At 40.1% G+C, this 258,513-nt stretch overlaps 5 protein-coding genes across 26 annotated transcripts; 4 read left to right on the forward strand and 1 right to left on the reverse strand.

Moving 5' to 3' along the window:
• Positions 1-332: 332 nt before the first annotated feature.
• LOC125691923 (histone PARylation factor 1) lies at positions 333-45,516 on the forward strand. Of its 3 annotated transcripts, none has more exons than XM_048941917.1 (10): positions 333-353; positions 37,160-37,354; positions 37,915-38,445; positions 39,264-39,423; positions 39,967-40,153; positions 40,621-40,719; positions 41,747-41,897; positions 42,664-42,751; positions 43,336-43,508; positions 44,331-45,516. In XM_048941917.1, exons 3-10 carry the CDS (start codon positions 38,080-38,082, stop codon positions 44,460-44,462), a joined length of 1,356 nt encoding a protein of 451 aa, XP_048797874.1. In that variant the 5' UTR covers positions 333-353; positions 37,160-37,354; positions 37,915-38,079; the 3' UTR covers positions 44,463-45,516. The 3 variants fall into 3 exon arrangements, with proteins under 3 accessions (XP_048797874.1, XP_048797873.1, XP_048797875.1); XM_048941916.1 differs by lacking the exon at positions 333-353 and adding an exon at positions 31,858-31,953; XM_048941918.1 differs by lacking the exon at positions 333-353 and having other exon boundaries at positions 37,108-37,354.
• A 1,125-nt stretch (positions 45,517-46,641) lies between these two features.
• On the reverse strand, positions 46,642-94,185 carry CLCN3 (chloride voltage-gated channel 3). Of its 4 annotated transcripts, XM_048941910.1 has the most exons (14): positions 94,057-94,185; positions 81,820-81,995; positions 67,443-67,600; positions 65,568-65,667; positions 63,178-63,365; positions 62,453-62,575; positions 60,222-60,428; positions 59,723-59,803; positions 58,619-59,164; positions 55,740-55,926; positions 54,131-54,529; positions 52,303-52,519; positions 50,069-50,144; positions 46,642-48,405 (listed from the first exon to the last, which is right to left on the reverse strand). In XM_048941910.1, exons 2-14 carry the CDS (start codon positions 81,977-81,979, stop codon positions 48,247-48,249), a joined length of 2,601 nt encoding a protein of 866 aa, XP_048797867.1. In that variant the 5' UTR covers positions 81,980-81,995; positions 94,057-94,185; the 3' UTR covers positions 46,642-48,246. The 4 variants fall into 4 exon arrangements, with proteins under 4 accessions (XP_048797867.1, XP_048797869.1, XP_048797868.1 ...); XM_048941912.1 differs by lacking the exon at positions 50,069-50,144 and having other exon boundaries at positions 94,057-94,184; XM_048941911.1 differs by lacking the exons at positions 81,820-81,995; positions 94,057-94,185 and adding an exon at positions 75,229-75,417.
• On the forward strand, positions 87,136-140,237 carry NEK1 (NIMA related kinase 1). Of its 16 annotated transcripts, XR_007376343.1 has the most exons (37): positions 94,283-94,395; positions 95,156-95,206; positions 95,746-95,894; positions 95,969-96,065; positions 98,264-98,361; positions 99,663-99,746; positions 100,191-100,258; positions 100,373-100,459; positions 101,482-101,536; positions 102,740-102,940; positions 105,562-105,622; positions 106,752-106,909; positions 108,748-108,807; positions 109,060-109,119; positions 109,262-109,309; positions 109,406-109,480; positions 112,541-112,713; positions 112,796-112,927; positions 116,483-116,585; positions 119,378-119,461; positions 119,998-120,081; positions 120,935-121,012; positions 122,303-122,398; positions 122,792-122,953; positions 124,585-124,650; positions 124,738-124,972; positions 126,073-126,225; positions 127,192-127,306; positions 127,471-127,553; positions 128,527-128,744; positions 130,498-130,652; positions 133,337-133,545; positions 133,908-134,041; positions 134,323-134,455; positions 136,181-137,258; positions 137,508-137,552; positions 137,753-140,019. XR_007376343.1 is itself a non-coding variant. In XM_048941901.1 (35 exons), the coding sequence occupies exons 3-35, from the start codon at positions 95,778-95,780 to the stop codon at positions 136,192-136,194; spliced, it is 3,696 nt and encodes a 1,231-aa protein (XP_048797858.1). In that variant the 5' UTR covers positions 94,278-94,401; positions 95,156-95,206; positions 95,746-95,777; the 3' UTR covers positions 136,195-140,019. The 16 variants fall into 16 exon arrangements, 10 of the variants coding, with proteins under 10 accessions (XP_048797866.1, XP_048797858.1, XP_048797860.1 ...); XR_007376342.1 differs by lacking the exons at positions 137,508-137,552; positions 137,753-140,019 and adding an exon at positions 140,138-140,237; XR_007376340.1 differs by having other exon boundaries at positions 136,181-137,552.
• A 9,749-nt stretch (positions 140,238-149,986) lies between these two features.
• On the forward strand, positions 149,987-222,439 carry SH3RF1 (SH3 domain containing ring finger 1). 2 transcript variants are annotated; one of them, XM_048941275.1, is made up of 12 exons: positions 149,987-150,095; positions 150,648-151,125; positions 192,404-192,679; positions 194,001-194,096; positions 201,144-201,446; positions 202,225-202,335; positions 209,355-209,506; positions 211,126-211,296; positions 211,445-211,704; positions 215,292-215,650; positions 217,780-218,114; positions 221,399-222,439. In XM_048941275.1, exons 2-12 carry the CDS (start codon positions 150,745-150,747, stop codon positions 221,565-221,567), a joined length of 2,613 nt encoding a protein of 870 aa, XP_048797232.1. In that variant the 5' UTR covers positions 149,987-150,095; positions 150,648-150,744; the 3' UTR covers positions 221,568-222,439. The 2 variants fall into 2 exon arrangements, with proteins under 2 accessions (XP_048797232.1, XP_048797233.1); XM_048941276.1 differs by lacking the exons at positions 149,987-150,095; positions 150,648-151,125 and adding an exon at positions 185,838-185,973.
• Positions 222,440-237,116: 14,677 nt separating this feature from the next.
• On the forward strand, positions 237,117-243,909 carry CBR4 (carbonyl reductase 4). Its single transcript, XM_048941277.1, has 6 exons — positions 237,117-237,218; positions 240,301-240,443; positions 240,979-241,099; positions 241,208-241,344; positions 241,911-242,045; positions 243,355-243,909. The coding sequence occupies exons 2-6, from the start codon at positions 240,302-240,304 to the stop codon at positions 243,531-243,533; spliced, it is 714 nt and encodes a 237-aa protein (XP_048797234.1). The 5' UTR covers positions 237,117-237,218; position 240,301; the 3' UTR covers positions 243,534-243,909.
• Positions 243,910-258,513: the final 14,604 nt, after the last annotated feature.

The raw sequence follows: 258,513 nt of genomic DNA on the forward strand, positions 1-258,513 counted from the left end.
TGATAGACAGCATCAAGATGTTCCCCTTTGCCTTCCTTCCAGCTGAATTCATATTGCTGTGAAGGGCAAGAGCATGAGTTCCCAGTGCCATCTGCCCCATGATGGTGTGTGTTTCTGGAGAGGCGGTTGTATGGGAACTGCTGAGCCACAGCCTGAACCTCTGATTGATCACCTGAGGTGAGCACTGAGTCAGCCAGAGGAGCACAGGTAAAGGCAATTCAGCTGTGCTGCAGGAAGGGGGTGGAGCCTGGCTGCACCCCTCCTAGCCCTATTTAAGAGCTGGCTACCAGGGGGGAAGGATCTCTTCTGGAGATCTGCTCTGCTGGAGTTTTGTGAGTGAGCCCAGGATAGGGGTAAGCTTTCTGTTTATTCTCTTTTGTTATCGTAGTCTGCTTTGCCTCACTCTCTTGTTTATTTTGTGATTATTGCATCCTAATATTCTTTGATTATACAGCATGCAATAGCATGCAGCTTCAGGAGAAGATGATAAGTAAATTGATTTGTTAATGAAAAGAAATTTAAGATTAAGATGGAAAACGTTTTTCCTCTCTCAAAAAATCCGGAGTTGCTTTTACCATTGAAGTACACCAAATTCTAACTTGTATAATCACATTTTTCATGTTTTTAAAACATATTCAAAAGGAGAAAAGGTAGATTCCTGAAATGAATGTTATTTTCACTCCCAATCCCAAAGTAAATCAAGACAAAAAACAGAAAACTACAGTCTGAGAGTGTCTCTCAGAATGGCCTGTATCAGCAAGGTAATGCTGGTCCCTTTTTTTGGCTCTCTTCGGGTGACTGCAGCTATCAGGGTCTGCTGCAAGCACACTTCTCGTCTGGCACCTTCTTTTTGGTTAAGTATTATCTGCCTTCTTTCTGTATAAAAATCAATATTCTACCGAAGGAGATTTATCTTCCTGCTTTCTTCTCCCAGGGTAGCACTCCATTTTGATACGTTTCTTGTGTTTTGCTTTTCTTTTTTTAGATTCTGTTTTGCTTGCTCTAAAATTCCTTCCTTTTCAAAATAAGAGGATCCGAATAATTTCTATTTCAGTTTGCTATTTTGAGGCAGGATCGCTCATATCCTTCTGTATAATCCAATGTTAATTATGCAGATATGCAATTAACTACTGCTGGGTTGGTGCATGCTGACCTAATCAATAAATGGAAGTACTTCTGCACAACAGCATTGACAGACCAGATGCAGACAGCATTCCCAAGGTAGATGGGAAATAGAAGCATCCTCAGTCACACGCTGGTATTGAATATGCTATGTTCTTTTGTTTGCTCTCTTCAGAACCAGTTGCATATGGTACATCCCTACCTTAAATAACACATTTGGTTTTTCTTAGCTTCCCATCCCTGATGGACTAACACACTTGCACAGTTCTGCAACTGTACACTAACTATCCACTATTTGTATTGGTTTATCTTGCTCACTGAATAGCTTGCCAAGTGCAAAGGCCTCTCTAAAGAAGAGACTGCAGTTTGTTGATACTACATAAATGATGTGCACTTCATATGCACTGTTAAATGCTTTTTTTTTTCCTACAGAGGCTGATAACTACATTTTAAGTGAGTTCTTTTTCTGTACCCTTTAAACCAGAAAGTTTTGTATAAGTATGCAGTAAAATGACAGTGATCTGTTGCAGAAAAATACTGCCTTTTGGAACTACAGTTTCTACATATTATAACCCCTGTGTAATCTCTACTAAGCATAGAGCACATTCTTTAATATATATGCCACAAATTAGGTTAAAAGCTCCGAATCTCTGTTTGCATAGTCTGCATTAGAATACTAGTTACTTATTAGAATATATAATATACTTACCTTGGTGCTGTAACTCCTGTTGCAGACAGGAGCACTAGCCAACGTTATGTGATACAGCACCACTGAGAATGGTGCTCCTACTATACATCAGTTTCAGAAAAATTGGTCTAGAGAGAACCCATCACTTCTCAGTAGAGAATGAGGGACTGAAAACCTCTAGAGTACACGAGTGTTTTCAGAAGTAAAGAAAAAGTATTGGGGGTCTTCCTTCTAAAATTGATGCACAAGCTGAAATATCACCAAAGGCAGAGCTCATCACAGCACTGAAACTTGTCTCTCCCACTAATTAATAGTCACTTATCAGACAGAAGCTAATGATGCTGCTCAGGGTAGCCTGTGATACTTTAAAGAGGCAAATATTATGCCACCTCATGCAAATTGGCAATGTATATATGATTACAGATAGTGACACATGACACACTCCCCAAACTGCACAGTCCAAGTGATAGTACTGCCTCTGAAATTTGAGTCTGACTAGAGAAGGGCACTGCAAATGTAACGAAAGGCTCTGTGTTGGGCTGGTAGAGTTGGAGCCTTTCCCTAAAATTCACTTATCCCTTTTGGCTTGACACTGCGACCCATGTACCCTTCTTCATTTGTTCTAGCACTTCATGTAGTTCTTCATGGGACACTCAATGTTGTTTCTTCATGAGGCTGCTGCTGCAAACACACAGCAGAAGGGGCACCTCAGCAGCTCTGGCAAAGGTGAGCTTGCTTTTATACTGTACCTAATAAAGATTCTCCCAGAGGCCTGCCAGCAGTTAGGTAGAACTGTTCTGTTCTAAAGAAGGATGTGCAGAAGCTGGACACCTCAACATAAATTAATAGATTAACAGATTCAAAAGCACTGCCTGTTTAAGCCTTGTGCCCTTTTTCAGTTTCCTATTCTGTAATGATATGATTCTTGGGTTTATGTCTTGACCTTCAAGCTGCACTTCAAACAACAGATTAAAGAGATCAAAGAGAGCACATTCAATCTTGAAGAGGGTAGATTTAGGTTAGATACAAGGGAAAAATCTTTGACAGTGAGGCTGGTGAGGCTCTGGAGTAGTTTACCTAGTGTTGTGGTTGATGCCCTGTCCTTAGGCTGGATGAGGCCCTGGGCAGCCTGATGTCGCTGCTGTTCATTGCAGGGGAGCTGGTTTAGATGGCCTTCAGATGTCCCTTCCAACTCTAAGGAGTCTGTGATTCTATGATTCTATGATCTATTGTTGTGTTGTAAAAGAAATTTTTAAAAGATTTTTTTAAAAACCTTTGAAGATCGAGTAATGAAGGGTTAAGAGAACACAAATTCAACGCTTAATTACAACGCTTTCTTCTCACAATGACTTAAATTGTATTTGCAATTTGCAGAACAAACACAGGATATCCGGGAACAATCAACATTTTCTCAATGAAGGTGTTTGTCCTCAGCTTGCCTCGGGTATCTGCACAAAAGGCTTTAAGGCTCTGTCAATTAGCTGTATTGATCACAAGTGATTTCGTGAGTGGGTGACCTATTTGGAAAGAAATTTCACTGGGAATTCCCAGTCTGCAATTGAGGCTTCTTGCCTTTGCAATGACCTACCATCTAATGGATTATGAAAGGTCATTTTTACTAGAACAGAATCACTTAATCTTTTTTAAGTCTGGCCTAGTGCATTTTTCTCTTAAGAATTCACTATAGGACACAACATATTCTTGAATACTTTTGTGCTGTGTCCATGCCATTTGAGAGATTTAATTCAAATACAGAATCAGTAAGTCTTCCTTCACACTTCTTCCTTCCAAAGATATCATCAGAGCAGCTGCAAACAGTGAGAGAGATGCTGGTAGTGTTTCTGCCCACTTCAGCCTAGACCACACCACTTCATTAGAGTGCTGAGAATTTGCTGGCAACAGAGCAGCCAAAGCACACATTCTCAAGGGAGTGAAAGGAAAATGTTCCGCAAATGCCAAGCTGGAACTTGGCACCGTGGTCACTTGGAAAATGAATGGCACTATACATAATAAACAAGCAGAGAGAGGGAGCTTAAATTCTAAACACCCTCTAGAGAAAAGATAGAAAACAGTCCTGAGGAACAGTGAACAAAAGCCATCAGAAAAGTAAGACATTGATTTTTGTCATAAATGACTTATGATTATGGCTAAGAGGTTGGGAAGAGAATGGAAGATTCTGCAGTACAAAGCACTGCATTCTTTAATATATTGTGTGATATTTTATTTATGCTTACAAAACATAGTACAGTGTCACATTAGTTAGATCTCTTGGGCTCAAGGATTATATTTTACACATTAATCCACTTATCTGCTTGTTTCACCAACTCCTTATGTGACATTGATGTGCCTTCAATTGATACATGCTCCTTTTAATTTCATGTATATCTGTGTACAGAAAAATACGTTTTGGGATACCCAGGAATTTAGTAGAAATTTTCTTACTCAAATGACCATCTTTATTATGAAACAGATCAAACTGCAATTTTGTTTCTACATCTCTAATATTTTTATTATGCAACACACAAACATTGTGAAAATATGAAAATAAATGATTCTAGGCTACTATGTAGCTACCTGACAAAAGAACAGATTAAGCAAGGTAGCAGGGTCTCTGATTCAGCAGGTTAAGAACCCTCATTTTGCCTTCTGATGTCAACACAGTTTGAATGTCAAGAGAATCTGCCGTGACTTCTATGCTCTTTAATTTTACTTTGCATAGCACTCAGGTTGTTCACCAACCCGTTGTGCCTCCTCATGCCCTCAGTATCTTTCAAACTAGTCATTCTGGGTTTCTTGAACACTAAGGAAAACTTTCCAGATCTTACTCTGCATGGAAGTCAGCTTCAGACAAATTCAGTCATCATTTTAAAAAGTCTCTAGTCCACATCCAGTCCCATTTGCTTAAGACAAAACTGAAGATGAATAGAAAGCAGAGCAGCTCACTAAATATGTATCTTCAGTCTTAAATGCTAACACGTAACTACCACTGTGCAAAGACACAAAGTCTGCTCTCTTCTGTTTTGCAGACCTTTTGCAGCTTTCCTTTTTAGCACTTGCCTTTCTAATTTGGAAGCCCAAACTGCACCCACTAGCAGAGGAATCTGAGTCCAAGTTTGTCTCCTGCTTTTTCTTGCACTTACTTGACGCTTGAAAGAAAGCCAGTTGAGCAGTCAGGCCCAGATCCAGAGAAACACATAAACATGTGATTTATATATATGAATAGCACCATTGTAAAAGGTGTTGGCCCTTTCCCAGTATTTCCCATCAGTCTTTTCTCTGCTGTTGCTCCTTCGTTCCACGTTACTGCATGTTACCTCTCTGTTTATTCCAAGATTTGGAAATTCAGAGCGGGTTGCAGGCTGTTTATGTGCCCATCTCCAGAGCCCAGCTCTGTGGGACGCAGCACTCGTATACGACTGTGTTTGAAATAAGATGTCAGAGATTTCTCAGCACTGCTTCTCATCTCAGTCGACTGGCATGGATAGGAACAACAGTTAGCTAGCTTGCTTGTTCAGCTTGAAGTGCTAGGAAGATCTCCTTAGTAGTTACTTAATCAGGGAAATAACAGTACAAGTACTGAAGATTTGTTGTTAAAATACAGTTGGGGTTTTAAACACTAACTGCTCTAAAACACGTAAAATAATGTGGATTTTATGGTATGATGAGCCTATTAATTTTCATCCATCTATGAGTAGTGATGTGTACTTGGAGAAGAGACCAACATGTTTCTAACAGTCCCACAAGCAAAATAAACACTCAAGGGTAAGAGACTTACCATTTTAAAGAGACTTACCATTAACATAAATTCCCCTGGGAACAATTTCATACAGTCGAATTGTCTCAATTATCCTACTTCAAGCTTAGGAACTTCTGTTGGAGATTCTCACATATTGAGGCAGGCGTTTAAAAACACGGATGCAATATTTACTCTAGATGGCCAGACACAAATACTTTGCAGACACGTGTGACACGGTGCATCCTCACACAGAATGGCATGAGGCCTGTGGTCAGTGTTACAGAAACGCCGCTGCTGGTGAAGCGCTTTTCATCATTAACTTTCATGCATCCTGAGGGGCCTTAGCAGTGTGTCTGTCTCAAGGTGTTGGAAGCTTTGCAGTCAAAAAGCTGACAGACCCGCCCCCTCTAAGATAAAACATGCAAGAGCATCAGCCCGGCTCTCAGAAGAAGGCATAAGGTTTTTTCTAGGCACCTTTGCCTTACCTACAGGGTAAAGGACAAGGAGCTGATCTTAGTGTAAAGGTATATTCAGTGCTGTTGCCCTAGTAAAATGAATTCTTATTTGCTCAAAACCTGACAAAGTAAAAAAAAAAAATCCCAACAAAACAGATGAACAAAAACCAAATCCTTAATTCAATATCCTCAGGGTGTTTAAAAAACAGACTGCTTTTGTGTTAAAGCTCGTTCTAGATGAATCTTAAATCAGCCCATATTATAGAGTTGACAACTTACTAAATGTTTCCAGGCAACGCAAGAAAATAGCAAAAAGGAAACAATTTAGATATGCTAATGGAGAACAAACTGACACAAAATAAAACCAATTCTGGAATGGAGCTCCTCTCTTCTGGGCAACATTAACTCCTTTCATTTCATGGGTAACCAGAAGTACAGCATGTCACAAAACAAGGTGCAGTGCTTGTCAGAGAGCTTCTTGGTTGTGTTTCTTTCACTCTGGGCTTTCCTGTTTCTTTTCAACATTTGAGCAGACAGTTGCTTCCAATTTCAGTCAATCCATAATCGCCACCACCGAGTCTTCAGAGATTCTGTGAAAGGCCTGCCTCTGCTACACACACTTCTGCCACCTACACAGGGCTTAGGTGTTTCCCCAATACTGCTCCTGTGTGGTCTACATACTGGGGGTAGAGTCCAGCTTTTGATCCTTAGATGTGTATTTCTTACTGCTCTAGTAAAATAGAGGTGCTGAAATTGTAGTTCATGCCAATCAGGAGCAGTTCTGACTGTAGCAAACTCCTCTTGGGCCACCGACTGTAAGAGCACTCTCCAGTTGTTTTTTTTCTGGTTGTCAGCAAGTTCTGTTATCAGTTCTAATCCACCATCACAAAGAGCTCTTCCTCTCCACACCCCAGTAGTACACTCACCGTCTGCACTTCACAGCTGTTCTCCCTTGGATACACGCAGAACACAGAAGCCAGTGGCCCAGATGCCCACGGTTAACAGGTTTGAGGGCTTTAGAGATGGCAGGGTTTTGGGTGAGGAATGTCTTATCATTCAGCTATTTGGAAAACACTCTTACCATGAAATAAGTTAAAGAAAGATGCAAATAAAAGCATCCTTCTACCTACACCGGGTTTAAATCACAAAGGTTTCTTTCTTTCATGGTACAGTGAACAGGGGTAGATTTTTCCCGAGAAGAGGTTGCCTCTTTCAGTGACACACATCTGAGCTGATTATCACCGCAGAATGTCTTATCCTGCTGGGGAATTATAACCTCTGTAAGCCACCTCCTGTTTAAAATCCTGCTGGGGGTCCATAAAACGTATTTTGTTTCCTCCTAATCCAGTATGTCAAATGCCCGTTTCCACTTTGCTAAAATAAGCTCTGTTTTGTTCCTGTAGAGATGAAAAATATCTCTTTGCTAGATGAGGTACCAGGCTCCGTGCCTGACTGGCTAATGAACAACAACTTTTGTCAACAAGAGGTAAATATTTTCTCTTGCCCCTACTGATAAATTACTGCATGTTTCAGTCGCAAGCATGTCTCTGATGAACTACAGAGTCCATAATGCATACCTGTAAATTTGTTTCAAATTTCTCTTATATTACTTATTGCTAGCAATCATGCTAACCACGTCACCGCTTTGGGCTGGCAGTTGGTTTGGGATGATTAATCCTCATCTCCCTACTTGAAACCATCCTGTGAAGTAACAGACATGCTGACCTGGGATACAAGAAGGCATTTTTCAGGATTCGCTTCCCAAACCACTATGCTCTTGCTCAGCTTAATGTATGTTGAAAATGAGTTAAGCTAAATATGAGAAAGTCCTGCTAACCATGGAATAAAAATATCCACGTGTGGTGTTGCTCAGGAATAGCTGTTCTTGAATGATGTCATATAAGCAAGCCTGCAAGATATTTTTAAGCTTTCTTTACAATCACGACTGGTAAGATCTTGGGATATTTTCTGTTAATTAAAACGAAAATTCTGTGGTAGAGAACTGCTTCAGAAAAATTGTTCAGGAAGATCGTATTTGTATCTCTTAGCTTTGCCCTACTCTTCTGGTAGAAGATCTCCACTGCAAGGCAGCTAGAAACCCAGAACAGTTTTCCACATTTCTAAGAGCATAGGAAACCACACAGTGTTAGTGGCAGCACAGGAAGCATCAAGTCAGCACACAGTAGGAACAAGTTGTTGATGTGAGCTTGGTGACTCAGGCACCACGGCAGGATTTCCTTCCCTCTAGAAATTCTTTAATTGGTGTGGATGATGAGGTGTCTGTTCCCCCCCAGTTTGACTCAGCGCAACCCTTATGGAAAGATACAAATGTTTTGAGAATCAGATGATGGAAAATCTTTGTTACGGAGTACAAAAGACCGAATCTGAGGCTGATATGTGTAGGCAATTTCAGTGGCACTGTGGCCAAGATCATAGCAGTCTGTGCATCAGATGCTCCACTGCAAACTAAAAGCATCGGAGTCATTTCACTGGTTTGATGCACAGAAGCACTCAGGACATCTGCTTGAGGGTTTATGTTCCACTTCTAAAACACTGATAACCTTTTTCTTAGGAAGATATTGGTTCTCCAGCCTTCTTCCTCTTCTCTGGCCCTTCTGAAAATGTTTGTCCAAGCAAAGGAATTAGATTGCTACACTCAGGAATGAGCATTGAGCTTATGTTTTGCCCAGGAGTCAGGAGCGTTTTGAGGGCAGGCCGGGTGCTGCCATTCTCTCAGGTTCGAAAGAGACAAGAATTCACACACATGCTTTATTAGGCCACTCAACAGATACTACAAATCATCTCCCTGAGCTGATCACAGGTGCTCATATTAAAGCCACTTTGAACCTTATTGCACTAAAATATGGAAATTATGTTGTCAAATGAGATCTTGCACTGAAATTTGATGATGAAAAATGTGGGGAGAATGTTTTGCAAGACATACTTACAGATTGATTCTAAGCTCAGCAGAAGGTTTTGATTGGATGTCAGGGGGAAGTTCTTCACAGAGAGATTGGTGAGGTGCTGGAAAAGGCTGCCCAGAGAGGCTGTGGATGCTCCATCCATGGAGGTGTTCAAGGCCAGGTTGGATGGGGCCTCCTCAGTTTGGGTTGGATAATGTCCTCCTCAGCCTCCATTAGAATTAATGATGGCTCAAACAATATTTTCGCTCAGAAATTTCCTTCTACTGCTGCTTCTTGACAATTATGGCAACGTCACAGCTCTGCCCAGCCCATGTTGTCAGGGGAAGTGATTTGCAACAGAAACAGAAAGGCACCAATTCCATGGGGGCATCTTACTGATCTGCACAGCACTTCTTTCATTAACTGCATATCTGGGATTCGCAGACTTTAACATTCCCACCAGCACTCCATCATCCCTAAAGCTTGGAGTGGACAGCAAATGTCAACCAAGCCTCCCCAAAACTCTGACTTTGTTTCCCTTTCTGTGGGATGTGGATTCAGGAGTAAAACTTTAATTAATCCTAGATTGATTCTGTTAGCAAAATATTAGGTTTTTTGGACTACATGGGTGAGAAAACTTTGCGGAATTAATGGAAGCACTCAACCTCTTCCAATTATAAACTGCATTAAACTTGTATGAGAGAAATCATACAAAAAATGCTTCGCTTTGAGTGTATTCTCAAAACTAACTCGGTTTGGTCAGTTGAATGGATCAGGCAAAAAAAGAACTTAACCTAGCAAAGTAAAACCACACGTGCAAGGGTGAAATCCCACATCGATCTCCAAGAAGAACAAAAATAAAGACAAAAGCTTAGTATTGGCTTTAATAAAGAACATGCTGCTGTTCCATTAAAAAAAATGCTAAAGGAAAAGGGTTGTTCTAAGGTACTACTTCCAAGCATACATATGTGTCCTTTGCTCAGTTTATTTATCTGCCTTTGATACGTCAGCTGATGCTGATTTTTATGCATACTACTCCATTTATTTATGCAGTCCAAACCCAGATCTATGTCCCTGCTGTGCTGTACAAACACATACAGGATAAAATATTAACTGTGTTCCAGAAGACAAAGAACTAAAGGGCTAAAAAGGCGAGGCAAGACAACTGGAAGGAGACTCTGCACACTCATTTCACATGTGGAGGATGGAGGCACAAGTCTGATCTTTGCTGGTACACTACAGGGATGTTTTGTTACTGACATACACAGGCACAGGGTTGCATTTTACACAAGGTAACCAAAGGGAAATGGAACATCCACTGCAGAAGGGAGGACAACCACAACCTGCCGCACACTATTCGCAGATGCTGCCACTCTTTGTTTATCAGGACAATAATTTCTATAACATAAACAGACAAGCTCTATTACAGCACATAATGTAATGGATGATTTACAATAGTGTTTACAGTCTCTCATGTACAGTATACATTACACTTACATTAATAGAAAACATCAAAGCCAGTAGTTTTGATGCCTGCAAAGTATTTAATAGAAACAAAAACAACCAACGGTAATTCTGTTTGAATATATACCAAGCGATTTCTCAGTGTCAACACCTGCTGGATCAAAGAAAAATTTGCTGTTGCTGATTTGTGATGCTGTGAGGTTGGTGGGTGGGCAGCCACCCCTCCAGATCTGTGATTTCATCATTTGACAAACAGCAATGGTAAAGGAGAACATGGGCTCAGCTCATCTGAGCTCCATCCTCAAATCTGATACTTAAAGAAGTGGGTTTAGAGTCAAGGGATGGCCTGCCTCACCAGCAGCCACTGCCATGCTGGGCAAACCCTGTCACAGGTTTCTCCATCAGCAGCAAACACAAGCAACAACAGAACTCCTTATTCTAAATGTGCCAAAACTTGTCTGCTCATTTTCAAAATGAACACGGGCAAAACCAATTTTTCAAAGTCAGTATCACCCGATGTCCTCCCCACCAGAAACACCTACTTTTGTGTAATTCTTTCAGATCCACAAACAAGAGGTAACATATTTGTGTGGCAAATAACAGTAGTTATTTCTGCAGTGAATGGATTTTATGCATTTTGAGCTAAGCTAAATTTATATCTTTTAAAGGAGAACACCAGAAAAGCTAGGCTAACTTTTCTTGTGTGAGGTGATTCACAAAACGACCTGGCTACAACACCCATTACACTACGTCCTGCAACTCTGAATCAAGGCCTTTCCTGACATTTTGTCTTTATTTCTCTCTGTCATTCCTGCTAATTGTTTTCTGGAAAAGCATTAATTTATTGTTAGCATTGGGGTATATGTTGCAGTAATTATTTTAAGGGATGTACTGAAGCTTCAGATAGTATTTTGTAAGTACTTATCTAGGCTTATCTTCCTAGTTACATTTCTAAAAAGAAGTAAAAAAAAAAAAACAAAAACCACCTCAAAAGGAAAAGGGGAAGTCAGTGCAAATTATTTAAAGATCTTAGACTGCAGCATGCAGTCTTGCTAGCTGTATGGGAAATGGGAACTGCTGAGTCAGGCCTGAACCTCTGATTGATCACCTGAGGCGAGCCATGAGTCAGCCAGAGGAGCTCAGCTGAAGGCAATTCACCTGTGCTACTGGAAGCTCCTAGACCTATTTAAGAGCTGGCTACCAGGTGGGAAGGATCTCTTTGGGTGATCTGCTTTGCTGGTATTCTGTGGGTGAGCTGAGGATGGGGTAAGTCTGCTATTTATTGTTGTTTGTTTTGCCTAACTCTCTTGTTTATTTTGTGATCATAGCATCCTAATCTTTGATTATATATTGGCTATATTGTTTTCTTTCATTAATATTCTATCTTTTATTTATCTGTCTCAATGAAGATGTTGCTTAAGACGAAAAGATCTTTGCTTCCTTACTGCAAACTTGACTGTATTAGGAACAACTTGAATTCAACTCTGTTGCAGTATGTGTAACTCCACTGAGGACAAACAAATCACGCCACTTAGCAATGCTTTGATTCTTTATCTACTTGGCAGATTTTTTGTGTAGTTTATATATGAAACATATATGAAAGAAAATTGTTGGCTTGCATTATTCCCTGCAGAAAACGTCTCTGTATGATTTGCCTTTGATGTGCTTAAGCTCTGTGTTATAGTGGGCTTCATGCCTTGCACGTAGTCTCTCCAGCAGCAACTGCATCTGCAGGTACAGGCTAACATTGCTAGATGATCAGCTGCTACGGTGTGGATGCAAGCATCCTGCTAAGCGATTCTGACACTTCCAAAGCTACCTGAATGCACAAACACACAGCTTGCATATCATAGCTCTATCAGAATAAAGTACCGAATACTGAACTGGAATTCAGAAAACCTGAGCTCTATAACTAGACCAGCAAATATCTTAAACTGCTCTGCATTTTGGAACTGTCATTGATGAAACAGACAGAAATGATTTATCAGTAAAAAGAGTCATTCAAAGGCAGACACAGTAGCACTACTACCATAGGTAGCACTGAGATATGTTCATCAGACAACCTGCCAGCTCTTAGCTCCCCCAAATGGAGTTGGCCTGAGCTGCTCTGTGGGAAGTCAGAAGCAGAATGAGAGAACCTGGCTCTGAGCAGCATGCTCAGCATTAGCTGGCCAGGTTGGTTAGTAGGAGTCCTTCCATAATCCTGTTGAACGTCCTTCTACCTGTTGCTGTGGGTATACACAGATGACAGGGCACACAGTTACACGCATGTGAATACCTGCCTGGAGTATTTACAGGACAGTATTTGCTGCTACAGGTAACAGCCTCTTATTTTTTTCCCCTGCTTGCATAGTGGTCACTACCTCTGATGGCTGAAGATTCTCACCAACTGATTTTCAACCAGCCTGCCAATGAACCTTGTTCTTACCTGAAGCAGCATTTGCAAAGACTAGAATCTAATTAAATTGTGTTTTCAAGTATAGGATTTTATTTTGTGTTGGATTTGCTCTTCAAAAATCACCCTGGAGTTCAGGACAAGGATATGGAAGTCAAGGCCAAAAGAAAAAATTCTGAGAAGTTAGGAGCTCGTAAAACAGAAGCACAGAAAGACTGAACTGGCTTTTTAAAAATTATTTGCTTACCAGAAGTCATGTCAAAATACAAGTAAATGGCTCAGTGACACAAGATTTATATGTGTATTTCAGTGCCTCATGTACTAGATTTTTTCCCTAGGCACACAGTATCAAGAGCCAAACAGGTGTTATCATGTCACCTGGATAACAGCCTCAGAACACAGATTCTACCCAAAGACAGCAAAAGCTCATCCCAATTTCACATGTCCACACAAATGTGTACTTATAAATGGAGTGGGAAAAGACTGAAAAAAGATCAATACATCAAATATGAGCTTTTATGAAGTTCAGACAGTACAAAAACATTAACAGTAGGCACTTCTGCTTCAACCACAGGAAAAAAGTTATTTTCCTCTATATCCAAGTTTTATAGTTTTAACCAAGCCAGTAAAAGCTATTTATATATATATATATATATATATATATATATAATATATATATTTTTAATATATATATATATATAAGAATTACATAAAAAATAAGTGTTATTTAAGGACTATTTGTACAGTTCTAACATTTCTGTGCCTGCAGTCCAGTACTGTAGCACTTGCCAATGCCAGGAACTGGTGTTTAGTAAGGAACAAAACATTCTTTATAAAGAAATCAGTGGTAAAAACAGATGGACTTCTTCTGAAAAAGATTTTGGTATGTGTCCTATTAAAATCCTACGCCCCACCATTTACAGTTGCTGTGAGTCATAGATGGGAACTGGGCAAGGCAGACCTCACAGAGTGAAAAATGACTCACCAGAATCTGCTCAGCCTGAATTCCCTAGTCCTTGTAGTAAGAAACAACAGTTAGGGAGATGCAGAAGTGATCAACTGAAGAAACAAGGAAAGAAAATACAGATAGAAGGTGAAGTTCACTGAAAAAAAAATAAATAATAATAATAAAATAAAATTGCAGTTACTTGATGGTCTTAGTTTTCACTAACTGAGAACAGATTGGTACATGGCCACTATTTGTGAATAGCAATGTTTCTGCTGTATGACTCAAAAATGCCTTACTGTGCTTCAATCACAGATGTCCAAGGCTGGTCTCATGCTTCTATCCCCAACTCAACAGCCATTACATGAAAAAGCTAACTCGTCTTGGAAGAATCAAGTATCTCTCCAGAGATGCACTCGGAACAAGAGCCCTTCAAAGCAGCTGTCAAAGCACTCAGACCAAATGAAGGCACCCACATGTGGCCTTGACAGAACCACAGAACAGGACTGACAATGCATCAGTAAGTGAAGGACCCCCATCATACCCTATTCTGGTAGACTGATGTCTGTAAAAGGGATACTCCAAATCAAGAGCTCCTTTTCAGGTCACCACTGCTGGGTGGGGAGACTGCTGGAGGGCCTTGTGGGCGCTTAGCTAGGAGCTGCCCTGAGCAGACTCAAGCTGGCTCCAACATGCCACTGCTGTGAGTCACTTACCATAGCAGAAACAAAAGTTTCACTCCTTCCCAGGATATCAAAGTGGAGTAAGCACAACGATCCCTATCCCAGGTGGATTTAACTAGTCATCAGGAATACAAGGTGTGTGCCTTTCACTACTGATGCAAATAACTGTTTTTCACGTTTTGCGTAAGGTTTCCATCCTATTCTATATGCATAAAGATGTAGAGATTTGATTTAATCAATTTAATGTGAAATAGCACAGGGTAAATGAATATCTCATAATGGTGGAGCTTTCCTTAATAATGATGATAATAATAATAATGTACTCTAATATTGGTGCAATCTCACTTACGTCATACTCTACCCTTCACTTGTACTCCCATACCCTTCCCTTGTACTCCCAACATTATTTCTTTCCAGGGACTTTACCAATTCCTTTGCAACTCCCTATTAGGAATGTTCTGACAGTAGCTAGAACTGGAAATAATTCTTCCATTGTATAAAAGGGAATCAAAGCTACGCTGTCACTCAGCTTACTGGCGAAATATGAGCGAGAGGTTTACAGGGACCCATGGAATCATGTTCTGCAGTGATCCCTGCCATCTTGAGAAATAATATACACATTTCAAGCTGCCACTCAGCCCTCGCTGAACCCAGTGCTGACCTTTAAGCACACTTGTTTCTTTAATATATACTAAATATATTTATTTGGACTGATTTGCTGCTTTGTTGTTGCCTGCTTTTCTGAGAAGTCCACAATTATTTATACATTGCTTGCAGGGTTGATTGGCAGCTTATTACATTACCAGTGGTTTAACAGCATCCTAGCTGTTTAAAAAGGGGGAAGTGAGCAAACAGAGTGCTTCTGCAGGAGAACTGCCTGCCCTGGCTGAAATTGTAGGTGGACTTCTGCTGAATCTCCATACTTCTCTGGAGGTGTTCATACAGGCTGTGCTTGAGGAACAGTGGTTTGAAATGAAAATGTTTCTTACTTGCTGTGTTAGTTCATCCAGCATCTCTCTTCTTGTTCAGAGGTCATTTACAGTACTTCCTTTCAAGTCACAATTAAGGATGGTTACTATATTTCGGCTAAAATTTGAGTTGAAACTGAGACAACTATGAAACTACGTATGTAATAACAATAATAATTTATCCCCAGAAATACAAGTGGCTTTGCAATCCAAGTGTATATATCACCATTAAAATGTGCAAAGATGACACTGGGATTAAGATATATTTTCTATCAACTCATTGCCACACACTACAAGCTCTTAACGGCTGTTAAACATGCAATATTTTCCAGGAGATGGTCTGAAATATTATGGCTTTGGTGTTACATCTAATAAGTAACACACCAGGAATTTACAGTGGACTGTTGTCACTACCAGTTATTTCTTACTGACCATAACAACCAGCACCTCTTTTGCTAGGCAGAGTGCCATGCAAACTTCCACAAGAAGCTCTCCAAGAGTTAACACCAAGGCAACAACTCACAAACCATCAAGCCAAAACCAGACCTGATTTACCAATTCACATGGATTAAACCCAAGAAAAACAGCTGCCAGAAAAGCAGTGGCATTTGGAAAATAGCACTTCTTGAACTGATTTGGTACTGTGCAGGCACTCAGAGAAGGACCTCTCTTTGCACTAGTATTTTCCTGATGATTTTCTTATTTTCTCAGGCTTCTGGAACTAATGGGTAAATCACAGCCATTTTGTATTGCTGCCATACAAGAAATCTCAGCGAGTTCCGTGCTTCTGTTGCTCTCTCATGTATTTCCCAAATACTTTATACTTCATGTTTAACTTCTTGCACATCACCAGCGAAGTTTTACTTTTCTGACTGGTGAAATTGAAAAGAATTATGAAGGCTGTAAATTTTGAAGTACATGAATCCATATTACTTTCCTTTTCTTAGATGAGTTGCTATTAAATATTTTAATTACGTCCAACGTTTTTATTTTACATCCCAGAAAACAAAATTGAATGAGGAAGATGGATGTAGTGGTAACGGTTAGAGATGATGCATCAGTTCTATCAGTGTGGGGAAAAAGCTGCTGTTCTGTCAGCTGCCTTTATGAAGAGATGATGTTAATGTTACAGTGAAAAGAATGAATTTAGGAACATTGGACACTGAACACATCAGCATATTTTTTTCCTAAGCTATTATACAGCACATAAAGTGATTTTATTTGGCAGCTGCTCAAACCAATTGAATGTTTTAAGACTGATTATGTTCTCATTTGCACTAATTTGCTCTATTTATAGCAACGAATCCACTTGTGTTTACACCAACGAGAGAAATATGAAGTCGTTTTTCCCTTGGTATGAGTTGCTTGATTTGATTTTGAAAGATAGTGTGGGTTGTCTTGTTGCTTTTATTGACTCACTGCTATCAACATCATTTTATCATAATGATATCAATGATATTATTGCAAAGGAAAATGGTAATGGAAAAATTAGTGAGTTATTTAAAACTTCTTGTAGGATACCCACTGCACCTAAACCTGTGGATTTTATTTTGATAGCAGCATTTCTCTTTAAATAATCAAAGCTGTGAGCGAGAGATAAAGCCATTGCCAGTAACTGTTTGCAACGACTATTAGAAGTTGTGGAAAGTAGTTGTGTGCACTCTTATTAGCCCTTTTTTTTCTACTCTTCACTACAGAAAAAGGCCTGTTAAGCAAATCTGCTGTTGTGAGAATGATATAGCATGACACCTCTCCTATGAGGGCAGACTGAGAGAGCTGGGGCTGTTCAGCCTGGAGGAGAGAAGGCTGAGAGGTGACCTCAGAGCAACCTGTCAGTATCCAAAGGGGAGCTACAGGGAAGAAGGGGACAGACTCTTTAGCTGGGTCTGTGGGGACAGAATAAGGGGGAATGGCTTCAAGCTCAAAGAGGGTAGATTTAGGTTGGATATAAGGGAAAAATCTGACAGTGAGGAACAACAGGTTGCCCAGTGATGTGCTTGATGCCCTGTCCCTGGAGACTTTGAAGGCGAGGCTGGATAAAGCCCTGGGCAGCCTGATGTAGCTGTGCTGTCCCTGTGCATCACAGGGGAGTTGGAATACATGGACTTCAGAGGTCCCTTCCAACTCCAAGGATTCTATGGCTCTGTGGAAAGTCGCTCTTCATTTTCAGTTCTTCCAAAAACTGCATTTGTTTGAATAGCCAGCAACTGGAGCTAGTGACTGAAAGATGAATTTTGGGATTGAAAAACAAAATCTTTCTGTGCGCCTTCCAAGGTCAAATTTTAACTCCAGTTAAGATATGGAGTAAATGAACTGAAGTAAAAATACAAATTTAAGTTAAGAACTTATCTCCAGGAATCTTCATATCAGGAAGCAGGTCTGCATTCAAATAATGTTTAACTGGACTGGGGATTAGCAAACAAAAGAATTGAGATGATCCCACACAAATGAATGTTAACAAAGCCAAAACCTCCGCTATAATGAGCTATTGAATCTTATTATGCCTCTCAAAATTAGAGAGATTCTTGATTTGTCATTATTTCTTTACATCTGCAATGATGATACAGGAAGCTTTTAGCTATACCTGTGAAATTACATGTACCAGACCTGCCAAGTTGGTAGTTGAGAAGAAAAATTAACACCTCAGCCTGAAGTGTTCACTCCATTTTTCTGTAGAGAAACAAGTGAGTCTAAGGAGTGCTGCCACTTCCTTACTGCAGCTTGGAAATAAGTGTAGATATAAAATGTTCCAAAGCATTTCCTGAAACAAAAATAATTTTCAAGTTTTCAAGTACTTTAAATTTTACAGACTTTCCTTCTTTCTCCTGGAAGAAGCTCACCGATACTTGATGAGCTCACAACCCAGTTATGAGAGAGAAGAAAGGATGTGTCCATTCATTTGTTCTTACATGCAGATTTGATCAGTCTTTCTCCTTTCTTCCCTTTTACTCTTTCTTTGCTGACAGGCAAAAATGAAGTTGTTGTCACTCCTGAGCAGCCTTTTCATTGCCACTCATATTGACCTGAAGTTCATATCCTCTGAAGTCCAAGCAGTTGAGATGCTCACCAGTGGGTTTTGTTAAAAAAAGAAAGGCAAAATGGTTTCTCTCTGATGGATATATCAGTTCAGCATCAAGGAGTGGAGGTGAGGAGTCTTAGAGAGGAAAGAACATGAAGTTGGGAATTGTTTTGTTATGTAACAGATTGCCACTGGGGAAAGGAGGAAAGGGACAACTGTGCTGAATTCCCTTCATGAAAAGAGAGGTGCATTAGGTATATGTTACCCTTTTAATCGTAAAATTAATGAAATCAGTCAAGGACTTTTTAGCAGTTAATTGCTAGAAGTGCTAGTTCACAGAATGTGGGTGCTGCCACTGGTGGGCTAAACACCTTAACTAGCCTCATAAAAAGACTATGGGTGGATCCCAGTCCTGTTGTTCCAAACTGATTGTGATGAGACACAAAATGTGACACCAGTCTTAATCACTATTACATTTATGCCAGTAATACACACTGTGAAGCCTGGTGGAGAACATGGCTCATAGAACAGCCAAAGGCTTAAAGACCAAGTTACAGTCATCTTTTCCATGTACGCAGAACAAGAGAGCTCCAACCAGGGAAAGCTGTTATGCACCATTTGAGATTCTCCTGAAATAGCACTGGAAAAGCTCCAGGGAAGTCTGCAGAAATTACACAAGGGATTCATCAGTTTGACAAGCCTCATCTCTGCAAGGTTTAACATGGCAAACACAAAGACAGCAACAAAAGTAAAAATCTATTTTCAAACAGGACTGTAGTAAGGAAAATATTCCCAGTCTCTTTAAAAAAAATAATAATAAAAAAAGAAATCACATTATGGATACTTATAGTTGTCTTCTGATGCCAAGGCATTCACACTGACTTAGTCAAGGTTTTCTTCACAGTCACTTTAATTAAAGACTAATGCTCTCATGTTGTATCTAAACAAAGCAAATGTTATAGCCTGGAGCCATAGCAGTGACCTTAGGTGTGCTGCCAAATCCATGCAGCCCATTTGGGTTCCACAGCAAACTGAAGTAGAGAGGAGAAACAGTGCAAAAAGAAGTCGCAATCCAGTGTGGAGCTGGGCAGGCACAGCATTCCTGTGCAGGCCTTGGAACTAGGAAGTGCTTCTCTCAAGAGCACTATTAAAACTGCTGCTTCTAATAACAGAAAATGAGGATATGAACTGGCAAGACCCAAATTATTTTCCTACACCGTATTCCTGAAGCCTTTGCTGTGCTACATATCTGTAAAGTGCAGCTACTGTGTGGGAAAGATACAACCTTCCACTGCATTTGGGCAAGTCATTCCAAATTTACCACTTTTTGCAACAACAACATTTGATCAGATGACTCAACACATCCAGGAAAACTGAAAAGCAAAGGAGAATTAAAAGGAACTGATGTAACTTTAGGCTATATCAGTTCAAGTCCCATATTCTTTCTATACTTAAGCAAAACTCCAGTTCAACTGCAGCAATGAATACAAGCTCAGGACTTCGTTGTAAATGTTGTGAGACACACTGAAACCTTCTGAAGAACTCCCAGGTATACAGTAAGCCTTTAACTTAAATGATCTGTCAGTTATTGTGGTATTCCAGAGAGAAAGAAGCAGGGGAAAAAAAATAATCAACTCTCTGAGGCTTCTTCCCTAGGGTGCAGTTATATGGCTTTTATTATCCACATGGTAACTCGTATCTGCTGTTGTTAAGTTTGGTGCATCACGAAGCAAGCTGTTAATGGAAATGGTTTCTTACAGTTTTCTATTTTGGAAGGGAAAGAGGGATGTCACGAAGACACGGAAATTTATCAAAGCTCGCTACAGATAACTGAAGTGTTGCTTATATGTGTCCACCTTTTGCAACTTCCCAATACAAAGGTCAGTTACAATGTTGCAGGTTATGCTCACTTCGTCTATGAAATAGACTGGACAGCTGCATTTGCAAATACAACCCAGCCTCTTCAGTCACTAGCACTGTACAATTACACTTCCTCACACAGACTGATATTTTGTGGTGATATTTCTTTCTGCTTTCAAAGATTAATCAGAAATCTACGGAAAATATAGAAACTCTCAAGACAAAAAGGACATCTGCCTACTTACTACTACTGCTCTTAAAGTGCTTAAAACTCCAGTTTCTTTTCCTGAGGGCACGCATGAGCTACATGGACCAAGGGCTGCAATAATTCACCTTTACAGATGAGAATGACTTGCGAATGTCCAAGAACTGTTTCAAATAATCCTTATGTGACTTCAACAAAACAGCCCAAGTAGGACAAACTGATGGCACTGAGATCAATGGGATCAATAACTGCAGACAGATTAAAATGCAGTCTTTTAACTACCCACTGGAAAAAGTCACTGGGAGATGGAAGCAACCTCCCAGTTTGTTGAAGAATCACCAAAAAGACCTACCGTACAAAAAACCCACCATCAATTGGATCAATTAGCTTGTCCTTTACTGAGCACCCTGGGCTGTATGCAGTCACAAGTCTAACATTGCTGTCTCTATTGCTCGTGCTGCATTGATGCAAATCCACTTAGCTAAGGTAATAAAACTCTTACGAATTTCAATAAGTTCAGAATAAAGTTCAATTTCCTGTGTAAACATGAGCTGAAAGGCATTTGTAGACATTGCTGCAGTGTGCATCACAGTACCTCTATTTACTGCAGTAGCTCGAACTTTATTAATCTTTTCCTGACTCTTCCAAAGGAAGAAGTGACACATAAAGGGCGGTAATATTTTCACCCTCCTGCTAATAAAACATCAGCAGATGCATATCAAAGTAGGAACAGTATGCTTGACTTTTGTGATGGTGAGCCAGTAACACATAAGCTGTGTTATGAAACAAATGCAACACAACCTGAATGTGAGGAAGCACAAAAAAAAAAAGCCAAAACCCTGCCCTGATGTTTCGGATGACAACAACGTGAATAAAATGTTCCATGTGCCAAGCATTAGGAGCCCAGTCCAACTTTCTCTGAAGTCAACAGGAAAATTCCAGTAACTGAATGTTACAAAACCCAGAAACATGGCACAACTGTGGAAATGCCACTCGTAAGACACAGCTCTCTGTCTGACTTCAATTCTTACTGAATGAGATCCAAACTCTATATGTTAAAAATCCCGTATTAAATGAGAGCACGGAGCATTAAAACCTATTCGCACACACCAAGCAGCTGAGACTGCCTTCATCAGATTCATGGTAGTTGGAACTGAGATGTAAATACACACTTGAAGATCTTCATCTCAGCACAGTACTTCAATAAAACTGCATTGGTTGTCAAAATAAAATTTATTCTAAGCAATTCTATCTTTGCTGCTTTTTTTTGGCTCCCCCTTTCCTTTTCTGCAAAACAGGCAGTTCTTCAGGACTCCAGGCCTCTCAGATTCTCATCATTTATTGAAAATCTGCCTGAAGGCTGAATTCAGAAGAATGGCAGCAGTGCTGGTAAATAACTAGCCTCTCTTGTTCTGCTGTTACAACTGCAGCATTAGCACCATCTAAATAGTTTATAGACCAAATGGAGAATCCTAGCTCTTCCAAAGCAGAGACACAAATGGCTCGTGACCCAATGGAGCATTTGTCTGAAGTGTGGCTGTACTGCTGCCCATGGACAGGCACAATCAAACTGGTTGCCTCATATTTCTGGTCCAAATAAATGCCAGTAATATTCATCACTTAATCTGACTTCTGAATGTAAAATATTTGGGGGATTTTATTTTTAGTTCTTTGTTGTGCTGTTTTTTTTTTTTTTTTTTTCCCCTGCATGTTATTCCATTTCTGAATTCAGTCATACAAAATACATTATTCGTTTGCTCTGGAGAGAAGTCCTAAATGGCTCTAAAGTCCATCAGGGAATAGCTGATGAGGAGTCCACATATTAAAGTCCACAGACACTGAAAAATTTCAGTTAGCTGGGACTGCAGGGAATTATTCACATCTTCTTTCTATTTTACAACTCAGCAAACCAGAGGGAGAAATAAAACTCCACCAACACAAACAAAACGCTCAAAACCCTGTTTCTCCTTTCCTGTTACTTGTTCTGCTGACGATCTATGAACGTACCCATATAATTTCACAATTTCACCTGTTATTTCCCCCTGGGCCCCCCATATCCCCATTATCCCGTATTCTCCTCTAAACCAATCTGCAATTTGACATTTCCAGACAACCTGGGTGATAGCAGCAAATGCACAGTGTATGGGAACTGCTGAGTCAGGCCTGAAGCTCTGATTGATCACCTGAGGTGAGCCACGAGTCAGCCAGAGGAGCACAGCTGAAGGCAATTCACCTGTGCTGCTGGAAGCTCCTAGATCCATTTAAGAGCTGGCTACCAGTAAGGAAGGATCTTTTCTGGTGATCTGCTTTGCTGGTGTTTTGTGAGCAAGCCCAGGATAGGGGTAAGCCTTCTATTGAGCCTTCTATTGATTCTCTTTGTTATCATAGTGTGCTTTGCCTAGCTCTCTTGTTTATTTTGTGATTATAGCATCCTAATATTCTTTGGTTAAATGCGTAGTGTTAGGTGGATGGTTTGGCTCCATAATCTTCAAGGTCTTTTCCAGCATAAATGATTATGTGATTTTTATCACTTTCTTCCCTTTTATTTCTATTCATCTTCCCTGCATTTTTCTTATCAACTAAGTCAACCAGGTCATTTCAGAGCTTCAAGACCTCAGCTGGGCCCTAGCAGCCTCCCTGGCTAAAGGTTGGGTTTTTTTCTCTCCTACATGTATATATGTGATACTGTCTGAATGTTGGTTAACATTAGTGATGTTTCTGTAAATGATGTGATGCTTCCTGTTGTACCTCAGGTATTTCTTTTCCCTTCTATCTAGTTTATGTTTATTCAGGAGTCTTTCTCATATGAAATCTGCAGTGAGAAGACTACTTGATCTCTTTTTTGAGCTTCCCTTTATAAATGTGAAGTCAAGGAAACACACCTTAGTGAACACAAACTGGGACACTGCTATGAGCTATCAATTTGCATTTGATCTTGTTATGCTCAAGCAAGATTCTCACATCCATTGAATTATTCAAATGTATCCATGTGATGTAAAAAACCCAGGTGTCCAGCACCAGAAAACCACTGAATTGAGACAGAATGAGCAAAGACAGAGAGAGAGAATCAGGTAAGAGAGAAGAAAAAAGTATACCTGAGAACAATAGGTCCCCAGTCCTAAATAATGAATCTGAAAATGCAGGTGCATTTGATGTGTAAAGTGACTGAATTACTAATGGCCATATGAAATGCTGCATTAAATATAATTGCTAGCTTACAAAATGTAATTGTATGTGGATAACGTTTTGAAGGCTGCCCTCATTTTTGTCTAGGAAGCTCAGTGTGGTCACTAATCATCAAACAGAAATGAAGACACAGAGGGCAAAGTGCATGTTCTTGGCTCACACAGGATGAATCCCCCTGACTCAGGCTGGTCTCTGTATTTGCTCTGTGCAGCACACAGCAGTCACAACAGAAGGCCAAGCAGATTTACCAGGCACCATAAGCTTCCCTGCCCACGGTCAGTGCCTTTATCTTCTTTTCTATTTCTTGAAAGTGAAGTTTTCTTTGGTAGCCATCTGGGACAGAAAGTACATTTTTCTCTGCTGATCAACAAACACACTAAAATCAGGAATTAGGATTTTCTACAGTATGCAAACAGTATCAGAATATTCAGTGACACATAACTGGCAAAGCAGCCATAACCCAGATAGTTTCTGATTGAAATGGAAGGTTTCACAGCAAGTCTATTTTGCACTTTCTAAAAAACGTATTCAAACCTTGTTAAATAAGTTCTCAGTATATGGGATACTAAAGAAAGAAATGTTACTATCCACTATTTTCTTCAGCATGCCTTTCAGTAGTGGAAAGAAAAGGGAGCCTGAGTGCAGGGCAGTAAGCTGCATTCATGCAGAAATTTGTTTCATGGGAAATCTCAGGGAGGGCAATCTTTGCAAAAACAGCTGCCATCACACCTCCCATCTGCAACCTGCTTTGATCCCCAGAGGCATGACTGCCAGCTACTCAGCCTTTCCAGGGGAGAAAGAAATGATTCCACTGTTCCACATGGTCAGTTTGATGCGTATCCTTCACCTGATGTGCCAGTTCCAGACTGAGCAATCAGTTATCTGTACGAGTGCATCTTATTCAGAGTGCTTTGAAGATCAAACTCCAAACTCTGGGAGAAAGAGCAAAGAACAGATGCACTACAGGAGACTGCTTTTAGTACTTTTGCAGAATTAGCTATAAAGTCATTTAAAATCAGACTCCATTACACTTGAAAACACATAAGAACTCATTCAAAAATTTAAAGATACGATTGATTTTTCACACATATTGTAGATTCCCTTATCTGAATACATTATTGTTCTGGATCACAAGCTGTTCATCCTTTTTGGAGTTGATAAAGTTGAAAAAATGGCTGCTCAAATTCAGAATAACATCTTTCTAGAAAGCTTAGATAAAATGAAATGAATTAAGGAGCATTCAATCATCAGATCGTAGATTTCATTTGTGTTATTTTTAATATCCAGTTTCTGCCATTGCTTGTTTTACTACTTTCCTGTATTTCTCCCCATGACTCGTTGGTAAATCTGAAGCACTTCATTTTAAATGTTTGTCTTCTGGAGATCAGTCATACACTACGACTACAGAGACTGACAATCTCTTCAGCACAATGTCACTTCCCTTCAGAAACATGGGGTTTTATTCTCCACTCTCTTATCTTTATCTGTTATTCCCTTTAGTTGCACGAAGTTAGTCTTCATTCTCATCAGCGTCGATGAAGAATCAATTCAATAGTTGGTGATGAACATAACTTGGGAACAACGGATTGCAGATGATTTACATGTGATATAGTGATGGTATATTGTCAGCAAATGCTATTTTAAAGGGAGTTTGCAACTCCTGCGACAGAACTGTGTTCCTGACTGAAAAACAAAGTATCAGACCACAGGAGTAACATGAAGAACAAAAATAGTCTATTTTAAAAGCAGAAGCAAACTTGTAAGAATGGGTTAAAAGTGTACACTGACTGCTCTGAACATGTGCTTATTTCTCGTAAATCAAAACATAGTTTTCTATGTTGGCTTTTTTTCCCCCCTGCTTGGATAATGAGCCAGTGACTTCCTGTGTTGCTGTGATGTCCAGCAAAAAGCCTGCTGGGATATCACAGCTATTCCAGAGTGAGCCCACACAGAGTGGCATGCGTCACTGGCTTCATGTGAAGCGATCTGGATGGCTTCAATAAGGTACATTTTTATCTTGTTGCCCACATGGCTTCTTTGGCTGTAGATGTGGTGGTCAGGCTGGGTAAATAAATACTTGTGTGAGAAGAAACAAAACTCTATGAAAACTAAGCCCAGAACATACCTTGAAGTCCTCCTTATACTAGCACAGTACAGATGAACCTGCCTGGTATACTACATCCTATTTGTTGTTGTTATTGTATTCCTAAGAATACAGAACTGTCCTCATAATTTTGCTTAGCAGCTTAAGTAATAACACTTCTCTGAGACTATCAAAGAGGCTTTGCTCCATGACAACCTGACTGAAATGTAAGCTTTTTCTGTTTATTTCAGCATAATTTCTTGATGGCCAAGAACTTGATAATCTATAATGAGAGCAAATGAACTTCCAGTCAGAGATCTAATGTTAGGTCTCCTAGGTGGTAATTTGAACTGAATAGACTCCTATCTGCTGATATTATTACTTGATCTTATGGTTGCAGTTATAAAGCCAAGTTAGAAACAAGCGCTCTTTTAGCTTAGGATTCACTAAAAACAAGTGAAAAGAGAACCCCAGAGCTTCTGAGTCCATTCATCTCAGCGATGATTCACAATTAGACTTAGGCTGCTGCCTAGAAATTGCATGTGATCTGCTTAGGAGAGGTGCTGATTCTACAGTAGACAGGCACTGGAACACAAAGCAAAGTTTTCCAGGCTGGGAGGCCCGTTTAACTCACCATAACTGGATGTGGACATTGTCACAAACCATTAATTTCTCTTCAAGTAATCCTTATTTGCTCTTTACCAGTCCAAGGAGAAGGATAGTCTGAGCATATGCTCACTGGGCTTCTTTCCTACTGCTCAATCTTACTAGCTGTGAACTATTTTGCAGTAGCCATTAAGCGCTATTCAGTAGTGAGTCCAGAAAGCAGCTCCTACAGTGAACTTGGGGCTGCGTTAACTGAATGCTGGGTATCTGAAAACCAGAAAGCAAAAGGTAGTTGGGATGTCTGTCCCACAGACAAGAGAAGAAACAATAAATATGACAGAGTAAAGGAGCAACAGTGAGAATCTGAGAGCCTTGGAAGACAGGAGAAGAGAAGAACACCTCTCAGGGACTAAGGGAATGGCATCACAGCATGTGTGTTGAGGTGTGGATCTTCTGTGGCTGCAGACACTTTCTGATCAGAAAACACCAATAGTCAAAATGGTGGAAAAGGAAGAGAGGGCAGAGGAAGGTAGAGAGACTCTTGAGGATGGGGGCAATGGAACATGGGGGAGGGGGAAAAAAAAGGGGGGAATGTAAAACAGGCAAAAGAATTCAAGGCAAGCAAAATTACAGGTAATGGGAAAGAAATCAAACTGATGTGAGTTAAAATCTGGAAGGAAAAAAGGGATCTTTAGGAAGGAAAGGCTGGGAAGGGGAGGAGGGCGAGTTGCTCTGTAAGTGAGAGAGCCATGGGAATGTGTGGAGCTCTGCCTAAGGATGGCTATAAACCAGCTGAGAGTTTTCAGGTTGGGGTTTGGTTGGAATTAGTTTCCAGCGCAGAATATCTTGGGCAACACTGCAGTGGCTATCTGCCAAGACTTCCTCATAATTAAGAAGTAGTAGATGAGATGTTCTTAATGCAAGTAATAGTCCATGTGTATACCTATAAGCTCTCCAGGGGCTCTGGGTGTGTAGTTTTGCTACCAGAGTATGCTGAAACTTCCATCTTTGTCAGCAGCAGTGGCTACATTCAAGTTACAGAAAACATGGCTAATGAGTCAATAAACATGACTGTATTCTACCCAGTATTCAGGCACACTAAAGGGAATCTCAGAACTGATCCTAATGATCTGGTTCAGATCCTCAGAACTGGAGCCTAATGGGAATCCTTCAACTGATTCCAGAAAGAGGTGACTAATAAATGCTGCACAATGATGCTCAAGGCAAGCTCACTGTGCAGTATATTTATAACTGGCATTTTAGAAATCACAAGGGGCCATGAGTCACGTCCTGACCTTAACAACAGGCTCATGCAACCATTTTGTAGAATCACTTTTAATGACCAGGATCCAACTAGGTCTGACTCTGCCCTGCGTTTCTGATGTTTCAGAGACTGACTCCACCCATGATTCCAACATCAGCTGGAACAAGTGATCAAAGTCAGCCAAAAGGCTGATACATGTGTGAAGAACAGAGACACCTCTGGATTCCTGCCTACCCCAATGTCAGAATGCTTACTACCTTATAACAGAACGGATGTCCTGGTAAAAGAGGACAAAACCACAAGGCAATGTTATTATTTAATTATTAATACTATCATGAGATCAAGCCAAACGCTTTTGACAGCTTCTCTCATAGACTGTCCTGCATTATGATGAGGAAAAGTAATGAACCTTTTTGCAAGGACAGACCAAGCTCATGTATCAGAGAGCAAAGGCAGCACAGCACAGGTGTCATTTCTTACATTACTTTCTTTATTAAAATAAAGTACTTGTAAGGCTCTGGGTGGCTCCACGTAAATGCTTGCAGAGAGGACAGATTCCAAGAAGCAAAATAATGTATTTTCAGTGATTCAAAGCCACGAAGCAGAATGATTTTCCTAAATAACAGTGTGGAAAAGACAAGTGATAGATGCTAAGACAAGCTGACAGGGATCTAGGTAGATGTGCGTAAATGTGACTGGGACTGCTGAAAACCTGAAGCTCAAGTAATGTACCAACAATTCTAATAGGGAAATCTGCCTTCATCGATCTGTGCCCATAATTAATTCACTCTGATCCATGCATGTTGAGAGGATAGCTCCTGCTAGCTGCCTCCATTACTTTCAGGCCCTGACTTGCTCTGCTTGGAGTATTAGTTAGGCATGATGAAGGAAATGAATAGAAGAAGCGTGAGGCAGGTAAGGAAGAGGTAAAAGGGAACACATTGATTTGCACTGACATGGGGAATTAGTCATATGAGGGGGAAGACTGAAATGAGTTCCTGAAGGATCCATTTTAGCATGTGTCTTCTCTTAATGTTTTTGTCCATGATGTGGTCAGAAACTGAAGTTTGCTGATGAAGATGGGAAGCAGCACCAGCCACGATGAGAACTAACACAGAAAAGTACAGCCCATCTCAGCACAGAGTGCTTTCCTCAAAAGCAAGCAGGACAGGCATCCCTAATAATTTTTTAAACAAACTGTTTTTTGAAGATGAAAACTATAGAAGTGAATACACATCAAAGTAGACTCCAAAGGGAAAGAGTCTCCTTTAGACATACAAAGAGGTGCAGAATTTGCAGTATAGATAGAAGTATGGAATTCCATGGTAATTTTCAGTCATGGTATCGTTGTAAAATCATTCACTAACCAAGTCTGTCTTGGAGGGCATTTACCTGACTTCTGGGCCATAGCTGCAATTTATTACATAGCATAGCATGCTTGCTTTTACCTCATTCAGTTAACAGTGGTCTTTATGTAGGTTTTAAACCCAATACAACCTTCCATTCAGACATCCAACGCTCTAATATTCTGGCCTAAATCTGTACTGAAATGCTATTTTTAAGGCTGGGATGAGAGTAATAAGCCATCACCTCGCAGATTCCTTTTTGTCCTCCATGAAGCATGTATCTGAAGCATTGCACAAAACAGCCTCTAATCGATCCTGAGCTAGGGGCCAAGCAGCAGGAGTCCAACCCATGGGTCAGTGAAGGTAAGTGGTAAGTTTCCATTTGATTCTGTAACTACACAGGGATTTTACTGAAACTTCGGGCACTCGGACAACCTGCGCTCTTGAGAGAGACAAAAACTTTCACACTGCTCCTCAAAAAAAAGAAGTTGTGGCCGAGTTTGTGGCGGTAGCACTACTTCACATCCAGCTTTCACACAGCTTTCACACAGCTGTTCTCATGGATCCTTTTGCAAAAACAAAAAAATGGGGGGGGGGGGAGAGGGAGGGGAATTAAAATGGCCCCTTTCCTCACTCTTACTGAGTACCTGTGCAAAACTGATCTTCCACTCCAGGGTTTTCTGTTTGCATACCACGTTTTCACCCAGCTCATATCTGCTTAAAGGAATTTTATGTAAGGGGGCTCACAGAGTATGAACCTCTTGACTAGATCCACTGATGTGCCTCATGCATGCAAGTATTTGACCAAAATTGCGGAATAAACTTTTGCTTCCTTATTCAGCCTGTGAAGTCTTGAAAGCTTCCATACACCTACATTTTATTTTATTTCTAAAACACTGCATTATGAACAGATTTACCAGGGGGCAAGTAAAAGAGCTGCAGCTCCTGCTTGAGCCCATTTACACTGCCCAGATTGATGTGTTCTCTGTGTCATATGACAGAAGATACGCTGTGCTGTTCAATGGCACCCTTATTCACATCCTAACTGCACCCAGCCCTGATGTATAGCAGTACTGTGTGAACAGATTGCTTTCATGACAGTTTTGAAACTAAGAAGCCAGTTTGAATTGCAATTTTATTTTCAACCATTCTCAAGTGATGTCTACAGCCTGTGACACAACTGACTCCAACACAGAGCTGATCACACCTGTGCTAAAGTGTCAGTGTAAATAAGCAGACAGTTCTGAATGGTTACCTTATATAAACCACACAGCTTTAAAGGGCAATTCACGGCCACGGAGAAGTTTAGAGTCCTAATACTGAGTTGGCAAACAATCTAGCCACTTCTTTTCAGTCCTCATCTTCTTTCTTAAGTGCTAACTGCATAAAAACATGCCAAATGTAACAAACTGCCCCCAAAAATACATCAAGGACAACTTAAATTCTGGGTTTCTACATAACTGGAATGCTGCTACCCAGAAGACTCTATAAGCTTTGTTATGTGCACCCAGTGTAATGCAGTATAATGCACAGATACTCACCCTAACAGATGGTGTGGAAGGAACAAGATCATGGTAATTACTGCAAAAATGAGGACAATGATGAATGGGGAAGAACTTGGAGCTAAACTTCCTTCCAGAACAACATTTTCTTCAAATAAAATAATGACACTAATTAGTATTATGATAAAAGACTGATTTAAGAATTACTGATAATTACTTAGCTATTATTCATCAGAGATGCTGCTGGATCGTACAGTACTTCATCTGCTCTAGAAAAAAATGAAACTTCCAGAGGTTGGTGTCTTTTTTGGTTTATAGAAATTTAACTACTCATGTTACCATTATCAGTCATGTGATTGAATCACCATGGCTTACTTTAAAGGAAAAAAAAAAAGCAATTTCTCTCATGATTACAATTCTGAATGTCTCTCAGGACAAAAGCTCTGTCTTGTGGACATTTTCAGTTTTGTCTCACTGCACAGAAAAATACTGGTGTATAACACTGTGCCTGTGGTTGCTAATATGCTCACTGTGCAGTCAACTGTTTCATAGCACTACACACACACCAACAGTTAGTTGATGAGCTTTATAACTGTATTCAGACCTACATACACACATTCACAACGAACCTCCTGTCTACTTCAATTGATACTTCTGTTGGCTTAGTTGTCACATTCTGTTTATTTTTAATTACTATTAAAATTACTATTTTAATTTTATTTATTATTATATATATATTATATATTATATATATTATTATTATATTATTATATTATATTATTTATTTATAATTAATTAATATTATATATCATATATTATATATTATTATATTATTATTATGTATTATTATATATATTATAAAATATATATTATATATTTTATTTATTTATTATATATTTATATTTAACTATTACTATTACATTACTATTTATTTTTAATGAACGATGCCAACTCAGAAAGTATTTTACACACACTGTTGACTAAACAGTTATGAAGACACACATTTGGGGTCAGAAAGAAGGAAAATGGCTTTGCCACGCTGCAAAGCTAATATGTTGATGGTGAATGTGAAACAAGACAACTGCAAAATTGAACAGTGGGTTGTAAGAACACCCAGATCAAGGTTTATTTACCCAGTTTTCTTATTCCTCTAGCAAATGCTATCAGCTATCACATAACTGGCTGAGTTTGGAGCCCACTTTTCACAGGAGTTTTAAGATCCTTTGCTGCACGTTCAGCTCTCCCATCTGAAATGCCAAACTGGATCTTTACCTTTTCTTTTCTTTTTTTTTTTACATACATAGGAATTATGTATGGGAACTGCTGAGTCACGGCCTGAACCTCTGATTGATCACCTGAGGGGAGCCACGAGTCAGCCAGAGGAGCACAGGTGAAGGCAATTCAGCTGTGCTGCAGGAAGGAGCTGTGCTCCTAGACCTGTTTAAGAGCTGGCTACCAGTGGCGAAGGATCCCTTCTGGAGATCTGCTCTGCTGGAGTTTTGTGAGTGAGCCCAGGATAGGGGTAAGCCTTCTATTTACTCTCTTTTGTTATCATAGTCTGCTTTGCCTCACTCTCCTGTTTATTTTGTGATTATAACATCCTAATATGCTTTGATTGTACCAAAATAAAACACTACAGGCTTCTCAGCCCTTTAGCTTTCATTTGGATTCTTGGTTATCAGCCCACTGAGTGCTTCTGTCAGAATCTGACCCACATCAGAAAACGCTTTTGTCATATTCAAAAGGCCGCACAGTATGAAGAGGGCTAAATGGTAACAAAGTAACTTTTTCATTCAGGAAACCAGCCTTATTGCTCCAGTCCTCTTTGAGGTGTGTGTGTGGGGGGATAAGAGACAAAAAAAAACAACTAAACTTTGATCTTTTCTTTAACAACATCTACGTAGCAGATGCTCTCCCATGAGGTTTCCAGGATGTTATGTCACAATTAAAATAACCCCAATGTTTGACAAAAATCTGTACCCTATTTCCTGCAATGGCTTAATCTTACCTGTACAGCTGAAAATCACAGCAGTCTTTACACAACAGAACTTGCTATGCTGTTCTAAAACTACAGCTGCCAACATTTTTTGTGAGCCAATTATGCTGAGTTCTGGTCATGACATTACACTCACATACAATGAAGTACAGATATAATATAGTTAGTAACTGCAATAGTTAGTAACATTCCCAAGACAGAGGCTTTGACTATTTTTTGCCACATCATGTGAGAACTCCTTAAGGTTCTTATTGTGCTGATCACTTAGTTGTGGCTTATAAAGCTGATATGCTACAACGTGTAGGCAATGAAAGGCAGCTTCAGTGTATTCATGAGTATCTGTCATCCGTAAAAGCTGTGTTTGTGCACTGTGAAAAGTAGTACATCCCATTACACACAAATCTTAACTCTTCTGAACAGCAAAGAGCAAAGCCAAAAATCTTATTGTGAATGAAGCATTCACCAGCTTCTGGGCCACTACCCTATTTTTAAACCTCACTGTTGATACTAAAGCTGTCTAAATTGCCCATGTATACTTACATATCAGAACGAAAGTTGCAGGCCCTAGAGAAATGAAGTTACACGAGACATCATGTTGGCTCCTCAAGGTTGAGGAAGGATGTCATTCTGTTCCTGTGGTGTGAATGACTGCAGTTTCCCAGTGATGTCTGTACTAGGTTACTGCACTAAGGTAACCTGGTGTGAAAGGGGTGGTGAGCCCAAGGCTTCCATAGGTCTGCATCACAGGGAAAGGCCAGGCACTACCTCCTCCCACTGTCATCCTGGTGAAAAGAGGGCTGTTTCCTGCTACTGGGTGTAAGCTTGCCTTAGACAGTAGTTACTATCTTTCAGTATGCTATAACCACGGGGATGGGCTTTTTTTTTTCTACCTTGGCTCTTGTTTATGGTAGCTCACAGTATCAAGACATGAACAGCGGGATCACTGAAAACAGATTTGGATGCATTGTCAGTGTTGTGCAAAGGTGCAATATGGTAATGACAGGCAAGCACCAAACTTGCCTGGTTCCATAACAGGAAACAGCAGAGTTGTGTCAGCACTTTGCTGCACTTGAATTGACTAAGCTTATAGCTGGAAAGCTAACGTGTTTGGGAATGAACTGTGCTGATGCTATGTATCTGTTAGCTGGGAATGGCACAGCAGAACGCCAGGTTCAGCACTCCTTTCCAGGGATGTTTAAGTCTGTTGTGTTGTTGTGTTGAAGCCATATGGAAAGGAAACCTCCAAGCAGGTCTGAGAGTAGTGCTTTAGATACGAACACAAGCCCAAAAACCAAAATTAGATTTTAGTGCTGTTTTAGCCTATGCTAAAACTAGCTTTTGTTCCTTTCAATCTCTGCTGCTTGCCAGGATGCAAAGAAAAGTGCAAGAAAAGGTTTTTGTTCCAGAAGCAGCTAAATATGGTTGGATTGCTCACCCTCAACCACTCACTAAATCTGAGGACTGAGCATGGTAAGCTTTTGCTGACGAGATGGTGGCTGCATAGGTTGTGAGTGGGAAGAGTATCTGTGGGAAAGGCACCAAGCTGGTCTGAAACTCAGTCAGGACAACACTGAAGACACCATCAGTGTGAAGGAGGCAGCAATAGATGAGGCAATCTGCCCAGTCAGCCTGTTGAGGTTTGTGTAGGTGGGATCCTTGATATCTGGCTTGCAGTTACAGATGTTCAAGATGGCCTCGTTGTCCACCATGAAGGAGCAGTCCGTGTTCCAGAGAGGTGTGGGTGCTGAGGATGAAGTTGTTGGGTGGGGTTGGGTACACAGACAACTCCAGCTTGGATTTCTGGCCGTCCTCCAAAGAGAGCTGCCCCATAAGGCATGAAGTGAACCTCAAGCCTTTACCTCCCCAAAGTTGTGCAAGGTCGGGGAACTCTTGGAGCCTGTACTTGTCAGCCATTGTACGAGCCCTGTCAACAACAGAATTGCTGATCTCCTCACCCGTAGTGTGGTTGTCCCAAGAATAGTTACTAGAAGCATCTTCTTTGCCACGGATGAGATGCTCCAGGTGGAAGAGTGTGTAATAGGTCTCAGTCCTGATTTCATCAATGAAGATTTAACTTCCTGGGATAATACATTTAGCAGTACTGCACCTGATGACAGTGTTGAATATACACTGCTGTGCTTCATAGTAAACATATTAATTAATTTGTTACCTGTAAATCTTAACTGCATTTGCTTAACTGCAAATGATCTTACTTGAATTATAGTTCTGTACAATCACAGGACTACGAAGGAAATTAGTAGCATGGATGGTAGGGGTCAGATTGCACACTTATGCAATCAGAGTGGTTTTCCTTTACTCAATTCAGAGCAGAAAGAAAGGCAGGTTTTGGGTTGCAAGTAAAACACTACTGCTAACTTAAAAACCATAGGCTACTGCTAGGTACCAGATCTAAATAAACAGTGGTTCAAAATGCTGGATTACAACAGTACCAAGCTTTGAGGTTTCTTGTCAAGAGTTGTTATTTTAAGGCTCTCTGAGTTGATGCCAAAATAATAGTAATCACTACACTAAAAGGTGTATGTGATTCCAAGCCCTTCACAACCATCTACTTATATCCTTATCCGTGTTCTAGACATTCCCAATACAAATCAACACGAAGCCTCTAGGATTTCTCAGGAAATAGATGGCCTGCAATATCATTGAGTTTTATTCCAGTGACAAGACCTTTTTTCTCCTCCTGCCACCGTGTTTTCTTCTCTCATTCATCCTGATGTATACATCCTACCTCACAGAACTGCAAGGAGAGCTGGCAGCAACCCAGGACAACCTATCAGCCCAGTCAGCAGTGAGGTGGTGACTCAGCAGAGGCTTTGCAGAGGTCTTTGCAGTCTGCTGCAGCACTGCTCACTCACAACCTTCCCGGAGGCAGATCCCTCATCCTTGACACTGACTGTGTACACCGCAGTTCTTGCTCATCCTTGCTTTTTTATGGGAGGGAGGACACGTTTTCCTCTGAACTGGAAAACATGGAGCTGTCGTACAGCAGCTAATAATGGTAGGACCAGTGGCTCTGTGTGATCTAAGGATCATTTAAGGCATACGTGTCCAACCCACTAGCTATACAGTTTTCTTGCCCCCTTTTTTTCTTAATAATAATAATAAGAAGAAAACATAAAAGGTTTGTTACACACAGTGACTACGTTATACTTTCATATGCAGCTCAGGTAAGCCAAAAGGTTGCACACCCATGATTTCAGGCTTAACTTGGTAATTCTGTGAAGTAACTCATTAAGAGCCAGACATTCACTTAAACTGTAATGTTAAAAACTAATTAGAAATAGTATAATTTCACAGTATGTCCATAACCCACTCAAAACAGACAAACAAAAATCCAACATACTTGGTACATATGCTGAGACTGAGTAGAGTAAGACTCAGTTATCTGAAGCTAAGAAGCAGCTTTTCTCCCAAAGGAGCTGCACTGAATGGTGTACAAGTACACACAGCCTGGCCAGGAATGGATTTAGGTACTTCTTTGTCTTGTTTTTTTTTCTTTTTTATAATGATAAGCATTTTAATGGCTCCCTCTTGTGGCAAGTGAAGCACAGTAGCACGTTCCTCTGCAATGGAATTTGTATATATTTATATTGCGTGGTCTAGTCATCAGTACATTGTGGAGACCAATGAGAAGACTGCACACCTACCCCTTACTGCTTAGGTACCCTGTAAATTATCTAAAAATATGACTTGAATGTATACAAAAGGGTGGGGAAAAATAGATGAATAATATGTGTCACACAACTGAATGGGTAATGCAGAGCAGATTATATCGTGCCTTGCAGGAAACTCAGTTCTTAGGACTCTGGAACACCTGACACAGACTATCTGACAGCGAAGACATAAGAGTCTGTTCATCAGTAGGAAGAAGATGGCTCTAATATACTTTATTGTATATTCTTTTTTTGTTGCTTATGCTTTGTGAGAAGTCTTACATGTTACAGCCTTACAAGTCGTTAACAGAAGGAATGCTAATATAACTAGCAATATCAAGTTATATGTGTTTTCCAAGTCTGGGACTTTAGAGGTCAGAACAAATTATTTGGAGGTAGATATGCACAGACTGAATTATTGCTTGTCTACAGAGAGAAAAAAATACAACAGTGTTTAGAATGATCATTTAGTATCTTAAATGTTTTTTTCTGCTGTTGTTTCCTTTGGGCAGAGGCCCTACATGGTGTAACTGTGGGATCCCACAAGCTCTCTCTCTCTAAAATTCAGAGAAGAACTGATGAGGATAAAGACTTTACAGAGGAGTAACTGCAAGAGTTTATTAAACATTAAGTTCAGAAGGGTTGTTGTGAAAACATCTTCGTAGCTACTGCCTGAAAGTAGATACCTGTGACCTCAGAAATGCTCTTTCTATCAATCCAGTCATTCAAAGTTAGATTTCTGAACGTACCGCCAACATGTTCTCAGCTGAACCAAGCTAACTGCCTCACAGCGTAAGCCTGATGGGGTGCAATCAGGCAACTGAGCCCATTTCTCCTGATGTACTCATTCCAAAACTGTTTGTAACGTTTATATAAAATGTATGAGTTACACCACACATATATACGTCTGTAAATGTATACATCCTCAGACAAAATGAGTTCTTATTTTACTTATGACCAAACACTGTTACTTTTACTCAATCTAGTGGCTGCAGCACCTGCCTGAAAAGCATGAGATGATTTCTTACCTTTTCTCCTGGATACTGTGCCTTTCTTTCCAGGGGTATCTCAGCAGACTACTCTGGAAGAAAGATGCTCTCATTCTTGAATAGCTTCTGCGGAGAAAAGAATGAAAAATAAAGTGATATACAACGTTTCACAAGAGCTGCATCTGTACTACAGAGGAAACACCCCTCCAGTCAGGCTTGTGAGGCTTCTCACTATCAACCCTATAAAATGCCCAAGTACTGATCCAGGTGAGTAGCATTTTTTTCTGTTATAGTTTTGCCTTGTGAGGTACCGGCATGCCTCAAACGTGCCCGTCACATGTTCACCTCACACCCCTGTTACGTCTCAGTGCCGGAATGCAAAATATTCTAAGAGGAAAAACATCTAACTGAGGTTGTGGAAAGGTTCTACCTTCTCGACTCAAAATGCAGCAGCTTTCACCATTCACTTTGCAGCAGAAGGCTAACGTGGCAGGAACACACACTGCAGACTGCGGGCTGTCTGAGCTACCCTTCCTGCGGTGCTCTTGTGTTCAGCTTACAAGTGTTTTCCTTGTAGAATGGAGGATGGCTTTTTGGAACTTCATTTTAGTGAAAATGGACAAGGAGGCTTGAAAAGGATCCGCAAAGCTGTGGGTCTGGACGTGAGGTAAATTAAGGAATTGGTTCCTCGAGGCTGTGTCCTGAGGTGGAAGAACCTCAGTCTGGCCAGTGTTAAGAAGCTTTTCCTTGGTTCTTCGTAATTCTTTGCTTATTTAGCATGTAATGAATAACAGCTAATTCCTTAACTGCATTCACTTTGCAATCAGGAAAAGCCAATCCTGAAACGGTAACGGATGGCAGAAGCTAGCAGTCGTTAGATGTAACACCTGAATGGGGAATACAGGCACCTCTCGCGCCACTGCTCCATTCCACTGCTGGAGGTTAGGACTCGGTTGAGCGAAGCTAGCTGACGGACTGCAACGCGAGGGGAGATGGAGCTTTGTTCTCCTCAGAAGCAAGACCCGGTCACCTCCACCAAGCTGCTGGGGAAGCCGCTCCTCCAGGTGCATTCACCCAGCTTCCAGTACGGCTCAGGTCTGCTATGCTGCAGACTGCAGCGACACCGAGACCAGCTGCCGCTCGCGCCTGACCGCCTGCTCGCGCCCTTCACTTCCCGCCCAAGGCGGAGCGCGAGGAGAGGAGCGCGGCCACCCCCGCGGGGGGCGGGCGGCGTGCGCATGCGCGGAGGCCCAGCGACCGATCTCGGAAGGGGCGGGGCGAGGCGCGATGCGAACGGCGGGAGCATGACAGGTGGCGGGAAGCGGCGGCAGCGCGCGGCGGAGCCGGAGGGAGAGCAGGTGGGCGCTGGGGAGCGCGCGGGCGGCTGGGGGCGGACGGTGAGGCGGGTGAGGGGCTTGGCGCGCGGCTTGGCCGGGCGGCACCGGCGAGAGGGCGGGCGGGAGCTCTGCTAGGCCTGAGTGGCGGCCGTGCTGCTGCCGGCCCGCGGCTAATGGCACGGTGGCTCCGGCGGGGAGGGCTTGTGACGTGTGGCTGAGTTGTATTGGCCTCTAGGAAGGCAGGCTGAGGGAGCTGAGCTTGTTCAGTTTGGAGAAAAGAAGGCTGTGAAGAGACCTCACTATAGCCTTCCACAGGGAGCCTACAGATAGGAGGGGAGTCAGCTCTTTGAAAGGGTAGATAACAGCAGGACAAGGGGAAATGGCTTGAAGTTGAGGGAGGGAAGATTGAGGTTGGATGTCGGGGGAAGATCTTTGCTCTAAGACTGGTGAGGTGCTGGAGCAGCTGCCCAGAGAGGCTGTGGATGCCCCGTCCATCCCTGGAGGTGTTTAAGGCCAGGTTGGATGGGGCCCTGGGCAGCCTGGGCTGGTATTAAATGGGGAGGTTGGTGGCCCTGCATGTAGCATGGGGTCTGAGCTTCGTGATCCTTGAGGTCCCTTCCAACCCTGGCCATTCTGTGGTTCTGTGATCAGCCCATAAGGGCCCTGGTCCACTGAGATGACAGCAGCGCTTTGTGCTGCTGTGTGTGAGTACAGGGGTGAGGTGAGGCACTGGTAAGGTCTCTGTGCAAAAGAGGCACTCGGATCTATGTGTGCGCTTTGCAGAGTTCAGTGTGACCATCAGGAAGCACTCGGGTGCACTTTTCTTTCTGTGTCTGCAGTGCGACAAAAACAGGGACACCAAGAAGAGAAGATCAGGCCAGGCAGAGGCACGCGATGCCCTCCAGCAAGAAGCAGAGTCTTGCTATCGGCTGAGGCTGCCTGAGGACTTCTATCAGTTCTGGAAGTTTTGTGAGGAACTAGATCCCGAGAAACCAACTGGTAGGCTGTGTGATTCTCAGTGGTTTTTGGCTTTTCCCTTTCTAACAGCTGGGAGGGAGGCAGACGGGGCTGTGAGAGGCATCCTCGTGCTGCTCTGTTTTCAGTTCAGGGGCAAGGTAATTCAGTGAGTATAAACAAGAATGCTGGGCTGCTCACAAGGACGTCGGTGTGCTTCAAGCTTTCTGAAATAAAATGGCATAATGAAAGGGACTAAATGTGGCCTAATTCTGCCATTCTTGCAAGCCCATCTGAAGTATTTAACGAGGAAATACAGCATTCCTCACATGAACTCAGACTTCATCTGCCCCAAATTGATTTTATTATAAGACGATATAGTGTCCCTAGGTGCTCTAAAAATGACACTTTGTTTTGATGTGAGAAGAGTAATAATCTAGCTCTTGAAGGGAAACTATCTGGGTAGAATATCTCAGCTTTTGTCATCTGCTAAACAGCACACCCAACTGTTACTTGTGGAGGCTTTTGATACCTGAGTGACACAGGAACTGTCTCAGTTTACAAAACAGTTCACCCTCTGCTTTTCAGATGCACTTGTGTCAAGTGTTGGGCTTACACTGGTTGGACCTTATGACATTCTTGCTGGGAAACACAAAAAAGCAAAGTCGACAGATGTGAACTTCAGTCTTCACTGGAGATTCTTCTATGATCCCCCTGAATTCCAGACTATACTTGTTGGGGATAGCAAAACACAGTATCACATGGGATATTTCAGGTATTTGATTCAATCTATGGTAATATAGTTGTGTGTAACTTTGTTTTCTCATCTTTGTTTTCCACGAGACAGGATTTGAGAACTGCACTATCATCTCTCTCCTGTAGTAGGATATTAACATGTGAATTGGTATTTTAATAAAAGAAGATCAAAGACGTTGAAGAGAAGATGGAAATATTTATTAAACTTCTTCCCCCAAATTCTCCAGAGCTTTTTCACTCATTGGTCTTTAATTCTAATTTTATTTAAAAAGTCAAGCATGATGAAATAAGGGGAACCTGCATTCTCTGCATGTACTGATAGGAGTTCCTTTCAAAGCCGTGCTGTAAGGCTGTACAGCTGCTTAACTGTGCTTTTGTTAGCTTTCTGGAGATGGCAGCATGGCAAGGAGGGAAATTTATCTCAGTTTGGAATAGGAGAAACGGGCACAGCTTGAGTATTATTTGTATGTACTTGTTCATAAACAGGGATGTGCCAGATGAGCTTCCAGTGTGGGTTGGTGCAAATGAAGCAAGGAAGAGCTGTCTGATTTCACAAGTTGGTGATAATGTATTTGCTGCAGTCAAGTAAGGTTCATATTTACTTTTATTCATAACAAGTTGTGTAGAAAACAAACCATTATTAATGTAGCTATCTTACCGTGCCTCTTTCTTCCTCAAGAAACCCTCCCTTACCCCTGCTCTGATAGCAAGCTTTAAGCTGCCCTGAAAATCTTCCATAGGCTTCTTGAAAATGTTTTCCTTTTATAAATAGAATGCTAAGAGTGAGTTGTCTGAATCTTCAAATGCACTGGAATGACTCCAAGGGGGATAGGCTCTTAAGGAAAAGCTGCCCGCTTCATGTGTCAGAGAACTTTGTAGGTAAAGAATAAAGCACCTCAAACAGTGGTGAAGAAAATCTGATCATACTAAATGAGTAAGGTGTAGCTTTCTTTTTTTCTTGCACACTTAAAACTACACTTTATATTCTAAAAAGAGGAACTACAGGAAGCCCTGTTTCTGAGCTGGGGCATGGAGATAGAATTCCTTGATTCATATCCTTTACCATATCATGCATCGTGAGCTTAAACAGTGGAAGTGTGAGTACTCCTGTCTAATGAACTGCCAGTTAAAAATGGAAAGCTCTCTGAGGACAGATTGGTGTCAGTAAGTGGAAGCATACGAAGGAAACCTCCCATAAAGAGCTCTCGTGTAGTGCAGTTCAGTGATGACATTTGTTCAAGAAGCACCATAAATACGTGTTGATGTGCATGACTTGGATGGCAAAAAGTGTATGAGGCACTGAAGCAGTAAACTAAATTCTTCAGATAGCAGCATGTATAGTTAAAAGTTCCTGAGCATCTTCAGCACCTGCAGATTACATAAACTGTATTGTAATACAGCAAATACAGATGGGACACAGCGGAGTGTGCACTGTGCTTTCAAGCTCTTTGGCTGTTCTGGTTGGTAAGAGGCCTGAGTTCCTAAGTCTGTGCCTAAATAAACCCATGACTGCTAATCTGCATTGTAAGATTTGAAGGTGCAGTGATTAGAAGGCTATTCGTTTGTTTGTTTGCTGCTGAGCTCTTTTAAGACATGTTTCTTCTGTTCACAGATTATTTTTGTCAAAAAAACTTAAGGAAGTGACTGATAAAAAGAAAAATGCTGTTTTGAAAGACATAGATGAAAAGCTAACAAGGACAGCAAAAGAATTGGGTTACTCTCTGGAACAGAAAACCATGAAGATGAAACAGAGAGATAAGAAAGTATGACTTTCCTGATCCACTGGAGACAACTGAGTTCTGTTAAACTGCTTTTCTTTTTTTTTCTCCACTCACTTGCCTGATTTTTTTTCTTCCTTTCTTTGGCTTCCTTCTATTCAGTAAAGAAGCATCTCTTAAAAATTTCAGAGCAAATCATCACTATAAAATTTCAGGAGAGGGAAGATGAATAGAACTGTGTTCCAAATGCAGGATTGAATTTAAATGCTTTATTATTCTTATAACCTGTAGCTTAGCAAGTAAGGCATTAAAGGGAAAGCAAACAGAAACAAAACAATAGGGGAAACAGTTTAGAAACTGAAACAAATGGGGAAGAACCTAGACATAGAACCATAGAATGGCTTGGGTTGGAAGGCACCCCAGGGATCATGAAGCTCCTACCCTTCTGCCACAGGCAGAGCTGCTATAAGTGCCTCATTATTGAAGATCCGCTATGAACAGGAACGTGAAGGGTGATAGGTATTAATAGGGGGATTGTAATCTATTTTCTGAATACCTATCTGAAATAATTTTGGCAGATGAGTGAATCCAAGGATTCCTACATTTCACAACATCATTGGAGTTTTCAGTTCTGTTCAACTTCAGTGCTTAACAGTAGCTGCTGCACAGTTTAAGGTGATGTCCTTGAGGCTGGGTGCTGCATTTGGCTTGACCACCGGAAGTCAGGTGCTAACGATGCTTTCATGTGAATGGTTTTATGTCATAGCATTGCCTTACAGTACTAGGTTCAATTTCCTGGCTCTTTTTTTAGGTGGTAGCCAAAACATTTCATGGAGCAGGCCTGGTTGTTCCTGTAGACAAAAATGATGTTGGATACAGAGAACTTCCCGAAACAAACGGTAAGCACCTTGTTTACTGTGTTATTCCACTTTCATTCGGCAGCCTCCACTCAAATCTAGTCTGCAAAAAGCAAACTGCAGTCAGATTTTCTACCTAGAGAAGACGAGTAGCTGGGAGTAAAGGGCAGAAGCTTTAACCATTGTAATGTAACTGATGTTTTTTTTAATAAATTTGATAAGAGTCACTAAAACATGCTACATACTACTACTGAAGTAACAACTCCTAAGGTAGCAGTTCAGTCTACACTGCTGTATTGGCACAGCTGTGCAGGAAGGATTCTAAAAGATCTGATCCACATTCAGGGATGTTTTGGCTTTATTTCTCATTCTGTCTCTTCTGGTGCTGTTCTAACCTGAACCAGTTCCTTGATGCAAGTTTTGATATGTGGATACCCATCTCTGAAGGGGAACTGAGATAGGGTGGATACAGGATGAGAAGGAGCTGCAAAAGGAGAAACGTTTTCACCAGTAGCTCAGGGTGTGTCCCTTTAATCTTCAGTTGAGACCCACGGGATACTTTTGGCAGAAGCTGCTTTGATGCAGTATTCTTTAATTTAAACATATATCTGCTTTTATTTTTGCAGCTAATCTTAAGAAAATATGTAAGGCCATTGTTGATGCTCCCACTGATGATGAGAGACTGAAGGCGTTTGCACCCATTCAGGAAATGCTCACCTACGTTCAGTTTGCTAACGATGAATGTGACTATGGAATGGGATATGAACTGGGGATGGACCTTTTCTGCTATGGCTCACACGTAAGTACCACGGAAGCCATGCATGTTGCAGTCACACATTATTTTATGTGTAGATCAGGGGTTGGTGTGTATCACAGCTCTTTATTCCTAGCTCTTATCACGTACTTGTTGCTAGGAACCATGGAAGTCTGTGCGGATGTTCTTAGTGTGTGACAACAGCTAAGAAGTCATATTTATGACTCTATTCCACGTTAAATTAGAAACAGTTTCTATGATGCCACCATCCTCCAGGTCAAAAGAATTTAAATGGCACTTTTGTGATTTGATGTGCACATGACAGTGAGTCATGCTGAAAAAAATGCAGAATTCTTAGTCTAGATACGCAGGATAGATACGAAGCTCCCTCTTCCCACCTGCTTTTATGGGCTCAAGCACTCGTGCTGAACTTGATCAAGAAACAGGCTGATGTCTGTCTGCAGTCATCCCAGGGGGTAAAAAAAATTGACCCTGGGGTCCTTTGCCTGTGTATGCGATGGCATAAAGCCCTCCCACCAGCCTGCTGTAGCCTGTGGGTTTCTGGATGTTTCTTTCTGGCTTGCTGAGGCTGTTCTGAGTTGACTCATCAGCATTTAATCATACCTAAAGGCTCAGTGTAATGCTCCTTGTTGTCTGTTCACCCTCACCAACCCCCCCCCCCCCCCCCGGACTGAGAAGGGCCTTGGCTGCAGGGATATCACAGTTGGCTGTGTTTCTCACCGCATGCTGTCAGCCACTGATGGAACGCTGCTGTTCCTGCTGCAGCTCCAGATAGAGGTGCCTGAGCCCTGGGGAGAGGTGGGCCTGGAGCAGGGCTGCTTTTAGGGCTGCTGTTCTCTCTTGCAGTACTTCCACAAGACCGTGGCCCAGCTGCTGCCGCTCGCCTACAGCCTGCTGAAGAGGAACCTCTTTGCCGAGGTGATCGAGGCGCACCTGGCGGACCGTAGGCAGGAGGGCTTGGACCGCCTGGCGCCCTGAGCCGGGGCAGCACCCGGCTGTGCTCATTTTGTGGGCTGTTTTATTCGTTCTGTGCTATTTTTCCACGTGGAAACGCGTTCTGTGCTGTTAATAAAGCTTTCCTAAGGACCGGCTGTCTGTTGCTCACCCTGGCGACCCCCTGGGTGAGGCTATAAACTGATTCCAGCAAGCATCAATAATGTCTGTTGGTGCTGCAGTTCCCCTCATGGAGGAATTGTCAGTGACATCATTCACTGGAGACGTGCTTCCAAGTCAGACACATAGTTGTCCCAGCCCCTCTGTTGCCATGTGTCACACAGCAGGAGGTGTTTCTTTCAGAGCACTCCTTGAGCCGTATCGCTCAATTGAGTTTAACACACTGCAAAGCCATAGGCCGTTGTAAATCGTAAAGCTATCTTCAGTTCTCAATCATGCAGCATCTGCTTTTCTAAACCTGATAGCTCCCCGCTTTGGATCAGCATCCAGAGGTTTCATTTATTCAAACATTAGCGAGCAGATACGAGCTGTTCCATGGGCCTTCTCTTTTCAGTCTGCAAATAGAAGATGCTTCCATATCATTTCATCTTTTCTCAATGTGAGGTTAATGACTGTAACACTAACTGGAAAAAATCCCAAAGTGAAATACAGTGCAAATAGGCATCTAACAACTTTGCTGTGTTTTTAAGCAGAAGGACTGAAAGTGCACTGTAAAGAAACTGCCTGCTTCTACCTTTGGGACAAGATAAGCATCACCTATTTTTGTATTAGGAAGCCAAGTACTCTGCAATTACATGATTGAAGCAAATCTGAAAATGTCCATTTCAGAAATGTGATTTTTACTGGGGTTGTATTTTAAGCCTGTGGCTGTTTATCCCAGGGGAATTAAATGCAGACATCAACAGAAATACTGATTGAGAAAAGACAACAGAGTTGAAGCAAGAAATGGTCATACAGAAGTTTTTAATGTTTGATTAAGTCATCACAGTAGTGGGAATTTTTACTGTAATGATACGCAGCTCTACCACACTATTATAAATAAAAACATTAAGATCAATCAATTTTAAATACAGCTCTAGGCAACATCACAGATTAACAAAGTATGCATTCTTCATCAACCAGTAACTGAATGGTTTAAAACAAAAAATAATAATAATGCTGACGCTTTCACCCTCCCATCCACCACATTTTTGTTTCAAATCAGTAACTTGAGTAAGGCGCTGGAAGCTTTACATTAGAAAAATTTTGTTGAACAGCACAGGCACACATACTTCAGTATCAGAATTTCTAATGCATGTTTACGAGACATTTTTCATGTCAGTGGAGAAAGCTTAGCAGGTAAGAACAGTAACCAGAGATGCACCATTTCTATGCAGCACTTGGGATCCACACGAGAATGATAAAACAGCAGGGGCACGGACTGCACTGTGTTCCAGACAGTACAGCCTGTAGGTGGGGTCAGTGCAAATTACTACACTGCAGTGTATTAGGATGAGGAAACCATTAGAAATGGCAGAGGCTTCAAAGTGATTTAAAGCAATTTCTCTCTTTTTTTTTTTTAAAGCTGTAGTGCATTTATATCCTTCCACTACAGAAATAATAATACTAAACAGTAGAGATCAGCCTCAGACAATTTCCTGAGCTGTCCTCCTTGGATGGACCAAACCCTGCTTCTAATTAGGTTTCTGCAAGCTCACACAACGTTACAGAACAAGTTTGGAGCCCGTAGCACTGACTCACTTGGAAGAGTGCAGCCAGTTGCTGCAGCGCAGCAGCCAGAACACACTCGATTCTCTTTCAGTTCCAAAGCTGCTTTCTGCACAGGGGCCGACTGCAGCCCACCAACACATCAGGCTTTCCCCTGGTTCCAGTTGATGCAAGAGGTGAGAAAGAGGTGACTGCAGTTTTATATTCTGAAAACAGAAATTCAGTGGAGCACTTGAAGCACTGGCATTGTTTTGGAGCTCGCCAATCCTACCAGGGCACTGCTTGGAGCACGCTGCTGTTCTTCAGAACAAGATCGTGCTGAGCACCTGGCTGAATAAAGATGTTTGAGGTAACTGTGATGACGGCCTGAGAGATGCCCAAGATTTTAGCTTTAAACTTCTGCAGTCTTATGGGCGAAATGTTAATAACTGCATTGTATTTCACCACATACTGTACAGCAAGATTTTGTCAACCACGTTTCTTAGCTTTTTTACTGCAGCACGCTGCCTTTGTTTCCACATGTGTTTGTGGTGCTTTGAAAAGCTGAAGAAAAATGAATCAGGTGGCCAAAAGATGTTTGGAACGTGTCAGCTCACCTCTGGCGCATGTGGTGCTGCTCAGCTCTGAAGTCCTGCCAAGCTTTCCAGTACTGGATTCGATTCTGCCCTGCTGCTCACCTTCTGTGGCTGTGTATCATTCACACCTCTGTGTACTCAGAAAAAAAAGTCTAAAGCAATCTAATAATCATAGTTGCTTCCTATTCGTTTTAAAACCCTGATTTTTTCAAATAATGTTTTTAGTATTACTGTTCCAGTTATCTGCTCAGAAAGGGAAAAGGAAGTCTTAAGGTAACGGCAGTGAGAGTTACATCTGAAAATCACCTTATATGCATGTTGGATTGTAAAGAAACAATTTTGTTTAAACCCTTCATCTAGTTGTAAACATTTGCTAATCCTCCATTACTCGCAGAGGATTACGAATTATTATATAAAATCACATTAAAAAGGTAATTAGTTAGGTGAGACATCAACTGATTTGTATTTAATAGATTTTTCTCATTCATAAAAATATAAATAATGGTAAAACCTCAAGAAAAATAATATACATTAGTGCAAGTTATGAGTTACGTTTCTTCCTACCATGTCAGCAGTGGGACGTCTTTTGTTCAGAAGAGAAAATAAAACTGAGCGATCTCAAACTTTACAGAGGGGAAATATCTCCAGTGCTGTAGCATGCATTTTTCCAGATACACGTATACAGAATTGTTCCAGCTCTTAACTAGTAGAACAGCAGTACTCTTCCTGATACTGCACAACATTGGTATATACCCTAGTGTTTCGACAATACAAAAATTGCATAAGATCAGGTCACATTGATATTTTCTGCAGCAAAACCAGCATTTTTTCTCTGCAACTCTACTTTCTTTTGTTTACTTTTTCTCTCATCACGACAGATGGGCTGAAAGATGTTTCGCATGGCTCTTTGCAAGGCATTTCCTGCTCAGTCTGCTTTTGTCGCAGTAGTTCTGTACTGCCCCAAGCACTTCACGATGTTCGACCTTACGCACTTGATGGCACAAGCAAAACCTCCCTCCTTGTGATCCAACCTCAGTAACTCACAGTACATCTCAATATGAGAAACAACTACTTCAAAAGGGCACACCAATTTAAAGAGGCTTTGTTACGGCTCAGGAGAGAGAGAAATAAAGCTCTTCTGGAATGTAGGAAGGTGACGTGTAATAACTATACATTTCATGAGCTAACACAACAGTTTTCAATGGTAAAAAGGGCAAGACCTTTCAGTCTCCATAAGATGGCTCAATTCAGAAGGATCCCTCCAGAAATAGGGACTAGTAACACATCTCTTTGATGCTGAAGTACCAGGCTGGGGCTGGAGAATTGTGCCACCTCGCACGGCTCTCCCACTGCACTATCATGGCAGACCGGACATCTCAGGACGCATCCAGTGCAGGACAGCAGCTCCATGCTCCCAACAGCCTTCCTCCTCTCCACATCCTCCCCCAGACCAACTCCTGATTTCCAGCAGCACCGTTACGCAAAAACCCAGCTCTCGTTTCTGATTTTTAGAAGCATCTCCCAGACTAAAGTGTTGTGCTATTCAACAAATGAACCTCCTCTTCAGTTTCCTCTCTCTCCTCAGCTATGGGTTTCAGTTGAACATTATTGAGGCGGGGTCTTGGTTTGCCGTCTGGGCCATATGACGGAGGATATCTTTTTTTGTTATGATGCCAAGGAGGCGCCTGGAAAGGATAAACAAACATCAGGATTAACCCGAGCGGGGAGAGCGGTCCAACAGAACACATCTGTAGCCAAGTCCTTTTTGTTGACAGGGACAGAGCAAAAGTCAGCAGCCCGATTGTCTTATTTAAACAAAAGCATTTCATTAAAGTATTTAGTAACCACCGGTTTGTTAAAAGACAGCAGTGCTGAGACACCATACCTGGATGGTCTCTGACAGCTGTGGTCCATTTTAATTAAATACAAGCAATGCAAGTAGAGCCCGGGACTATTTTTATTTCAAGTTTTGTTTCGGCAAAAACGAAATTTGGTTAGCTATGCCAACAAAAAAGCAGAAGAAAAATAAAACAAAGAAGGACAAAGAAAAGGAGGTATGAAAAAGAAGTGATACCGATCCCATTTCATAAGGGAGGTGTGTTCCGGCCAAGGCACCACAAGTGACACACTGCTCGATGGCCCCCAGATCCTAGCAGCGAATCAGACTCGCCTCCCCTTCTTTCTTAAAATCACAAGGGTCTTTCCCATCTGACACACTGGCCCAGACTGAATACATTCATAGGAGCACACCGTATTGCCCATGAAACTTTTGCAAAACAATGAATAGTTGAGTAGGCTTTAGAGTTCACAGCTTCAGAAAATTAATTACGAATAATAGAAGTTTTCATTTTCAACTTTAGATACTGTGCTCTTATGACAGCAACTAAATTGCTTTTAAAAGCAGAACTTTGTGAAGCATCAAAAAGGGTGAGACTGTCCATAAGGATAATATCACAGGAGAAGCAAAGAGCAGAATGAATGAGCTGCTGCCCTTGTTATTCTGGTTAGTACATTTTGGTTTGGGTTTTTTTATTTATTAAAGGACGCATGAAATACTTGTGAAATATTAGCATAAAATGAGAACATAATTAGCACGTTTTGCACATAAGCAGCTAAACTTGGTGGCTAGGTTTAGCAAAGATGCAGCTATTGCAGAGCAACCAATGTCCAAATGAAGACAAAGTCTATCTTACAGCTAAGGTTAGATCACAACATCGTACTCAGAACAGTATGTAGACTCTGAAGTCAACAGCAGATGTATTAGCATGCCATTTAGTAGCTTAGGGTCCCACTGCAGTGCATTAGTGGCTGCAGGTAACAGCAGCACAATCACAGGACTTTGTGCAGAATTGAAGGACTTGATGCAATTTATTTCCCAATTGATAAATGGGGATTTCAGGGAAGACCTGATGCTGCAAGACATTGAGAACTGTGCTCCTCAAAACAGACGCTGCTTAATCAGCAACTTGACAGCTACTTAAAGCTGCCAAAATCAGCATATGAAAAAAACATGAAATTTACACTGTGGGGGCAAAGCTATTCCTAGCTGTGTGCTTTCCCACTGCGGGGAATCAAAAGGTGGATCTACGAGATTCAAAGAACAAGATACCACATTCTGTTTTTACCTTCCTTTAATGTTGTGACTAACAGACCGTCCATAGGAACTGCTTAATTTCTATGCGAGGATTTTGCACGTATTGTTTTCTGTTACAGTTTCTTTAATACGAATTTTTAATAGAGGATTATTTCTTTGTTCAGCTGATGTCATAAAAGTACTGAACAGTTCACAAGTTTCATGCCTCCTGACTTCTAACGTGTCTAATTATGAGATCTGATATATCTAATCACCAAGGGTTCGACGTGCTGCTTTAGTTGCTCGAGATGCTCTAATATGTTCTTCTTTGTGATGATCCCCAAGACAATCCTGAAACAGATCATGTTATGCTAATAACTGCGTGTGAAATCAAATCAAAAAAGTTCTAGTCACAATGAAAACGCTTTAGAGCAGTGCAAAACTAAAAAAGAAAATGGGTTGCAAGAAAGTTAATGAGATAGTTAAATGAAAATGGTTGGGAACTCAGCACCCTTTCCCAGGCTTTTTGTTTCGTCTCCAAATGTCTGATCAGCAACAACCCCACAGCAGTACGTTTCTCTATCACATACACACTGGGGAAGCACACTTTAGCCCTTCTCCCCATGTCCTGATCTCTTGACATTTTAGAGGCACTGAAAGTAAAATCTGCTTCCTCTCCTTTGTTTACTAGTTATTTCTCCTCACAAATACAAATCACTATTCGCATTAGAACAAGCTCCAGTAAATGGTCAAAGCAGTGTCTGTAAAGTCACAGAAATTGAGGTCTGAAGCTTCACTACAGAGCAGCCGTAGGAACAGACAAATTCAAACCAATTTCTCATTTATCATAATATAAATAAAGAGCAGCTCCTTAGAACGGACACAGTGATAAAAGCTGGAAAGAATCGGGCTCAGTCTTTATATATCTCTGTATCTATCATCAGCACCAATTTATGCACAATTCCTAACTGTAAGTGGATGTATGAACACCCATCTATGAACACCCTCTATTCAACGTGCATGACATTTGCCAAAATTTAGACAAATTCTCTGGGTGGTGTATAGCCAACCGGAGCTCAGGGATTAACTATGCAACCTTGTAATGGACAGCATTCTCATGGCAGATCACAAGGTTATAAACTGAAATGGGACAACAAACACGAGGATCAGAAAACAACAAATCAAAGTCTCCCGTATTTGTGGCTACTTTATCATGAAATAATTAAAAGCTTAGGCTACAGTTTGACATACCTTTACAAGATCAATCTCTCTGCAGAGCCATTTTTCACATCAGTGTTAATGTTTGAACACTCAACCACAACAGAAACTAAGAGAAAAACCCACAGTAATAAATATTTATCACTGAAGTTTTACCAATTCAAATTTCCCTGCATAAACAGGAATATCTGTACGTATGCCTGCAGTGATTTCTAAGTGGCAGATCATGATGGCTTTTTCCTGGCAGAGAAAGCTTTTTGTAAGAGCTGCTTTTGCTTCTAAAAGCACCTATTTGCCATTCCATACAAAGACAAATTTCATAAAAAGCAAATTAAAAAAAAAAACAAACAGAAAGCAACAACAACAAAAACCAGGAGCACATTTAAGATACATTTGTTTTAGAAGACATCTTAAGAAACAAATTTGGAAATTTGCACTATTTCAACATTTGCCCCTTAGAGCAGCACTCCTTTTGTCCAGAGCAGAAATAAATAAATACCATCTGTGTTTAAGGTTTCTTAGCTTTGTCCCACGGACAGTGGTACTAAATAATGTAGGTTAGCAGACAGTGCTTCACTTCTCATGTGATTTAAAAAGATGCTAAAGAGAAAGCAAGATACTGTGGTAGAAGCTGCACCATCATGTGCCAAGTGCTTAACACAAGAGATAGAGGAAAGCAGAACGTTGAAGTAGAACCATACTCAAAAGATCTTGTATAAAAAGAAAGCGTTCAGATAAGAGGCAAATATAACAAGATATTTTGTGTTTCCACACCTAGGGCTGATTTATTAAACGGTGACCACATACCAACCCCCCACAGTCACATTTACAAACACTCCACATCTTGAAGTCACCTTCTTGAAGTATTTTGAATCGTACAGTCGCTGCAGACTGAAGTTTCAGAACTAGTAGCAGTTACTTAGTTTTAGTATCCCAAAACTAATAGCTTGGTGGTTTTTTTAGTAAATTACTGAACTCCAGAAGAGGAGTTATCCAGTGAATGGATCTTGTTTCTCCTTCGCTTTTTATGAGCCCAGCATTTGTAGACGTTGTACAGCTGATGTGTTTTCCACTTTAAAAAGAAAACCTTTAAAATAAAAACAAAACACACCGAAACTACCTGCCTGCTTACTTGGAATACAGGGAGAAGTAAGAATTTCAGAGACGTGCACCTTCTTGTCACTGAGATCCTGCACCAAATGCATGGGTTCAAATACCATCAAAGCTTTGATCCCAGAAGTGAAAGATCCTATTCCTACCAAAAGAAAACAGAATTGCCCCCATCACTCACCCATTGTGTGTCACAAGGCACTGCCTCAAACCCAACTTCCGGAAAATATCCACCACTATCTCCATAGGTGTGTGGTCTGTCACGGTGAAAGGGCTCATGTCAAGTATGCTTCTAAGCTTCAAAGGCCGAGGGCTTTCTGCTGGAAGCGATGGGGTGTGCTGGGCAAAACAGACCCTGGAACTGCCAACAATCCCTTCCTGCTTCTTCCTTGCACTTTCTTTAAGGGGAGAGAGGGGAAAAGAAAAAAAAAAGAGCAAGAAAATTTACATTTCTGTAGTAAGATCATTTAGTGCAAAGTTCAGTCGACCAGGCTCTGATGCTGATACGCTGACATTGTGTTTCTACAGTCACTGCTTTATTCCTAGGATGTGTTTGTGCAGAAATCACAAAAGCTATGTATCATACAGCTTTAGCCATCCTTCAGCTACTGCCTTTCTCAATCCAACAGCAAAAATAAAACTTACTTGCTCTGGAGAGGTGGAAATACTGAAAAGCTAGCATAAAAGAAGCATGCAGCAGCTGAAGCAGTTATCAAAAAGAAAGCTGATCTGATACTTCTGCTACAAGAACGACAAATAAATGGTTTCAAACCATCAGTGGTTACAAACTCCTCATTTTTGATCTCCTTATGCAAATGTATTTAGGTTTCTGTGAACTTGATCTGTACCCTCTTCAGTATTTGGCTACATGAGCAACTCTCCTTGTACCCCGAGCCACCTCACTGAATGACTCCAAGACAAAGCTCTACGCACCATGCATTCTCTGCAACTGAAATAAGTTTTAGCTGGGGAAGTGTTTCATTAGAACAATATTTTGCTGTTCCTCCTTCTACACTTAGGTAAACACAAACTTAAAATCACACAATATCTGTAATACTTTTCAAGTTTAGGACATTTATATGCATCCTGCATGGTGTAGGAACACATTGTAAGACCACAGGCAAAAGTTTTACTTCAGGACTTGGTGTTGTGCTCCTAAAAACCTTTTTTTCCAACTTTCTGAAAGAGGACATTGCTTTTTCAAGCAATTGCTTGTTTCCCTAAAGAGATATTTGTCAATATACAGCCTTTCAAATTGTGAAAAAATACGAGTATTTTAAGATACAACTTCCATCACTGATTTTATGTACAAGTATTTCTTAAATAATAATTCTATTTCCCTTTGCTGGCGACTGTAATTTCAAAATCCACATTTCTTTTGCCAAGGCACAAAGCACAGCCCTAGCTATCAGACAGTTTCTAACAGCCATCCAGAGACAGGGCCCAAACAGGGCATGCGTGCCTGGTGCCAAATTTGCAGCACGCAGACAAACTACAGTAAGAAATGTAAAATATTTCACTCATCTCTCCACAGTACAATATTAGCTGTTGAAAAAAGAAAATCAACAAGAGAAAACAGCAAATAAAATACTCCCAAAGAGACGCTTGATGCTCATTTACATTTTACAGTGACTTGGACAGTAACTCCGACTGAATCCTGCTCTTTCAAATGGGAATCACTCAATTTTGAAGACGGTTGAGGATTCTGAGGAAGGTTGAATGCCCTTGAGGAAAAGAACTGTCATCAAACACTACAAAACAAACAAAAATACTGGACTAGATGCCAGTCTGGCCTACAAGTCTTGTACACAAAGGCACAAAGATATTAACATTTTATTTTATGGTCTGCTATTGGACATAATCAATATCTTCAGTAAAGCAATAGACTACACAAAGTATATCTGGACCTTGAACCTGAAATAAGGAGAAACACAGAGAGTAAGTTCTCTTTTAAGCTTTACAATAATTTCTATTAGAATATATAATCATAAAATATTGGAGGTAATTACCTATTGCAATAGTTAAATCTCTTCTTAAAGCAAAGCCCACTAGTCTCTGCGACTCTTTTGACATAATAACAGGAAAACCATTATAGCTGGTTTCGTTGATCAAGTTCTCTATGTCTTCAACTGTCATATTATCCTGGGTTAAAACAGCTAACGGTGGGTCGCTTCTTCGAGGTCTCATAACATCAGCAGCCAGTGTTGTGTGAGTAAACTCCTCCTTTGCATCCAAGAAGGGATATCCATTCAGTCGGATGTGTGCCTCATAGATGCCTTCCCTACCAAAGGCATCTCCTACCCACTTACTGGTCATGACTGCAGCCATTAAGGGCACAATATACTCCAGCCCTCCTGTTAGCTCAAAGACAATAACTACCAGGGACACAGTCATCCTTGTCACACCACCTGCAAGAAAAATGGCAGTCAGTAATGCTTCAGCGTCAAAGAATACTGAACTTGCATTTCCTGCCTTCCTGCTGAGAACTGCAAACGTGACTTTGCCATTTACGTCATCTGACAAACATCACAAAAACAGAAGCATACAAGAAAAATGAACGTGGACTTAGGGAAAATTCCTGGAGGTCAGAAAGTAAAAGGGTTTGAAAAATATGTGCTATTCTTTCACGTAACTTAAGAATACAACTGCATACTTTTACAAGCCACTCCTGAGTTAAAAATACTGAGAAATTAACAAATCCAAACCTAGTAAGATAATAATTTCGAAGAAGAATGACACTAAGGAAGGAACAGATAACAATTCAACAGCTATACTGTCCAAAATATCATGAATATAATGCTGCTGTTGAATTATAAAAACTAGAGAACTGTAAGCTGGTGAAAACTTTCTCAAACAGAAGAAAGGAGTTACGTTTCTCCTTTGCCAGCATGCAAAATGTTCGTACTACAAACATTTCTGACACCATGCCTTCTTTTAAAGAAATCGTATTCTTCCTTCAATATATTCAAAGTGATTTCGGTTGAACCATTAAGAAAAAGAAAAAAATTCCCCCCAAAACAACAGAACAGCCTCTCCAAGAACCAGAGCCATTCCACTGCTGCGTGTGATAGCGCTTAAGCTAGGACAAGGCCTTGATGAAATCTCTCCTAGTTTAAGAGCGTAATCCTCTTCCAGTGAAGCAGGTTTTCAACAGTTTCTAAATCAGGCCTCATAACAGAGCTGTAAGTGGACTCCCCAGATCGTTACGGGCTTCTCAAGTTTCTGTTTGGATTAACGAACTCCAAGAACATTTGTTGCTATCCATGTAGAAGTGCCAGCACATCGTGTCACCTCCTCGTAGCAACTTCAACATTTTCGACTCCGTTTTATACATTTCAACGTATACGACACCTATAATATGTAATTACTCCCATTGGTGCCAAAAAGAAAAAGCAAACTGCTATTTAAGTTACTCTCCTTCCCATCACATAGTCAATTTCATATCATTCCTCAGATCATAAGGATCCAATAGCTTACACGAAGATATGTGACTGTAATCTTCTGAAGAAAGAAGTCCACATTGCAGGTGTTCCAACACAGCACATTTATACATATTGTTACTTTGGTAACACAAAGCAAAACAAAAATCAGATATTTGCTTTGTTACAGTTTAGTTACCTAAACAGGCAGCAGCACCAACCATGGCATAAAGACCAGGCGTAATACAGTCAGCTCCAACTTCACACCACTCCTTGAAAATGAACCAGTCGTGATGATAGTAAGCCAGCTGCTCCACTGCAATTCCTACAATCCTTCCTGCTATTGCTCCAATTGCCATACTGGGTATGAACAACCCAGATGGAACCTACAACAGAAATGGAATAACTGCTACCACGCTGATGGGAACGTATTTGTTGTGTATTTTAAAAAGAAATGCAAGTAGTCAGACCATCACTAAAGACACTGCAAGGTTAGGAAAACTTAATGCAAATTCTTAAGGCAAAAAAGCAGATTAACACTTTACTGTTAAAAAAACAACAACAACAAACACATGCCTATCGTAATTTTAGTTATTTGATCTGTTTTTCTGTTATTAACCCAAATAGGCTTCATAGCACTGCAATAAGATTTAACTAAACCACTCTGGTAGGACAAGTCTTGTTTAGCCCTGTAGCTGTAAAAGGAGCGAGGATTCAACAGAGACATTGCTGTTGTGCCCCTTCTCCTCCTTTCCAAAAAATAAACACCCAGAAATCAAATAAAGCCAACAAACAGAAAGACACCAAATCCATACTGCATCTGAACATCTCACTAAACAGGAAATGCCTGTTGCTTCCCCTCATAGCAGTTGTTACTATCAGAAATGTATTCCACTGTGACCAAGGTACGAACCTCAACTACAATTTTTACTTTTTGTCTAAATACACCTTTGTCAAAATCATTTCATTTAAAAAAAATCATACCACTGGTGTCAAAGGATGTTGGATGTTGTGTTGACGGACGTGGTTTAGTGGGAGCTATTGGGAATAGGTGAACGGTTGGACTGGATGAGCTTTTAGGTCTGTTCCAACCTTGGTGATTCTATGATTCTATGATTCTATGAAAGGAAAAGCCATTTAATTGTTTTTTCCACTCTAGAGCTGGGAAGTGTATGCATTATGCAGCTTGTAACTAGATTTTGCCATGGGATCCAGTATTTCTGATTCAATTTACATTATTATTATATTGACAACATGTATAGTTGCAAAGAATTTCTAACAGGTAAACCAAGGACAAATCAATGTTCCACATTTTATTTCAAAGCCATTTGCGCTAATTGTATTGAAAAGGTTTAATAATCCTTCATTCCCATCCTGAATTACCTAATATTTCAGTGCTGACAGCAGTAACCGTTCAATGCCATACTCTGCTACAAGTAAAATTGTGCACTGACATCACTGATGCCATCTCCTACAATTCATTGTGTGTCTGAAACCCTTTTTAATTGTTAAGTACTTTTTTCTTTTGTTTTGCTGAGTGAAAATCATTCTTGGGAAACACTACAGTAACACCCTGAAAAATTGTTATTATAGACATAGAAGTTGTAGAATGTATCTTTGAAACTGCTGAGTTTCTAGTCTGCTATACTGAGTGTGCCACAGTAATTCAGTCTCCAAATGGAGACTACGTTCAAATTCCTGTTAGCATGAATTGTTCATGCACCTAGCTCCTTCACTTCATCACATGTGGCTAATAAGTTAAAGGTCTATGCATGGGAAGTGCTGAGCCACAGCCTGAACCTCTGATGGATCACCTGAGGCGAGCCATGAGTCAGCCAGAGGAGCACAGGTGAAGGCAATTCAGCTGTGCTGCAGGAAAGGTTGGAGCCTGCTGCACCCCTCCTAGCCCTATTTAAGAGCTGACTACCAGTGGGGAAGGATCTCTTCTGGTGATTTGCTCTGCTGATGTTTTGTGGGTGAGCTTGGGATAGGGGTAAGCTTTCTGTTTATTTTTTTTGTTATCTTAGTCTGCTTTGTCATACTTTCTTGTTTATTTTGTGATTATAACATCTTAATATTCATTGATTATACTGTTTAACTCTGATTGTGGTTTTACAGGTGAATTTTTTAGCATAAGCTTCTGACTCGCATATTACAAAGCAAAGAGTAATCTCACCACAGAAAGAGCAATGAAAAAAAAATTAGGTTTTATCTTATCTCAACTTTGTTTTCCAGTGCATACAGTGCCCAACTCAAGTTATACTTTAGAGAAAGTGATTTATACTGTGGCAAATGCATCGTCTTTAAGACAAAGAAGGAATCAGGATATACACGCCAACTTCTCTAGCAATGCAGTTGCATGCCAGTCAGGTTTGAGGCAAAGCTGTAATCTCATCCCAAAATGTTCATCCTTGGCGTTTATAAACAGTAACAAGTTTACTGAAAATAGAATCCTGCATACATACAATGCTTTTACTTCTGCAGCATAGCTGTGTTAAGGCCTGGAAGAAAGTATGTTGCCTTATCAGTCCCCTGTTCATAGCAGTAACAGCAGTGGGAATCACTGTATCCCACAGGCAGCTTAGTTGTTTTGCCAGTAATGCTTCCATCAAATTGCAGTTGGTGAAGTTATAAGAGAAGGAACCTGAAACAGTTAAGAAGCTTTACCTTCATGCAACTTTGTGAATTCTAATACACTGTGTGTGCTCCTGGGCTGACAGCTTCGTGAGAAAGATGCACATGAACAGAGGAATGCTAGGACACACTACAGGTGTTATATTGCTTAAATGGTAAGAGGTATCCTAATGCTTAGAAGGGCAGAGTCCTAGATATAAGTGAAATACTATGCGACAGAATTCGAGAGTGAAAACTGAAATTCTGTCCTATGAAAAGCTAACATTTAAAATATACCTAACAGATTTATCTTGCCCAGCAGCCAGTGATCAGCAGTGAAGTTTTTAGTTAAGAGATCTAAAACCATATACGGAGAATGAAATCTATAAACAAAGCTGCTAGCTTTGGGCAGTAACAAAGAAAAATCATCACAGTAGACGATGTAGCTGTTGCATTCACACTTACCTTGATACCAAATGTGAAGACAGTCATGATTATTTTAAATATGAGTGCTAAACACAACTGCCATATAGCTGAATAGACTCCAGTGCCTGCTGGACGGTCAGGAATATCATCTACTATTTTGCTTGCGTTCATATCGTTTCTGTAGTCACAGAGGGAGGAGGACTCCAATGGCCCGCAGTCTGTGAAGAGCTCTTTAATAAGCTCACTGGTGTTTAGCCTCGTGTATGGATTGGGAAATGCAATGACAGCTGTTATTGCTGCAACAATGATGACCTCCAGGACAGGGTACTTCCCAAATTTTGTCGATTTGCGTCGGCGACACCATGCAATGTTTGCTCGGATGAAAAATGCTCCCCAGAGCCCACCAAATACTCCCAAAAGAATGAAAGGTAGCAGTTCAAAAAGGTACCAAGGAGTGTGATATTCCACATAAAAAAGAACTAGGCGGCTGTTACCAAAGGGATTGATGGACCTTAAAACAAACGCAGCCACCAAAGCAGCAAAAAATGATCTCCACAAAGTTTTCAGTGGGAAATAGTAACTGACCTGCAAAAAGAAATACGTGAGAATTATTTGTAAGTCAATGAAAACAAATCCTGTGAAGACTTAAAGTAAAGCTAGCAAGAAACGTTTCTCGGTGAAAAGAGTTTGATGGCCCTTGTGGTCAGTTTTAATTATTCTTGACTTACTAATCACTGACATATTCAATTGTGTTTAGCATCTGAAACATTAAAGAAAATAATGTTTAACAACATCTTTCAGAGAACAGTCAAATAGGTTTCTAAAGTCTCCTATGAAATAAGGAAAGCAGCCCAACAATTATTCTTTTTAGACTGCATTTGTAGAGTGACAAACTGGTGCATCTCTCTCTGTACACTGTAATTATTAGCTGACTCAGCTGAACTCCAGCACAACTGACATTCATCTGAAGTAAATAAACTAATAAATAAAATCTTTTGAAGTTTGTTGGTAACAGAACTCAATTTCAAAATGCAAAATTAAATTCTCTTCCAGGTAGGACTCTACAACTTAATGGAGCCTGAGATTTTTCACACTAAAAGAGATTTTTAAGTACCCTTCCTTTAGTGCTGTCTCCTGACGTACCTCCTCCAGACTGAACAGGACTCCACCAATTGGGGCACCAAAGGCTACAGACACTCCGGCTGCTGATGCAGCTGACAATACCTGGAAAAGAACCACGGTGAAGGTTTTTTGCACTCTGTGGTGTGTTTTTAAAATGAAGAACAGAATCTCAGTACAGTTATCAATTCTTTCCCAGGTTAACTTGCTTCGTCAGGTCAAATGCCCTCTGCTGCCCTCACAACTGGAGATGGCTGTCAAAATGAGTCAAGAAGAGAGAAGGTAAGGGAAAATCAAATGTTTTCTTATGAGGTGGGAGAAAGTTTCCATGTTGGAGCCTACTTACCTTGTAGAACACTAGGGATTAATGTTGTTTTTAAGATAAAAAAAAAAAAACCTATAAAAAACCCAAATCTGAACACAAGCTAAGAGAACAAACATAATCTTTTAAAAACCAGTATTTTGGCATTTTTTACTAAGCACATGGACAACACATTCTAAAAACATCTTTACTAGAACTTACCTCTCGTTTTTTAGCTTCATTTGTGCTGTACTTTGGAAAGAGGTAGGAAAAAATATTCCCACAGCAGCAGGCAACATGGACCAAGGGACCTTCTTTTCCTAAACTCAAACCTGATGCTACAGCCAGGACTAAAGTGATGGTTTTTATCATCAAAGTCCACTTCCCCAGGTAACCTCTGATGATGAAGCCACTCAAAATAGTTTTTATCTGGAAGAAAACAAAATTGGTACTATATTCTACTTTGTTTGGTAAATACTTATTAGTAGTTTTAGACAAATAACTTCAAAAACAGCCCTTTCAAATGCATAACTGTCTCATGTTAAAAATATGTATTCTCAGATAGCAAACTGGTTGCCAGAGGATTTCCATTCACCAATAACTGTAAAATATAAGGTGACAGCATACATCAATATCATCATATTTAGTAAGAAATACGTCTGCAGGAGCTTATAAAACTGGGTTCATTAGTTCATTATGTAAATTCTAAGTAAAAGTCAGAAAACTCCTGAAGGAAAAATGCATCTGCTAACACTGTAACTCAAGATCTTCTATTGTTGACTTAAAACCCTTATACCAATTTATCCCCTTTCAGTTTTTCCTCCTATTTCCTTGCTGAACAAAAAATTAACAATGACTTAAAAACAGAAATGGGCCTTTTTCACTAAAAAGTACACGTCAATTTCCAAGGACATTACTTGGCCTAGAAGCGTTATGTCTTTAAACTGCAAAACACACCCATACATGACCTGGACAGGCTTAAGAGGTGGGCCCATGCCATCCTCATGAAGTTAAACAAGGCCACGTGTGAAGTCCTGCACCTGGGTCAGGGCAATCCCAAGCACAGATACAGGTTGGGCGAAGAATGGCTTGAGAGGAGCCCTGGGCAGGAGGATTTGGAACTATTGATCAGAGATTCAATACGAGCCAGCAGTGTGCACTTGCTGCCCAGAAGGCCAACCACATCCTGGGTTGCATCAAGAGAAGTGTGATCAGCAGGTCCAGGGAGGTGGTTCTGTCTGTCTACGCTGGTCTTGTGAGACCCCACCTAGAGTATTCTGTCCAGTTGTGGAGCCCCCAGCACAAGAAGGATGTGGAGCTGTTGGAGCAGGTCCAAAGGAGGGCTACTAACATGATCAGAGGGCTGGAGCACCTCTGCTATGGGGACAGGCTGCGGAAGTAAAAGCTTCGAGGAGACCTCATAGCACTTTCCTGGTACCTGGAGGGGTCTGCAGGATAACTTGGGAGGACTTTTTATAAGGGCAGGTAGTGAAAGGACGAGGGGAAGTGGCTTTAAATTGGAAGATGGCAGATTTAGATTATATATTAGGAAGGAATTCTTTACTTTGAGGGAGGTGAGACACTGGAACTGGTTGCCCAAGGAGGCTGTGGATGCCCCTTCCCAGGAAGCATTCAAGGCCAGGCTGGATGGGGCTGTGAGCAACCCAGTCTAGTGGGAGGTGTCCTTGCCTATAGAAGGTGGGGGTGGAACTACATGATCTTAAAGGTCCCTTCCAACTCAAACCATCCTGTGATTCTATACAGAAAATAACATAGTTACCAAAACAAAGAACAGTGCGTGTATAAATGGGATTACACAAAACAGTGGCCAGCTGTGTCTTGAAACTGAAGGCTAGCTAAGTTTGGAGATCAATTTGGGATGAAATTTTACGTAGAGTAATGGCATCGAACTACTCCAGGCTTAATATAAAGGCAAGATTTGTCCTTCCATTTCCACAGTACAAATACATGAAGAAATATTTACAGACTGATGGGAAAAGCGTGACTGTCCAAAATTTTCTTCTGTCCCCCCCCACTTCTCATCATATTCTGTGTACAGCTGCAGAGAGCAAATGTAGAAAGAATGAGTTTCTAGGGTTATTTAATGAGTTTCCCTGTTAGCTGATGGTCTGATTGTCCGTGCTATTTTAGAAGACTGAAGTGAGTGCAGTAGAACATCAATTGCTGTCTCTTAGGACCCGTATTCCATTAATGAACTCCTATTCTCTTATTACTGCGGGGCATGGATTAGAGATGTGGAGGAAAACCTATGAACTCAATACTTTCAGAGCTCTTTTTTCAGCAACAGTTAGTAAGATTACTTCATTTAAATTTCAATATTGGAAGTATTTCACATGGGCCACCATCTTGCTTCTTTTTCTGGTCCTGTAGGGCAGCAGGAATTTCCACATTTATATGAAATATCTATAAAGTAATTATTAATTAGAGCTCACCTCAGGTATCCCCGAGCCACAGGCATATGGAGCAAACACCTTCACCAGACAAACCGCTAAGAAGGCAAAGCTCAAAGCCCAGAAAATGTACATTATGTAGTTCATTATGTATGAACCTGGACCCTAAAGACAAAAAGAAAAACCCAGAAATGTAAGAATACAGATCTGGTGTAGGAACAAAGTCACTGTTTAAATCAGCAGAGAAGAACTCTTCTTGTAATGTACCTGCGTGTACACATTTCAAAGGACAGTAATTATTACCAAGCCTCCAGAATGTTGGCTTTGGCTGGAAAGCACAGCAAAGACTACATTATATGAGTTAATAAGTGTTCTAACACTTCATTTTATGAAAAAAATCTACTGAATACCAAGAATGTCTTCCATAGTAAGAATTGGTTTAGAGAGAAAAATAAATGCAACATTCATTGTTATTTAAGGATGTGAAGCTGAATTTCTTTTATTTTTTTTTTTGCTTCGTATAATTGTGAGCAAAAATTCTCATGTTATTAATAGCTCTATACTCTCCTTGTAACTTCCTTACATCTGCAACGCTCCAAGTCCTCTTGCAGTGTGTAACAGACTCACTTATTAGAGTATAACTAATTAATTAATGAAAATGCTGAAAGCTGAGCAGAACCCAATCCCCAATTTATTACCCTAGCTATTCTTTTCTGTAGTCAGAAGAGCTGTTGAGCAGTGATTCCACAGAACAAGTATATACTTACTTCTGCTTGCCCAATTATTAGTTCTGCCCAAGTTTTCCATTGAGGACATTTATCTCTCTCTTCAAACGTGGTCTCATTTGAACCCCAGCAACATTGTTCATGGTTAAACCACAAAGCACTAAGGCAAATGCCTTCCTTCAAGTCAGTCATCCAGTCAGCAGCAATGTCAATTAATCCTGCCAGCGCCCCTGTTATAGAAACAGTTAGACATTAATTCATGTAAACTGAAATTACAAGATATCTGAAGAAAGAAACGTTTAAAATGTCACTGATTTCCAGAACAACATGATATTAGCAATACAGCGAGATTAGTATTATCTCATCTAGTATCTAATAATATAAGATAATAAAAACAATCTAATAATAACTAGATGAGAATCTAATATCTTGCTTATGTCTCAGGGTAATCACAGAATCGCACAGCTGCAGGATGGCTGCAGTGGGTAGGGCCCTGTGGGTCTATCTGCTCCAACCCCAGCTCCAGCAGGGCCACCCAGAGCAGTCTCTCTTCAAAGGGAGGCATTCCAGTTCCTTCCCCATCTCTATGGCCTTCTGCTGGACTCCTTCCAGCATGTCCAGGTGTCGTATTTGGGGGGTCCAGAAGAAATAATGTATCTTCCCCTCCCTTTTCCTTTTCTCTCTTCTTTTACCCAAGCTATACTTCTCCAGTGGTCCACTACAACAGATGAGTTAAGAGTCAAAAGAGGACTCTCATTGTTTTCTGACAAAAACCATAAAGCTCCTTCTGACAAACAACTGGTCAGGCTTCAAAGGACTCCTTAGCTATTAGAGTACAGTTTGTACAGAACAAGATATTTTAAACAAATAATTCTTACCATGCCAACAATAGTGTTAGAACATCGTAAGTAAATACCATATAAATGTCTCAGGGTGAATGAACATGTAGAATTCCTACTGCAGGTAATAAGCAGTAAAGAAAAAAGTAGCTCTCCAACTCAAAGCTTAAGAGGGATTCTGTGTGGCAACTATATGCTGAAAACCTACTGAAGAGCCCTCAAAAAGGTATTAGGTAGGAAATTGCTTCTAAGGGTTCTTTAAGAAGTATTTAACAACCTTATTTAAAGGAAAGAAAAAAACAAAACACTTCGATGTGGCAACAGTATATTGAAAAAATCTGAAGTCATCTGTTTTTGTGAACCTGTACAACTGTTAATTAGCTGTACTTTCCTATTTTAAGGTATTAATCACTACCAGAAATAGCCGTCAAGTGTCAGCCTCTGAGCTTACTTGTGTAAAATCACAGAATGGCCAGGGTTGGAAGGGACCTCAAGGATGATGAATCTCCAGCCCCTGCCACACGCAGGGCCACCAACCTCCCCATTTAGTACCAGCCCAGGCTGCCCAGGGCCCCATCCAACCTGGCCTTGAACACCTCCAGGGATGGACGGGGCATCACAGCCTCTCTGGGCAGCTGTTCCAGCACCAGTCTGAGTTCCAGAAACATTTTCTCCTGATTTACTCATCTATATTCACTAGTTTCCAGAGACCCTCAGTTTGAGATTCTGGGCAAAACAGATTCTAACACAATGTTTCAATAGAATTTAAATTCTATCATCTGAAATACAAACATTAAGACTTCTCCATGATTGAAATCAAGGCTATACTACTTTAGACTCACTGGACACATATAGGAGAAAACAACTGAGACTGAAAAAAACTGAGGAATGTCCATGGACAGAATTTGCTAGCTCTGGTGCACAGAAGCACAGTAGTCATTTTAATATGCACTGCAGCTTTGGAGCAAGAGGAAGAGAAAAAAGAAAGACAAGACCTAGGCCACACAAAACCACAGCACTTTGTCACCCAGATTTACATAAGCAATTTCCAATAATTATACACTCCCAGTTTGTATATTCAGAGGTATATACACACTTTGCCTATACATTAACCTGTGTGTGATTTGTGAAAGTGGTTACATATGTATGCTAAGAAGTAATTATATACTTACTATGCCTTCTTAATAAGTGTATCCGTGTTATGCAATATGATCAAATCCTCCTAGGATTTAATCTAACAGTTCTGTTTGAAAACAACTGGGCAAAAAGTTTGCAGCCTCTTCCTCCTGCACATTTTGGTCACTCCAAACCACGACGATGGAAAGCAGCGTGGCAACACAGTGAGGCCACAAACTAGCAAATAATCTTAGCTGTAGAACTCACCCCTAAAATAAATTCAGTGGAAAAAGGTTTTGTTTCCTATTTCATTAGTAAATCTTTCCTGTAAAATGCTTTTACCTATAAATCAAGACAGCCACTGTTTTCTTTCCCTCATGAAATTAAAGAGCAAACCTCAGCCAGCTTTTGACAAAGTTGGTAGATAACACACAAAGGAAGAGTAAAATAAAGAAATACTTTTTGTTTTTTAATTACCTGATGCCAAGCCAGTAAGTGTGACTACGAGCCATCCTGACCATGCATCATACAAACTCTTTGTCATCTCCCATGCTGATTCCTTCTTCTTGCTGTTAATCTGCAGAGAGAAATCATTACACTTAGTTGTGGGTTTTTTTCCCAATAATGTGAGAAAACAAGAAGTATAAATACGTTATGCATCCAGCTGAAAGTTGTCCTTAGCTTGTTGTTACGATTATCCAAATGTCTTAGGATTTTTCATACTGTTAAGGAAGAGACAAAGTACGTGCCACAAACAAAGGGAGTGAGAAAGAAAAATATACAATAAAACTAAGAAGAAAGCAGAATAGTAGGCAAGGAAATCCAGACAAGAATTACCATCCCTAAAAGAAATGCATTTATTTTCAGAATCTCCCCCCTCAAATCAGCTTTCTGCAGCACGTCTTTCAAAATACATCCTGCCCTCTCTTACATCCCTGGTTGCAGGGCTACACATTCTCCTGTCATTCAGGGCATATTTATAAATTTCCTAGTAGTTCTGCAATTGTAAATCCTGTAAACTGTAAATTCTGTCCAAGTTGTCTGGTCTCAGATGTTAAAACAAGTAATAGCTGTGAGACTTCACATCATCTATTCCCAGATGCGATCTGTGTCGCCATGATTTGGTGACTCCTATCATTCTATCCCCTTGCATATCCACTAGATATTAACAAACGCATCTGTGGCACAAACACATTTAGAAATGAAATTATGGAGTAAAGCATTGCACAGGAAGCACCTTACTTTAAAAAAAAAAACAAAAAACATTCAATCACAGTGCATGTGTGCACAGATCCATTGCCCAAGGATCTTCCACTCCCCCAGAAAAACTACAGACAGTGGAAGTGAGGATGCTTTGCTTTTTGGACTGGTGTTAAGATCTTTTTTTCAATCACATCAGAGTAAAAACACTGCATTCACCCTACATTTGCTTCCAGAAAGCTAAAAATGGATGTCCTCAAAGAAAGCAGAATAACCACAGAGTACTGAATGTGAAAAAGTCTCTTTCCTGACTCCTCCTTGCAATTATGACTCATTTTTAACTATTCATTTTGATCAGCTAAAAATATTTCAGGAGAGATTTCATCTCCAAATTTAGTTTTGCTTTTCGGGCAATTTAATGTACGCATTCCAAAAGTTTTGCAGTCAGGCTCCAAACAGTGTATTTCTTCCCAAAGATTACTAAACAAGTCTGTTAAATGACTGATGCCATCTTGTCCAACAGTAATACAGCCAGAGCCCAGTTCATGAAAGAACTCGTAGCAGAGAACACTGAGGAAGGTGAATGGCCTCAACTTAGAAGACTTGATAAAGAAATGAAGTTTGGGGACGGGAGGGTGGAAAGAACATCCCCTATATTGGGTCCACCTTTTTTTGTTAAACATATACATGCTTGTAAGTGCTTTTAGATATGAGAATTTTCACTTTTCACAGTCAAAACAACCCCAGCACTACACAGCAGTAGCACAGACACACTTGTACAGTACAGGTATCACCACAAGCACTGTCAGACTACTGCAAATTCATGTACGGTGGAAAACAGCCTTAAGTATACAACAACTGCAAGCAAAACAGTACTGTGAAACTGTGCTGGGGAATGGGACGTGGAGAGGAGGGAGGCAGAGCACGACTATTCCCACTCAGTTAAATTACTGCTTCCTTTTCAAGTCACAATGCTGTTGCAAGATTGCAGGGATCAGTGAATCAGTGCTTTATTTATAGTACGAGGGTCGTTCCAGTTGGTATACATACTTACAAATGTAAAGTCTGCCTACATTTATATCCATTACCCAGACCTCAACTCTAGCACCCAAATAAACATGTCTTCCAAGTACTGTTATTGATCTCATGTACCCGTCTGTGCCTTTCTCTGTCTTTGCACTTCTCTCGAACCCAGTCAATGGTATGGAAGTCATCGTACGTTCCTACTCCAGGAATTGGCTCATCCAGAAGATCCAGTAAATGTGTTGAACTGTTGATGCTTCCTCCATTTGTCATTGTATAATGAGTCCCTGTGGCAGAGGAAAGACAAAAATTCTGTAATAAACTGGAGTACTGTAATGTTCATGACACGGCGTACAAAATTGCTGTGCAAGTAATTAACACACTTCCTGTAATACGTGTGTGCTATTTCATTTAGTTGTTGTGGGGTTTTTTTTGTCATTCAACTGTAGGTTGAATTTTCCCATTAGGAACTTCATCTTTCATGTCGTTTAAATAGAAATTAATGTATCACGATCAAATTATTGTTCCACTTTGTGTGCAGACTCCTGAGAAATTTCAGTAGAACCAGCTGAAAAAATGAGTGGCTCTGACACGTTTAACTTGAAATTTATTTCTGTTTATGAACTACTGGAGGAAAAATTGACTAAGGGAACAAAATCAGATAGCAGATGAAGTTGATAGCACCTCTATTTGCTAGTTATTTCTCCATATTCATACTGTTGTTCATCACTCTCCTACACGTCTGAATTAAACCTAAGTATTATCAACAGATCATGTGAATGCAGCTAGAAAATGAGAGCAAGTCAAGCAAATAGGTTGGTGTTTTTTTTTTCTCCTCATTCCAGGCAACTCACAGAACAGACCTCAGCCATGAAAAGTTGAAAATTCTGTAAATAGAAAATGTCTTCTGCCAATTTATCATCCTAATTCCTTTACAGCCAGCTTGCACAGCAAAACCCCCCAGTAGTATTTCTTTCAGTGACCAGACTAAAAAGAGCACGAGGACTGTAGAGAATTTCTCCTTCCTCCAAAGAGGACCAAAAGCTTTTGTCTTTTTAAGCTTACATATGTCAGCAATTCTGCAGTATCTTTTGGTATATTGCAGATGGTATGGTATATTTTGAGTTCCTGGGTACGTTTACAGACTCCAAGTATAATTTTCTTCTGGATACCTGTGTGAACATCGCATGGCTTTCATTCCCCCACCCTGAGTGCTTCCACAGCAGAAAATGCTATAAGGAGAACATTTATATTGAGGTTAAAACAGACAACAATGACTTAAAGAGTGGTTACTCTCACTTGTTTGACCACAAACAAAATAATTTGGCCAATGCAAACGGTACACCACAATAATGTCTATTCTTAAAGATGAAATCACAAGTTGGCCAGTGCTACTGTCAGCTCAGATGGGCTCAGCCTCTTGGTGGCATTAGGATTTTCAACACATCAAAAAAATCTTCCAAGACCCAACCTGGAAACTGTTTTTAAAGGTACTGTTTCCTGGGTAATCAAACAGTGCACAATAGACTTTTATGAGGTTCTGAACCATGTGCTTGCTTATCCAAACAATTACCCAACATTGTCTATAGAAGAAATGTACACAGCTTCCACACAGACCGGAACCTGGACATGAATAGGTTTAAGAGGGTGGCTGGCAAGCCAGAGACCAGAACTTTATCATGAATTCTAAGACCCCCTACGTATGCCATACAGCATACGATCTGCATCTTCTGAATGCATATCACAAAATACTCAGCTTGCATCAGCTTGGAGCATTTTCTGAAATGAAACATCTCTCAGGACACAGCAATGCAACAAGGCTGAACCAATCCTGTCCACCCCATTTCTACCTCCCACTTTTGGGAGTGGAGAACTTCCACTCTCACCCCTGGATCAGCTCTGTCACACCATGAGTCTGCACAAAAAAAACCAATCTAAAACGCTGATGCAACTAAGCAGCAAAAGCATACTCTGCCTTCACACAGACCTAGAGTCAAGGTACTGTGCTTTCAGCCAAGAACAGAGAGAGAGAAGAGATGGGGAATGGTGAACAGGCTCACTCTTCCACAGCAGCAAACTATCAGACCAGTTACACCGAAATACACGAACGGATCCTTGGGGTCTTGTTAAATTTTAATTATGTCTTTCTGCTGGAAACAATTCAGAACTCCTCCATCAATATTAATATCCAGCCAGTATACAGCAGTATCCGTTTCACAGAGCCCAAAATCCCCAAAGATGACTGTTTAAAAAGGTTTCAGGAGTGTGAACACAATAGATAAACAGTGTCAATAGATTCAGGTTGGATATAAGGATTTTTGTCTTTTACAGTGAGTGCTGAGGCACTGGAACAGGTTGCTCAGTGATGAGGTGAGGCTGGATAAAGCCCTGGGCAGCCTGATGTAGCTGTGCTGATCCTGTGCATTGCAGGGGAGTTGGAATACATGGCCTTCAGAGGTCCCTTCCAACACTGGGAATTCCATGATAATGGAACCAATGTCAGAGCAAGTACAGGACTCAATTTCTCCAAGGTGTTTCTCTATAATCTACCGAATGCTAACACCCACAATAAGAATTCACTAGTTTGCTGCAGCTCACACAACCCTTGCTCCAGAAGATGCACAACTACACAGTACTCTGCTCAGCTGCAGTCCGCCTGGCTGACATCCATGCAATGTGTTCTATTTGTGTTACTTTCAGCAGTGAGAAAGGAGGGGAAAAAAATGCACTGCTGTGAGTGAAAATGAAGCTCATTAGTTTACACCAGAAGCAGGAATAAGCCCTCCTTGACATGCCCATACAAACCTGCTGAGTGCTAAAATCAGCAGGTGCTGCATCTTTCCAGAAGCCAGATACTAATCCAAGGCTTTGGTTCACCCGTGTCCTTGGGCATTAGGCAGCAAGGGGAATGGAGGCAGGGAAGAGTCCTGAGTGCAATGTACACCATAAGGATTGTTTACACTCATTACAAAGAAGATTTGTATGCACAAGGTACGTCGCAGTGCCTGAGCTGCTTTCTGTATCGGTATTCAGACTTCAAAATAGAAGGCATTCAGTGAAAGGAGAAAAAAAAAGAAACTACTGGCAATTTATTTAAATTTGTCAGTAATCACTCAAGAAAAGGCATTAAGCATTATTGTCTTTTCCACACCAGAAAATAACTACTAAATTCCATGATGAGAAGCACAGTATGCTCCGCTGGGTGAAACACCGGCTGGATGGCCAGGCCCAAAGAGTCGTGGTGAGTGGAGTTAAATCCAGTTGGTGGCTGGTCATGAGTGGTGTCCCCCAGGGCTTGGTGCTGGGGCTGCTTCTATTTAACATCTTTATTAACCATCTTGATGTGGGGATTGAGTGCACTCTCAGTAAATTCACAGATTACACCAAGTTGGGAGGGAGTGTTGATCTGCCTGAGGGGAGAAAGGCACTACAGAGGGACCTGGATAAACCAGATCAATGGGCCAAGGTAAACTGTGTGAGTTTCAACACTGTCAAGTGTCAGGCCCTGCATTTTGGCCACAACAACCCCAGGCAACCCTACAGGCTTTGGGAAGAATAGCTGGAAAGCTGCCTGATGGAAAGGGACTTTGGTGTACTGCTGGACAGTGGGCTGAATATGAGCCAGCAGTGTGCCCAGGTGGCCAAGAAAGCCAATGGCATCCTGGCTTGGATCAGGAATGGAGTGGTGAGCAGGACCAGGGAAGTCATCCTGCCCTGTACTCAGCACTGGTGAGGCCTCACCTCGAGTGCTGTGTTCAGTTTTGGGCACCTCAGTACAGAAAGGACATGGAGGTGCTGGAGCAGGTCCAGAGAAGGGCAACAGGGCTGGGGAAGGGCTTGGATATTATGGCCTGTGAGGAGAGAGTGAAGGAACTGGGGCTGTTCAGTTTGAGGAAAGTGAGGCTGAGGGGACACTTTATTGCTCTCTTCCAATATCTGAAGGGTGATTAGAGGGAAGGTGGGGTTGGTCTCTTCTCACTGGTGACAGCTTGAGTTCCAGGGGAAGTTTAGGTTGGATATCAGGAAATACTCCTTTACAGAAAGGGTTGTTAAGCACTGGAATAGGCTCCCCAGGGAGGTGGTTGAGTCCCCATCCCTGGATGTGTTTAAGAACCGTTTGGATGTGGTGCTCAGGGACATGATTCAGCAGAGGGCTGTTAGAGCTGGGGTAGCATGGTTTGGTTGTGGTTGGACTCGATGATCTTTAAGGTCTTTTCCAACCTGAGCAAGTCTACGATTCTATGCCAGAGTGTATCATTCACTACCACTGATAACTAATGACCATTAAGTTTCTGTAAACAAGTAATACTTTACCCATTGCACAGTTAACAAATTTTCAGCCTCTTTAGGTTGATTTCCTAAACTGCATCAAATCACCTGTTTCACCAGCTACAAACTGCTCTCTGCTTTACAACCAATATTCATACAAAATGACTACAATATAGCAGCTAAAGAAAAAAAAATCAGCTATAAATCTAAAATACCAGGAAATCAGGAAAACTCTGAACAAGATTTAAAGAACAGGGAAAATACTCAAAATGCTTTATAAAGTGGGGAGCAATAATCCTCTCCTCTCATTCCTTCTGGGAGGAAAGAAAATCTAGTTTAAAAAAGTCTTCAAAAAGTAGGAGCTAGGAAAGTTGTACGGGGGCACCTCAGAGTGAAGCAGAGAGTTCTGTATACCTGGATGCACTGCAAGCACAGGAGAATCTGAGCAAAAGGCAAGGTGGGAAAATAGTGCTTCTTATGTAGAACATGTTAAAAAATACAAATAGCTTTAGCTTTGTATGGGAACTGCTGAGTCAGGCCTGAAGCTCTGATTGATCACCTGAGGCGAGCACTGTCAGCCAGAGGAGCACAGCTGAAGGCAATTCACCTGTGCTGCAGGAAGGGGTGGAGCCTGGCTGCACCTCTCCTGTTTAAGAGCTGGCTACCAGTGGGAAAGGATCTTTTCTAAAGATCGCTTCTGCTGGTGTTTTGTGAGTGAGCTCAGCATAGAGGTAAGCCTTCTATTTATTTTGTTATTATAGTCTGCTTTGCTTAACTGTCTTCTTTATTTTGTAATTGTAACATCCTGGTATTCTTTCATTACACAAGCTTTTACTTCAAGTAGAAGAATCAGTTCTCGTTTCTTAGAAACAGGAGGAACAAAAAAGCTTTATTATTAGAGATTGCTTTTGTCTTGAATTACGCAGAGAGTACAGCCCATGTTGTAACAAATAGTGACTTTACACGTATGACTTTAGGTGCACAAGTGAAGCATTATAGGGATCCTTATGCAGTTGATTTTACTGATTAAAAATGAGATGGACAGCACAGGAAGGAGAAAAAAAAGCATGAAAATATGCGAAGTTCGGTACAGCAAACATTAGCAAAGGAAAACAATGTAGCATCTAAGGTAACAAAGTCAAGGCAACCAAGATCTAGATAATCAGATTCCTAAATGCTGCCGCATGTATGTAAAGAGTTGCTTAGATATTCTTTTGGTAGGGAGAGACAGGATGCAACAAAAACAGGAATCATGCTAATACGATTATTTCAAGTCAGGGCATGCTCAGGTCCAAGAAGAGCATAGCATTGATTTCCTCATTAGCTTTCCAGACACCAGAACATGGCAAAGATTTCCCCACAGCTCATGGCGTGCTGTGAGCTGTGGGGTATTGTGACCCCTGCTTCCATGCAGTGGTGATTGGACCTTCAGTGCACAGCCAATGAAGTTTATTGTGAGTCGTTTTGTCTGACAGAAAGATTAATAAAACAATGTAATTCAGTATGCTGCTCTTCACATGCATGTTTTAATATCTTAAAAAGGCTAGCAGCTCAATTGCGAATTATTAACAGCATAGCATTTCATTCATCTGGATTAAGTATTTCCAAAATCAAAAACGTGTTTAGGTATACATAACAAATACAAGAGGGTTAACAACCCCCAAGATTGCTGGAATTCCAGTTTTACTACTGACAGCCTGGCTGCTAGGAATGCACTGCTATTGTTCATGTTTCAAACATTTAAAGGATGGTGAAGTGAATGTTTATTTAGGAAGGGGGGGGAAAAGGGAAAAATAAAAGGGGATGGAAATCTAACATGTGCATGAATGGCTGGGAGATCAGGGGAGGTTTAGGTTGGATATTAGGAGGAATTTTTTCACACAGAGGGTGGTGAGGCACTGGAACAGGTTGCCCAAGGAGGCTGTGGATGCCCCATCCCTGCAGGCATTTAAGGCCAGGCTGGATGTGGCTCTGGGCAGCCTGGTCTGCTTGTTGGTGACCCTGCAAGTAGCAGGGGGTTGGAACTAAATGAGCATTGTGAATCTTTTCAACCCAGGCCATTCTATCATTCTATATGTTGTTACTTTTTTTCATCGTCTCCCATTTACTACTTGCCCTTCAAGGAAAAGATCAACAACTAATCAATAGATATTCTAAGAATCTTCATATTTTATCTTTCATGGCATATTTGCACTAAGAAAACAAAACTATCTTCCTAATGAAATCAATGGGTCAGATGTAATCATAACTTACATTTCACTTCATCAAATGTTAGTAAAGTCTGTTAATTAAATCTTCAAGTCCTCTAATGAGTTAAACATTCATTTCACCACGGTAGAGGCGCAGCACTGTGGGCTGAGCCGCTGCAATCAATTAGTGCAACAAATACTTTGCTGTTGCAAAGCAGTTTTGCAAGACACGAACGTTACTCTGCAGGACTTAAGTACTGTCAGGACGTGAATAAAGGAAAAAATTCCACATGCTTGAACAACTAGGCTTGTTCTCTGTAAATATCTGCCCATTTTCTCCTAGCTTCTTACTCAACACTCAGAGATAAGCAAGGAAAAACACCTTGGTAGTGGTCCATTCCAGATTCTAAGATAATATAAAAAAGGTTTAAGTTCCTGGTTTTATTGTTGGCATTTTAAGCTTTGTTTTGGCAGCTAAATGACAGTAACAAGAATTACTGTGTTACTATAGAATAGCAGGAAGTACAAGCAGGTTTTAATGTAATCTGTTGCACACACTGTAAGGTGTGGAGACTCAATTTTCTTTTGAGTCATGTGCACTTGACAAATAGAGATTTTCAAGAATTATGGCCATAATGACATTATGGAGTTCTGTTTGGTTTTCCTCTAAGTTGGCCACAGCAAATAGAAGAAGAGCACCAGTGAGGTTGAAAAACTGTATTGGAATATTAGAAATGCAAGCCTTAGGAAAATTCAATGAAGCTGCAAGAAGTGACATGTCACAAGGGGCAGATCTCTTGCTGGCACCGAGGCGTGAACACTTGGTGTGGCCCCAGCTGTTTTCATTACAGAATTTGTAGACTATTTGGTAGCTAGGTACTATTAAGATGCCAGATGACATTTCAACAAACATCAAACTACAATCTGCAGAGGTTCGATGTGTGATGACGTGCTCTGCAGTTTGAATTGAATTTGAAGGCATAACTGTAAGTCAGCCTTACTGCAATTTCTCCCCACTACAATGCCAAACATTTCGGAAACGCGTTCCGCTGGAAATGCGCAGTAAGGAACAAAAGGCAACAGAAGAGGATTTCTCTCCGCACTGCTAACCCCGGCTTGCTGCTAATCGGCTTCCTGGCCAAGCAACAGCGTGAGGAACGGCCACAGGCTCCGGTTCCGTAAGAGCTCAGCACCGTCTGCGCAACCCGCGGCGAGTCAAGCTTACGAGCACGCAGGGCAGCCTGAGAGGCAAAGACGAGCGCTGCGTTTCGGCTGCCGGAGGGCCCGGGACAGACGACTCGACGCGCTCCCGCCGCTGCGGCCGCAGCTCCGCTCTGCGCGACGAGATGGCCGTGCCGAGCGGCCGAACGCGGGGCCGCGCCCTCCGTGCAGCGCCGGCTCCCGCTGGACCAAGCGCCTCCACCGGAACCCGCCGCGCTCAGCCTGGGGCCCCGTACCTCTTTTATGCAGCTCCCGGAGCGGAATGCCGTCTCCTCCGCCATCGTAGGGCAAGTACGGGTCGGAAGAGGCGTCCATGGAGGCGAGGAGCTGCTCCCGCCCGCCGACGGAAGGGCCGCCCGTGCGCTCAGCGCGGCCCCGCCGCCATGTCGGCCGAGCCCAGCCTACCGCCGCCGCCTCGGCGCAGCGGCCGGCCGAGCCCCGCCCGCCTGACGTCAGCGGGAAGCGCCGCCGCCGCCGCCCGTTACCTGAGGCCGCAGGTGCTGCACGCGGCGGGACGATTCCCGCCGCTCGGGAGGAGCGCGGCTCCAGCACTACTGTCCCACTGGTAGCACCGCTGGTACACGGGAGACCCCAGACTTGTCAGAGACAAGGCTCCTCTCGACTCTATGCTGATCTAAAAACGCAAGACATCTTTGCGCTTCTCAGCTCCGTACCTCAACAGTAACTAGGAGTCAGTAATCCTATTACAGGGCTCTTAATAAAAAGTCATTCGCAGCAGGAAAACTACGGCAACAGTGTTTGTAATCTGAAAAAAGAACCCTTACAGAACGAGCTGCCAGTGCATTTACAGTATGTTGATTGCAGTTAAACTCCACATCGGAGAAAATATGAAATAAGGGTTACAAATAACTCATTTGATGTCTGGAAGATTATTGCTACCAAAGGCCTCTGTACTGACAACAAGAACACACTACAGCAGAGCAACAGCCAGCCTGTGAACCTGAGCTTGTTCACTGCCCTGAGGCACAGGCAGTGCTTCCACACAAGTCTACAATTCAGACTAAATTGCTGAAGACAGAAGGTGCGGCCAGCTGGAAGTTGTATCTGATAAACTTTAGATATAGGGGAAAATAATGACCAAATCTTCAATGTAAAACTGATGCAACTTTGTGCTTGCTTCAAAAATTTTTTAGACCCTATCTAATATGAACTTGAAAAAGCTCTTCCAAGGTCCCTGCTAGTAGATTAGCTGCCAAATACAGTTCTCTGTGCAGTGTTCAAGCAGAAGAGTCATTTTCCCTTCTTGGTTCCCAGCAGCCGGTGTTCTCATTGTTTCTAACCACTACCATGGCTGTTATTCCATCCCCTACACCACAATGTCAGTGTGACTTATACAAAAGATTTTGGTGACTGCTGTCATTTTCTTCCTATTTACTCAAAACAAATGCTCCTTCAACAGCTAAAAGATAATGCTACTTTGAAAATGCTACACAAGAGCTGTCTTGCAAAACGGCTACTATTCCAGTCATTTTGAAATGAATTTAATCCATATACATCCTCAATTCTTGGACGCGTGAAAGCATCCACTAACAGAATACCTAAATACACCAAGTGTCCCTAACTCTACGGTTTCCAATTCTTTTTTCCTTCCTACTTCATTCTCCTCCCTTGTTTCTGATTTCCTCTTTCATTCACCCTTTTCTCAATCTATGTGACAAATCTAGCCCAGATCAAATCACTGCCATCTTGATGTCTCCTCTTACCTAACTTGTCTTAGTGTGTTGATCCTGCAGCCCCCTCAGTCTGTGTTCATTCTGTACAAAACCCCGAAGCTTTCTTATCTGGGTCATACAATGACAGCAGGAGGAAAACTAAACACAACACAAGAAGGACAAACTTCCTGTTTAATGGTAATACATGCCTTCTCCCAGTTCCCAGACAGATCCAGGGTAAAATAACTTAAAGGTACGATCTCAAGGAAGGAAAAAAAGAAAGAAAAAGTTCAGTTGCATATGCTTTCAAATCAGACAGTCATTTCTGTATTTCTTTTTTTCTCCAAATTGCAGAGACCCAGACTTATTTCATTCATTATGAAACCGGTGCTCTATCACAACAGTATTGGCAAAAGGCTGCCCAGCTCTGTATCAAGCCACAGTACACAAGACTGTTATTGCTTCCATTGCCACCTCATCAAAAGCCTCAATGAGAGACAAACCAGGGCAGGAACATTTGATGGTAAACGTAATGCAAATGTAAACTGATTTGTAACATCTGCTATGTTCTTAAAGGCAGGTGGTGCTTCAACAAAACAGGAGCCAAGGAAGTCCGGAGGAATGTGTTTAATGGTAATACATTCCAGGTTTTATTCTATTTGCATTTTATTACACAGAAAGAAAATCACGTGTCTTCTTAGTTTGACTTTGGTTTTTTCATTTTTATTTGTTTCCTACGAATTTGCTGGGTGAAAAGACTGCAAGCAGAATTCAATAACAAAGAACACTTTATTCCACGATTGAGCCGAACAGGCTTGCTGCTTCATTGGCCAATCACAGGTATCTGAATTACCTTTTACAGCCTGGTATAATATCCAGTGGTGCTTTTTGTCACTGGTTAGACACAGAAGCCAATTGCAGTCAAACCCAAAGAGCAAACAATGCAGTAAAACAGGTCATACAGCTGCAACACATTGTGTAATGAAATCTAATACTGACTCCCCTCTTAGGACAGCTGAACTTCACTGCATGGCAGTGAAATACGAGCAAAGGCTCCCTGCTGCCAGACAAAATGTTACAGTAGAAGAAAGAAACGGATTTTAAAAAGGTCAAATAAGGAAGACACGGTGCAGCATTAACATGTAACACCAAAAATAAAACAAGAAAATAGGCCTTCAGTCCCTAAAAACTATTTTGACATCTCCACCCAAAATACAAGACTGCTCTCCTCAGGTTTCTTTACACTTCTTTCTGTGTTTGTCCATCACATCGTTCATGATCTATGCCCCAGTGACTGTGGAAGAAAACCTTTGTGATCAGACTACATAGAGCTATCAGCCATGAGGCTTTTATTTTTGTTTGTTCAGTTGTTTTACATTGGTCAGCATTACATCCCTAGTAAAAAATATCTTGTTTTAGTGTACTAATCATGCAAGGAAGATTTTGAAATGAAAGCATGCTATTTTCTGTATACATAAGAACAAGCTGCTTTCATTTTCTGAGTTTCTTAGCTATTAGCTATTTCTTATCTTTTTTGGTTCTTTTCCTCTACAGGATAAGCAAAGATAAGAAAACAATGCAAAGGTGAAAAAGCAGTGGGACTTCTCCGAATCTTCTCCATGCATACATAAGCCGTATGAACACAGATGCAGTATCAACACCAGTTCTGTTAAAAAGAATACTGCACTATGCCAGGCATACTTGAATTTCATGAAATTATGAACTCAACGCCCAGTAAAAGTCGGAATAAAACGGAAGACCTTCCACTTTATTTCCACAACATGTCTATCTTCCAAAAGCTCTGGGAAGTTCTGACCCCTTCCTTAAAGGTACTGGAAAAGGCACAGAAAAAAAGCAATAAAAATCATTCAAAGCGTGAGATAGCTGCAAGGTCCAGCTAAGCAAACCAAAACCTAGAATAGAAGTAAGAGAGGAGGGAAGAAAGTAAGTAGCAATGGAAAACAGTTGTAACTTATTTTTAACCATTTTCTCTAATAAGAGCTACAACATTGGAGGATCAAGTGCACTACAAAGAGAAGGCAAGGACAACAAATTTTTCCTAACAAGTATACACTGTGTGTAGAAAAAAATAAAATTAGCTACAACTGGTTGGGATATTTCAGAGGTGATTAATACACTGTTCATAGCTCTGCTCCAATTAAATGACTGTTCTAACGCGGTTCTTTTTCTGGGTGACAAGGAGGTTTAATTGATGATTCTTTTCTCTTTGTCCCCTTAAAATAGGACTGCCACCTTTCACAGGGACAGCACTATGCCATCCATGCACTAATCCCTGTGCCAACAGATAACAAGCCTCAGTGCAAGTATTTAGCAATCAAGACAATCAAGACGTCCTAGTTCCAGGTCACCTTGTTCTAGTTTCATATCAAACATTTCCTATCAACATCAATTTCATTCCAATAAGCTTCATAACATCCCTTAAAAACCCAGTGTCTCAGAAGAAGGTTTTCCACAGTTACAACTATAAACAAAGAGAATAGTTTAAGCAGTTGGGCTGTACATGGATGAAGCCTGTGCGTCAGTCCATGTTAATGCACAGCCTCTGTGATCCTAGCCAAGCCAAAACTCTGGCAGTTACAGCTGTTTTCAGCAGTATTTATATCTAGATTTACATACAAAATAAAGAAAAGGTGATGGTTTTCTCCATAAGATGTTGAAACTTGTCAAAGAATGGTGTGCATGCTTAAGAACTACTTCACAGAAAGAAGTCAGTGGAAAAAAGATCCCCAGATAAGGACTATAAACACAGAAATCACCACTAGGTATAAAAGGCCCTCAGCCAAACAGGACTGCTATACAAGCACTCAGAGGGGAAAGAGCACTCACACACCCTGCTGTAACTCCTCCTTAAGTACTCTGGATCTCTCAGATTGCTGAGCTAGGTCAGCCTGTGGTTTGACCCAGTATGGCTGCTCTTGTATATCAGACATCCTGATATTCCCTTCCAGGGTGCCACCCATGCATATGGAAAGCTGTAAGTAACAGTTATTTAAGGGCTAGTAAGCACAAATATTCTCCTATGTAGAAAACATTGGAGTCTGACACTGACTTGGTTAAAACTGTATCTACATCCTTTAACTGATTGAAAAATGCAACAGTGAAATGAATAAAAGGTCATTAAAGCTGTTGTAAAACAAAATACGTTCCTTACCTAAGAAGCAAAGTAAAACCTTAAATACAATGGAAGCCCAGACTAACACTGAAAAACCACTTTAGAACTGTTCAACTAGAAAAGGACGAAGCGAATTTCCATTTTAGAGAATAAACCTGTTAAAAAAGTAACAGATCATAGACAATAATCATGCTTAAAAAAGTAACATCACAGTATACTGTATTTCATAATCAAAAACCTTATGGATCAATGGCAAGGCATGACATTTGCACTAAGGAGAATCACCATGGCGATGAACAGGTAGGACACAAAAGATACTTCAAACACCCACATCTCACACATCCAATAACTAAGATCATCTCTTTTTTTTCCTTAACCCCTTCTCCCTTTAACACAAGAGTCTTCCAGTTAACTCTTCTGTCACTGTTTTCTGCTAGGGATTTTTGAAGTCCTGGAAGGAAGAACCTTGTTAATTAGCTAGTTACCCATGCAAACACAGTGCATGGCTACTTGTGTTCCTGACAGATTAACAGAATTAACTTCATGTGTTATCAGTAAAAAAGGTAAAGAAAGCATGGTTCTGTCTTGTCAGATATCCCATTTTCAGCCACATTACTAATATGAAAAACAGGCAAAGAGTCTGCAGCCCTCACTACAATTAGATAGGAGAAAAGCAGATAAGTGATAACTGCACATTGAGCTATTTCAAAGAAACCAGCTGTGTCTCATGCTTGCTCTTATGATTGGTACCAATTATTTCACGTGCCCTTCTGTATGGAATCATGTGAGAGCAAATGTAATCCTTACCTAAAAATTACAATGAGTCTTTTAACGCAGTAATTACTCACTTGGAAAACAGGGTGTACATCATTTCAAAGAGAGGTATGTCAAAGTCAGTTTTATACTATGTGCAGAAAAGAAACCATGTCAATGGTGTAAAATGGCTTTGAAGACTTTGCTTGCATTTGTGGAAAACAACAATAAACAGCTAACAAAATTACGAGAACTGAAGTTCTTAATGGAAGAAAAGTTCCTTTCCTTTGTATTCTTTATAAACTTTGATTGCCAAGTAGAAAAAAGCATACATATCCATGTATTGCTGGAAAAGTAAACAACCTCTAGATCTTTCTTGAACATTTAACCTCTCGTGTGATAACATTTTCTTTTTACATAGAACCACCTGCACTTGCTGAAAATTCCACTCTGTTCCCCAGATAATGACAACGTTAGCTGTCAATGCCACATTTCGGTGCTTTTGCTTAGAGCCCCTTTAGGAGGCTAAAAATTGAGTGCTTTGGTCTTTCACCTTACTTTAGATAAAGGACTCCCAGCTCACAAGTAAAGACCGTTTTGGGTATCTGCAGTGTTGAGCATTATTATCTGCTGGCATATATTCTTCAGCAGTGCTGCTGCTATCGCTGCGAGCAGATACAAGCTACCCTAGCAGCAGCTTCTGAATTACCACTTTACAGGTTGTCATATTAAGGTTAACTATTGCCAATTTTACGTTAACACCATATGCCAGACTGTAAACTGTCTTCACACTGAAGTCACAATATAAGCAACTCAGTTCTATACTGAAGCAAGAAGCACCATCGCTTCTTGAAGCTTGAGCTTGAGCTCCAAGCTCACTCAGGACACAGACGCCCACAGAGACAGATCAAAGTACCTAGACATGGGAATGCCAGTAAGATCACGTGTTTGTAAATCATTTTCAGCTCACATAATCATCTGATTTCAATCAGTGCCCTAAAAAACTGTAGTCTGACAACATTACAAAAATCCACCTTCCTGCTGAATTTGCCTTACACTTCAGCAACAACAGTTAAAATTGATGTAGACTTCTATAATATAAATGAATCTCAGCTCTGAGTAAAACCATGGAAATCTCTCAGCTTCACCTCATTGGTCGTTGAAATCAGAGTCATAAGAGGAAAAAAACAGGTGAACTAACACACAATCTTCAGGCCCAGCCAGTGACCAAGAATGGAGTTTTTAAGGTTAAATTAACATTAACTTACCAATTGATGCATCACCATCCAAGAGATTGTCATCTTCAGAGGTCTGAAAGTCCATAATTACACCCGCTCCATCTAGAAGCTCCTCATCGCTGCTTGCACTGGTTATGCTGTTGTAACTGTTTCGATAGTAGCCTCTATGAAACAGCTGCTCAGACTCCATTTAGCTGCTTTATAACCTACGAAAAGAAAACGTGTTACTTCATATTTGAAAATGCAAAACAGATTGAGGTTTATATCAAATGAAACAAACATTATGATTTAAACTTACATAAATGTAGCAGTAATACAGAGTATTATATAAGCATTTTAGACAAACATTTTCTGACAAACTGGTCGATGCTTCTTCACCCCTTTTCTTGGGCTCTCCTATGTTTAAGTAAGTATTTCACTTTCAGTTAAATGTGGCTGAAATGTGCATGCCCCACACAAACATGCACTGCACCACATCACGGTGCTAGCACCAAATCCATTCAGTGCTCAGGTTCAAAACCAATTTTATCTTTGTGCTGTTTCTCCTTAGTTTCACTCCAAACACTCCAAAGCCCACAAACACAGCTGTGCACATTATTTTGCAAGGAAAAAAACAGTAAAAGGGACAACAATTCAAAATGTGCACATCTACACAAAGCTTTCAAAACACATACACACACACTTTGCATACAATCCTTGGCCTTGCAAATTAAGAGCCACAGAAACGACTTCCTGATCAGAAAGGAGCTAAGTTGTGGCCACATCTTGATTCCATGCTCTAATTTACCCTATGCATGTCTTGTATTTCTCATTTCTCAAACATCATCATACTTTATTAGCTCCCAGCAGCCCAACCTCAGAAAAGTCATGGAACTGTGGAACTATGCAACTACCTCCTTCACAGTTAATATCTTGGCTTCTGAAACAGAAAGAAGTTGCTTTCAAGTAAAAGCAAAGGACAACACCTGAACAAGCAGTACTACCAAAAACATTTCTGCAGTTCTCTTGAGAAGTCCTCAGGTTGCAGAACAGGGCTTTCCCTTCTCCAGCTTTCTACTCCAGGCTGGATTTTCAACTGTAACTGGGGGGCATGAATAAGATTCAGTCTTTATCCCATACCTGACTGTGATCTTTTCACCCAGATGGATGTTTGAAAAGCATGAGTTTCACTCAGTCCACCTGGAGTAAGGGCTATGAATCTTCTGCCTTTCCAGCAAAAGCCAAAGAATTTCTAGTATTGTTTTCCCAAGGTGTATCAGGAAAAGAAATTTACAATTAAAACCACTTTAGCAATGACTGTACTATATACAGCAATGTATTATATATAGCACTGACTGGTTTTTGATAATATGTTTTGTATTCATAAGCAGTATCATCCACCTTTTTTCAGTAATAAGAAATACCTCATTCCCTCCAAAGGAATGAGATGCTCCCCCCAAATCCAGATCTTTTCCTCGTGCACTTTTTCTTCTGCTTATCCTCACATTCTCTAACAATTCCCTGTAACTGCTACAATGCTAAAATATCCACCATAAACATCCAGCCAGCTGGCAGCTCTAAAAATAGGTGATAGGACTTCTGATTCCAATCCCTTTCCTCTACCCAGCTGTTGGGTCTTGTGAAGTATACCTAAACTGGTTGGCCAATGTCAAGAGTTGTTTGCAGAGTTGAAACTCTGCACTGGCAAACAGCTCAGTCTTCTAAGCAGCAAGCGAGTTACCATAAGAAGGAATGAAAAGTTAAGTGACAAAGTTTGCTGGGTAGTTGCAGATAGAACTGTCAGCATGAGCAGTTTGGTGATAACACAAAATTCTGTACTGATAGCTGTGAATCAAGACATGTTGAGGGCAGGGAGGCAACAGAATCAACCCTCAATTCCCTGTGGGTTCTGATGTGACTCCTGCCACTCACAAACAGGATGCCAAGGAAATGAGAAAGAGCATAATATGCACCAGTAGTTCTCCAATTAATCTGATATAAAGTATAATCAGGTGAGAACTTCATACTATCAGAAGTCCAAATTACAGAAGATTATATATGGAAGATTACAGAATAGCTACAACTTTTTCTTTAGGCCAACAAAGCTGACGAGAACTCCTCAGTCTGGAAAAGATGCAATGCAGAAGAAGATGCAAGATGTCAGCAGAATCACACAAAGAAAGCCAAAGTTATGAGCTGTTCTTTGATAGTCTGTGTGTCACAATGAAAGAGGTGAGACAAAACAAATCAGGTGGCAAGCAAAGGGCCATCTCTTCACATAGAACACAGGGATGTAAGCAGTGGGATCTTTGCCACTTTGCACGAGTATCCAACCGTTCCTAAAGCACGTAAGTCAGCCATCTGTCCCTTAACTCAAGCAAAGCTTCCTGCAAAACTTACATGAGGACAGTACCTACTGAGAGAGGTTATGCAGACATAAAACAAAAGCAGATGAAATAAAAATGTTGAATGTGATCTTCACACATATGAATGTGTTCTGTAGTTGAAAAAATGTAATAGCAGCAACAGAGGAGTCATTTGCTGGAAGTTTGAGAAGAAAAAAATATATACAATTCTAAAGGGTTTACATGATAAGAACCTTGAAATGTGATCTTTGATATAAACTAATCAGAAATTCCAAATACAACTCATTTCCTCATCTTTTAACCACGTTAACAAAGCCCAGAAAGGGCAAGTTGGTGTCTTCTTTTATTTAACAGAAGACCCCGTGGGACCTTGACAGAACACAAAAAGGCTAACAGCTGATTTTAACCATTTGTGTTTTGTGACAGAAATACTGAAGATTTGATCACACTAGAATACTGGATGTACCTCTTGACTGCACTTTGTAGTTGCAGTAGTGCTATGTTTAGTATTGTTGTGGGTGTGGGTGGTGATTGGTATCAGTCCTTGGATCTGTTAAACTTCACAACCAGGTTCAGGGTTTTTACAGTCATCCTGGCTTACTGGTACTCCCTGCACAGTGATACCATTTCTTTTGACCCCTTCTTTCACCCCTTTTTACCAAACTGATTATGATTTGCATGTAACTCCTCCACAGTGTTTCCAAATTCCTAACAAACTGGGAAATGAATCAAGGGACCCATCTAATATCTGTTAGATGTGGTCACAGAAGAAATGTATCAGAAAGCCTTTTGCACTGATGCTTTTGGTGTCACACCAGTCCAGGAGTTCCATCCAAAACATGGCTGTTGGACAGTGCCTAAGTTTTAACAGGAGATGTGTGTGTTTCTGGGATTACCCTTCTTTGATGGTTTGTGCTGTGGGGGTATCCTGCACACACTATACTGTGAAAAGTTCTGTGGACTGTAACAATGCTTGAACTTGCCAAACTAATATTTATATCTCTCAGCATTTGAATTGCTTTGGAAATGCTCAAGTGGAAAGTTCTCGAGACACTAAATCATCTTAGAAAACATTACATGGCAAGTCCACATATTGTCAAATTAGACTAGATAAGCTTTAATGAATTAACTGAAGTGTAACATTGTATGGCTGTCCATAAACACCACAACCTCTACTGAAGAATTCCCATCTGGATCCTGGCTTACACTGGGAGTTCCTGGGTGGGGAAAGCAGCTGACACAAATACCTCTGCTTGTTTTATGTATTTATTTATTAATATTGGTTATTGTTAACTGTATGGTCATTGCCAAATGTATGGTTGTCTCTTTTCACTTTCTACCTTTTATTCATCAGGTGACATTCGTGTCACCACTCCTAAGGTATCACTGAGTGGTGTCTGTGGCAAACTGAATGATTCTAATTGTTGTCTAAAGATTGATGATAATGGTAAAGTTGTCAAACAAATTGCCCAGGGTATATGGAAATTAGCCCATGTTCCTGTCCAAACCTGGAAAAGCCTAGACTTCGACTCCTTCTCCTGGCTTCCAGGTGGTCCATGGGACAAACGGATCCTATTTTCTGCACTGTGTGTTGTTGCAATTCTGATGTTTGTACCTTGTATGATTCCATGTTTTATTCAACTTACACGTGTTGTACCCTCCATGTACTTTGTAACCAGTTCAACTAATGATGGACAAGTCCAACAGATCAGGGCAACATTTGTAACCAAGCCCAAGAAATCTTTTGTAGTAATTGTGTAACAATTAGCTTCCCCTTCTCCCCCTCCTGCTTCTTTGCTGTCTTTTTATTTTCTCCCTTTTCTTTTGCTCACCACCGTGGAGGGTCACTTATGCTTCATTTCAAGCAATCTTTGAGCCACGGGGTGGTGTGAGAACCCTTCTTTGTTTTTTGGCTCAAAGCTTGCTTCCTGAGGTTTTTCTTGTGATAACACTGAATGATTTGTTGAGCAGGCAAGTGATGGGTGCTAACCGTGTGACAATCAATTTCACTTTGGGAACATTTGAATGCCCCTTCCTCCAGAGCTGCTTGCCTCCAGAAGAGAGTGCTCAGGAGTGTTGTACTGGTGGAAGATCTGGCCTGTGACTGAACAGCTCCAGCTTGGTATGGGAAAATTGGGCAATGATACCATCGTGTTCTGTGAGAAACAGGATGCAGATGGGCATCCCTGCTCCCTCTTATCTGCTGGCAAGGCCCGGAAGATGGGAACAAAGGAGTTTCTGCTGGGATCCCAGAGCAAGAAGCTGCCACTCCAAGGAGAGCTGACTGAACCACTTTGGATTTGAGCTGTCACTCCAAAGACGGCTGACTGACCACTTTGAAACCATTGAACAGGGGCCATCATTGCCATGGTCAGTGTAGTCGTCGTTCTCGTTGTTGTCGTTCTCCTCGTCGTCATCAACAGAACAGCAATGCCCGACGACCCACCACTCCTGAAGATCAAAGACTCAACTATGAACCACGCTGGATCCATGGTGGTGCCTATCTCCCTCTTGCTTCCTATACAGGCTCCTTGCTTCTTCTTTTCTATCTTTTCTATTGCTCTCCTTCCTTCCCCATTACCCTAATTCATAATAGTGTCCATCCTCCCCTTCCCCATTTCCCTAATCATAGAATCATAGAAGATTTATTTAGAAGATCATAGAAGATTAATTAAGATTTGTAATAAACTGGTCGGACCAACATTTGAACCGTTGTTTCTCAATGTCATGCTGGGTATATAGATAATAAAAGAACCTCCTCTCCATCCTATAAATTGGAGCGAGACAGGACTGATCCCCTATTTGCTCATTCTGTCACACAAAGAGAACTAACAAGGTCCAGTGTATGGGAACAGCTGAGTCAGGGCCTGAACCTCTGATTGCTCACCTGAGGCGAGCCGTGAGTCAGCCAGAGGAGCACAGGTGAAGGCAATTCCTAGACCTGCTTAAGAGCTGGCTACCAGTGGGGAAGGATCTCTGCTGGAAATCTGCTCTGCTGGTGTTTTGTGAGTGAGCCCAGGATAGGGGTAAGCCTTCTGTTTATTCTCTTTAATTATCATAGTCTGCTTTGCCTCGCTCTCTTGTTTATCTTGTGGTTATAGCATCCCAATATTCTTTGATTATACAGTTCAGCTTCCAAACTTATGTTTTGGAAAAGGGGTGAAAGAATTGAGGAATTTCTCACAGTGTTTTTCCTGTAATTAGCAGAATTTTTCTTCATGAAAATGGCTTAAAAATTATATGCTTCAAGCTAAACATGGGAGATATTAGAGTTTTTATTAGTTCCTCAACTTCCTCAAGTTAGCACAGGGTACAAAAATTCTGAAGGATACACAAGAAACCAAATAATTAAGAATTGAACAAATCTGAGGAACAGGACAGCTCCTGTTGCAGTCATACTGTGAGAAAGGATTCTGGCCAAATTACAGGTCATATATAAGGAAATGAATCATAAAGCCAGTTGAATGAAGTTCCTTAAGTGAAAAAAATATACAGGTATCGATTACATGTTAAAAACTAATTCAATTTATGCAGTAGGTACTCTCAAAGTAGAAGAAATTTCAAAGAATATACATATATAAAAAGCTCATTGTTGTTCTGTTCATTGCTACTTCCAGAATGAAATTAATTGTGATGGTGTAAAGAGACACAACCTGAAGTGTTCCCTACACAAGAAAGCAAGCAGGGACAAGCACAGAAACACAGACAAAGCTATACTTCAATGATACATACCAATACAGAATATCACCACTGCTTCTGACCCTCACAAAAGAGGAGTTGATACTAAATACTCATTCTACAGCACTTTTTATCTTTCCAGCTTATAAAAAAAAAAAAAACAACCCATGACAGAGACCTGACAGCTTACACAGTAGTTGAATACTGAACACATGCTCCCAGTCACATGATGAAAAACATTAAGGCTATTGACTTGAAGCATTCAAAACTAGCTCATCTCCACTCTAAAGTATCCTAACCCCTAAGGCTATGGCTACCCACAGTAGCCAAAGAGTTTCCACCACCTGGCAGAAGCACATGATCCAGCTTGCTGGGAGGGACTGATGCTTTCACATTCACCAAATTACTGAAATAAATACTGTTTGGTTGCTTTCAAACCAAAATGGCTGAACTAGCCTAAAACTCAGATTTAAACCTTATCTCATTTACTGATACATGAGAAAAATCTCCACTGTCACAATCACAGAGAAGTTTTTTGCATTACTGTGCATCCTGCACAGTAATAAGCAGTGAAATCAGTGGTTAAGTCTTTCAGTGCTTGGGTTTTGTGTTTTTTTTTTTTGTTTTTTCGTTTTTTTTTTTAAATAAAAAATAAAAAAATAGAAGATAATCCCTTTGTACAAACCTAAACTAAATGTAAAAGCAAATGTAACTTGAAAGCTTAAGCTTCACAGGCAAGCACCGGTCCTTAGCTGAGTCGTGATCAAGAAATGGTCCTTGGTTGCCACTTGAGATACAAGCTTAAAATGCAACTAAGATTTGGGATTAGTTTTTAAACTAATGGTTCAGTACCTACAGCTGTAAATACTCTGCCCAGGAAAGAAAAGAGGGACTCCTTTTGGATTCTTCTTGTGATCGCATTGAGATGAGTGTGAAACTGAAATTTGTTAGGGGAATTGAATGGCAGAACTCAGTCCCTTTTTCAAGGACAGGAGCTGTGACTGCAGGTGCCATTGTAGACAACACATTTTATCTGTTTAGTCTTCAGCCATCACATCTGTTTGATGAAAAAGGACCAGCAACAGTATGCAATCTTCTCTTTATTGCTTTTATAGCATTTTGTTCCTTTCGAACATGACCTTATATTGCAAGTATCTGAGAGGCACAGGGAAAAAAAACCGAGCTGAGCTTTTACACAACTACCTGAAGTTCTATCATTTATACCACCTTCATCTTTCCAGAGAAACGGTCAGACAGCCTTCAGCTATGTGCTCAGACTCACCAGTTCAGGATCTCATCTGAACTGACTGCTTTCCAGATTATTTTGCTTGAGTTGAATGCATTTATATCTGACTGATCTGAAAGCAGTCAAGGAAGTAAAAGGAAACTTGATAGAAAGCAAGTAAGAGGCCATCATAGTAAAGAGGCTCTAGGAGCCAAGACACAGAACCATCAGTGCTGACCCCAGCAGACAGAGAATTGCCTGGGAATTATTCAATCTTGACAGGCAATATTACAAATGAGGTTTATGAGACTGGAATCAGAAAAAGCAAGGTGAGGAAGGACTGAAGAGATGTGCAACCAATAGCAGGACCCAGCTGATGGCTGCCCTTCCTGGCTCCAACAGGAGCCACCAGCTTTTTGTCAACACAGCATTATAAGAAGCTTGTGATATTAATCTCTGATATTTTGGTATCATAGGTTATCAGTTGCTTGTTTCTTTCTTTCTCCTTTTTGAAATACGAATGCACAGGCTAACGACAGGAGATATATCCATTAAATAATAATAAAAAAATAATAATAAAGAAAAAGGAAAAAGAAAGAAGCAGCAAAGCCCCAGAGGCACTGACACCACCAGAAGCGAAGCATGCTCTACATCAACCACATTAACAGTTCCGAATGCAAACCAAGTTCCTCTCATGGAATATCTTCTCTCCAGGTGCAAAGCTGAACTGTCAAGTACAGCTTCTAAAATTATGCCTATTTTGTCAGGTCCTACACATGGATGACAGGTTTCCAGCAGGAGAGCCTAAAGTGAAGTTATTATGTTAAATAGAGGTATCAAGTTGAAAGCTAAGATTAATGTCAGTTATCTTAGGAGAGGAAAAAAAAAACAAGTGGTTCCTTGAGAGCTTTTGAATTTTGGAAATTACAATGGAAAAAAAAAAAAATTCAGCAATACACAAAATGGCATCCAATACAAGACAAGTTTAGATGTGGTGAGAAGGGATGTAGTCAGTGGAGCAATATTGGTGGTAAGTGGATGGTTGGACTGGATGATCTTAAGAGCTTATTTCCAACCTTGGTGATTGTATGCTTCTATGAAGTAAAAATGAGTGTTTGGAAGCGCATGAGGAACTACATTTTTTTCCCCCAACATGCACACAGGAGACCAACTAATAATAGAAACCTCATGGGAAATGCTGTAGTAGATCAAGAACTATAGACAAATCAGTAAAACCCAACAAATTTGGCACAGAACGCTAATTGGAGACAGGAGTGGAAGGAGCTCGAAGAGAACTATCATTCAGGAGAAGGAGAACTTGGATTTTAATTGGCAAGATGACAAAATACTGCATCAGCTCAGCAGCTGCATCTGTAATTTAAATGCATTATTGAAGAGAAATTGTATTTTCACTATTTGGACTTGGAAACGTTTCTTCATTAGACTGTACTGTGGTACAAACACTCAAAATGCATAGTTGAGTACTCATTAACTTCAAGGAAAATTATGACAAACAAGCAAAAAAAAAGTAACCACAATAGTGTACAGTCTAATTCCATAACTAGAAAGCCTAAGCAAAATGCACAACAAATTAAAAAGCTAAACATCCAGAAAGTTCAAGAGGAAATAGCTGATCAGACTACAGAAGTCATTAAAAAGTCTAACCTTCTATGAAGTTGCACATTCTCTTCTTTCAATTCATTTCCATAAGCATGTATTGAAGATTATTTGCTACATGATATAAACAAATGTGGATGCTACAGCTGAAAACATTTACAACTGCCCTAATGGCTTTGTTTAGAATCGTTTCTATTATGCATGAAGCCCAGAAAACCCGCTGTCAATTCCATTCTCTCTCACAATAGCAACAGCTATTATTGAGCCATTAAATACAAACATTATCTCCAAGCTGTATGCCAATTTCTGAGTTTTCACCTTTTTAAAGCAGAATACGCTCCACAAAACAGCATTATTTTTACAACCTGTATAAATCTCTCTGTTGAAATCTATTTAAATGTGTTTGTTTTTTTTTCCCCCTAATCATTCTCAGATTATTTTACAAAGGTTTCCAATGTTTAGAAACAGGACTCGAGTTAAATAGCTATGGAAGTTTGTAATGTATATTGTAATATTCAGAAGTTACTGAAGCCTGGAATAGGAACAAGCACAAAACACTGCACACACCTCATTATTCACAAGCACAGGTAAAGAGCTGGCCTGGCACCAGCAGCTTCAGAAGCTGGCCAACACAGAAGCTGTGTTTTCACATTGTAAAGGAAAGATTGCTGCAGGGAGCTCAGCTACACAGCATAGAGGTGTAAAGCTGAGGTGTGAGTTGGGGGAAAAAGAACAAGCAGGGTGTAAAAGCAGACTTGTGCACATGATCACCGCTGCTGCTGACCCTGTGCAGGCTGCTACAGCTGCCAATGAGGTGACTAAGCAAGGAGTTGAGAAACACACAGCCCAGAGTCTGAGAGCTATGAAACTATTCAAACTACTTCAACAGTAGAACTTAAATTATCTTTTTTTTTTCTTTTAATTATGAGCAGGTTACAAATATTCGTACTACCAAATAAGTCTCTAGCCTGATCTGCATACCTGATCTGCACAGGAGCACCTATCCAAATGCATATGAAGCCACATACATAAGATGAGAGAAAAAAAAAGTGAACGTTCCTAGAATGCCCTTTGGCAACATTTGCCAACTTGGAACAGCAGTCCCAGCTTTTGTGCCTACATTCAAATAGCACAACTGTGTTATCTAAATATCAGCGTAAGGTGCACACACACACAGTCACAGAATTGTAGGGGTTGGAAGGGACTTGCAGAGAGCATCGAGTCCAACGCCCCTGCACTGCAGGCTCTCCACAACAGGCTGTACTGGTCGGTGTCCGTGAGTGTCTTGAATATCTCCAGTGAAGGAGACTCCAAAACCCATGTGGGCAGCCTGTTCTAGCGCTCCATCACTATGTAGTTCTTCTGTATCACAGAATCACATAATTGTAGGGGTTGGAAGGGACCTCCAGAGATCGAGTCCAACCCTCCTGCCAAAGCAGGTTCCCTACACCAGGTCACATATTGTATATTGGTGAGCAACTTACTATGCTCCAAGTTATAGCTATTTCCCCTGTGCTGTCCCCACAAACTGCTGAAAAGAGTTTGGCAATGCCCCTTTGTCTCCCACACTTAAGATAGTTACAAAAATTAATAAGATCCCCTCTGGGTCTTCTTTTCTCAAGGCTGAACAGACCCAGTTCACTCAGCCTTTCCTCATAAAGGAGATGCTCCAACCCTTTATCATCATAGTGGCCTTCCACTAAAAAAAAAATTTTGTACTGGGGAGCCCAGAGCTGGGTACAGTACTCTAGATGAGGTCTGACCAGGGCAGAATACAGGGGGAGGATCATGACCTGCTGGCTACCCTCCTTTTAATGCATCCCAGTATATCACTGGCCTTCTGGGCCACAAGGAAACACTGCTGGCTCATGGCCAACCTGTTCTCCACCCCCAAGCCCTTTTCTGCCAGAGCTCCTCTCCAGCAGGTCATCCCCCAAACCATACTGACACTCACTGTTATTCCTTCCCAGGTGCAAGACTATGGTTTTTTTTGTTAAATCTCATCCATTTTCATACAGCCCAGCTCTTCAGCCTGTGCAGGCCCTGCTAAATGGCAGCACAGCCTTCTAGCATCAGCCAGCACAGCATCAGCCACTCTTTCCAGCTTTATATCGTTGGTGTACATGCTGAAGATGGACACCATCCCCTCGTCGAGGTTGCCGATAAAGATGCTAAACAAGACTGGACCCAGCACCAACCCCTGGGCAACACCACTAGTCACAGATCTCCAATCAGACTCTTCCTCCTGACATCCAACCTAAATCTCCTCTCCCTCAACTTAAAACCATTTCCCCTTGTTCTGCAGTTATCTACCCTTTCAAAGAGTTGCTTCCCCTCCTGTTTGCAGGCTGCCTTTAGGTACTGAAAGGCTGCAATGAGGTCACCCTACAGCCTTCTTCATAGGGGAGGTGTTCGAGTCCCGTGATCATCTTTTTGTGGCTCTCCTCTGGAACCTCTCCAACAGCTCCCTATCTTTCTCGTATTGGGGGCTCTATATAAACAATAAACAGAAGGAAACAAAAGCCACTTTTTATTTTCCTTGCCACAATATACATCATATTTTCCAAAGCATTGCAGGCAGACGCAAAGTCATTTTGTTTCATGCTTTGAGATCCAGGCTAGCTGCAGTTTTCTCAAAGCAGAAATACCCTCCTGACAGCCCATAATACTGAGCTGCAAGTTTAGGTCTGTCTGTTAATCAAAGAAACATCAAATTGAAAGTAGTTTGCCAGTCTAAGACTTTTACCTTAGAAATAAATGATAGTGCCAGTTGACAGTTTTCCCCATGGAAAGCTTGTTTTACGTGTTACATTACAGTACACCGAAGTTTCTTAAAACAGACAAATAATGGGTACTGATAAGCATCTACTCTCAAATCTGCCGTGCCAACACGTTTTGCCATTCAAGTAACTGCTCTAGCAGAGAAGCATTTATGTTGCCACGGGATACAGAACATAAGACACATCACGGGTCTACCAAGAAGAGAGAACTGAACAAGAAGCAACACCGCTCGCTCCCGCTGTCATGGCCTCGATTTACCTCGGTTAGCGCTTGAAAGTGTGACACAGCACATTTATTACCCCACACAGAACACGTCCCCAACACCGGCACGACTTCGTGCAAGGACTTGGGCAGTTACGTGACGACGGGCACGCGGTTCTTCTACTTCGCTTCAGGATCACCCGGGCGGGGTATCCGCAGTCACCCCTCTCTTCCCTCTCCACAGGTAACCGGCAGAGCCCGCGCCGGCTCCCAGCTCCTCGCAGCACCGAGACGGGGCTAAACGCCGCTCAGCCTCTCGCTCGGCCCTCACTCGGCCGCAACCGCCATCTCGGCCACGCCGCAAGGGAGCACCCGGCGCTCCCTCGTATCACGTCGCGCTGCCAGAAGGCCCGGCCCTACCTGCTGCTCCTCGAGGAGGCGCTGGCGCATCCTCCCGCGGCGGCGAGGCGGGGTGGCGGAAAGGCCACTCACGGCGCCTCGGCCCCCGGCCCGACGATCGCTCCGCGGCCCGCAGCCCCGCCCCCGCAGCCTGGGGGCGGGGCTTCCTGCCTCCCTCACGCACGTCGGGATCAGCGGGACGGTCCGCGCTGCGGCCTCGGCCCCAACTTCCGGTTCCCGCCTCCAGCGGGGGGGCGTGACTTCCGGGAGGCCGCCTGAAGGAGAGGCCGGTGAGGGAGGCGGTCCCGGCCCGGCTGGGTTGGAGTGGAGATAGCGGAAGGGTTGAAGGCAGCAGTGCAGGTACAGGTAGAGGAGCTCGCTCGGAGCTGCGCTGTGGGACGTGTTCGTGATAGGAAGGGCTGAGACGAGCCGTCCCGGGCGTGCTTTGCGGCCCGATGAGGCGGCCGCCTTCTGCGTGTCCGTGGTGACGCCAGGACTTGTTGCACAGAGCTTGACCGGCCAACGCCCTGACAGTGCAGATGGCCCTTCACTCTCCCTTCGCTCTCAGTTCTCATAAGATGACATTGATGTTCATAGTGAAGTTTTCTTAGTTGTCCAGTTTCACTCTGAAATCTCCATCTCTTTTTTGGGCTTACGGAGAAAAAGAAGCATCCCCAAGCTGTAAGGCCTGTCATTTTACTTGTTTTCTTTCCCGGTAATTATCCTTAGGATAGGACAAGAGGAAATGGTTTAAAGTTGAAGGAGGAAAGATTGAGGTGGGGTGTCAGGGGGAAGTTCTTTACAGAGAGAGTGGCGAGGTGCTGCCCAGAGAGGCTGTGGATGCCAAGTCCATCCCTGGAGGTGTTCAAGGCCAGGTTGGATGGGGCCCTGGGCAGCCTGGGCTGGTATTAAATGGGGAGGTTGGTGGCCCTGCGTGTGGCAGGGGGGTGGGAGCTTGAAGTTCCTTGAGGTCCCTTCCAACCCTGGCCATTCTGTGATCCTTAGTTCTGTTTTTCCTCACTTCCATTTTTGCAGTAAAGATTACATAAGGTCTCTTGCTTGTTGGCTGGTTTAATTTGGTTTTCTTTTTAACTGTACTAATCAAGCTTTTGCCTTTTAGTGTGTTTCTGTGGTATGACTCCAATCTTCCTGAGACCTTGGCACACTCTGTGTGAGTACCTTCCAAAATACTGGGTTTAGTGCTTCTTAAGATTTGACGTGTATTTATTTCCACCCCTACCATAGTTCTCCCAAGTAGAGCTTAATGGAGGATTGTTAACTAGACGCTATAGCACTATACAGTCTCTTGTTAGCTGAATCAGAAGTTGCAGCACTAACTACTTGCTTCATTTCAAGGACTGTTTTTTAATGCTGTCTTTCATCTCAATAGATGTAAGATTGAAGCAATTCTGGCAATGCAGCCCTTTTTCTACACCACTTGAGTAAACTATGAAAATAGAATTGAGATTAAAATAGGATAACGTACAGCAAAGTTACAAAGCATGTAAGTGTATTTGAAGAGACAGAGGGATTGACACGTGAATGTACAAAGAAGGGGTTGGGGATTCATGATCCTGGAGGTCCCTTCCAACCCATTCTATGATTCTATGACCTGGTATGTTGGAATCACGGATTTATACGTTCTGAAGAGAAACCAGAGTAGACTGACTAATTACAGCAACTAAATCTCTTTTGTGTTTTTTTGCCTAGTGCTTGAGTAAGGATGCCTTAAGAAGAAAACTATGGATAAATATATTAAAGTGCAAAAAATTGGAGAAGGATCCTTTGGGAAAGCCTTTCTTGTGAAAGATAAAGAAAATAGCCAGCAGTATGTTATTAAAGAAATTAACATCTCGAAGGTGAGTGATGTTGTTAATTGCTGATCTACTGTTTTTATATTCCTGTTTTCAAAAATCGTTATTTCCTTTTGAAGATGTCAAATAAAGAGAGAGAAGAATCAAGGAGAGAAGTTGCTGTACTGGCCAACATGAAACATCCAAATATTGTCCTGTATAGGGAGTCATTTGAAGGTAAGATTAATAAAGTAGAGCCCAAGTTGATAATGACTGTGTACTGCCTATGAGGTATAAGTCAATGTTTTCTCTCTGTAACTGTTTTTTCATCCTTGTATCTCTTCATTTTTTTTCTGTTTATAGTTTCTTGCAGTTGCCAGGTTGCAACAGTTAAATATTGAAAAAATATTCCTGTCGCTTCTTCAGGTGATTCTATTTTGGTTGATGCTTAAATGAAAGGTGTATGGGCACTGCTGAGTCAGGCCTGAACCTCTGGTTGATCACCTGAGGTGAGCCGTGAGTCAGCCAGAGAAGCACAGCTGAAGGCAATTCAGCTGTGCTGCAGGAATGGGTTGAACCTGCCTGCACCCTTCCTAGACGTATTTAAGAGCTGGCTACCAGTGGGGAAGGATCTCTTCTGGAGATCTGCTGTGCTGGTATTTTGTGAGTGAGCCCAGGATAGGGGTAAGCCTTCTATTGATTCTCTTTTGTTATCATAGTCTGCTTTGCCTAACTCTCTTGTTTATTTTGTGACTATAACATCCTAATATTCTTTCATTATACAAAAGAATTGTGCTTTTTTTTTGTTTTCTTGAGGATAAATTTCCTTGAACACATGTGCGTAGCTTATTGGATGCATGTGTGTTAGAAATGCACGTGGTCTGAAGTTGGTTACTGATGGACTGGCACAAGTGGTGTTACCTCATTAGCTCGCTCTCTAGTCAACAGTAGTTATAATCATATCATAACTTTCATGGGTAGAAGAATAGTGGTGATTACTTCATAAGCTGTAAAGGAAGGAGAAGTTTAATTCTACCTTATTTTCACAGTGACTGTTGTGGGGAATAAGAAGAACAGGTAAAAGATTGTGAGAGTTTATCATTTAGAGTGATAATCCTGTTTTTTAAGAAGCCCTGAATATTATTTGAAATGCTGCTTAAGTGCACTGCTCTGGTATCCTTTTGTTCCTTCCAGCTGATTTTACAAAGCCTTTTGATCTTGGGATTTTAATTTTTTTCTGGACATTAAGTGAGAATCGTGTCATAAAGAGCAAAACCAAGGTCTTCTGATTTGTAAATCTGTATTTCTTTGCTCTGTATATTAGAGGCCTGCTCTTTAGGACTGATTTTATTTGATTGTTTTTGCTTTTTACGAGGTAGGTTGTGTAGTGTGCAGTTCACTGTAGTTCATATTGCTTCTTTCTTGCTGAAGCACATTGACTTGGAACGATAAGTTAATTTGGTTTCTGAAACAGATCTGTTTCAACACCAGGTCTGCAAGGAATCCAGACTCCTAGGATCGTCTGTAAAAATAACTCACATCAGAAATCTTGACCAAGATACAAACATTTGTAAGCTTAAAATTCCCACTTCAGTGTTTTAAGTCTAAATTTTCGAGGCGTTCTGTGTGAGACATATGTGACTCTACTTGGAGTTTAATAGTTATACCTACTTAATGAATTTTCTTTTGAGCAGCACGTGATGCATACATTCTTCTCTAAATGGTATCTGATCTGTGAGTAGTGCAGGTCTTGAGTTTTAGTGACATATTTGAGTTTATATTCATGAAATATTAAGACTTTCATTGATGTGCTGTAACTTGCTATGTGTTCCTGCCTTGCAATTGGTTCAGTAGTAGGTGGCAAAGATTGCTTTGGGAACACAGCCATAGCTTTTTATCAGATTATTATATTACTATCAGATGTATTATATGTGTTAAACTCTCGTAGTGACAACTTGCATGGGATTTTTGAAAGCTTCCCCAGATTTCATGCAAAGCTGAGACTTTGCCTGTTTTCATCATCGTTGTCAGCTGGAAGTTTTATTACCAGACGTCGATCTTTGAAATCACATTCATGTCTGTGAGATGAGAGCTGGTGATTGCCAGTTCATATATGTGATACCTTATCCAGGTAAAGCTGCTGAAAGAGTTAGGAAGATGGAAGCAATTAACTGAATTAAATTTGCAGTTCTCTGTTTTCAGGGCAGAGTTTCTTTGGGATCTTTGCATCAGCAAACATGTTTGACAATTGTCTTATCATAGTCGTAAGGTGACATCTTGAATTTCATTGTAAATCAGAATGTATTATAAAAAGAAAAATGTGTTTCTTTATTATAAGAGTTGCAGGAAGAAGACAAACCTTGGCAGTAGAAGTTCCATTAAAGATGGGTAATTTTCCTTTTCCTTTGCTTGTAATATTTAGTTTTATTTTGCAGAAAATGGTTGTCTGTACATAGTGATGGATTACTGTGAAGGAGGAGATCTCTTCAAAAAAATAAATGCCCAGAAAGGAGTCTTATTCTCTGAGGATCAGGTAATCAGCAAATTGCTGCTGTAGTGTTTTGATGCGTGATTTCTTTTCTGCATTAGTTCTAATGTTGCTTCAGTTAGGTGGGTACTGTTTCTTAACCTATTTAGAAAGTTTCCAAACTGTGCTGGTCGTTGCCTTGGCCATGGCATTGTTTTTTATGTAGCTTTTAAACCTACAAGATATTATAGCATAGGATTTTTGTATTTTAATACTGACCTCAATTTGTAAGAATTTGTCATTAGTTTATAAAGTGACGTAACAATGTAAGTTGACAATGTAAAACAGCATAATCTAGCAGTACAAGGGCTGCATAGTTCCAAAGTATTTTTTCAGTATTGGAAGTACACCAGCAGACTTTCTTACTTCATCACACATGTTAAGAAGTCACTCGTACAGTAACACAGAAGATATAAATGCGCAGATCGGTTTCAACTAGGTGAAAATAGATCATGTGGGATTCAGGTTATTGGTTGTATTTGATGTCTCCTTGCTTACAGGTTATTTGTTTTTTATTTCTTGCTCTGTGTTTTATTATCTGCAGCCAGTTTGAACACCTCAAACTCAGTTTACCTCTGGTTGGAAAGGCTTGTAAGTGTTAGGTCTAGATCTGCTGGTGCAATTTAGAGTAGGGTAATCATGAAACTTCTTAGGTGTAAGTTGTAGAACTTTGCATTTGCTGCTTTGGACTCACTTACAAGAAGAATTTAAAATGGGAAAGTAGAAAAAAGTACCTTAGATTGTACTGTGATTTTGACATTTATGTGCTTGTAAGTTGGGTACATGAAAGCACTGTTCACATGAAAAAAATTCTGCTGCTAGACCCTTTGTGTGTTATGATGTTTACAGATTACCAGAAAATGTGAAGGTTAATGCTTTGTTTGTTTGTTTGTTGCTTTTTCTCAGTGAAATCTGATTTGTACTGTTTTTAAGGTAAAATGCATAAAACATGCTTGCACTGGTTAGAGCAAAAGTAGAATCTTTAAGATGTAAGTTCCTCGTTCGGAGCATTTTTTGCCATTATAGTTTGTGTGGTATGCATTTTGATTGCTGTACTATATGTAATAAAGTAATAACTTGAGGCTTAGCATCTAACTTGGCTACCACACGTTTCTATATGATGGTGCCAGTACTGCTAAGGCCTTAATGGTAGTGTGACATAAATGGAAACGGGCTCGTGAGTAAAAAGGGTAGGAAAGAGGGTAAAAATCTTATAGAACTGATCTGATAATGTCTTCAGTAATACGGCTGGAGAAACTTGTAGATAAATCAAGTTGCTGATGTTACCTTTTCTCTTTCGTACGTAGATTCTGGATTGGTTTGTACAAATCTGTTTAGCACTGAAACATATACATGACAGAAAGATCTTACATCGCGACATCAAGTCACAGGTACGTAGGCAATCTTAATTGAAAAGCAAATTCACTTCCTAAGCGATTACATCTGGATCTTGGTGGTGGAAGTTGGCAAGTAATTGAAAATAATCTTTTCACACAATGTAAAATTATTTTAGTACTGGCAATGCTTTTTTTTTTCTTCAGAATTGTACAGAGGTGGTTTAAATGGTATTTTTACTAACAGAAAAAAAGCTATTTCAGTGTTACTGGCATAGACTTCTATCTCCACAAGTAATTGTATTTTAGACTGTTCAGCAGTGTTTTCTATAGTTATGGTAAAGCAGGATGAGAATAAGTCTGGAGTTTTACAGTCACTAATGCCAGGGACTGCAGTGTAATTGAATGGTAGAAAACATTGTTTTTAAAACATGCTGAGAACAAAGTGTGCAATTGTACGAATGTTCTGATTAACAGACTTCTTAAAATTTCTATGCCAAGAACATATTTTTAACCAAAGATGGAACAATACAGCTGGGAGATTTTGGAATCGCCAGAGTTTTGAACAGGTAATTCTTTTTTTTAATGCTGATTTCTTTGAGATCACCTAAATTGCTTTGATTTAAGATAATGTAATCGGTGCGTTTCATGTGAGTTAACGCTCACCCTTACTTTTTCCTTAGCACTGTGGAACTGGCTCGCACTTGCATAGGAACACCATACTATCTATCACCTGAGATATGCCAGAACAGGCCTTACAACAATAAAAGGTACTAATATTTACTTAATATCTGTGCTAAGGAGAAGAGAGTCCTTTAGAAATACAGAGCTCTTCTATTCGTATGATGATGATAGTTCATCTCTCACCTGAAAAGACAGCCTCACCTGCTTCAGGCAGGACCTGAGTAGATTTGTGTGATGCGAAGCAGCATGATGTGGAGATGACTTCACTGTAGTGCTTTGGCTTCTAAATCTAAGCTGTCATCTTTATTATGACTCTGCTTTTGCCTGTGTACACATTGCTGTCATAATTTATGAATGTGAAACCACATTAAGAAAGAAATATGAAGGCAGTAATTGGATTGCTTTTAAGCACATGCACGGGTAGTCATCTTTCAGGTAGTTTGCTTCTACATTTATTACCTTGGCAAGTAGGTCCTGTATGGTAACGCTATCCCTAATGTAATGCAAGTGTTCAGTATCTGATGAGTCTTACTCTACATTAAGCTTTTAAAATGGGTTCATTTTTGTTACTGTTTGCTAAAAAGATAAAAATGATTATATTCCCTTGTCTGTTCGTTTCTTTTACATGGGATTTTTTTGTCCAGTTGTATTCAAAATAAATTCTGCAGTCCTCTAGTGTGGGTAATGTAACCCAAGTGTCAAACAGTTTGTTTAGTTGAATCTTAGAATTGTATTTGCCATGTAGAGTAGTGGGTTGCTTTTTCTACATTTCAGAGATCACAAGTAAATACGTACAGTTAAAGAAAATAGACCTTTATGCAGAGTTTGTCTGGTTTCTCTGATCTCAGTGGTGCAAATGAAAAAGTATAAAATCTGAAGTGGAAAAAAAAACCCTGTCTGTTTTTTCAGGTTGGCCTCGGTTTGGATTGTTAGTGGTTGGTTGGTTGATGAGGTTTTGTGCTTTGAGGAGTAGAGGATGTACGTTCATGGGAGGCTGTGATTTATTCTAAATATCCCATTTCTTTTTCAAAGGTTAAGTGTTGGTAAATAAGTTACTTGGCAGTGTTAATCCCACAACAAACTCAAGATTGTGTTCTTTTTGTTCTAGTGATATCTGGGCCCTTGGTTGTGTTCTCTATGAAATGTGCACGCTTAAACACGCGGTGAGTAGAAACTTCTTGCTTCTTTGAAAGGCTTCCTGCTGTTTTGCAGCTGTATTTCTGTTGATTCAGGGCTTTCATGGTGACCATTTAAAATTACCTTCAGCATCTTAGTTTCCTTTTCTTATACTTGCAAACAGTTGCTGTGTTTTGATTCCTGCTTATCTCTTTTATTGTTTTGGTTTGGTTTTTTCTGCTTGTAAGGTAGATATTCAGTGAGGTTGAGGTAGCTGAGAAGATGTTGGGTGTGTTAACAAGCAGTGCTTTTTTCTTTCTGAAGGCTTGATATTTTCATTGTAACTAAGAAGGCCTAAATTTAAACTGTCAGCTTTTGTGTAGGTGGATTTGTATGCTTCCATTTGGAACACTCATAGTTTTTAGGAAGAAACTCTGAAGAAGTTGCTTTTTTTTTAAAAAATTTGTTTGTTTATCAGTCGTGATGGGAAGGAAAAAAAATTTTCAATAAACCAAGTCGACAAAAAGAAATGACTATTTTTACAGAAAGAAGTAAGATTATAACGCATCACTTTGAGGGGGAAAATAAAGGTTAGGGCATAAAGGTAACATGCAAGCTTGTGCAATGGATTGTTACGTAGTCTTTTCTGAGGCAGCAGTGTTGATGGAGAAGTTGCTTCTCTGAGGGTTGATAGCAATTTGTTTTCTGTAAGCTGGGTGATCCATGCTGTTCTCTTTTAACAGTTCTAAGGAGTTGAAATGGTGCATGCTGCCTGCTGAGCTCAAGCTAGTCTAAACATTCCTTTGGATTTCACACTGAACAACTGTGAATGCTTTACATTCTTCCATGTCAAATGCCCTGTTCTAAAGAGAGCTGAAGGTGGGAAGGTTCAGGAGATGAGGGAAGATGGAGCAGATACAGTTAGACAATTATAATTGTGTATCACTATTAATCTACATATGGGGGACAATAAATATTTGCTTGTGAGGTATATATAAATATGGTATGAAGTAGCTGTAGTGCAATACATTAATGTAAAAGTGGTGTACTTGGCAACAAATTATTTTCAACTGTTGATGAAAACTGTTGATGACCTTGGAAACTGACTTGGATGTGCCCAGGCAGAAGCAGCTGTGGGCTTTTTTGTTTGACTGCTTTTTTTTTTCTTATTTCCCCTCACCTCTTAAACAGCTTTACATGTAGGCAAGCAGTAACGTGTTGTAACTGTCTGGTTTTCTTACATGATACAGTTTGAAGCTGGTAACATGAAGAACTTGGTACTGAAGATCATCTCTGGATCTTTTCCTCCGGTTTCTATGCATTATTCCTATGACCTACGTAATCTACTGTCACAGTTATTTAAAAGGAATCCTAGGGATAGACCATCAGTAAACTCCATATTGGAGAAAAACTTCATAGCCAAACGGGTTGAAAAATTTCTCACGCCACAGGTATGCAGTTGGTTTTAATTAAATTTGGCTAAGACATCTTAGAACCATTGTTTATTCCAGTGTCAGTATAGAGTATGAGAAGGTGGAATAATGGTATTTCCTAAAGCTTTTATGTGAACTCTTTCAGTTGAGAGAAGAAAGAGTTGTTACTATGAATTACAAAAAAATAAAATGAACGCAATCTTAACTTACTGAAGTATTTGAAGGCTTCAAACAAATTTAAGTTGACATTATCTTAAGAGTATTATTTTGTGTGTCTTGGTATACGGGGAAGAATTTTGCATCAGATGTCCATTTCATTATATATGCACCTCTCTCATGAAGTGGCACTGTCAATATCTTCAGCATCAAATCTTTATTAGCATTTCTTCAATCCTTTTGTTGTTTGCAATTTGGAATGGCCTGCAAGCTTGTTTTGTGAGATACTGCGAAGTAAACGTGATGTTTGAATTTCTTCTATACGTAACATAGAAGAAATTATTCATTATTTTTTTTGCATCTATTGGTATTTTGACAACTATTCGAGCTATTTTAATTTAAATCTAATCAAAAGAGATGAAGAACAACGAGCACTGATGTATGAGGTAAGTACAGGAAGAGAAAGGACATGTAGAGAATTGATGCAAAAGAAGACCTCATTAAATATAAGTAATTCTGACGGAGTCATTGTAACATAAAGAAGTTTTGGTAGAAGGCCGTATGTAATTGGAATTCCATTTGTATGTGGAATAGACTTTCAACTAATGATAGTTCATACTAAAGTTCTAGTGAAAGGCCAGAGTCAGAAGTCTTCACAGCACACTTGTAAAAATAGTAGAAAATCTGTCTTGTAAAAAATTAAAGGCTTGATCAGACTCACAGCAGCTAGAACGAAACTTCTGTTTGTGATTAGTTGGAACAGTGTAACTGGTGATAGACTGCTACCTGATAATGTCAGTATTTTCTGAAATTGAATCCAAATATTTGCACACAGTTTTGACAGCTGAATCACTGATGTGTTCAGATTTAAAAGATCTTTTAAGACAGAGAAAGAAATGACCAAGAAATGGTTCTTAGTAAGTGTGTTGCTAACTGGTGTATACATGTGCTGTTGTCCTCTGCTTTCCCTGGTCTGAGCTGAAGAGATCCTTTGTGGTTCTGTCACCTGCAAAACATTACAGCTGTTGCTGAAATGCTGCTCTTAACTGCTGGAAAATCAGTCTTCCATGTTTATAGAAGTTCTTTCTTAATTTTCATAGTCACAAGTCTGCTACCTGTGACAGAGCAGGTACACATTTCATACACAGCTTTGATATTGCTTATTCTAAACCTTCCTCCTTGTCCTTGGTTGTGTTCTATGCTTTTTATATTGGGATTATCATTTCTGCTCTTTTGTGTTTCTTTGCATAATCCCATGTAGTATTCTAGACCTCTGTTACACTGCATGACATCTTTTTACAGGCTGAAGAGCTAACTTATTCTTTGTACTGAAGATATTGTATGCTGTTAATTATTCTTACTGCTCTTCTTAGAAACTATTCCATCTCTTCTACTTGATTTTTGAGATAAGGGATTCAGAACTCCATGCAGTATTCAAGATGATGTGTGAGGATAATCTATTTATGTTTAAATGTTTTGTCTATAGTCAATGTATTTATTTCAGTAAGGCTGTTTGCTAAAGCTTCTTTATGCTAACCTTTTGTGTGTGACTGAACCCCATGTATGTTATTCCCAGATAAGCTATGTATATATGTATCTCATATATGTCTTCCCATCTTGGAAAGCATAGAGACGTTGAAATCTGCAGACGTTTGTAAAGGACTGTGCTTTGACACAGGCTATCTGAGAGAGTGAAGAGAAATGTGAGAACTGTACCATAATCTAGAACAGACTGTTCATAAAACTCACAGTGATGAACACTTCAACTTTATTCTAGTTTCTTAGTTAGGTCATAGTTTGGGTAACATGCAACCTGAAAAGCAGACTAAGTAGTTAATTAAAATGATTTTATTAATATTTCTATCTTCAATTAACGATTCATTTTGTTTGGAGAAAAGAAGGCTCCAGGGAGACCTGATAGCAGCCTTTCGATATTTAAAAGGATGCTAAAAGAAGGAAGAGGGCAGGCTCTTTGTCAGGGTCTGTTGTGATAAATCAAGGGTGAATGGAAAGGGGAGGTTTAGACTTGGATATTAGGAAGAGATTTTTTTACAACACAAGTGATGAGGCACTGGCACAGGTTGCCAGAGCAGTGGTGGAAGCCCCATCCCTGGAGACCTTCAGGATCAGGCTGGATCAGGTTCTGAGCACCTGATGTAGCTGTAGGTATCACTGTTCATTGCAGGGGGGACCAGCTGGTGTTCAAGGGTCTCGTCCATCTCAAATGATTCTGTGCTTCTGCACCGAAAATGTTTCAAAGTAACAAATCCACCTTCATTCCAATGCTAGTGATGTTACAGTGAATACATAGTTTAGTAATGAACTTACTGTTCACGTATGGTTTTAGTGAATAGCAATAGATAGAAATTTAACTGGAAGAGGTATACAGAATTTGTAGAAAATGAGTTGTTTCTAACTTTGAGCATAAGTATTCTTGGCTAACAGTTGAACTCTTTTTTTTTTTTTTTTTTTTTTATATATAGCTTATTGCAGAAGAATTCAGTCACAAAACATTTCACAAGCTTGGACCGCATGCTGCGCCAGGTAAGTATGTATGTATGAAATGCTTTAACTTAAGAATCCAGCAAGATAATTTGCCTATGTATGTTCTTGTGTTGGTTTTGGTATGCTCTTATAATTGATAGTAGAAATTTTGTGCAGAGAAAAGACAGGGAAGCAGTTTAGTATGTTGTTTTCTTTTTGTTTTCCTCAGTGGGGAGCTGGATGTTCACAGGGAACAAACCATGGTGATGGAGTCCTTGAGCTTTTGTAACATTGTAGGTTTCCTTTTTCCTGTTGCACTATGTTGTGCTTGTAAAATTTAAGACAGTGGGAACTGCAGATAGTAGAAACATGTTGTTATTGTACTTTTTTTTTGGCCTTATTACTGACACCTGGGTAATGAGAAATCCCAGACCTTATTATAAGTGGGAGGCTTTGAGGTTTTTTTGGGGACTCCAAGGTTACACCCCGACTTCAGCCCAGAGCCAGAGATTTTTTGCTATTGGTGGCATATTAGATTGCAGCTTACTTTCTCACAACAGTCTTGTCATGTTTTCCTACAGCAGTTGGTTTACACTTTTTTTCTTAGATTTGTTTCTTTTGCTTTCTTGAAATTATTTGATAGTGTTTTTATGTCCTTCATCGCTGTTCTGCTACTTCTGGAGTTAAGAGAACCCTCCTTACACACAAACAAATTCATAAGATGTAATTGGCTTATTTTCAGGATCTTCTCAAGAGAAATGATATGCCTAGAGGTCACTGAAAGTGCGGTTGTTTTAAAACTCATCTTGTGCTGAGCTGAGTTTTGCTGGTTGCAGTGCAGTGCCTCTTGATTATGTTGGGAAAACTGTTCCCTCTGTTCATAGCAACTGGGTAAAAAAAAAAAAAAAAGAAATCTAGCAGCTTGAGTAAGTTTCAATTTTCCAGTGTGAAGCTAAGTGGGGAAAGTGAAAAGCTCAGGGATTGTGTTCTGCTGTTTGTTATGAAACATATTAATTAGAAGAGCTGTTTTGGATACCTGGATATATTTCATTTATACAAGCAGCTCCCGTGAATGAAATGTTAGTTTATCTGTTCTCCTCTGAATCTGCTGTTCCAGTACGTAGGGAAAGGGATATACAGTGTACTGACTGGCCTGGACATAGCTGTAAAACAGTCTCTTCTTGTTAAGCTAAAAGACCAGCTCAAGGACAAATCTCGGCTTCAATTGCACCAGCTCAGAAAATTACCAAACCTGCTGCAAAATACGGAGTGCCTTTAGCGATGAAGAAGTGTTATGACGCACCCAAAAAGCATCATGAGAAAAAGTCATTGATTAAACTTAGGCAGGTAACTAAGTTACTTGAATTGAACTATTTTGCAAATGCTTGTATTTGAATTGTATGAGAATGTTATGTGTTACTTTTCAGAATGTCACTTAGATGAACAAAGCATCTAGAGAGGAAATAGCATTCTAAGTGCTCGTCTTGCACTGTTACTGATTTTTTTCTTTTGTTCATTCTGGAGGCTGCTACTTTAGGCTTGCTTTCTAATTCCACAAGTGAGTTAGGTCTGCTTTGCATACGTGTTCAGCTTCTCTGTTGTTGACCAGTCTTGGAAATGCTGGTAGCTGGTTAGATAGACCAACAGCATTGGTGCAGCATAAGAATCCTGGCATATTTCTGCAGTGTTCGAAAACTATCTCCAGTTTTCAAACTTAAGTAGGCTTACTGGTAACTTTATAAAGCGTTGTCAACCAGAGAAATTATGTAATTGGAAAAGAGTTTGCCAGACTTAATTCCGTGAGCTAATGAAAAATGGGGTTTTTTTTACAGTACTACTGATCTTCTTTTTTCCAGTCATCTTTCTCCACTCTCCCTATTACGTGATACTGTCTATGTGTATTCCTTAATTACTGAATGACTGGCAGATACTTCATGATACAACCAGTTAGGCACATTACAAGCAACTAGTAACCAGGGAGCTCCCACATCAGCATTTTCTACTCTAAGCCTGCAACATAATTCAAATTGTCTTCTGAACAAGTGATTTGCTTGTTTGTTTCTCTTAGCATTTGGGGAAATATAACACTGAGATTACTGTCTACAAAACTTGGTGTCGTATCTGATAGATGGACAGAAAATGAGCCACGAGATAGTGTTTCCCTAATCTTTCTGTAACCTCTGAATCTTTTTAACTTGTACCAGTGATCCCCACAGGCTTTGTTTGTTTATCATGTGCAGCTGGAAAAAGAGAGCAGGAGTAAGCAAACACAAAAACTTGTGTCCTTATGAGGTCATGATGCTTTTCCCATTTGAAGCCTGGTTGTGCAATCACATGCTATTCTGTTGCTGTTTATAATCAGTTTCACCAACCAGCGCTGAAGCAACTTGTACAGTGTCTTAAAGTCCTTGTTATGGCAGGGTGAAGACTGAGGAAAAAATCTTGTACTGCAACTTAAAGATAATCCTTTGTGTGGAGTGTACATAGTAGCAAGGGGTAAGATATAGGCTAGAGATAATGGCTACAGCATAATACAAGTTTTATCCTCCTGGTTGTTGTTCCAGGCTAGCTATGCAGGTCACACATGGATTTCAAATGGAACATGCAGCTTCATTGCTTGTTTAGTGTTATTACATGAATGCACAGTAGTTGAATTTTGAATTGCATAGAAGCCTTTTAGAGACTTAAATCAGTTGTTTGAGATACTTGAAAAGTACTAATCTGATATAAATTTAGCTTGTCAGAAAAAAATCTTATAAAGCAAACTGTTCTTGTCGAGTCAGGAAAAAAAGGCTTATTGTGTATAACTGTTGTGTTGGATAGTGTGGCATTGTTCCCATCTTCTGTGGGTAACAAGACAACGCCTAAGGATAACCTAATAAATTTGTTATCCCAATAAGAAACAATCTTAATATCTTAGGACCGTCAAAGACGATGAAAATATTATAATGTTTCTGCCAGAGAAGGAAATTTGAGTCGAGGAGATCTTAAATTATTATCTTCAGCCTTCAAAATGGAGCTCTTTGCAGTGGGTGAACAAGTATGCTAGTATTTACAACCTCCCAACTAATGAATTATTTTAAACCCAATTTTGCACATGCCAAGATGTGGGTTTAGGATTTTTCTAGTTTTTCTGTTGTTCTAGCTTTGTGCTATCCTAATTTTAAGTTTCACCTTTTATCTAGGCCTATCCAACTCCAAAGAAGAAAATTATTCCAGGAGAAGAAAGGAGGAAAATGTTTGAGGTAGCATGAAATCTCGCGCTAATTTTCAATCTAAGCAAAAGCTGAGTCCAAAACTTAAGAATTTGGACTTTTAAGAATGGCAGAATGAAACCTTCGAACCTTTCCTCCTTATCTTTTTTTCCCAGTCATTATCTAGCAGTGCTTTTTGTCTTCTTGGACATAACCAGCAAGTGGAATACTAACCAATCTTGATAGATGCTTCGCAGAACAATGGCTGAGCAATAAATACTAAATGATATGCTTATTTTTCAGGAACCTTCAAAAAAGAAAAGGTTAGAATTGCCTGAAAAAGAAAAACGCCAGAGAGATCAGGTAGACAAGATACTTGGGACGCCCTTTTAATTTTTTCTTTCAACACCCATAGTAATTCTAGTGACATGTGTTGTGTTGCCTAGGAGATGGCAGTAGTTAAGTTTCCCAGTTACTAAATATGTTTTATCCTTATGCATTGCAGATCAGTTTACTGAAGGCAGAGGAAGTAAGAAGATTGGAAAAAGAAAGGGTAAAATATGTTTAAAATACGTTAATAGCAAATCTTAATGTTTTACTTAAAGCGATTCCTTGAATTATGTTTTCCTTTATTGTTTTTTTCCTTCAGATGGAACGAATAAACAGAGCCAGGGAACAAGGATGGAGGAATGTGCTTGGTTCAGGTGGAAGTGGTGATGTTAAGGTTGGCAGCAGATGCAGAAATGTGACGTAGTTTGCTCCTCCCACCTTTGGTTATCTGGCATGATCTTCTCTTTTCAGAAAGAGCTGCTCTTGGATTCAACTCTTGAAGTTGCTCTCTATTAAACTGGTGGTAATTTAAGAGAGAAGTCTGTGTAACTAACTTCCTGGCCTTTTCGAGATCATGTGCAATTTTCATTTTTTAATACTTAATGATTTCTGTATCTCTTCTCTTTCTGCCAGTAATGATTTTCATGCATCACTTTCTTTTTTTTTTCCCACTCTTGCTTTCACTGCTTTTCCTAAATAAATGCATGAAGAGCTTCTTTCATATTCCAGTTTGTTCTTGAAACTTCTTGTTGAAATATCTTTCTAGGTTCTCATGTTATTATAATGGATTTTTTCCCCAGTACTGAAAACTTGTTTTAAGCTTTCGTTTTTAGTTAGCAACATAATTGACGGTTCCAATATCTGTGTTATGTTGTCAATGATAGGTGAGAAAATTTGAGTAAGCATATCTTTTTCTCAAAGCTGTGAGCTCCTTAGTTTTTCATTTTTATGGAATTAAGTTATATAATTCCATGCTATTTTTGTGACAATTTCTTAGTCTGTATATCTCTTGCTGCCATGGAAACATAACTGTTCTGGAAAGTAGCATGATGAAGGTATTTTTTGAAGATAGGACTCTTGGACTTTACTTTCATCAGACAATTGGCAGTCAGGAAATTCAAATGCTGCCTCGTCAAGTAAACCAAGATAATTGATTTACATCAAGTATGATGTGAATCTATCTGACGACATGAAGTGGGTTTAAATGCAGCCATTAGTTATGGTGCTGGTGAATCCTACAAAGATATTGGGCTTACATGTGTTCAGCTCAGTTTTTATAAAGGAACTCTGGCTGAACGCTACAGTCAAAATGAGAGGAAGTTTTGTATGAGAAAATAGCAAGGAAATGAAATTGCATGACCAGGCTTCAGTAGTTGCTTATCATAACTATAGTTCAAGATAGACACCCCATTTTGCTGCATGCCACACATTGTATAAATAAGCTTATATACAGAAGCAAGCATAAAAACATCAGTTTCAAAACTACCAGGCTCTGGTTTAATGGTAAACTGAGAAAAGTTGTTTGTTTTTCACATCTCTCTGTCCTCTCTGTCAGAATGGTCTTGGCAGTCATCCATGCAAGGCCTCCATTTCAACATGATGTATAAGCATCATGATATTTGGTTTGGAGATTGATATGTTCCTGAAAATGACCATGCCTTAGATTAGATTGGAGAGTTTTATTGCAAGGGCCTTAGACATAAGAAATACAAAACATTCATCACTGTCTTCCAGTGTTCTTGGTCACGTACAGAAATTGAAGTTCAGTGGCTGTGTATATTTTCACAAAGTGCCGCTGTGAAATATCAAAGCAAACAGATTGTGTGTATATATATATATACGTACAGATAACTGTTTGAAATATGTTCTTCAGGTTAGTTTTACACAGCCCTTAACGCAGGCCACTAAGTTAACATCACTCAGGGTTTTCATGTATTGTCAGAGTAGTTCTGATATGTTTTCTTTCTTTCTCCTGCACATAAGCAGTGCAGTCAGTGACTCACTGATGATGCTGTTAGTTTAGAATATCGGTATTCAAGCATTCTGAGACTGCAAGCCATATAGTCCCTGATGAAGGCGTAACAAGGTCTGCACTGCTTTATTTTTCCTCCTGGTTTTTTTTTTTTTTTGTTTTGAGTGGCACCTGGTTCTGAGGGAAAGTAGGGAAAGAGACATCAAGGACTTGGCTTTGGATTCTAGCAGGGACTGCAATTGTTCTGCACATGGTTGATGAACACCTGCTTCTGAACTGTTTGCCTAGAGATTGATGTTAATATTTCTTCAGATGATCTTTTTGAAAACATACATAGTAATTATAGGTGAAACCCTGAACAGTGTCTAAGGCAAGGCTTTGCATTTTATTTGTAGAATTGGCTGTCTTTTGTAACAAATCACTGTTATCTAGAGGAACAGCATGCCAGGATACTTACTTGAATGCCTAGATTGATCTGTTTGCTTTTTATCGTATGGGTTACAGGGAACCACTGATGTTTGACAAACTGAAACTCAGAGTGTGAATAAAACTCTGTTATCGAATACGGGCTGATGCAGATCTTCTGCGTGAACCATCCTAAAACTGTCACATCTGCACTGTCTTATTTGAAATGTGAAATAATTTGGAACACTTAGAGTATTACGCATGCTGTAGGTTCACTACCATGGGCTGCCTGAATGACCAATTACCCACGTGTGAAGAGAACATTTTTATGCATGACAACCTTACCTTTGTTTTGTCAATTTCATGCTTTCTGTATCTATTCTTGACTACTACTATACAGAGCTGCTTACAATATTTTCTTGACTGTTATTTTGACATGATGGTTCTCCAGGAATTCCAGGTCTTTGAAGATGACAGAGATCATTTCCATAAAGCTCTAATCTGTGGTAAATGTTTGCCTGGTCTGAGCTTCACTAGGGAAGCCTCTCAATTTTGGTGATGCAGTGAAGTTATAGATTGCTGAAAATGAGGAGTCTGAGATAAATTTATTACTGTCCTTCAGCAACCTTAGAGACATGCTTTACCATTTGTGGCATTAGTAAAATATGGATGTTTGGATAGCTATCATTCATTAATACTGCAGTTAGTACTCTATCACTTCTAACTTTCTGCACGGAAACTTAATTTTTTCGTTGTGTCGAACATGTGCTATTTCCAGTTATGCTTCAGCAGGGTCTTCACTGCTAACTTGCAAAATATGTAGTAGATGGCTCATGTATAATAGCCTAGAGAGAGAAAATACTGTTATTTTGGAGTACTAGGTGAAAAGTAAGTTTTCATTTTCAATTTATTAGTCGTGTAGTAGATTAAAATGGGTGAATGCCAAAATTAAACTAGGACCAATTGAGAATGATTGCAAAGCATATTAATACTTTTACTGTGCTGGAGTGGAGAAAAATTGAAAGGGCTTGTTAAAACGGTATTTGAGATTTTCAGCCTACCTCTTCTGACTTTCAGGCACCGTATTATGGCGGTGGAGGTGGTGTTGGTCCTTTTCCTGCCTCTTTGAGAGGACAGTATGAGCACTATCACGCTATTTTTGACCAGTTGCAAAAGGAAACCTTCAAAGTAACTAAAGAGAGGCAAGCCAAATGGAGGGCGGAAGTACAAGGCCAAGAAGCTGCTGAGAGGTATGGCTACCTTCCATGTGATATTGCATGTGGTCTGCTTCAGATGAAAGTAATGAAAGTTACTGTACATGTTTATCTACAGAGGAATTCCACCTGGAGTACGTCCAGGAGTTCCTAAGGGGCCTGCAGGTCATCACCATTTACCTGATGCTGATGCAATTAGGAAAAAAGTGAAAAGGTTGAAGGAGGTGTCTAAACAAGCCAGTGCAAACAGGTTGGGCTACAATAATCCATAAATCTGTCCCTATGTGTTAGAATTTTGTTCTATCTTGTTCCATTTAGTAGTTGGACATGTCTCAGAATCATCTTTATCCATTGGTAGTGTGCTGTCTGTTTGTGTGTTGGTCCCTCACAGACCACAGTGCTTTCAACACCAATGGAAACCTTGGCTCTCCCCGTAGGGGGAAAAAAAAAATGATTACCAATTACCTAAGCTAGATTTAAGCTAAAAGGACTGGCTTAATGCAGTTACAGTCTAGGTAAAACAGCCTTCTTGGCTTTTTTCTAGTTCTGATTTCTGTGTTACGTGCCAAGATGCTTCCTTGTCTTGTCATGTCATTCTGGCTGCCTTTTTTCCGTCTGAGCATTTTTATTTTATTTAAGAGTATGTAGAAAGTTCTCGGCACTTCTAGCTTGTGTGTATTGACCAGTGGAAAACTCTTTGGGGCTTTCTTCATCAGGAGATGTGAGTGCTAGATGTTAAAATGATACACAATTTATGATTTCTGTGGTACTTACTCTTTGCAGTAACCAGGAAGTGAGTGTGTATTGTATGTATTAAAAAAAAAAAAAAGGCACATCTACATCTTTCAGGTTAATTGATACCTCTTTCAGGTAGTGGTGTTCTTTCATGTTTTTGTTTGTTTTCCAAAACTGTTATTTTCCTTGAAATCTATTAATAACTTTAGAAAGAATTGTCTCCACACTCTGGAGTGAAAAATGGAGAAATACATGCTTAAAATTTTAGTACTTCAGCATTGCTTCAACGTTGTTCTAGTATTCTTAATGGCAAGCTTTTTTCTTATGAATTATTTGAACTTCTGTGCATCAAAAGTAGTATTCTTTGGTGGCAGAAATAAATGGTGTTCATGTGAGGAAAAGGAAGTGGCCGAAGAACACGTTTTTCTTAGTTTATTCTAAATTGATTAATTCAGATTGAAGTTTTACACAGTATATATTTAGCCTTGTAGATTATATACTATATATCCAGTCTTCTACATTTGTCTGGTTTATATATTGCGACTATATCACGGACTTTACAGTTTTGAAAGCTGTGAAGTGTATTCCATTTTCTTTACAGTAATTTGGGCAATTGTGAGCCAATTAAAACTCTTCCTGATATATATAAAAACAAAACAAAGAAACATCTACAAGTGTATTTTTCAGGATGACAGATGTGTTTTTTCAACCTCCTCTGCAATCCTTGGCACACAGTGCCACAATCCCCAGATCTTGCCTAGGTTAGGAAATAGTACCATAGGTTAGTGAAGTGTTATAGTATTGTATGTATCTTACACATTTAATAATTACAACTTGTAGCAGAAATCAGAGCTTGAACCAGTGGTTGAGCACCTGGTGGGAAGGCAGGGCCAACCCAGGGGAGCTGAGGTGCAATCAGTGCACCTGAGTGACTGGAAGAGGTGAAGCCAGGATCCACCCCTTCCCTGACCTCATTTTAAGAGTTGGCAGTGGAGGTGAGGATGTCTTGCTGGAGGTCCCTGCCTTCCTAGGGCCTTCCAAGAGTAAGCAGGCTTTCTTCCATTGTTTTTGTCCACAGCTGCTCTGTGTGGCCTTGTCCTCGTTTACTGCAGCCTAGGATTGTGCCACCCCACTGTTATTGCTGTGTTGCTCTTCATGTAGCATCACAGCAATAAACAACCTTGTGGAACGTTGGCATTTTCAACTATATGTTTAAAAAGTTGAAAAATCTTCAAATGACAATATTTCTGATTATGCTGCCCCAACTAAAGTGAAGTGTTCTCAACTTCAGCAGTCTCTAAAAATTGGACAGCAGTGCTGACCAGGAGAAATCTGGTTAAAACATTTTAATAAGGTGAGTTACTCAGCCTTACATAAGGGAAAATTGTTATCATAAAAAATAGATTAGGGTTTTGCCGTGAGTTAGGTTTTAGATGAAGAGAGCATTGGGTTTGGTGTTTCTCTTTGCTCTGGGGGCGCTTCTCCAAAATTGTAGGCTAAACCTCATCCACGTGATGTATTTTGATAGACTTCTTTATCTGCTGGTTGAGTTCACATGTAATGAACGTTGACAGTCAAAATCATGTAGTGAGTCAAACAGATGCATAAAAAAGTTATCAAGTGGTTCTTTCTTTCCCAGTAGTTCAGTAGGCCACTTTGCATTTCCAGAACAGTTAAAGGGTTTGTTCTATCAAAGGAATTTCACCTCTCTTTCAATTCTTGAATTATGGCATATGGTATCTCATTTCACTTCCTCATTCGTTGCTGGGTAGCAGTGTGGGGAAAATAAGATTCAAAGGTGTTTAATGAGTGTGCTAATTCATTTACGAAAAGCTAACAGTAGCTTCTGTAGGGCAAAATATTCTTTCTTTGGCTGTTTCAGCCTGATGGTCAGCTTTTCTTGCTATCTTCCTGCCATTTGTTGGACTGCTAGTGCTCTACATACAATCAGACAAGGCTGCGGGGGAGCCTTGCAAAGGGAATTGTCTCATCATTCTATGATTGTTAGGATTTCTAACACTATCCAAGAGTTTTTTTTGTTTGTTTTTCATTTGTTTTCCTTAGAAAGTTTTCTCATTAGTCTCCTTTTAATCAGTTCTTTTAGAAATTGTTTCCTCTACCAAGTGATCGTATTTGTGCACTAGGAGACTTGCCTGGTGCTGTTACAGTGATGTGAACACAGCTTTCTTGTCTAACCTAACAGGTCTCTGACAAGGGGCAGGATATGCAAAAAAAAAACTGTTCTGCTTAATTTTGTGGCAGGAAAGCTCACTTTAAAAATAACTGAACAAAAATCTCATTAAGTTAACCAAAATGCCCTTGGAAAACCACCACTGAGGAGTTTTCAATTAGGTAGAAGCTCTTGCTCCAAGCCTAGATCAGACTTGCCAAGCAATTTGGGCAATTGTGAGCCAATTAAAACTCTTCTTGATTTTTTATATATATATATATATATATATATAATTATTATTATTATATATAATAATTTCACACATATGAAAATATATAATATATATATTATTATTATATATATATATAATAATAATAATAATATAATAATCAAGAAGATTTTTATATATATACATACATATATATATATGATACATATATATATATATATATGTATATGTATATATGATATCCAACAGGGTATCTTAACGGATGGCTTATGAAGACTTCTTGCCTGTCTCCAGAGGAAAGTCTTGAAGGGATTCATCTTTTGTACTTTTTATCCGTGTTTTACTAGTGAGACAAGCTGAGAAATTTCCTGAAGTAACTACACTAAAATCATGGTTTGACATTCATTTTTGTTTTGATGAACAGAACGTGCAAGAGAGCAACACTGTATTGGAAGGGAGTTCAATTGTATTTCCTGTGTTGTTGAGTGTATTTTTCTCCATATTGTGAAAGTCTGACTTGACCATTTTGGCTGATAAAAGGCATTCTTCTGAAGATATGTTACTTATGGAAAGTTAATTTCTTATTTGTTTCCCAGTTAAGAAAAATGCACTGGTTGTATGAATGCTGTGTTTCTGAAGCTTAGAGCTTGCTATGTGTTACAATTATTCAGGCAGAAAGGATGGTTACCTGCAGAAAGAGCAAAGCAAGTTGAAGAATTCTGGCAACGAAAGAGGGAAGCCATGCAAAACAAAGCTCGTGCTGAGGGACACATGGTATGGAAAATGCAGTCTTTGTGTGTTACTGTTTCAGAATGCTTTACAGATCTTTAAATTAGTATTGTAGCCATGAAATACTGACTAAATATTTTTCTACATATTTAAAAAAAAATGAGGGGGGGTACATTTTATTAAAACCAACAAAGGCACTGGAGTTGTGCAGACATTTCTCATTTGTGTAAGTTCATGATCAAAGGGGAAAAATACCTTTTCTGTGCATGTCTTACTTGATATTGTAAGCTTCAGAACAGTGTTGAGCATTTACTGCTGGTCATAGATGTGAAATTTTGGTTGAAATTGTGCTTGCATATAAACTGAACTCAACTATAGTAGTGTTTTCCTGAAGACATGCTTTTTATTAAGATACTTTAGCTTTCATGCAAAAGTATCATTAGGTTAGTACGTTAGTTCTGAAGTTTGAGTCTTCTGTTTTTTAAAATGTTGTTCTGTTTTAAAGCCTCTGAGACCAGTAAACCTTTTTGATAGAAATAATACTTGTTCATTCTGCCTCATTGTAAATGAGTCAGTCATCGTACCTGCTTCTAATTTGTTTTAAACTTTGGCATTAATGTAGTTTTATATGATTTCACTGATGCAAGTTACCCAGGTATGCACTGGGTATTGCTGTTTCTCTAGTGTATTCAGCTGAGCCCAAATGCTTTACACTTAACAGGCAGCTGTAATAAAATGGGGAGGCTCTAACTCTAAGCCAGGGCTCCATATTAATGTATCAGTTACCACTGATGGCAGAAGCTCTCAGCAGCTTTCTCCTGTTAGTACTTGGGGGGGAAGGAGGGGTGACAACTTGTATGGCTTGCAGTAATCTCCATATAAAGAGTTGCTCAGTCTAGAGAAGAAAAAGCTCCAGAGAGACCTCATGGTGGCTTTTGAGTACCTGAAGGGAGACTGCACGGAAGATGGTGAGGGGCTTTTCGAAAGGTTTTGTATTACTAAGACAACAGGTAGGCTTGAAACTAGATGAGTGTGAATTTAGTTTGGACATCAGGAAGAACTGTTTTACCTGGGGTACCGCAGCACTGGGCCTGGTTGCCCAGAGAAGTTGTGGAACTCCCGGGAGGAGTTCAGGACCAGATTGGATGAAGCTTCAGGCAACCTGGTCTAGTTCAAGGTGTCCCTGCCTGCAGCAAGAGGTTGGAACAGGAAAGTCTTGAAGGCTCCTTCCAGTCTGAGCCATTCTGTGATTCTGTGACATGGGGATGGTGCTGTCTTCTAGACCAGAATAATTTAAGAGGAAAAATGGATAGGAATCAGATAAGATGGAGCTTTTTGTGTGAATGCTAGGTCAAGTGGTTGTGTTAATTTATCCAACCCTTAGTTCAGTATGTGGTTACCTTTGATATCTCTGTTTTTTAAGTGACCCTACAGTTCAACTTGGTGGTTGAGTGGTATTTTCAATGTTACAGTCTTTAAGACAACTACTGACTCATCCTTGTGCTTCTTTGTAGCTGTGGGGCATTAAAAGACACTGAGTCTTGGTCTTTGAAAATTTTAGTATGTTCACTTAAGTAGATGAGTGTAAATGATTAATGCTAATTGTGTGTATTAATAAGACCAGTTATCAAAAGCTTGCTTTCAATTCTTGTTGTTTAAGGTCCTCATTAGTTTGAGAAAACTTAAAGCTCATTTGAATGCCACAGTGAGGACCAGCAAGATCACTTGTAAAGTGCCAGTTAGCTTTTTCAAAAGCTCAGGAACATGCATAAAATAAAACTTAATTTTGAAAACTATCTGTTTTCTGAAAAATAAAATAGGGAAAATACGCTTCTATTTTTTATTTTTATTTAACACTCCAGCTGAAACTAAAAATCATAGAATTCTCATGGTTGTATGCTATTTCTTACCTATGAGAATAAATGTTTTAATTTATCCCTAGAGACTAAGCCAGAGGAGTTTAGAACAAATCTTTTTTCTTAAATTACTGATTTTTAGCTGAATCTGGAAGAGTATGTAGCCAGAATATTTGCATTTGGTCCATCTGCTCATAAATCTTAACTGCAGTGTTGAAGTACAGGCATTTCTCTACACTCAAGCCTGGGTAATCAAAATACCAAGTATTTTAAAAGGCAGAAGGTCTATACAACAATCTTACATGCATTTACTGTCATTATGTGTTGAAGATACTTTTTCGTGAGTTCAGCAGGGTCAGAATATTATGATTAGCAGAAGCATTTAAATTTAAACCAAGTAGGGAACTTTGGGTTAAATGATTTTTGCACTGTCTGGAGTTGGGCTTCTGTTAGTGTTCCCATAAAAGTTGAATCCTTTTGGTTACATTTGGGATTCTGAATATATCCCACTACCCGAGATTATACACTTAAGATGCACATGCAAATTCTTGAATTTGCTACTTCTAGTGTGTTAAAGATACATATTATGATGAGAAAATGGTTAATGTACATATGAAGATTCCGCTTTCATTTTAGGCTTTGCTCAGTGGTGGCAGAAATACCAACTGTGTGATGCTGTTTGTGTGTATTATAGATGTGCCAAAACTGCTGCTCAAGAACATTTTCTAACACAGCAGGGGAAGACAAGCTGCAGGGACAAGACCTCTACCATGTTTAAGACTAGCTTGTTTGTGGCTACTCAGGGTTGTCAGCTCTTACTGTCAGATATTACTTGTAAATGAAACGAGGTTATTGTTGAACTTAAGAGCAGCTTCACATCATTGATGGATTTGGTTTCTTCTAAGTGGACAGTTAATGGATAAGTCAGGTAATTCGACTGCCCAAGCCATTTTAAATTTGATACCATTAAATGGCAAACAGGGTACACTGCAAAACGTGGCAGATATCTATGGAGGCAGGCCCATGTCTGCAAGAGGAAGGAAATCCAGAAACAAGGAAGAAGAGGTATGCTTGCCGCATGTTTGCCACTTCCACTGCAGAAATACCTCTGTTTTGAACTTCATTGTGCCTTTTTTCCCTGCATGGTTCATCATTGTAATGCAATGAAAGGACTTCATAAATTCCTAGGAAATAATTTATTCCTGGAATGTGGGTGTGTAATTATTTTATTAATATTATTTTGAGTATTTATAAAACTGTTGTCTACAACAGTTATGAGAAAATGTCTGCCTGGAAAAGTTTGTTGAACTTGCATACGTATCTGTATGATGTAACTGTGTTGTAACATGTGTAACCATTCCTGATCCTTGGTTATGTCAAGTACAACAGTAGCTTACTACTGAGCTATGTAAATTTCAGTTTTGTTTTAATTGGATGAATGTTCTTCTGGGAATTATTATATGTTACCATAGCAATAGTAATTATGTTGTTTTTCCCCTCATTTCATTTCACTTTTTGTGGAATCTTAACTGGTTTTGTAAGCTAACTGTGCTTCTAACGGTTTCAGTGCAATTGAAAATTGCTTCCTTTCTTTGCCTTAGGAATATTTGGCAAGGTTAAGACAGATACGACTACAGAACTTCAATGAACGTCAACAGATTAAAGCGAAACTTCGTGGAGAGAAGGTCAGTTTGAAAAATAAACAACTTGAGAAGTTGGCTAGGGGATATTATCTTCTATCCCTGCAGAAACATTTCTCTCAGAAGCAATTATACATATATTTCTACCATTTAATTCTGTTCCACAGTTAGTGTACTTCCATCTCTTCTTCTGGAACTAACAAAATTTGTTGGAATCCAATGGTTGAGCTTCAGTACATGTAGCCTAACAATCTTTTAAAGACAGGGCAACGTAAAGTTACATCAGAATTTGACACACAAACCTCCCACTGGAAAAAAGCTACCTAAGATTTTTTGCTTGGGCTTTGTGAAATCATTTCTACTAGGACTCCTCCTTATACTGCACCAAGCCTACTTAAATAGGCTTCTAAACTGTTTGTATTAAATCAGAGGTCTGTGCAAGTCGAGCTTTAACAGTTCAAGCCTACTGTGAGACGTGATTTTTTTACTCAACTCTGCCAGTCTGTTCTGTAAATTGCACTATGCAGAAGTTATGAAATAGGAGTTATTTAAAAACAGAGATTTTCGTACACCATACATGTTCTTGTGTCCATTCTCCATCAACAGCCATCCACCCATTCAGTCTTCCCAGCGTTGTTGGGTCAACTTTCACTGCCTGTGCAACTTTAGGTCCATTAATTTCTTGCTTTCTTGTTTGTAGAAACTTGATATCATTATCAGTAATTTCAAAAAGCAAGTTTAGGCCAGTTGGGTATTTTATTTAAGTGAGAATTACCATGTAGAATTCTGACTTGTGTTAGTCAGGTGATCAGTCTGAATAATCCCATCTGTCAGTTCTATCTCTCAGCTGTTAAAAACAGGTGCTAATGATAATTAATTGAGGACTCATACTTTGCAGAACGAAGCTCCCAGTTCTGATGGACAAGAGTCAAGTGAGGAAGCAGAAATGAAACGCAAAAAGATAGAAGCACAGAAGGTAATTGTGGGGAGGGAGTAAGTGGAACTCATTGGTTTTAAAATTGCCTTCTTAACTTAAAGTTTCTTGCTATCAGTATCTGTTTACACTTTCAATAATGAAGGTTTTCGTCTCTCGTAAGTCATAAATACTGTACTGAGGTAACAACTGCATTCAACTGATTCATCTTTGTTTTAAAGTACGTTGTGATGTGGCATAGTATATGAAGATTTTGGTCCCATCCTTTCCATAGAGGGCTAGAGATTAGCCCTCTATACTAGCTGTAGTGCTAAAGACACTTTGGTATAATAACTAGGATAGCCTTTTGATGGTAAAAGGGAAAGGAAAACGTAGCTTAAATAACATCTTCTAGTTGAAAGAATAAATGACTCTTCGCTTGTGCAGACAGGGCCACAGGTAGATCGTAGGATGGGCTATTGCAGACTACTTGGAATCTCGTTTTGTTCGGTAGTTGAAAGCAAGTGTAATTCACAGGAATCCAGTTTTTACTTTGAGCTTTTTTCTCCTTGTTCTTTCTATATTAATAACCACCTCTACCATGCTATGTAGCAAGTATTACTCTACTTGTTCACTTTGTCCCCTCGTCTTCAAGGAGCAATGTACAAACAAGCTGACCTTATGCCTAACCTTAAAACTAGAGGCGAAGCAGCAGCTGAAGCTTTTCTCATTTGTTGAATAAATATTGACAGTTTAAGCTGTATGTTTAATTGTTCATGGTTGATGTTCCGGATGATGAAAAGCTGGACATGAGCCAGAGGGGATTGTTTCCTGTACTTTGCCCCTGTGTAGGCTCCTTGTGCATTACTGTGTCCAGGCCTGGGGCCTGCAGCTGGGGAAAGATGCAGAGCTGTTGGAGTGGGTCCAGAGAAGGCCAAAAAGATGATCAGAGAGCTGAAGCACCTGTCTTGTGAACAAAGGCTGAAGCAGCTGGGCTTGGTTAGTGTGGGGAAGAGAAGATTTCTTCAGGAAAACCTCATTGAGACCTTCCAGTACTTGAAGGGAATTTACAAACAGGAGGGAGACCAACTTTTTTTAGATGGTCTGATAATGACAGGTTTGGGGTGGGGGGGGGAACAGTTTTAACCTAAGAGGGGAAATTTAGGTGGAAATACTTCACTTGGAGGTGAAGTATGGGAACAGTCGAGACTGTGCAGTCTGTAAAGAATGAGGTTAAAGAAAACAAGATGAAGTGATCCAAGAATGTTTCTATGTAAAATGTTCAGCAGAACTGTGTACTAATGCTTTTTGTGTATATAGTTGATCCTTTTTTTCCTTGCTTGCTTATTACAGGCCCAAGCAAATGCTCGAGCTGCAGTTCTGAAAGAACAGTTAGAGCGAAAGAGGAAGGAAGCATATGAAAGAGAGAAGAGAGCTTGGGAAGAACATGTAAGCAAATGTACACTAAGTATGTAGTGCCGTGCCTTTGTATGAATGAAGTCTTTCATTGTGAATTTCTACCTTAGACAAGTTTGCCTTCTGAAATAGAGGAGAGCAGGAGCCAGTCACCAGGATTATGTTTATTGACTATCTGCTGCTTACCAAAATGTATATAATCTTCATTGGATTGTGTGTTGCAGAGAGAAGTCCAACTAGTGATGACTACAAAAAATACAGAATGCTGTGGAGCTGATAAATTGGCTGTAATTAACATGTGTAATTAACAGTTGCATTTAGTACAAAAATGTGCGACATTGCTCCTCCTGAAGGTTTACAGGAGTGTATCTGAGCATACTGTGTTGAATGTGCGGTCTTTGATTTTTCTTTAATGTATCTTTACAGCTGATAGCTAAAGGAGTAAAGAATCCTAACGTGCCTTGTCATGTGGGAGCAGCAGGACACAGTCCTGTGCACGGAATACAAGAGCCTGGAGTATCTCTTCCTAAGCAACAGCTTCCAGTTAAGCCCATCTCCATGACTTCTGCTTTGAAAGAAGTGGGAGTGGTAGGTAGTCTTGTGAAAAAACAAAAATAATGAAAAAAACAGACAAGCAGACCGGGTTGAAAAAGAGTTTTTAGGAGAATGTGTGTATTAGGTAGAAGAAATAGTGATTGCTTCAAAGAAAAAAAGACTAAATACCAATTTATAAGCTGCTGAAACACATCTGTATTCTGAAATTCAAATCTGGTCAATTTTGGACAAAATAGCAACTTGTTTTTTGATGAATGAAGTCGTGGTTAGAGGAAGAAGTGGTTCACTAGACATGAAGCCTCTTGAAATCAGGTATTGATGAGTTTGTAATCTGTGCCCAAGTAGAGTGGAACTGATAAATGTTAAGTCAGTCCATTTTATATCCTTGATTCTTTTCACTGACTTGGAAAGTATATACTGATTATAACAGGTCTGACAGTCAAGTGTGACAGCATGGTATGGGTTTGTTGTTTTAAGACAGTATTCCAATTTTATATTTTCTGTGGTCTTTGGTCCCAGTAGTGTCATTGCTTACGTGTTTGTTTACTGTCATCTGATTTAAGCAATACCATAAAAACTCAACATGTGACTGCACAACTTGTGTTTTAAATGCAATCTGTTAATTTGAATGTTAACCTTTGTATTATTACCTAGGTTATAGATTTAATTATATTACAGGTTTATAGAGCGTGTATGAACTTGGATATGACGATAGGAATACAATTAAAATTTAGCACAAAGTGATTTATGTGACTGAAAGGTGTCAGTTGATAGCTGGGAAGATAAATTGTGTTCTGATGCAAATATCTAAATCATGGAGCACTTTTTTCATGTGGATCATCTGTCTTACAGCAAAGAGAATAACTCACTGAAAATCAGAGTGCTTAGTTGATCAGAAGGACAAGCCTTGTGCATAATGATTAGAATTTTTGCATTCCTGCCTTCAATTATGTTGAATTATTATGCATATTTAATCTACAGTTTAAAACCAAGTATGCTTTCTGAAGGCAGCTCATTGTGAATGTTTTTAAGACTCTGAAGGGGCTTACCCACTAGTTCAAACTGTACTGCTCTTGTAATTGAAGCAGATCAAGAAGAATGTGAAGTGTTTCTCTGAAAAATGCTCTGCATAATGCAGTATTTGCCTTTTCTTGCTGTAATTGTTGCCAGTCAACTTTGTCCAAGCAGGTTTTCTGTGTGTTCTAGAATACTAAGGCAGTACTATTCTTATTCTTACTGACTTGGTAATATATGTGCTGTCATTACGAAAACTGTCTTTTGTGCCTTATTCTTTTCTTGACAAATGCTCCTAGACTCTGTCCTCCCAACTTCTTTGTTCTCAACACGATTGCTGTTTTCTAGCATTGGATCTGAGTGTCATTTTGCTGTGTGTGACATATCTAGCTTTATCTCTGCCATTATTATGCCGTGAGTTTTTACTTAACAGATTCATTTGCTCACTGCTTAAGACAGCAAACAAGTCAGACTTCAGTCCTTTAAAGTGCTTGTGAAGCACCACAAAACCAGAAGTGTTGTGCAGTCTGTCATAATCTACCTATGCTTGTCACTGAGAAGTCACCTCTAAGAGCCTTTCACTATGTAGATAAAGATTATTTTTTCTGCTGTACCTTCTACCTTATTTTTCCTGCTTCTTGGATTTAAAGGATGGAGATGTAACCGCTGCCCAGGAGGTTAAAGAGGAAGTCAAGAAGCCAGATCTTGCAGTGCAGGTATGTCAGGCTGCGTTCTGTTTCATTTTCTTTTCCTTTTCAAGAAAGATGCTGTTTTAGGTAATTATCTGTTGATCCTTATTTCAGAACAAGCGGCAAATACTGAAAAGATTAAATCAAAATCTTAAAGCTCAGGAAGACGAGAAAGGAAGAAAGGATGATAAAAACATCTCTGAGTCGGATGGGTCTGAAGATGGTAAAGAAGAGCAGGAAGATAACTGTCCACTTGTAGGAGATCGCAAAAGATGGGCATCAAGAGCATCAGATTTGGTAGTTCCTTTAGCTCAGTTAACAATGGAAGAGTCTCTCTCTGGAACGGACCGTAAGCACTCTTGTCATGATATCAGTAAATGAGTTTGCACTGTGTAATGCCTGCTTTTTATCAATCTTCATTTATTTTTATCCTTTTGTTATCACTTGTGTCTCATTTGCTTCTAAAGAAGGTGGCTATGTATTCGTTTGGATAAGGAGTAAGGCATGTGTTTAGTAGATAAATAACCTGCAGGCCATGTGAAGAATAAACTCAACAAACAGCTGCTGAATTAAATACCTGGTTTATTTCTTCACGCTGCCTTTTTAAGGGTCTGTTAAATAGGCACTAATCTAACAGGAAGAACAGATACAGTTAAAATAAATGAACTTTATTTTGCTCTGCATTTCTTTGATGCCACTTGCAGCAATTGGATGGATCAATAAAGTGGGAAAAGGTGTTGCACTACAGGTGTAGTGTCCGAGGATTGGCACGATAAAGGAAGGGCAGAAGATTGCTCACCCATACAGGGAGATTCTAGGTTCTTCACAGAGGAAAGCTGCACAAAGGAGGGATGTCCAGAAAGAGACCCTTCCCCAGTGGCACTCAGCCCTTAAATGGGGGCTGCAGCCTTCACCTGTGCTCCCAGGGCTGAATCAGTCCTTGCCTCAGGTGGTCAATTAGTGGTTCAGGCTGTGACTCAGCAGTTCCCATACACCACTTTTTATCCTCTGTTTTCCTCAGAGGGAGAAATAGTAAGAAAAAAAAAATGTCCTGATATCTTATGACAAGGGATTTTCTATTTTTTTTTTCTTCCATATGAGCAAGCTGGTAGAAGTAGAGGTGAAATTTTTAATCAGGTGGTATTAAGACAGACTTTGACAACTATAAACATCTCTCAAACTTTTTCTTCCGGAGTACCTGAATTGATGAAAATAATCCTTGCTTTTACTGTGAAGTAGATGATGTTAATTGTCGATTGTGAACTTAGTAACTTATCATTAAAAGGAGTTGGCAGAAGAGGAACTCGATACTTCTCACCATAGTCTTTAAGCTCTCTGACTTGAGGTGTGGAGCATGATACTGAAATTGTAGTTTTTGGTTTTGTGGAGGTTTTTTGTTTACTATATGTAAAGTGAACGGCAGTTTAACATGTTTTTGTGTCTTGACAGGGCAAACTATGGGAGAAGTAATTAGGCTGGATATTGGTGAACCTCGCAGGAAAGTCTGGGGCAAAAGCCCTACTGATTCGGTCCTGAAGATTCTAGGAGAAGCAGAGCTGCAGCTACCAACTGAAGTACTGGAAGAAATAGATGTAATAAATGGTAAGCACTGCTGGTGACCATTTATGCTGCAAGTGTAGGAAGTTCTAGCTTCACAGTTAGTCTACTGAGAACAATTTTGAAGTGATAGGAACATGTTCTGTCCATATTCTTGTTGCTTCCGTGTGTTGCCTCAGTGTGAAATGTTCCTAAACGTTCAGAATGGCAGCATAAGCTGATAGCAAAAGATGCTGAAATATCTCACTCATTCAAGTAGTTAGAAATTAAGATGGGTGTGCAGCAAGGCAAGGATCTTCCTTTTGTCAAAAAGCCGTGGAATTGGCTTGTTAATATAAACAAGTCTGTGTATTTTTAAATAATGCCATCAACCAAATACTGTATTGCACAGTTCCTACTGCTTGCTGTTGGGGTGTAACTTAGCATAGTAGTAGAATTTCATTCTGGATGAGTTTGTCTTGGGTACCAACTCTGCTGCTTCCTGTCTTTGCTAACTTTCTTACCTGTTCTTTTGTTATTGCCATTTCTGTGTTCTCTTTCCTATTTTCTTGTGCTTTATAAATGGTAGACACAGGAAGCTTTTAGAGCTTTAGTGTATTTTGGTCCTTGTCAAGTAGTTGCTTTTAATAGAACTGAGGATGGTGGTATTTTGCTTCAAAAAAATAAATGTAAGGCTTAGTTATATTTGTTCTATATATACTGAGAATGTTGGCTGTTAGTCAACACCACAGGCTGTTTCAGGTACCTTTCCATCTTTAAATTTAAAGCAGCAAAACATGATTATCTTGACAACCTTGGGTAAAATTCAAATCAAAAATATTACAGAACAGTACAAGTTCATTCCAAATATGTAGGTTGCTCTGAAAGTGATGCTTCCCATTTGTTTATATGGAGATGACAACAGATGCAAAGAGCACAGTAATACTGTTAGAGCAGACTCCCAGCTATTAAACACTAACAACTTCTGGTTTGGGATTCATTTCTAACAAGGTATGACTTAATTAATTTTAGAGCCTGATGATTTGGAAGCAGAGGTGTTGAAAGAAACTGAAGAAAATAAAAAAGACCAGAGCAAGGAATTTCCCATCTCTGTTAATGAAGTGTGGGTGAAAGAAAAACAGGATAAGTGAGTTATTCCTTTATTGATCTCTCTCTCTCTCTCTAGTTCAGATAACTAGCTACATTAGTTACAACATTAAGCTTACCTAAAGCTTTGTTGCTTGTCTGTACTTCCTGGTTGAGGATTTTTTCAATGGACTAATGACTGTTTTAAATTTTGTTTTCTAATAGTGCACAACATGACAGAAGAGATGAAGCAGCTTTGGAGAAAGCAGTGCTTGATGAAGTGCAATCACAAAATGAAGCTCCAGGAGGTCAGTGAGTGTATTTTGTGTTGTGACTGATGGGACAGAATGCTGGAGCTATCCCTCTTCTCACTCCTTCACTAACCTAACAGAGCAGATTTTCTGTTTTCATTCTATTTTTTTAGTTCAGGACAAGTTTGTTGTGAGTTAAGAAGATGACTTGTGGGTATTATTTTTGCCACTTGGGAAGAAAAGATGTAGCATCAAAGCTATGTTATGTATACACAGGGAGAATAGCCCATTCTTTGTTACTTACAAGTAAATATCAAGCACAATAACAAGTGAATATCATTCACAAGAATGTTCTGACCTTCTATAATGACTGTTCTAAGTGTTAAGAAGCCTGGTGGTTTTACTTGGTAAAAGTGTTCTTTGTTTGTTGACATGGCTAATATTAATGTTAAAATGCAGCGTGGGTAAAAAGATGTGTTTTAAACAACTGTTAATGATAATCTGTTATCTTTATTGCCTGGAGGAGTTGCTTGCTTTTTGAGGTTTCTAAGCTAATTCCAGAAGATGTAAGTATTTTATTCCAGAAGGGAAAATACATCTACAGTAGTGTTGGTGATACTGAGACATGGATTAATTTCTCCATGAAGCAGTCTGTACATTTTTTCCTGTGTTGAAACACATGTTGAGATAAGTTTGAAGAAATATAGTATAAGGCAAGGAAAAAAATGAGAGTGGATGATTCCATCATTGCAGATACAGATTGGACCATGGTAAACAAGAGGGCATAAGAATGGAATAGACTGTAGCTAGGAGTTATGGATTCTTAAAAAATACATGGGAGAATTTCACATTATAATGCTTTTACTGAAGTAATCCAAACAGACTTTAATACTCTTATGGTGTGATCTATTTTCCTTCTAATTGTACAACAGAACTTGGTTAGGCTCTGCTCATTTTAGTTTCCTTTTGCGTGAGAGCTTGGAGGTATAAATTATTTAGATTTGTAATGAACTTTTTTATACCACCTCAGAAACTTGTTCCAGTGACTCTCTGCAACCTGAACCGTTATTCCAGAGGGTGATACAGCCCCCAGCTGTACCTACAGCCTCACCAGTTCTATCATCTCAGTCTTCCCAGGAGGAGCCTTTTGTACCTCGTTCTCGTTCCAGATCGCCAGCAAAAAATAAAGGGAAAAGTTCCTTGTTTTTTGGACTTTCTACAGGGTTGTTTGATGCAAACAACCCGAAGGTAACAAATGTTTATTTCTTCAGTAATGTTTTTCATCTTCCTGAGTCTCCATGAGGCCAAAACAGGTGGCATAATGGTTTGTACTGATGTAATTGTGTCTGCCATGCAGTATGGTTGCACTGTGTTCGTTGTGTGAGTAGGGCTTGCATGGTGTTTTGAGTCTCTGGTTTCATGTTCTGCATTCTGCCATGTATAATCAATGAATAAACAGGTGTTATAATTAAAAAACATACAGGAAAGTTAGGCTAAACAGGTTATCACACTAAAGAAGATAGGATGGAAAGCTTGCCCTTGTCCTGGGCTTACTCAGAAGACTCCAAGAGGAACAATCTCCAGAAGAGATCCTTCCTCACTGGTAGTCAGCTCTTACGTGGGGTCCAGGAGAGGTGCAGCCAGGCTCCATGCCTTCCAGTAACACGGGAGAGTTGTCTTCACCTGTGCTCGCAGGGCTGACTCATTGCTTGCCTCAGGTCAGAGCTTCAGGTCATGATTCAGCAGTTCCCATACATGCCTCCAAGTGTTTATGGAGGATTTGTCATCACTTGAGGAATGATGTTACTTAGATTCAACTGAGGAGATTCTTACTCTCTACCTTTCCCCCTTTTTACAGTTTTACAAACGTTGCAATATTTTGCCATCATAAAAACTGAAAAGAGCAATGAAGGCATTTCATAATTTCTGTTAACGAGGTGACTGGTTTAACATTCAGAGAAAGGGGGTAGTGCAGTGTGAAATTGCATGGAAATGGAAATATTTTAGCAATAGGTATGCAACCAGTAGATGAAACAGGCCTAAGACTGTGAATTCTTGGATAGATTCTCAAATGCGAAGTGCGTAGAAGCAAAGCTACGTTGTGAGGAAACATGGGTGACTGGCAACTTGCACATGTGCAAATTTGATCAGTATTTGGTGTGAAGACTTCCTAGCTGATTAAATGCTAGACCAAGAAGAATGTTTCTTGTGATTCTGCTATTGTTGTGAATGCATGAATGGAAATTGCACTCCTTGATTAATAGAATACTGGAAGATACCTGTTGGTTGATGAGGAAGTTTATTACTGCAGATGGTGCTGTTGGCGTGTTCAGAAGAATAAATGCTTCTTGACGAGCTACAGAGAGACTATTTTCACAGACTAAGGGATTTACAGTGAAGTTGTCACTAAGCACAGAATGAACTTTGTACCCTGAATAGATTTAAAGCAGTGGACAAGCTTTGTGATGAAGCTTGTCAGAGTATGACTATGAATCATCTCAGCATGTCATGTTCCTGTTGATTTGACATGTTCTTTGGCCATAAGTGTGTGTCCTAATGGTTAATGCAGTGCCAGATGAGCTGTACATAGTAGCAGAGAACTTGGAGAAAAGCAGCAGGTGTTTTGTTGTCACAACAGAGAGACCAAAGAGAGCAATTAATTCCCTTTCCCTGCTTGATTGCAGCCAGAGGAAGTTCAGAACTTGAGTGATAATTAGTTTCTGCTTCTTTTTTAATTGGGGTGAATATTTAGTGTTTTTTAGGGGTTCTTAAATTTGATGATATCTCTGTGGATTACTGAGGCAAACTGTTTCGCTGTTGCTTTATTTCTGCTGCTAACAGCATAGTATTTTAAACTTCTAGTACTGGGGAACTGCTTTGAAATTATTGTTTTCAGTATTCTACTTTGAGAAATAAAAGCTGACGTTTAAAAACAGATCGAAGCAACTTGTAACCACAGACTTGGGTTGTTTCCAAACACGAGGCTTTGTTACCTTTGCAGATGTTGAGGACGTGTTCGCTCCCGGATCTTTACAAACTGTACAGAACCTTAGTTGATGTTCCCAGCATAGCAGATGTGCAGCATCAACACAGTCTTGAAATAGATGATACAGAAGATGAGCAGGCCAAAGAAGGACCCTCTGATTCGGAGGATATGTGAGTGCAGTAGCATTATTGAGTATTTAAAAAGGCGTCTTACATCAAGAATATTTTTGGTTACACATTATGATATACTGTATACCATTGTAGACCAGAATGGATTTGTTTAGCTAGCCAGACTTTAAAAGACCCTGTATTTCATATCTGTTTGGTTTGAATCAGTGTTCGGTCTGAGTCTTGTTCAGAAAATGGCACAGCTGATGGGATGTCCTATTTGCAATGTCTGTCTGAACTGTTCCCAAATTCCATCTGTCTTGCTTTGATTCTCAGAGCGAGAGAGGAGATCCTCTGATATTCTCTGATTAAGAATGAGATGCAAGCATGGTCAGATGTTGTCTGAGTAGTTTATTATCTAATTAAAGTGAAGGGGAAGGGACAGGCTGGTGATTATTACTAATTAGGGTGACGGGGAAGGGAAGGTGGGTGTTAGGGAAGATGGGAAGAGACCAAGAATTCAGTAAAGCAGGGATAGTCACCAGCAATGATGCAGTAGTGTCCCATTGTGTGCCAATTCCAACAGTCCAAAGCTGATGCAGAATGAAGGGTGCAGAGGGAGGCAGACTGGCTGGCATTAGGCAGCAAGCAGGCAAATGGTTCAACCAACAGGGGATCTAGGAGGCAGGCTGGTCTCAGGTAGCAGGCCCAGGAGAATCAGGCAGCAGGCAAGTTTCATGCCACAAGGTGTCTGATACCGAGCTCAGTGTTCCTGGTTTGTAGGTTTCTTCTGCCCAGCATTCCTGGGCACTTAAGTTAGAATCATGTGCAGCACCTGTTGGCAGGCATGTCCTATTGCTTGAGATGTGCCCACAAAAGGCAGTTCATCAGCAGTGTAGCAGCTGCTTATCTCTCATTGCCTTTGGCCTGCAAGTCTTCAGGCAAAAGATTTCTTGGACTTGTCTGCCTGTTGAAGTTGTCCAACAGCAAGCTTTGAGGCAAAGGAGCTGAAATAGTCTCTTACAGCATCCAAGATGCTTTTTTGTCTGTCTTTACTCCTTACATTCCCCTGAAACAGATCAAAGTTGATGGCTACCATTCTTCTGAAAATGAAGAATTCTTTAATATATCCCTTCTTTTCATGTTCAAGGGATCTCTGCTCTCCTGTCTTCCTTGCTGTGGTATTGGGATGTCCTTAAATTCCCCCAGATTCTTCCAGGGGCCTCAAGGTCTGACCCTGGGCTGACTGTTACACTCAGCTTGAGTAGTCTGCAGGGATGAAAACTATCCAGTCTGTCTGTTCTGATGAGACCTCTGTCTGTTTTGCTCCAGATAATTCTATGTGGTTTCAGGTTTTCATTTCTTTCTAGGGTTTCTAGGGTTTCCTTAAAATGCATTCATTTCGTTACTCATCCCTGGACTCCATAACCTAGCTCTTAGTTGTCCTTTGTTTCTCTCATCCTAAATTTTCATTTGTTCAATGCGACTTACAAACAAGACAATCATCTTCCCTGTCGGTGTAAATTGAGCTTAGGTCTTTGTGTTGCTTTGTGGTTGTTCTTGGTGGTGGTTGAACCAACTTTATCAGTTTCCTGCTGTCTTAGGACTGCATGCATGAAATTTGCATTTATCAAGGCTAGTGGATAAGGTATTTAACTCATACCTGTGCATTGGGAATGTTAGTACAAATATTATTTGTCTCTGCATTTGTATTCCTGTGCTGTTTTTATTTCATTGACAAATGCAAAACACACGAGTTATTTTCAGTACTTCATTGCTTATCCTCAGCCCATCTTCCTTCTGCTTCATTTTTAAGATATTTCTACTTGTTGGCTCTTACTGCCAGTTCCTACTGTTCACATACTAAGATTAGCTGGCAGTCTTAGGAATGGAGGTTCTTGTAGCAGTTGTCCCACATACATAGAAAGTGCCCTGAAATCCTACATTTGGAAATGAACAAAAGATGAAACATGAAGCAGAGGAACAAATTGTGCAGTTATTTCTGGTGCTGAAGTGCTGCCCTTGGCACACGTGCTGCTTTTGTCTAAGGTTTTCTGTTATGTTTTGCATAAGTGAGCGTTCTGATGTGGAATTAAGTCAGTCTTTCCTGTTCTCTTCTTGAAAAGTGATACCTGAGGTTTCTGGAGCATCAGTTGTGCTTAGCCAAGTCAGAGTAATCCAGATCTACCTGATCTTTAGTTATCACATCTCCTCTTGAGTTTGTGTGGAAAGAGAACTCTGCCTGGTCTGAGTCCCAGCATACAGTCTCTTAGACAGAGACTGAAGAAGAATCTTAGAGTTGGTTGTCTGAGTTGGATTAATTATTTTACCATAATTAGTATTGTTGTGCTTGCAACACAGGGTTTTATAACAGAGCGTGAGTACAAAGGTTGTTTGAACTGATCTTCCTAATGAAGTTTAACAGATCACCTGTCTCATCGTCCTTCTATAAGATGCTCTAGTGTCTGCTTAGGCAGATCTTTATTCCCTGTGCTTGGCACTGTGTAGTGGTATTAGGACTGTTGTGATGAGCTGTGGACGTAAATATCTTCAGAAAGTGCTAATTTTCTTGCTTAACCTAGTAGTTATAGGAAAAGAATTAGTCTAATGTATGCAAATGTTACTCATTTTTCTTCTCCTAAAAGCTCCGCTGTCTTTGGTTTGTTGGCTTAACAAAAAATATGAACTCTTCCTAGAGTTTGTCTTGAAAAGCACATCTTCACATAGTCTTTGCCACTTTCTCCTAGCATGTTTGGGGAGGCCGATACGGATTTGCAGGAACTCCGGGCCTCAATGGAGCAATTGCTTAGGGAGCAGCCTGAGGAATTAAGTGAAGAGGAGGAATCTACTTTAAAGGCTAACGTCATCAAATGCATGACAAATGGTACGGAGCTGGATGAAGCAGATGAAAATAACCCCAGCAGTGAAAGTGCTCTTAATGAAGAATGGCAGTCAGGTACAATTTGTTATACCTGTTTCATGAGCTGTTCATTGATGTTAACAATAATGACACGGAAGAGTTTTGCATTTTATAAGGGAATCAAGTTCTGAATAATAGTTTCTCTAGAGACTTAAAAATGTTCTGATGTTACTTGAAGTTTTCAGTGCGTGAAGGTCAGCATCTAAGTACATGTTTATGTTGCAAATTATGTAGCAGCTGTTTGTTAGGCAATGACCATAAGTCTTTTTTACTCTAGTTGCCTGAAATGTGCTTCCAGGGAAGATCAGGAAGATCCTTTTAGAATAATCTAATAGTTTTCTGCTGTTGGTGGTTTTCTTCCACTGGTTCTTGTTTACTGGTGTGTTCTTTCTTTACAGATAACAGCGATGGAGATATTGCCAGTGAATGTGAAGAGTGTGATAGTGTCTTCAGCCATCTGGAAGAGCTGAGATACAACCTGGAGCAGGAAATAGGCTTTGAGAAATTAATTGAAGTTTATAATAAAATAAAGGTTTGTGGAATAAACTCAACTGGAAGCCATTTTAGGAAACAAGATGTGTATGTAGGGCTGCATACTGTGCCAGTAACAAACAGCATTGCGTGGCTAGAATTAATACTTATTTGTTGAGTCTTTTGTTTTCTCTCAACACAACTAAAACATTAACAGAGAAAATCCCAGTGAATTAAAGGAGGAAAACGTTGGGGTTAGCAACAGACTACATGGAGTAAACCTGAACTGTTTTACTCTAAACCCATTTCAGACCTCACCACGTGGATTGTTCTTTTTCCCAGGCTATACATGAAGATGAAGATGAAAATATCGATATTTGCTCAAGCATAGTTCAGACTATTCTGGGAAATGAACACAAACACTTGTATGCCAAAGTACTTCACCTAGTCATGGCAGATGGAGCCTACCAGGAAGGTAATATCACTGGCAATGATGGTTTGTCCTAATGTTTGTTCTTGCTTACATAAAGAAGTTGTGAAAAATACTTTTTAAAACAGATGCTTTGTTATACAGCTGGTCAGCAACACAGATTGATGGTCTTTTTTTCCCACAAACAGCTTTTTTTATTGCTGCAGCATGATGTGGCAAACTGTCAGTGTGCTGACACTCTGATTTAACATTGCACACGTAGAATGAACTGTAATATTGCTGCACATTTTATAAGGCATCTGTTAATAATGACTTTCTGTGAAACCATTCTGCAGGTTGGGAAGATGAAGTCTAGAATGAAGTTCTCAGAACAACAAATGATTCTGTTTTAGGAATTCAATTGTGAAGTAATATTTCCCTTTCCAAAACTACTTTTAATGGGTTCTGGTGTTGAAAAGTAGTGATGCTGATTCAGAGAAGGAAACTTGATGTGGGTCTTTATTCTATAATTGCAGTTTCCTGAAAGACCTTGCTGTGGAGATAGAATCCATCTTAGTCTTGCAGTAGCTCAGTGATACATGGAGAGCATTAAACTTGCTGGGAGCCCCCCGTGTGTTTGCACAGTGTGCTGTGCAGGCAGACAGCTCCTGGGTACTCAGAGTCACTTGGTGCAATGCCACCCAGGGCCCTGTCTGTGAGAAAATGCTGTTGGCTTTTTCTCTCATGTCAAAAAACTCATTGCAGCTATGTAATGTTGTCTGGTGCCAAAAGACTTAACTGGGGAAGAAAAGATAGGAATCTAAAACGTCAGTTATTTGTACTGAAGTCAGAAGCTTCACGTATTAGTTCTAGAAATGTGTGCAATAATCACTATTTGCTGAGTTTCAAATTCTGAGTATTTTAATGCATGTTAACCAACGTTTGCTAAATGCATCTTTCAATTTCACAACTATGTTGCAATAGCAAGTGAAGAAAAGGTCAAATGATTACAGCTTGCTAAGCTGTTTATACAGAAATGGGTAAAATGTTTTAAAAAGCAGTTCTAAGAACACAATCATTAAAAATCTATATTTGGGACAAATGACTCCTCATGTTTCCTTTCTTTGCTACTGATACAGAGCTGCTGAGTCAGAACAAACAGGTCAGCATAGTTTTAATTTTGTGTTATGGGAGGATGGCAGAAAAGCATCATAGATATTTTTTCAGCCACTTTGAATAACTGGAAAATAAACTGCAGTTGTTTGTCAAGCATCTGGAGGGCTGGCAATGCAGAACAGGAAGAAAATAGTAACCACAGTGTTACCCATTTCTTCTCCTTGACATTTCTCTGTTTAAGGGTATTTTAAAACTAATCCTGAAAGGTTTCAATGCCAGTTTGCTGAAAAAAATGTTGGCATACAAACGGTAAGCTTTTGTCTGAGGGAATACTGTTAAAATGAGCTGACTTCCATCTTGTGAGATGCTGAGGAACAAGTGGCTGTTTTTAATAGCTTCAGTTTTAATTCTGTATTCTACAAATCTGTGATTCCCTATGAGAATGATAAGAAAAGATCGTTCTTCCCTTGTGCAGTTTAAAGAAAAAAAGTGCTAACAAAGGCAAGTGAGGACAAAAACGTGTTGAGGAGCTTCTATCTCAAAAGTTTTGTACTCGTCAAGTACTCTGTTCTGTAGATTGTTATGTAAGGCCAGATTGTGTTTTGCTGGGTTTTATGGCTTGTTTTCTCTACTGTATCCTTTTCACCCTGCCTTTCCCTCTCATGGTTTTTACAGATAATGACGAATAAAGCTGACTCAGGAAACTCCCTAGTGCTGCATGGCACATCAGTGTTCAAAGTCTGCACAGCAGAGTAACAGACTGTAATGAGAATGTAACACGGGGCAGGAGAAAGAAGAGCTGGAAAAAGAGTGCTGACAGTATGAAGCAGAGGAAAAAAGATGCCTTTTACCCTCAGATATGTATACACTTCTCTTGTGTGTCTTGCATACGTGGTCATTAAATATTAGATGCCTAAATTTGATAAAACAAGCTATAATATCTCTCTCTCTCTCTCAAAAAGGAGTAAATATAGCTGTTCTGATACAAAACCAATTCCTACAAGGTAAACCTGAGTTCTTGTCATAGCAGCAGCTGGCTGATAGGGTTTTGGAGCTGGAAGGATTACAGTGTTGTGAAAGCAGCCATCTCTAGCTGTTCATTTGCATACTTTAAGTAGTCCTTCTGTACACCTACATAAAGAAACTGTTTTTATTGACCCCTGTGTTTGTATTTTAATAGCATCTTAATCCAGTGGTCCAGTTTGAGTATTTCACTTATTTCTTAATAAAATGTATTTTGAAGCTAATGACTTCTGTCACTTCTTAAGTGTCATCTGCAAGATCTGACAGGCATTGTTCTGAACTCGAGGCAGACTGGTATTTCAGTTAGCAAAACACTTGAGTGTTTTATTTTGGAGGCAGTGCAATTAACATGGAGCTAGAAGCCTTCACTTATATTCTTCCTCTGAAAATCCCAAGGATTTACACTTGAAGTTTTGCCATCCAGTCAACGATAATGCAGAATATTGTTGAAAGATGTTTTCTCTCATGTTTGTTTTTAAATTCTTAATGTTATTTTCCTGGCCTCACAGCCAGAGGGGAAGGTATGAAATGTTACAGGCCAGAGTGCTCCCTGACTGCTCATCTTTTGGGCCATGTTTTGTAGCTTTGTATCTTCCACCCCTGAAATTAATGACCTGACCCACCTTTTTGTTTCTCCTGTCCAAGTATTGTTGTACGGAGCTACTTGAGCACCATGAGCTACATTGTTTTCACATCATCCCTGCGGAGGTTCAGTCGGCTTATCCATACAGTAAGTCTCCTGTTGCAAACCCAATGAACTGTCACACTTCTAACTGTGCCCTACTGAAGAACATAAAATGTTTTTTCCAGCTAGTGTAAAATACAGCCAATATAAAACTGCCAGCTTTTCCACCAAGTACCATCAGGTACTCATGATTTAGAACTGATGCGTACGTGTTTTCTGTATAATGGTTTTGTGGAGTTAAGATTGACGTTTCACCCACTGAAATGTGGTGTATTTTTAAATGTCTGATTTAAGGTAGACCAAAAGGACTCAATTTCAGCTGTATCATGGGAACTTATGGTGAGAAATCTAAAAAAAAAGATTGCACGTTTTACTTGCCCTTAATATACTGACTACATTTTTGTATGTGTATTTACCTGATGATTACCTGATCATCTCTTGCTTTATCTGGTGAGGAAATACAATCTCTGCTGGTGCTGACCTATGCTTCATCTTTTTGTTTTGTTTTGTTTGCCATGCTAAATGTTGGTCCTTCTCAGTAAGCTTCTCTTCCATTCCACTTGTCTTCAATGAGATCACAGTGCAGTGGAAGGATCCTCATCAGTTTACATCATCCATGTTGTTCAGCTAATACACCTCAAAAGAGTTTACACAGACCAAGTCTGCATTATCTTCCTTCTTTAGTACTGCTTTTCAAATTGTATCTTGCACCCTTTAGGAGAAAGGAGGACTGAAATTTTTCAATACAAAGGGATTTTTCTCAAATACAACCTAGGGGTTAGGTTGTGTTCGATTGCTTTTCTCTTGAAATCACATCATTATTGACATCCTTCATTTCTTATGCAGGTTGCTGGCTAGCAGACTTAAAGCTTTACAGACGTAGAGCTTTTTATCAATGAATGATTTGAGAAATATGCTTAGACTGTGCACAGCTTTTCAGAGATGAATATTCAGACCTACCAATACTGAATATCCTTGAAAATCCTCAGCAGCTAATTTTAATTTGACGCAGTAATTAATTTTGTATGCTAAAGTAATGTCTTCATGTGAAATTGTAGAACCCTATTGAGGAGCCCTGTGCATGAGTACAGTGTAACTGTGTCAGTGATTTCTTTTTAAGGGCAATGCAGTGATCTGCTTGCAATAACTTATTTGAATTGGTTGAGTATTTGGCTTGCATTGATAAAATTGCACTCACTGTGGGTAGCTTTCTGCTACAAATCTAGTACCAAACATACAGAATGGTGGTTTTGGCTCAGAACATCTATTTTGTGTTGTGTCCCTGTCTTCTGGCTTTTATCTTGACCCCTGAAACCAGCTGTAGGTGAGAGAAGGAAAAAGCAATTTAATATATATACATATTTATCAATATCCAAAACACAACAACAGTAATAGATCTCAGTACCTGCCTACATTGTGTTGTCCTGCAGACATGATTACAGTCCTTGTCATGAGACTCCTCTGGCAAGGCAAGCTGTGACATTTATAGCTGTATGTGTGCATCCAGCTTCCTGACCCTCAACTAAATAGGACAAATGCCTGCAGCACAGCAGGATCAGAAGGAACCTGAGCTTGTAGCCTGTGGCAGGAAGATGAGTCTTGTGCTGTCCCAGCTGCCTTTGTTCGGGGTGGAACAGGTAGACAGTAATCCTACTTAAAGCACTGATGCCTTACATCTTACTAGAATCACAGAACCACTTGGGTTGGAAAAGACCTTGAAGATCATTGAGTCCAACCACAACCCGACCATACTGCCCCAACTCTAACAGCCCTCTGCTGAGTCATGTCCCTGAGCACCACATCCAAACGGTTCTTAAACACATCCAGGGATGGGGACTCAACCACCTCCCTGGGGAGCCTATTCCAGTGTTGTTGTTGTTGTTTGGGTGTTTTTTTTGTTTTTTTTTTGGTTTTTTTTGGAAATGGGAGTGAAGTGGCTTTTGCTCTTTGATTTGCTTTAGTTTGAGAATGTATGTAAAGTGACTACTCGAATGTACTTTAAAAAAACCTGTTACCTGGTCAGGCAATGCAAATCACAACCAAAGCACCTCCCTGTTTCTGTGATCTGGAAAGCGAACGGCTGGTGAGAACAAAGCTTCCCTCATTCCGTCTGTTCGTGTAGCTGTTTACAGCACTGATGAATTTTTTTGTTGGCTCCTCCTACTTTTGCCTCCCCCTTGCTCTGGTTTGCACAGAAATGCTGTACATCATTCAAATATGCTTCCTCAACGTTTCTGAAGTTTTACAACCTTGCACAAATCTGCTGAAAACTCTACTTCTCCAGGATTTCTCTTTCTACACGTGTTTGTAGAGTAATTACACTCTTCAGAGACTGATGGTCCTCAATTCCACACGGAAGTGTGAGTTCTTAGCACAGTATTTAGCATAAGCATTCTGATGTGCCGTACATTTTCTCTATGTTTTCTTCAGGCTGGAGAGCTGGGTGGGCGAAGAAGAGCAAGTGTTGAGCAAGCTTGCTTGCCTTTATATTTGCTGTGTACTGCTTGGTGTTTGTTTTGTATGATAGAATCATTTAATTGCCTCTGTGAGAGCTGAAATATTGGGATTGGGGTCATGTCATGTACGAAATGCTTCCTTGTGAGCAAAGGGCTGGTTTTCCAAGTCAAGATTAGAATGCCTGTTACACACTTGAAAGTTATGCTTTCAAAGGAAAATAAGTAAAATATCTAATGATGTTTAAGTACAGCAAATATCTAAATTGTTTCTTAAATACTTGTGTTTCTTGATGTGTTAAATAACGTGCCTCTATGTTTTATAAATCAGCTATTAAATTTGAAGCAAATGACCTCAGTTTCATTTCTTGGTGGGTTACGGTGGGTTGGTGGGCCGACCGATACTTATTTTCATTTCGTTCTTGCTCCTTTATGCAAGCATGTAACAGAGATCTGATCTCTTTTAAACAGAGCAATTACAGAAAGCAAGGTTCTGTCCATCAGCTGCTATTCATGGCTCCCCACCTACTAACAAGAGGTGCTTTCTGTTCAGTGCAGCAGTCGGGGCGAGCGCCTCAGTTTCCGACCTTCGTTGCAGAAGTACAGCAAGAAGCCTTATTTCACGCGGCGTGTGTATGTTATGGATCTAAAGCCTTGGGAGGACGCGAGCGATCATGCGATTCCTTGATCTACGCCTGCCTCCTCTCCCTGCCTGGCAGCGGCCGCTGTTTCGCCGCGTGGCCGCGAGGTGGCGCTATAACCGCGGGACGCCGCGCCGCACACGGGAGCAGCGGGGGGGGGGGTGGGGGGGCGAGCTTCGCTGTGCTGAGTGCGAGCCGGTATGAGGAGTCGGCTGCTGGAGCTTGTTACAGTTGTCTCTCCTTGCACGTGGCCGTGCTCGTGTTTGCTGGGCCCTCCTTGGGGTTGGCTCTGTCCTGCATCAGGCACTTTGTGCTTGGCTGATGGATGGTCTCTTAGGGACCGCAGGCAGCCAGGAGAAAAGAAAGTTCAGTTTTAAATAGCACTGTGGCTCAAGCTGATGCAGATGTGCTGCGAGTATAATGGCACGATAATCCCCTCCTTGACATCCCCTATTTTCTGCTGTGTCCTGCAGGCAGTCCTGACAGTAATCTCTTCTCTAGGGGAAGGGATGAAGCGTGCATTTTTGCTGACTCCTGAACATGGGATAAAACTTCTTTCTATTCACATTTGAGGCAAAAATTCTGCCATCCTCGCTCTGCCGATAAAATGTGAAGCTTCAAGCAGTGCTTTAGGGCTGCTATTTTTACCTTCTATCAGTTTCCCCATCAGCAGTCAGGAGCCCTCATTGCTGTTAGTTGTATTGCTTCTAGAGCTACTTTCAGTGTTATCACAGTAATTTTCAAGCGGTACAGGGCCTTTTCTTCTGAAGAACAGAGCGATCCGATGGGGATATGGAAAAGAAAAAGCTCGAGGTACCATTAACGATTATCAGAGCTTTCTCCACTGCAGGGCTATCCTAATCTCTGATTGCTGCTCCAGTCAGACAGTCTCCTTATGAACTGCCCTTGCTGTCACACTTTCTCACCTGTTGTTTTGCTTCCTATTAACCCGTAACAACTGCTCATAAAGATGTCTAAAGGACAGCACACGTCTTATTTGCCAGTACCGCAGAGCACTTTGTTCATCCTTTCCCCCTGATGTCAGTTTTGAGAACTTAAATGGTATCTTGGAGTACTTTACCGCTGTTCTTCAGTCTTTCTAAGGGAAAACCAGAGGGTGGAAATGATCATGGCAGTTTAGCTTCTCTGCAGCACACATTTGGACTTATGCTGGACATGTTGTCATGCTTTTGTAATTGTGAAATGTTAGTGTTTTCTAGTGTTTCCTGCTTAACAGATGTAAAGCCTCAGAAAAATAAACCTCCTAAATAATAGTAAACATCGATGAAGAATTCTTTCCACTGCACTAAAGCATCTCTAATGCAATCCTTAGCCATTACCAATGAAGTATCTTTTTTCAGCTGTTGACAAGCCTGATTGAGCAGTGTAGTGTCCTGTTCTACCCTGGACTTCAGTATGTCAGTGCTCACAGTGCCCTAAATAACTCAACTCCCTGTATTCACTTAATTCCCCAGAGCACTTCCTTTTCTCAGATGTCCTCTCTTGCTTTCTCTGCATTGGGCAATCTTGTTTGTCCAGGAAGAGGCTCCAGCAAACACTGCCTGGAACAGACAGCAGGGTTAAGTGTTGCCAGCTGGGAAAGGGAGCAGCGTTCAACCCTGTCCCACAGCATTTGTTAACCAGGCGGTGATACTGCAGTAACTACACGGCTTGGAAAGGCAGTAGTTACATTGTCTCTATAAATATCAGCATCTATCTGCGCATGCAGCAGTGGAGCGCGGATGAGCCCTGCGATAAAGCTTCCCCTCCTCACAGTGAAACTTAAATCAAACTTCAGAGATAAACAGCTGAGCTCTGTCAGATCTCACTGTGACCTGCGAAGATTCTTTGGTAGTGATTATTGGGACCAGCAGAATGAAATGTGTGCTTACCCTCGTGCTTGAGCTCAAAACACAGCACCCTCGATTAAAGTGGATGGATTGGAGCCAGGTCACCCGACTCCGAGCTGCAGTCAGCGAGGCTCCGAGCTCATCTTCAGTTGTGTTTATTGTGCTGAGGGGAAAGCAATGTCCATCAGAAGGGCAGAGTGCCACAGATGGAGGCACAACTGAACCACTTTGTAAGGGCTGCTGAAGCTCCTCTGTTAAGGGTGATCTAAGGCTGGAAAATTACAGGTGAATACGGAATGAAACAGGCTTGCTTGGGGAGCATGAGGTGTGCAGTGCAGAATGTTTCTCTGGCATGAATCAAGGGCTAAAGGATGTACCAAATACTGGGGTGTTTTTGATTCCTGACTCGATTTCTAAACTAGAAGTTACTGAGGCCTAAAATTAGTCAAATGAAACAACAGGGAAGCCTTGTCTGCTTGTCTTGCATCCGTTTCTTCCTAACATCATTACAGTCACTCACTCACTGCCTTCTCTGAAGGAAGCTGGGAGAAAAGGGCTGAGCACAGCCCTGATGACGTGAAGAAAAGCACAGAAGGAAGCAGCAGGGAGGCCAAAGTTGCAACCACTCTTCCTCCTTTACCCAGGAAAATTTTGGTGACCTCTTGACACCTCCCACGGGAACCTTTAAATGGACAACAGCGCTTGCCAAGTAAATACAGAAGATTGCATTAAAACAGGATTGTTTCTGATTTAATCCTCCTGCAGTTGATGAAAGCAAGTTCAAGTTCCCGCAGCAGCTACAGCACACCGACCTTGGCAGTAAATGTGGGTACATAGCAGGATTGCTTAATAAGAATGCTTAATAACAGGCTGATGGGAAAGCAGCATGCAGGCAAACACCTAGCACAGGCTGTTTGCTGACAGCTGTGTTGGCCACAGCTGCCTCACCTATGTTTGAGGACCGTGGCATCCTTTGTTTCTTGTAGGTGTGTCCTCAGAAGAAGAGTGGTGATAGAGCTGCGTTAGGGCTTTGGAATCATAGAATCATAGAATCATAGAATCACCAAGGTTGGAACAGACCTAAAAGATCACCCAGTCCAACCGTTCACCTATTCCCAATAGCTCCTACTAAACCATGTCCCTCAACACAACATCCAGCCTTTCCTTGAACACCCCCAGGCTCGGTGACTCCACCACCTCCCTGGGCATCCATTCCAGTGCCAGTGAATGATGCTTGCTAACGTTGTTGGTGCCCCAGTCACATCCATACTTTGTTTTCTGTCACGTGTGAGAAAATAATTCCATAAAACGAGTTTTACTGTAGCTTGTATAACGTGTATATTCAAGCAGAATTTAGGGGCTGATTCTTAGCGGCAGAGATGGAATCCAGCTGCCTGTTTTCTTTGGCCCTGAGAGTCAGATCGATATGATTTACATTTTCAGAGCAAAGGAAGAGCTGGAGGGGTGGTTTTGAGGGATTTTCTTCTTTTTGCTTGCCTTAGTAAGTAAATATTTTACAGACCAAATCCCCAGTTCCACAAAATCGGTGACTCCAGGCTGTGGGAGAATATAAGTAAGCACAAAGGCTGGAATTTATTGCTAGTAATGATCTATGAGATAAGATTTTCAGCTGAACTAGTGCAGAGAGCTCAATTGCCAGATGTGAGGGAGTGAAAGTGACACAAATTCACAAACACACACAAATCTTTGGCAATCCCCAAGCGCTTCTATAGGCCTGCAGCGCCAGGAGCCTCGAGGAATTCATTTTGTATCTCACTGTCTTTATCAACTTAAAAGCCAAGTCTCAAGCTTTATAAAAGACATCCAAAGTACTGCCATGAATACTTCATACATTTATCTCACTTTCTACATCTTATTATAGACAAAGAAAGGGGTTTTTTGGTCTGTATTTCCCTCCTTTGTAAAGAACCCTAGGAGCAGAATGACAGTGACTGCAAAAAATCACTGGGGAGTTTGTCCTTGAATTCACCCACTGTCATCTCAATGTCATTCAAACTTTTACAGTGCTCCATCTAAGCAGCTTTTCCTTCAGAGTCACGTTGTCCATTGGAAACTCTTGCTTTTTGCCTGTAACCTATCACCAATGTGAATGGATGGCATGGTGCTCACATCCCAACCTCTGCCTTCAATCTTTCCTCATGTACCAGAGACTGTAGATGTGTGAGTCTATAAAAAAGAGCTTCTGTGTCCTTTGGACGATGCAGCAAGTATCACCTGTGCTAATGAGCATGCATCCTGAAAAGGATGCTGCAGACAAAGAAAATGCTTTACTGTGGGATAAGACCTCTGCTTTCACTGGCTTTGGATGAAAGTGACAGAGCAGTTTATATGCTGTAACTTACCATCGTTTCTCATACTTCAGTAAACAAACCCTAACAAAACCCACTGCATCACTCATATTTTGATACCACAGCAGAGCTCTGTAAGCGCGGCAGAGACATTTGAAAAGTAAACACACTGATAATTGTACTTGCTTGTCAGATAGCTCTGCACAGCAGGCAGTTTTAGGAGGAGAAAAGCTATTTTAAGGAAGTCAATCTTTTTGAAGAAACTAGCTGAGCATGCTTTTAAGAACTAGCATTACAGCTCAAACAGATTATTAGTTTTTTTTTTTTGGCAGGCTATCAAACTATTGCAGCACTCACAATACTAAAATGGCTTAATTTAGAGTTTAAACAAGCTACGTGAGCTTCATGTGCAAGGATGGCACGTGTTTGTCCTGGAGCATCTTGCAAGTCTCTGATCCTAAGCCTGGGAGTGTGGCACAGCTCTGTACACCAGGACTCAGTTCTGGGATGGAATCAGAGCAACCAAACTCCACAGCAGAGGAGATGCAGGCAAAGGGAGGGCGGTGTTTTCTGACAGATCTCTTGATTTGAACGATGGGAGGAACTGCAGGAGGTGCCCTAAAATGCACACAAACAATATTACAGATATAGCCTTACTGTTGCTATGTATTTCTTAACAGCAGGTTTCATTAAGTGTGCTTTAAGAGAAAAGCACAACTGGTTTTTAAGAGCTGCTCCCCTGTAACTGCACGGAAGCCTTGCAGTAAGTGAATTAGACACCTACTATCAGGTGTTTGTTTAAACCTGAAAAAATGTCTGGGTTTTCATATGATGTCATGCAGTTGCTCAAATCCCGTATTGGGCATGTGAATAGAAATAACATCCCTAAATCATCTGTTACAGAGCCTGTGCTCAGGTTGGGCCTGAAAACTTGGCGTTGAGAAAGACTGCCAGGAGTGCTAACAGCAGGTTCTAAAGATGTACCTGGTGTATAAGTGTGGAGATGGTCAGAGGCTCCAGCCTGCTACTCTTTCAAGGACACTTCCTTGAGGTGGGCCAGGAATGTTTGCTCTGCAGGGCTTCATTTTACCCTAGCAGATAAAATAGTGCTGTGGACTCTTTCCAATTCATAAAGCTTACTAACTTTGTCCATCTCTCAGGATTTTAGAGAGTGCAGCTCCAATGCTTTTCCAGAACTATAAAATGTGATCCAAGATAATATTTAGGATCTGTAGACCCGATCTAGCAAACGCAGCCTTCACCAATGCCCATGGCAAACCTCTCTTTGCCCAGTCCACATGCTTATAAAGTGCCTGACTCTCCTCAGCAGTTCTGGCTCCTTCTGTCTGATATCTTAATTTTTGCTCCAGTCCCCAGACATTTAGCTCCTTTCACATGCTACAGTAATGATGTGATCAGGCAACCACATAAACTTCTGTGAACACTGAATATCCTTCATTATGTTACCTTTTTGCTCATTATAATTAAAGACAAACATTAATTGCGTGGGCTTTACAGCTCATCCCATCCGTTTGCATTTTGAGAGCTCTGTCACATTGTTCCTCAAAGGTAAAATTGGAGTTTACTCACTTGAACAGTTACTCAAAGGGGTTGATTACAGCTCTGCCTGCTCTCAGTGTAGAGTGGGTGACACAATAATTCTATTTCAACACTTACATGATTGTGAATTTGCTTGTCCGTATGAATGCAAGCGTCAGTTCTTCAGGAAGTTTTGCCCTGTGACTTGTATGAAGTCTTTTAAGAGGGGAAAATATTAATAGCTTAAAATTTGCTAACAGTGTAGCAAACTATGCAAATGGCATGGAAACGTTACAAAAGGTCTAGGTTTGACACGTAATTCTAAAACTGCAGCCTGATCCACTTGTGAATGCCTGGGAGGGCAGACCTGAATCAGATTGGGAGATAGCTAGGAAAGGAGCGAACAGAGCATCTGGCAGGCCGTCCTCACAGCAATCTCCCCTGTGGACAGAACACCAATTCTAGAGAAGCAGAGAACTGTTAGGACTAACTCTGTGTCCTCACCGAGAAGGCATGCAGTTTATCAGCTGGATCCCAAGGAGGAAGAAAGGTTATTTTAAAATGAGCTTATCAAATACCAAGTTCTAACATTTCTGTTTGCTTTATCTTTTCTAAAATCTTCACAGCTGTGTTGTCTAGCGTGATTTCTTTAAATAAACATTCTCCTTTGCTTCTTCTTTAACCGTGTTTGTAGTAAGGGCAATTTCAAACTTGCTGGTTAATGAGATGCAGGCACTGCATTCCCATCAGTGCGAGGATCATTCAAATCAAGTTCTTGACCACCTACACAAAACAGCGCTGCAAGATAGGGCAGTGGATGCTGCAGCTTAGGCTGCGTGGATCTGAAACACCCGTAGGCCCACTAGGAATCCTCCAGTGATTAAAGTGGGGGAAATGTGAGATAACTGAGCTCACTTAATTTGTTACACATTCTCCAGTGTCACATCCAATTTTTCTTTTGCATATTCCTTCACTGTGACTCAAAACTTGCTACAAAAGCATCACGTATAGAACGTGTGCACAGCTTCACGTGATCCCAGCTTCATGGTGCCACAGAGAGCTAGCTTACAGCATTCATAAACAGACAACGCTCTCCTTAAGAAATAGGAAACTAAAAAGTAATCTAGATTCAAATGACGTCTGTGTTTCGTCAGGTCTGAGGTACAGCCAGGTGATTTTTGTCAATACTCCAAGCTAAATGCCTGGTTGGATACAGGGTGGAGCTGTAAAACTAGAAGGCAAGACCTACTGAGAGCACATGAACCCATTTCTCCTGCCTCCTCGCAAATACAAGAGCAGCACAGAGCCTTCTGTAGGGTGCAGAAGCCCTGCATGTACTTTGTGTTACAGTCACCGATCTATTTATGAGTGGCTCCAATGCAGACAATATCTTAAAACGAAAGCATGCCTATTCTTCTCAGTAGAAATAACATTGTTGAAATTCATTCCTGAACCCACAAACAAAATTCAGCCCATTACTTCCTCGAAACATCATCTTCTGTTGCACATTCTTTTCAGTAGGACATAAAACCTCTTGTTCCACTATTCTTTCTGCCTTCCTGTTAAGTCAGTTGCAATCATCTTAAGACACTGAAGATGTAATTCATAAATAAATTAAAATAGGTATCCATCTATGGGTTCCCTCAGAGCAGTTTCTCGTATTCAGCCTCCACTTAGCTCTGTTTTATGACTGCTAATACAGTGTTTCCAGGCACGTGGGTTATCGTGTTGCTGAGGTCACAATCTGTAGTGAGATTTTGTAATATTCAAACGGAGGCTGGATCTGGTTTTGCTTTGCAACCCATTACTGTATTTTAGTGCATTCACTGCTTGTGCTGTGCATTTCAGAGGATTTTCATGCCAACAAACGGAATTCTCTTCTGAAATATCTTAGTCAAATTTCCTGAGACAGTAGACATAAAAGCTGATATAAAGAGTGCATGTCAGCCTCACTTCCCAATTATTTATAATTCCTTGACAAAATCCAATGGAAGATTTGTAAAGATGTTAAGATTCTGCAGGTTTCTGTGGAAAACTGCTCATAGCCAGAAAAGGGGAAAACTGAGTGCCCGCAGCAGAGGTCAAGCTATCTTCTTGCTGGCCAGCCAGCTTACCAGATAGTCAGTGCTGCTCAGAGCCAGGCTCAGCTTAAGCTGTCTAGCATCATAAAGACAGAGGAAAAACTAGGGGTACTTGGAATTGTGTTAGAAAAAGGAATTAATGCAGGAGGGTTTGGGGGTAGAGAAATAGAAGTATGACTGTTGGCAGAGAAGGCTGAAGACATGGGAAGGTCTGTAGGGTGGCTGGCCTACAGAAGAACAAAAAGAGACCAGCTGGAGAGAAAGAGAAGCACAGAGAACATGGGTTCCTAAGGAACCAAGTTTTACCAGTCGTGCTGCTGCCATTTGATCTTTTGCAGTTCTCGTCTGCCTGTTTCCTTTCACGTCCTACTTTATCCATTGGTTTCCAGATGAAAAGAAACACAGAAGAGAAAAAGAAGTTTGCACCTGAAAACCCACTTCCAGAGCACACAACAGACGAGTAAAATAATTTTTTACAAATAGGAAAGAAAAATAGAAAATATCATTGTAGAAATCTAGCTATTTGAGTAATGGGAGGGCCTCTAAACTCAAACTGCAGTTGTTCTCCACAATACACAACCTCTTCTTTCAATCAAGCAGAATCTAGCACAACATTTGCTAAGTAATGAACTGTACACGGAAACAGAATGGCTTCAAGAATAAGGAGGGGGGTTGTTTCCCTGTGAAATATGTGCAGGTTACAAAGCAGTTCCCTGCTTGTGGCTGCCAGCGAGAACGAATAAACACCTAACTGCAGAGGGAATTCTTTTGGCCTGCTCTGGCCAGGTAGAGCCTAACACTTCATCCATTAGAGGGCAGTGCCGTACGCCAGCATGCCTACCCACTGTTTTGCACGCAGATTTGTTTGAAAATTAACTACTGCTGCTGCTCAGGAAGTAACGTGTTCATCTGACGCTCTTCAGAGCGTTTATTGCTCTGGCCAGGATACTCAAACACACGTAATATTTTACAGACTTTACCTGAAACATTACCGAAGGCTAGCCCTGATAAAAAGCTAATCTTTTCATCCCACTCCTCTGAACTTTCATCTTCCTTCCCTGGTGCCTCACCTGCCGTCTAAATGCTTTCATTGTTTCAGTAGACACTTTGCATTCCTGAGGCAACAAACCGAGCTCAGACAACCATAACTGGGTTGCTTACAGAACAGCACAGTGCTGGAAGGGTGAGCAGCAAACTGTTACCACGCAGCCTTGATGAGGCCTTTTGGAAACGCCGTGGCAGAAAGCGGCACCGACTTGTGAGACGGGTTTCTGTTTTGATTCAGCAAGACAGTGTTTTGAACTGATAATTCTTCCTGAATGATGGAGGAATGCTGTGAGACGTGGCGATACTCCAAACTATCAGCTGTTCATACCCTTCTATTTACGCTACAGTGCTCCCTGCAAAGCACAGACACAGAGCAGAGCCCCGCCTGTATCAGTTTCCCTAACCTCCAGAAGGCATGGGGGAGGAGGCCTTATTTCTTAACGAGCTGCATAGATTTATAACTTTTGCTGTTTCTACTAGGATTTCCATAGGAAACAACCCAGAGCACCCATATGCACTGTGCAACCTGTGCATAAAGGCCTTCACCAGCACGCAGAACTCAGTGAGGTGACAACAGGTGCGTGCGGTGACCCCGAGCAGGGACACGTCCCGATCGTTTCCTTTCCCAGTTGGCAGCAGAAGAGATGCTGAACGTCACGTAGGGTTCGGCTGGCCGCCTTCCAGCTCCTCGGCACCTGGCGAAGGAGGAGGAAGGGGCGGCCGTAACGGGCCGGCTCCACCCGCCAGGGAGGCGCAGCCGCTGAAGGGGAGCCGCCTCACCCTCCCTGCCGCCGCGGCCCCCTCGGCGGGGCGGTGCCGGGCGGGGCGGAGCGGAGCCGCTCCCCGCGTCAGCCCAGCGCGGCGGGCGGGAGGGGCCGGCGGCCTCGGCGCTGCCGCGGCGGGAGAGGCGCCGGCGGGGTCGGCGGCTCCTCGCGGGAACAAAGCGGGGCCGGCGACGCACGGTGAGAGGCCGCGGGGCGGCCGAGGCGGCGTGACGGCTCCCGTCCCGAGGGCCGCTCCCCGCGACCGGGCCCGGCCGGGGCTGAAGTGGGGGTACGGGCGGGGAGGGGCGCCGAACGGGGTGAGAAGCGGTGGAGCAACATGGAGGTGCGGCCCGGCGCAGGTTGGGGCGGGCCGGCGGATCGCGAGGGCTCGCAAGTTCGCGCCGCGGCTCCGCAGCTCTGGCGGCCGCCCTGGGCGCCGCGCCTCCCGCCCTCCTTCCCTCCTTCCCGCCCGGCGGCGCAGCCCGAGGTACAGCCGATTGCCGACGGCTGGGATTCGAACCTCCGGCTGTTCCTGTTGGCCGTGGTATTTGTTCTAATCGGGTGCCTAAATGTAGGCTGTGGTTGTTATTTAGTGCTGTCTCAAGGTTTCTTTCCTATATTGAATACGCAGTGTTGGATTAGAGTCTAGACGTGCAACGTTTGGCTCGTTGTAGGAATATCTGAAGGGAAAGTGGACCCGGTGACTCTTTTTCGAGCTTCTTAACGCCTTTCTCCCTCAAAAAATTACAGAGCGCAGCCAGAGGAGGAATGGATGTAACATGATAGCCCTGGAGTCCTCAAAACGCACTGTGGAGATTCGGTTTTTTGGTTAAGCGCGGCGAAGAAAATGGATGAATCGGCTCTGCTGGATCTGTTGGAGTGCCCCGTGTGCTTGGAGCGCCTCGATGCCTCGGCGAAAGTCTTGCCTTGCCAACACACGTTCTGCAAACGCTGCCTGCTGGGTATCGTGAGCTCCCGGAACGAGCTTCGCTGCCCCGAGTGCAGGACTTTAGTGGACTGCAGTGTTGATGAACTTCCGAGCAACATTTTGCTTGTTAGACTACTGGATGGCATCAAACAGCGGCCGCGGAAGCCTGGCACTGTTGGTGGGACCGGGGGTGCAAATAATTTAAGGGTCCCCATCACTGCTAATTGCGGATCCAAGGACCTGCAGAGCTCTCAGGCTGGGCAGCAGCAAAGGGTGCAAGCACGGAGCCCTCCTGTTAGGGTAAGTAGGATGGAACGTGGTATATTTTGTTGAGATCCTTTTCCTCGTGGTTTCAAAATGTTATTTGCCTTTGTTTCAGGATGAGATCGGTCAGGTAGTATATGTGGCAAAACAAATTATTTTGGACAGTTGTTGTGGATGTCTGGCATCAGTTCTCTTATTGGTGATGGTTTATTGCTGTGTAAATATCGATGATTAGGGATAATACTTCCATACTGGAGATCTTACTTTGGCTCTTGCCCTTTCTGGTTATCTGTACGCTTCCTGCAAAGTAGGTACGTTGAGTATTACAGATGGGAGGGAAGTTAAGTTCGTGTTGAAGGTGATGGAAGTTTTGCCTTTGGCTTCTAAAGAGCTAAGCTTTGATTTTGAAAAAGAAGAGATCTTTGAATTGCTGTGGTCTGGTAAGTTTGTTTGTCCTTCCTGTCCTCACCCTGTCAGTCCTTTTCTTCTTGAAAGTATTTTTTGAAGCAAGTAGAAGAATCAGTGTGCTGTGATTGGCAAACACTGTCTTAAGCCTGTGCTCTGGTTCCTTCACAGGATTCATGCGACTCGTGAACTTTGTTGTGCCTTATGATCGAGACTGTAGTGCCTTGTTTATGGTTATCTGTTCTATAGCCCTTATCAGGAAATAATCATTTATGAGACTACCGACCTTGCTCTGTTATGTCTTAGCAGGAAGGCAGATGGGCTTCTCTGAAGGGTCCTGCTGCCCTCCTGGGGATGTTGCCTGTCCTGCGTTCCCATGATGGATATACACTGTCCAAACAATTCATGTTTGTTTCCTTCTTGCTGAATTTAGCGAAATGTCCTATGGAGTTTCAGGGAGAGGGTTTAAACATGTACTTGGCAAGGCTAGTCTTTATCTTCAGGTACATCTGAATGTTTTCGTTTACTTACCAAATGAGGAAAAGCTTACACATAATTCTGGAGACAAATAAGCGTTTTGACTGGCATTTCTAAAACATCTTCGATGCACCCCCTAAATTGGCAAGAGAATTTCAAGCACAGGTGTTCCTTCATTAGATTGTATTGTTTTAGCTGCTGGATAATCTCATTAGGTTCTTCTCTCTAGAATATAACAATGATGAGTGTCATGCTGCTTCCTGCTAATGAGTTTTGATCTGTGTGTATATGTTGGTAAGGGAGAGGAGGTGATGTACTTCTGTTTTAGAAGCTAAGCCTTGAAACAAGTTAAGTAGAGAAAAAAAAAAAAACATCAGCAAAATCCAAACCAATCATCTGGTCTTGTCCATTACCCTGAAGAGTTTGCTATGACATCTTGCTTTTTCAGAAGCTCTTCAGCTCAAAATAGAGCAAAAATGACCATACAAAAACAAGTTATATGGATATGTGTATTGTCACGGATGCCTTTTTGGAGAAGACTTGTGGTGTAGGAATGTAGTGCATATGCAAGTGGGTGCACACCAGAGTTTCTCAAAGCCTCGGTAGAAAAATAATAAAATGGTATATGGAATATGGAATATTCTTTTCAGTGTTGCACAACAGGATATTGTGGAACACTTACATTTCCAGATGTTGCACAGAGTAGAAAGTGATAACGTATGGAATGTTGCTTCAATTCGTTAGCTGTTTTATAGCATGTGCCATTAAAATTGTGACCATGTGGATTCCTCCTGCAATTAATTGATACTCTGTGTATGCTAGTGGTAGATGTCAGTGTTTTACAGTAAGTCTCAATAAGTCTTTGTTTCTGGAGCTTCAAAGCTATTTAGAGTAACACAGGCATTCTTGTGTCTTCTTTCCTTTGGGAGACAGGAAAGATGATCTCTCATCCTCTGTCCACTTTGTCCAGAGCCTTCTTTTAATGAGGAGGCCAGTGCTTTTAAGAATGAGCCTACTCTGAGGAATGATAATGGGGGTGAAGGAACACTATTTCCTTTTTCTATGTTAAATTGTTTAAAAAAAACAAAGTTCAGAAGACAGAATGCCAGTTGAATGGACAGTGTTGAAGTGAATGTTGCATTTGTTTTGTGAGCTATAGCATAAAGATGGTTTCAAATACTGTTCTTCTCTGGGAGCTGGGGAGGAAAATCTGTTTCTGGATGAGTGGCAGAGTCAGATTTCCTGAACTAATTTTGCTGAAGGGGAACTAATAAATGAAAGTTGCTGTTACGTTAAATGAAGTGAATGTGGGTGAAGGCTGTCAAGTCATAAACATTCTGCTTATACCCTGAAGTAATACTAAACTCAAAAACGCCCTTTCAGAGGATGCCATAGTTGAGAGAAAAGGTTAATTCAGCATGTACTGCAACGCCATTTCCTGAGCTGTATCAATGGCTGTGAGACTGCCAGCCCTGTTGTTTTAGAGTTCTGCCTGTATTGCATTCTCTGGGTGTATGTGGTGACACATGGCAATAAACAAACAAATGATTCCTTGTGCCTTAAATCTAATAAAGCTGGGGGTGATGGGGGTTAATGTGCCTTGCACCTCATATTCCTCCCTCTGCAATAACCCTGTTTCTTTCTGTAGCCTGTATAATCTCTCACCACTAAACAAGTGCTATTTCTTGGTATGAGTTCTAAACCTCTTTGTGTTCCCTTCTGTCTTGATGGAGGAAGCCCTCTGCACCTTTCTCTGACTGCCAGTTGGACAAAGGCAGCACAGTGCTGTGCCTGATGGAAATTGCCTCACATGAGTGTCCAGCTCTGCTGTTCTGAGCTGCCACCTTGCCTGGGAGAACAAGTGGTGGTTGAGCTCCTTGTTTTTGGTGCGGATAATAATTTGGTGCCTTTTGAAGTCACTTCCACAAGGGATGTCAGACAGGTATTATCTTGAGTTCCTTATGGCAGTTTTAAGAGGGCATGCTTATTGCTGGAGGCTTAAGCCTACTGTGGGCATAAGTTGGGAGGTGCTGGAGAATGTTCTAGTTGCTGTAGCAGAGGATAGGTTTAAGTTGGTAGATATGTATGTCTTGGGCAGTACAAATTCAAGGGGAAAAAACAAGTCATGAATTTTCCTGCTAGTTTATTTATGGTTCAACTAGTTAACAAAGTTAGGGTTGTCTTTTCCACAGAATCTTGAATGGAGCTGCCTAGGTGGTCTGAAAGCTGCCCAGAGAGGCTGTGAATGCCCCATCCCTGGATGTGTTCAAGGCCAGGTTGGATGGGGCCCTGGGCAGCCTGGGCTGGTATTAAATGTGGAGGTGGTGGCCCTGCATGTGGCAGGGGGGTTGGAGATTCATCTTCCTTGAGGTCCCTTTCAACCCTGGCCATTCTGTGATTCTGTTTTTCATCTGTTGCCTGGACCAGGTGTAGGCAAAATAGATAAGTGGGAGATAAAGATGTTTTTCCTTCCCAGAAAACTGGCCAAGCCTGATGGATTTGATTTACGCTGAATGGGTATTGATGGTATAATCTAAGTGAGAAATGATAGAGAGAAATCTTACAGATTTCAGATTTAAGAGAAATCTTAAATTGGATCAGTCATAAAACTCTTTGCTTTTTTTTCTTCATTTTCATCTTAAAAGCAGAGTCTTCACCACAGATGGTGATGTTTCGTTGAAACAAGAAGGTAAAGGAACATTACAGGCTCTTAGGAATTGCTCACTTAAGGTGCTGATGGGGCTTCCTCATTTCTTTAATAAATTCTTGTTCTGAGCATTCCATTTTTCTTAACCACTAACATCTCAGCTGTTTGAGATATGTTCTTCTAAATTGAGGAGAAAAGAAGCCCACAAACAAAATCTTATTCCACAGGCTTCTACTAATGAGTAAGTGGCAGCCTGGCATTGCGTTGTGACCCCACGCTTCCATTCTGATGTGGGTGTACCCCAGCTTCAAAAAGTAAGGTTTAAGGTTTTAACAGTAAGAGATTAAACTCCATTGCATTCTAATAGGTTTGCCTGGGAACTGCTGAAGCAGCTGCAAGGCCAGGAAGGAGAAGAGAGAGATCCAGGCTGTCTTTTCCCAATGGTAGTGTCTGAATTGGACGCTCAGCTTTGGGTAGTGGGTCTGATGGGCTGCCTTCTCTTCTGTTAGGGCCTGGGAAGTGTGACCTGTTTATCTGTCAGATTTGATGGGTGGTGTTGGCAGTGAGTTTTCCTTTATGCTCGAGAGCTCTGAAGGAGAAGAGGCCGTGCTGGCAGCCTACACAGCTGGACTTTGGGACAGGATTCGTGGACCCACTGGGAGCTGAAGTGAGTGTTGCAGCTGTAGGCACGGTGCTCACTGGCCAGCTGATACCTTGGCGAGTCTTTGTTTATGTCAGAAGAAAACCGTGGGATTGCAAATGTGCTATTCATAGATCTGCAACTTTAACAAAGAGTTGAAAATAAACATGAGGTCCACTTGGGGTTTTGACCACGCATAACAGCAGATGTTGAATGGAACATGTGTTTAAAATCTGCACCGAACAAAAGTCAGCAGAACAAAACAGTACTCAGAAATGCAGATGTTTACCAATAGGACACTTAGCAGAGGCCTGTATTGTGATGATAGATCAGGTTATAAAGTGTAACTCTTGGAAAAAATCCGCTCTTGTAGAAACATGCAGCTGCTAATGCAGTTAGTTTCGTGCCTGGTATTTGTGCTGATAAGTTAGCGAGTCATTACCTGGCAGTGCTTGATTTTTGGGGTCTGTATTTTTGGGGTCTGTACCATATCTGCTTTTTCTTTCTTCTTTTTTTTTTTTGTAAGAGAAGTTTACTGTTGTCTGTGCAGTTTGAATCACAATTCTGCATGTGTTCTTTCTTAGAAAAGTAGGAAGAAGCAAGGTGCAACTCAGAGGGGTTTGCTGTGCTGACTGCAGGGAGAGCTGTTCATTTCTATTCGTCAGACGTGGTTAGGAAATATTTTGAGAAGCCTCTCTAAAACGTGCACATGCACTTCTGTTGCCTCTCACACTTTGTGAAACAACAGATTCTGATTTTACATCTACAGATGCTTGTACCGTTTTAATTACTTCTTTGTAAGCCTTCTTTATGCTATGTTAAGCCAGATAAAAATTTAATAGAAATTATGAATATAGAAGAATAGCAGATTATCTCTTTATTAATGTGTATGGCTGCTAGATAACTAATTAAGTAGAGAGAAGGAAGGCAAGCAATAGGAAGAATTATCTCCATCTGAAAATGCTGGGCTAGGAGTCAGTGCTTCCGGGCTCAGTTTCTGGCTTTCCCACAGATGTCTGTTACAACCTTGAGCCAAGTCACCCGCAGCCCTTTGTGCCTCTGCTTCCCATCTGCAGATATGACTGATAGTACGTCCTTTGTCTGAGTTGCTATTTAAACTGTGTACTCTGTAGGGCAAGGATGGACTTTTTATTTTGGATGATGTATAGTGTTTTACAATGGGTCCACAGTCTCAGCTGAGGTCAGTAGATACCGCAGCGCGCTCACTAAATAGTTGACTTCCAGATTACTGAAGAGCTGTTGATAATCCATTTCCTGGACCAGAGATGGTGCAGTGCCTAGTGTTGATTTGTTAAAAGGATTTCCTTTTGTATTTGAGTGTTTGATAGCCACGTAAATGTCTGCCTTTTCTTCACTGAGATGCTTAAAAATAGCTGGAAGCTGGTGTTACATTCTTTATCTTGGGAAATTTGTATCTGACTGGAAGACCTGTGTGTAGATGTGAGTGTATTTTGAAAGGGATGAAAAGAGAATATCTAATGTGAATGACGCTGCTAGCACTGAAATATTTAGTTCCACGCTTTGAACCTTGATAGTAGTCTTTCTCTGCAAGCTGACAGAAATCTGCTTGATGAAATAGGTGAGAAACTGCTCTGATTCCTTTATTATACTAATTAGGTTTTGAAGTAGCTTGACCTAAAAAAAAAAAAAACAAAAAAAAAAACAACCAAACAAACCCAAACCAAACTCAAAAATAAATCCGCAGTGTGGGTTTGGCTCTTAAATCTTCTGGTTTTGTCGCTCTCTTACATGTTTGCATGTTCATAATAGTGTTGTGTGAGGGCTGCTCTGAAAGTAATGCCTCCTACTTAGGATGTTGGCCCACGACACCAGGGGCGGATGGTGATATGGCAGTAGAGGCTTCCTACCTGTATTCTGGTCCGTTTTGTTTCTGTGTGACAGACGGTAACAGGACAGCCTAATAGAATGGCTTCCTACATAGAAGTGCCTATGAAACAAAGGTGTGCCATTGAATTCCTCCATGCAGGAAAAGATGGCACCCGTTGACATCATTACTGGTGACAAGATGCGGTGCTGCCTCTATGAGATGGAGTTAAAATTGCAGTCTGCAGATTGGTGGTGTGTGAATTCCCCGTCCATGGAAAAAGTTCAAGATGCTGCCCTCCTTGGGTAAGGTGATGTGCACTGTCTTCTGGGATTGGAAAGAGCTGATCCTTATGGATTTCCTGGAAGCTGGACAAACCCTGAGCTCTGACATCATCTGATCGTGATGCTGACTAAGCTGAAGACTTCCAGAGTCAGGCCAGAGAAAAGAACCTTTCTATTGCAACACGGGAATGCCATAGCAGTTTATAAACAGTACTGTACATTGCTTATATTGGCTGTCCTGTCCCACCACATCTACTGTTTGGTGCCTTCTGGCTTCCAGGCCAACGGAAGATGGACTGTGTGAGCAACATTTTCCTTGCAGCGCTGCTGTGAGAGCAGCTGTGACACAGTGGGCCAGCTCTGCTGGTGCAGATTTATTTTCTTTTTTTTCTTTTTACAAGCACAGCATGCAGGCTTTTCTTCATGGCTGGCAAAAATGCATAGCTAATGGCAGTGACTGTGTTGAAAAAGTAGTGTTTTGCAGCTGGGAATTCCCTCTATCAAATAGTGTTATTGTGCTCTTCGTATCTGTCGTAGTTTCCATGAAAATAAATGAGGCATTACCTTCATAGTGGCACACCTATAATTATTTGCTCTTCAGGAAGAGGAGGGCCTGTCTTGACTTTCTTTCATTTCCTGATTTAGTATTGGTATTCCTCCATCACTGGAGATGTGTTTAAATTTTACAGTGGTGTTTTTTTGGTTTGTTTTTTTTTTTTTGCACTCTAACTTGGCTATTTACAGGTTTTTGCTTTGATCATTCAGGAAAACATAAACTTCTGCACAAAAAAGATGCTTAAAGCCTGTATTTTAATGGGTTCATGAAGGGCAGCCGTCTTTGTTTTTTAATGATATAAAAATCTTTTCTTCTTTTTCTCTTTATTACCATAGAAATCAGTACGAATACAATTATACAGTTGCTTTACATAGATGGTCCAGGTTCTAGTTTAAAAATAAAAGTCACAGTTGTACTATTGCTGTGTTTCTTTCAGCATTTTGCTGAGCTTTTTTATGATTGGTGTCTCTTGTTCTGTGGCTTAATAGATGCACTGTAAGGTAGGAGAAGCTAGAGGGGGTGATTAAAACGGGGCTCAGCCAGGAAATCTTTCTTTGTCCCTCTCCTTTACCTGAGTGAAATGGTTTTTAAGTGGTATTTCCTCATCCTCATTTTACACGTGCGTGTAGGCCTGCTGTTCTCTGCATTCCTAAAACTGCAGGTGTACTAATTAAACTTGGAATTCTTTACTTGTTTGTCTTTCAGAGGACTTCCCATTGCAGTGCCTCCTTTGTATCATATGCTTAGCTTCCTCCTTTGGCTCCATCGCTGTCCTTTATTCAACCATGTGATCTTTGATCTTACATAGTGTACTTCTTCCGAAGAAAAAGAAAACATATCTTGCTTCCCTTTCCTGTCCAACTTGCCCTGGACTGTGTCAAAGTTAAGGAAAGTAAAATAAGCAACAAGGAAAAGAAAAAATGCTCTGACGTGTCTGGACTGCAGAAGCTCGCATGGTGTTTATGATTATCTACTGAATGAATGAGGGCTATAAAGCATAGGTTAGTGCTGCTATGTTGATTAGCCTCCTTCAGTTGTGACAGGAGTGCCATCTCCTTTTTATCACTGGCTGCGTGTGTATCTTAGTGTGGATAGAAATGTGTCTCAGTAATTGAAGCTGAGGTATCATCTGGTCAGCTCTGTCCACACGTTACCCTTCTTACACAAAGGGAAGTGTGCATCTGTTATGTCTCAGTCCCAATCAGATGCCTCTTTTTTAGGCACAAAAGCTTCATCTCGGAAAATCAACAGTGAATTCTTGGGTTAGTTGTATTATGCTAGTTTCTTTGCTTTTCTTTTCAATTTACCCCATGGGAATCTTTTTAAGAGCAGCTCTTTTGGACCAAGAATGCCTGTTTAGAGGTGAGCTGGATTAATTATAGGAAATGAGCAGCCCTGAAGTGGGAGAATAGCATATTGAGAGAAAGCAGCCTATTCTGCTCATTCCTCACCCTCCAAACTTGTGAAGGCTGCTTCACAGGATCACAGAATGGCCAGGGTTGGAAAGGACCTCAAGGATGATGAAGCTCCAACCCCCTGCCACATGCAGGGCCACCAACCTCCCCATTTAATACCAGCCCAGGCTGCCCAGGGCCCCTCCAACCTGGCCATGAACACCTCCAGGGATGGACGGGGCATCCACAGCCTCTCTGGGCAGCTGTTCCAGCACCTCACCACTCTCATAGCAAAGATCTTCCCCCGACATCCAAAACCTAAATCTCCCCTCCTTCAACTTAATGTTATTTCCCCTTGTCCTCCAAACTTGTGAAGGTTGCTTAAGCCTTTCTGATATGTGTTGACAAAGTAATGGATACCTTGACTCTGGCACACTTTCAGAATACTGAAGAGCAGTGATATAGCGTGTGTTATTTATACATTTCTAGCTGCCTGTAGATCTGAATGAGGGAAAAACAACCTGTCAGAACAACCCGACAGAAGAGCTTCAAAGTTAGCTTCCTAGAAATGATGTGCCTGCTTTATGAGCGCTGTGTTGCAGTTCTGTTATTGGTGGACTTCTTTTACGCTGTGATGTCTGCGTTCCAAGAAGTGTTAACATAAAGAAACAATAGTTCAACTGTCTTAAAAGTCCTTTATTGGTTTCCAAATCTATCAGGTTCCAGCTCAGCAGTGCTGATAGTTGAAGATGACAGAAGTCTCCAAGGCATTGCGCTGTCTGTGCAGTTAAGACTGTGGTATGGTAGAGAGTTGTCACGTTTGATCATCGTGCTGGGGGCATCATCCCAGTGAAAGCCTTGCTGCGTTCTGCTTGAGTCACTGCTTTCATTTGTGCTCATCCTGTAGGTACTGCTTGGGCTGTGTGTAGGTTGGGCCCCTGGCTGGTTCGGTCAGCACAGAGGCAAGCCGTTAAGTCTTTTCTTCCTCTTGTCCATCCTCCTAAATGTCAGGAAATTATCAGGATTCAGGTGTTTTTCCTAGAGTGTATGCATATAATCATCTTCAGTGTTCTTAAAGGTACTTCCTGAGCAGATAAGTAATATTGTTGTCTCTTCCATGAGTCAGAAACTTTAAATGGTACTGAGAGGGGATTAGACTGGGTGAGAGGAGGGAAGCTAAGGACACCATAATCCTGTTTGCACAGATCTCTGTGGCTTCTCTATGGCTTCATGGTTACAGCAGTGAGTGTGATATGTGTACATTCTACCTGTGAAGGGCAAGTCAGACTGTATGGTGTTTTGGCTTGCTAGTACTAACATGGAGAGCAAAAAAAATGGAACAGAATGGTCTCTGCAGTATTCCATATCTTTCTGTAAAGGAGATGAAATACTTGTCACTGTCAGTGCAGTGCTAAAATGCCAATACAAACAAAAGTCTGTTCTAGTCTTTCGTTTAGCAGCTGTACAGAGTTGTATTTTGGTATTAACAAATTGCCATGTAATTTCCCGGCAGGATGAGTCACTTCTTTTAAGAAATAAAGCTGAAACAACAGGGGGGAAAAAAAAAACATTAAAAAAAAACAACAAAACTATCAAAACCAAAACATTTTAGTTCTGCCAAGATCCAGTTGAGGCTACAGGTGAGCTGGTCATCGTTCTGGAGATTCTACATAAGCAGAGTTCAGCATTTGGAATTCTTTGTCTTCGTGATCTAACAGCTGGCAACCCTGCTCGCTGCAGAGGTGTTGGAACTGAATTATCTTTAAGGTCCCTTCCAACCCAAACTGTTCAGTGATTCCATGATCTGATGCTTCTATGCATTGATTCCATGATCTGATGCTTCTATGCATAACTTCAAAATGCCATTCAGAGTTGGGTGGAAACATGCATGTTTGGGCTGTACAGCTGAAGGGAAAATGTTACACCACAGTGCAATTGAACTGTCTTCCATTTACAGACAGTAAGGTGTCTGGGAGTCTGAGCTGCTAGGTAGGTGCAAATCAATTGTGGCAAATATGAGCAATCCATGGTGGAAATCAATTACCAACGTACCCTTACGACCTAATGGTTGTGATGCTTATGTGACACTGAAGCATGTGATTTTTATTATCCAGCATAAGGTTTTTGTAGCACAGGAATGTCAACACTTCAGAATTTGAAGTAATTGAATTTATTGGCTGGGTCTTCTCTGTCTCAGGTGACCCTTGATTAATTTTGTTTTTCCGTCTGCACTGTAAATGCTTAAATTTGGAAGTAGAAAAACAGCCTGCAAGAATGTGTGTCTGGTCCTCAAAATGGGTACGTGATTCTCTTTGATGCATTTATATGCTGTTTCTTTCACACAGTAATTGTGTTTAAAACAGTGCGGATAAATTCCGCTTTCCACGCAGAGGTTTCAAAATGAGGTATAAATGTATGGATGTAATAATGTTCGCTCATTAGCTTTTTGAAATGAAAGGTCTTAGAGGGGGAGTTTAACTGTTCTTACCCCGTTTCTTTAGAGCTCAGTGTGGGTTGTCCATTTCTACTTTCTGTAAATGAGTGAAATTTGACAGCTTCAAGCTGGGAAGTAAACTATTTATCATAAGTGTATCTTGGATTACAGGTGAGCCTTTGAAAGGTGCTTAAAAATTAATACCAATGTCCTTCTCCTCCTCTCGAAAGCAAGTGCCATCAGTGTTGCACAGCAGTCTTAATTTTTGGTTAGAAGTGAAGTCTGACACCAGCGGATGTTTTATTGAGCTTCCTCACAGCTGGAGCACTCAAAAGCAGTCGAACACTTTCCTCATTCTGTAATGTATTTTCATTAACAAAACTAATTTTGTTCATGTCATTGACGTTACAGTAAGATGAGGTAACTATTCCCCTTTTAATAGAGGAAAGATGTATATATTACCTCTCTTGAAGTCCTTTTCAGTACCTAAACTTTGAAAATACGCATGGACATTGGGAAGCTTTTTGAAGAACAAAAGCCCTGTTTCATCTTGTGTGAAGCACAGTTTTCCAAGACAAGCACTTGAAAAGCTCTGGTTACAGACAGAAGAACCCGCTCTTTTATACTGCTGAACTAATGGAAGGTAGTTTTGCTTGCACAGAGACAGGAGAGGATCAACGCTGAATAGTTTGAAGCAGGTCTTTTAAATTATTCTTCATTAGCATGCTCTATTACTTCAGGTTATGTAGTTGATATTTTATGTGTATTAAAAACAATGAGCAATGCAGACACTTCTGACTGATTTACACGTTAGAAGTATTCAGAGATGATCAGGTAAGTGACTGGCACACATAGGGCGTAGCTATTCTAGAAACTTCTTTTAAGCAGAGTAAAGGTGCAGTTGGTGTGCTGTGGTAATGCACCTTGGAGAAAAGATGAAGCTTTTATTTTGAAGATCGGCGAGTGCCAGAAGAAAACAGACTTCTCAAGGACTTTCACTTGTTTGTGTATGTCAGTGTGCTGCTGTTTCCTGTGGTCATCTTTTGCATGAGCTAGATAAAGATCTGAAAGGAGACTCTTAAATCTTACCCACGCTGGCAGAGTTAAACCATTTTCAAAACCTGTTTAATGTAACACAGTTTTAAATCCACTGGCTTATTAAGTTAACAAGCCTTCAGCCTTGCCACCAGGTTCTGTAATCCTCTTAGATCTTCAGTCTAAGCAGGACAGGCATAGTCAATAAGCAGATGAATAGATAATCTTTCAAAAGACATATAGGTCTTCCAGAAATAAGTCTCGGGGTCTACACTGGTTTTTGAAAGTTGAGAAATGCCAATTTGAGCTGCTATTTGGTGTAAGATGTGCTACCACACTAAATAAGTACGAGAGGAAAAGATTGAGAGAGCTATTGCTTATTTGTTGGAGGAGGAAGGTAATTTCCTGTGCTTTCATTTACATCACAAAGCAGTTGCAAGATTTTCAGTATAAAATAGGATAAATAAAAATAAGGTGGTGTCATTGCCTTTGTATGCAAATGAAAAGCTTCTTTGTGGTTGTTTCATGAGCTATCTTGTAAATCTTTCAGGCAATCGGTAATCCACAAATCACAGTTCTAGAAGCACAAATGCAGATGATGTGGTATTTGCTACCACCGCAGCCTGCACATTTGTTCAATTTTGGCTCTTCAAGGTGTGTCAGACTTAAGCTGTATCTGTCTCCTAAATCAGGCTCTGGAGGTAGGTTGTGGAGCCAGAGAAAGGGGCTGGGAAAACCATGCGGGGAAGAAGTCAGCCTAGCCATAGGGCCTATGCCTGGCACATCCACACAGTGTGCAAGCAGGAGCAGGGGAAGTACATGTGAGGTGCAGGCCAGGTCTGGGAGATGCCGAGGGTGACCTTGCACTGGGATAGCAGTTAATTAGGCACATGAAGGGTGAAGCACAAAGGTGGTCACTCATTTCACTGGGGGAATGGAAGGACGCTTCAGGGCGGAGATATCTGATAAGAAGAGAAATTTCAGTGCGACTGGATGCTAAAGAGCAGAAAGTCAATTGAAGTGGGGTGATTGTGAATTGGGATGAAGGAATACGAAATGCATCAGTATATTTAGAGTACAGTGATGGAAACGCTGGAGGAGAAATGGAGGGGGAGGAGGCTGGATCCAACAGATGACTCTACTTGCTGTGATTGAACTTGAGACCTGGGGAGGAGAAGGTGCTCTAGAAACAAACTGTAGAGGTAGCCCTGATGTTTTAGGAACGTTTTGAAGAGCATCGAAATAGAAAAGCTGCTGTAGAAAACCTGAGTAGACAATAGGTGAAAATTGCAATTATGTTGACTCACATGTTGTCTGTTTTCCTTTGGTATGTATGTATTTTAGCCTTAAAATGCCACATGTTGTTTATTTTGAAATAGTGTCATGTGCTGTGTGGCTTTACAGTATTTCAATTCTAATGCATGCTGAAGGTGAAGGAACTTCACACCTGAATAACAACTGATAGGACTGTGACGATTACTTCCTGCAAGTCTCTGAAGCGCTTTGAGATTCTGCACAACATTCTGAAGATAGCAGCTTCATTACTAATAAACTATTCTCAGTGTTCTTGTAGAGGTGGTAAATCCACAAATTCGGTTCTGCATCTGTTGAACTCGAGTATATTGGAAAGGGTGTGCTAACGTCTTAGGAATTAATAGGGCTGGCACAAGTTTTTTAGTTTGCTTGGAGAAAAGGAGTCAAAAGAAGGAGAAGAAGAGTGCATTTCCAGCTTCTGATTTGGTTGCATTTTTTTTTCACCCTCCTTCTATGTTTCTGTATCTTCCGTGTGGTCCTTCTTCAGTGGAGGAGAGGGGTACAATGAATCTTTGGGCAGAATATGGTCTGCTGACTTTAAAGGGAGATGATGCTGTATGCCAACCAGGATTCGCATGGGAGCAGCACTGCAGCGTTGTGGTGCTCTGGGTTTGGGCCCAGGTGTCAAATCCTGAAGCCCAAGCTGAATGTGTTGCTGTGAGTGAACCAGCTGGTTGGTGCTGTGGGAGGAGAAATCTTTTGTGGATTTCTTTCTTCTATTCAGCAAGTTAAGTTTATTAGAAGAAAGGCATCCTAAGTGGTTTTAGGTAAATACTCACTGTATTTTTATTTCAGTAGCTTCAACACTTTGAGGGATATAAAGGCAGACTTGAACTTTGTTATTAAAATATACTTGGGAAAATTAACGCCCCACTGCATTCCAACAGTTTATGGTGTCCTTGAAAACAGATCTGGTAAAAACTAACAAATTCAGCAGATACCCCTCACTAAAGGGACACTGGTGTTGGTGTTCCTGCAGTAGCTGGAAGAACAGCAGCTGCTGCTCAAGGCACTGATCAGCACAGTAGATGTACAGCAGGGGAAACAACTCTGTGAGCCCTGATACAGGTGAGCGTAAAGGTAGAGGACTAGGTTGTTGAGTAGTGCCTGAGGAGAACCACATTTAGTTGGGGAGGCGGTAAGAAGGGAAAAAGGAAGGAGAGATGCACACGAGCCAGAGGGCATGGAAGGTGCTGGTTAAGCCTGCATGGGAAGGTGTGTGAGCTGTTGGTTGTACTCTTTACAATCATGATCAGGATCATGATTTTATGAGTGTTGGTAAACAGTGTTTTGAGCTCGCTTTTTGAGGTAGGGTAGCAAGGCCATTCAGATCTGCACGTAACCAATACTTTGCATTTTAGCTCTTCTGCTTTTTGTTTTCTTTGTGCGCAGTATTTTCAAAAGGCACCGAAAAAACCAACGGTACTTAGAGGTGACACATGCTTTTTGTGTTGTCACTGTCAGGATGCATTAAGTCTACCTTAAGTGAATCACCTTAATCAGCGTAATTCAATCTTCAGTTCAGTGTTTAACTTCCTGTGCAGATGGATAGTGGAGGTTGTAGTAGCCCAGTTACGTAGATTTATGGTGTCTCTTTCTGTAGTTGAAACTGTTCCACTGTATGAAAGTAAAACATCCTTTGGAAAAGGGATTTGAACCCAACTGTCCCCATTTCCAAGTGAGTTCTTGGGCCACGGAGCCAGAGAACTGCTCTGCTGTCTCTTTGATTGCTGCAATAGAGGCTGTGGGAAATTCTTGTCAGGGTGCAGTGGTTTGCTCAGTCAGATTGACTGGGGAGAAAAGGGAGCTGTAGGTGAGGTCTCTGCATCCTGGGTGAGTGCAGGAACCCTTTTTGTTACCAAATGAAGCGGAGTGTATTGCAGATATTAATGGCAGTCTTTATGAAAACTGTATCTCTGTTGTTTTTTCTTAGCCTGCTCCTTTGTGGCCCCGGTTTTTGCTGAGGTTTGTCCAAAAGAAAAACAGTTGTGTGTAGAATTTTTGATCTCGATTTCTAGCTATCAGACATAAGATTCGTTAGCTGTGAGACTTCTTATTTTCCTCTGTGATATAAAGATAGGATTGTTTTAGGAGTAAATAGTTTATTTCTGACTTCTGTGCTAAATGAGAAATTAATATCTCTTCAGATAAACTTTCATACATTGGAATATTATTGTTTTGAAAGGAACTAATGTTTATCAAAGCATAAACTAAGATTTTTTTTTTTTTTCTCTGCTCACTCTTAAAAATACAGTTTTAAAAGCATACATAACTTGGAATATCCACTTAAGGTCATCTATATGTCTGTGGGGATTGTCTAACTTCAGTTGAATTTGAGAGAGAGAGATAGCAAAAGCAATAATTCCAGTGTGGCCTTTGTCATTCCCTTCATAAGAACCTGCAAATTGCGTTGGGATGCGTGTGGATCTCAGTTTGTTGTATGGTGTTGCAAAGTACGTGTAGCCCTTTGCTCTTACCAACGCAACGTTGTCGTACATGAGATCAGCGTGAGGTACCTTCTTTCTAAGCGGTAGAAAAAGGTAATTAAATTTTAGGAGCTTTAGGTTATCGCACAAAGCGTTTGAAAGCCTCGCTAGTGAATTGGTATTTAAACTGAACTGCTGAGCAGCGTGGTACCACGGTATTCCTTTGTTTCCCTTTTAAAAAAAGCAAAATAGAACTGCAGTCTTCTACCTCCTAGGCAAGAGAGCAACGAGGGCCATACAAATGTAGTGTTGTTGAGAATTACAAGTGAGTACTCGTCTTACAGCTCCAGGTGAAATGTAACTGTTGTACTGTACTCATGCAAGTGGGGGCATAATAGCGACTGTGATACGCTGTATGAAATGTTGGCACTGGAAAGCTGAACTGCTGTTGTGTGCAAATTACCCCTTTGTTCTCTTTTCACGTCCTTCATTTACCCTGCGCAGTACTGGAAATAAAAATCAAAATGAGAATTTTCATGGGCTTATCTCGTTATGTGCATAGTTATGTCTCACTTGGTTATGTCTTTAAACGTAGATCATGTTGCTCGAGTTGATTTTCTTACTCTTTTGACTTCAGGGTGCTTCACTTCTGACTCTTCTCAAGCTGGTTGCAGTTTGCCTTGGCGTCAACTATTTCTTACAGTTTTGCTTTGAGAAGGATGCAGAATGTGTAGGGAAAAGGCTGTCGGGCTGGCTTTGCACTCCGTGATCTGAGTTCCTCAGGAATAATTAGTGCGAGCGTTGCTGATTGTTCCAGCATTAACACCAAGTTTCTAAGGAACAACCGCTTGCGTCTAGTTTTGTTTCATTAGTGCTGGCAGTGGTAGCAGCACAGCAGCGTGCTGCCAAGGTTATGAACAGTGTATGACCCAGACTTCTCCTTTTTCTGGGGGTGTGTGGATGATGTTAAAACAAACTGCTGGAGCCATCGGTACTCTGCTTTAGATACAACTTATGCCAAGGATGGCAAAATCAAGAGATTTCTCCATGAAAAGGAAGGCCTATTTTTGATCCAGGAAGACCTAATGAGTTCAGTATTGTCCAATTAAAAACGTCTCCAAATCAGCATGAGGGATACTATACTGTCTTCATTTTCCAAAGGCAAAATAAAGGATTGTTTGTTTTATGCTTGTGGGGAGGATATCAAATGACTCTGGAGGTGGTACGCTAACATCCTGATATAAAACTCACAGAACAGATGTAAGGTTGTAAAAAGAGAAGCTTTGAATCAACACAGAACAGCCCCAGTTCAGGATCCTGTGTAGGCAGAGTACCATGTTGTAGGTCAAATACAACCATACTCATTCACAGTGAGAAAAATGTTTTTGCTGGGCTTTAAGGGGTTTTTGTTTGCCTTTTCTGCTTCTCTAAAAAATATGTCAGTTACATTAGAGGGCAGAGTTTTAAGAAAACAAACTGTAAATAAATGCCTCACAGTGCTTAATGTGAATTTTCCAATTGAAAATCAGTTGGATTACTTCAAGTAGAGAAGGAGAAGAGGCATCAGCGTTTTCACTGGGCAAACACAAATTGCCTTCAGTCACCTTACTATCTCCGTTTGCAAATTCTTTCTGTTTTGTTTTTGTCACTTTCTTGTTCAGTCAAAGGTGACTTTCAGTTTTGGTACTCAGAATTAACCTAAATCACGGTATTTAAGCATATATTTAGCATGGATTTTTAAAATGTATCTTACATAAAATAATCTGAGATTTAATAGTCTTCAGCTAGATGCTCCATGCTGCTGTTGGTACTCAGCTTCCTTATGAAGGGAGAAATCCCTTGAAAAATAAAAGAGGTGATCACCTGAGTATATTTTGCCTTCTTAATTTTGAGTGGAATGCTCTCGTTTATTAATTAAGATGCAGTTAAAGGAACCAAGAATGATAAATCATAGACTTAAGTGGTATGAAAAGGAAAGAGCCAAGACTTGAGGTCTGTGTTACACCTTACATATCCTAAAAATGTCTCTTAAAAATGTATTAATCTGTATACCTGAGTATTAAGATGAGGACAGCGTTTAATTTAAATGCATGGTGAGTCAGTGTTTCCTGTTTTCTGTAAGTATAGTGAAGATTCTGAAAAATTCTTTAGGTGTCCAGGTACTGCACACAACTGTTCAAAAAGGTCACAAGAAGGTGGTATCGATTAAGAACTCCTATTTTTTTTAGTAGTGTTTCACTTGGACACTTTATGGCAAACCATTTTGTTATAATGAAAGAGATTATGTGAATATTGCTAGCTTTTAGGAAGGAGAAGGGCAACAAATAATATTCTAATAGATGAATATAAAAATATATCTATTACTTAACAATCACTGCTTTCTTTCTGTTATAATTTTCCTGTTGAAGGATTTAGCATGTTACTCTGAGTCCTTGTTAAAACGATTGTATTACGATACTGAATTATTTTATGGAGCATATTATTTATGACTTGGATTGCTTTTTAGGTCCTGTTCCCAGCATGGGGAGATGAGGCCCATAATTCTAAGCACGTAAATTTGAGTGGAACAAAGTTAGATCGAATCCAGTTCACAAGTCCTGTAATCAAGATGCATTTAAAGAACTGAGTGATGTACATTTCTGCTTTGCTGAAGTTTTTGAGTGGTTTATCTTGCTGTCAACTGCAGTAGATCTGGCAAGCTGTGAAAATAAGGTGGTATTTCCAGAGTTCTGATTGAAGCCCATTATTTCCTTTCAGACAAATAATAGGTTGTGTGAGAAAGCTGTTTTCACTTCCATGTGCATGAATGTGCAAACACAGACCAAAATATTGGTCTGTGTGTTCAGCAGCGTGTTGCATGCAAGGTACGGTATCTCCTCTCCACATTTTTATTTCCTACTATATGGGCAGTTTTTCTTCCATGCTTGGGTTTTGTGGACTTACGGGAACCCTCCATAAATTTTTTGTTGTTTTTTTTTTTTTCTTAGACTTCTTTCACTCCTTTAAAATTATCAGTATGACCGTCATCTCCCATATTCTTTCTACTCTAGTGAGCTCAAGTATTTGTATTGAATAAGCATGGCAGGTTTTTGGAGCAAAACGTGAAATAGCATGTCATGAAGTAAGATAGCTTGGCCTGTTTATCAGGAACAAGAAAATTAAACTTTTGATTTCATAGTTAAGCAAAAAAAGAGAAATATGAAGCAAAGTTGATCTCTGTTCTCGGTTAGCTATATTTGTTTTCAGCTAAAGCTATTGCTTCTTTTGGGCCTTTTATTTCTCAGTTTCCTTCCCTTACACTGATTGACTCCTGTTTTTGAAAAGAAAGACAAAGGAAACATTACTGTGGAGAGAAAGAGATGACCTTGTATCACAACTTCAGAGTTTCAATTCAGATTCAAGCCATCAAGGTTGTTCCCTAGCCCGTCTGCACAAAACATATGACGGCGTATGAATAAGAAAAAAAATGGTTTGGTAAGAGATAGCAGTTTATCTAGAATACTAAGTTTTTTTTTGTTGTTTTGTTTTTTTTTTTTTTGTAGTTTTTTTGTAATTTTTTCTTGGTCAAAGTTGTACGTGATGGAATGGAAAAATGGAAGCACTTAAAAAATTGGAAAAGTAGAGGATGAATTCAAAAACTTCATCTTTTGCCCTCGGTAATAAAGTGTGCTAATGAGCAGTATCTTGCAGATAAGGCTAACGAAGATACTGTGAAGTTGCAGCTCTTAAGCTGTGAATATGTGATGCTGGACAAGTCTCTTAGTCGGTACGTGAGCTGAGTCGGGATCTTTGACAGGTTTATCTGAGGCAATTTCAGCTGTTATCACTCCTGCCTTCTGCTGAAGGTTGCTGACACAGTCAGTTGAGGCTAATCTGCAGGTTATGAGCTGGGCCTGCCAATGAACTGGCATGCAGGTTTTTCCTGTTGTCCTTGCCAAAGGGACAATAACCCAGTGCTGGAAAGTAGGGTAGGAAATAGAGGCAGTGACGTCTTGTTTGCTGTAGTGATGTCTTCTAGAGGCATTGAATTCATCTTCAGTTCTTCCAGTGTAAAATGAGGCAGCATGAAAAGGTGTCACACTGATGTTTTAAAAACGTTATTCATTGTTTGCCTTGTACACCTGATTGCAGGGGGTGGAGGTGCAGAAATCATTTTAGCCCTGGATTGTACGTCAGAGAAGTTGTGCCTTTCCTTTAGTTTATGCTGTTATATCTCTCAGTTTTGTTAATCTGCAGAAAGCTTGCTGAAATCCATGGTGTGTCATTTATTAAATACACAAAATGTGCATTCTTTCCTGCTAAATAATTAAACGATAAATACTTAATACCTACTGTTTTGTTTCTAGCGCATTTTGATCTTTGATTGTAAGAGATAAGAAATCTCAAACATAGAAGTGCTGCGTATTGATGGTGTTTGCTTTAGAATACTGTGTGGTGTTTTTCAGATGATACATCTTGCTCTTGAGCTCTGTAACACGAGAAATTATAGTTGCTTACTTGCAAATGTGTTCAGCCATTCTGTGTACATGCTTGTTGAAATGGAATTCATTGTAGTGATGAAACAGAATAAATAGAAATTTCCCAATGGCGAGCAGGGTATTAAAAGAACACGTGCAACTCTTGGCAAAATTGGTTACAAAACCCCTGTGGATTATAGCAATATAAATCAGATATTTTTGTAGCATAAATTAGATTAACTCTATAATGTGCTGCGTTTGTGAATGACTTTATTGATGTTTAAGTACTCTTTTATCCATTCAGTAAATGGGAACGCGGTGTGTGTCTGCTGCTTTACTAATGGTTGCATATTCACTTCAGAAAATTGCAGTTGAACTAGCACAGAGTCTTGTCTTTAGCCTTTTTCTCATGGGGTCCTTAATTACTTTCATTATGCCTTCTTTTAAAAGGGTTGTTAATACTTCGGATGTACGTGTGTTTTGATCTTTCTTGTTTGTTAGAACCTTAATCCATATGCAAGAGAGCTGGAGGAGGAGCAGCTCTGTGCCCTGCTTGGCCGCAGGGAGATGAACATGTGAGGCTGTTTGCTCCTCCTCTGAGCTTGATGACATTTTCAGGAGTATGTAGGAGGCTATTTAATTATTTTCCCCTGAGGACAGTGGTTCACGTGCCTGCATAGCAGTGGGAAGCGGTGCCCTTTCTCCTGGCTGGCGCTGGTGTTGGTTGCCCTGTGGTAGAAGAGCAGAACTGGCAGCACCTTTCTGTGTGTATGACTTGGTGCCTTGTTTTGCTCTTCCTAATGGTGGTTTTCATGGCACAGCATTTCAAGCTTTTGGAACTGTAGGGCTACAAATAGAAGGAAAAGGGGGAAACAGAGACTTCATTTTCCTTGCTAGCACGTGCCGCAGGCACAGGGAGAAATATCTGGTGAGCTAGAAGAAAAGGAACAGAAACATTTCTCCCTCCAGGGTTGCTGGTTCACAGTAGATAGTTGCAATTTTGGCTACCCAGCGTCTGCTCATCTACATCCTTCGACAACACCCCTTGTTGTTTTCCTACAGAGATGTAAATTGGGCCTTTCTCATTGAACAGCTGTCAATGTGAACAGCGTTGCCTTGTTAATAGCAATGTTTTGTATCATTTTTGTAACAGCAAGTTATTCATAACTGTTTGCTTGTAATGCTTATTGTTACCAAGGGTTATTCACTATGCTTATTTCACTCTGCGTATTGCTGCTTATATTTCTGAGAGTTAGGCTCAATTACCAAGGTATGTTTGCATATGCAGAAATTGTCAGGAGCATAAAATGTTGAACTTCTGCAGCTGCCACGCTCCAGCAATCTTTGGATGCTTCCATTTTTTATTGCTGATGTCTTCACTGCTCTTAGGCAAAGAGCTGTGGTCAGGGAAAATTGTTAGTGTGTACTGCAGGATGTAGAAATGCCATTGTTATATGCTAGTTGAGGAAATGGAGTGGCTCTTTTGTTTTTCAGCTCTAAAGATGAAACAAGCTTTTTCAGGTACTTTTTCAGAGACATTTTCAAAGAAACATGGTCTATCTCTGATCAGTCTGCTAATGCTGGCTCAGCTGCATGAGCGAGTGAGGAGGTGGGAGGTCTGCCTTTGTCCTCTGGCTTCAGAAGGAGCATCAGAACAGTGCAAATATTGAGTGAAAACTACTAGTGCAGGCAAGGGTTATGCCTCTACTTACTAAGATTCCTAAGGAAAGGTCTTCATTGTATGAAGGACGTCTGTGGATTGATCTGGGATGACAACTCCTTTTCCGTTATCAAGTAATGCGTGATGAGATGTTGTTGTCTACGCTTAGTTTACTAAGTCACTAACTGCACGTGCTTTTGGGTCAAGTTAGTGTTAAAAACAGTGCAATTACACTGTAATAGAACTTGAAAAATTGTCTGGGAGCTCTCTCTCAGGTCCTAACCATTTCCTTCTCTCTCTGTTTTTTTTCCTTTTTTCTTTTTGCCTTCAACTGAGAGTGTATGTGTGCTCTTGTAAAGACTTGAACAAAAGTGGCAGGAAAAACTAAGGCAATAATGAGTTGCAATGTGCTACAGAGGGATGAATGACATTCCTAAGGGAAACAAAGTAGGAGGGCAAGGCAGAGGTCATTTAAACGCTGGACAGTAGCAGCTATTGTCTGCTGGGAAAACAGAGGGCCAACAAAAAGCATATTTCTTCTCAACAGCCTATATTCCCTATAACAAACATTCAGGGAAAACAAAACAAACTCTAATCTTGAGCATTCTCAAAGTGCTTCTTTCTAAAAGTAGAGGCGTTTTGCATAGCTGCAAAACTTGCACCTATTCCGGAGGAAGTTAGTTATCTTCTGACAGTGTGCATTCATTTCTCTAATTAGGCTTTGAGGGACCGGATTGGAGAATCACGTGTTTTCTAAGCCGTGTGTTAAAGTAGTCCCTTTTTGGCTGTGTCCAAACTGCTTTGTGTTAAGATTGCGTAGTAAGTTTTTATTGCAGAAAGCTTCTGTTCTGCTTTTGTTATCAAGCTACCAGTGAAATAGTTTGTGCAGAAATATGAATGAGTACTAATGCTTTTTCCCCTCGTGATAAATGTTTAGTGTGACTTTAGTAACCCTGGCTGACTTCTAAACTGATCTGATATTTGCCCACAAGCTTAGAGAAACAGAAAAATAATTGATTTTTTTCCTTTTCTTTCTTTCTTCTTTTTTTTTCTGTTCTTTTTTTTTTTTTTTTTTGGTCTGAGTAGAAGTATATTAACTGCATAAAACCTGCTATAGTAGGGATGCTGACTACCACTGTGGTAACAGGCAGATTTGAAGATGAGTCTGTAAGCATTGCCATGGGTGTAAAGGTGTGTTTTTTAAATGGTCACTTGTGAATTTAAAAAGCCTTTTACAAGCTGTCTTAATGTAGTCAGGAACTATTGCATTAAATGCTGTTGAGATGCTGGTGGTTTTTTCTTGGATTTCCTGTCATAATTTGTCTCTTTTTTTGGTGTAACTGGAGTCTCACTGTGCATCTGGAGGTAGCTGATTTCTAATTCATAGATCCTTTGAAATGCAAATATGCAAACAGTATATAGAAAATAGCTAGCTGATAGGCATTAACTTTTCCATTTTCAGTTGCCTGCCTCAAATACTGTAATCAGTGAGTCAGACTTCAGAGTACTCTCAGAATAGGAGAGTTTTTGGCACAATGAATGTAAGTGGCTCATTTGAAAGAGCTTTTTTTATAATATTAACTGAGTAGATTTCTTTTTTGCTATTGAACATCAGGAAATACATTTGCAGAGTACAGTTTTTCAGTGGTCTTTGCTTTAAAAAAAGAATGTGGAGGATGAAGGGAGAAATAGGGACATTCACTTTTCATTTAATCAGCATGAAAGTGTACCACAGTTAAAAATTTTTATCATTTTGTACTTAATGTTTATAATTGAGATTACACTTGAGTCTGTACTAATGAAGGACAGGTGACAGTGGCATTTAAGGCCAATCAATTCAGTCTCAGTTATCCTCTCTCCATTTTGAGGAAGGTAAAAATGAGATTGTCCATGAGAGGAGTGAAGAATCTTGGTAGGGGAAGGGAAAGGTACAGACTGACAATAAACACATTATAAATGGGTAAAAATGAATACTCCAGCCAGTTTCCTCTGGGCAATTCTCGTATTTATATCAGATAATCTACAGCTAACTAAAAGTACAGTTTAAATCAGGAGTGTATAAATGTCATAGGTCTTAAAGTAAGGGATGAATTCTGTAATCTGATGCACGTCTACGGATATAAATGATGCTTTGTTATAAAAATTTGTGTTGCAGTTAGTTTAATCATGTGTATATTTGTAAACCCTCCCTCCCCCAGGACTATTTCAATTGTTATTTAGCTGGTCTGCTTAGCCAGCAGGGCCAGGAAGAGGCTGCGAGTCAAAAATGCAGGGAAGGAGTTTCTTTCCTCCAAAGGCCAATACTTTTGCCTCTGTTATCAGAAAAGACTGAATCTAACAAGCCATGGAAATTAGAGGTTGATAAAAACCATGCTGCTTAAAGTGAGACCCATCCAAATCCCAATTCAAGCATTCTAGATAAATACTTCTCTCATATTTTTGCTTATGACACTTTGGAAAGGGAAATTGTGCTTCATCTTTACTTGTAGGTATAATATGTGGTCTCTTAGTGTCCAGCTGAGGGCTTCAGGTGTTCCTTTTGAAGTCGCATGATGTCTCGCATTTCTCCAGTCAACAAATCAAGGTGCTAACAGGTAACATGGTATCAATTCAAAAGCACTCAGCAGTTTCCCATTTGGAAAAACGTGTGTGTCTTTGTGCAGCCGTGTCTGCTACCTGTGCATTGAGTGCTTCAGCAACTCGTAGAACACTTTCTGTATCCTGGAAAGGAGAGTTGGAAGAGAAAGGAACAGAACAAGTCACCAGAAAGGAGCTAGGGCTTGTGTTGTTGGCTTTTTGCTTCCTTGTGTGCAAAGAAAGTCACTTCACTCCCTCATCTCATCAAAGCATTTATGAATTTTTATAAGTAACAAGATTTTGCTTAGCATAATTAAAACCTTAGTAAGGTAAACTAAGGATTAGTATTTGGCATTAGTCGAATGAATAGGACTCGGAGACTTAAGACAACCCATCCCCTATAAGAAAAGGATATAATAGTCTCTTCTTTAAAATCTAAAACAGCAATCGTGTAGTTGAAGATTACACTTCAGAGGGATAAGGTAAAGTTCTTCATGCTCTCTCAGGTCAACGTTTCTGACTGAGGACATGTCTCTCGTACTAGTGATTTTAACATAAACTGCAGTTGAGAGGAAGAGCCTGTAGAGGAGTTACCTTGTGCCTAAGTGCAAGTTCCACTAAAGAACCACTGAGGCTATTGTTGGAGGAGTTGCTTTGTTTTGAACTGAAATGCTTTTTATCTTCGGATCCCAGTGTAAACACCAGTAGTAAAGAACAGTCTGCACTACTTGTCCATCTTGCGAGGGGAAGTTACGGCTTATTACTTTTTTTGTTGTTGTCTAGAAGCTGAAGCTAAGGTTGGCATCATATGGATTTTGCTATATTTTTAAAAACGCCTTTGGTTAAAAATAGGTTGGATAAGGAGAGCTACTGAGATCCTGCAGCAGTCTGACCCCTGACAATGATTTGTATTTCAGGCTTCCTCGGGCAAATGGGAGAAGTTGACATTAGATTCAAATGCTTATTTTTGTTGCAATGTTATGGCTTTCCTCTTAAATACAAAATGGTGTATTACCTTTCAGGAGAGATCTCTTAATCTAGATAGGGCAGTGCCTCTCTTACCTTCACTCTCTAATTTGCCATACTATACCTGCCCTTCATTTCTTTACTTGGGTGTTGGATTAAGTTCTGTATTCGAGAGGCTTTCTGGTGAAATGCATTAAGATGCTGATTGGCCTAAAGCTTTCTCTGTTCCTAGTCCAGATTTCCTTGGCTCTATCATGGGTGCTTCATTGTTGAATCAAACAAAAATGAACTGATGCTTCTGAAAGGGATGAATGACCGTCACTTCATCAGAGGAATTGCTGAACTCCCTGAGGAGTGCATTTGCTCAGGTAATGTGGGAGAGCATAGGCCTGAGCATGGGATACTTGCCTTCTCAGAGGCATCTTGTTCCAGGCTCACAGAAACCACTTAGAATTCTTTCCCACTCCACTTGGTTTGATCTGATGGAAACAAGTGAACTTTCAAAGGATTGAAGTAATAACCGGGCAGTAGTGAATGAGCTGCAGTAGGGATCAGCTAATGTTTGGAGAGAGAACGATTCAGAACTGTGTTATCTTTGCCTTAAGAATTTGTTTGGCAAATGCAGCAGGAAAAAATAAAGAGGTCTTGATCCACACCATTAAAATGTAGAGGGCTACACAAACAGTTTTAGAAGTTTAACAGTATCTTTTTCATTATACTGCTTTTTTGGAAGCTTTATCAGGACAGGATGCCAAGAAAAGCTGTTCTTGCTAGAAGACATTGAAAGGAGCTGTTAATATTAAGATGATTAGAGGATGAAATTGAAGATAGGAGAGAGAGAAAACCCTGACCTTAACCCTTAAAGACGTTAACTGCTAGGGGATGATCGGGGAAAAAAGAAAGTTAGGCCTGTACTTGCATTTACTGTGATTTTACAGCCTCTGAAATGGAATTACATATGGATAACATTTTTCTTCTACTGCACACCAAATAGCCATGGAAGCAGCATCTTTTTGCTTGTTAGTAGAGTTTTAAAACTCTTAGGGGAAAAAATCAAATTGTTTGACATTGATTACTGTGAGTGTATAAAAATAAACAAGACTAGAAATCAACATGTTGATAGGCTGGCTGGTGGATGTTTGTTCGTTTTTGTGTTATGCAGGCCAGCTATATTCAAAGTTATTCTGAGTCATTTTTCTTTTGACTGTGTGTTTGGTTGGTGTAATCTCAGAGGATTAAAGTTGGGAAAATATAATAGTAATAGATATATTAGCGTGACTTCATTTCTGTATACAATAAAACAAGGCTCAATAATTCAACCTTCAGTCCTTGTTTAACTAGGCTGACTTGGGTGTAATAATTCCAGGAAGAAAAAAAACCCACATTTTCAATAGGCTTTTTAGTAGAACTTTTGTTAATGCAATGTGAAGCATAAGAAGGTATCACTGAAATGATCTTTTAAGGTGAGATGTGATCATTGTGCTTACATAAAGCAGCTCAGTACATTCTGTGTTCCAAAGCACAAGCTGTATATCTTTTGGAAAATCTAGATCATCACTGCATGATGTGATGGAGTTCGACTCCTTTGAAGAGAAACTGGGTTGGGATCTTCAGTCTTTCTCATTTTGATGCGAGGCTTTCTTTCAAGTGGCATTTCAGTATATGTTTTATGTAAGATTCTAAACGCAGGTTTTTTTTTTCTGTACTTGTTCTTGAAGTTCACTGGTATGATGAAAAATGATTGGTTAGATAAGGTCATTACAGTCTGTCTGGTATTTTTGAGACGTAAATCTGCTTCTCTGACTGCATGTTGATGTGATGGAACGTAACAATTCAGAAGAAGCAGTAAATGATTTCTGTGGAATGACTTCAGTACTGCTTTCGAAAGCATTACAAGAAGTCAGTTTGATGTATTCTGTGCCAGGAGGTGAGCTTTTACGTGGCAGGATAACAAGTTGTCCTCATCTGTTCTGAAAGCAGAATGAGTAAGGAGTGACCTGTGGGGCTGCTGGGCCCCTTGGAACTCTGCAGGTCTCCCAGTCTGAGCAGTGTGTCAGAAGTCCTTGTTCAAAATGGTCACCATGTTACACGTTGCGAGTTGAGATTGGCTTCATTTTTTTGTGGTAAATGAGTTCTACTGTAAGACAGGAGAAGCGCCGTTTATTCATTCAGGCAGTAGTGAAGCAGTTACTGCTCTGCAACAGAATGGCCTGAATTTTGGTGGTAGCCTTATGCGTTGGGGACTGCTCCTGCCCTCCTCCCAGCTCTAATACAGTCCCAGTATAATTCTGGGAGCTTCCCTGAGTGAACCTGCTGTGTCCAGCAGCACGTCCTTCTCTAAGAGAGACGGGGTGAGCCGCAGTCCCCCAGCTGGTGCTTTTGTCAATCTCCAGGTGTGCTGTAGTTGTCTCTTTGATACCCTGCCCGAATGCTTTAGAGCAATTTTCCATTTACTTCCTGGTTGGCTTTTTGTTCAGTATGTTGACTGTTAGCTAATGACAAGCCACAGCAGGCACATTGCTGAAGGTGAATAAAAGAAAGCACTACTCTTATTCTTAGCCATCGATGTTATTTCTTCAGTTTGTACACACGTGACTATCTGGAAAGGCATTTAAACTTTCAGTCTCCTCTGGTTAAGAGATTTGCTCGTACCAACGCTGTGGTAAATTCTGATGCCTCTTCGTGTCCTGCGTTAGCTGCTACCGCAGTATTTTGACTCTGCTGGCATTCCTTATCACTCATCCCTTGCCAGCAAGTTGGAGAAGAGATACCTGTGACTGGTGCCCAGCCGTGCGTGTCGGCACCACAGAGCCAGCAGCCACAGGGAGCATGGCATGAGCACGGCGCTCGGCCCTTCTGCATGCCTGCTTGCTTTAATGCAGCTCAGCGGAGAGAGGAGCAGAGCCGGCCAAGGCAGCAGGGATTCCTTTTCAAATGTAACCAAGCTAAAAATTGCTTTTGGCTCAACAGCAAGCATGGAACGTCTCAAACAAATTGGAATTTTTCATAAAGTCATGATCGGAGCGTGGAATTTTCATCCACGTTATTAAGCTTTATACTCCAGCTCATGCTTACAGCACATGTTAATAATAACAGTCATTGTTTACAACAAGTTCCTGAAGTATGTGTGGCTTTTATTATTATTGTCCTTAACGTTTTAAAAGAAAATGAAGAACATGCTTTTGAAATACGTTCTGATTTGTCGTTACAACAACGCTGATTTGTAAAATGTGGTTGCTTCAGATATGTTTTTACGCCAACCTCTGTACAGGGATCAAAGACATGGAGTTTAAACAGAAGAGTTGTGCTTGGTTAGTTTTGGGGTCAGTGTTACAGATGTACATTGAATTGGTAAGGAATATTTTTTAGTGACTTCTTGTAATTAAATAGCATTTCACACAAGCTTGCATCAGCTGCAAGGAGAATTGAGGAAACCAAATTGTACTTTCTGTTACACATCTGGGAAGGCTTTTACTTGCAACTAGTTAGCTGTCTATCTGCAGAGGCCGTTTAAGCCAATGCTGTGTTTATGCTCACAAAGCTATTAAATGAACTCCTAGACATTTCATAGTAGTGTAAGGAGGACTGGAGGACATCGTGTTGCTGTTTGTGCTGCAGGATGGTCATGCTGCTGCCTAAGAAGAAAATGCCTTCATATGCCTAAGGAAAGACTTTTCTTGGGGTCCTTGAGAAACTTGTTAATGAAAAATGAAGACATGCTTTAGAAGTTATTTTGGTTTAATTCTGTATGGGCTTTCTTTAACCTTCATGTTTTTACTATCAAGAATTTGATAGATAATCAACACACTTAAAAAATACCTTCAGTGTTCATATTTTCTATGACACTTTGCAAAAAAAGCTGCAACAACCTTGCTTTTGCATTTTAAGTTGTGTTTAATGGGAAAATCCCTGGTGTACTCTTTGCATTTAAATTTTCTCTTCAGTCTGCGAAGTTTGAGAGCTGAATCTGAGAAACTGAAAGATGGATTTTCATGTGGAAAGACACACAGTTTTAGAAAAGGATTCCTGTGTTAGGACTGTTATCACATTAGGCTATTCCTTTGGCCTTTCATAATTACAAATAGACTGTTAATGGATCCACTGAAAACTCATTTAAGGCTATTAATAGGGAAGATTGGAGTTTTCCTGAAGAGGAGACAAAGCGTGCTTTGAATACATTTGCTAGTGTGTGGTTTCTGTCGTGTGCTCCCAGTCTCACTTAAGAGACATTAAAGACTCAGCCTCCCTTACCAGCAGCTCAAACGTTCGGAATAGAGTTGGAGGGGCCTCCAAACTCATGCCTCAAGAAAAGGAAAAAAATCACATTTGGAGGTAACAGATTTTGAAACTGCTTCCCCCCCCCCCCAGCTAGAAGAATTTTATCTTTATTTGTGAATACACCAGTGTGTGTATTTAAATAACAGCCCACCGTATTGAAATAAATATTAAAATAGAAAGAGTGAAACTGACAGAAACTGGAGTAATGTGCTGATTTTCTTATGCTTCTGTAATTCATTTGCAGGGTTTGCATTTACTCACGTGCTGCTTCTGTATAAACGCTGCAGAGCTTGTGCTGGTGTGACTGGATCCTTCTCTTTTCATGAAGAAAACTTATTTTGCAGTACAGCAATGATAACAGCAACGTTAATGTTAGTGGTCTGGTGATCAGACCATTGTGACCTGACAAACCCTAACTTCCTAAATACTGTCTCAGGGTTTGTTACTAATATAGAGAACAGAGGGATTGCCTGCAGATAGCTGTGAAGAGCAGCTTGTTGGATTGTAAGCATTGTTAAAGCATTTAGGAGTAGACTGTATTCTTACAGGCTGGCTCCTGTCTCCTCCAGAATTCATAACTGATACATATATATATTAAGAAATAAGATCAGCTTAACCTTGTATTTGAGAGAATTTAATGTGTTGGGAAATTTGAGAACATCTTAAATAGTATTTGAAGAAAGAAGAGAACAGAGAGATTATATGTAATTAGCTGTCAACTCTTTAAATAGTTAACAAAAACACTCTGTAATATAAAGGAAATTAAACTGAAATTTTTCAGGATAATAGTCTTATTCTGAAGACCTTATGCAGCTTGCATTAACTTAATTTTAGTTTCTTAATAATATTGGTAATTATTTTTCTTCACAGATTATAGTGAATTATAGAAGATGTGATTGAAATATAACTTCCTAGTCTGGGACCTCAGTCATTTTTGTCTGTCGTAATGAAGTTCAAGACAAGAAGTGGTTGCTTATGAAGATGGTAAACTCTATGCAGTATAAGCAATTCCTAATTTGTTAAGTCAAAAGAGCTAGTTCCCCACAGCTGGGAAAATTGAAAGCAGAGCCAAACTAGTCTTCTGTAACAAGTGAGAGAAAGCCATTGTGATTAATACAGATTACAGGTTTATGTAATCAGAAGGCAATGATGAAGAATGGGTTAGAGCTACTGAGAAGATATATGAGTACGTGAAGGACTGCCTGAACCTTGGTTTGTGATGTCCTAATGACCAGCTCTGTTAAAGTCAGCAAATTTTGGATGGACTGCTTCATTGGCATTTCAGTACTGTACTTCCTGGAGCTGATCAGTTCAAATGCTAAACCTCAGCCTTGGTAGAAAGACAGAACTGAGTTGAATGAAGGATGAGAATGATTTGGGTGTCAACAGAACTTGAGAGGGAGAACAGTTAGTAGGAATGCAGGAGTTACACTGCATGCAAGTTGTTTCACTTGGAGCTAGTTGGGGGCATTGAAGAGTGCTTCTTTTGCAAGATAGTTTAATGTAAGTGACAACTGCATGTATGTTGGCTTCATACCTCTGTTGTCATACCATGTGCAAGTGTTACACTGTATGGGAACTGCTGAGTCAGGCCTGAACCTCTGATTGATCACCTGAGGTGAGCCGTGAGTCAGCCAGAGGAGCACAGGTGAAGGCAATTCCTAGACCTGTTTAAGAGCTGGCTACCAGTGGGGAAGGATCTCTTCTGGAGATCTGCTCTGTTGGGGTTTTGTAAGTGAGCCCAGGATACAGGTAAGCTTTCTATCTAATCTCTTTTTGTTATCACAATCTGCTTTGCCAAACTCTCTTCTTTATTTTCTAACTATAATATCTTAATATTCATTGATTATGCATACATCTACAAGAATGTCTATTCAAGGCTTTTTGTTCTCTACAGCATTTCTGTATCAATAGCGATTCACACAAGGGTGTTGAGTGAAACAATTACCAAGTGTTAATTATTGTAGTTGGGCTTTTATGTATGTTTGTGGTTTGTTGGCTTGATTCTGTGTAGATCAGGTAGAATCTCATGTAAAATCTGAGAAAAGCCAGCTCTGGTAGCGGCGGGACTGCAAGCTGTTCTACTAGTGTGATCAAACCAGGGACAAGAATTCACTAACAGGTTGTGGAGTTTCAGTCAATTTGAGCAATCTGCTCAAGGAGTCGTCTTGCATCTGACCATGCTAGAGCCTAGATCAGAGACCTCAAAGGCAGCACTGACAGCATCTATTTTCCAAATGAAATACTAAATTGTTAGTAGTACGAGTAGTTGAGAGAGAAAGAGCCGTCAGCCTTTCATTGTCCTATCTGATCCTTAACTCTTGGCTCCAGAGCTGTGCTTTCCATTATAATGCATTACAACTGAGCCACATAATTTAAGTACTTTTTATCTAAATGAGAGAGTTGTACATATTCTAAGTTGTTCTTTGGAATTTATTTGTGGGACATAATTATTCTGTGTTCCCTGTTAAAGTAAGTAGATGGTTGTTAATGTTGCTTACTACAGAGTCTTAAAGCCCAGGGGTGCTTAAGCAGTAGAACTTTACAGGCTCCTTAAAGTTGTAGAAGTTCAAATTGCTCAAGAAGTAGCAATGCCCAAGTGCATGGTCTTAGCCCACTGGAAGAGCTTTCTGTTTCCTACAACAGAGTTTGATATCTAGTTGGAACTTGTTACTATTTTATCTGAGCAGTTTTACTATCCTTAGAAGGCAGGTTTGGGGGGGGGAGGGGGGGGGAAAGATCTGGCTGTCATGAAATAAACTTTGTAGTACAGTTAACCTGGCTGTAATAGGAGATATTTTAATTGTTTGAAAGAAAACCTGGAGATCATGGCGTGTGTCACATCTGATAATCAGAGGACTGAAATCTTCTTTAGGTTGACAATGTTTTATCAATGTTAGCAAGTCATTTAGAGTGGGAGTGGGTTCACAGAGGAAAAACACTGGATGCTGAAGACTTTGTGGCTTTAGCCTGTACTTTTTCAGAGGCAATACTCTTAGCCAACTCTGCTCTGTTTTCAGTGAATGAGTATCATTATGTTGATTGTTGGAGCATGTTTTCCATTTTATTTCCATCAATAAGTAATGCAGTTCTTGCACTTGAAGACTTCTCCAAAATGAAAAAAAAAGAAATGTTCTACTTGCACAGCTTTATTATGTATGTAGCTACTTGATTGAAATCATTGTATTTAGTGAGATTTTCATTTATGGCATGAAAGACATGAAAACTACCAGTAGATCTGAAACAGCTAGTGGTATTATGTTTGAATCTGCCTTTGTTAGGGGAGGAAAAATTGTAATTTTCATTGAGCTGGAGAAGGGAATGATTGTGTTTCTATCATAGGCAAATTGGAAAAGTTTTTTAAGTTGTCTTAAAAAAGCGCAGAACTTGTATAAATTTGTTTTTCATAGATACAGAGGCTGATAAGTTGTGATATAGGTTCAGGGCTTATTTTGGACTTTATTTTGTGGAAGGCTTTCAAGTTCTTGTCACTTTTGGAGAGACAAAGGACTTTTAGAGAAGCTTGACTGACCATAGGTTAGAGTTGGTGTTAAACTGCTGTTTGGAATAGTAAATGTGTATATTTTGAAAAAGAGGGCTGCTTCTAAGGAGAGGCTTTCTGTACGTGATACCTAATGCACCATTTTGAGGCAGTATCTATCAAATACAAAAAAAAGATGGTTGAAGATTACCAGATGAAATAGTCTGTAGAAAGAGATGTGATATAATGTGTGTTGGAACACCTTAGTAATGATTGGCTTGTTATTCCTGAATCTCTTTTACTTTCTGTACTGAACTCAAATAAAGTTACTGAAAGACAATTCATGTGAATAGTTAAAATATCTCTTATGTCTGTGGGGTTGTGAAATTGGTCCTGTTTGTTGTTACCAAGAAATAATACCATGTCAGCAATGCAAGTGGAGTAGAGAAGTTGTGTAAGCAGACCTCTGTGGATTAAAATTCTGGCAGTGCTTCTGTGGTAAAATAGTGTGAGTGAGCAGGTTGTCTCTTCAGTGTAGGCCTAATTTCTTAGCGTTTCTAACTCTTGTTCGCCTATAATGTTCAAAATGAAATCTAACAAACCTCTTTTATATGAATAACTGCATTTGAATGCAGAGTGGCAAATCCTTTCGTGTCTGTGCTGAAACACCCGGTTCTGCTTCATGGACCCTTTGTGTTACTCTCCTTGCCTTTGTCCATGGAGTAATGAGTATTAATTTGAAAATGAGTAGTAAAAAAAGAGAGATTTTGCTTATGTCAACTGATTAGATTAAAAAAACGATTAAGCATCCCTTGCCATTGAAGACATTGTAGAGCTTTGCAATTCAGAAGAAAATCTGGCCACGTTCCTCTGAAGTAACGCCTTATTTAGGTGTTAGTTCCCTCCTGAAATCAGTAGTGGCTCTCAGTGGAATGAAGTGTTAATGAACTTTCACAGATGGATTTTTCTGCCATGCTTTCAGAAGTGGTCAGGTACTGCTGGAAATGGGTTTTGCGGGGTGGCACCAGAGCCCAGGAGAGCAGGAGATCTGGTCCAGGCTGAGGCAAGGAGTGGGGTGGGCCTGGAGGGAGGTGGAAGGAACTCCCCACAGAGCACCATTTCACAAGGGAGGACGTGGAGAGGATGGGAACAGGGATGGATAGAGCTTGGTGCATTTGACAGCACTTAGTGTGTAGGTATGGAAATGAGGAAGCCAAAGCCTGTAGACCTGCAGATGGAGAGGCTGCAGATGGCAGAAAGAAAGGCTTCCCCAAAGGTGCAGGAACAGCAAAAGGGAGTGTGGTGATGCAAGGTATGTGGAAGAAATGCCTGTGAACCAGTTCAGACTTGATAAACTCCAGACACGTTGATTGGTTTTGCATTCTGCACCATTACTTCCATGCTAAAACCGTTCATTTGAACAGTGTGAAACATGAAGTGCGGTGCTGTGTTTTGTGATACGTAATGGATTCTAATCTCTTCTAGTAGGGCTACACTCAGCAGAAGGCACACGATAGCTGGGCCATTCATTTACCTTTTACATTCTAGCTGAAGTGATTGTGAGGTGCAAGCTCTAGCTTGTCATTGCACAAAAGATAAATGTTAATGTAGTGTTTTTCAGGCTTATTCAGCTCTTCTGTTGTAATAAGGAACATTTCTGTTAAGAAAACTGTAATTTGGCTAGGATTAGTTGCCTTTTCAAAAGACCAACCAGCTGCTTCAAGGAGAAGGCAAGAAAAAATGGAAGGATACATTAAAAAAAAAAAAAGCAAATGGAGGTTGTCACTTAGTCTGTGCACACAGCATGCATACATTAGCGTGTACGACAGAGAAGACTAAAATTAGCACACGTCTTTGCTTTTTTGCTGTAGGCACGGGGCTGTTTGGAAGTCAGAGCATTAAAAGAAATGAAGCTGGTTCCAAAAGAACTTCAAGGCAGTGATAGAGTCTCAGGAGACATTGTGTTGCTTCCAAATGGAGTTTAGGAGAAGTCTCTCCTGGCAGAAGGTATCTATGTGACACCAGACTACAACAGTGTGTGACAGAAATGTCGAGATCAACCACATGATTTGACAGGCAGCTGAACATTTGCAAAATACTGAAGGTGACAGGAAATAAGCCTTAAAACACTTTCTCATCAGGTAGTAGGATGTCAGATGCTATTTTTTTTTTTTTTTTAAATGCAATTCACATAAGAGGGCTGTGTCTGATTACTTTGTTTTTTTCAATTTAGTTGACAGAACAGTTTTAATTTCAGTCCTGATATTGTTTTGGCTTTAGCACCTGAACCTGATGAAAACCAAATATGCTCAAATAAAGTCACAACCTTGATAGAATTTCACAAAAAAAAAATGCAGCAACCTGCTCATTTGCTACTGTTTTTTCCCATAGCCCAATTCTAGGCTGCAAAGTATTTCAGAGATTAAAGGTATGTTTCTTCATGCTGAGCTCATCAAGAATGAACTTATAAAGTCACTTGCTGGCTTTGCTGCTCCTATATCATGTTCAGACTCCTCACCTTCAAAGCTCAGTAAGACTTTGCTCTTGGCAATATAATTCTTCTTTTTTTCTTTATGTGTGGAATTCCCTCTGCTTTTCTTAGTGCAGTAAGTAAACAGACTGATCTTCATATCACAGCGAGCAAAGTTTGTTTATGCTTGTATTCAAAGCGTAAAACCTTTTAGAACCATACAGAGTGTTACTGTCTAATTTTTACATTGCTGATAAACCCTTTGGGGCTGTTGATACTAAAGCTGAAACACCAGTTCCCTCATGCAGGGACAGGGCCTCCTGTGTTTCAGTGCTGTGTTGGTAAATCAAATGTTGCAATCTCTTCTGCATTAAGTAGATTAACTTTTTTTGTTTTTTAATGTGAGCAAATAATGTGTTTTGTGAAGTGGTGGAAACTTGGGGTTGTGAAAGAGTTCTAAATGTGCTCAGGAAGCTGGCATTCTGAAGACGGTCAGATTTTCATTTTAAAAGAAGTTGACAAAAATGCAGGTATTGCACAGAAACTGAGCAAAGTGCCTTTGGGAAGCTTTGTAAATGTCCCTTTCTAACCTTCCATGCTATTTGTCTGTTTGGGCCCCAAGGCAATATTTTTAAATTCCTTACATTCTCCTGTATTCCAGCTTTTAATTTCAACACCTTTGTGGGCGACTGTTTCTCATTCTTATAGTAAACAACCTTGTATTTATTTCTTGACATCAGACAAGGAGAAAATGCTGAATTATCTTCTGTGTATGCTAGAAACATTTGAGGCAGAGGAAGCAAAAAAATCTTTGACAAACCAACCCTGTTACTTGGAATTGCCAATGGTAGTTTACTCAAAAGAAGATATGAAAGTTGTTTCAGTAAGAGAGATGCAACCTTTCTGCAAAGTGCAGGGTTTTTCTGATCCTGTCTTGCGGAGTTCTGCTCAAAGTTGCCAAGAGCTAAGTTAGCTGGTACAGACCTTGCAAGAGTTGGCTGTAGCAGTGCATGCAACTCCAAGCTGTTAAGCGACTGAAACCTGAAAGTCAACATGCTTTCCTTTGAGCAGTGTTCTGATACATCTAGTACTGGGATTGGTGTCAAGAATTAGGTTAGAACAGAAGGAAATTACAGTTCTGCGGCTCTTAGCAGAGAAGCTTTGAAGGTCTGCTTTAACTTGATTGTTGAATTAAATAACAGTAAAAATAGCGTCTAGTTTCTTCATTAATCTAATATTTTTCCTGTCTGATTTGTTCAGTTTCTCCAAAAGTATAAGAACTATGTTGATGCGATTGTGCCTCTTATACTGCATCCTGTTTTTTTTCTGAAGTGAGTTTGCCTCAGAGTTGTGATGTAGGGCGCTGCTAATGTGCACAAAAGTGATGGATTTCAGGGGTAACCTGGCTAGCTATTTATTTTGAAAAGCTGCTTTTACTAAAATGAAGAACTGTATTGAGTTGTGAGTAACCATCTTTAGGTATGACGTTTCAAAACAATTGTACATCTTTTTACTTTATTAAATCAAATGTGAGGTTGTTTTATAACTCTACTGAGAAGAATGAGAACTAGAACAGCTATCTCATAAGCTAGTAGAAATGAATGTAGCTGCCAACACTGGCATTGCCTACTTCCCAAATCTAATCAACTGTCATTAGGAAAAAAGTGATCTGTCTGATACTTTCTCATGATGTTCAGCAATAGTAATTCACATCATGTGAATCCCAAAGATTTGTTTTAATGGATACTGCAGCATGCTGACAGTTTGATAGAACCTCCTGATGTAGGATTATCTCACGTTTTTATCATTTATACTGCTGTTAGTACAGAAGCTCTCTAACTAGAAAACATTTCATTTGCACTCAGGACCTCTGCAGTCTTCCAAAACAGTTGTGGTGTTATAAGCGTGTAAAATATATTCCATTATTAATGTAGTGTTGGATGTAGGTTGATAGTGCTTCACGGAGGCCTTTCTTTGAACAAATTTGACTTTGTTTCTGTCATTCCTTGAATAAGGGGGGGAAAAAAAAAAAGAGCTTTTAGGATTCTTCTTGGACAGTAGAAATGCTTTGTGTCCTAGAACTCAAAAAGAAATGGGGAGATTTAGTTGAAAATGTTAAACCTCTGTGTTTGTGTTTTCTGTAAATCCGGCTGTCAGATGGGATGATTTTGTGGTGAGGACTGAGCAGTAAACAAGGCAGGAAAGGGAAATTGAAAGATCTGAGGTAAGATAAAGAAGCAACTAGAAAATTGAAAGGAACAATACTCTCACTGAAATGCATTTTTTTTTTCAGTAGGCGTCAGAAAATGAAATCTTGGGTATACCTGCATTTGCTGGAGAGCATACATACAAAGAATTTGCTCAACCCAAATCTGCCTTCAGAACAAGCTGACTGTATGTTTGTTGTAGCATGCTAACACCTTTCTTACTTTTATTGATGACTGAGTATGTCTTAAAGTACTGGTTCTCAAGGCAAAAAGTACATATATATGTTGCACCAATAAAAGTACCTCTATAACACTAAAATTATTGTACTTTCTATTGCTGTGTAATTGGAGATTTTCAGTAATCGATTCCTCATCTTGTGTTGGATATTAACGTGACTTAGGTAGGTTTAGGAACTCGATGGAAAAGCAAGTAAAAACATAGAGGAAGATAATGTTTCTGCCTTTACCTGTAATAAAATCACAAGTAACTGTTGGTAATTAAAGATCCTCTTATAATAAGGACCCAAATGCATGTTGCAATGGAAAGGCAGCAGTTACATAGGGAATCTGGGCATAGAAACTGCTGCTGAATTGTAAGAGCAGGCTGTCTTTTTTGGAGGTAGACAGGGCTTTGGTCTTGCACCTACACAGTTCCAGAAAGCGTTTTTGTCTGTCCAGTGCTCTGTAAAAAGAAGACAGCCTGCTCCCTTGAAGACACTCAGTGTCTGGGAATGTGGGATAGATGAAAGCTCTGTATGTAGTGTAGGTAAATTCACCTGGTTCAGAGGAATTCCCAAGCCAAACTGCAGCCTGGCATCAGGAGGAATCCATCCTAGATGACCAGCAGTGCTGCAGCAGAAGCTGGTGAGGAGAACTGCCCGTGGAAAACGCTTTTCTTGTGGGGCAGGAGTAGGAGGTCATTCTTGTGCTCCTTCAGCTTTTGCCGGTTCTCCAAGTGAAAGAAGTTACACAATGAACTCTGTTTTATGCCAGTGTAAGCATATTTACTTTTGGGCTTCTGCCACAGAAACTTCTTGTTGAAAGGAAATCGGATATCGTGTTCCCATGGCATAAGTTTCTCTTGGCTTAAGCGCATGAAAAATACATACAGTTGCGTACTGTCTGTTAAGAAGGTGAAAGCAAGTTAGAAGTAAGGTGACTGAAGAGAAAGTGTGAATCCATAGGGAATTGCAAGGAATTTCTGTCGGTTTCTAAGGCTAAGTATCTGGATGGGAAGAAATAGGAGGAAGCTTAAGAAATCCTAGCCTCATACAGATAAATATGTATGCACTTCTTGATACTCTTGTTGGGCTGCTTGTTTTGATGTCACCACATTTCTTCTGTAAAGGAATCTCGCAAGTGAAAAATTACGTGTATCTGTGTCTGAGCTAAAACTAAATTTAAGCTGTTTATATGTAAGCATTTTTAATTCCACAGAGATGACTAAGGGAATAATTCTAAGAAACCTGTTTTGCACGATGTCTTTCTGGGCTTTAACTTTTAATTTCCGAGAATGTTTTTGTCTGTACTTTGGTTGCTTTCTCAAACAGCTCCGGGGTAAATGGCAGCTGTAAACCTCAGGGTAGCCTGTGAAGTTTTTCTTCCAAAGCCTTCCTTTCAAGTGTAGCCAAGCGAAAGGCAGGGAGCGAGCTGGAAAGTCTGGCTCAGCGTTATCGCTGCGGCCGGCTATCCTGGTGAGCAGGCGGAGGGGAGGCCGAGCAGCGAGGCAGTGTGGCTGGGGGCTGTGTCCTGAGCACGTGTGCCTGTGTGCAACACGTCCCTCCGGCTTCATCCTTTTCATCCTGCTTCATCTATTGCAGAAGGCAGTTTCTGCCTGTCTTTTTCGGATTGCTTCAGCATTTGTGTGTTTGAAGCTTCGTTCATGCGGGACTTTGTGATAAACTGTCTAAGCACAATGCTGAGTTTACTTTGACGTAATTTGTTCCACTGGCACTCCTATTCTGGCTTTGTTTGTGTATCCAAAAAGGGATTTTTTTTTTTTCTAAGCAGTGGTAAAAGTTTTTTCCTAACATAGGGAGACAGGTGACTTTATCATGGGACAACTCCAGTTATTCTCCTCAGTGCAAGATAGAGACTGTCTTCTCCTAGCCATGACTGCTGGGTGCCCTCTTTCTGCCAAGTAGTTCTTGGGATCATAATCTGTGAAGTGCAGCAGGTTTTTTTGTTAGCTTGTTTGCCTTACTGGGGAGGGAAACAGATGAGCAGACAGTGCTTCCTTTGTTATACAGAGGCATGCTGCTTCTGTGGCCATGAATTTCCCCTTCAACCATTTAGAGCGCACAAATTCTCTAGTTGATATCTTTGTCTTTTTCCCTCTCTGGACTCATACAGAGTGTGCTGTTACTGCTTATAATGTGCCTCAGTGCTGTTAAGTGTGATCACGGAACCATGTATTGTTTTCATCAGTCTGAACATCTCCAGATTTTTGTCAACAATTACATGAATACTGATAGTATCAAGGATTTAGTGCCCATTCTAGCTGCAGTAGAACAAACTGTGGCTTGCCTTATTCCTATATAAATCAAGTTCACCTTTGCATCTGTTTGTGTATGTGTATACGAGGATCCTTTGACTTCGTTATAGAAAGAAAACTGTTTAATAAAATTACAAATAAATAATACCTTTAAAATAACATCATTACTGAGATTGTGAAGTCACGCGCAGGACTTGAGAGAGTCCAACGAAACTGGATTCCACGGAAAGATAAAATTTCAAGTGGTAATTATGAAATAAATTATCCATGCTCTGCCTCCTGTCTCATTACCCAGACTCTGAGTGGTAATTCATTCTGAGAATTTCCTTGCATTGTGTTCCTCTTGAGATAGATTGCAAACTGCAATTGCACATGCAGCGTGCTGGTAGAGCAGAAACATACCACGGTGTAGACCTTTCTGAGTAACGTTGCCAGCACTGAATTTCATTACAATTTGTCTTTTCTGTTAAATCTTCAGTACAGTTCCTTAAAGAAAAAAAAAAATATTATGCTGTAGTTGACTATAAATGCTACCTTTTGCACGGAATAACTGTTCTGGTAATGCAAGTTACTGCTGCTTACGTTAGTAAAGGGTTGCACCCTCTTCTGAATATTCTTAATTATAGAAGAAAGTTTTGAAAGATGTATCTGTAATGGTAGAGTTTTATGGTTTACTCTGTAAGGAGGGATTACAGTATTGTTTTGTAATTCCCACATGCATTCATGAGCAGCACCGGTTACCTACAGTTTTCAGATATTATGGCGGAATTGGAAGAAAAACCAAGGATATTCCGTTTAAACTGATTTTTTTCAGTAATTCTTTTCAGCTATGTTTGAGAAACAAATAAAAGCAGTTGTTCAGGATGAAAGCTCTCATCTTTAATAAAATGAGATTTGTTTTTCAGGCTGGAAAACACCTCCCTTATGTCCTCATCCTCATCATTAGTAAGCAAGCCAGACAGGCAGAAAACGTGCCTCTAAGGTCTCATAGCAGATTTGTTATTCTAATGCTGTGTTTTGTTGCAGAATTTTTCTGTCATCTCTCTCAAGTGGTCAGAATAGTTTCCAAAAGTGCTCCCTCCCCTCCCTCACCCTTCTATTTTTATATTGAACTGATAAAGCCTAGCGGTCTTCTATTATGCATAATTTTACTTGACAATTTTCTGTGTTTACTTTTATTCATCATCCCTCAGAGAATGTAATATGAATTTTATGTAGCGATACTTCCCTAATTCTACTGGTCTTTCCTTTTTTTGTCTTCTTTAGGGTGTACCTCAGTTACCATGTGCCAAAGCATTGTACAACTATGAGGGAAAAGAACCTGGAGATCTTAAGTTCAGTAAAGGAGACATCATCATTTTGCGTCGACAGGTGGATGAAAATTGGTATCATGGAGAAGTCAATGGCGTCCATGGCTTTTTTCCTACCAACTTCGTTCAGATTATTAAACCTTTACCTCAACCTCCGCCTCAGTGCAAAGCACTTTATGACTTTGAAGTAAAAGACAAGGAAGCAGATAAGGACTGTTTGCCATTTGCAAAGGTAAAATGTGAATAAAATAAATATTTTCTTTTAATCATTTCATTCGCTTTGAAAAGAAATGATAAAATGTATGTAGTCTTGTCTGCATTTTTAATGGATCTGTACAAATATGAAAAGGGCAGATAATTTTGTGGGTATTTTCTCTTATGTAGATGAGTTTTGCCTGCCTTTTCTGAGTTGCATACGATTTCTCTAAGGTTTTATTTTTGTAGTTGGAACTTGTGATAATTGCAGGAGTTGCATTCTTAATCTCCAAGAAGTAACCTATGAATTAAGTGTTCCATCTTCAAAAGAAATTCTTGATATTAATTTTCAGCTATACATTTTGTATGATTTTTAGGCTCTAGATACTAAATACAAAGCAGTACTTAGCTTTGTCATTCTGTAATATCACTAATCGCCTTTTGGAAGATATGACATTCTTGTTTCTGTTGCAATTGTCCATCCCTTAAGGCTGTGTTTTAAGAGAAATCAGAGCTGTTCTGTTTTTTGCTTCTGATTCTTTATCAGGTTGCACAAAAATGTTTCAGGATCAAATGTGAGCTAATTGCATTTTCATCCTTGCCTACTGAAAACGGAAGGGATGGCTACAGTTCTAAAAGCAAAAGGTTTTATCTCTTTCTGTGAAATTAGCAAAGGTACATGTGGTCAGGCTGTGGTTTTTACTACACAGAACTTAATGTTGAGAATAATTGTCATGAGATTGCATATTTTGATTAAGTTGTTGGCAAATTGTATTTTTGATCCACACTCATGCTTGAATTAGCATCTTATGTTTCCACGTGCTTTAACTTAGCTACAAAATAAATATGAATCTCAGTATAAGTTTTTAATATGCACGTGATGCAGTTTTTGTATCGTGCTCAAAGCCATATCTAGAAACACAAGCTTGGGATATATCTGTGAGAAGTCATGCCACTTACCAGTGCTCCTGGATGTTTAAGTAGAAGAGCAACATCTATGGAACGTTAGATAATGAGATGTAAAAATAAATAAATGAAAATAGAGATCCTGTGGATGAATGCCAACATTTAAAAGGGAGGTTGATAGAGCACAACAAACTGAACATGCCCGGAAGCCTGGTATGAATGACAAACTAGGCACTTGAGGTTGGCTGTGGATGGTTTATCTCCATCAAAATAGGAAAAGGAATACCTGGAACTGATGTCAGCCCCAAGAATGGCATGCTTGTATTACAGAATGCTTTCTGTGAGGTTCTAGCCCATGTAGGACCTTCTCTGATTACCTGTGCATTAAGGAGGGAGATTTAATTAGAAGTTTAATTAGAGTTGGGAGACGTAATTGCTGCATGTTCCCACAGGATGATGTTCTGACTGTAATTCGCCGAGTGGATGAAAACTGGGCAGAAGGAATGCTAGCTGACAAGATAGGAATATTTCCAATCTCCTATGTTGAGGTGAGTTGTGCTATCAATGAGGATGTGCCCACTGTGTACTTCGTCTTCTACAAATGAACTACTTTATTGATAATGAATTAATGAATAGCATTTCTACAACAGTTGGTACTGTTGGTGATTCTAAATAACCTGAGATAGACTAGTCTAGGTCTAAAGTTATTTATAAGGTCTGTATGCTTAGCTTGGGAAAGTTCATGATTTCAGCAGTTGAATCAGTGATTTTTATGTAGTCATTTGATACTTGCTTTCATTGAATGAAATAAGAATGAAAGTATTGGAGGCAGTCACTGTATTTTCTTATGAACACCATGAATCAATCACAGACAGCACTTAACCACAGAATGAAAGCAATTGGCAAATCAGAAAGTAGTAAGCTTTGCGCTGTCCCTCAAACAAAATCAGCACAACTAGAAAGTTAGAGAATATAGGCTGCTGCTAAGCAAGTAAAGCATTGTATTTTACATCAGGTAGACTGTTATGTAAAATTTTGTCTTCCTATATTTCTGGAAGTAGTGCTTGAGAGAGTCTCCCCAACATTTTAGGGTGTCGCATTTGAAAGCTATTGTCTTCTATGTAGAAGTAAGTCATTAAGGATAGCATCTACATCTGCAAGTCATTACTGAAATTTGCATCGCTGGTAGGTATGCTGAGAATATGTTAACGTAGACTTCTTGGGCCAAAGTGGTTTTGTTTAAATAAATGAGGTAGATGGATGAGAGGAAGTGTGTTCATGTTGTAGTTGGGATGAGAAATTTGTACTTTAGGTCGCAGGAGAAATGTGTAACCATATTAAGCGTTCAGTCAGTTGTTATTAATGCCATTCATGAGTGCCCTGCAGAAATGGGAACTTGCTAAAAAAAAAGCCTACAGAAACACATTGTTTTCAGATAACATGGAAAACTTCCTTTAAAAAAGGAAAGATGGGTGTATTCATGTTTGTAGGTTGGTTTAAGAATCATATACCTGGGGATTGAGAACTTCAAATGACTTAAAAACAATATTTCTAATAATGAAACAGAAGAAAAACGTGAACATTTCAATTTGCTCAGTGCAGTTTAGTCTTCGGTTTAAGAAGATATCAGAAACTGATTTAAGAAGTCCTTGCCCCTGGCTGTTCATTCCTAGCTCCTTGCAGTTAACTGTCCCTTCAGCTCCAGTCACTACAGCTTTTTCTGGCGCTTCTTTGAACTAAATCACTTAATTCAAGCAAGTTAGGGGAAAAAAAACCATTCTCTAGGGCTGCCATTTGGGCTACCTAGCTAACATTTCAGATCCCATTGCTACGAAAATCTGCAAAATGGAAATTTACTCTTGAGAACAGTTTATCTGAAAACAGTAGTCTCAAAAAATATGTCAATTGAAATTTCTGGATAAATTCCATCAGCTAAGAGAATGTCTTAAACTGACCCTGTTAGATAAGTGAACAGATTTAAAATAGGCATGAGCACTTTTATACATACACTCAAATCCACCGTGTAATGATGAGAATCTAGATCAGTATCAATTAATCACAGGACGATGGAAGTTGGAAGGAGCTGTTGGAGATCATTTGGTGCTGCTCAAGTGAGAGTGCCATAGAGCACATCACCCAGATGGCTATTGAAAATTTCCAGGGAAGGAGATTCCACAAGCTGTCTGGGCAGCCCGTTCTACTGATCAGTCACCCACACAGGAAAGTTTTTCCTCACATTCACGTGGAACCCAAAGGGTTACTTCAGATCATGTAGATGTTACTTTTATTTTTTTTTTCAGACTACACTGAGTTACTTGTATACCAATTACTACTTAGATACCTAAGCACTGTACTTGCTCCAGTGAAGAGCAGTGAGATATGTAAAAAAAATAAATGTTTGTATTTTGGAATTCTTGTTTTCTGGGATGATGTAACTGTTGTTTCTGAAAATATGCAAACAGCTGATGGAACCAAGTAAATCGAACCATTTTTAGGTACATTATATTATATTTTTTATATTTAGAAAACTAAATTTTTTACATTTTATTTTTTAATTATTTTTATTTTTTTTTTTTCCAATACATTTCTTAGTCCTGTCATCATTACCTCATTTTGTCATAATGACAACTGCATCTCTGCCTTGTGCATCAGTACACTTTTTATTTTTATTTTTTGATCAGATAGTAGCTGCACTTACTGGAGGTCTTAATGGCTTCTGTCACTAAGTTTAAGATGAGTATAATCTGTCCTGCTTTTTCCTAAGAACTTAAAACATGCTTTGTGATATCACGGAGAATAGTGCTTTAGGTATCTTGAAATCCTTGAAAAACTCTCATTGACTGTGTTTGTGGTCAGCTTATTACCTGGAGGAATATCCCTAATTTAATGGTTGCCTGTCTGTTCTATTCATTTACTTAAGTCAAACATATTAAGTCTGTGATAATGATAAAAGCTAAGACTGATGACGTTTTGAAAGGTATTTTAGAAGTGATTGCATTAAGAGAGCCATTTGGTAACTGATTTACATAACATTGTCTTTATTTGTAGACATGTGACATTGTGAAATAATCACTTCTCTCTCCAAGTGTAAAATAAATTATGAAAACATTACAAAAAAGAAGATTTAAGAAGGAGAAATGCTGAAACAGAATCCTGGAAGAAGCCCTCTGGCTGTATTAGAGTGAATCCTAGCTAATATTATTAAGTTAATAAACTTTCAACTGATGGAATTCCAACGTGTTTGCTTTAAAAATAGATATAGTCCTGAGTAGAGTGTAAATGAATTAGAACATCAAATTTGATACTTTGGTATGGATGAACATTTAGTAAACAGGCTCAGAATCTAAAAGCTATTGATATTATTGCAAGAAATATTAAAAAAAAAAAAAAAAAAAAAAAAAAAAAAAGCTAGAAAAACACAAATATCCAGAATGGAAAAAAGAAAGACTGGAAAGTAAATCATTGTTCAATCATAATGTCAATGGAAAATAATGACAGCTCCTGTCTTCCCTAGTTAATGTGAACAACTGGAAAACATCTCTTTATTAATCCATCTCCTCTAGTTTAATTCATAAGCAGTCTTTCAGAAATACAGAGAAGTATTGTTATCCATATCTTGAATGCTCATGGTTGTAGATGATTTTAAGCTGCTGCATTTGCCAACTAGTGCAACATATTCAGAAGTGGTCAAATAAGATTTTATGTACCTACTATGTCAGGGTTGGTTGGTTTTTGTTCTTGTTTTGGTTTTTTATTAGCATCTTTTCCAGTACTAAACAAGAATGTTTCACAACATTTTTTAATGTGTCTCTGCATTTCAGACTGGATTATTAGACTGGATTTCTAAACATATTTTTTAAAAAAACACACTTACTAGATTCAACTTTCTGCCTGTCACTGTTAGATGATGTGATCTAATGGAAACACTTCTGTAGCAATACTGACTCAGAAGAATGCTTTTTGACTGTTCTGACTGACCAGAATAGAAAATCTATGCAGGAAGTGGATATTGTATATTGTGCTTGAAACCAGGGATAGTTAGGTTTTAGTAGAAAATGATGGTCTCATTCACACTGTATTTGAATGTAGTAACTTCAGTGTTGTCATTCCAATAGCAATTGCCAAGTGTCGTAGTTTTAATCAATTTTCCTTACAGAAACTGCAGTGCAGAACTACTGAGTTGATTTCAGTAATTCACGTGAACACAGCTCTGCTTCTGACTGTCAGCTGTTCAAGTTTTCTGAAATGATTCTTCTGCTGGTTTGAACAGAATGTATTCTGAAACCTTAATTACAAAGCTGAATTTAGATTTCTAAGCTATTACCTGTTGTCCAGGGGGATGTTTAGCAAGAGCAATAATGTCAAATGAGGACAATATTTGTCTCTAGTTGTACTTACACTTTCTTTGAAAATATATTTGTGGAAGTGAAATGCAGCCTAGGAATCTGTGTTTGACCAATAACGGTGTCGGTGATGGGAGGAAAACAGCTTTTTGATGCATGATAGCAGAGTGGAGTTTTGTAAGTAAAAGTTCTGGATGAAGAATAACGAGGGTAACAGAGAGCAGGTAGTGTTTTGACTTAAGTTCAGGAAATGATTATATTTGAATTCCATCTATCAACACATGAATGAAAAAGAATTCATTTGTTAATTAAGTGCAGTGAAGCATAAGCAGCAGGCTGGCAGTAGCCGTTTGTGGTGGTCTGCTTGGTCATTTCTGCAGACAGCTGCAAGGAGGTGGAAGCCCAGAGCCCTACAGGCCCACTGTACTGCTTCGAAGCCAGCTGACTGTGCTGTTACCATCTGGGGAGATGTATTTCCTAGGGTTTGGAGGAGAGGGGAATTGGATTTCATGTGACCTGATGCAGCGATTATTTTATTAATTTAAAAGAAAAATAAATTATGTGAAAGTTAAAGAAGTTTCAATTGAATAGTGTCTCCTCAGGAAAACCTGCAAAAATACTGGGCAGTACTGCTGTCCTCAGGTTGTTTCCTTGGAAAGGCCAGCCATCCTTTCACAGCCATCATTAGGTTGCATGTTACCATCCTGTGCTTGTTTCTGCCTTTAGGAAAGCTCAGTATATTGCTCATATTTGAATCATTCCCATGAGCAAGCTTTAAATTTTCTCTGATAGGCTGTTTGCTTGATAGAAGAGCCGGATTCTATGGTCATTTTCAGTTTGAGGAGGTAAACAAACAGAATTAGCTGTAACAAATGTGCCTCAGGATGCTTCTGGCAGTGAGGCATTTCTGCTTTCATTCTGTTTTTTACTCACGGGAGATCCCTTAACTCTTCTGATTAGATAATTCATGTTTTAGAAATGTGTACTGCCTTTCTTTCTGTGATGTACATTATTTGTGAACAAACTGTTAAATGACTGATAGAGAATCGATTGGGTAGGTTTGATTGTGGCCAGTGTTAGAAGACAAGGTGGAATCCACAGCAGGTTCTTAGTAGTATGTGAAGAACTCAATTTTGAGTTGAAAAATAGAAAATGGCTACCAGTACAACATAGATGAAATTGTTAGTTTTGAAAAGCCTGCCTATTCTTCCAGGTTGAAGAGGAAATAGCAGGAAAGTCTGTCTTTGGTCCTGTTTTGCTGTTTGTTTTATATCCTTCAGCCTCCTATTGGTGTTCTGTGTTAAAATAATCGTTTTCAGTAGTCTCCTGGAAGTGTATGCATAATCTAAATTTTAATCAAAAACCAAAAAATTAGCCAAAGAAAAAGTAAAAATCCAAATGATGGGTTTGCAAATGAGTTGTAGAAAACCTGTATGGATGCTTTATATACTACATAAATATGGTATAAGAGTATTTTATTTATATGATTCATGTCCAGTGGGAGGAAAACCTAGTGTTTACACTTCTTTTAGGAGTGTTTATTACTGTGACATTGTTCTCTAGTATTCTGCCCTGTCTTTTCAGCTACGTTTTAAAGAACCAATAATAGGAACTTGTAGAAATGATTTCTTTGCTGACATCTTTTTGTCATCTTTTTCAAATCCTCCTTTGTTTCCCTCTTCCTCTGTGCTGTGGGTCCTTTTTCCTCGTTAAGGCCTTTCAATAACTTAATTTTTCCTGCCTGTATGACCTAACAGGCTTTTGTGTCAGTTCCTCATTGTTCAGCAATTCCCATTTTGATCCTTGTTTATTTCTTCTGTCTATGCGTGTAATTTCCTTCTAGAACTTGTCTTTGAAATACTATTTGAGAATCTTCTGGTTATTTAACAAATCTGTGTGTGTGTGTGTAGTTTACCACTTGTTGTCAGAGCTCAGAAAGTGTTCAGAGTATAAGTGTTCAGAATATAAGCTACTGATGTTTCTATGAGACACACTTCAGTGGATGTTGATATAAAATGATGAATAATGTGTAACTTGTGTAGTAAAGTTTTGATGGGACAAGATGCTTCAAAACTCCTTAGGAGCATAGTTTGGTGTCTTAAGGCTTATGAGGAGATGATTACAATAAATAGAAAAATAAAATACACAGAAAAGCAAAGGTAGTGCTTCCACAGTTGCTAATTTTGTTCTTTCATCGTGGTGTTTTTCAGATGAGGTTTTTTCCTTTCTTCACAATGGATTGAATTACCTGAGTAACGCTATTGGTATTTAATGGGATGTATGAATTTGTTCAGAAGACTGGTGCTTGTTTACATCAGCTTATGAATAAAGGAGAGTTCTGATGCTATTTTTTGTATTGGCTTTAAAATATTGATGAGATGAAATCAAGGTTTTGTGAGAAATTTAGTTTTTTTTTCTCCTTTCCGAGTAATCTGTTGTAACGAGAAAGAGTACAGGATTCCATGCTTTGTTATCAGAGAGGAAGGATTTGTTTGCATATTCTGTCATCTTGTTAGAACAAATCTGCAAATCGGGACTGTTCTTTTGGGGGAAGGGGAGGAACCCCATTAGATAAACTTGAAAAAGAACTGATTTCATGTTTTCACACAAATATGCTGTCTCAGCATCCTGTTCTGTGCTACTTGTTGTCAGGCAGTATAAGGATATAGTTGAATTTGCCCTACTGTGTAATTAAATTTGTGCTTAGAAAGCCTGTTTTTCACTTTTGCTACTCTTATAAGTGCATAAGTAGAAAGGGATGCTCGGAGGAATGTCTTCAGGAACCTGGATGCAATGGTTTGGGTTGGTGTCATAAACAACGAAAAAGGCTTAAAATGGAACTGAGCTTTTAAATAATACAGATGTTTATATTATAAGGTCAGAGGAGGCTGTTGCGATTTAGTCTGACTTCCAGATAACACAAGCCATGAGTCTTGCTGAATTAATCCAACTTTGGACCGGTTCACATCTTCCTTTCTGCACTGAGATCATACCTCCTGTTGGTGGCCCACACCAGTCCAAATCTAACTGTGCTAAGTTTGTAGTGGAAGACTCATCAATCTCTGTTGACTAATTTGTTGGCCAGTGTGGCACATCTTTGAGGTTTTGAGTTGCATAGTTGTAATTTCACTGTGATATGACTAGTAAAATTCGTGTGATTAATTAGTAAAATATAAAAATAGAATTTGGTTGTCAGGTGATCTTTATTTAGAAAAATATACTAATATTTCATGTGTGAATATTTTCTTGTAGTTTAACACAGCAGCCAAGCAGCTGATAGAGTTGGATAAGCCCTCAGGTTCTGCTGTAGACTCTGGAGAAGGTACCTCTGGGGCAGCCCTCAACAATTCAGTCCAAAAGCACAGCGATACTAAGAAAAACACCAAAAAACGGCACTCTTTTACCTCCCTCACTATGTCCAACAAATCCTCACAGTCTTCTCAGAATCGCCACTCGATGGAAATTAGTCCTCCTGTCCTCATCAGCTCCAGCAACCCAACTGCAGCAGCACGCATAAGTGAGCTGACGGGACTTTCTTGTAGTGCCCCTTCTCAGGTAATTTATGTGAAATTAAGAATAAATCATGCTTTATTTATTAACTAACTGTAAAAGCTTTTTCTTGCATTGTTTATTCCCAATTATTTCTTAAGCGCAATCAATGTTATGATGTCACAAAGCTCATCTTCAAAGTTGACGTTTTAAAGAAAAATATTCACGGTGGTCCTTAAGAAATGATTGCAGGTATTTTAGGTCTTCTGAGGTTTTTTGTTTTTTTTTTTTACTGCTCTTAATTTCTTAATCACAGGTGGTTGTTAAATTTTAGAAATGATGACTTAATTCGTTTTCATCTAAATTGAATGTAATACTGGATATCACTAAAGCATATGTAAGTGAAAGGTAAATTCAGTGTGAAAGTTGCATACGTTCCAGAAATGTTAGTCTGGTGATGATAAGTAGTTATCTGGATTAATTTATTTGTTAATCTCATGCTTCTTCAAAGCTTTTACTTGCAATCTACAGCAGTTGGTTAACAATTGTCTGCTTCACATAAAGAACACATTTTGAGGGTGGAGGTAGTAACGTTCCATATGTAGTTCAATGCATCTCTGAAATTTCAGAAGTATCAGATTTATTTTTTACAAAAAGAAGTGTCATCCAGTACCTTTTTCATGAGTATCTAACCCAAAATTATTTCTGTTGCAAAATTTTGGGTGGTAGAAAGAATGCTGATTGTTTGGACCACGAAGCTTACAGCTGTGTAAAAAACTATTCCTATAAAGTTAATCAGAACTGACTCTGTTGTTTTTTGTTTGCTTTTTTTTTTCCCCAACAGGTTCATATCGGTACTACAGGGCTGATTGTGACTCCACCCCCTAGCAGCCCAGTCACAACAGGGCCTTCATTTACCTTCCCATCAGAAGTTACTTACCAAGCTGCTCTTGGTGTAAGTACTGTTTAAGGAATCTCATACATCTCATACAGCTTTGGTCTGTACAGTCACTTTTCTTTCTGGAGTTCTGATACACTGATTTGAAATAATGGTCTTATGATGGTGATCTATGTCAGATGATAGTATCAAGTACAGCAGAAACATTTTTAATAAAATAATTCTTGCATCATGTGGTCCCCATCAATTTCTCTAGTTTTCCTCAATCTGTTAAACTTCTTTGATCCCATCGTCCTGAAAGTACCTGCAAGCACTGGGCAAACAAATACATGGTTGATACTGATGTTAGGCAGAATACAGTTCTAGTTAATGTATTTGCTGCAAGCATAAGATATTGATTTGATTTGTGAGTAAGACGCTCAGTTTTGGCGACGATGGGTTAGAAAGGATCTAAAGCAGAATGTCAAATTTTCTATCAGAAAGTCTTTTTTTCCCTCTTAGTGACACTTTTTCTTGTTATTAAGAATCAGTAGTTCTTAATTTGATACCAGAGTGGAAAAACACTTTAGTGTTGGTGCAAAGTCATTAAACTACCTTGGGTGCTTTAGTTGCGTAAGCTTGTTCAAAAGCTATCTCACCATCAGTACCCATAGGAATTAAATTACAGTGCTAAATGCAACATGGAGTGAACCTTTGCCACAGGATTGTCCTGTTTCCTGCAGTGATGCTTTCTCTTTGTGATAACTAGGTTCCTGGTTACGTTTCCAATTAGGCATATAATTCCCATTGAGAATCTAAATTATTCTCCACCACCCTTTTAAAAAGTCAATAACCTTCTGTACATCATGTTCAATTTCTTAACTAGATTTCAGCATGGTTAGAATACAGGCTTACAGCTCAGGCTATGGTCAGATTGTTCTTTTCCTGTAGGTGATACTAGGTGATTTGACTGAAGTTCATCTTTTCCACTTGCTTCAGAAACTTACTTTAATTTTAGAACTATGCAGAACAGCTCTGATAGGAAGTGATGATATTTTCCCTTTACATACTTTTTCCCCTCTGAAAACACCCTCCTTAACGTTTTGAGCAGTAATTTTAAGCTCCAGAATAATTGTGCTGTATGATATGATATTCTAGTGATTGGCCTGAGTTGTCTTGCTTTGGTATTTTTTTTGCTTGAGTAAAAGCTTCCCTTCCTTTTCTCTTCATTTATGAACATTATTCAAATAGCTGGAGGGCTGGGATGGAACGAGGAGCATTTCTCTTTTGCATGAATATGATTTTATTGGATATTGTACCTGTCGATGGTTTTGGTGTTTCTGACATTATTTAAAGCGATTGATTGTTCTTTGAGAGTAAGCCATTTGATACAACTTGTTTTGCTTCGTGCTGAGCTCAAATAAAGGGAGAAGGAAGAAATAAGAAAGCATGTGTGTAATTCACAACCAGTGATGAACAGGAAGCTTTGCTGTAATTAAACTAGATTTGATTAGGAAAGGGATGTACTTCTGTGTGAAAGAGAAGCCAGTGAGCACTGTCACTTTGGGCAAGTAGCAGGAGAGAACCTCAGATTTGTCCCGGAGGAATTTGGGAAGACTACTGCAAGAAGGTAATGTGGATTACAGCCCAGCTGAGGTGCCTCTGTACCAATGCGTGGTAAATAAGCAAGAGGATATGGGTACCACGGTGCAATTAGAAAACTGTGACCTAATTGCTATCGTAGAAATGTGATGGGAGGAATAACACAGCTGGAATACTATGATTGAGGGCTACAAGCTTTTCAGAAGGGATAGGCAGGGTGGAGGGGGTAGGGGATTTTTCTTCAGTGTTAAGCAGGCGGATAGGCTGCAAAGAGCTGCCTCAGAGACAGCCACAACCAGGTTGAGAGCCTGTGGGTTAAAATTAGGGTCCGGGCAATAAAAGCAGTCCACCTGATCAGGGGGAGCCTGTTGATGAGGCCTTTGTGCTTTAGATACAGGAGGCATTGTGCTTGCAGGCTCTCATCATGATGGGTGATTTCAGCTTCCTAGATGTCTGCTGGGAAAGCAACACAGTGAGCTAGAAAGCACTCGAGGAGATACCTGGAGTCCATTAAGCATAACATCCTGGTCTAGATACTAGACAGACCAACCGGAGGTGAAGCATTAGTGGACAGTGGGCCAGGTGCTCACCAATGCAGGAGAGGTTCTTAAAGAGGTTATTATTGAAGGTAATTTGGGCTATAGAGAGCACACACTGAGTGAGTCTGTGATCTCAATGAGTATGGGTCTGGCATAGGGCAGTCAGCATCTTGAACTGCCCTCAAATTGCACAGGGGAGGTTTAGGTTGGCTATGGGGAAAAGCTTTGCAGAAAGAGTTGTTAAGTGCTTGAAAAGGCTCCCCAGGGAGGTGGTTGAGTCACCATCCCTGGGTGTGTTCAAAAACCATTTGGATGTGGTGCTTACACCAAGAGTACAGGGATGTTGTTTGGATGTGCAGTGAAGACAGGCTGAGGGAGCTGGGCTCCTTCAACCTGGCGAACAGAAGGCTCCAAGAAGACCTTACTGCAGCCTTTCTGTCTTTGAAGGGACGTTATAAACAGGAGGGAGACCCAACTGCTTGCATGGCCTGATAGTGATAGGACAAGGGAAAGAAAAGGGGGGAGATTTAGGTTAGGCCGAAATTTCTTTACAGCCTGCTCTTAACTTCTGTAAGACAGATGTGGATTATTTTAGAGAAGATGTTCTTACCTGTCTTGTTTAGGTAAAAAGTCACTCTTAATAAGATGGTTGAGATGACTTCCTAGCCTCCAAATCTGTGACTCTTGTATCTGCTTACAATTACAGGATGACACTTCAGGTTACCGTGTTGCTTTTTACAATAGTTTTGAAGATGCCAATTGCATTCCTTTTATTTTGTTCCCTGTTGCAGATGATACTTGGTACCAGAAGTTGTATGAGTTGTATGTTACGAAGTTGTAGCCAAAACTGACAGAAATAACAGTTGAGTGCTTGTGTTGAATGGCCTCATAAGCTGTCTGCTGCATGGATCTCATCAGCACGTTTTTATATGCATTAAGAAAGCCTGTGGTAGTTGAAGTTTTATTTTACAGCTTGAAACTAGTTCTTTTGCCAGCAGCATGAAATCTCATTTTGAGGTTTGGTTCTTTGAAATTGAAGAAGCTGTGAACTGAGACAAACTTCTCCTAGCTGAGGCTTTTGATTGATACTATCGCTTACAGTGTTCTCTGGAACTTCAAACTACAGCTTTGTCCTTAGTAGAGACATTAATTGGTCTTTTTTTCTTGGCTACTGGTGTTTTTGAACCTTGCGAGCAATTAGTATGTTTGAAGTTCTTTGTAAGATATTTATAGCAGATGTTAAGTTCAATAGTTGTCGGGTAAAAATAGGCACATGCAGTTATGTAAGCCACATTGACTTTGGAGGGAGCTCCTGGATGTAGTTTATAAGGCAGTTATCTAATGGGGGAGATCCAGTTGCCATAGTCTTTGCCAGAAAGCAATGTTATGGGAAGTATGTGACTCAGGCTGTGATACAGAAGAAAGAGATGAAATACACCACAGCTAAGTTTGTTACATTCATAAGCAGCATAAGAAAAACAGGCAACAGATAGCTTAACATCTTTTCATTCTGTCTGTTATATTCTCTTGAGCTGTGGAGTGTGTTTTGGACTGTAGTTGCCCAGATATCCACACTCCTAACTATTGAAGCTAAATATATTATGTTCAAAATAGTAGCATATGCAAAATAGATGGTCTATATTTGGATGATTTCCATTAGTTTACATGCTGAAGGCTTATAAAATTTAAAAGAATCCCTCTTTCTGGTTCTGTTTGTTCTCTCACCCACCCACACAAAAATTGCCCTTCTGTGCTGAAGTGCATAAGATAGTCTGATCTGTTAGTGATGAGACACAAGCTGTGAGAGTTATCGTATACAGATGACTTACAACTCTCCTTCCTGTTGTTCCAGCTGATTCAGCAGTGTACGTCAGGAGGAGGTTTAAACAAGAACTATCTGAGTTTAAACCAACAAATAGTCAAACTAACTTCTGCTGCTAAGAGGAAGCAGCTGAAAGAAATGATGTTTTATGTGAGAGGCCTGCACTTGATAATGCGTAGTTCAGGAGTTTTGTGAAACATGAGCCTTAATTTGTTAGCTCTGAGGGGATTTTGTGAGTTGTGTATTTTTTCCTATGCCTTGTGGGAGTGAAGTTAGTTAATTATTATTTTTTCCACTGTTTTGCCTTGTGTTTTTCTTTTGGTGAGCTGATTGCTGGTCTGCAGCTGACCGATAGGGGAATGAAGCCTAAATATATTTAAAATTAGTAATATGTGTGAGTTTCTAGAATACTTAAAAGTACAATTTGAAATTTTTAACATGATTATCAAATTATATAGTGTTCCATGTAACAATTAAGAAACAATCATCATGCTTCAGACATGTATGAAAGATGCCATTTTATGCTGAAAGTACATTTGCTGCCTGTAGAGACATTGCAGAAAGCTTCGTTATTGTTACCAACTCAACTGCCTGATATAAAAAATACTTGAAATTATTTTGAGAAATACATTTTATTATATCATTTGGGTCTTGCATATATTCTTTCACAAAATGCTGACCGTGGAGACCATCAATATTAGCTTGTGCTGAATGAAGGTAGGCATGTTTCTCAGTAGCTGCAAAAATAGCTGAGTGTTGGATAACTTACTGAGAACTTAACTAGAGCATTTGGGCCCATTTTATTAAGCTGTAGCAGTGCCAGCAGAGAAGCTGTTGTCTCCTAAAGCCTATCAGGTAGTCTGTTTAAATTTCTGAGTATTTGCCCAGTCTTTAGGGGTTTAATTGGGCTGTGGCTCACTGCAGGTTTCATTACCGTAGTAATAGACATGGGGAGGAGAATGGAGCAAAATAAAATGGAGCTGGGAACGTGCCTTTATTGCTGCTAAAAATTCTGTCTATAATATGTGATCTGATTAGTACAACACCCAGCAGTTATGGTGTTAGAGATGCAGGAAGTATGAAAGCCATGCCTTGGTGCATGGATAGGTGTAAAGATTTCACAGAACCACTGAATGGCCAGGGTTGGAAGGGACCTCAAGGAAGATGAATCTCCAACCCCCTGCCACATGCAGGGCCACCAACCTCCACTTTTAATACCAGCCCAGGCTGCCCAGGGCCCCATCCAACCTGGCCTTGACTCACTTGAACACCTCCAGGGACGGGGCATCACAATCTCTCTGGGCAGCACCTCACCACTCTCTCTGTAGGGAACTTGAATTTCCAGCTGATCAACTCTAATGTGCATTTACAGATTCCACCATGTGTAACTGAATCTGCATTCCCCAAAAAAGATGAGAATTCATCCGATTTTATACAGTTGCCTAAAAGTTAGTTACTTACGATCAGTTTGGATTCACATACGATGTTTGCTGAAGCTGATTGGCAGAGGAAATTCTGCTGTGAAGCAATGAGAAGAGAAATGCTAGTATTTCACGATGGAAGTTATTTTACAAATATTGAATGGTAGGAGTCTGGAATGTTGAAGCAAGTGTATCTGCAGCTCTTGTAAAAGTTGTTAGTATCAACGTTCACAGTTATTTTCCACAGCTCCTTTGTTTTGGATACAGTTGGTCTGGTTTAAAAAAAAAAAAAAGAAAAATAATGCAGCATTAGAAAAATAATAAAGTATTTTGCAGTTTACCTTTCTATTCATATTCAATTAAGCTTAAGTTTGACAGAAACTATGGTTGCTGTAAGAGACGATCAGTTTTCTCTAGGTTTTGTACCATTTGATCATGTAGTGCTTCACTGTGTCTTGATTTGCTTGTGGTACTAATAGGAATGGGAGGGTGGTTGGACTAGATGATCTTGCAAGTCGTTTCCAACCTTGTGATTCTGTGGTTCTCTGTTCTAGTCTTACGTTGTCATCTTTTTATTAATGCTCACACAATGCAGTGAGGTACTAATCCCACAGTGTAGAACTACTTAGTCTGTACCTTTTTGTTTAGGAAAACAACAAGCTTTTAGATGTAGGTTGGTTGAGGGGAATTAAAATTGCTTTCAATGCATTTATATGCAGATGTACTGAATGAGCCAGGCAGCGTTTCAGTACATTTTGTGAATTTCTACTTTTGTGGGGTTTTTTCTAGATCTCATTCAGCACAAATTGGAGCATTAAAGATCGATTTAAGTCCGAGATCATGTATGGAATGAGTTCTGTTTTACATTATGAAATATGTGAGATTTCTTTATTTGCTTGTTGTAATGCAAACAATTATTTTTGGAAGGAGAAAAGTTCTGCTTTTCTGAGATAATTTTCCCAGGAGTGTCAGTACACAAGCTCCTGAAGAATTGTCTGAGGCTTTATAGAGCAGAAGGTAACAATTACGCCATTGAGTTTCAAAAGGCATAGAATCCTGTAGGCAGAACCCCTGTTAATATCTGCCTGGAAAGGAGCTTTGCCTTTTTACTGGAGTGTTTGCTAAAGATTACCAATCTCGATAATACCGAATTTCAAAAGCTAACCCTTTAAACTAGAAGAATAAGTGAAAGCAGTAACAATAGCTCAGTGGCTATGATCTCATGTTGTGCTTGCTTTTTGTTACCCATACATCAAAAGAAATTTTCCCCCAAAGGGGTGGTTTGGGGTGCACTGCTCTCAAATAGTGTATTACGTTTCAGCTTCAGGTTTCAAAAACAGTAATGTTTTGAAGTACAGTCAGCAGTAGGATGCAAAATCAGCCTCCTGGAAGGCCTCTGAATTTCCATTGAGTCCTATCCTTAAAAGATGTTACAGTTAGAAACAATGCCGTCAGTTTTTTTTCTCCTAGTTTACTCGTCCTTTGCTTAATTAGCTGCCAAGACTTCAAGATTTAAACTTGAAAAAGCAAAACGCAGGCAATTCAAACTCTGTATTTCACCAGCAGGCAGTGGAATGTAGAACTTGACTCTTTTTTTTTTGCTTTTTTTTCTTCCTTCGCATATCATACTTGTTTGAGTTGAATCAGCTGAAAAAAATATTGCTCGTTTGCTGAATTTTTTTTCCCTTTTTCGTTTTTCCTTCAAAATATCAGAATATGAATCCCCCTCTTCCACCACCACCTCTGTCTGCTGCAGTTGTGGCATCAGCCTCTTCTGGACCTCAGCCTGCAGGTGTAATTCAAAGGTCTGCATCAGGATCAGCTGACCAAATGGCACATTTAAGACCACAGACTCGTCCCAGTGTGTAAGTAAAATTGAAACATTCTGCCAATCAGAAAATGCAATGTGATCAGTGACTTCATTTTGTAATTACCTCGTGTCGACTGGTTGTGTTCTGCTGAAATTCCCAAAAGCCACACATACTACTTCAAACAAAAGCATATTGGTGATATCCTTAGATGGCCTGAGTACAGAGTATTGTTCATGTCATAAGTAAATATCAGCTGATGCCATTTGCTTAAAAAAAAAACAACAAACTTCACTTCAAAAATATAAAGCATTTATCATGCAGAATATGAATGAATCTTGAAGTTAGTGGTGAAGACTGTATGAATTGCAAGTGGCAAACAGTGGAGTGAATTTATTTAAAGTTTTCAGTTACGAGTGGAATGAAAAGTCTGTTCTCGTATGGAATAATTCATGCTAAAACAGTGAAATACTGTTCCTCGTTTAGTCTGTTATATTAGCAAGTCTTTGTCAGTCTGCTTGTGTAAGTTGCAATTGAAATTTGATTGAGGATTCTACGGTTCAGTTAATTACTGGGTGTCAGTTTGAAATGAAGGCAGAAAGCTGCTAGTTAACATTGTTTTCACGCTTGTGTAAGCAAGTGTGTATGATCCTTCTGGTTGAAAGTATTTTGTGTATTAACATGTACTTGTGACAACATCTTTCTTGGAAACTTCACTGTATGCAGTTTGGAGAATAAGAAAAGGAAGAAAAAAACCAAAGTGGTTGAGCCATCTGATAAGACGCATTAGAATTATGCAAGGACCTCTATTGTCCTGTGTTGGTTTTTATTGTTGCACCAGGTTTCCTTCCTGTCCAAAAGAATACCCATCATGTGTAGCAGGTGCATCTGGATTTGGGCCTTTTCTTTGGTGTCAAGCATTTTTAACACTGCTCCTTGCGGATCATTATTGCTTAGTGCTGTTAATCAAGTTCCATCTCATTTATTCCCATCTTCCATCTTCAAAGGATTGCTTTATTTGAGGACACTAATGAAATTTGCAGTGATTTAACTAAAAGGGAAGTTAATGAACACCAATTAAAGCACATCATTTGCTTTCTTGCTGAGGTTCATTACAGGGCTTGAGACACAGCTTTCCACAAATATCTTTCTTTAAAAAGGAGAAGAAGGAAAAAAAAAAACTAGAACATTTCTCAACTCTCATTTTGATTTAAGTTGTGTTGTATTATGTAGTAATGCTGCTTTGCAAGGAAAAAAAAAGCTGTAAAAGGTTAATAACTGCTAGCTAACTTAGCTATGAATGTCAAGTTGTTGTAAAACTTAGCATGTCATGTATTAGAAGCAGGTGTAGTGAGAGAGGTGGGTTTTGGTGGGATCTGCAGCTGATCAACACATTTAATTAAGAACACTAAATTAAGGAAGTGCTCATTCTTACTGGAAGTAATGTACGTTACAGTAAAGTGCAATTAGGAGAATATTTGTTAATGGTCACTGCTTCCAGCGATTTTGTCAGACTTCTGCTTTAGTATTGCAACAATGTGATGGATCAGCTATCACCTAGCCTCTTCTACCACATCTTCTCATTTCTGACTCTGAACTCTCTCTGGTTCAGAAGCACAAGTGATGTTCTTAACTGTTGTAATTTTAAGAGCTACCTCTACTTTGCTGTCTTTCAGATATATTGCTATATACCCTTATACCCCTCGAAAAGAGGATGAACTGGAACTGCGGAAGGGAGAAATGTTCTTAGTATTTGAACGCTGTCAAGATGGCTGGTTCAAGGGAACTTCCATGCATACGAGCAAGATTGGTGTTTTTCCTGGCAACTACGTGGCTCCAGCTACGAGGTATGCTTTTAAATGGGTGTCTAAATAGTTCTTCTGGTTTCAGGTCTAAAATGATTGTGTATTTAATCCTAATGCTAGCTACTGTCGGAGCTGCAGATGAGTGTCGGTGTGCCTTGTGTTTCAGTATTTTGTTGTTAAATTTTGACAGGACAGTGACAAGTGCATCACAAACGAAAGTTCCTATGTCTACTGCTGGTCAAACAGGACGAGTGGTGACTGTGGTCAGCCCTTCCAGTGCTGGTGGGACATCTCAGAAGCTCCAGGGGAACGGTGTGGCAGTGAACTCTAGCACCGTACCCACAGCTGTGGTTTCTGCAGCACATATCCAAACTAGCCCGCAAACCAAGGTCCTTATGCACGTGACAGGACAAATGACAGTCAACCAGGCTCGCAACGCAGTTAGAACAGGTAAAAAAAAAAACCCAAAAACAAACAATTGAGCAAAAAGCTTTGTATGTGCAGTAGTATCTTTGTGGTAGACAATCCGTAGGGTCTGTCTGAGCAGGTGGCTTGAGTCAGGTTGTGTATAAATATGTTGGGTTTCTTAAGCATTTATTTAAGTAGTCTCACAGAGCTGAAGATATTTTCTAGAATTCCAGTGTAACTCTCTGAATTTTTGAATCTTTTATTACTCTCTTCCAGTCAATTATATGCACATACATAATCCTCCTGTTGGAAACTTACATAGAGGTGCTTTAGTTGGAATTACTTTTCTATTCCAGTGGTACCTGGAATGGAGGCATTATGTGATCTCCCCTACTCATATGCAAGTTCATGTGGTAATAAAAACGATATGAATAAGAGTCATTGTGTATTTTTCATGTTAACAGTGTACAGATAATTACATAACTTCATATTACTGTACGTCAGCAGCACTTCTAAATTATCTCTGATTATCTTTGAAGATGTCTAGAATTTTTTTTTCTCAGGGCTCAGCATTGTTCTTAGGCTTTTTAGTTTGTTGTCTGCAATTGGCTGTAACTTTGTCCAGCTTTGACACTGAAACCCTGAGGACTGTACTGGCTTCAAGATGCACACCATCTATGTCGTAAAATACAGTATTTCTGATAGGTATTACTCTGTCTCTTATGTACAGGACAGGTCATGTGATAGTGAAACTTCTGATTATTTAAACCCTGATCTTAAAAGATCGATAATGCTGTTTTCAGGAGTTTTTGTGCTGTTCCACTGTGGATTTGCCAAGTTAGGAAAATAGCATGCAGCTAGATTCTAATCTGTTTCAGTTGTTGGATTTTTTTCTTTTCTTTAGAAGAAGAAGTCCAAAAACAACAATTAAAAACAAAACCCCAAAACACAAAATCGGCTTCCACTGAAAACTACCCTGGTGTTCCATCTTTTAGGCTCTAAGGTCTCTTGGCTGAAAGAGTCATGAATGGAAATATTTTAGTGTTGTTTTTCTTTTTTTTTAATTCACTAGATTCTAATTGTCAGAGCAGAAGAGAAAAGGAATTGCAAATGGTATAATCTGTTATCAGTTCAAGGGTTATTGCTCCTTATGCTCTCCATCCACGAACTTGTAGAACCCATCCTTCTTTCAGAGTCATGCAGCTCCCCAGACTTCTTACATATGCTCAGATATCAGCACTGGGTCTGTTTGTTTCAGAATCCATGTGTATGTCTTCAGATACTGTATTTCCTTAATTGGCCCATCTTCCTACAGTCTGATCTTAGGCTGGAACAGATGCAATAATCCTTTGTTACAACCTCATTCTTTACTTTTAGATTAAAAAAAAAAAGAGAGAGAACAACACCAGGTGCTATTGGCAGGCATTAAGAGAAACTAAGCAAAACATGCTTTCTTGCCTCTCAGGCACAGGTGGTTCCTACTTGAAATCCTTTCAATCTCTCTGGAAGCTTGCAAGTGACTGTGCAAAAAAGAAAGCTCCTGTGGGCTCCAAAGACTTTTCTGTCTCTGCATCTTGATGCTTGTCAAGATGAATAAGTTCTTACAGTTTATTCAGCTGGAAAACATGACAGCATATTGCCCACCAACTTCTCAGGTCCCAAATGGAAAATTCAGAGCAGCAGAACTCTCTTCATTGGGAATTTTAACACTGGCTTGTGATGTAAAAGTATACTTTTCAGACAGCTATAGACGTGTTCCTTGTAAAGGCCTGTTTAACTGGAACTGAAGCAATAATAGCTGTGTTATATTCAAATGTTAGAGAGAACTGTGTAGTCAGCATCTGAAATGTGATCGTCTTGAACTGCTGCTGTCTGAGTATTACTCTCCTGATGAGGCTTCACAGGCTAATGCTGCAATTCGTAGGGCTCTTCTTAGTTTCTGTTTAGCTTAGGGCTTTGGGGATTGTTCTTCAAATTATCTTAGTGCTGCTGAAGACAAGCAGTGTTTGAGGAGTTCGTTTTCCTTCTCTGAAAGGAACTGGGAAAGAAATGTACATCATACCTGTTTCATTAAAGGATGAACTGTATGGAAATAGAGGGACTTCAGATGCCTACCTGTGGTTTCTGTTACAGTTCAGAAAACAAAGCCAAAAAGCAATTCCATACTTCCGCTCCATTGATTGCATGCAAGCATAGACATAGCTTGCAGAACAGCAGGTACTTGCAGGAAAACTGGTTTGATCTTACTAACAAAAGGTAGTTAATAATTGTTGGATTTCTTGGTTTGTTTTTGTTTTGTACTTTTTTTAATAATTAAAAAGCCGCTTTAGGTTTTACACTGGCCTGTGTTCTTATCTTTTTTTTTGAAATGTTTATGATAATTAAAAAGATCTGATATGGTGGGAGACATCACATCAAAAAGTATACATAGCATTTAGTGCTGCTTTCTTATTGAGAAAGAACTTGTTTCTTATCTCAGAGGCAGTAATTGCATATAATACTTACTGTAGTATTGTTGCATCAAACTGAAGAACTGTGTCAGTCTTCTCTAATACACTGTTGGTACAATCTACCAGGGGAATTTGTAGAGGGGAGACTGAAGAGAGGAAAGCACTAGAGGCTTGGTTCCAGGATATTACTTCTGTAACAAGCCTGATACTCTTAATTAGTATCTGAGAAATCAAAATGAATCGGTGTATTTGAGAAGTGCCTGCACCATACCAGAGGGTTCACCCTTTGCTAGATGTTGAGTTTCAGCATATTTGAAGGACAGACCCTGTGCAACAATGGAATGCTGCATTTAGCTTTGTACTGTACAGCTGAGATGTCTGCCCTTCATACCACCCGGTGGTACAGAGATGTCCAACCTGTTTAAGTGAGCTAAAGCACGTATTCTTGACAGTATTACTGTAACAAGCGATGTTGCTTTATGGGAAGGATAAATTCATGTAGAGATCTGTGCTTTGCAGCTGGGCTGCAGCCCAGGTTAATATATTCATCCCTATGCTGCTCTCCAAGTTTCTGCATCAATGTTGCTTTTAATTCACCAGGGATATGAGTAAATCCATTTCTATATTTAAACATCCCAAGAGACAATAGCATATGTTGTCAGAAAAACCACTCATAGCAGTAATTGCCACTGTGCTTGCTGTTTGAAAGACCCACTGAGTCTGTTGTGGATTTTGTTGAGGGAAAACAATCCCATTATATTTTTAGCAGCTTCTGTAAAGGAGTGTTTCTTTCTGCATTGTTTTATTTGCACTGACAACAACGCAGCATATAATAAGGAACAAACAAATTCCAGGCAATATTTATCTAGCTCTTGTGAAAATGCTTTTTTGCATGTGAAGTACTTTGCTTAGCAGCTTGGACATGTCCTCAATAGCTGCAGTGCTGTTAAGCTTGCTGTGGCATACTGGTGCAAGTAGATGACTAGGCATATGCTGCTCCACTATTAGGTGGAGATAAATTTGATGCTGTGTAAGATGTTATGGTAATATAAATGCAAGTGATACAGTAGGAAGAAAACTTTGTTTTAAAATCAACTAGTTGCAAGGCAGTGACAGTGCCTCATTTTTTTGCATGCCTTGTGCAAAGTTGAACTCTCTCACGTTATTCTTTTGTTCTAGTTGCTGTACACAATCAAGACCGGCCTACAGCAGCAGTCACACCCATACAAGCACAAAGTCAAACATGCCTTATTCCTGCAGCTGTGATCATTCCCCACCATTCCGTTGCCTCCCAGCAGCTCCAGTCCCAGCTTCCAAATACTGCTGCTTATGTCACAGCTGTGAATGTGAACCGTTCAGCCATCCCACTGGCATGTGCAGCAGCTTCTTTGAATTCTCCCAGCGTTGCTGCTTCATCTTTGGAGGGAGATCTAAGCGGGAGAACTGTGAACACTCACCCTGTAGCTCCTGCGTCTCCAGAGAGCTCTTTAGCAGCTGGTGGTGGTGCTGCTGTCAGTAAAACAGACAAGGATGTCAAGGTGCGTAGAGAATCAGATCACTCCCTTGAATGCTCCTGTTTTCTTCATGCACGCTTCCTAGAGCTCTATGTTTTTTTTCCTACCTTTGCTGAATTGCAGCACTGTAAGATGAACAAGGCTTAAACTGAAACTCAGGCAGCCATTTTGTGACTACAGCTGCAGGCAAGCCCATTCGTGGCCATTCAAAAATACGGGTATATAAAATACAGAGCAGACGTTGGAAAAGGGTTAAAACAGAGTAGCTGGTTCATGCTGTTATTTGGATGAAAAATGGTGAGTTGAGGAAGATCAGAAGAGCTGACTGACTGTTGGGATTTTAAATAATTTATATTGTGGACCTGAAGCCAGTTTGCTGGATACCTGAGAAAGCTGCATGGTTAGCAAATGTTAGCTGTAAGTATCTCGAAACTTATATATTGATGTAATAATGGAGGAGGGGAAAAAAAAAAAGAGTAAACAAAAAAAAAAAGGCAATGAACTTACAGGACCATGAAGAGTTCAATCTCATGAAATAAAATTCATACTTAATGTTAATCAGTATTCCTTTAGGTTGGATAAATGAGTGGAAAAAATGAGCCTTAGAAAATTTTTCTTCCTTGTTAAGCAGACACACAGGTAATGGAAAATGTGTTACAAGCAGTGTTTGTTGCAGAAGGAAAAAAAGAAAGCTGAAAAACCAGACATGTAACTGTCTTTTTGAAATGAAGGTCGGTCTGGCAATTCCATTTTTTTCCTTCCCATTTGAAGTACTTTACTCCACATCCAGATTCATTTTTACTGTCCAGCAGTGCCATTATGTTACGTTCTTGGCAGAAACGTTCCAACAAATTTCTAGCCATTTTTGTTTCACAGTTGTGGAGTATTTAAAACCTTTTTTCTTCTTTTTTTCCACAACTTCCTTTAGATCTCAAATGTTTTAGGCATTACCTTGCTACTTTTCACCCACATACTCTTCATAATGAAGTTTATGAAAGTTTTAATCATAGGCTGTAACAGTGATCTCACCCACTTTTTAATTATTTTTGTTGGTTATTGTTGAATGGAGAAACATAGAACTTGATTTTAAAATGACTTTCAGTTGTAACCACTGAAAACAGACCAACGTGCCTGTAGGAAGGACTTTTAAAGAACAGATTTAGAGTTAAAGGTGAAAGATGCTAATGTATTTGGACTATGCTAATTCCTTTGAGTTTCTCTTTTTTCTTTCCCATTTTGTAGACAGCAGCTTTTTGCTGAAATAGCTTGAAGTTATTGGAGACTTGGAAAAAAGACAGAGGATTTTTCATTCACAGTTCACCAATTCCACTGTATCCTAAGCTGTAATAAAAGTCTCACACTGCTGAGCTCTTCTCTTTCTGTGGTTAGCTTATAGCTTATTTTTGTCTTCGGGGCTTACAATCTGGCACTTCTCCTAAGCACTAAATTCACTTAGTCAGGGAGTTGGTGAGAGAAGCGCTGCCGCACCCCTTAGAGGAGAAAAAAACACAACAAGAAACACAAAAGCAGCTTAAATAATTCTCTTCAGGGTGAGTCCTAGTCTTCAGGGATTCCTGTCTGGGCAAGCAAAAAGAATGTTTACAATTCTCCCTTCTAGCAGAGCAGCAGAACACAATACATTCCTCTTGTGGCAAATTTTTTTTGCTAAATATTGTGAAGGCCTTCCCTTACTGAAGGAAAACAAATAAAATACACTTATTGAAACAGCAGCCTCCAGGGCAGACTTTTCTCCCTGCTTGGTCTGAGATAACATGGAAGTTTCTAGGAAGGAACAGAGAGTTAACGGTTTTACTTTGTGGATTCCCCTTTGGGGGTCTCTAGTGACTCCCTCCTTCTGTAGGCAACTTTCTGGTCCACTCAAGTTGCCTTTTAAGGTTAGCCTCAAGTTACCTTAACTAAGCAAAAGGGCTTAGCTGGTTTATGATCTGAATAAGTTACTGTCTTTCTCTTCACAGTTTTAGTAATTCTCTTTCTCTTTTATAATTTTCATAATAGTCTCTTGCAATGATTTCATCAAGCATTTCCTCATTACTAAGTCTCTTCTGGACAAGGTGGCATCTGTAAGAAGGGAGTGTTTTAACTCTTTGTAGATTACCTTTGTTCTGAAATGAGGCACTGCCCTTTGCTTACAGAAAGAAAAAAAGGGTTTGCTGAAGCTGCTTTCTGGAGCATCCACTAAACGCAAGCCACGGTTGTCACCTCCAGCATCTCCAACTCTGGAGGTCGAGCAAGCAGCCGCAGAGTTAGCCCTGCAAGGTGCAGTTGGGCCAGAGCTTCCATCAGCAGGAGGTCATAGCAGAGCTGGAACCTGTCCCACTGACTGTGAGGTCTCTGGGCCAGCGCAGGAGATGCTGCAGCGGAAAACGAGTTGCCTGGATTCTGCTGTTCCGGTAGCACCACCACCACGGCTGCCTTGCTCGTCCCTGGGTCCGGTCTTGAACGAGTCCAGGCCTCTTGTCTGTGAAAGGTAAGTTATCCTCAGCCTCCAAATTTAGGCAAATCAAAAAGAAAAATTGCACTCTGATGTTCTCTGTATATTAGAACTGCTAGCAGTTGTTCAAAATGCTGAGATCTTGTAAAAACTGAGTTTGCTCTTCTAATGGTGCTTTACATACTTTGCAACCAACTTTAATATTTATGCTTGTTTGCTTTTTTTGAAATTTTGGTGTAAATACATGGTAAAATACAGTGATATAGCCTTGAATGAGAGCTGAGGTAGAGAGAACAGGTCTCTTTTGCAAAACAACATTACAGTTTTGCATATAGGATTATCAGGTTAGATGTTTAAGATTATTGGCAGTACTTAACTACCAACCCAAATCTATGCTGAATAAGTAATTTATCTCTGTGTCAGATTAATACATGATTTCTGAAACAGTTGCAGAGATGCTTTTCCTACATGACTTCCTTGTTACTTTGCACTCCGCATAGGAATTGTTAGGGTAGCCTCTGCATCTCGACAAGTGAGACTGGAAGTGCGCAGTTGAACCCTTGTACTTCGAGTCTCATTGATCTTAAGCTACATCTGTGTATTAAGAGCCAGGCAGTATGTATGTTTTTACTTTCTTTTGACCTCTGTCACACCTTCAACATTATTTAAAAGTTTCTTACTGTTTCTATGCAGTTTTCTTGGAGGAAATTTCTATCTCGTACTGAACTTCTGAAGTGGATTTACACTTGTAGATGGAAAATAAGACAAGATTTTTCTTTAAAAATAATTTATTTTCATAAAATCGTGAGTCAGTTTGGCACAGTAATATGTTCTTCTGCTTTGAATGTGATAATAATATCAAATTAATTCTGGTATGACCAGTGAATATTTATATGAAGCTATTTGCATCTTCACAAAAAATACATTTTTTACTTTAACGATGGAGACTCATTTCTTGGAACTACTTACTGAGAATGATGCTGTATACTTATATTAATCTAATAATAACATATATGAAAAAAAAATCCTTTTAATAAAACTGTATCCTTAATATTTAGGGAAGTGATAGTCAGTAGCGGAGAAATGCTACCACAAGTTCATTCCTTATGTCAGTGTATTTAAATAGAATTTCATATAGATTCTCTTTGTGCTTTTCAGGGCAGGTTTAATACTTCTCTTGCTGATGTGCTCTTGTCACTTTTTCTGTTTCTTTAGGCCACATTACTTGTGTTGCTTAATAGGACTATGTACTTACATCCTAACTTCTGTTCTGTCTTCAGAGTATCTTGTGAACATGAATCAGTGTTACTAGTTCTAGGGAGGGATGCATAGAGAACGCACTGTATCTTCTGTTAAAATTATGGGAGAGGGATGGAAAAGTATTCTTGCAAGAAACATCACGAGGAGCTGAAGAACAGAGAAATCCCCTGCTAAGATTGTTCTGCTCTTACATATCACAATTCCAATCACAAGCTGCAGTCTGGAAAAAACCACAGCAGTACTCTGACTTTGGAGAATAATTATTAGCATTCAAGTTCTGTTTTCAAAGTCGACTATAGGATTTAGGAGTTATGTTCTGCTGATGTTGTGCATGAATAAGAAGTGCCTGAATCAACTCTGAAAAGCACTTGAAAATATTTGTTTGATACAGAGTTTTCCCCAGAGTCTTGCCTTCGTTTCAGACACGGGAACACATTCTTCATTGTAATCCCACTGTTTTTCCATTCAGTAAATTGCCAAGTTTTCTTACAGCGTATTTAGTGTGTGTTCTGTAGAAAATTAGAAGTAAAACTCCAATCCATTCATACAGAATAAATGGATTAACAGATTTGCGTGTACACAGGCTCTTTGTGGCGTGGATTTGCAGATCATTACTTTGATACCTGTGGCCATTTCTCCAAAGGAAGGGGAGGTGGTGGCATTGCCTTTCATCTCGCTGCTGCAGATGTTTGTAGCAAACCAGCAGTTTGCTTCCCATTACTATGCTTACTCTTCTCCCATGAGCTAAACTGACTGCCTGTTGGCATCCACTCTCATCATATCATCATATCATATCTTCATTGAGTCCTGTTTCGAGAACTGATGAAGTCCCAGTTATGACTTGCTATACGTAGATCTCCCAAGAGACTGTAACTATTCACACAGTGCTGCTACCCATTTCTGAACACTTTTAAAGATGCAGGCAGACTTCATTTTTTGTGATGATGTGTTCTTGAGAAGAATGCAGTCGTTTAATATTGTGGTATTTCAGTGTTACAGAATTAACTGGTGTTGTTAGGGCTGTATTGAGCTACAGTCAGTATTTTGCCTTCAACAGATGGTTAGTTCATTGTTTTTCTCTTAAAAAACAAGGACAACAAAAACCTTGATGAGTGCAGTGTTCTGATTTGAAGCAGAAACTATTTTTTGTCCAACACATCTAGTAGCACTTCACTGAAGGCTCTCTAACCTTAGAAGCTTTTGAATTCTGCTGTTACCTGTTGATTGTATGCAGTTTCAAGGTGCAGACATGACTGATTGTGTAACTAGAGGCTCAACTATGGTAATTATCAGAAAACTTTCAAGAAGTTGGCATAACTGTCTATAGAGCTATAACATGTAAATTTTAGGGTTATGTGAACTCAAGCCATCATAGAAGAGACTAAACATAGAAGAGTATTAGAAGCCTGTACTGAATGCGCAATGTATGTCATATTTGAAAAGTGATTTTATTGTGAAAAAGTGGAAAAATAGATTTTTATCAGCTGAGTGCTGAAGGAAATTGTTGGGTTGAACGCTTCTAAAAAGCATTTATTTTGATGTTTATTTTAAATGTTTATTTTTAATGAAGTAGTACACCAATTGTGCAGCTGTTTAATTAAGATGACACGCGTTCTTTACTTGAAAAGCTCTAAGATAAACAAGAATAATTAAAACCAAAAGCAAATTAGTAGATGTTATTTGTTACATATTTTTGTTCTGTGCACGCTTCCTTAAGAGCGTTCCCTGGGATAACATCATGTTAAAGATACAGTTAAAAAATTATGCTCAATTTCTGTTGTGAATGCTTTGATTATAGTTGAATTGTTCTACTGGAAGAGTCTCAAACTTGCCTTCAAAAATGTGCTTATGGTTTTCTCCTGTTACTTGCCTTTTTATCATAGGAGATGCATGCTTTTAACTTAAATTCATTACATTATTATTATCTTCTGTCCAAGGCATACTTAACAGTTTTAGACAGTTTCTTGTTAAGTTTGAACATGCATAGAGATATTTTAAAGGCATTGTTTAAAAAATAAGGCAACTAAATTTTGTTTTTTTTTCCCCCCCCTGTCAAACAGGTACAGAGTTGTGGTATCCTATCCTCCTCAGAGTGAAGCAGAACTTGAACTTAAAGAAGGTGACATTGTATTTGTACATAAAAAACGTGAGGATGGCTGGTTCAAAGGCACTCTGCAACGAAATGGAAAAACTGGCCTTTTCCCTGGCAGCTTTGTAGAGAACATTTGAGAGAATTGATTCCAAAAGCTTCAAATCACACCGTACTGTAAAGTAGCACAAGTGTTTTATTAGAGAAAGCACAGTCATGAAATGTTTTCGAATGACTGTAATGTAAACAAAAATATACATATTTTTACAGTGTCTATAGCACAATTACACCAGCAAACAAAGAAGATGAAGGCATCTGCTGGTTTTATCACTTTCTATTCTTGAGTGTGATGTGTGCCTTGTACTGTCTGATTTATTATATAGAAGAACTTTTTTCCCCACGTATGTTACATAAATGAACAATTGTTTACAAGGCTGTAACTAATTTATTGTTTGTTTTTTTTTAAACTTGAATTTTGTGTAATAGTTAAAAATCTCGTGGCTATGATTTTAACAAATTATTAATTTATGAAAGAATAGCTAAGGGGAAGCTGGATTCTCTCCTTATGAGCAAGCGATTATATCTGATAAAGAGCCTGCCATTTATCCTCTGGACATGTTTCCCCTGCGGTGTTTAACAGTGGAGTAAGTCTCTTGTTTTATGAGTTAATATTGAATGGTGGTGATGTGGCGTCAAATAGAATTTGCCCAAGTGGGGGAAAAATGTGTTCTGTTCTTTGAATGGAGGGAAAAAAAAGTCAGTGGTGTTCTTCAATCTAGTTCCACTCCTTCATAAATCACACAAGTGGAGTAATGTTTCCAGGAGGCAAAGATGTACGTGAAAAAATGTTTGAAATTCAACCATCCCAAGGTTAGAGTGATCTCAAGGTTAGGAAGGAAGAAATTTCAGAGTGTCAATGACAGTTTCCCCATACCTTCTGATTTTGTAATAACTGGGCTGTTTGAACAAAGCTTAGCTTTGTATATTTGGCCTTTTTTTTTTTTTTTCCTTTGGCATTTTGTGCTCAGGATCCAACAAAATTAGAGGGAATGTTGAAGTCCGGTACTTAGAGGAATAATGTCTTGAAAACACCTGTTTGATAAGACTGAATATAAAAATAAAATTACACATTGTACTTACTGTCTAAAAACGCCTAAGAAGTATAATTTGCTGTTTTCTTCTCATACTGATGTGCATGGCCAGGAGGTGTTTTACAGTGTCTGAGCAATAGTGGTGGTAAGTGATACACTCGTGTTAATGTAAAGGCTGTATGAAACACTGTGAAAATTTTACTAACGTCTTAATCATTTCTACTTTGTTATGTTCTGACCTTTTCTTTGTCTTGCATGTGTTACTCAACTCTTGCAGTAAAATAGCTGTGCATGATTTGCATTTTCCTGTTCAGTTACCTGTTACTGGGTTGTTTTGTTCTGAAAGTTTCCCGAAAGCCACTTGACCAAAACTAGTGATCAGCTCACTTCCAACCAGAGAAAGTGTCCAGTGTTCGAATCATTAATAAGATATTTTCCTTTCCTTGCAGCTGATGGATATAAAGAACGCAGCCTGCAAGGGAAATGTTAGTCTTTCAGGGTTCTGTTAGAGATTTGACACTTTCATTTTTGGATTATTGAAGTTTAGTTGTGATTTTTTTTGCAAGACACTGAGCACCATCATCTCCAGTACAATTTGGTGTAATTTGGCTGTTACTCGGCACTTTACAAAGGGGGGAAGCCAGTAGTGTGATGCAGTGTCACGCAGTATATAGAAAGCAAGGAACAAATACACAGCACTGTGTGAAATCCTTTTTTTTTTCTTTTCTTTTTTTTTTGAAGCTATACATTGAAAAATATCAAATGTTAACAACTAAGATTCTTTGCCATTATCATGTAGTATCATTGTGATGGTCTTAAAAATAAGAAAAAATTTATATCTATAAATATATGTAGTGGAACATGACAGCGTTCCCAAATTAATTATCTCTCTGAAACACTGTATAATTCAGTTTTTGTGCTTTTTAATATTTTTAAATAGTTTACTTGAATATTCATGTAATATATAAAGGTTTTGTGAAACAAATTTTTAGTTAGAAAGGAGCTGATATCAGCTTTCGTCAGCATAAATTGGCACTAGTGTGTCATAATAGTCTTATTTTGAAAAACGTAGTGCATTTTATATTAAAGACTACTAAAGGTTAATTTTTTTCTATTTCTGCTCTCCATATTTTAAACTAAGCGACTAAGTTACCTCTGTTAATAGATTTTCATGGTGTAAAGTCAGTAAAAAATCAGCTGTTAATCCAATAGTTCTGTTAGATGGAATATGGTTTTGATTTTTTTTAACAATAAATGTTTGTAGAAAGGGCTTATTACATAGCAGTGCAATGACAAAATGATCCTGCCTTTTTTGTGATCTTCTAGGAGTTATTTTTTTGGTTTTGGCTTGGGATTAATTCAGTGTCGAAACAGAGAAACCCTGTGCATTTGCTTTGTGTAATTCCATACAGAAAAATTTTGTAAGGTATTTTATATCTATGTTTGAAGCTCAGTGGATGTTAAGTGTTTGATTTACTATGTTAAACTTCCAATCGTAATAAATATTTTCTTAGCAAACGTCTAAATCAAAATGCGTATGCAAACACTGCACATCAATTTCTTGTTCAGAATTTGACAATAAAATTACATGAAGTTCATGTTAGAATTTATAGGGGGATATTTCTGCTCATAGAGGAAGTCTTCAGATTCCATGATGTTGGAAGTTTGGAATGATGAACGTTAAGCAAAAATTCTAGAGAGAACCCATCTTTTCCATTACCTTATTTCTGCAGGCCGTTTCAGAACATGCAGGTGATTTCCATCTCAATCTGATCGTGATTGACTCATTTGCTCTAGGTCTTGTTGTGTCAGGCACAGAGGAGGTAAGAAGTGCTTTCCCTAGAGGATGAAGTGCCTAGTGCAGTGTGTGCATGGAAGGAGAGTCCTCAACTCTGAGATCAAAGCAGCCACGTGACTTTGTCTGAGGGCAGAAGTGTTGGGTGGGAAGAGGCTCTTTTCCCCTGAAGAAGTTTGCAGTCAAATGGTAAAGCCTAACTAGACCTTCTTCACTCAAATGAGTTCACCTGTCTACATGTAGCTGATGGGGGAAAAAATATATGGGGTTTGGGATTGGAACCAAGAAGAGACAACAGTGCCAGAAATGGAGAACAGAGATAATTGAGATAATTGAATAACAGCTTTTTTTTTTTTCCTCCAGAATTGTGATCAGGCATCAATGTGTCTATAGGAGGAAAAAAACGGATAAAATCGTGGTAAGAAGTAAAACTCTTTCTTTGGGTTTGAGGGATTTTATTGTTGTTTTGCTTTTGTGTTGCACTTACTGAGTAATTCTAACATATTCAACACTTGGATTGCCAGAGGTGCCTGAAATCCTGTTCACCCTCACTTTGTTATTTCTGCCGTAAAACAGTGATGCCAGTAGCTTTGCATAGGCTCAAGAACGTGGCTTCTGAGCATCCTAGCTTTTTTGATAGAGCTGGCAAAGTGATTTAACTGGATGGCTCTGTCCAGTAGCTTTAAGCAAGAGTGTTCTAAGGTGCGTATTGACTTAACGAAACAGAAGAGTCCTTTTGTCTATTTAAAAAGCTTTATTTTTACAAACTGTGGCAGTATGGTCTCTTAGACACACTAGTACATTAGTGATGTTTTTTTAGGACATACCAATGTCTTTTGAGGATTCTTAGAATGATTCTCAAACACCTGTACATGTCAAATCACTATGAAGTGCTTTCTTCCTATTGTGGTAAACAGGTAATGGTAAATCTTAAACTGTCTGAAGCCTGGCTTGAGCAAAACCAGTGTCATCTTTCTTTTGAATGATTTAATCATTTATCAGCTGGTGTACTCGAAATACAGAATGAGAGCTGAGAATGGTGATGGTGGAAGATGAGGATCCAGACGTTAAGTGTGAGGAAGGAGTTAGAAGACCTGTATGTGGCACCTGCACCTTACCTGACTTGTTTGTGATATGACTTCTGTTATCAGAATCCAGCTCTGTGAAAGGTATTAAGAGGCACTTGAAAGTTTAAGAGTGAAAATGCATCCTTTGATCTTTGCATAGTTTCTTAAGCTTGTGTTTGTTTGCCTATGTGTAAAGCTTACTACTATGCTGGTTGGGCTGAACTGCATGATTGTTCTGATGTCAAAACATGTCTGAAATCCCCAACTAGGTATCTGCATTCCTCAATTATACAAAAAGCACCTGATGGATGTGCTTTGAGAATATGTATTACACTGAGTGCTGGCTCAAGTTTAAAAACAAATATCTGTCCACAAAAAACACACGAGGAGTTGCAGGTTGTTGCTAATCATCAGTGGTAGTGTTTGCTTATGATGCTGTCTATATGGTATACTGATATATGAGGGTTGCCTTTAGGAATAGTACGGATATGATGAAGTCTTGCTCCATAGTGTAATCCCAATTCCTCTTACTTTCTAGAGGACAAACTTGTTGAGACCCATGAAGTTAGCAGCTGCTCTTAAAAAGCTGAGGTCTCGTATTTTGAACCTCCGTTTCTTCATTTGCCGAACTGACATTTTGAGATCTTGTGAGGTCTGTGATGCTGAGCCTGTTTTCATTTCTTAATTTCTCTGCTGTTTCTACTCAGTGGATGAAGACAACTTAAACACAATAACATTAGCCCCAGATTTCAATTACTCACAGTTACAACTAGCTTGTAAAAAATTCCTCTTAGCACATTTAAATGAGCAGTGCTCAGCTGCACTCTGCAACCAACTTACATGCCTGTATTATGGTCCTGTTTATATGGCACACAGAACCTCAAGGCCTTCAAATATTTGCATCTGGTGGTTAAATCAAAACCGATTCAGGAGATGTACCCAAACTGTAGTTACATTTTAATTTCGGAGTGCTGGGAACAGTGTGTACAGACCAAGTAGAAGAAACTGGACACAGAAAGAAAAAAAATACACTGTATTACAAAGGCAGAAAGAAGTATGTCAGGATTTTAAAACATCTGTGCAGGTGTTTACTGTAGCTGTCTTAGATGCAACCCCATTCCACAAATCAAGTGGACTTTGATTCCTCCTGCTTCAGGCCCCCTACCCCCACCCTCTACACACACTTCTCAGAAAGGAAGGCTGTATAAGCCTTTAAAACATCCAAATTCTTTGGCTCTGGAATACATGCTTCTGCTCTGGAATTACTGCAAATCAGTGCTACTTCATTGATTTCATTAGGTTTTGCTGGCATACACTGAATATGCCCCCTGCTGTTAAATAGTCAAGGGAAATATCTTTTCTGAAGAAATGACTATATCTGAAAAGAAACTGAGCTTGTTGATTGTCATACTTGGAAAATAAGAGCTAGTGGGGCTGTGTTATTCTTTTCTCAATAACTGTCTGTCCCGCTAAAAAGGATAAGGCACTAGATCAAAGATGATGCCATCGAGCTGCTCTGTAAAGCGTAGGAGATCAGTTACTTTTCAGTCAAATTATAAATTTTCAGATCCACAATTAGAGAGTAGGATTGGGTTGGCAGGCAGCTGCTAGCCCCAGAATCTTTTGTGGTTAGCTCGTGCTGTGTTTTCTCATGGTGTATCTGTGACTGCTTGGAAGAGAAAGATGAGTCAGCAACTGAATGACTTTAAAGTGGTCACTGGCATTGTTTTCCACAGAAGGGATGTGACCTAGGTCAAATATCTTATTTCAGCTGGTTGAACTTCTCAATAAGCTGAAGAATGCTAGCTCTTAAAAGTCTACAGTTCAAAGACGTTTTCCCCACTCTGGTAGTCAGTCTCAGTGTGACTTCTGAATGCATGCAGATCAGGAAAATCTGCTGGTTCTCTGCTCCATTATAAAAGCTTTCCTCTGTCCAACTTCTAAGTTAGTAGAACGCAAACAACTATTGTCCTGTCTATCACTGAAATTATTTGCTTATAACAATTCACATCTGATATGCGTGATTTTTTTTTCCCTATATAATGAAATTTAATAATGCTCATCTGTGTAGAGGTCAGACTTGTCAGGAAGGATGAGAAAGCATGGAAGTAGATGAATGTTCTAAAACTCTTTGTAAAAATAGTTTTAAAAAGAGGGTCCTCGTCTGGCTGTGCGTTCAGTATTCTCACACCAAGGGCATATTCCTTAACACTGAGTAGGTGGTCTTTGCCAAATGCTGCTAGGTTTAACTCTTAGAAAGCTGGAGTGCTTCTTTTGAGAAAGTCTCCAATAAGCAAGAGGAGAGCAAGACTGATGTGGTGTCTGTTTTCTGTCTGTTACTGACCCCGTTGTTTTTGCCACAACCACGTTTCTATGTGAAGGCCTGCTATAGTTTTGCTTAAGAAAATGCCAGACAGTACTGATTTCTACCTGTTCAGATGCAGAATATTCCTTGATAAGGAAATCAATGTTGACCTTGTGTCAAATGTTAATAAGATTTGGCAATGTCCGCAAAAAACAGGGGTGCTCTTGTAATTTGATTTGTTTTCTCTCATTTGATGTAGTATTAATGTATGTGTAAAATACTTGAAAGGGACCTGGAAGGATCACTGAGACCAAGAAAATTCAAATGTTAAAATATAAATGTCTGTAGGTAGCATTCCTCAAGTGTTCCTGCAGCATGGGATTTGACTGGGCTTAAAGATGAGTTGTGAGTTGGAGAAAGTTGCTGCAATTCTCTTGGCATGCAGGGTGGACGCGTCAGCAGTGTGTGAGTGGGGAATGAGTGGGAGGAGAACAACCCTAGAATTAAAGAGATCAGAGAAACGTTGTCTGGTTTAACCACAATTGTTTCTTTTTTTGTCACTAAGCTATCTCTTCCTAAATGATGGTAGTGCTCCCACCATAGGGCACTGTGGTGGTTCCTTACTGGATATGACCACGTGTGTGGATGTCTGGGATATAAGGGCCACAACAGAGCTTGATTACCGTCATATCTGTGAAGCTTCCCCTTAGGGAGGCCCCTGTCTTAATCCCCCAAGTGCTGGCACAGGGTAGATTGAATTGGTGGTGGAGCTGCATGGCATCCTTGGATGGCTAAACCGAGCCATGGAAACTCTCCGCTTGCAGAGCAGTTGCATCTCTTCAGAGGTTGTGCTGGTGAAAAAAGATCAGTTGGCAGGTTGTGTCTGTCCTCACACCGTCGTGTATTTATGTTGGCAAACCTTTGCTGCGTACACTCAGCCAAAGCTCATTACTGATGAACAGGATGATGTGGGATTTTTTCCATCTGCTGTCTTCCTAGTTTTGCTGATCTATGTAACAAGTTTGCATTTAACTGTGAAGCATTGCACTCTCACAGCTGATAGTAATAGCTGCTTACACAACTGTGATTTGATTACACTACAGCCCTGTTTTTGAGTAATAGCTCAATCCACCAGAACAAAAAGTATCTTCTGCCAAGTACAGGAATTAATTTAGAGAAAAATTAGTGAACTTGTACTGAGTGTTTTGAACTTTAACATCAGATAACTGGCAGAAAGAAGCTGGATCTCTTCCTAGTTGTGTGCAAGTCCAAAGGTCAGTCTGCGTTTTATCTGCGTGTTTTTTTGTTTTAAAATCAAACCCAACATTTTCAAGGAAATAGTTGAAAATAGAAGTAATTTTTGCAAGGGCAAATACTGGATTCTAGTCCACTTCTGGTTGATGTTTCTTCATAAAAGTTGTGAGTGTGTCAGCCCTTGTAAAATAAGTAACTAGTATGTGTTCTTGCAACTAAAAGCTCAATTGATAAATTTACAATAGCTTATAGCTGGCTTGTGCTATCTTTTGTGCTGTAACACAGTGTAATGGTTTTGGAACAGGTACCATATGCAGAAATACTGATTCCAAATATAAAAGAGGTCCCTAAGGCACAAATGCGATTTCTTGCTTCTAACTTCAAATGACTTTTTTGTAATCAGAGCTAGTATGTCTAACGGCTGATTGTACAGTAGCCTGATGTTGTGCCCAGCCACGTGCTTTTCTCTTAACTTCCTAGGCCTTTCTGTCATAAAGGATGAAGTGCTTTGGATTCATTGGAATGAAAAAAGCAAACAAAAATATTAAGCGCTTGACAGAACATGGCATGATTTCAAAAGTTAAATCTATGTGGAGGTGTTTTGCTGAACCAATTTTATTCTGTTTGGACCATCCCAGAAATAGTGTTGCCTGTGAAGCATCTGATTCTAGGGAATCATAATTAAAAAAAGCAACATGCCTGCATAATACATTATGCATTAGTCAGTATGACTGCAATTGCTGTAATCCTTTGGTGTATGCTCTAAAGCTGCACTGATTCCATTGGCAGTTTTGGACACTTGAGAGTTCTGCTCAGTCAGAGACTTAAATGATGTATTGGACCACACTTAAGCAGATGACCCCAGAGGCTTCTCCAACTGGGTGTTTTCAGACCCAAAGACTTTTCCAACTGGATCTGCTACATGAACATTCAGAGTAGAGTGTCTCCACAGAAAGCAAGTTTGGAGCAAAGGCCATCAGTGCTGTAATCAAGCAGCTCAGCACATGGATTGAGACTTGTTCCAAGAAATCTTAGCAATGCTGATGATAAATTTGATCTGTTTGTACACGTCCCATGTTAGTCATGGGAAGTCTTCTCCATCACTAGTGCTGGAAAACTGCTGTAGTGTGCAGTGAGAAGTTTTGTATGCGCAGCGTTAGAAATTAAGAGTGCAGGTATTTTCTTAGGGAAGAAAGCAATGAATTGTTGGACTTAAGCTAGACACTGGCTCGGGCGTTTGTAGTATAGGTATACAGCTTTGGTTCTGGTGGCAGGAAGAATGCCTGTGGGGCTTGAGAGAACTGCTTACTGTGGAGACGTTGAATATTGTGTATGCTGATAACCTGAATGTGTAGAGGTGGGAGAGAAAGGCCTTTCTCTAGAGCAGATGTTGGAAGCTCCTTAATTTCAGGTTAACCAAAATCTGGCTTATTTCATAACAGCTTTTATCTTCTGTGTTTTAGGAGCAACTTATGGCTTGTCACGTTAAATATGTCCACTGGTCTGGATATATGTGCTTTTCTTTAGTCCTTTTTTTGTACTTTTTAGAAAGGAGATCATTGGGTTTGGGGAAAGATTAAGACAAATGATTCCTCACCTTACAAGTGAATTTATTGGGGGGCACAGAGGGAAGAAGACCTAACAACAAAGAACTGCAATTGTGTCAGCAAGGGGGAGCAGTAATTCTGGGTTTGGTACTGGTAGCAGTGCTTGGTATCAGCTGCAGGAAGGGCTGGAAATAATCTGACAAAATTGCTGTACCTGGAAATTGAATGGCTGCACACCTTACTAACTATAAGATTGATGCTTACGTAATGCACTAAAGGTATGAAAATTATATCAGATGTGTAGCTTGTATCTGCAAATAAGAGCTGCCTTTCAAATGATGCTGTAAAATGAAATTAGGGCCTGTAGCATTGCACCACTTGGTTCTGAAAAGGAAGCGACATGGATGAATACTATGCCTTGAGTATTTGTATGGCTCTAGTTGTCTTACCTCAACATTTCTGTGCTAATGTGAGTGCTTTTCTGAAAGAACTGAGTCATGCTATAGCAGAATAAATTGTAATAATTACAGGAAACAGGGCTATAGAGTAAAGCTGTGATCCTTGCAGAGTTCTGCTTAGGTATTATTTTGTCTGCTTGTTTATACTGTGTGTAATGCATATATCTGCTGGGGAAAAAAAATCTTATGTACAAAATGATTATATTTAGAGACATAGGAAATACAAAGAGTAATGTTACAGTAGGAGAACTTCAGTTGCATGGTTGAACTGGGCTTTGTGTTTTCCATTTTTCAGTCCCATGACTGTAATATTCCCGAGTTTGGAAATAGTTGGGGTGCAGATACTGTTATGGAGAATAGTATCCTGTGTGTTTTCTGTTTTTGACAAAAGAAACGAGCCAGTAATTTACTAGACTGATAAAATGCACAGAAATGGTTCGTATCAGTGACAGTTGTGATTTCTCAGCTGGTGTAAAGATCTTCCAATTTATGCTGCTTTTTGAGTTTCCGCAGGTGGAATACCTACCTGTGTCCTGCTCTTCCAGCGTATCCATTTCATCATAAAACGAATCTCTGCATGGCTGCCTTGCCTGGAGATGTTCATCAGGAACCCAGCAATGCCTGGTGTCTCTTTAACATAAATTTGCTAGCACAGACATTGCATGCTAATTCCACATACATGGGTTTTCTCATCCCTGAGGGAGCAGACTGTCTTATCAGAAACAGAATGACCTTCCTGTCAGCATAACAGATTTATTAACTTCCAAGAATCTTGTTTTGGAACCTCCTGCTGTGTTGTGAAGTTCCAGATGGCAAAGCACAAGAGCATGGCAGCTATTTTATTTGCCTGCGAGCTCCCCCCACTTCCATTAACTGACTTGTCTTTGTTATAATTTCTGAGTGTCCAGGTACAGAAGCTTAGCAGCAAAAGGCTTCCTTGTTACAGCTGAATAATGGTGATCACTGCCTTATTTACTTCTCAGTCTTGTCTTTTTTCCTCCAACTGCTCAACAAAATAGGCAGCTTAGGTTGGTTAGAGATACGAAGGATGTTGCAACTGGATTTAGCGCTGCAGCCAAAATGGGTTATAAAAACACTGTGCAGAGTTCTGCTGCTAAAAATAAGCACGCACTGAGTTGGGGAAAATGCAGGGAGGCTGTATAAGGTCAATCAACACAACCTTACACGGCTCTCAAAACAGGGAAAATCTACCCCCAGTGCCCACATGTTTTTCAAGAGTGGAGTCCTGCTGTGTATCGGGTGAAGCTGGTCTGATTTTTCCCTTCTCGGCCCATTTGGTTTTCTGCTGTGCTTCCCTGTGTTCCCCAGGCTGTTTCTGGCAGATTCTCAGCTTGTTTTTTTCTCTTGCATCGTTCTTATCAGGCAGTGTACCAAAATGTCATAAATAGTGCTGTCTCACACGTATTTAGCAGATCGTTTATTTATACGTCTTTAACAGCAGTTCAATCTAGACACACATTACCAGATAAGCTTTTATTTTTTCTTAAAGAGCATTTCTTCCAGAAAATGGAAGTCTAGGAGTGTTTAGTAAGTAGGATAAATTTTACTTCAAAAATCACAGAAAGGGCAAATTTTTTTAAATAAATTCTCTTACTCTTCCCTATTGAATTTATTTTTGCTTCCTATGAAAAAAATCAGTTACTTTATTTATAAAAGATGAATTGTTTTCCAAATGGGGCTTAAGACCTATATCTGGTGAATCAGGATTTTTTCAGGTGCATTTCTATTTCTACATTAATTCTTACAAGTGCTTCTTCAACACAAACAAATACCCCAACCCTGTACACTGATATCTTTCCCTAGGCTGTGACAATAAGGGAGCTGACAACCATTCACCTCAAAGATGGGAGAACACTCAGAGGGGAAAAACATGAAGTAGTTTAGCAGGTCTTAACAAAACTTGTAGCACATCCTCTGAATTGCACCCCTGCCATTAGCAACCTAAAGAGCTTTTGCTTCCCATCCTTATGCTTGTTATTCTTCCTTCTTCATTTCACTTGGAAAATAAAATTGGACCACAAGCTTCTGGGAATCAGAGCTGCTATCCTGCTTTGTTCTCTAAAATGGTTTTTATATTCAGAGTTGTAAGAAATTGAAATAAAAACAAAAAAACTTGTGTTGTTTTATCATGTATTTGTAAGTGGTGGTTATTATCATGTGATGCTTTCTTAAACCTTCATATTCCAATGGATTTAATGAGCACACAGGAGCCAGATGGCACACCATATTTTTTTTTTAAACATTTTAGAGCGCATGACAGACAACTGATGGTGACAACAGTACTTGACTGGGGTGTCTGCAAAGCAAATGTGTGACGTGTTGCTATTAGAGCAGAATAATTGTTTGTGAAAGGCAGCCTCCAATTGAGCAATGATTTGATAAAGTAAACAGGAATGAGTTCTGCTATGTAAACATTTCACACTGCAGAAATATTACCTGTTTGTGTATAGAATGCCTAAAACTGTGATCTGAGTGGAAATGGATGCGGAGTTGTGTGGTGCAGTGGTAGTCAATCCTGATTTAGGCAGTTTTGCTTGAAAACCTTCGGCCTGTAGGCAATATTAGGGGGAAAGTAAAAATAAAGATTGTGGATGATAAAGATAACTACTTCATTTTCCTGTAAAACAGAAAAAGGGAAATGTTCTTTTTCCTTCTGCCTAGTAGGAAGAGGGAAGTAAAGACAGAAAAGCAATGGACTTTGTTCCAGTGAAGGTTGGTTGGAGCTGCAGACACATCGTAAGAAGTCTTGTTGCAGAGAGTAAGCTGGGAGCAGCTAGCTATCTGGTTTTGGGAGATAGCAGGGTGTCTGATAAACATCTGGTCATTGCTTGTGCACCTTGTCTGGCACAGCGGCTGAACTGAGACAGAGAAACGCTAGCTTGGTTTTCCTCAGAATATGCATTATTTCAGCTAAGCAATTATGTGAAAGGTAAACCTTTTAAGTTTTCTTAACAAAATAAATCAAAACATGGACAAATGTCCTTTTTTTTTTTTTCCCTTTTTTTTCCTGAAGATGCACTTATTTATGGTTTTTGTTTCTGCGTCATTTTCAGTGCTCTTCAGACATTTTCTTTTGCTAACACGTAGTTCCCTAAAAAAATGTACCCTGTTCAAGCAGTGGTATTTGAATGTTGTGTTTGTTGAAAGAAATAGGATGGGCAGGGGAAAGCATTTCCTGTGTTCAGTAATAAAGAAAATGATGACAAGACACTGGATGATAAGGGGAGTTGAGCTCTGGCAGAGTTTATCCACAGAAGGCTGGGAATAATCTTATCTCTGTAGTATGTGGAATACACTACATTCTGCATGTTCAGTACAAAAACAGTACAAAATCTTCCAGAGAAAACTGAGGCAAGCAAGGATAGAAACTAAAAAGTACTTAAAGTACGTAAATGAAATTGTGTTCTGGAAAAATAACTCAGATTCCTGTAACACCCTGCAGGTGCATCAACTTGCATCACCTTTTCACAGCCAGCAGTAATCATAGTGTGGTAAAGGCATACCTTCTGGACTCATCTCAAAGTTGCTCTTTTTTTTCCCCTTTGCAGTTAATATTTAATATTTTCTATAAAATGAGTAAGTGTATGTATATGTAGATGATAACATTTCCTTCTGGGATTTCAGGACAGTAGTTTGTGCTATCTGCAGGTTTCTGTAAGCCACATGTCAATTGTATGGATGGGCAGGGGTGGTCATCAGAAGTTAGAAATGGGCTTCTAGAAGAATTTTGTAATGAACTGTGCTCTTGAAAATCCATACCTATGGAAAGTGATTAAAACTATTGAAATAAGGTATGTGTTTTATATAAACAGCCATCACTTCATCTGGTATGGTCCAGAGTGGCCAATAGATTAGTTCTTGCCAAGAAAACTAATTGCTTATGTTTGGGTTTGTTTTGTTATTGTATTTTTTTGCTTTTGAAGGACAATATTCACTACAATAGATAAATTAAAAAATGTGCCAGCAGGCATTTAAAAATAGCTCTTCTTATCTTTAATAATGTACTTTCTACCTCATTAAGCCAGCTGATTGGGTATTGTTATGCTTTACTACTCTAATGCTCGATCATTGGAAGGAACTACAACAGCCAAGGCTTCTGTATCTCTCACAAGGAGATGAAGTTCTCAGCTGCTTAGTGAAAAGTATGAACAGGATGAAATGACAACAACATGTTTCTGTGAGGAGATGAGATACGAAGCTAGATAAATTTAGGACAATCTGATAGAGAAAATTGAATGTCTGGAATTGAGTTTCTTGAAAGTTTTCCAAGGATTACTATATGTGTTTCAAGCTGTAAAATGGGTAACAGCTGTAAAGAATATTGTCTTTGACATTTCCTGTAATGCTGGTGAAGATAAAGGAGGTGAGCAGTCTGTGAGATAGGAGTGATTGTTGCTGTCACTATCACAGTTGCTATTTATTATGGACTGTGTTCAACACTCACTGCTGGCAAATCACCAGCTGAAGTTCTGCCAGTGTAAGTCCTGGTTAGGATCACAGGTATTTGCAGTTATGGGGGAAATGGCTGCATAGTCCCCTAACTTGCTGCTTTCTGTCAGCAAGTAGATGTGCCACCTTAAACCAGGTATTCCTCTGCTCAATAAATCTGTGCCTTATTAGTGCTAATCTTGCAAGCATTTTCATGATCCTACTCTGAACAATCCTGCAAAATCGGTGATACTAATAAAAATAAAATAGCTTAATGCCATTATGCCTTCAGTTTCCTGGTTCACACAGCCTGTGGTCTCTTGCTATTCATGCATGCTACAGGTTTCTGAGTAGATAGCAAGAGAAATCATGAAAGTATTTCACTTTTGTATCCTATTGAGTTCAGTTAATTTTTTCCATGTTCATTAACCTCTTCTTTCTTTTTGCTCCTTTCTCCTTGTTGTCATCTCACAACATCCCAGTTTCTTCCCTTTTCCCAACAGAACAAACTTGAAGACACAGTGAATACAATGCACTGAATGGAAATGTGAATAGATGCAGAAATGAATTTTGCTGCATTACCAGGACCGGTGTGGGCGACAATGCCAAGTTATCCATACCCTGCGTGGAGATTCAATGCTTGAGGTTGTGGTTACTGTGATAGGTCAGGGTAGGAATAACTCAGCATCACAGCGTGATGAGAACGCTGGCTGTTCAGAATGTTTTGCTGTTAGTGCTAACGCTGACAGCAATTTTCTGTAAGCATATGAACTGAAACCCAGTTGTGTTTGCTGATAAATACTTATAAAAAATACTCGTTTTATCAGCAATTGGAATGCTATCCAAAGAGGTTGTTGCAGGATAAATTTTTTGCATCATTGCCATAGATGTTATCTTGCAGCAAATACAAATCTGTAGCGAACGTGAGTAGGGATGAGCCAGAATGAGAAAGAGGAGACGATGAAAAAGTGAAGGAGACTGATGTGCTCCCTGGCACTGCTCTCCTCGCTGTGGAGCTGATGTATCGAGGGAGGCAAGACATTTCAGGAGGTACAGTGAGATGCCATCTCTGCAGTGCTTCCTGAATGCCAACTTTTAAGACCGGGTGTGGTAGAGGGGATTTGATTTTATTTCATGTGTGACAGCCCTGGGAGGGGCAGAAGGAAGGGATGCAGCTCCTCAGTGCCTGGGAGGAACTTTGTCACAGACCTCAGGAGTGAAATCAGCTTAGGTGTGAAATCAGGGGGTTGCTGTGGGAAACCTGTTTGGTCAGGAGAGCCGGACAGGAGGAACAGGGACTTGCGAGAGCCTCTCATGACTTTGTTCTGTGCGTGTTTTGCTTGAGATGTGAGGCTTCACAGAAGCATGGCAAATAAGGGGAATGTATACTCCTGTATATAGATGTTGAAAAAAGTGCACCTAATCATACAAAACCATCCAATTTTGGAATGACACAGCTCACTCCTTAAAACACACTGAAAGCACCACAGAGGTTTCAGATGGTCTGAAAAAACAAGAAGAAACAAAGCAGTCTTCAGTAGTAAAGATGACTTAGGAATATAAACATGGTAGTTTGGTCACCCATACAGTTCAACTGCTGCGGCTGGCACAAATCCCGCGAGGAGCGTTTCATGACTATAAGCGGCGCCCAGGGCTGAGCGCGCCGCCCTCTCTCAGCCTTCGGCCCTGCACGGCGCCGCCCCCGCGGCCTGTGGGACGGGCGCGTCCCGGCGTGCCCCGCGGCTCCTGGGCGGGCTTTGCTCGCGCGTGGGCGCCATCTTGAGCCCGACCGCCGGAACCGCGCTGCGGAGCCCCGCCCCGCGAGGTGAGAGCGGAGCTGCGCTGCGCGGGGTCACGGGGGCGTGAGGGGGGAGCGGGCGCTGTGGGCGGCTGCGGGCTGGCCTCGAGAAGACGCTGTTGCTCGGAGAAAGCTTGGTCTTTGGGGATTAAGTCGCAGCTCCGAAGGATATGGTGTTTTTTACTTTGTGTGTGTCAAAGCATGCATGTCTCTTGTAAACAGCTGGTTAACGCACCAGGATGTGAAGCGTTCCTTCTGAAAGCACAGAACCTTTTCCTTTCCCACAGGAAGGGCAGGATGATGCTTTTCCTTCCAAAGACTGGAAAAAAAGCCATGGGACCAGCGCTGAGGGCTCTGTGTGCTCAGGCATCTTCAGCGCTGTTGGAGTTTTCTTTGAGTAGGTCTGACTGCATCCATCAGCAGTGTGAAATATCTCACTGTAGTAATTCCAGAACTGATTCTGAGACTGTGGGTACAACAAGTAAGGTGACACTCCGAACTTCCTAGGAGATTTTTTCCTAATTACAGATATCCGTTCAGAACTGACCTGGACAAGGCCCTGAGTGATGAGACACAAACTGGCATTGCTTTGGGCAGGGGAATTAGATGAGATGGCTTCCAGAGGTTCTTCTCAACCTGGCATCTGTACAGGCTGGAAGAAGCGGTCCTTGAAAGCAGCCTTGTGAGAAGGACCTGGGGGTCCTGATAGATGAAAAACTTAGTATGAGTCAACAGTGTGCTCTTGCAGCTCGGTGGGCAAATGGTATCCTGGGGTCCATCCAAGAGGGGTGGCCAGCAGGGACGGGGAGGAGATTGTCCCTCTCTACTCTGCTCTTGTGAGGCCCCATCTGGAATACTGCGCCCAAGTGTGGAGCCCCCAGCACAGAAAAGACAGGGAGCTGTTGGAGAGGGTCCAGAGGAGGGCCACTAGGATGATCGGGGGACTGGAGCACCTCTCCTGTGAGGACAGGCTGAAGGAGCTGGGCTTGTTCAGCCTGGAGAAAAGAAGACTGCGGTGTGACCTCACTGCAGCCTTTCGTTACCTAAAGGAAGCCTACAGAAGGGAAGGGAATCAACTCTTTGAAAGGACTGATAAGTGTAGGATGAGGGGAAATGGTTTTAAGTTGAGGAAGGGGAGATTCTTTACCCAGAGAGTGGTGAGGTACTGGAACAGGCTGCCCAGAGATGTTGAGGATGCCCCGTCCTTGGAGGTGTTCAAGGCCAGTTTGGATGGAGCCCTGGGCAGCCTGGTTTAGCATTAAACGTGGAGGTTGGCAGAGGGGTTGGAGATTAATGATCCTTAATGTCCCTTCCAACCCTGGCTGTTCTGTGATTCTGTGTATATAAGAGAGTGGTTAGAACATAGAAGAAAAGAGAACATTGTTGCAACAAAAAGACAAGATCTTCTGGGAGTCTGCGTGGTTGATTGTGTGAAAGAATCGCTCAGATTAGAGAAGACCTTATAGATCAACAAGTCCAACCACAACCTAACCATACTACCCTAACTCTAGCAACCCTCTGCTAAGTCATGTTCCTGAGCAGAATTGATCCCTCGAGGTGGAAAACTCAGACTGAGACTTTGTTTCTAATGAAGTAGGTCATTAAAATACAGCTTGGTTGTGCCTCTAGTTTTGCTGAGGCAGTAAGAGCTACAGTTCTTGGGTGCAAAACCTCTAGGTTAGTTTGTTGCACACTAGCTACCTAATGCCAGTACCAGACAGGTTAGCCTTCTTAATGAGACTATAGTACCTGTTTTTGTCACTGAGAAGTAGTCTTTTCACAGCACATCTTTTTGTGTGTGTTCTTGAGATAGAAGCATCTATCTTCTTCCTGCTCCTAGGGATCCAACGTGCCAGCTGGGAAGCAGGCACGTGGATTGATTTCAGGCACTTATGATCATGTTCTAGTCTGTAAATGGATGGGCTGCTCCCTCTGGCAGATTTCAGTCTTCTGTAACCAAAATCTGTCAGAGCACCCAGCCATTTTCTGGTCTTCTGTGGCTAAAATCATTACACGAAGAAAGGAATTGATGGTGTCTGTGTATGTGCATGTGCATTTTTAGTTAAAACACATCAAAAAGGGCGTAATAGAACTAAATAAGGAAAAGGGTAGGGCGACAGGATTTCAACAGCCTCTGGTAGAATATGGGATGGCTTCCACATGTCTGAGAGTCACTAAGTATACCTGGAAGAGGGTACAGGGGGTATGGTAAAATGCTGAAGTGTAGTCTCTGAAGTTGTGGGCAGAAAGGGGAAGACACAAGGAGTGTTTTCTAATCAGAAAGCCATCCGAACATAAAACGAAGTACTTTTCCACAAATAATGGAACTCATTGCCTCGAGATATAATAAAGGCAAAGTATAATTGGGTCAAAAAGGATTTATTTAAATGTATGGAAAAGAAATTCGTTACTTTGCTTGTATCCTTCCTTTGGCTCAAGAAGTCCCTAAGCAGCTGATGATTGATTTGTAGAGACTGCAAATTAAAATCTCATTCCACAGGAGCATGTTTTTACAGTCCTGCCTATACATCTAAGCCAGCTATTTCTGAGTCATTTCAGATTTCAAAAAGCATTTTCTACCTTCAAATGTAGAAAATCAAACAAACAAACTCTAAGACTAGTGGCAAAACATGGTATTGTGTGATGGAACTTAGTTTTAACCTGCTGTAAATATAGTGTTATCATGTCATGCTTGAGAAGCGTTTGCAGTTTGGGTGTCCAGCACAGATACATAGCATGGAGAGAGACCTCGAGGCTGAATTTAGTACTAGAATAGTACAGAAACAGTATAATTACATCTACTGTGCTGGCTTTGAATAAACAGCTGAGTGATACCTTATGGTTTTTAGATATGTAAATCATGTATTTCCTCAAATTCTAGACTACATGCATAATTTTTTTTCAGATGTAATTAAAGTGGTGTCTACTTTACTTCAGCTATTTATTTTTCCATGAATAAAATTAAAACAAAATTACAACTTTTATAATTCTGTATTACAAAATGCTGCAATCAAGTAAGTATCATGATATTGATAAGAACAGTGGTTGTTCTCTGCAATGTTGGGCCTGAAACTCACATTTATTTGCAATTTATGGATTATTTTTTTAGGATGAGCAAGGTTTGTGCCATTTTTGGAGGATCCCGAGGAATAGGAAAAGCTGTAGCAGAATTATTGGCACGGAAAGGCTGCCAGCTGGCAATTATTGCTAGAAATCTTGAAGTAGCCCAAAATACTGCATGCGGTCTTGGTGGTATGTATACTGCTGGCTTGCAATGATTTCTTCACTGCCAAATGCCTAGGTAACTTGTGAAAGTTCTAAGTCATTAAATGAACTGTATTGTTTAAATAGACGAGGAAACTGGGAGCAGAGGGGAAGTCATTTCCTTACACCTTTGCTTCCACAGTACTCTTTGGGAATAGTGAATATGTTGTAATTCATATCGTGCAGGTAGAATAGATTCAAGGAGTTGTTCAAGGTTGCAGCAGGGAGTTGGTAGGAATTGAGTCATCTGTGGCTCCTGAGCAAGCTAAAACAGAGACCAGTCAGATCATGCTGAAGTTCTGACTTCAAAAGGCTGAAAGTATGATGAGACTTGTCATGTAACGAATTAATACAGTTCTTGAAAATTGTGCTGATTTAATTCTCTGCAGATGAAATGGGTTCCTCAGGTTACAACTAGTTCAACATCTCTTTTTTTTTTTCAGTTGAGTCTATAAATTTTTAAGATTTATGAATTGCAAACTTCTTTCTACTGTTATCATCACGTGCCTTTATTTCAATGCAGCTGGCCATTTGGCACTTAGCTGTGATATATCCAGAGAACAAGAAGTCCAACGCGCTTTTGAAGAGATACAGAGGAATTTAGGTCCTATAAACTACTTGGTTAATGCAGCTGGGATCAACAGGTAAGTTATTAGTTAGTGTAATATTCATTGCTCGTGTTTAACTATGAGTAAATGTGATCATTGAGGTTGTGCAGTGAGCTCACGTGTGGTTTTTGGTCTGTTTGTCAGGGATGGCTTGTTACTGAGAACCAAGACTGAAGATATGGTATCCCAGATTCACACAAACCTTTTGGGAACAATGCTGACATGTAAAGCTGCTGTAAAAAGTATGATTCATCATCAAGGAGGTGCTATTGTTAATATAGGTAAATTGCCTGTCTAATCCCATGGAATCATATGGAAAGTACTTTTCTGGAATGGTCTGGCATGTGCAATGTTGAAATGTTGCTTTTTGCAATTGCCTGTTTTCTTTATATTTCTTCCTAAGTGCAGCATTTCTTTGTGAGTCCTCATCCTTAAACGAATTTCAGCAACTTCTGAATGTTGCTTGTTTCAATAATAAACACCTAAGAGATCAAATATTTCTGAAACAAACAAACAAACCAATGTTACCATTCCATATCAGTGGCCTTTCAGTAGCTAAATCTGCCAACTTCTGGTTATAAGAACTAAATTGGTGTGGCAGTTCCTTTTTTTTTTTCAATAGTATTTTTCCATTTTACTTTCCTGATCCCTGTTCCTCACCATAGATATGCACTTATCACAAAAATCACAGATAATCCAGGGATCTGCTTATTGCAATAGACAGTAATGTGCATTGAGTAATATCCTTTTAACTCCTTTTCCTTTAATCTCATTTTCTATTAGAAATTTAAAGCTGAAATAACACAGCTAATAGATTCTAACCTCTTCCAATGTTGTTTTCTTTTAGGAAGTGTTGTAGGACTTAAAGGCAACTCTGGTCAAAGCATATACAGTGCTAGCAAAGCAGGAATAGTTGGATTTTCACGTTCTCTTGCTAAAGAAGTAGCAAGAAAGCAGATTCGAGTCAACGTGGTTGCTCCAGGTTAGTTTTTGGGAAGTTTGTATATCTCCACTGCAATAAGTGAGTGGTTGTCAAGCCTGCTAGATATTTGATGTACTCTGAAAGTACTGAAGACAAATTACTGGTTTTTTTTCTTCAACCTTTGTAAGTAAGTGAGGTTTTTTTCTGTTTTATTTTTTCCCTGGTTTAACATATTATATATTCCTTTAGAAAACACTGTCGTTTTTCCAAGGGAACGCTGAGAAACTCAGGAGCATGCATCTGCCTGTTCTTCTATCCACACTTATGTAAAAAATGGCTTTTTTTCCTTTGTTCCTCCTTCAAAATCTGCCATCCTTACAGATGGAAGAATTAGAAATAGCTATATACAGATAGCTACCTTTGTGTAAAGAATGCTAAAGAATGCTGCTAAAGAATGTTTATTTGTTATTAGAGGAACATTAAAGAGCATAAGAAGCTGCCTTGAAAACATCCCTTTCTTTCCTTTTAGTAAACAGAGACGGTCTGGAAAGAAAGCTTTTGAGGATGGTTTCACAGGACAGTCTGTTCCAGGCAAACCACCACCCTTAAGAAAAAAACCTCGTGTGTCTTGTCTGACATTCTGTGCTCTGAGTTATGTGTGTACTCTGCTGCTCGCCTTGTGCTGCTGTGTCTTTCAGACTTCCCCAGTTCAGCTCCTGAACCAGGCTGGAAAAATATCTTGCCTTGGTTAGTGAGTTGAACAGCTGATAGGGGAGATTGATACAGCAGAAGGTGAAGCTGAGACGACTTCTTAGTGGCAGAAGGACAGTAGATCAGATCTTTATGAAGCTGCAGCTTTTGTGAAGGGAACTGAAACAGTGGGAAAATTAAATCTCAGAAAATTGAAGTTGTGAAGTGTTGTCCTTCAAAACTGTAGAGAAATATCCTTCTGAGAGTTATAATAGGAGAGTTATAATAGAAATTCTGAAAGTGCTGGAATAAGCTCTGGAATTCAATGGAAGCACTTGCCTCAGTAGGTGTTTCTTGTTAGGGATCTCACCCCTATGTTTTTTAATTGTGTATGTTTTGATGGCACGTTGACTTGTTGTCTTTCAGAAAAGTCACAACATGTTTTTTGAGTGCAAAAAAGTCACTTTTTTTTTAACACAGATCTCGTTATGTCAGTGCTTCCAGAACTATGTTGTTGGGTAGGGAAAAAATTTGTTCTTGGCTACAACATGATGCAGGCTGGCTTCTAAGACTTCGGAGAATGCTTGCTGGGGATGGTCATGTTGGAGGTTTCAGGGGAAACTCCACTGGGAAAATTTAATTGGAAATTAGGTTACTCTTCATGTTCTTCCTTTCTTAGGTTTTATTCACACAGAGATGACTGCTCATTTGGAAGAAGACCAGCTGAAGAAAGCAATTCCCCTTGGAAGATTTGGAGACCCTCAAGAAGTTGCACAAGCTGTTTTATTTCTCCTGGAGTCCCCTTATGTTACAGGCAGTACTCTAATTGTGGATGGCGGCTTGCAGCTTTTGATTTAGATATTACCTTGAATAAATACCTGCTTAAATGTCGAGTGGGTAACATATACATGCTAATTAAGGAGGGGGAAATTAGTCTAAGATTCATGTATGCAATTGACTTGATATTCTTTAATCAGATAACTAATTTGTTGCAGTAGAGTCCGACAGGTATGCTTTTCTTCCTGAAAGAGTCCATTTGGTTGTATGAAGTTTGCATATGTAACAATTCTAAAAAGGTCTGCCTTTGGTATGGTGATAGTTATAAATCACTTCCTGATGCATTTTTAAAGCACTGTTTTTATCAAGACACGTTTTCCAGTTTGGAAACGGAGTAGAGATTATAATCTGAATTATTGTCTTACACAAAGGTGAATAAAATGCTTATTTGCTGCCAGTTACGATTGCAATTCTTCATGTATGTTGAAGACTGTGAACCACATAGTTTTTTGATTCTTATCAGTCAGTCCCTACAAAGTGGCAAAGAGTTTCCTTTGTTTTTTTGTTTGTAGCAGGAACTCCAAAGGCAGAAGCTTCTTGGTCTCCAGAGTTCCTGAATTGCCTTTACAAGGTGTAATTATATGCCATGTATTTTTATGGGAACAAAAACTATGCAGTTCCATCCTTCAATGTATGTACAGTGATTAATTAATTCAGTAGCACTTAATTAGATTAAAGGACCATTAAAGGTCAGTAGAGTTGCCCATTTTGTAATTTTCTGAGTTCCAGCTGCACAGACACTGGTCACTGGTGAATGGTGTGGCTGCAGGCCTTGCTGCAATGAAGTCTTTTCACAGGCTCAGTGCATGCTGAGAAGACAAGTATTCCTTTTGAAGTGCAAAGTGGTGCTGTGTGTCTTCTGCTCGGTCCAACTGTGTTATGTTGACACTCTTTAACATGTATATATAGTCAATAAAGTAGCCATTTATTTTACTCGAAGCAGCTTTTGAAGCAAGGTAATTATTCAACTGTAAATGATCTTGGATGTTGCTCTCTTACTGAAAAATTACCAAGAGGTTGACCTCAGGCTTTTCTATTGAGATCAAGTAATTTTTGGCATTTGATGTTTTTATCTTCTCTGAAGAAAACTGCAAATGTGGTTTAGGATTTTCTCTTAGCTCCAGTGTTCTTTGCATCGTGATCCAGATGTTGATTCAGCTTTTGAAATGTCTTCCCATCTTGGCACAAACTGAAGTACAGAAAGAAGAGATCTCACTGATGATAACTTGGAGTCTTTAAAGTCTGAGATTTTCTTCATTTGTGTGGCTGGGAAGTTTTGTCTTTGTGCCAGAAGAGAGCGTATTTTCAAGCTTCTCACAGGTATTTGTACTAAGAAATAACAGAAGGAATGGTTGTGTTTTCAGGGAGTTTTGCAATTGTTTGTGTTGCTTTTGGAATGTAAAATATCAGTAAACGTTGACCTTTTTGGAGGCCTTATCTTACTGTTACCTGTGAAGAGAGGTGGTGCTGCTGTGAAAAGCTGTGTTTCCTATGTGTCTGTTCCAAAAATCTAACTGCTAATTATGTTTCTCTTTGATAGGAGGAACTGGCCAGAGAATAGTTGAATTTCTTCAGACAGCACTGAAGGTGAAGGGCAGCTGGTACTGCCATTTTTACTAGTCAAGCCATCAGTCATATGTTGGTAACTTGACTGCTGCCCATACTTGCCCTTCATTTTTTACATTTTTTCTAAAGACATCCCAAATGCGATATAGGACCTGACTGAAGTGTTGCTTGCCTTTTTAAAATGCATTTTTACTCTTCAAATCTGGAATTCAGAACTGAAGACAATATGAAAACAAGAATTCATTTCACAGTTTACTGTGTACGACTGCCCCGAAAAGCAGTACTTGTATTGGTCAGGCCAAGTTTCTGTCTGGCCTGGTGTGCTGTTTCAGACAGTGGAACTAGTGAGCTGCATTTCTGCTACAGGGACTGCTGAGCAATGCTCTGCTATGTCAGCTTTCTCGACTAACAAATGGAGCTTAACGCCACCTACAGGAGTTGGGTTCTGAATTCTGACTTGACATCATCTGAACTCTGACGCAAGAGCCCTGGCAATGCACTCATCAGTTTATTTTTTGCCATTTACGGTTCTGCATTCTTGTTTCATCTTAGATCTGAATGCTGCTTGCCCTGCACAAAATTAGGTAACTGATGTGTTTGTCCTTGGAATTAGTGATGAGAAACACTGTTACAACCCATCTCCATTCTTAGGATGCATAGGCTGACCCAAAATTCATTGTTCCAGAATGAAGATAACTTCCTTTCCTTGTACCTGTTATATTTTGCAAGCGTTCAATAAGCTCAGAATTGATTCATTCTTCTGTTAGACTTCTTAACTATTTCTGAGGGAAACAACTAATAGAACCTTTTTAGATTTGGAAATTGAAATTGTGAAATTACTTTTAGTTTTAAATTTCCTAGGGGTAAATGAATTGAACCCATTCCTGCCGCAGTTCTCTCTTGTCCAATATTTAAGGTTGGCTGGAATACTAAAAGTTATTACAGGACAAGGGGTGTCTAAAGAGATACCAAAAAGATCCCATGGGTTGTATTTTGGCTCAGTGGAAAGATGTTGCTGGTGAACCAGGAAGAACACCAAGGAAGAAACCAGGAACATAAATGAAGTAACAGGACCAGAAAGGGTTAAGGGAAAAAAAAAGAAGTGAGTTTGAGATGTTAGAGCTTGTGATCTGCTGAGACAGATGGGTGCTGGCACGAGAACACCCCCACAGAGATCTAGGAAGCCAAATATCCCAGTGTTAGCACTGGAAGCCTTGGGGGGAGGTGAAACTGAAATAGGTTAGTTAAGTGTTTCAGTTGTCAGCAGCTGGGGACTTTGGACTCGTCAGGCTTCTTTTTGTGCACAAACTGTAAGGAGTGGTCTCTACAGCTGAGGAAACCTTAGGCACATTCAGTGTTTTCAGTGTGATAAAACCCCTTTGGGATGCATTCTGGTACAAAAAGATGCTCATTAAATATTGTAATCAATGTCCCTGTATAAATTAGAGAGCAGGGAGAAATGGCCCGTTAATGGCACTCTGAATTATAACACCCTGTCGCAATTAATGTTGTTCCTGAGAAGGGAAGGTAAATGGGATGAAATGGAGTATGCAAATATGTTTACCCTTAAAAATCTTTACCCTTAAAAACCACCCCAAATGGCAACAGGAGTGTGAGCTGGGACCTCCCCCGGACCCTACAATATTAACCCTGGGAAAGGGACGTGAAAGAGAAGGGTTTGACCAGCTCTGTGATATTGCTCTGTTTGCAGTATAGGACAAAGGTGTGCGAAATGAGAGAAAATGAGGATCCCTGAGGAATCGCCAGAACATTATAAACCTCCAGTGAGAGTTAAACAGAAGGATGAGGAGAGTGACCAAGAGATGGGGACCCCTCCTGACAGCCCAATGTCTGCATGAACAGTCATTGAAAGATAACTCCATTGTGGTAAGCAGTGGGAGCAGAGGGGAACCCTCATCGTAATCAAAGTGCAGTTTTCCTCCTTTGACCTGGAAACATGGAAAGGAGTGGCAAAAGCATACCAAAATGATACCGTTAACATAACCCATCGCTTTCAGTTTTTGATTAAGCAACATAACCCGACTGGGCTGACATCCAGTTGTTGTTAGATTGTATGACAGAAACAGACAGTTTTAAAGCCAGCACAGGATTTGACCAGTGACAGCCTGCAGGAAGAAGGGCAGGATATTAAGGATCATTTTTCCCTTTGCAGGACCTGCATTGGATCTTAATCGAGCTGCTGGGTGGGATCTTTCGGTTGCTTATAGGGGATGGATTGTGAAGGGAATGGAAAGGGCCATTCTGAAAATGATCAACTGGTCAGCCCTGTCTGCAACAAGACAGGGTCCACAGGAATCCCCATCTGACTTTTTGGACAAATTGTGAACTACCATAAGAAGGCATTATCCTTGAGACCCAGGGTCAGAAACGGGTACAAATAATTTCCTTGTTCATCAACCAGGCTGCAGATGACATCTGCTGAAAGCTGCAGAAATTGAAATTGTTAGAGAGCAGGAATTTGAAAAATTCGGTAGGTGAAGCATGGAGGATGTATAGTAATAGGGAGGAGGAAGAAAGGAAAAAAGAGAAAAGGATGCTGGTTTGCAAGAAGCTGGGAAAATGAGAGCTTGGACAGAGGAGGCCCCTGAAGAAGGACCAGAGCGCCATCTATCGACAGCGAGGAACCAGTGTCAGGCAGAAGGCAGGGAAGGGAGGCAGGACGGGCTCAAATGCGTTCCCCTGTTACCGAGGAGCGATGCGGACCTGGGGAGTCTGTCCTCGCGGATCCACTGGTTAGAATAAGGCTAGGGGAAAAACAACTGGGCCTTTAAAACTGCAGATCCAAAAGCAGCAATATGGGCTCTTGTATTTGTCAGAAATTTGAATTTGAGGAGCGTGGCTTTTGACACAAAAGCTTATGTGTTTCCTGTGAAAAACATTGCAAAGTATACTAAGATCAGTAATTGTTGGGTATGTGGTCAAGTCAACAATTTCAATGCTCCACTTCTTGGAGTCCCTATGAATAACTGGATGGAGGTGAATCCATCTGAGATGCTCAATACCCTGTACCAGTGTAAAACAGGAAATTCCTCCCTAGAACTAATATCTTTTAGGATGATTTTGGTGAACTCTTCAACACTGTAATACCTCAGGAAGATAGTTAGGACAGCTTAACAAAACTGGACTGAGGTAACCGTGGTTGAAGGTAGAGTGGCTGAGGAAAATCAGCCAACAAATTATACAAAAGGAATGAAGATGGGCAGACTAGCTGTACAGCAGGAGCACTACCCAGGTGACACGAGCAATAAGCATGTCGTGTGTATTGGTGGTTGTGTAGAGATTCAAGAGCCTGAAAACTGTGACCAATGCAATTGGACAGGGGATTGTGCTACATGTTATCTGTCTCCTCCATTACAAATGTTTCGTACCCATAGCATGACTGGCATTGCACGAGGTGTTTGGAGGAACTTTAATAAACGTTCTGTCTCTAATTCCCTGATTAGGTATAAGGCTGGATACCACAGTTCTGCTAGAGTTTTGATTCCCTCTTTAGGTGTAGCAAAGCTGGAAGGGGCTACAGTGAATATTGCAGCAGAAATTTAGGTAATAGCAAATTCAACAGCTGGAGCTCTTTATCTCTTGAACCAGAAGGTAAACTCATTGAAAGGGGTGGTCTTTCAAAGCAGGTTGGCTTTAGGTATAATAATGGCTCATACAGGAGGCTAAAGCATCTATTTGTAGCAGTAGTTGTACTGGTTATCCTCATAGTGATAACCTGCACAGGTTTGCAGTGTTCTTTCTGGTGCTGTTGAAAAAGCCTATGTGATTATGCCACCTGTAACAGGCATCGTACGAGCCACCAGGTGGAATCTGGAAAGTACTTCAGAATGGCATTAATGTACAACAGTGCTCCTTGAGAAAAAGATTGTCATGGTTTTATGGTTTTTTGTTATCGATATTCCACATCATGACATCATGTAGTGCACTGGGAGGTAGAGAGTTAATGCTCCAGTTCCATGGATCGTCGATAGTTCCAGGTATAGCTGTCTCAGAAGGGAAAAGGAACTACATACAACTACACTTTCCCCTCAGAGAGAAAGATGAAACCAGTCTGCAGGTCACAAGATGCCCCTTTTCCCTTCCTGCTCATCTCAGTAGTGTGTGTTCCCCTTTTCCCAGGGCATGGATCTCCCTGCTCCATCAGTCATGGAACCGGGCTTTTTTCCCCCCTCATGTTTAATAGGAAGAACTTCCCTTAGAATTTGATGTGACCAGAATGGAAATCAAATGGAAGAGTAGAGCTCATCTTCCTTGGAATTGTTTTCCACCAGGTACTGACGTGTCCAATACGTTTGCAATTCATGGCTCAGGAATGGGGAAAATATGAAGAACTTTCTTGTATTATCTCATGAAAACCTGTTACTGTAAAGTAAACTGCAGAGTGCCTGTAATATCTTTCAAGAAGGGATTCTTGCTTAGGGTACTGCTTCATGAAAATCCTGACTGTTTCAGAAACTGATAGCAGATGTATTTATGTCAAGAGATCGCTTCTTGCTGCTTTAATTGCTTTTGGTTTGTCTTCACGTTAGGTGGGCTCTACTTATTTAGGAAATTCCGTTCACTTATTTAAGTGATTAATGGTTTTGGATGTTCTGCTCATTGTTTGGCAGCTGTTTAAGTATCAATAAAAACTTAGCCTCGGTCTTCTCTCTCTATTGTTTCTGTTTTGTAATATAAAGGACGTAATGTTTAAAAGGAAATGAGATGCAGTCTTAGGGGAAACAAGAACGCTTATTAGCTTCATAGTTTAATTATCCTGTTCTGTCTTTCTGTTTTCTGTAAGGAGAGGATATCCCTGTGATACGACTTTTCAGCTGGTCAATAGCTGTAAACAGGATTTGGCTGGAGTGCAGATGTGTTGTAAAGCAGGGTATCCTTTTCATTCTTACTGCATTTTCAGTCAACTTAAATTAACAGTTCAGAGGTCATCTCTTTAACTTCACTTCATGCTGTGTTACTTGTTAGTAGCTAAGGATTTTGCTCTCTTTCCAGTACGAGATTTTCAGAAACAGTGTTTACATTCCCAGAAAGCATGGAAAAAACCCATCAGTTAAACCTACTGAGAATGTTGTAAGGCAGGACTATGAAACTGACATGATTTTTTTCTCCTTTATCTATTGTCATTCCCTGGAACTTTTCCAAGAATTGAGGCTGAAAGTACTAATGCAATAAGATTGGTAGCAGCCTGAATCTGATATATGGAATTCTTGCACTAATTAGCAAAATGGATTGAGGCTTACATTTTTGATAGCGTTAAGTTTGGATGAAGCTGTATAAGAACAAATTATTTGGTGCAGAATTCGTAAGTAAAAGCTTTTATTGACAGCAAAAGCATTCATCAATTATAAAAGCAACAGTAAAATATCTGGGCCAGTTGCTTTTAAATTGTGAAGTGTGTAACTGGCAATCTGTCAGTTCATCTGGGTCTGGAGCTTTTAACCCATGCAGCACAGATGAACTGACCCTTTCAATAAGGGGAAAATTGTGCTTAAATGACAGTTGAGTTTCCATGAGAGCTCTAAGACTGATAAGACAAGTATCTGGCTTGGAATCTGTTCCTTGCAGTTTCTGCATTTCTGCTGTATTTTCACCATGTTTTGTTTCTCTTGATTGCTGAATGTGAACTCGCATGCCTACATCTTTTTTTGCAACCAGGAGTGAGAATGCCACCTTCAGGAACATAATTGTCATGGCTTTTTGTAATCCAGTACTCACACTGCAAGATGCTGTGCAGGTACATTAGCCACCCCCATTTCCTACACTTTTCACTTGCATGTTGCTGAAGGGGAACTTCTTTCTGTTACTTTGTCTCTGGTTCTAATTCCATGTGGAATTTCTAGCAATAATTGTGCACAGAGAGTAGTCCTAAAAAAGGTTTCACACGATCCAGGCAAAGTTTCTGGGGAAAGTCATGTTTAGTAAGACCTGAATACTGTTGTATGCCTACAAAAGCTTGGCTTTTTCGTGTCACCTCGAGGATTCAGTGCAGACTAACAAACATTGTTTACCACTTAACCCCAGAAGTATGCAAATGTGTTGTGGGTACCTACCTTCCTCCTTAATAGTAGGAGTATTTTAACACCTCTGACTACTGCTGGATTTTAAGATCTAATCTGTGAACTTTCACAGAATTCAGTTGTTCCTTTCTTGTTCTTTCTAAGGTGTTGTTTAGAAAACAGGAAGCTTTCCCACTGACCTGATCCTATGTCTGAATAGTGGATGACTTCAAAATCAAAATGCTTTGGTTTAGTTCAGAATGAGAAGTATTTGAATCAAGACATGGTTCTCAGTCTGTTACTGCTAAGAGGGTTCCCTGCATCCTGTTGAAGTGTCATCACCACAGAGTGGAAGTTGGTCATATTACAGGCAAGGAGGATTGTTCTGAGAGTCTGAGAGCACATGGTTGAGTCAAGGGAAAGACTATGTTTCAGAAGTTACCCCTTACAGTCCTGCAGTTTCCTGGAAGAAACTGTGTTTGTGTAATCTAACATCTTGCCCAAAGCAGGGCTGTCATTGAAGCTAGACCAGTTTGCACAGGGCCGAGTTTCAATTAACTCCATAGACGAAGATGCTGCAAACAGGCTGTGGATGGCTTTTTCAATACTCAAATAGTTATATGATGACAACTTTTACATGTTTTCCATTTTGCAATTTGTCCTCATTGCCTTTGGTCTCCAAGAAGAGTTGTGATTTCTTCTCTACAACAAATGGTCATGTAACTGTAGATAAGAGCTCCCAATGGGCTTCTTTAAATGCTGCCATTCTCAGTTTTCTTTCTTATTCATTTTGTTAGTAAGCATCTTGCTCTGAGATAATAGTGAGAAACAAAAGTGTAACTTGGGTTGCAATTCAGAGGCAGTAATGTTCCCAAACCTTCCGCAATGAGATCTTAAATGGTTTAAAAAAATCTTATGTCTAGCTTTGGATGTCAAAATGTTTGGAACTTGATGATCCTTAGGGTCCCTTCCAACCAAAGCCATTCTGTGATTCTTTGATCTGCAGCTTCTCTGGGCAACCTGTTGCAATGCTTCACCACCCCCTCCCAATATCTAACCTAAACGTCCTCTCTTCTCACTCACAGCCATTTTCCCTTGTTCTGTCACAGTGTGCCTGTGTGGGGGAAAAAAGTCTGTCCTCTTCCTCTTTTGTAAGCTCCCCTCAAGCAGTAGAAGACTGCAATGAGATCTTCTTTGAGGCTTCTCTTTTCCAGATGCACAAGCCCAGCTCTTTCAACCATTCTTCAAAGGAGAGGTGCTCCAGCTCTCTGAGCATCTTTCTGGCCCTCCTCTGGATCAGGAGGCTTCAAGTTCTGATAAAACATTCCTGGTCAGAGTAGGCAAGCCATTTTATTACTTTATGGACATGCATGGGTTTAAAAGGGCTAGCAAAGATCTGTGTAATCTGTTTAATTTATTCCGTATCTTTCTTATGATATCTGAAAGCATCATTTACAATTAAAATCCATCAGAAATATGTTGGACGACCCTATTGTACATCTTTTCTGGCCTCAGTTAATGGGGGCATCAACTGTAGAATTGATTCTTACCTTACTGTATTTTTCCTGTAATCTGTGTTTGTCAGTGCCTGCAGCTCATTCTTTCCCTGCCTTTTCCATAAAACCCTTCAAGATATCCTTGGAATGAGAAACACTTCTAAGATGCAAGTCAAAGTCTGAAGTTCAGTGTTGTTGAAGAGCACCAATGCTTAAGTTCCCTGTTTGCTACAGGCCTCTCTTGCTTCAGTTCTGAAAACATCAAGCACCAACTGCAAGCCTGTCAAGCAGCTGGATTTAATCTGTTCAAAGTACAGTAACACTTCTGTTTTATTTGAAACCACAGATCTTTTTGGTTTGTTTCTTTGTTTCTAATTTTGATGGATTATGTTTCTGGGAATTGCCAAATGTGGTTTTTTCCTTTTTTTTTTTATTTTTTATTTTTCCTCTTGGTAGTATGTAAGTTTATCTTTTTGTGTTGGTGTGTTATTCACACACTGATTGAGAATGCTATTAGTTGAATTGCTCTGTAGAACAAATTGCCCATGGAAATACTACACACAATAATGCTGTTGGTATATACAGTATAAGCTTTGCTTATCTTATATGCTAATTATACTATTTTTTTTTACATTATGGCTCCCCTAAGGCCAGTGAAGTCACATAATTCAGAATTACCAGGACATCCTCAGCTGTCTGCACGTTGTGAACGAGTAGGCCAGCTCCTGAAAGTCATTCTCATGGGGAACCTATCAGAAAACTCTATGGGGAAAAATGCTGGCAGTTGCTAATGCCTGGGAAATGGGTTATTTAATACGTGGCAGAGTTAAAAGAGCCCAAGGAAAGCATTTTGATAAGAAAGGGAAGGAAACAGCCTGTAGGCATGCTGAGGAGCTGGAGGGAGGAAGTTCTCAAGATATTTTCCCATGTTTCTGACTGTTATTCTTTTCTCAGGAAGAAAGGTAGAGTGGTTGTATAGGTGTTTGTCTGCAACTTGCCTGCTGTCATCTAAAACAATTTGTATTTATCTACTTGCACATTCTTTTGGAGCAATTCCTTTGAAGTTATCAGGTATTAAGCATTATATAAGTAGCTGTAGTAAATTTTAGTTTGTACGCTTTGAAAGCTAAGTAAAATTGTCTCTAGGACATCACTGGTATTGCTTCTGCATTACATAACAGCACCTTGCTGATACAACCCATCTGACTACAGTGAAATAATGCTTACTTTGCAGTGTTTAGGATGCAGCCCTTATTTCTAAACTTAATCTTCAAGATAGGAACAAGTATTTTTTCTGGTTTGTTTTATTTTCTTGAGCAACAGCTTTTGTTCACGTATGACCAGTACTGCTCAGTAACAGCATCCTGCATGTTTTACAGCGCTGTCACTGTGGTTAAGGAAACTGTTAAAAGCATGGCAAAGGATTGCTGCTTATGGCATGCTACCGTGCTGCACTGATCTGTAACAATAACTCAGTTACTGAAGTACTGACAAGCGCACCAATGGCTGTGGTAACCTAAGCATAGTGTAAAAGTAGCAAAATGGTGGGGATCTTGAGAAAACAAATAATGTCTGCGTCCTGCTGAGAGTGCTGGTCAACTCAGGCTTGTAAGATGCCGGATACTTTTCTACTTTCCATCACCACAGCAGTGAGAACAATTGCTTTACTACTTACACACATAGTAGTTTTGTACTACAATTTCAATTAGTTCAGTTTTAATATTAAATTTTGCTAGCAGACACAGTAAAAATAAAAACCAACCAACCAAACTTCAGGGCATGTTTTCAGAGGTTCATGTTCTTAAACTTGGGGTAATAAGTTCCCTGTTCCTGATCTGCTGTGCAGAAGCTCTTGCACAAGAGATGGTGGGTTGAGTTTCCCCAAGTTCAATGCTAGAGTTAACTGAAGCCCGGAGACGCAGGTCTGTCACCGCTTCTGAAACTGCTCTTCCATCTGTTCTGTTTTCTCATTCGCTGTGTTCTGTTGTGAGAATGCTGATCCTGAAGGAGAATATGAGCTTGAAAGTGCCGTGAGTTGAAATTATAGTTGATGTAATGGATATATTTCCATTGCATTTGTAGTGTTTAAGACAAATAGGCTTTGTTTGTTTGTTTTTCCCACCCACGATGGTAAGATAATTCAGCCGAAACTTTTCACAAGCTCTTATATTTTATTCCAGTGCTGCTGTTGTCTGTAGGGAGTAGAAATGAGCTTTTTTACGTAGTTCACATTGTCTGTGGTATTAAATCTGCAGAATTTAATGAAATTTTCAATTCCAAGCAATCTCGCTGTCAAGCTTCTTATTTTTTATGCCACGAGGTGGAGGAAGACGGTTAGCAAAGCTGAGTCCTGGCACTAACAGACCAGTTATCCGTGATCGGATCCACTCCTTGTCTTCCCGAACAGCATAGTGCTAATCTGCCCCAAATAACATCTAATACAGTTCTTTCACGCTATCCAAGCCTTTCCTAAAGTGGATTTCGTTGCAAGTCATTACACTGCATTTATAATGATACTATTGAAATTGGATGGTTCACCTGTATTTCTTGTACTGATGGTTCCTTCATCCCGCTGTCAGTGAGTGCTTTGGTTTACTATCTTGTCTCTGAACGGTGCTTCAACAAAAGCCCTAGGAAGTGCTTTAAGCCTAATTACAGAGCCCTTATTTGCACTGCTTGTATAAACAGCTATACTTGTACTCCCACAAATAGTCCCAGCGAGATCAATGCGACTGTTAACACGAGACAGTAAATCACAATCATGTCTCTTTTCCCCTTACTTTTCTACCCCTGGAAATCAGGGAATACAGTTCTAGAAGCTAGTTCCATATTAGCATAATGCTGGGCACTGCTTTTTTTCTTTCTTTAGACCAATGCCTAATAGCTTTCATGGAATACACAACACAATCTTAATGGACAAAGGAGTTTTTTCTGATATAACCATTTCAAATACGCAACTGCCCTCTGCAGAAAAAACATTTTTATCCAATTTAATCTTTTATTTCATGATTCCTTCTTCAACTCCATTCATAGCAGGCAGTGAAGTTTATTTTTTGGAGGCTGTCATAAAATTATTCACCCCTTTAATTTTAGGCAATGTGATTGGTTTACTTTCTTCTTAATTTCGAATTTGATTTTGTCAGCAAATGATACATTTTGGAAACTGTTGCTTTTTCTCAGTGTTAGTCATAGTTTATGCAAGTCCTGGGTTTTATTTTTGGTTGCGTAAGAAGGCCATTTCATGGTATCAGAAGACAAGAGCATGCAGTCCTTCACCTCCATGAGGTTTTTGTGACAGCACAGAATCTTGAGGCTTGGCAAGAGGAGTCTTTTGTAATCCCTGTGAAACAGCTTTATAGAAGCTGGTCTGCATGTTCTAAGAAGTATTTTTTGCAGCATGATTTCTCTCAGCTCTTGCTAGGAGTGGGACTACACCATTGCTGAGTAGAATTACCAAGCTCTGACTTACTCCAGGCCCTCTTTTCCCTTGCAGCAGAAAGCTTCCAGGGCTGTCACTGGAGCAGTGCAAAATAGGGCCAGCGTAGGGGGCCATAGGATAAAGTATTTAAGTTCAGGAGGTGTAGCATTGTGTATTTATAGGCATTTCTGCCTCCTCTGTGTGAAAAGGAGGCATTGGCATAGGAAAAGGTTCCCTGGAGGTTCTATGAAGCTAGTGAGTGAGTGTCGCACTCCAAGGAGAGAAATGTAGTACTTTTCTTAACAAATGGCCAGAAATAGCACGTGAGAATTTTCTGTTGTTTCAGTGGGAGATGAAAAGTGTACGGAATCTTTAAAATCCATAAGTAGATAAATAAAATTCAGGTTCCAGGAATTCTCTCAGCTGAAAACAATTGGGAGTAAGGAGTGCAGTAGAGCAAGCATATGCTTTTTTAACTTTCTATCCTCGCTCTTCTTTAGACATCTACTTATGGATAAAAACCACTGTGCCACGTGGATCGCTGGTCTGAAACGCAGTAGCGTTTATCTCTGTTATCTCTGGGGGAAAAAAGGCTGAAAGAGTTGTTATTTAATTCCCTGCAGTTGTTTCTCATTACTTACAAATGATACCAGAAGTGCACGTTACAACCAAGGGACAAAGCCACTGCTCTTGTTGATGTTGTCAAAAAATCTCCTGCTGAACCAAGTGAACAAGAAATGAAAAGAGCACTAAAGCAGTAGAGGTGGAATGAGGCTTGCGGTAGACTTGCACCTATGGAACGCCGTGAAAGGATTTGTGTTCATTCTTCTCCACGCAAAATGGTTTGTTTAATTAAGTTTTTACATGTTTCTTGTCATAAGCTGCTTCAAGATGAAAAGTATTTTATTTGAATAGTTGATAATAGAGCTTTATAGTTAGTCACCTGATTTCTTGCAGAATAGCTGTTCTGTGATGCAAACTTGTTTTTGTAAGATTTCCAAACCACGAATCACTTATCTCATACCTTTACAGGCTTCATTTAATTCATCTTGCTATTATTCTTTCTTACGTGCATTATTTTTTGAATTATCAAAAGGTGATCATGGATTTGTGTTAATGGTATTTGTTAATAGCATTTGTTAATAGCATATTTGTTAATAGATGCAGATATTCTGGTGGGTCATACAGTGCATCCGTACTTCACCCTTTAGTTACTTATAACTCAGCTGTTACTGAGGATGGTTTCTGTTTCAAGATAGAGAGCCCTTCTGCACCTGAGCTACTGAATTGCATCCATTGCCATGCCATCCATTCATTCCATTTTTCATCTCTCTGCTGTTCTGGATATTCTTCCCAGCTGCTGCAGTGAATGCAGACGTCTGCCTGGTGACAGGCTCCTTCCCATCGTGCTGTTCATGATGTGAAAGGTGAACTAAATGAACATAGTTCATGTGATCCATGTGCTGCCCAGCGTGATGTGTGATCATATGGTCACACACCTGAAACTGAAAACTATGAAATAGGAGTGCTGCTCTGAAAATAATGCCTGCTATTTTGTTCTGTTGGGCCCGCGATGTCAGCCCCCCAGAAACCCACAGACAAAATCCCTAAACAAAAATATATTTGCAAGCTGGATGAGTGAAATAAAAGGGACACGGACATCAGGCTGAAGAAGGAGAGCACTGCAGGCATTTCCTTCTTTGGAGAAAGCTTTGTTATTTTGTGGTAGAGGCTCCTTTAGATAAGTCTGTTTCCATGTTGTGTCTCTGTGTTGTCAAACTCGGTGAGATTTAGCCCTCAGGACTGAACAGAGTATCTAAGATAATGAGAAGTGGAAATCCATTTCTGTCTATTTTAGTGTATGCTTAGTTGATGTTAATAGGAAAGTGAATGGACTGCTTTCCATCTCGGTTAATCTGTGGATTTGTTGCTTGGGTGAGGCTCTCCAGATTGATCAGCAGTTTCAGTAAATGATACAGGAATCACATTCTGCATGTGTTGGTGTCACAGTGCCAAGACTTCCTTTTCAGCTCATGAGCCCACTGTACCTGAAGTGCTTAGAATCACAGTAGAGTTGCTTTTAAGATGTGTAATCTGTCTTTCAAAATGCAGATGATTGCACAGCTTGTCCTGTTGACTGTTTCTCCCATTGTGATGTTCACAGTAATGTAAAATACTGAATTCCTCTTTGTTTTTTTTCTTCTTCTTTTTCTTTATCTTCTTCTTCCTATTTTTTATGTTTTATTTTAACTTACCTTCCTTCTCTGTGGTTCTTGAATGTATTCTGAAAGACCTCTATGGTTTCCAACAGTATCTGTTTTTCTACTGAGATCTTTTTTTTCCAGATCAGCAAGACTAGAATAACACACTTAAAATAGAGCTTTGTCCAAAAGCTCTGTGTGACTTCTCACTCTTGTTTAGCTTGTGTATCAGCATTAGGAGCTCAAAACATTGGTTTAATCGTAACAATTGGGCATAGTTCAGAAAAGTTGTCTACAGTGGTT

This window comes from Lagopus muta, chromosome 4, assembly GCF_023343835.1.
Source record: "Lagopus muta isolate bLagMut1 chromosome 4, bLagMut1 primary, whole genome shotgun sequence".
NCBI classification, from domain to species: Eukaryota; Metazoa; Chordata; class Aves; order Galliformes; family Phasianidae; genus Lagopus; species Lagopus muta.

Coding starts and splice junctions, on each gene's coding strand:
- LOC125691923 (XM_048941917.1), top strand. CDS start 38,080: ATGGAGCTTTGTTCTCCTCAGAAGCAAGACCCGGTCACCTCCACCAAG. Junction 39,424..39,966: donor AGATCCCGAGAAACCAACTG/GTAGGCTGTGTG, acceptor TCTGCTTTTCAG/ATGCACTTGTGTCAAGTGTT. Junction 40,720..41,746: donor AATGTATTTGCTGCAGTCAA/GTAAGGTTCATA, acceptor TTCTGTTCACAG/ATTATTTTTGTCAAAAAAAC.
- SH3RF1 (XM_048941275.1), top strand. CDS start 150,745: ATGGATGAATCGGCTCTGCTGGATCTGTTGGAGTGCCCCGTGTGCTTG. Junction 192,680..194,000: donor ACTGTTTGCCATTTGCAAAG/GTAAAATGTGAA, acceptor ATGTTCCCACAG/GATGATGTTCTGACTGTAAT. Junction 218,115..221,398: donor AGGCCTCTTGTCTGTGAAAG/GTAAGTTATCCT, acceptor CCTGTCAAACAG/GTACAGAGTTGTGGTATCCT.
- CBR4 (XM_048941277.1), top strand. CDS start 240,302: ATGAGCAAGGTTTGTGCCATTTTTGGAGGATCCCGAGGAATAGGAAAA. Junction 241,100..241,207: donor AATGCAGCTGGGATCAACAG/GTAAGTTATTAG, acceptor TCTGTTTGTCAG/GGATGGCTTGTTACTGAGAA. Junction 242,046..243,354: donor AGTCAACGTGGTTGCTCCAG/GTTAGTTTTTGG, acceptor TTCCTTTCTTAG/GTTTTATTCACACAGAGATG.
- CLCN3 (XM_048941910.1), bottom strand. CDS start 81,979: ATGGAGTCTGAGCAGCTGTTTCATAGAGGCTACTATCGAAACAGTTAC. Junction 59,804..60,221: donor ATGAAGCTAAAAAACGAGAG/GTAAGTTCTAGT, acceptor GTTCTTTTCCAG/GTATTGTCAGCTGCATCAGC. Junction 52,520..54,130: donor AGATTTAACTATTGCAATAG/GTAATTACCTCC, acceptor CTCCCCTTAAAG/AAAGTGCAAGGAAGAAGCAG.
- NEK1 (XM_048941901.1), top strand. CDS start 95,778: ATGGATAAATATATTAAAGTGCAAAAAATTGGAGAAGGATCCTTTGGG. Junction 99,747..100,190: donor ATCGCGACATCAAGTCACAG/GTACGTAGGCAA, acceptor TTCTATGCCAAG/AACATATTTTTAACCAAAGA. Junction 105,623..106,751: donor TGGACCGCATGCTGCGCCAG/GTAAGTATGTAT, acceptor CTTCTTGTTAAG/CTAAAAGACCAGCTCAAGGA.